The following is a 245072-nucleotide window of genomic DNA, read 5'->3' on the forward strand; positions in this document are numbered from 1 at the left end:
AATCTCACAATTAATCTAAGAAATAATTAGGAAATGTCCCTTCTAATCTATCGCCCAAAACATCCGAGAAAATCAAGGTACATTTGCCAACCATGGAAAAACTTTGGAGAGCTCTCATGTCGCCACCAAGGCGTATTCACTCGCGCCACGTAGCGCACAATCTAAGGGTTGAAGTTTTGGCCAACTCAATCCTATAGTACTCTCTTACAAAAGCTTCCACCAGCCTCCTATAAACTGGGACCACGTTGACCTCCCATAGCCGATCTAACACTGCTTGCCATTCAGGTAGAAGAGTGTTCAACAAAGCCGGCACCTTCTCAAAATCCGGCATAAGATAACTATTATTGATGATTTCGTATCATCCGATTGACCTTGACCATATGTGATACTAAATCACCATCAAGCCACCGAAAATCAGCTAACTCTTTCATCAGCCTTTTTAGTCTAGCTCTTCCTTCATCCGTTCGGGATTGCAGTATCCGTGCATTACGCATCATAGTTTTCGCAACAAATGCGTAACTAAAATGGATCACTTATAATCCATAATAAACAAAATGGAAAAATACATAAATTTCCATGATTCATGCAACAAATGCAGAATTAAAATGGATGACCTACAACCCACACAGACATAATTGAAAAAAAGAAACAAATTCTTTTTTTTTTTTTTTTTTGGGTGGTCAACGGTCAAAGTCAACGGTCAACGGTCAAGTCACGGTCGACAGTCGGTCAACGGTCAAGTCAACGGTCAACGGTCATCGCTGGTCAACGCTCGTCGGTCGTCGGACCGCCGACCGACGGACCGGTCGGACCGCTCGGGCGGACTGCCGCACGTGCGCGCGTCTTGCGGCGCGGCCGACGCCACGCAGACGCCACGGCGCACGTGCCACGCGCGTGCCATCGTCGGGTCGGGTCGGGTCGGTTCGCGGGTCGGGTCGCCGCCCGCCAACCGACGCCATCGGGCGATCATCCCGGCGTTACCGACCGTTGGGTGACGTCATGCCGACGCCGCACGCGTCGGTCCGTGGGACCGGGCTGCGGCGGCTCGCCCGCCCGGCGCGCGCACGCGCCGAGTCCCGCCGCCGGCCCGTGTGCCGCACGCGCCCGGCGACGAGCGCTTCCGGGCGTGTCGCGCCCACGCGCAGCGCCTTCCGGCCGCGCGTGTGGGCGCGTGCGGCGTCGCCCGGCCGTGCTCGAGACATCTCCAAACTCGTCTCGACGTCGCCTTTCTCCCAGTGCTTTCGGAATTTGTTTTTGACATTCGAAAACTCATGAAAATGGCCTAAGAAGTCTCGGGTGTCGGGATTGCTCGCCCCGATCCGTACGGCCGAAGTTCCTTTTGCGATAAATCAATCAAAAAACATCAAATTGATCGGGAAAACGTGAACTAGGCTCGATACCAATGTAGGGAATGACCGATCCCGAAATACCGGATACGACACTAAATCAAATCCCTAAATCAATGCGGAAGACGAAGCCCGGGAAAACACGTATCACCGATCGTAAAGCACACCACGGAGTCGAGCGTACCTTGTTAGCCACACGATTAAACACCGTCGTCAATGGAGGAAGAGAATCCTGGTCGATGAAGCCTTGAAGGGAAGAAAGTGGAAGCCGTATGCTTATTGTTCTTCGGGAGAGAAAACGCGCGGAGAGAAGCGTACGTTGATTGTGCCAAAGGGTGCGCTCTCTCTCTCTCTCCTCCCTTTTATACCTTCCCCCATCCACGGGCCCTATTCCCGTGGGCCGGGCTTTGGGCCCAACTTGGGCGGACGGGCCAACTCAGCCCATCTCATAAATCCATCACCGAGAAATTTCCTTGAAGTGAGAACTAAGGCTGCTGCAAAATAGGCTCGATTGTTTCATGGGGCTTGTCGGCACCTTAAACGAAAAGTGCGAAAAAGAGCAAGCCCAATTGCTCGAGCTATGAGCTGGTCGTCGGCACATGCATATGAGCAAAGGGGGATTAACTGTAACCGGAACATGGCATTAGGTGGTGAATGTTGCATGTTAGAACTTGAAGTCATTCCCTCATCTGCATATATATATATATATATATAGAGAGAGAGAGAGAGAGAGAGAGAGAGGGAGGGAGGGAGGGAAAGAAATACCATGTCGAAAAGGAAGAAGAAGAAGGTATTCGAAGAACAGATGATAGGCGAAGAAGCAATTATCTTCTTTTTTTCATTGAATGATTCTGTACATGTAACATTGTATTTAATTACAATGAAGGAAAGTAATAAAGGAAATTCTATATTTGCCTATCTTCTTCTATCCTAAAGTATATTTGATTTCCTATTACAAGAAATTACGTAAAACATATCTTCATATCTTCCAACACTCCCCCTCAAGTCGGCGGTCCGTATATGTCTAAGACTCCTAGCTTGTGTAGAAGATATGCATGTTGTCTTTGACAAAGAGGTTTAGTAAATACATCAAGGCTGTTCGAAGTCCTTATTCCTCTTGTCTCGACAATTCCTTCTTGAATCTTTTCCCGAGTAAAATGACAATCAACTTCTATATGTTTTGTCCTCTCATGTAGTACAGGATTTGCTGCAAGCTTGAGTGCTGAATCATTATCACAAAAGAGTAAAGTTGGTCCTTTAACAGGAGCTCCGAGATCCAGAAGTAGACCCCTTAACCAGACTATTTCACATACAGTCTTGGCCATAGATCGATATTCAGCTTCAGCCGATGATAAAGATACAGTAGACTGTTTCTTTGTCTTCCATGAGAGTAACGATTCTCCAAACTTGATGCAGAAACCAGTAATAGACCTTCTACTCATTGGGCATGTGGCATAATCTGCATCGCAATAAGCTGTCATTTCCATGTTACACTTTCGGGAAAGAAGTATTCCCAAACCTGGACAAGTCTTCAAGTATCTCACAATCTTCAGGGCTGCATTCATGTGAGATTGTTTCGGACTGTGCATAAACTGACTAAGAGTCTGTACTGCATAACAAATATCCGGCCTAGTCATTGTGAGATATATCAATTTCCCTACTAGTCTCTGATATCCTGAGGGATCTTGCAACAGAGGATCATCAGAAGAAGAGGATATGCCGGTGTCATAGTCGACAGAGGTCAGTTTAGCATTTTGCTCAATAGGAATGATCGATGGTCTACAACCCGATAAACCTTTCGATATAATCTCCATCACAAATTTCCGCTGACTTAATGAGATGCCTTGATCTGAGCGAGCTATTTCAATCCCAAGAAAATACTTAGGCGACCCTAAGTCCTTGATATGAAAGGTCGAATGCAGATACTCTTTAAGTTTTCTAACAGCAGAATAATCATTCCCCATAATCAGGATATCATCAACATAGATCATCAAGTAAATGGATGAGTTACCTTTTGTCCAGGTGAATAAGGCATAGTCATACTTGGATTGCTTGAACCCAGCAGCCAAGAGTGCACTTGTGAATTTAGCATACCACTGTCGGGAGGCTTGTTTCAAACCATAAAGAGATTTACGGAGACGACATACCTTCGACTCCCCCTGTCTCCGTAATCCGGGTGGAAGCTCCATATATATTTCTTCATCCAGATCACCATGTAAGAAAGCATTATGGACATCCATTTGGTGTAATGGCCAATCACGAAGAGCAGCAATAGACAAAAAAGTACGAACCGTCACATCCTTTGCTACAGGCGAAAAGGTTTCATGATAATCAAAACCTTCTCGTTGGGTGAAGCCTTTGCCACTAATCGTGCTTTGTATCTTTCCACAGAACCATCTGCTCTATATTTTATTTTATATACCCATTTGCATCCAATAGGTTTGCGATGAGCGAGGAATAGAGACAACATCCCAAGTGTGATTGTCAATCAATGCATGTAATTCAGATTCCATGGCCTTTTGCCAACGAGGATCATCTTTGGCTTCATTATAACTAGAAGGTTCTTGACTTTCGGAAATGCGACTTATGCAACATAGATGGTCTGCCGACAATCTATCAAAGGAGACATAAGAAGAGATGGGGTATCGAGTACCTGATAAATGTGAAGAACCGCAGATATAATCCTTTGTCCAAGTTGGTGGACGAGTGATTCGATGAGAACGCCTCTGTGGCTCCTCTGGTGTGGTGGATACTGCCTCAGTAGTGGTTGTTTCTGAAGTATCCTCTAACTGTGCTGGTTCTTCATGTAATGATTCTTCTATATATGGCTGCTCAATGAAATTGTCAGCAGGATTTACAAGAGGTGTTGTAGGCAAGACATCAACTTCTCTTGGAGCAGGAGGGATAATAAATGTTCCGCCAGTGGAGGAATCTTCCTCTGATAGGAATTGGCGATTTGTGTTGTCTTCTTCCGATAAAGATGTTAATGAAAAGGGAAAAACATCTTCATGAAAAACAACATCCCTGCTGATAAAGAAATTTCCTGTTGATGGTGCATAAAGCCTATATCCCTTTTGCAAAGTAGGATAACCCATGAAAATGCATTGAGTAGCTCGTGGCGCCATTTTATCTCTATGGCCCACCGTAGTGACATAGCACAGACATCCAAAAACTCTGAGATGAGATAAATCCGGCTTTCTCCCATATAATAATTCAAAAGGTGTCTTTCCCTTTAAGATGCGTGATGGCATACGATTGATCAGGTATGCTGCAGTAATTACACAATCTCCCCAAAATTTTTCAGGAATAGATCCTTGAAATTTAATTGCACGTGCCACTTCTAAAAGATGGCGATGTTTTCTCTCAACAACTCCATTCTGTTGAGGTGTGTAAACACAAGAGCTCTCATGCAATATCCCATGCATAGTGAATAAGGAATTACATTCAGCATTAAAAAATTCTTTTCCATTATCAGTACGTATTCTACGGATTGGTTTTTGGAATTGAGTTTTGGATAAGGAAAGGAATGTCTTTAAATGAGAAAAGACTTGGTTTTTTGATTGCATAAGGAAAATCCATGTAGCACGAGAATAGTCATCCACAATGGTGAGAAAAAACCTAGAGCCATCATGATTTGAAGTATGATAAGGCCCCCAAACATCAGCGTGAATAAGAGAGAAAATATCCGCTGCTCGAGAATTGCTATTCTGAAAAGATGCACGTGTTTGCTTTGCCATGGGACAGATAGGACATTTGGGATATGGAAATAATGCACTATGACCCAAACGTTTATGATTAAGGAAATTAATGCCATTGGCAGTAGCATTACATAGATATTTATTGAATTGAACAGAGATGACTCAAAAAAGTGTGGAAAATCCAACCAAAAATATAAGCCATGGCTGACTCTACCCAAGCCCATCGGTGTGCCGTCGAACGGGCCCGAAAGAAACATTTATCAGAATGGAAAAGAATATTGCATGAATTTTCTTCACAGGCTCGAGCAACTGAGATCAGATTGAAATGGAAATCGGGTACGTAAAGCACGTTTTTAATAGTAACAAAAGAGCTAAGCTTTACAGTCCCAGTCATTGTGACTTTGGTGGTATGACCATTTGGAAGTTGTACTGATATAGGAAAAGATAATTTTGTAATATCTGAAAGTAAATTCTATCACAGACTATGTGATCACTAGCACTGAATCGATAATCCATGCATTCTTTGGAATCGAATTCATTAAACAATAAGATGTACCGTGAAGCTGCCTCCACTATCCGAGGGATCCAATTTCTTCAAAGTTTCCATCAGCTCGTGATATTGTTCATGGGTAATTGATTTTCCCATGTGCTGGCCTGTTACCTGAAAAACTGAGGAAAATTTCCCCTTTTCTTTTTCTCCTGGCTTTCCATGTAATTTCCAGCAATTCTCAATTGTATGGTGCGGGCGCTTACAATAATCAAGGTACATCTTACCTCTTCCTTTCGGCCCATTATTTTTTGAATTTGGGTTGGGCCTAAAAGTTTGGGCCGAAATAGGCCCATATGGACCGTCGGATCCTCCAAGAAGTGGGCCGCGCATGCCATCCAGCCCATTCATGCCAGTAGATCGGTAGCCGTCCGATCCGATTAGGTAAGTGCTACGGGAGCCGTCCGATGGAGCAGGACGTGAGCCGTCGGATGAAGCGGAGATGATCCCACGCGGACCGTCCGATCCCCGTCGCCCCCGGAATGAGCGCAAACCGTCGGATTGGTAGTGGAATTGATCTCCACCGTCCGCGCCTCTCTTTATAAGGCCCCTAGGGTTTTCGCCCTCAAGAACGAACCCTAGTTCCGCCTCTCTCCTCCCCGAACCTCTCTGTGTCGCACGAAAATGGGTCTTCGCGGCCAGTGCAATTCCATCTCCTCCTTTGCCATGGTCCGCCGATCTCTGTTGGCTCTCCTCCTGTATGGCGAGTTGATAAATCCGGCCGAGACTTGGTAGAGGCTCCATGGTGAGTATATGAGATCGGAAAGACATGTAAGTTTCGTTGAGGATGAGGAGAAATCTTGTTGCTTTCTCCCTTTCTCGCATCTGCTTGTATTGTTGTTGAATGTTATCGGGCCAATCGAATTTTTCCTCGGCCGCCTCTAACTCATTCCAGAGGCTCGATAACTTGTTGTATACTGTTGCGATGCTCATGTTCCCCTGTTTCAGATCTGAAATTTGCTGTGTTAGGTAAAAAATTTTCACTTGATCGAGTTTTCCATACATCTCCCTAATGTTTTCCCACATTTTTTTCGGATCCTCCGTCGGGGGAAGCCCGGACGCGATCTCGGGTGCGATGCAGTTCCCAATCCAGGTTCTTACCAGCTTGACCGCATCGCTCCATTCGTGCCATTCTCTCGTCGGACGGAATCGGGAACGATCCGTCGATGAAAACCTCCTTGTCTTTTGTTATGAGTGCCCGCCGGAACTCGCGCGACCAACTTGAATAATTATCTGCACCTGTCAATTGTTGACTTATAATCTTCAATTCTGGGCCGTCGCCGTTTGTTGTGTATAATGGATCGCCTGGTTCCGGCCGGCCACTATTATTGAGAAATTGAAACGGAAAGAAACCCGGCGCGGGAGTCGGGTAGGGATTCGTTCGACCTGAACCCCGAGGCCAAATCCGTATCCCGCATTCGAAATCCCTGTCCTGGCATAGGTGATCCGCCCGTCTGCTCCGGGTTGATGCTAGGGTTTGCCCCGTCGCCGGTTGGTAGACCTGCTTCAGCCCGCGCGCTGCCGTGGTAGCCAGGCAATGATGCGTTGGGGATAGGCCCAGGATACCATGGATAAGGCATCCATTGGTAAGGGTGACCTGCGAATGGTTGCCCTGTAATTGCCTGAGCCTGTTGTTGCCACGGCACGTGCGAAGGTTGGCCCTGAATTTGTTGTTGCCTTTCTGTTGCAGGGACTATAGCAGCTGGATCTTGGTCTCCCAAGGCTCGCGTCGAAACATCTGATGAAGATTCATCAACGGGAGTAGAAGTTTGTTCGGTGGTATAGACATGTTGAAAAAATAATTTTGATTCCTCTGTTATCTCTTCTTTGCAGATGCAGTTCCTTCAGGCAATCAAGGACTTTGATTCCTTTGGCAACGCTTTTTCTGAAAATTCAAGGTTGGTGTATGAGGCAATCGGAAGCGGAAGCAAATCAGTTCAGAACCAGAGAAGCTCTGATACCATGTCGAAAAGGAAGAAGAAGAAGGTATTCGAAGAACAGATGATAGGCGAAGAAGCAATTATCTTCTTTTTTTCATTGAATGATTCTGTACATGTAACATTGTATTTAATTACAATGAAGGAAAGTAATAAAGGAAATTCTATATTTGCCTATCTTCTTCTATCCTAAAGTATATTTGATTTCCTATTACAAGAAATTACAGAAACATATCTTCATATCTTCCAACATACCAGCCCACACATTTCATTTTCTTTATGCTTTTACATGTTCTTGTCGGTTCGTTTTAGTCGTGAGCTTCATCACAAGCGTTCGACAGACAAATAAAGCGAGAACAATGTCGATGCGCTACTCTTTTTGAATGCCAATACATACGGATGGAGAGGTTTCTACATAACTACAACATTTTCAGCTCTGTCATTCCTATTTCAGCTTGAAGAACAAGATGGTGAAGGATATTGCAATTCCGAGTGCAAGACTCTGCAAAAAGCTTGTGAAATGGTGAGACTTTGGTGCTCTTACCGACTCCTTACTCAAGTCATCGTTTCATGTAAATTTTAAGCGTCCGTGGCATCTTGTCAATCAAACTCAATCAACCTATTTTCCCTATGCGATCTTGAACGTAAGTTTTTTCTCTGCCCGTTGCCTTTATATCAACGGAAGAATGGCTGGATGAACTTTCTCTGTTCTTTTCATTAATTGGATTACTCTCAGTGGAAATCCATGCTATCGAAGCATTCTTTGTGTTTTCACTTCTGATTTGCAGTAGACGCTAGATCCACATTAAGACTGTTCCTTCAACTGGAAAGTGCAGGTCCTGAACGAGTCAGATGATATATATCTCGAGTATCTAATCAAATCCAACCCCCGAATTGATGGAATGGTCGATTTTCTCTGTGGAAACGTCACCGACGCATGCATTTTTGACCCCCCTCCAATTCCTAAGGTACATATCCATCGTGCAGGTGGAACTCAGTTTCATGGTATTAGCGATATTCGAATAAACTTTCCCGGAAAATGCACAAACTTTCGGTGGTTAGGCTTATGAAGATAGATGCAACTCAAAACAATATGGAGGGATCGGTTCTTGTTGGCTGATACATTCTATTCCCCGTTTCTCATCTTTACTCTTGCTGTTTACACGAACCATTACTGCTTTTCAAATGTCATCTTGACATCGTTGCGTGCCATAAGATCACGAGGACATTTCACATACGTATGGCACTAGAGTGCACATCTGCAAACCAATCCTCGAATAGGATCTTGTGCATTTATCCCCAATGCCATGCGACAGGATAGGACTCCCGGAGAAGCTTTCATGCCGAAACCATCAGAGGAGGCTGATGTGGAGAGGAACGCGAAATCATCGACTGAGGTAATCATTCCCCACCGCCCTGAGGTCATTTGCGATGCCCGATGCTTTTGCTGTATCCAGACTTCACACACCGGTTACGTTTCCTTGCAGAGCACGCCCGGAGCGCCCTGCACGAACATGTACTCAACAGATGAATCACCGAACGCTAAAAACTCCGGCGAGGAAGACAAAGACGAGGGTACACACTGGCACTCGAAATTGGTACGCGAATCCTCGAAAGAGCAGCCCCCCCTTCCTTCTTCCTTTTCCCTCGCAAGAAATACAATGTACAGTCATTATGCTGAACATCTTTTTTTCCAGGGTGTTCGGAGGCATATCAAAAGCTTCTTTAGAGGAATAACAAAATATTTTACAGGAGACTCAGAGGAAATTTCAGAGACCCGCGATTCGGAACTGTAATGCCCAAGTATCAGACAGCAATGCTTGAGCCTTTGAGGTTATAGTCTTTTATGTCCCGCCACTGTATCGTTATAATGCATAAGGCCCATAGGAGCAGGAGACTTCAGAGTCGTTCCAAGATGAAGAGTCTTCCGCCATAGCTTCTACTGTAAGACAGCTCTATATCCATAGCTATTGTATCCTATCTGAAAATTATGAACTTCCTAAAATAAGTCGCGAATTTGTCTAAAGAGTTCTAAATCTATTGCATTTTTGATAATTCAGTCATAAACATTTTAGTTGTGCTAATTGAGTTATAAGTTTCACCAATTGAGAGGTGTTATCAGCGTTGACGTTGATAATTTTTAATAATATTTTAATATATAAATTTTCAAATTTTTTATTATATTTTTCTTTTTTTTTCTTCCTTCCTTCCTCTAGCCAGTCACTGGGCTTGGCCTCTAGCAAAACTCACCCCATTGGCCACTGGCGAGGGTGAGCTTAATTATTACTAAAATACATACAAAGAGTGAAAAGGGATTTTTTTTTTTTTTAAAACAAGTGAACCTAATTATTTTTGCCACTTAATTAATAAGTTGGAAGTTCCAAATTTATGGTGCATTTGGTTTAGTTTTCCCAAGGGAATGTTAGCTTGCAAGGCTCCTTGGGGAAATGTTGAGGATTTTGGTAACCATTTTGAAGTAGTTTTTGGCCAAATGTTGGCTTTGGGAATGTTGAAAATCTGATGTTACTCACACCCAGCCTTTTGAAGTAGCATTTTTGGAATACTAAAACTAGGATTAACCTTCCAAAATTACCTCACGATTTTTTTAGTTTCGATTTTGCCCCTCTTTGTTACAATTCATCTTCTTTGTATGAAAGCGGCCGGCAAGGCCATATTTAACGGGCAAGGGGCTGGCAAGGGTTGATGACCCAAGTGACCGCCACCAAAGGTCTCATAACCTTGGGCGCCCGTGTCTTGTGACCTTAGGATTTCCATGCCACAAAAAGTTATCGAACACCCAGCCAGAATTTGATTTGGGTTCCAATCCATCACCAACCACAACACAGAGTTCATCCCAACATCGCTTATATGCCTCTATAAACTATAAAAACCTGTAACTCAAACATTAAATGTTCACCGCCGAATAGGAATAATATTCTTGCTACAATTGATGTCGAAAATCATTTTCCCAACAAGGCTCGATTAAAAGCTTCAAGATCTCTTACACCTAGTTCACCCTTGTCAAATGATTTCTCGATGGAGTTGTAGCCCAGCAAGAAAAACTCATGGTTACAGTTCTCGAAGCCTTCTATTTCGAGGACAGTCAACCAAGTAGGAACAACAATCTGAAACCAGCAAACAGGAATAACAGCCGTCACATGTCAATGCTCGACCATCATTCTTCGATTCCCATCATAGAGGGAAGTAAGCTACAGTAACAAAAACGAGAAGTTAAATCACTTCATCATAGCCCAACAAATTAAATTTTAGCTGTCGAAGTTAAATTAGACGACAAGTTGAGTGATCAGAAATGCTTCACCACTTCTTAAAATGATTTTAATTCATAGCTCCAGCTAAATTAACTTCATCATTCCGATCTTCGGAAAAATAATAAAAGTTCGAACCCCAATTCCGGACGAGCTTATGTCCAGGTCCAATGCAGAAGCTAACCAAACTTACCGGAAGGTATGGCTGGATTGCACGGGGTCCCATCCTCCCTCTTGAGGCAAACCCTCACTCTCCCTCTCTGCATGAAATCTCGTGGATGCGTCTTATCATTCTGCAACAATCCATCCTGACGTCTCAAAATCACACCAAAAATGTTTCCGAGGGAACAAGAAACCAATCAAATAAGCCGCTGTTAGGAAAATCTCTTATGATATTTTGAAGATGATAAAATAAATCAAATGCTACTAGTGTATTTAATAGTTGAATAACTAGATGAAAGATGTACAAGCTGCTATGCACATGATAAAATGTGTAAAGGACATTGTCAAGGATTATACTTAAAAGAATCAGAAGACATGGACTTTCAATGAAAATATTCAAGACTTATGTCCAGATTGTAAAATTTACTTTAGATGGAATAGATCCAGAACATGACGGATAAAGAACGTGATAGATTTAGAATGACACAAGTACATAATGTGACAAGTTTAGAATGAAGTAAGTTCTGAACGTAGCAGGTTCAGAATGAAGCAAATTTAGAACAAAACAACTTACAGAACGTGACACAAACCCAAAACATATAACGGCCAATGATCTGGTTTGGATTCTACATTAAGATAGATTTGATTGTCTCAATCTAATTGATTGACAATTGAATCATGAAAACAAGAACTTTCTAAATGGAGAAACTCTATTTATGAAAACTAAAATTCTATTTGTATGGGCAATTAGAATCAATTGGGATTCTACTTTTGTTATTCAATGGCTACTAAATTTTCTTGATACTATTTTGTCCAACGGGTATATTGGAATAAAATTCTCTAGATACTGCCTAATGGCTAGTTTAGAAGTTGAGGAGTATCTAAGGTGACAATGACCGAGAAGCAAAGAAGAGACGAAGCGGAGAATCTAGAATTTCAAAGTTTGAGTGGACTTTGATCATATACACTTGTCTTTCGTGAGTATAAATTGTGTAATCTTTTGAGAGGTATTGACAATGTTATAATTGTGTGCATTGGTGTAAGATAATGAGTCGTATCCACTAGGGTCTAAGCAGCACCCAGCTTTAGGAAGAAGTGCATGGGTATAAGCGGCACCACTTGACTATAACCTTTTATTGATTATCTAGTGGAATTCAACTAGTAGACTGTCAGTGTGGGAGATTAAACATTAGGCTTAATTTAAGCCAAATCACTATAAATTTTGTGTGCAATCTTCTTTTCCCTTAACTCATTTTACTTAAGTTTGTTACACCTTTATAGGTTATCTCAGAAGTCTAGTGACTTGCATAATAGACTTTGATCTTTATTTAGATTTTGCTAACAACTTATTTATTCCCCATTTATTTGTCAATATTTTATTTAAACACATATTCACCCCATCTAAGCTTTCATACTAGCTTTATCCACAACGACTGCCACAATCAAGCCAACCTCGACGGTAAAATTGAGCTTGAGATAGTTGCAGTTGTCCCTAATCTCGACACAAAAGGGCTTCTCGCATGCTTTTGCCTCGCAATCCGCCTACCCTGAATCATCTTCTTCGAGTTGATGTAAATCGTGTAGAGGATGATCCACTTGTTCACGTTTGAGATTTGCCCTTCCATTCGCGATGATCAAAAACCCCAGGCAAAGAAGCAAAAGAAAATGGAAGTTACGAAATCGCCTGAACAAGGTGGGAAGAGAGGCTTCAATCGATTGGACCATCGTGCGATCGGGCCGCATTTCCAACGCAACTAATCGGAGAAATTAGGGTTCTAAAGGTTTGCAAGCAGGAGAAGAGCAAAATTGATTAGTGTCACACCCCAAAAACTACAAGGGTGATACAAATGTCCTTCCACCTGATCAAGTGTTATGATGACACACTATCCCTTACGTTAAATCCAATGGCAAAAACATATAAGAAAGTCAATTGGGAGCTCGAGGAGGAAACAAAACGTGAATATCCTCACCTATTTGATGATAAGGTAAGTCTAAATTTTGAGGATGAAATTCTTTTAAGAAAGGTAGAATGTAATATTAGGCCATATCTCTTTGATTAGGTCAAAGAAGTGATACTTTTATCAAAAATGGAAGGAAAAGGAAACAAAAAAAAGTTGAAAAGTCAACAAATGAAGGAAAGCGGACTTTAGCTATTTAAAGAAAAAGGAGCACTCAGAAAGAAAGAAAAGAAAAATAGAGAGAGGCGGAAAGAAGAAAGAAAGAAGAAGGAAGATAATGAGGGTTTTTGCCATGTAGATCTCAACAAGCTAGATCAACTACGTATCGCACGTTCGATAAGTACTCACGTCCTCCGTTTGTCCAATCGAGGTAGTTTTTGGAAATAGAGCTGAAATATAAAGTTATGTGGGAATTGAGCTGTGAAGTCCAATTTTTATGTTGTGAAGCTTCGGATTTTTGTAGGAACGGTAGATTATGGCGTTGTAGAGCCGTGGGTTTTAACATGTGTCATTTTAGAGTAACGGTTTTGTTGAAGCGAGATTTTAGGGTTTCACAAGTGAGTTGCGTGTTGTACTTAGGTTTAAGTAATCATTTTGAGTGAGCAATTTGTTAATTCGTGTTTTGTTGGAGTGAGATTTTAGGGTTTCGCAAGCGAGTTTCATGTCGCATTTAGGTTTGAGTAATCACTTCACGTGAGCGATCTGTTAATGCATGTAAGTTATTTCATGAGTGTTTAAGCTTAGTTTAGTTAAGCCATAGTCAAGATAGCATTTTACTTGGAGAAAATTTCAAATAAGGGCCTGAAGTATTCTCGTTTTTCTAAATAAGAGTTTAAAGTAGACATTGTTTCAAATAAGAGTCCAAAGTGCCTTTATTTTCTCAAATAAGGACCTAAAGTGAATCTTGTTTCAAATAAAGGTTTAAAGTGGCCATATTAATCTCAAAGAAAGACTTCAATTCACTATTGATAAGGGCAATTTTGTCTTTTAATTTTTGTCTTTTATTTATTTATTGTTTTTTCTATAAAAATTAAACTATATATATTTTTTAAAAGAACATAATAGAGACAAGAGGGAGGGCTCTTTCTTGTCTCGTGGCCGTTGCCCCATCGTCGGTGGAGCGGTGACGATGGTTGGCGAGGTCGCGACACCTAAGCGAGAGCCGGTGACCCTTACCAACCGATGTTGAGGCCCTCGCTAGAGGTAAGAGAGGGCGGTGACCCTCTCTTGGATCTCGGGTGAGGATCGTTCGCCCTCGCCTCGTGCAAGGACATCGGCCTTTGCACAAGCACCGATGGCCTTCGCTTAGCATCCTCGGACCTCACCCCAAGTCTAGAGGTGCTGGGCAAAGGCCATTGACGCCTATGCAAGGTTCGACGACCCTCACCTAAATCGGGAGAGGGTCGCCCTCCTCTCCCGCCTCCTCGGCAAGGGCATGTCGATCCTTGCCTCAAGTCGGCTAGGGTTGCTAGCCTTCACCTAGGTGCCGACAACCTCACCAGCTAAGCGTTGTCGCCCCACCAACGATGGGGCGGTGACCATAGTCAAGAGGAGCCCGTCGCTCGTGTTTTTTTTTAATAAGTTTAAGTTTTTTTAAAAAAAAAAAAAAAAAAATCTAATTGTCAAACCAAAGAAATCTAATATAATCTAAATTTAAATTGGGTTTTAATGAAAATACCTCTAGTTAGTTGAAATTTTTGCCTGCCGCTAAATTGATGAGATTAAACCCTTATTTGAAATAAATATAATCATTTTAGGTCTTTTTTTAAGACCGATATAGCTACTTTAGGTCTTTATTTGAAATAAAGTCTACTTTTAGCCCTTATTTGAGAAAATGAGTGCACTTTTGGCCCTTATTTGGAATTTTCCTTTCACTTGATTTTGATGCTATTTCTTGCTTATATGATAGGAATGCAACTTTGTTATATCGAGTGAGCCTTATTATTTGGTTTGAGGTATATCTAGGTGAATGTTTCTATTTATAAACTCATGTCTTTAAAGAGATAAATATTTAAATATTGTATAAGTAATCAAAGCATGTTTGTTGTATAAAAGTTTGGTTTGGGCAATTAATACATTTTAATATTTGAGAATGATTTTATGAAAGCTATTGTGAAATGATATATATGTATCACTTTGTGAACTGATTTATGGTATGAGTTCTAAGATGACCAAAGAAACATTTTATGAAAAACATTATAAAAGGTTATACATATCGAATTATGAATTTGGTTTATGAAATGATATGATAAATGCTTCATGAAAAAATATTTCTATCCGATGAACTGAATTACGAAAATTATATTATTGGTTTTGACCATGCTTGACAAGCACAACGATTAGAGAAATGTCGTGGGAAGTGTATTTTATTTGATGGACTCAATTACGAACAAGATGTCACACTCCAAATCCTACAGGGATGAGGGAGTGACATGGCCATCCTTTCACTCGAAGGGTGCAACCTCTAATCACTCAAAAGTCCAGCTTCCAAAAGTCTCCACAATGGCCTTCTCATTCTATTGGCTGCTAACCAAGGATCCTGCAAAAGGTTTGGAAAAAGAGGAGTGAACAACCATAACTCAACGAGTAATGTATCTCTTGTAAGCGGATCGAACATGCACTATGTGTGAGTGTGTGTATATATATACATATGAAATCATTATTGAGTTATTTCTTACTAACAAAAAAACTCCTCTAAACCATCCTCATAATTCAAACATCAATGATCAAGTTCATTGATTAATTTCATTCATAACAACATATGTTATAATATAATACATGAAAATGATAGGATCTTGCAAATAAGTCAATGTGAATAATACCAAAGAAATAAATGAGGAATAATATGACGTTAAAGATTTATGTGGTTTGATCTGAATATTGATACTTATATCCACGAAGAGAGTTAGCAACAAATAATCCACTATAATTGAAAAATCAAAATTTATAATCATTCACACACTTAAGTGTTTCTCATATCTAGATTTAAGTCCAAACCCAAAATATAAAAAAAAAAAGAAAAGATAAACTCATGGCACAAAATCATCAATATTCAAGTCCTTTAAGTATGCCTCTTCTTCATGCGGCTCTTCCTGCGCTCTTTAGGTTTTCAAGAAGATCCATGTTTGGCTTTTATGTGTGCAACCTCTAAAGAGAAAAGAAACATTTTCCTCCTTTTTTTTTGTGTGTGTATAAAGTCGTATTTGCCCCCAAAAGTTAAATAATAAAAGAAAGTGTGCCCAACTGCCTATCTTTTGTCATTTAGTGCAAAACTTTGCAAGTCAATCTTGGAGTCCAATACGCCACTACACTCTTGGACTATTTCGAAGAGCTAACGCCTAAAAATAACAAATCCGAACAAATCTCATTCGGATGAGACTAACAGATTTTGAACAAATCAAAATCTTTGAATGAATCTAATCGTTATGGGTTCAAGTTCAAGATATTAATTTAACAAAGTAGATGTGGATGCAAATGTGGAGGATGCAGTGACAGCGTGATTCGCCGGATGGCGGGCTCCATCGTACGTCAGAGAAAGAGCAGCGTGAAGCTCCGGAGGGGAGAGCGAACGAGAGAGACAAAGTAGCCCCAATTTCTAGTTTTGGAAAGAGCGATCCTCCTGGAACTCCTCAAAATCTTTTGAGAGGAACAAAGTACACTTCGGATGTAAGTAAAGGACTTTCTCATGGGGACATTCGGATGCATATAGTTAATGGACTGTTGTTCAGAACTTCAGATGTGTAGAGCAGAAGCAAGTATCATCACATGCTGGCTAATGGCTAGTATTATCACACGCTGCCGTTGGACTCCTTCCGGATAGGAACAAAGTAGCCCCAATTTCTATGTCTAGAAAGTGTGATCCTCCTGGACCTCCTCAAAATCTTTTGACAGGAACAAAGTACACCTCGGATGTGGCTGAAGGACTTTCTCATAGGGACATTCGGATGCATAAGCTAATGGACTGTTGCTCAGAACTTCAGACGTGTAGAACAAGAGCAAGCCCAGTGGTTTTGAATTGATAATGCAACATGACTCGTTTCTCCCGCGAAACTTCGTTTTAAGAAGTACCATGACCCGACATCTCGAGGTTAGATTAGGAGGGAGCAACTCCTCTCGAGGTTTTCTAATCTTGACGTCGATGGCTGGTCTACTGATCGGAGACTTCAGCTACGTTTCCCTCATACATAAATTTAGCGTCGCCCATGAAATGATTCGTTTTCATCCCACTGGAACCAACCATATAATTTTTATGAACAATATGAAATGGGTTCAGCAAGTCACTGTTTTCTAGAGAACTGTCGAACATGGACAACGAAACGCTTGTTCGACCCGGAAGAACTGTAGCATGCAGATGTGAAAGGGTCAGGAGTCAATGGAGTCGGTGAAGAACTTGTAGAATTGGGTAGCTCCGAGATAAGATTTTTCCCATTCTCTTTTGATTATTTCTGCGACGTAGATTCAATAATGCACCGGCAGGAAGCTAATTGCAAGTCATTATCTAATGTAGGCAATAAAAAATGCAGAAGTCCGTCCAGGTCAATAGCGTCGTGAAACGCATGCAATGGGGTAAATATAAATTGGCGGGACATTTGGATTCAATAATGGATCGACAGGTAGCTAATTACAAGTCATTATCTACAGTAGGAGTGATCATGAAGGCAATAAAAATGCAGAAGTCCTAGGACAATAGCGTCGTGACACACATGCAATGTGGTAAATATAAAATGGCGGGAGATTTGGAGCAATCGTATTATTTTACCGTAGAAATAAACACGTCAAGGCACCGTCCAGCTCTTCTTTTATACTGACTGGAGCTTCATTCGATCAGGAAAGTTTCACAGCTGCTGCTTCTTAGTTCTCCACAGAGAGAGAGAGAGATGGCGAAGAACAACGCTGCATCTGCCGTGGTGCTATGCCTGATCCTCGTATCGACTTCGATGCCCACCTCGGAGTGCTCCAGCATACCGGCTCCGGTTGCCCGGGAGGAAGACGTCCAGTACATAAAGTGCCAAGTCTGCGAGAAGCTTGCGTCCAAGCTGTATCGCCAGGTTCAGAACAAGCGAGATCAGATTTCATTCCAAAGGTTCGGACTTAGTTTCTTCTGGTGCTGGGTTGCTGCTTCGCGGAAAGCGGAGGAGGACTTGATTTTTGTTCGGATTGGCTTTTGATTGATTTTTTGACCCCCCCTTTTTATTTTGGTGATTGGTAGATCCCGGAAGAGCAGATAAATGAGATTGCCCGGAACCTTTGTAATTTGGAGGAGGAGGAAGCTGTCTGGATTCGCAAGATTGATCTTGTTGAGAAAGGGGATAAGTTAATGGTATAGCCGTTAATGCAAATGCTTGGTGTTCATCACTCTGCTATATATATGCACGTTTCAGTTTTCAGATATCATCATATACATTAGGATTAGCACTAGAGCTAACCTGAGGAGATTGACAAGATTATTCATCATCGTCATTGCTAAGAAATCACCTTGAAGTGAGAACCAAGGCTGCTGCGAAATAGGCTCGATTGTTTCGTGGGACTTGTCGGCACCTTGAACACAAAAGCGCGTGCACAATTGCCCGAGCTATGTGCTGGTCGTCGGCACATGCATGCCGAACATGGTATTAGGTGGTGCATGTTGCATGTTAGAACTTGAAGTCATCCCTCATTTGCATAGGGAGAGAGTGATATACCAGCCCACACATTTCATTTTCTTTATGCTTTTGCATGTTCTTGTCGGTTCGTTTTAGTCGTGAGCTTCATTACAAGCATTCGACAGACAAATAAAGCGCGACAATGTCGATGCGCTACTCTTTTTGCATGCCAATACATATAGATGGAGAGGTTTGTACATAACCACACCATTTTCAAGTCTGTTACTTCTATTTCAGCTTGAAGAAAAGAATGCTGAAGGATATTGCAATTCTGAGTGCAAGACTCTGCAAAAAGCTTGTGAAGAGGTGAGACTTTGGTGCTCTTACCTACTCATTACTCAAGTCATTGTTTTATGTGGATTCTAAACTTCGGTGGCATCTTGTCAATTGAACTCGATCAACCTATTTGTCCCCTGCGAGCTTGAACATAAGTTTTTCTCTGCCCTCGCCTTAATGTCAATGGAAGAATGGCCGGATGAACTTTCTCTGTTCTTTTCAGTAATTGGATTACTCTAAGGGAACCTCATGCCATTGAAGCATTCTTTGTGCTTTCACTTCTGATTTGCAATAGACGCCACGTCCACATTAAAACTGTTCCTTCAACTGGAAAGTGCAGGTCGCGAAGGACGCTGAGGGTATTTGTGCCGAGTATTTAAACTCAAAAAGCCCCCATAGTGATGGAATGGTCGATTTTCTCTGCAAAAACGCCACCGACGCATGCGATTCCGAACCCCCTCCGCTTCCTAAGGTACATTTCCATCGTGCTGGTGGAACTCAGTTTCATGGTATTAGCGATATTCAAATAACTTTCCCTGAAAATGCAGAAACTTTCGGTAATTAGGCTTATGAAGATAGATGCAACCCAAACAATATGAAGGGATCGGTTCTTGTTGGCTGATGCATACTATGCCCCTATTTCTCATCTTTACTGTCTTGCTCTTTGCACGAACCATTCTGCTTCTCAAATGCCTTGTCGACCTCGTTGCACGTCATAAGATCATGAGAACATTTCAGATACGTATGGCACTAGAGCGCGCATCTGCAAACCGATCTTTGAATAGGATCTTACGCATTTATCTCCGATGCCGTGCAACAGGATAGGACTCCCGGAGAAGCTTTCATGCCCAAACCATCAAAGGAGGCCAACGTGGAGAGGAACGCGAAATCATCGACAGAGGTAATCGTTTACCCACAGCCCTGAAGTCGTACGCGACACCCGATGCTTTTGCTGTACCCAGACTTCACGCTGGTCACGTTTCCTTACAGAGCACGCTGGGAGCCCCCGGCATGAACACGTGCTTGACGGACGAATCGACGAACAAGAAAAACTCCGGCGAGGAAGACGGAGACAAGGGCACACACTCGGAGTGCTCCAGCATACTGGCTCCGGTGATGTCGTCGATGGAGGTAATCGTTTCCCTGCCACCCTGAAGTCATACGCGACGCGCGATGCTTTATTGTATCCAGACTTCACACTGGTTGCGTTTCCTTACAGAGCACGCTGGGAGCACCCTGCACGAACATGTACTCGATGGACGAATCGGCGAACACGAAAAATTCTGGTGAGGAAGACGAAGACAAGGGTACACATTCAGAGTGCTCCAGCATACCGGCCCCAGTGACGTGGTCGACGGAGGTAATCGTTTCCCCACAGCCCTGAAGTTGTAGGCGACGCACGATGCTTTTACTGTATTCAGACTTCACACTAGTTACGTTTCCTTACAGAGCACGCTGGGAGCGCCCTGCACGAACACGTACTTGACGGACGAATTGACGAACGCGAAAAACTCTGGCGAGGGAGACGAAGACAAGGGTACACACTCGGAGTGCTCCAGCATGCCGGCTTTGGTCGCCCGGGAGGAAGACGTCCAGTACATAAAGTGCCAAGTCTGCGAGAAGCTCGCGTCCCAACTATGTAACCAGGTGCAGAAGAAGCGAGCTCAGATCTCACCCGAAGAGGTACGGACTTTGTTTCTCCTGATGCTGGGGTTGCCGCTTCGCGGAATGCGGAGGTGGACTTGATTTTTTTCTTCGGATTGGCTTTTGATTGATTTTTTGGCGGTTTTTTTTTTTTTTTTTTTTGGTGATTGGTAGATCACGGAGAAGAATATGACTGACATTGGCGAGAAGCTTTGTAATTTGGAGGAGGAGGAAGCTGTCTGGATTCGCAAGATTGATATTGTTGAGAAAGGGGATAAGTTAATGGTATAGCCGTCAATGCAGATGCTTGGTGTTCTTCACTCTGCGATATATATAGATATATGCACGTTTCGCTTTTCAGATATCAGCATATACATGTGGATTAGCACTAGGACTAACCTGAGGAGATCGACAAGAATATTCATCATCATTGCTGAGAAATCACCTTGAAGTGAGAACTAAGGCTGCTGCGAAATAGGCTCGATTGTTTCGTGGAGCTTGTCAGCACCTTGAACGAAAAGCGCGTACACAATTGCCTGAGCTATGAGCTGGTCCTCGGCACATGCATATGAAGCGAAGCAGGATTAACTGTAACATGGACATGGTATTAGGTGGTGGATGTTGCATGTTAGAACTTGAGTCATTCCCTCATTTGCATAGAGAGAGAGTGATACACCAGCTCACGCATTTCATTTTCTTTATGCTTTTGCATGTTCTTGTTGGTTCGTTTTAGTCGTGAGCTTCGTTACAAGTGTTCGACAGACAAATAAAGCGCGAACAATGTCAGATGCTTTACTCTTTTTGCATGCCAATACATATAGATGGAGAGGTTTGTACATAACCACACCATTTTCAAGTCTGTTACTTCTATTTCAGCTTGAAGAACAAAATGTTGAAGGATATTGCAATTGAGTGCAAGACTCTGCAAAAAGCTTGTGAAGAGGTGAGACTTTGGTGCTCTTACCCTACTCATTACTCAAGTCATTGTTTTATGTAGATTCTAAACTTTGGTGGCATCTTGTCCATCGAACTTGATCGACCTATTTGTCCCCTGCGATGTTTGCCCCTCGCCTTAGTATCGACGGAAAAAAGTCTGGATGAACTTTCTCAGTTCTTTTCAGTAATTGGATTACTCTCAGTGGAACTTCATGCCATTGAAGCATTCTTTGTGCTTTCACTTCTGATTTGCAATAGACGCTACATCTACATTAAAACCGTTCCTTCAACTGGAAAGTGCAGGTTATGAAGGACGCTGGTGATATTTATGTCCACTATCTAAAAGAACCCAACCCGCAAACTGGTGGAATGGTCGATTTTCTCTGCAAAAACGCCACTGACGCATGCGATTCCGAACCCCCTCCGCTTCCTGAGGTACATTTCCATCGTGCTGGTGGAACTCAGTTTCATGGTATTAGCGATATTCGAATAACTTCCCCTGAAAATGCAGAAACTTTCGGTAATTAGGCTTGTGAAGATAGATGCAACTCAAACAATATGAAGGGATCGTTTCTTGTTGGCTGATGCATACTATGCCCCTATTTCTCATCTTTACTGTCTTGCTCTTTGCACGAACCACTCTGCTTTTCAAATGCCTTGTCGACGTCGTTGCGCATCATAAGATCACAAGGACATTTCAGATACGTATGGCACTAGAGCACGCATCTGCAAACTGATCTTTGAATAGGATCTTACGCATTTATCCCCAATGCCGTGCAACAGGATAGGACTCCCGGAGAAGCTTTCATGCCCAAACCATCTGAGGAGGCCGACGTGGAGAGGAAAGCGAAATCATCGACCGAGGTAATCATTTCCCCACTGCCCTGAAGTCGTTCGCCATGCGCGATGCTTTTGCTGTATCCAGACTTCACACCGGTTACGTTTCCTTACAGAGCACGCCGGGAGCGCCCCGCACGAACACATACTTGATGGACGAATCGACAAACGCGAAAAACTCCGGCGAGGAAGACAAAGACAAGGGTACCCACTCGCACTCGAAATTGGTACGCGGATCCTCGAAGGAGGCCCCCCTTCCTTCAGAGACCCGCAAGACGGAACTGTAATGCCCGAGTGTCAGACAGCAATGCTTGAGCCTTTAAGTTTATAGTCTTTTATGTCCAGCCATTGTATCGTTATGTCATGCGTAAGGCCCTTAAAGAGCAGAAGATTTCAGAGTCGTTCCGAGAAGAGCTCTTTGGCCATAGTTTCTACTGTAAGACAGCTTTATATCCACAGCAATTGTACCCTCCACCGGGGGTGGTGTCCAAATTCCATAGAGGTGGAATTCTATCTGAAATTTACGAACTTATTAACACGAGTTGCAAATTAAAAATTTTGTCTAAAAAATTCTAAGCCTATTGTGCTTTTGCTAATTTGGTTTTAAACTTTTTAATTGCGCCAATTAAGTTATAAACATTTTTATCTACCAATTGAGTTGATCCTGTCAATTTTGACTGGTGACATGTATATTATCCATCTTACGTGAACAATTTTTAATAATACTTCAACATATATTTTTTTTTCTTTTTTTCTTTCTCTATCTCTCTTTTCTTCTTCCATTCCTCCTCTAGCAGGTTGCTAGACTTGTCCACCATCATTGCCCTTTGGTGAAGCTCGTCTGACCAACCACTGGCAAGGGCAAAACTAATTATTGCTAACGTATAGACAGAAAAGAAGTTTTTCTGTCTAAAGAAGTGAACCTAATTATTTTTTGCAACTTGATTAACAAGTTGTAAGTTCCAAATTTATATTGCTGATAGGGTAGGGTTATCAAATGGGTGGGTCGGGTCGGGTTGGGTCAAAATGGTCCGACCCATATTGACCCATTTTCATGTAATGTAAATTCAACGACCCATACCCAACCTAATCCATACTCGACTCATACCCGACCCAAACCATATTATCAAGACACATTAATATTTAACTCAATCTAGGAAAACCCACTCTTATCTATTTAATCCACTTTAAGCTCTTCACACACACACACACACACACACACACACATGCACACACGTGTATGTTATTTGAATAAAAACTTCACATCAAATTTAAAAAGTAAATGAAACAATAAAAATTAGTAAATAAAATAAAAAAGTAAAAAAAAAAAAACTTAAATTAAGATACTTTTGAAAAATTCTTGATAGGAAAATGTTTGATTAGTTAATGATTGACATGAAAATAATATTTTCTTATAACAAATCTTCTAGGATGCGAGAATGCGTAATTTCTTAATTGTGATTTATCAAATTGAAAATTACATTATAATGTTTAGAATTTCTATTTTGATATTGATTGAACTTCAATCAAGACAACATCAAGTTTCCTCTAAAAGTACTTCTCCGGTATGTATATGGATATCTATCTATCAAAATATTAAAAAAAAAAAATCAAAATTTAATTATTATTAAAAAAATTGGATTTTTATTATTATTTATTTTTTCTTTATATTTCTTTTCTTTTTCTTTATTCCTTCTTCTTCCCCCTTGTTCCTCTACCTGCAACAACCGGCCCGAGCTCCGTCATGGCTAGCAAGCTTGCGGCTCGCTCGATCAAGTGAGCCCGAGCTCGGCCAAGGCCGGCAATCTCGTGACTCACCAGATCGAGGTGAGCTCTCGCCTTATCGACGACTGGTGAGGTTCGCGCCTCACTTGGCTAGATTTCCAATTAAATTAATCAGGCCTTTCATCGACGCATCTATAGAGCTGTTCTCAAAGCTGATCACTCTTGAGATAACTAGACTATTCAGAGAAGTTATTAAGGAATTTTAATGCGATAGACCTGAGAATTCGATCAGGAATCGGTTACTCGACCGTGCTCATCTTTAGAGGCCATTACGGCACAGTTAAAAATCGATCATGGATCAGAGATAGGCCGGTTCGACTGAGATATGTGACTAAACGTGGGTGACTCCACTAATTTGGAAAATTCTCATCGGTCGGCACTAAACTGATTTTTCTATTGTTTTGGTACCCTATGTCCGTAACCGAATCTTCAAGATTTTCATGACAATCAAGAGTCGCCAATGTATTGAGTGGGTTCATTGTGGCTTAAAGAAAATAGACCACGGGTCATTTGCACAAAAAAAATTCTAAAACCTACTCGGTAGCTTAGGTCACGCTAAAAACGCACCAGATTGAAATTAATCGCGAATTTAAGTCCGATTTCAGAAATTGAAAGTTCTGTCATGTCACAATTAATTCTAGAAACGTCGACTCACTCTTAGAAGATTTTTCTACAAACTGAGACTTTTGGGAAAAATCGAGGTAGGGCCGTTTTTGTCCAGAAAAAGTCAGGGATCGTTTTTTATCGCAAAATTGGGAAGCGAGTGGGACCAATTGGTGAGGAAAAATACCAATTTGATCATTGAGGTGTTGGTTGATTTTTGAGATGCCAAATTGGATTGATTTAAGCATAGTTAAGTGTCCAAATTGAAGGAAATCACATGAAATTCGTATGAATTACAGCCATGGAGCTAGCTGGTGGAGGGAGACCGGTCAAGGGGACAAGAGAGAGATAAGAAGAAGCCAAGTGGACCCCTTGTCCCCATCTCTTCCCTCTCTCCCTCAAGCTACTGTTGACCAGCTCCTTCCTCCCTCTTCTCTGTGCCATCTTCGAAACTAGCAGCTCGGAGAAGTCGACCAACACACCAGAGCAGCCTCGCCATCGCCGGACCACACGCCGTCGCCGTTCGTCGTCTTGCACACCGCCGTTGCCTCGCGCTCCCCCACGCATGCTCACTGCTGCAGCCGCATCTCCACCCCTATCCGTGCATCCAGGAGGCCATTTGGCCAGCATAGGCCGCCATTCAGCAACCTCCGGCCGCCCACAAAACAGAAGCTTCAGAAGTGGGTTTCCAACAGCCTTCGTGGCCCGTTTTGAGGTCGATCCTGATCTCGAAAGTTAGACCCGCTTTGGAGAAAAGTGAGTCCCGTCGCGTCCCCGACGATTTGAGCCGCTCGGATCGCCAAACTAGTGAGTTTAACTCACTAATCCTCCCTTAGTAGGTTAATCACACTAAATGGTTGATTAGTTTAGGCTAAGATGGATTAGGTGGTTAGATTAGATTAGTGAATTTAATTAATTGCCAATGCATGTTAGGTGGATAGTTAGTGCAATTAGTGAGTAAATAGACTCTAGTATTTATTTAACGAGTCTAAAAAATTTTCCGGGTCCGTTTCAGCGTCCAATTAGGCATTACGAGCTTAAGTTGGATTTATTGGCATTTATTTAATATTTTCCACAATTAATTAATTAATTAATTAATTATTTTCCGAAAAGTTAGACCAGGATAATCAGTGACCGAAAATTTATCTGGTTATTGTGGTGCAATTCGTTTATTTATTTAAGCTTTAAATTGTGTTAATTTTGCCTGATTGTGATTTTAGGATATAATCCTAAATTGATTTAATTTCAGTAATTAATTGGAAATTAACCAAGCGTCAGTTTATAACGCCAAAAATATTTTGGTGGACCATATAAAATGGTGGGATTTATGGAAGTGAAATTATTATATTTTGACTAAGGCCAACCGTGTACCCACGTATGGCTATTTTATCGGATATGATAAAAAGTGAGAAAGAATGCTATATTACGTCGGCTCGATGACTAAGGATGTTATCTTGGAGAAAGACGTTACATTACGTCGGCTCGATGACTAAGTATGTCATCTCGGAGAAGGATATTATATTTTATTAGCTTGGTAATTAGGTATGTCATCTTGGAAAATGCGCGTGGGCTCGGTGATTAGGTATGTCATCTTGGAGAAGGCACGTAGGCTCGGTGATTAGGTATGTCATCTTGGAGAATGCACGTAGGCTCGGTGACTAGGTATGTCATCTTGGAGAATGCACGTGGGTTCGGTGACTAGATATATCATTTTGGAGAATGCATAGTATTGATTAAAATGACCAGAGAATGGTTTGATTGACATATAATCGACTAGGTTGATTGATCGATAAGTCGATCTGAGTGAATGATTTGATGTGTTGATGTGACTTGATGAGTTTATGAATTGTGTTGAATTGCATGGAGGAACTGAGGCTAAGGTAAGTCCTCTGACCTGTGGTGTGCTTAGGTAGCCTTATGGCGTATTTTCTTCCTAATCTGATCTTAGGGGGTAGAACTTGCTAGAACATTGTCTCACTGGTTATTGTATAACCATTTTGAAATCCTTAGATGGTGTTGGTGAAGGACCGGAAGCCCCGGAGTTTAAGAGGTGAAGCCCAAAGAATCGGCGATCTTGTCCGGCTAGCTAGTCGTAGGACAATTCTCTTTTGTGGGAGCCGATCTCTTTTGTAATTCTTTGTGTATAGACCTGTGAGTTTATAAAAAGGTATTTTGTGAAAAATTGGTCCTACTTTCCTATCTCATTGTTTAATTATCTGGAGATTATTTATATGCTTCCGCATGTGTATATTGAATGAATGGGTTGGCAATACGTCTTGTGACGTCGCTATTTAATTGATCAATGAGGGATGGATGCGCGCTTGAGGATCGGGGCATGACAGCCGTCGCCGTGTCGGCCACCAGCTAAGGAAGGAGGGAACCCATTTAACTAGTCTCTTTAAAATATAAATGGCTCATATATGACTGGTTTCGAAAATATAAATGGGTTATATATAGGTCTAAGATCTGTTTTGACACATCTATGATGGGGAAACTTGGACTCCACCTTTCACAGTCCAAATTCGTTTAGCGGGCTTTTACATAAAATGGCATGAATATAGTGAATTTTTATAGTCATGGTTGATAGGCCTCTTGAGAAGGCCCAATGTCATACAGAATGACAATGCCAACTTTCAGAGTCCAAATGCTAAATTATGTCCCAAAAAAATCGAACAGGTCAAAGTCAAAACTCGCATGGTCGATCTCTATGCTAGTCACTTTCTCCCAATTTTTAATGGTAGAAGAATCGGCATAATTTACCTCCTCGCCGGCGGAGATTACCCTAGTCCAATATGCTTCTTCATAGGTATAGAGGGCCGCAAGGTTAGGTCTAATTTCCGCTTCAAACATGTTAAAACCCATCTTCTCTACTAACGAGCGAGGCACCGTGATTTGAACTAGTCAAGAAAGAGCTTGGCGAATAAGAAAACCAAGATGTGATTTTGCGGATTAGGTCATTCATAATGAAATTTCCAATAAACTCCAATGGATAATGTCATTGGAAGAGTTCATTTTCATATATTTCTTTTCAAATTTAGCGGTGATTATTCTTTTAGGGTTCTCTCTCCATGGACCGGCGGAAGAGGGGAACCTTACGCAATTGACCACTCCGGCAACATGCGCATCGAGTGGTTGGACAAGCACGTCATCATTTTGGATCGAGAGTTGACCCATAAGGAGATCAGAGCTTGGTCTTCGGACACTTCTTGGGCATATCCACTATGAGCAAAAAGGGGCTCTTTTCGTGAGTTTCTAGGATGCCTTCATGTCTTATGTTAGTGTCGATTTAATTAATGATTTCTTGCTTGTTTGATGAGTTTGATGAATGCTCATTTATCTAATTTTAGTGTATATTGTTTATCCTTAGATGGCCTTTTCAAGGGTGTGCTGCCTCTTAATAGGCTCACAGCTAGCATGCCCAAGAAGATTATGTGATGGAATTCTGAATATGATGGAATCATTATGCGTTCGCATAGTGTGTACTTTTCATAACAGCTCACTTAATCCACCTACTACGACGCATCCGCTCACAAAATCTCGTGATCTCTTCGATGACTTGGGGAGGGAGGATAAGCGACGAGGGGCACTTTCATCGAATTTGGAAGTGGCCCTTTGAATCGTTTGGTTCCTTGAAGGTGATGTTTTTGGAGGGTGATTCACAAGGACAAGTTGAATTTTCAATTCGACGAGAGGGGTTTCTATGTAGGGATAGTTTTTTAACAAACGAGTTACCGGGTGCTTGTGAAGCTAGGGTGAAATATTGATTCAAAATTGTACCTAAAAGAATGCTTGTCAGATGCTTAGGACCTCCTAACATGTCAAATAGTGTCTGATTTTATTCTTTTATTTCTCGGAATAAAAAAATAGAAATCCATTTGTAATTTTTTTATTCTAGAAAATAGATTTGGAACAGAATTAATAAATAAATAAAGAATGCTACTTTATTCCCAGGAACAATCTAGAATCAAACATTTTTTTCCTTCTTCTTCTTCTTTTAACTTATCATCGGCCTTAGCAATGGCCAACGACCTCGCCGAAAGGTCACCGGCCCCTTGCAAGGCTAGTTATCAGCTATGGTTGAGGCTGGCGATTGACTAAAAGAAGTAGAAGAAGAAGAAAAGAAAATGTAATAAAATTATTAAAAAATTAAAAAATTCTAAGTTACAAAAAGAATTTAAGGATCGTATTAAATGCATTTCTATTCCGAAAATAAAAATTTTAGATAGTTTCCAAATGTCTTCAAATGCTCAAAAACTCATCTAGGAAACAGAATCACATAAAACCATTTCTGAATGAAAATTGCTTTCGAGAACATAATAGTTATCAAACACACCCTTAATTGTCTCATAATCCATGATTTGTTAGCCTGAACATACTTGAAATGCATTTTTCTCAATTTCCAAGACGGCATTAGCTTGTCATGATAATTGTATCTACTATCTTTAAGTACTTCAAGAAATCTTCAGAAACTAGTTAGGGCACAAATAATAACTATTCTAACTAAAAATTGATTTTTTAAAAAATTGATTTTTCTATTTTTATTCCTAAATGATTTTATGAGTAAAAATTCGTGTATGATAACGACGCAAAACTTATATCTATGTCGAATTGGTAGATAATCTGAATCAAATGAATTTCGTTTTAATGGGAGTCAATTTATTAATTAATTAGGGTCTTCTGGACTAGAATTTCATTTGATAACAACACAAAATTTTTCCTTCTCGAGGAGTGGCAGATAGCAGTGGTGGTGAACAGCCATGGTAGATAGTGGGTGGGTGGCCGACTAGTAGAGAGGACGAGTGATGAGAAGAGTTATTATTTCTCATTTCTATTTCAAAAATAAAAAAAATAAAAAAAATCACTTCTCATTTCTATTTTGAAAAAACGAAATTGCGTTATCAAATGGATTTTTCTTCTAGAAATAAGTTTGGAATAGAAAATTTGTTTTTGAAACAAAAATTTTGCATTGTGATGTGTGCTCTTAGCTATCAAGGTAAGACTATTCCTCGGATATGGCTTAGGTCGATTAAGGATGATATCATGGGACAAGTTGAATTTGAAATTCTTATGTAAGAAGATGGGGCCGGCTATTCCACGATGCTAGATGGTAACTAATTCACTCTTTCCCGTAACATTAGTTACCTCGTCACGCCTTGACTCTAAGCTCCCTTCTGAAAAGTATATGGTTTTTCTTCCAATTGTCAAAATTTCTCCCTCCTGAGGGGCGGCAGATGGCGGCAGTGGTGAATAGCCATGGCAGACAATGAGTGGGTGGCCAACTAGTAGAGAAGACGCAGTGATGAGAAGAATTATTATTTCTTATTATGTTCCAGAAAAAAAAAATTACTTCTCATTTCTGTTTTGAAAAAAAAACGAAATTGCGTCATCAAGCATATTTTTTTCTAGAAATAAGTTTGGAATAGAAAAAAAATTTCTGAATTTTTTTTTTTGCATTGTCATGGGCGCCCTTAGCTATCAAGGTAAGACTATTCCTCAGATATGACTTAGGTCGATTAAGGATGATATCATGTGACAAGTTGAATTTGAAATTCTAATGAAAGAAGATGGGGCCGGTGATTCCGCGATGCTAAATGGTAACTAATTCACTCTTTCCCATGACATTAGTTAAGTCGTCATGCCTTGACTTTGAGCTGCCTTCTAAAAAGTATAAGGTTTTTCTTCCAATTGCCAAAATTTCTCCCTTTCAAAGGGCCATGGATGGCGACGACGATGGATAGCCATGGCAGATAGTGGGTGGGTGGCCGACTAGTTGAGAGGATGAGAGATGAGAAGAGTTATTATTTCTCATTTCTGTTCCAGAAATAAATAAATAAAAATTACTTCTCATTTTTGTTTTGAAAAAACAAAATTGCGTCATCAAACGGATTTCTCTTTCAGAAATAAGTCTGAAATGGAAAAATTGTTTCTGAAGTAAAAATTTTACATTGTCATGCATGCCCTTAGCTATCAAGGTAAGACTATTCCTCGGATATGACTTAGGTCGATTAAGGATGATATCATGTGACAAGTTGAATTTGCAATTCTGATGTAAGAAGATGGGGCCGGCCATTTTGCGATGCTAAATGGCAACTAATTCACTCTTTCTTGTGACATTAGTTACCTTGTCACGCCTCAACTTTAAGCTCCCTTTTGAAAAGTATATGGTTTTTCTTCCAATTGTCAAAATTTCTCCCTCTCAAAGGGCTGCAGATGGTGGTGGCGGCGGCGGCGGCGGATAGCCATGGCGGACGGCGAGTGGGTGGCCAACTAGTAGAGAGGACAAGTAATGATAGGAGTTATTATTTCTCATTTTTATTCTAGAAATAAAAAAAAAAAATTACTTCTCATTTCTGTTTTGAAAAAATGAAATTGCATCATTAAACAGATTTATCTTCTAGAAATAAGTCTGGAATAGAAAAATTGTTTCTGAAACAAAAATTTTGCATTGTCATGCGTGACCTTTAGCTATCAAGGTAAGACTATTCCTTGGATATGACTTAGGTCGATTAAGGATGATATCATGTGACAAGTTGAATTTGCAATTCTAATGTAAGAAGATGGGGGCCGGCCATTGCGCAATGCTAAATGGTAACTAATTCACTCTTTCCCGTGATATTAGTTACCTTGTCACGCCTCAACTTTAAGCTCCAGTATATTGTTTTTCTTCTAATTGTCAAAGCATGCGTTAGAAAAATCGTGAGATCTCCCACTCTGACTTCACGAACAACAACATTAAACATTTTCCGCTCTTTCATGAGTCCCAATGTCAGCTGGCCGGTGCGGACTGAGAGCGCGTGGAAAGTTTTGCATGGTTGGGAAAAGCTGGACTTTTGCACTTTTTAAATTAGGAAAGGGGAGAACAAGATCAAACATATCCAACTACGAAAAATAAACACACAAACAAACAAGTACCAATTAAGTCGCAAACGCAAAAGAAATTAAGAATTAGGTCTGACAAAGTAATCTTATCCCCAAGGCCTATGTGGATGTCCTTGGATCACAATTTTAAGTAACATGCAGCTCCATTGTAGATCATTATCGAAATAGAAAAATGGGATATACGAAATGGGCTAGCGCCGCCCTCAGAACTCGACGCGTATAGCGCGTGTATACTTGTATTATATATATGATAAACTTATCTCACCATGTAGACACGTACTAGAACATTTGCATAATCATATACATGTATAATACATGAGCAATGAGCATATTTTTAGGTCTATGCAAAAGACAGGAGTGACGACATGATTGATGTGTGCAAGATTCTTCTCGAGAAAAGGCAATTCTTGGCGCATATTTAAGATTTGCATTTTGGGTCCTTTAATCATGAGGGAGAGGGAAACAAAAGCAGAAAACAAAAAGAACAAGTTGAAGAGAGAGAGAGAGAGAGAGAGAGAGAGAGAGAGAATTTAAAGAAAAGGGAATTTATTAGAAACGATCATTTCCAAGAAGGTAATTGTAAAATGATTGTGATAATTATTGTGAATGGGCTTGAAATGCGATTGGTGGTCAAGTCTGAAATTTATAAACCATGATACAAATATGAAAGAAAGTTGAAACAAAGGACGCTCATTTGTGCTTTTTAAATATTAATTTAAGAATCTTCACATCGACCGCTAAGAAATTTCCTAGACAAAGAAGATATTATTAGATCTATTACCTGTTCAAATGGCTAGGGCAAGGGTTGCACCGCCTTGCCCTAGCAAGAACTGTTCCAACCGTGTCGGTACCAAGGACATACACGTCGTGACATTACATTAGAAATTCTTCATATCGCATGCTTCAATTTACATAAATCTTAAAATCCTAGTATATTACCCTCTTGAATGGACCTTAATTCTTTCTTTTGTTTTTTTAATAAAGCAGGGCGTCAAACATTTTGGCTCAACCAAGTCTCATGAATGAGTGCAAAACATTATGTTCACATATATCGAGTGAGACTCCATCCATAAGATGATGACTTGACCCCTAAAATGAGTCTAAGTGGATGGAAGGCATTGTGACTTGAACATGAAATGTGTTGTGCTCGGACCCTCATCCTAGTATGTTTTAATTTCAACTAGATAATATAATCTGGCTTTGATTGCCTCACGAATCATTTTGAAAATTCTGTATCGATAGATGACAATATGAATCAGAATTGTGAGTACCATTATGTCAAAATCTCTTCAAAACAAGTGGTTCTATGATTAAGCAATTCAATGCTTTCCCCTCGTCGAGATTTATTTAAACTTGGAGGATAGAAAATGGAAGATCTGATGCGTAATTAAAGTTTTTGAATGCAGTTTGATGTCCAGAATTTTTATTCGCATCTTAGCCAAGGGTTTGTTCAAATCTTTCGTCCGCGTCCCGTTGCCTGTTGGCAAAAATTATTAGGTGATGACATCACATTGATACGAGACTCATATGACAATAGTATCATGTCTTAATAGTATGAGAAGGAAAATCTAAACTCTAAGTTGGCATAGTTAGTTGAGCCATCATAGAATTTCTAAATCGGCAACTAGAAGCAACAAATTCTTAGCAACCGAGTGTGAATCACATATTTGTATTTTATGCACCGCTAGGGAGTTGATCAGGACTCTTCGCTCTTGTCCATAGATTATCAAATAAATGAAAAATACACAAAGAAAAATGCAAAAAGAAAAAGAGAATACAAAAGAACAATAGATAGAGTGATTATTCACTTTACTGAATTTACTTTTTCACTAGCTTATATCGGGAGTGGTAAGATTAAAAGATGGATTAGGAAGGTCAAAACATTAACATCTTTTATTCACTCTCTTGAAAGGATTCCTATCAACTGGGTGCAAATTGCTCTGAGTCATAATCATCTACATAGGCTAAATGTCCAAATTATTTAGTTCATGAGACTAGTAAGTTGTCCCGTGAGCCTCTAGGTAGTTAACCTTATGATTTTGTATGCGCGTGCTCATACGCCTGAATTACGAGAAAAATAAAGGATGGACATAATAAAAATTGCATCTTCTAGATTTAATCTTCCCACCGCCTCCCCCACCATTGTCATTTGTCATCTCTGCCAACCTCTTTAGCCTGTCTTGGCTGCATTACACCACTAGCCTACGTCGGCAATCTCCCTGTCTACTCGCGCGCGAGCACACGCATACAACTAAATTGAATGAATCGGCTATACCTTTTGATAAAATTGACATCTTCCTTGAGATAGCAGATTCTAACAATATGGGAGTTAATAATCCCATTGAGATTGCAAACCTATTTTTATTGTTTGAGGTGTGAGGCTATATCACAGAGGGAGGGAGGGAGAGAAGCTTATGATGGGCGGCAACGAAGGGGCTGGGACGACAAGTTTGAGGTAACGAGAAGAGAGCAAAATAACTGCGAGGCGCGACGATCAGGGAGAGATTTTGGGGTTTTCGTGGCAAGTCTACAAAATAATAATAATAATATATCATTTTAGGTCAGTGCCGTCGATAGTAATGAAAAAAGATTCCAATCCTAGAAAGGAATAAATTCAAAGAGAAATTGAGAAAAATATTACAATTTAAAATATAGGAACATAATAATGGAATACTTCATTATTTACGTGAAAAATGAATCATTGGTGTTCTTCAATGTAAAGAATAGAGTCCTGCCATGTATCTTCTGAGGTAAGATGAGATACCATAACGTGAAGTCAGAGTTAGATTATGTTGATTCATATCTGACCTACTCCAAGTGCAGAATCCATACACCATTCTTAAAGTTATCTTTAATATTTTCTAGCCCTCTAGGGCGTGATCGGATGATTATTCTAAAGATTGCAACGTGGCAATTTTTCAATTGGTCATAAATCTTCCTAGAAAATTCCTGACCAGTGAGGGGCCACACTAATTAGCCTATTTTGACGCCTTCATCTCAGTAATATCACAAAATTGTGGAATGCTTGATTACATGGCCTACACGCAATGGCTCTTTCTACGCATGTTCATGCCCTCTTTTTTTTTTTTTTTTTTTTTTTTTGTTAATATGATCGTACGAATTAATGTTATTAATTGAAGAACAGTCTCTATTTGCGTGATGCAAAAAGCCACCAGATGAGCACCAAAAAAAAAAAAAAACGAAAATCAGTCTTTGACCGCTTCATTCGAATCACCCGTAAATTAGGCAAAGAATGCAAGCTAAGACGGCCGAGTGAGACGACACAGGAACAAATCGGAAGCAGATTCTGTAGTGCGAATGCTGAGCAGGCGAGTGACAAGGATGGCCCTTCCGCTAGAGCAGACGTTGACACAGTGAGCTGTCTGAAAACCCTTACGAAATTTTTCCGACCATCGTAGTACAAACCGATTTCTTAAACTAGGTCTAATGTCTAACTCGAAAGGGATACTGAAAAGGCCAGCTCCAGTTGTACTCTTGTTTTATTGCAGGCTGGGAAAGATAAATTAATGGGGATTTTGAGCTCCTCACCAGTTTCTAGGGTACTTCCTTCGCATGCTACATTTTAAGCAGTTGGCACCATTCCACGTAGAAGAAAATTAAGACTTTAGCCAATTCCTTTTTCTCCAAGTGATTAAGGTACTGATTGCTGTGGGCACCTAATCACATAACCCAATTTGTGCAAGCACACGCTTGTCTAATGCACGAGGTTATAAGTCGATAATCCTCCGGTTTGGCAGATAATCTACCCGGTTCCCACAATTCCGACATACCCGAATAAACAAAATGGGGTAGTTTCGAGGCTGGTCCGAGCAATTAATAACGGCTTGATCTTGTTTTTCTTGTTTTGATCAGATGATTTAGTAGAAAATTTTGCTTTTGCTTTTGCTTTTGCTTTTGCTTTCTTAAAGTGATCACCCCTTTGACCATGATGGAGACCCTTCCTAGTCTTCTTGCTGGTAATAGAAAATTTGTGATTATTAAGGTTAACCCTGGTGCTCGAGGACATGAGTTTAATATTTTATTAATATTCTTGATAGCCAATTCAATGACCAGCCAGAGAGATGTGTGGTCCATTGTTGTCAATCGGAGAACAACCCCATTAGAAAATTGTACTTTTTAACCGCACCAACATAGTTTATCTACGAACAGAACATAATCTTTTCAAAAAAAAGGAGGTAAATTCAGCCTTTGTTGGTTGCAGACCGTTACCTCGTCAGTCGGTTCTCTTCCGAGGAACAACTTTTGTTTAAGTGATGTTATGTAATTGAAGTTAATATAGAGAAACATGCGCTTATTACGTATCCAATGACGGAGGCTGCTGCTCCCGTACAATTACGTATCCAATGATGCAAGCTGCCGCTCCGGTGATGCTCGGTGCAATTTTTAGTAGATACAAACTGTAATTTATAAGGTTTCACGTAAATTTTTTTATATCTCGTCCTTCCTAGTCAGATTATTACAAAACTTTCTTAATAATAGGCCCTATAATATCCCGATTTGTCTCTCAAGTACCAACATTCTTCAGAAACTTTCGTGTCATTTCAGACAATCTGACACATGTTCGATATTCTCGGACATTCTCCAACATTTAGTCAACACGTGTTGAAAAATCCGACACCTGGTCAACTTTCTCGACACTCTTCAATATCGAGTTGGAATTCTAAAATGCAAGTTTCCAACACGTAATTCTAGCTCACGATGTCAATTTTAAAATTTTTCAATAAATAAGAGGTCAAATGTGTGTGTGTGTGTGTGTGTGTATAATAAATAGAGAAAAAAAACTAATATTCTCTTTTATTCTAACTCTCACTTTTGATGGTACATAATTCACCTATTAAGTTTTTTTTTTTTTCTTTTCTTTCAACACATCCGACACGTGAGTTCTAATGTGAATTGCTTGTTTTTTTCCTCTAAGTTTTATAGATTATTGAAATGAAGTTGAATTTGTTAAATTGAAACAATAAATGATATTAATAAATGGTAAATTAATGTTTTTAATGTAAATTCATTGTGAGCTTTTTTTATTATTTATTTATTTGTGAATTTGAATCAAATTAATTTGATTGAAATAATCATAAAAATGATAATTTATTATGTATATAAAAATATACATTTAATATACAACATGTCTCAACGTGTCGAAATTCTCTAATTTTTTTAAAAATGACGTGTTGCATGTTATGCATCGGTGTTGGTGCTACTTAGTCTCTCTCTTTTTGTTCTTTTTTATTTTTATTTCTGGTTTAGTCCTCACTACTGTGCACCATGTAGACTCGACCCAAGGCCATGTGATCGTTTTCTTCCTTCTCATTAAATAATGCAATCTATTCATCACAAATCTTTCTGTTGAAATTCTGGCACAGGGAACTTTTCTTGATCTTGAGCAGCACGTCCATGATTTGAACAAGCATCTAATTTCTTATCTCCTTTTGTCCTTCAATTTTCTAATTCAAGCTTCACCCTTTTTTGCTCTGAAATCATGTCGTTTATTGCCGTCGGTCAGCAAATCGAATCCACGCTAACTACTCAATCTGAGACAAATATTCTGACAGTAAGCCTTTTTGTTCATAATGCAACAAAACCATTTTCATCATCTTCTGCACATTAACCTATTTATGGACATGTGTAATGTAAATGAGGTCTGTAGGATATTGAGGATTTTTTTTTTTTTTTTTTTTTGGGTCTAGTAGGGTATTCAAGATCAAAGATATATCTTTTCTATCTTGACATTGCATCATTAAAACAATGCATACCCAGGAAAACCCAAATATTTTCTAATGTTCTTGATAATATCAACCACACATAAAACCCTAAAATGCCACAAATCTTGTTAAAGAACCAAGAGGTAATTAATGTTAGATGCACGCGTAAGTGAATTGTATTAGAAAAATCCCACATCAGAGAATTGATGTGGTTTAAAGTAATTAATATATCCTAGTTGGTTCATAACTCATTGGCTTAAGCTTTTGAGTAAAGGTGGATCCAATTGGATATATTGACGGGCTTAGATTAAGGCTCCCTTTTGGCAATCTCCTGACGTGAAGATATTGGACTTCTGTTGCTCGATCCCAACAATTAATGTGCATGGAAGTGGGGTAGTGATATCTTTCTAGAGCTTTTAGTTTGTCTCCACATTGTTAGAATGAGAATCTTGATGATTTGTGCAATTACCGGCATCTTTCTCAATCTATCAGAACACAACCACTCTTTAAAAATATTGATACACTTGTATTAGGCATTTAGAATGTTACACCTTCATGCACGGTTTGGGCTTTTGAGGAATTTTAACTTTTTTTTTCTTTTATTTTTTCAAGCAATGGTTTCACAAATTAAAGATTGGGAAGAGGGAACTGCCCAAAGAGTAATCAACAGCCTTTTAAGGCAAAAAAAATTTCAGTACTTTCTCAAGAGGGATGAGCTATAAAATTTTAATATGAATATTATAGAACTATAATATGTATAAAATTACACCCAGCACCAATCATACAAGAAGGCGGCTCCCTCTCCCCAGCTCGGTCCGCCACTAGTGGACGAGGCAAAGGGGAAGGGAGGAGAGAGAGACTGAGTCTGTGTCTTTTTAGAAAAATTCATTATGTAATTTCCCTCTAATTATAAAATATTTGTGTTTTAAACACCACACCCTTATCAACCACCTAACTGGTTTCCAAAAAAAAAAAAAAAAACTGGTTCTCGAAATTGGATCTCTGGGTGATTTTGAGAGAGAAATAATAATTAAAAAGAAAATTCTTGAAAAAAGATGACAGGAGCCAAACAGTTGTCACTTGAGATTGAAACCATATGAGCTTTGATCATGCTTGCCCAGAGAATCAATCATTAATATTTCTTTTCCCTGTTCTCTTTCCTTCGTCCAATTTCTGTGAGGCAAAATGATAGAATATCCTCTTTTTCCTTTGGTCAAACCCCTTCCCTCCCTATATAAAGGGAGGTACTTAATAGTTCCTCTTCATTCCAAAAACAGTGCTCTTTTCTTCCTCTCCAATCTCTCTCACACACAGTTGCATCCTATTCTCAAGACACACCAAAGAGGATCACATCAACTAGTAAACTCGCATCATTATCTGAATAGCTTATCACGAATGGCAAAAGAGATTGAGGCTGCTCCCTCCGTCCAGCTGTCAAGCATCGCAGTTTCGAGACACACGGCGAGAACTCGCCGTACTTCGCCGGGTGGAAAGCGTACGATGAAACCCTTACAACGAGGCGAGCAATCCTTCTGGGGTCATCCAAATGGGATTAGCTGAGAACCAAGTGAGTATGCATCAGCATCGAAGAGACCATCCATGGTTTTTGAACTTTGAATTGTCTGATATGGTAGTATAATTCACATGTAATTCATACGGCTAATGATTCTTTCATACAGGTCTCATTTGACTTGCTTGAAGAGTACTTGGAGACGCATCCAGAGGCATCTTTTTGGGGCAGAGGAGCTACTGGGTTCAGAGAGAATGCCTTGTTTCAGGATTACCATGGCCTTCCCACTTTCCGAAAGGTACATACTGAAAATCTCTCGAGTCCTAGGAACAGCGAAAAGCAAGGTGGCTGAGCTGTGAGAATAGGAATTAAACAGCTAAATAATTCTGCAGGCGATGGCAAGTTTCATGGAGGAAATCCGAGGCGGGAGGGCAAAATTCGACCCTGGACGAGTAGTCTTAACCGCCGGAGCGACTGCTGCTAATGAGCTATTGACCTTCGTTTTGGCCGACCGCGGCAGTGCTTGGCTGGTCCCCACTCCTTATTATCCTGGGTAAAAATTGGCTTCTCCCGACTCACTAATATTCTAATGCCAAAGTGGCTTAAGTCAATGGCTTACATCAATATGCACTCCAACCTTAAGCTAACCAGGCCCCTTAATTTGGGAATTCTTTTTCCAGATTTGACAGAGACTTAAGGTGGAGAACCGGTGTGAATATCGTGCCCATAAACTGTGATAGTTCGAACAATTTCCAGATCACAACTCCAGCTCTCGAAGCAGCCTACGAGCTTGCAGAATCAATGAACATCAGAGTGAGTGGAGTCTTGATCACCAACCCTTCAAACCCGTTGGGCGTGACCATCAGCCGGTCAGTCCTGGAGGACATCCTCGACTTCATAACGAGGAAGAACATCCACCTTGTCTCCGATGAAATCTACTCGGGATCTGTCTTCTCGTCCTCTGAGTTCGTGAGCGTCGCTGAGGTCCTCGAGGCACGTGAGTACAAGGGCTCCGAGCGGGTCCACATTGTTTACAGTCTTTCCAAGGACCTTGGCCTCCCGGGTTTTCGAGTTGGCACAATTTACTCATACAATGACGAGGTTGTGACCACAGCGAGACGGATGTCCAGCTTCACACTGATCTCTTCTCAAACGCAACACCTTCTTGCCTGCATGCTGTCTGACAAGAAGTTCACAAAGAACTACATTGAGGTCAACCGCACCAGGCTGAGGAAGCGGTATGAGAGGATCATCGAGGGCCTGAGGAGTGCCGGGATCGAGTGCCTAAAGGGCAACGCCGGGCTGTTTTGCTGGATCAACTTGAGCCCTCTTCTCGAGAAACCCACAAAAGAAGGTGAATTGGATCTCTGGAGGACCATGGTTCATGAACTGAAGCTTAACATATCTCCAGGTTCATCATGCCACTGCTCAGAGCCAGGTTGGTTTAGGGTGTGCTTTGCCAACATGAGTGAGCACACACTAGAAGTTGCACTTGAGAGGATACACAAGTACATGGAACAAAGAAGAACTTGACACACATATACGTAGAAAATATTTCTTTTTGTCCTCGTCAAAATTAGTGATCATTCTTTAATACAAGTGAAGAAAAATAAAGGGTAAGACGTATAAATACCGCACCGTGTCCAATTTTTTGTCGGGGAGCCAAACCCGTGTCATTTGTAACTCCAATTGTTGTTGTTCTTCACACACCATGTATGCATCAATTGCCCGATTCTAGGATTGGGCGGCAATTTTTTTTTTTTTTTTTTTCTGTTTTCTTGCTTCAAAAGCAAGTTCTTATACAATAACACCTGTAACCCAATCTGAAATCGAATTAGTGCTGTTTGGAAGTCCTCTTCAGTGTTGTCACCTAATCTTGCAGTTCTCAGATTTGTTACGCATTTGACTGGATTAATTTTCACGTCCTCTGTCTGATCCGAACTTTCCACTTTGTGATTTCGCATCTCATGAGTTAGAAGGCCATAACCAGCTCCCAAAAAATAAAAAGAGCTGAAGATGCTAATTTGCATTTTGCAAATATTTTAGAACAATTAAGTAAATGTTGAGACAATGTTGTGCGTCTTTCCAAAGTATAAAGAGGACATTGATTGCATTGACTTTCCGGAGCATTGTTATCTTTCTAAATGAACTTTTTTTTTTTGTTTTGTTCCCTTTTATGCCGAATAACTCAAAGAATCTTTTTAGAATGGAGTGACTTAATACACAGATGCGAGGTTCTCGTTTTACTTGTGGTTTACTGGAGAAAGGGTGCCGGCCAGCCAGAATCTTTCTAAATTTCTATTCGTTTCACTAAAATATTAGGAGAATAACCATCAATATAAAGAAAAGTATTGGTCGCAAAAATGTTGTCTGAACTGCAGAAAAAGTAGGAATGAAATTTAACACAACCATAAATGCAGCTGAGCTTCTTTTGTCTTCCTTTTCAGAACCTGTTTACTTCTTCCTTTATCCATTTATATACCAATTCCCAAAATTTGACATATATACGAGACCGTTCTTTTTACTTTTCTTACGATGTTGTTGTGTCACTACGCCTTCCTGAGCACCAACTCATTTCATCCGGTCACACGCAACCCTGATGTTGGTGTTAAGTTCTTGAAAGTGAGGGCATCAACATCAATGGATGGACTCTACTGACAACACTAAGACACGATAAAACAATACCAAAGGCTGACAATGTAGGGCTGATTGTTACAGGAGGAATTATATCAGAAACAGCTAAGGACGAAGACCAAAACGTGTGCTTCCATCCTAGTTAGGTTTGCTAAACGAAAAATCTCCAAAACCCTTTTTGACATTTGAGCTATATGTCTGCATCTTGTCTTTTCATGTTTAAGAACGCGCACAGGCCTTGATAGGGCAAGTTTTTATCAAACAGATATATATTTTTGCTTTCTTTGGGTCTGGCATCACCATGACACATCGCTTTGGCTCTCAAAGAGTGGTAGCCGACTTCGGATAATATATCTCATTGGGACGTGCTAGAATCAGATTAAACACTTCTCCAAAATTAAACTATTATAAATCCCATTTGACTTGGCAATCGTTTGTCTTACGAACAGGTAATGATATGAGTGCGAACAATAGCTAAAGAATAAGCTTTAATCCTACTCATACAAGAAAAAACATTCAGATATACATATATTTCTACATATACGTATATGTATATGTATAAACATAATATACTAGGATCATTTTTTTCTTTAATATATCTCATACTAAATAAATTTTGTGGAGGTTAAACAACTTGTCATACGTGCAAGGTTGAACCTAGGAGTGAGTGGTTCCAAATTTCAGGTGAAATTTATACGGAAGCTATCTTGTGACGGGCTTCAAAATCTACCTAAACTTATCCTGTCACAAGTTTTGTATAGATTCCAAGTGAAACCTGAAATCTACCCGTTGGAATAGATTCATTATTTTTTGGAACTTAAAACCTACACTGCATACTTTAGAACCTAGAACATATCCCATCACAAGTTCCAAGGTCTACCTAGGTTCCACTTATATTATTAATAAACGATTATAGTGAATTAAAATATTTAATAATCACCACTTGATATTACAATTCACTGAATATAATTTAAATTTAGACATACGAAAAATATAAATATTAATAAAGTAAAAGTCTTAGTCATAATATGAAAGTTCAAACTATTACTTTCAGATTATACACTAATCATCTAACGGCATGAAATATCACAATATCGCATGAAGACATGAATTAAGAAAAAAAACATTAAAACTTATTGTAGATTCTAAGTTACAGGTTACAAGTTTCAGGCTCAAGATCCCTCCAACTAAAAACCTTGAACCTATGAGTCGAAACAAGTTTCTTATTTTTTTGAAACTTGGAATTTATCATGCATACCTTAAAACCTTGATACTACAAGTTCTCACCAGTCAAATTCTTAGGTTTTAGGTACTAAAGTGAAATCATGCTCACCCTAGTTAAAGCCCTTCAAAACTCCTTTGTTCCATGCTCATAATTAGGCGGTTCGGATGAAGTTGATATTTGTTTGTCTAAACATAGTTTATTATGTCAAAAAGTCGTTACCGACCACTTGGGGGAGAATTATACGGTCATTGATTTTCGTGCAGTTTAAATAGTGATAAGTATCGTTTGACTTTTGGCTAGAACAATTCTTTTCTTAAAAATGTCAACTAAATCCCAACTAAATCTTCAACGTTTCCCATCTTCCGAAAAATCATTTCAATAACAAAATTCCTCCCTCGTTTCGTTAGGCATGCGCCTGTGCCCTGCAAATGTGCGCCTGCATTTGCAGGGCACAGTAGTCAACCCTCTCGGCTTTTGACTTTATGTCTGGTTCTTCCTGTGTAACTCCGAAATCGCGAAGTTCTGTTGGGGTTGAATCTCTTGGAAGCTCAAACGCATCCTCTCTCTCTCCACAAACGCCCAGTCTCATATTTTTATGTCTGAAAATTTAAGAATATAATCCAGTGAGGCCACCCTACTTCTGTATGCGAACAAGCTTTACATCAGCTTGGTGAGACATTAAACAATATAATTATATAACCATATCAAAGTCCATTTCCATGAGAGTTGATTCCGAGCACATTTTATAGAGACGGGCTGACTCAAGTGCTAGAGATCATCCACCCATTCCAACTTCAACCCCACGACCGCAACCTAGTTACCTTGCAGCATCTTCTGGGTTGTGCACGAATTCTATGCTTTTGATTTGTCCAAGCAGGTGGATCAGTATTAACTGTGTGCAAGCTGATATAAGCAAACCCGGCTTATAACCAACGAAAGGAATGATTAATTTGCTGAGTGAGCACGTATCGTAGAAGAAACGACTTCTTTGATTGTTCACTCAGTTGATATCCCTTTAGTGTGGTCCCAACCGTGTACGATCTCAATCAACGTTTGTCATTTCTCATGTCATTCTTAATTTTCAAAAAGTCTATGGCACGCACCATCACCTTAAGCATGCATGAGCAATACCGATTGACACGCCCTCAAGGGACAGAAGATCTCAACCCAATTAGACGGAGGTTCTCGGAGCTCTCTTAATCAACATTTTTATAAGCAACTTTTTACTTGTGAAACGTAACACAATCACATGTTAGTATATAATATTATTATTTTTCCAAGACGAATTTGAACTCTGATACTATAATATCCCGATACCACGTTGACCGATAGTTTGCGACTGTCCTAACGTTGTGAGCTTCTTGAATAAAAGGAAAACATAAAACCGTGATCATTTCGTGTTCTTGCTAGACTTGTCAAGCCAGATGTTGACTTAGCATGAAGAGAGGAAACGCCAGAGAGAAGGCACCCATATGGCTCCTCACTTGTGTGAACGAAGTTGCTGAGATCCTGATGTTCCCGTGTAAGAGCTTCCCATTGACGTTTTCCGACGCCCCCGAAATAGAATATTTAATGTTCTAAAATGCTGCACCAAACCTTTCGGCTATGTCCCAGTCAAAAAGTCAACCTCTCCACCCTGTCTCTCAATCAAAACAGTCGAGCCGCTCCACGTGGCCATTGACGACAGGTCCTGGCCGCCACATAAGCAATTGCATGATTCTTTAGTAAGGGCCATATCCGAGAAGGCCAACCACTTGATTTGGAATCTAGTCATCGAGCACTAATGGGCAGGTGTGCATGCGCATCATCGAGAATTGAAGCTTTGATGATTGACTATCTCTCTCTCTCTCTCTCTCTCTCTCTCTCTCTCTGATGATTGACTATCTCTCTCTCTCTCTCTCTCTCTCTCTCTCTCTCTCTCTCTCTCTCTCTCTCTCTCTAGCGTGTTCTTGCGATCTTGATCAACGTATAGATCAAGCACGGACATTGTGATTTAATCCGGTGGTGACTTTTTCAGGATGGGTTTTTGCGTGTTATCTTTGTTTGAACCTCTTCTAAATAGAAATGTGCTAGACAAGATACAACAGGAATAGAACTCATATTGAATTCAGCTTCTACCATATCATTTGAGATCCAAAAATATCACTTTTTTCTTTGCTCTATGATCTCATCCCTTAGCGAAGCATCGCAGATTTCTGAAAAAGTAAGGTTCGTTTCACATTTTAACTAATTCGATTTTGTTTTCATGTTGAAATTATCGTATCAATTAAGGTCGCAATTTTGACTGGATTGATTTGTCATTTTGCATTACAACTAAACCGGTTACGTGGTCATATTAAGAATATTAAATCCCATAGTTCTACTCTTTATCCGAAGTGTTTGGCAAATTTTTTATCCTACTGAGAAGTAGGACTAAGTGTAAGCAGGAAAAGGGTTAGTATGCTACAACAGATTTGTTTGCATGTACTGGACCTTGGGAAGAGGGATTAGAACGAAGTTGAGGTTGGCATGCTTGCTGAACTTTTAGTGGCAACAAATTAGGATCGAAAGGGATGGCAATATATAATGTGTTTGACCCAATCCACTACTAGCTAGCTATTCCCACTTGCATCATAATCATAACACAATTATAATATCAACATGACAAGCAATCCGTGATTGGTAACATTATCTCCAACTTGCACCAAAATCAAAGCGCAGTAAGAATATCAGTGTGATAGACAATCCTTGATTGATTCTAATGTTATCTCCACCGGTAGTTACCAATTTTGTTGTCAATATTTATATCTAGAGATTCTTTTAAGTGTATATATATAGGAGTCATCATTGATTGTAAAATGCAATTCAGAAATCAAAATATACAATTCCTACGTCTTCTTTATTTTCTATTTTCTTTCTACATCTCTAATTCTATCTTGGTATTAGAGCAAAAAAAAGGTGAAAGCCCATCCATCCAAATATGAGTGACTCAAATTCCTCCACTCTTGAACAAACTATTGTTCAACAACCCCGCCCTTCCATTACAAGTACCACTACATGCACAACTTCAGTTGCTGCTATCTATGGTCTCCTCTTTTCTCAATCCTTCAGAGAACACCTAGACGGAACAAATAATTTGATTTGGCACATATGGATTTTACCATATTTTTAAGCCCTTGAGCTGATTATGTGGTAGATAGCAGAGAACCAGCACCACCTATCCACTTTCTTAACTAAACCCACAAAATATTGGCCAAATTATACTCACTTCCAACCCCGTCTGTAAAGCCTAGCACATTCAAGATCAAAGAGCCATTAGCTAGATCCTAAATTTAGTGACAAGTCTCATAGTAGCAAAATTCATTAGCCATAAAACTTATGCATTAGTTTGGTCCTATCTAGTTGACATATACTCTTCTCAATCTAGTGCTCACTCCTCTTTTCTTAAGATGCAATTCCAATCCATGAGAAAAGACAATAAGGGTGTAACTGAATATATACAAGAGATTACTAATGTGAATCGTTGCGGAAAGATCGTTCTACGAAGGCCCAGATGGTGCGAATTACGAACCTCGACCTCTAATCGAACCTGTGATTAGCAACCTCAGTATAAATGTGACCTGTTGACAACCCCGTTTCAACCAACCAACGTTATAGACACTACAAGCAAAAGAATTCGCTATCTTGCTCGATAAGTCGAATCGACCACCACAAGAGAACATTGATAATGTTAAGTCCTCAAAAGAACAATAGAAGACAACCTCTCAATTTTTATTCCCTCAAAATAAAATATATCCCCTCCAAAGAAATTTGGCTAGCCTTTAATGTAGGTCTTCTACCCGCCACACAAACCCTAAAACTAGCCCTAGAGTTTGGCCAAACCAGCCCCCAAAACTCTAATTTAGTTTGGTCACAATTTAGGAGATCTAATACTTCATATTCTAGAATATGCCTAAACAATGAGATAATTTTATTGACTTGGTCAAATATTTGGTGACTAGATAATCAAATCACACCAACATTTCCAAGATTCTTCAAGATTTGATCCAAGGTCATCTCCACACCAAAGATCACGCCAAGATTTCCAAGATTCTTTAAGATTTGATCCAAGGTCATCTTCATGCCAAAGATCATGAACCATGACACAAATAGCTTGCCTGAATTGCTTGGCCCATGCTCGAGTGATTGAACCGATCGAAATAGACAATGGGTCATAAGCACCTCCTCCTCAATATGACTTGATGTCCACATCATTCCTTCCCTCGTGCAAATGATTTGCCCTCAAATCATCACTTGTATCAAAAAGAATCAAGTCAGAAACATTAAATGTAGCACTAACGTCATACTCACCTGGAAGATGAAACTTGTAGGCATTATTGTTAACTCTTTCCAACAACATGAATGGTCTATCTCCTTGCGGTAATAACCTAGAATGTTGCTGCTCAGGAAATCGCTCCTTGCACATACGAACCCAAACCCAATCGCCGGGTTCAAACACCACTTCCTTGCGCACTTTGTTGGCTTGCCTTGCATATTGTTCAATCTTGCGCTCAATAGTCGCGCGCGTCTTCTCATGCAACGCCTTGACAAATTCAGCTTTCTTTACTTAATATAAATCCACACGCTCATCAATAGGTAAAACGGTTAAATCTAATGGAGTTAACGGATTAAAACCATAGACAACCTCAAATGGTGTAAATTTTGGTAGCATAATGCATGCTCCTATTATATGCAAACTCAACATGTGGTAGACAATTTTCTCAAGATTTTATGTTCTTTTTAATGATAGTACGCAACAATGCCCCTAAAGTTCTATTAATTACTTCGGTTTGACCATTGGTCTGTGGATGACAAATAGTAGAAAATAACAATTGTGTTCCTAGTTTTTTCTACAATGTTTTTCAAAAGTAGCTAAGAAATTTAGAATCTCGATTTGAAATAATCGATCTAGGCATGCCATGCAAACGTACAACCTCCCTAAAGAACAAATCAGCAACATGAGATGCATCATCGATTTTATGACAAGGTAAAAATGAGCCATCTTTGAAAACCGATCAACAACCGCATAAATAGAATCTCTACCATGCTTAGACTTAAGAAATCCTAACACAAAATCCATAGAAATATTAGCCCAATGATGCGTTGGAATAGATAATGGTGTATACAAGCCATGCGGTTTAGTTGTAGATTTAGACTACTTACAAGCAATGCATCTCTTATAGACACGTGTGACATCTCTCTTCATATGTGGCCAATAAAAATATTCATGCGGCACTTCATTAGTCTTATTAATGTCAAAATGCCCCATTAAAACCACCGCCATGCGCTTCTCGTACCAACAATTCACGCAAATAACACTTAGGCAAACATAGGTTGTTTTCATAGAAAAGATAACCTTCACGTCTATAGAATTGATCAAATGCAGTGTATTCACATACTTCAAACACTCTCCCAAAGTCATCATCATCAGTATATAAGCCCTTGATATGCTCAAAACCTAGACGCTTTGTTTCTAAAGTAGTTAGAATCACGTACCTTCCAAAAAGTGCATCAGCTACCACATTCTTCTTATCTTTCTTGTGCTTGATCACATATGGAAAAGTCTCAATGAACTCCATCCATTTTGTATGTCTTTTATTTAACTCCCGTTGCCCTTTCAAGTACTTCAAGATCTCGTGGTTGGTGTGGATCACAAACTCCTTCGACAATAAATAATGTTGTCAAGTCTCCAAAACTCGCACTAAAGCATACATCTCCTTATTGTAGGTAGGTTAATTCAATGTTGCTCCACTCAATTTATCGCTGAAATAAGCTATGAGACGCCCTCCTTGCATCAACGCGATTTCAATTTCTGTACCAAAAGTATCGCACTTTATCTCAAAAGTAGCACTAAAATTCGACAAAGATAGCAAATGAGCATTGATCAACTTATCTTTTAGCAAATTAAATGATTTCTCTTGCTCTTCTCTCCACGCGAAACCCACGCGCTTCTTGATAACCTCGGTCAAAGGTGCGGCAATGGTGCCAAAATTCCTCACAAATCGCCAATAAAAACTCGCCAATCCATGAAAGCTGTGCACCTCTCCTATGGTCTTAGGCGTTGGCCATTCATGGATTGCTTTGACATTTTCTTCATCAACCTGTATATCATCAGCACTAACAACAAATCCTAGAAATACTAATTTGTTAGTAACAAAAGAGCATTTCTTTATATTAGGGTACAATTGTTTGGCCCTTAAAACCTACAAGATAGCTCGCACATGCTCAATATGGTCATCAAAGCTTCGACTATATATCAAGATGTCATCGAAATAGACAACCACAAATGGACCAATAAAAGCAGACAAAACATTATTCATAAGTCGCGTAAACGTGCTCAGTGCATTAGTTAATCCAAATGGCATGATTAACCACTCATATAATCCATACTTGGTCTTAAATGCAGTCTTCCATTCATCAATTTCTTTCATCCTAATTTGATGATAGCCACTTTTCAAATCGATTGTAGTGAAAATGTAAAAACCATGCAACTCATCCAACATGTCATCTAACCTAAGAATAGGATGTCAATACTTTACCGTAATGTTATGGATTGCTGGGCAATTGATATACATTCGCCAAGTTCCATCCTTCTTTGGCACCAACAACATAGGGTCGGTGCACAAGCTAAGACTCTCTCTCACATATCCTCGCTCCAATAGTTTGCTAACTTGCCACTGAAGTTCCATTGTCTTCTTGGGATTGCTTCGATATGTGGCTCGGTTAGGTAATGGTGCACTAGGAATTAAGTCGATTTGATGTTCTATGCCTTGAATCAATGGTATCCCTCAAAGTAGTTCATCAAGAATTAGGCAAATTTGAGTTAAGATCGTTAGTAGAAAACAAAACCTCATTGTACAAAAGTACAAGTATTAGTCGGTTTAGAACTAAAGCTCTCCTCACCTCATTTGATTTTGCATAAAAAAAAAATTTTCTTTGGTTTTTACCATAATCCTCCTCTCGGCCTCTCCTTTTCCTTGCACCTCAGACACAACATGCAAGCCCTCGAATTTCTCACGTCTCTCTCTCTCTCTCTCTCTCTCTCTCTCTCTCTCTCAGCTTCTTATTATAACTTTAACTGATCTTGATACACCTCACTAGGTATCATTGGTACTGAGGTGTAAGTCTTTTGAGTCATCACCAATGAATAACGATTAGTATACCTATCATGATGTACCTTTTGATTATATTGCCATAGTCTTCCATGTAAAATATGACCCGCTTGTAAAGGTACAATATCACACTCTATCTCATCCTTGTCCCTATCTCAAATGAGATTCGAACTTGTTTTGACACTTTCACCTTACTACTATCATTTAACCATTGAAGTCTATAAGGCTTAAGGTGCTTTGTCGTTTTCAAACCCAACTTATCTATCATAGTACAAGTTGCCACATTCGCACAACTACCTTTATCAATTATCAAACTACAAATATTATCGTTCATCACACATCTTGTATGAAACAAGTTATCTCTTTATTGGTGATGCTCCTCCTCTTTTACTTGCACACTAAGAGAATGCTTAACCACTAATAAGTCTCATTTTATAGCCACTTCTCCATCACTACAATCCTCCAATGGTTGCATCTCATCATCTTCTTATTCCCTCTCACTTTCGGACTCAACATCACCATATCTAGTCATGATCATCACCCTTCTATTAGGGCATTGATTCGCCGTATGACTCATGCCCAAACACTTCAAATATTTAATCTCATGAGTTCTAGTATTAAGGTTTTCGGTTTTACATGAAGCCAGCATCGTTCCAACTTTACCGCCCCTCTCTTTCTCATTTGAGGTTTCGGTTTTGGTGTTGTATCATTTCTAATTCGGCTTCTCATCTCTCTTCCAATTGGATCTCCAATTCTAATTTGAACCTCTTCCACTCTTGTGATTTCGGTCCAACTTCAATTGCCGCTCAACTTTGATTGCTTTGTCCACAAAATCTTGTAACTCAACATAGTGTTGCAGTTCCACCACTCTTACTTTGTCTTGCCTCAAACCACTCAAGAATCGTGACATCGTGGCCTCACGATCCTCCACCACATTAGCATGGATCATGGCAATCTTCATCTCCTTGTGATACTCTTTCACGCTCTTATTGCCTTATGTGAGATTTTGTAACTTTTGAAACAAATCTCAATGATAATGAATTGATACAAAACGCCTCCTCATCATTGCCTTCATCTCATCCCACGTCTCAATCGGTCTTTCACCATTGCCCCCTACTAGTCACAAGTTGATCTCACCAAATTATAGCATAATCAGTAAATTCAATAGCTGCAATTTTTACCTTTTTGAGCTCGAAGTATTGTTGGCAATCAAACACCATCTCCATGCGTTTCTTTCACTCTAGATATGCATCGGGATCATTTTTCCCTTGAAAGGAAGAAATCTTCATCTTGATGTTGTCAAGTTCATCATTTTCTTGATGTTTAAACCCTTGGCCTCCATTCTATCGTCCAAATCGAGCATCTTGATCATCCTCCATGTCGGCCTCATCATCATCATAATGTCGCTGCCATCTAAGTCGTGTTCTAGAGGTGTCTTGTTGATGTTGCGGCCTTCCCCAGGGTAGCTCTCGGTCACCATCAACCCTCATACCATTCCCCATCATTCGGCTACTAAACTCCTCCACTACAACCCCTAATTACTGGATGCTTTCCACAAGCGCTTCATTCATTCATTTAGAGTCAACCTCCTTTTGATTCATGCTTTCTTTGTGCAACATATTTCAAATCTACAAGCAAACATTAGTCACAAAAATCCTCACCAATCGCTCTCTCACAAGTTTCTCTCAAGGTTTGTCGCTCCCCTCGTGTTTAACTCAAGTTTAGACTTTTTCCATCCTTAATTAAGCTCATGCACTCCTGCATTTTCCTCTCGTATTCCCTTTTCACAAGCTCTTTATCAAACTTAAAACCGATCTCTCAACCCCTTCACAACCTAAGTAGCACCGATATTGATACGTGACACGCGACACAACACGACACGATACGACACGACACGCTAACACGCCGTTTCTCAAAAAACAGAGAATTCCAACACATTGGGATACGTTGGATATTAAATATATATTTTTATATATACATAATAAATTATCATTTTTATGTTTATTTCAATCAAATTAATTTGATTCAAATTCATAAATAAAAAATAAGCCTAGAATGATTTACACTAAAAACATTAATCCACCATTTATTAATATCATTCATTGTTTCAAATTGACAAATTCAACTTTATTTCAATAATTTATAAAATTTGAAGAAAAACAAGTAATCTACATTCTTGACTCGCATGTTAGATATGTCAGAAGAGGAGAAAAAACTTAACGAATGTATTGTGTATCACAAGAAGTGAGAGTCAAAAGAGAAGAGAAGACTAAGTTTTTCTTCTTTCTTCATTTATTATTTTTATTATTGTGTTTTATTTTTATATATATATATATATATATATATATATATATATATATATATATATATACATTTTGACCTCTCAAATGGACCTTGATATTGGAATCATATGTTGGAAATTCATATGTCGGAATTCCAACTCGAGTATCGAAGAGTGTCGGGAAAGTTGACCAGGTGTTAGATTTTTCGACACGTGTTGACCGAATGTCGGAGAGTGTCGGGCACGTGTTGGTGTCGACACGACACGAAAACTCTTAGAAAATGTCGGTGCTTCATATTACGACAATCAATCAAATCAACCAAATAAGATTAGATCAATTCAGCAAGTAATAATCTCAAACCAACAAGTACAACTTTCGAAATTCCAATTGAAACCCAAATCACTACTAAATTCGTTTCAATTCCATCCACTAACAAATGAGTCGCCTTCTTGATTCTTTTTTTTTCTCTTGTGGTTCTACTATTTTCTGTTTTCTGCCAAATCTGTATTTTTTTACTTTCACACTTTTTTTTTGTTTTTTGCATACGTTTTCTCTCTCTCTCTCTCTCTCTCTTTGATGAACTTAGATACAATTTAAGATGCTAGGACTGACTAAAATTACAAAAAAAAAAAAAATTAAAACTAACAGCATACAAATACATATGGAAGCACAAAAGCAATCGAATCCCTAAATTGGCTAGAATCGAAACTCTAGCCTAATAAATCTCAAATTGTCTAATATAAACAAAAAATTAAAGATAAATAGATCTTGTAGAACCAAGCTTTGATACCTAATGATGTGAATCGTTGCGGAAAGATCGTTCCACGAAGGCCCAAATGATGTGAATTGCCAACCTCGTCCTCCAATTGAACCTGTGATTAGCAACCTTGATATAAACGTGACATGTTGATGAACCATGCCAACCAACCAATGTTATAAACACCACAAGCGAAAGAATTTGCTATTTCGCTCGATAAGTCAAATCGACCGCCACAAGGGAACCTTGATAAGGTCAAGTCTTCAAAAGAACAATAGAAGAGAATCTCTCAATTTTTATTTCCTCAAAATAAAATATATCCCCGGCCAGCCCTTAATAATAAGCCTTTTAGCCACCACACAAACCCTAAAACCAGCCTTAGAGTTTGGCCAAACCTGCAATATCCTTGATTCTGACCCCATAAAGATTAGCCATAATGTCCTAAGAGAATCGATCATGGGCCATTGGCCATGGATCAATCGGTTCGATCGGCAAGGAATCGTGGATTAGTCATGGTTTGACTAACTGAATGACTAACCAACCGATCAACTGGTCACCAATTGGTCGAGGTGTCGACTGTGAATTTCTACCGACCATACTGATGGAATAGGATTACTAGCTCATAAGATGACTTTTTGATTACGAGAATTGGTCACGGGATAATTTTGGATCAGTGGATGGTCATGGATCGATCCGACCGATCATAGTTTCTGGTCACGAGTGATTCCACCTGGTTATGCACCGATACACGGACAATCTGAACTGATCAAATGCGACCGTCTTCCGACCAAAAATGCATTATTCCCTATTTAATTCTTCATGATCAGATCGAATTGGTGATATCTAATCATGGATTGGTAATGCACCGACCATGAACCTTACCATTGGAACGAGCCCAAGGATAGACCCGACTATTCCGTCACTAATTCTAAGGTCTATGAGTGCCTTGACTTTACACTAGGCCATAGGTAGCCTTAGGATTGGTTTCAAACCAATCAAAGGACAACCAACCCTATTAGCCGACCGACCGTCTAAAGGAACAGTTCAAGCAAGCAAGGGGTGTGATGGCCAAACTTGGGGTGTGATGGTCGAACCTCGAGTGTACGTGATTCAATTTTTCAAGATGTACCTATTGATCCCTTCTCCGGCCCCGAAACCAACTTGGATAATAGAATTCTTTAGACTGCCTCATTAATGAAGAAAAAGACAAAACAAAGAGAATTCTAGAATCTCCTTATTTGATGAAATGATGAATTGTCCCCTTGAAAAGTTAAATGTCATGATGACGGCAAAATATCTTTGGAAGTTCTGGAAAAAATGATGTATATGTGGACCAATTTGAACGCACTACATGAGCCCTCATTATGATCGAATATTCGAGAATTGCCAAGTTGGCAACTTATAGTAGATTCATCATTAGACTTCATAAAATGCCCATTAAATGCAAGGTATTGGTGGACCAATAGAAGAGCGAAAAGAGAATCGTTATCAATGATCTTTGATGAGCCTAGGTTGCCAAGCAAGATATTCTAGCTAGCCAACTTATTCTTTAGGCCTCAATTATTGACTCTTAGGCTTGCCACCCAAGAAATTTAGGCAGGCCACTTTGACACTTCGGAATGGATCGCTTGGCTTAGTAATGATGACACTGAGGGCTATAAATAAGAGGAGCCTCTTCATTTCTCCTCACCTTGCTCTCATTTTCTCCTCCTTAGTTGCCCCTCTCTTTCCTCACACCCACTCTCTCCTTCGGCCTCAAGCAGGCCGCCCATCCTTGTGGGTTGCATGCTAGTTCGAGGTTCATCAAGGTAAGTGTAGTTTCTCCCTTCTTTTAGTGACATTCGAGACATCTTCGACCCTAGGAAATCCTCTTGCAAACAAGCCGAGGGTAGGTCGATTGATTCTTGGATGATTGATGTATTCTATGACTTGTTCATGTACTTGAATTTCTTGTATGATTAGAACGAAATCATGGTTCATAACTTTAGCTCGGTATAAGTCGAGGTTCGTCCATAGCCATAAGATTGTGATTCAATATTGAGGTGTACCGAGTTCACGTCTTGGATTGGTGTTGGGTTCCTTTATGCTTACTACTTGAGCGGAGCTTTGGGCTTAGGCTCGTTCGTGATGTTATTGATGAAGAAATTTATGATTTCATAGCACGTGCATCATAATTGAGCATAAAGTGCATAGTTCATGGCATGTGCATAAGACTCGAGTACACCCTTGAGAAGGGATTAGTACTCGAGCAAAGATAAGAAAAGATAAGAATGGGGTTTGAGTCCTCGAATTCCTAGTAAGAACTGAGTTCAAGTCCCAAAGGCTGGCATAAGACTTAGGTTCAAGTCCTGAGCATATTAACTAGGTTTGAGTCACAGAAGTCGGCAAAAAGTCAGAAGCCTGTTTAAAAAGCCCGAATTGAATTGGGTTCGAGTTACAAGACGGCTCCGGGAAACCTTGGGTTTGAGTCCCGAGCACAAGAGAAAAGCTAAATAAGCATGGCATGCATGAGCAAGAAAAAAAAGCTAGAGTGCATAAGCTGAGGACATGCATGCCATCATATACACGAATAATTGCAAGAATTGTCATTTATTTGCGCTTGAAGCTTGGTTGTATCTTGCAATTGATTTGCCTTCACCATGATTTGCACCAAACAAGCTAGGTCCTCACTCTCATTCTTGCATCTTTCTTGGTTACCCTCCAGATTTTCAAGGATATTGCTACTACTATCCTCAAATCCAGCGAACTTACAATACTATTGATGCTATTTTTGACGAGACTATTTTATTATGTCAAGAGGAAACATCTATGTCTCCACTGTAACCGCTTGATGTGTTGCCAATCCAATTACCACCGTCGCCACCGTCGCCACCATCAGTTGCTCTCATCGGGCCCTCACAATCACTAGACTCTACTTGGTTAGTAACACCATCCTAGACATTATCCTCACCATCTCTAGCTCAAAAACCCTAACTCACTGTCTCCGCCATCATCGGCAACATCGTCACATTTATCCACTCATCATATGGTTACTCATCTTCGTAATGACATTATGTCTTGCAGAGTCCTTAATCAAAATCATACTTTTGTTGTTATGACCATACTCATCCTCACACTAAGCCCACTTGCTTTTCTCAAACATCACAAGATTTGCAATGGCAAGCTACCATGACCACTGAGTACCCTACACTTATCCAGAATAACACTTGGAAGCTCATTTCGCTACATTCTCGTGCTCACCCTATTAGTTGTAAATGGGTGTTCAAGGTCAAACTTTGCTCTGAAGGTACACTAGAATGCTACAAAGCCCAGCGTATTGCTAAGGGATTTCATCAGTAGGTGGGCATTGACTATAATGAGACATTTAGCCTAGTGGCTAAACCAGTCACTATTTGTGCTCTTCTCACACTTGCTTACTCCCAAGAATGGTCTATTCAGTAACTTGGTGTCTCCAATACCTTTCTCCATAGATATTTATCTAAAGAGGTGTACATGGTCCAACTTTAGGGCTTTGTTGACCCCTAACAACATCATCATGTCTGTCGTCTCCATCGCTCTCTGTGGTTTAAAGTAAGCTCCTCGTGCTTGGTATTAGTGACTTAGCTCCCGTCTCATCAACATTGATTTTTTTTTTCTCAAATGTTGACTTGTCCTTATCCATTCATCATTCTACCTCTATCAACATATTCTCGTTAGTTTATGTGGACAACATAATTCTCAGTGGCTCTCCCAATGCTCCGCTACCAGCTCTTTTACATCCTCTATATGGCGAATTTGCTATCAAGATCTCCAACTTAATCACTATTTTCTAGGTATTAAGGTACAATCTACATTCGATGGACTTCATCTTATATCACGCCAAGTTCACTCATGAGATTCTGGATCATGCTAAGATGTCCGATACTCATGTTGTTTACACCCCATGCACTACAATGAACCGTTTTCTCGTGGAGATCAATTATCACTTCATTCGTGAGTGTCTAACTCGCAAACAACTTTGTATTCAATTTATATCCTCCGTTGATCAACCCGCAGACATTCTTACCAAGGCTTGTCATCTACTCGGTTTCGTCTCTCAGGATCCAAGCTGACAATTTGTTCCGCCTTGTCAGTTTGTGAGGAGATGTTGATCCAGTTCGGTACTAGCTATTCCAGCTCACATCATAATCACAGTATAATCAGAATATCCGCATGACAAGCAATCCGAGACTGATAACATTGTCTCCAACTCTCACCAAAATGAAAGTGCAATTTGAATATCAGCATGATATGCAATTCTTGATTGATTTAAATGTCTATCTCCATCAGTGGTTACCATTTTTGTTGACAATACTTATTTCAAAAGATTCCTTTCGTGTGTGTGTAGGAGTTATTGCTGATTGTAATATGCAATTTAAATCAAAACATACAATTCCAACATCTTCTATATTCTCTTTTTTTCTTTTTGCATCTCTAATTCTATCTTAATGAGTTGTTCAAAGGGGGGAAGAAAAAAAGCTCCAAAAAATATCCTACTAGAGGCCACTTGAAAAATCATGGAGTAATTTGAGAAGTTGTGGAGGTAGAAAAATAAATACTAAGGTATGAGATCATAAATCAATTGGCTTAAATGGGTAAATAAGAACATGAAATACTTTCATGCCTCTATCGTACAAAGAAAACGACAAAAAGATCTCAATGTTGAAAAGTGATGAACAAAATTGGTGCCGTGAGCCTAGCATGTTGAGACAACACATCGTCGATTTCCACAAGTCACTTTATAACATTGTGAGACCTAGAGATTTCGAACCAATTCTGGACTAACGCCCTTGTCCAGTGTGGGAAGGTACGAATGAGGCTTTGACGACCCCGATGACTTTAGAGGAATTGAAGAGGATATCTTCCAGATGAGAGCATTTAAAGCTCCAAGAGCGACTGGGCTTAATGGTCAAATTTATTGTCATAATTAGGAGGATATTAAGCTAAGTCCCAAATCCAAAAAGTCTACATGCCTACTTAAATTAGTGACTCAAGATTTCCCACTAAATATCACTAGAATGGATAAACGGGTGCTTGAATTCTTTGATTCAAGTACAGACTTTCCTTTAAGGGAGAAGTTTGCTGGAGTAACGTGGTTTATTTGGAAAGCATGAAACACCCTTATTTTTCCATCTCGCGAACCAGATTCGAGCTCAATTGTTGATACCACTCTCACAATGAACAAGAACTTCGTTAGGTAGAACCCAGGAATGGTGAAGCAAGTTAAAGGGCTACTGAACAGTGGACTTTGCCGGAAAGGGGTCTCCGAAGCTCGATATCGATGGATCTTGGCTAGAAGGATCTTAGGGTTGATTGCAGGAGTTTGCCGTGATTCAAATAGCATGCCTATTGCTAGATTTGCAACATTTATGCGAGCCTCCTCAGTCCTTTGTGTCAAGGCCCTAGTTGTGAAAGACACTTTACTGCATTTGCTCGAGGGACATGATCCGAGGACTCCAACTAATTTGTGCTTGGAGACAGCAACCTATCAATTGTTGAGTTTATTTCAGGAGATGTCCAAAGCTCATGGGCGCCGCGGAATGTCATAGAAGAGTGCCAAGGGATGCTTGGCCTAGTTGAAAGGTGTAAAAGTAGCCCATTGCCCCCTGAAGCCAATCAACTCACAAACTATATTATTAAAGTCCATTGCCAAAAGACCCTTCCTCCAAATTGGTTATCTAAACCTCCTCGGCACCTCTAGGATATTTTATGTTCAGAGATTCATTGACTATTTTCTAATAGCATCGGTTATTAAATAGAAAAGGACGTTTTCGACCCAAAGAAAAAAATAAAATTTGAAAGATTTGTCATTTGACTCAAAATTTTTTATGCGTACGTACGGCAGTTTCTTCGCATGAGGATAGAAATTAAAATCGAAGGAAGCTTTCAACTTTTAAGGTAAGCATGGGAACGCACGGGCAAGTACACGCATGATGGAGGAGAAGAAAACTGAAGTAGACGGGTCATGACGAGTGGTGAAGCACGCGACACAGTCAAAAGCAATGAGTTTAATGCATTATCATATCATTCACAGGACCTATTTCGTTAATATTTTGTTATGCGGTTGGTTGTGTGCTCTAATTTTGTCTTTAGGGCGCGTTTATTTCACGGAAAACTCGAGATTTGAAAAAAAAATTATGAAAAATGATTGGTTTTATTATTTAGAAGAATCGGTTAACGAAAAATATTTTTATTATCAACGACAATTAACTATTTTCGTGAATTGATAATATTTTGCATTCTTTTGTAAGCGATACAAGCAATCATTTTTCAAAAATACTTTCCAAATCTCAAATTGTTTCATTAAATATTAATAATTTAGAAAATACTTTCAAAAATAATTGTTCATATTGTTTACAAAAATAAATGAACGAAAAATATCTTCACCATTCATGAAAATATTTAGACATAAATTATTCTCGATAATAAGAATATTTTCAATTAACTAATTATCTCAACCAACAAAAGCGATCATTTTTGAAAAATGTTTTTCAAATTATTCATTTTTTGTGAAACGAACAAGGCCTTAGTGATATTTAATTTTCATGGGGCAAGAGTGGATTGAAAATACACTCAAACCTTGAGATGCCTAGAGAAACCTGACTTTCGAAGTCCTAATCCTTCGTCGGGTTACGACGGGTGAGGAGAAGCTCGGGGAGAGTCTTGGATGATAAGCACTCCGACGCTCAAGCCGGTACAGTATGGGAGGTGATCGGAGAAATTAGAGCCGACATTCCGTCCATGTCGAAGACCGGTCGAGACCCTTATCTGTAGCCGGGCGCAAGAGCAGTCCTCGGAGCAGCCCGTGCTTGCCTGATCCTGGAGCTTAACTTAGGTCAAGTCGATTAGTTAGTCGATCGGGAAATTCCTGGTGGCTCTCGTCAACTGCCTGGACGCTGCCGGCGAAGTGGGAGGTGGCGGCAGTTTAGCTTCCTCTGTGGAAACTTTTATTAAACTCACCACGTTGTCGTCATTGCCGACGCTCCGTCGCCCCATCGCTATCTTACAAGATGGAGCGAAACGGGATTTTTTTAAGATAGCATCAACGCATGCAGGTTCGTCAACGCAACCTGAGATGGCCGGCTCAAGAGGTCGTTCATGTGCGACGCACAAAGTGGATCTATCCGAACTTGCCGGAGAGCGGGAGATATAATATTAGGCACAACGTGAAGTTAGCAAAATCTGGGTCGAGGCTGATTGTGTTCGGATCTAATTGGTATCAACTCATGGGACATGATTAATAGGGGTGAGAAACGCAAACTGATTGAACGAGGAACAGCCCGGACTGGTCAGTTCCGGAGAATCAGTCTAGCTCCCCATTCCATATAATCAGAACCGGTGATTTTCGGTCCAGTCTCCGGTTTTATGGGGAGCAAGACCGACCAGACCAATAATATTCATTTTTTTTTTTCATGCAATTTCTTTCCCTTCCCCTCTCACGTGTCGTGCTTGGAGCTATTTCATTACCTATCTTTGTCTTCTGTTTTCGGTAAGTCACTCATAAAATTAACCATGAATAATCTAAAAACTCTCGAAGGGAGTACAACACCAACCAATAGTATCATAATTGATTCATGAAAGGGTCAACTTCATGAACCTATTTATCGTTGGAAAGGACTAGTTTGGGTTGTTTGGACTCAAATATGTGCTAGGGGTTGCATTTTGATTTTATTTTCAGGTCCCATTGGATTGCTTGAGAACCGAACCGGGGCAATCGACCCAAGTTCGGTCCCAGTCCTCTTTCTTATTCTTAAGCAAGCCCTCCATCTCTATTCTTCTACCAATAATAGCTATTGGTATTTATCCAGATTTCGTCCTTTCACTATCTTGAATTCTCGATGTAGATGCTACACAGTTGATTCTCATCCTTCAGAGACTTCCTCAGCTCTAGAGCCTGGGAACCAGCCCTTCTAGTCTAGTTTTCGGTTCCTAAATGGATCAAACTGAACTGGAAGCCAATCACCCATAATGATTAATAATCACCTCGTGTTCACGTCAAGCTCACCAACACAAAAAATCGACTCAAATAACCCTTTCAATTATTTGATTCATCTTAACACGGCCCGATTAGATGCAACCGGCAGAAAAGACCGTTCATTTCATGCGATTCACCACATAAATTTTAAATCGGCAATATTTCACTAACCACGAGCGCGTTGTATTAATTTTACTCGACGATGTTATGTTCGACCAATCACCGGAACACCTAAAAACCTTTTGTGTATATTTCCATGTCAGGTTCATGTTAACGGATCGGCTTCGCGCCGGCGGATTGATTTCATTCCGCTCTGTATGGGCTTTGCTTGTCTCGAACTCTTCACGGGACGACAAGGCCAAGGCCCACGGTCCAATCCCAATCCACATCTGCAATTCCCACTATTTTCCACGCCCTAAGACCAATTTGCTACCGCTCTTTTCCGGTTTCCTCGAGAAATCTGTGAATCCCCATTGGTGGGATTCTTTAATTTTTTAAAAATAGATTAAATAAAAAATAGAAAGATCTTAGGGAATTGAAAACAGCTTTATTGAAAGCATTATCAATATGAAATATTTTAAATTTCATGTAAAAAGACCAGTTCAAACATTTTTATTATAAGACAAACAAATTTAGGATTTCTATTGATATCATAACTATGTAAAATATTTTCACACTTGCAATCGTGAAAAAAAAAATATTCATCATTTAATAAAATGAATACAATTACCAAAATTAACACTTGAATTCTTATTTATACAACTTAAACATCAACAAATTCAACTTGAGCTAAAGCAATCCAAATTAACTCAAAACCAAAATCATGATCAATTTGTAACTATCCAAAATTGAAATTTATTTTAAAATTTATAGTATAATGAATTTGTTTGATTATATTTTTGCCTCGCTTCCCTTTTTTATATTTTGCATAGCCCAACTTTTTCACTATGCTAGCATATCTTAATTAGATAAGTATATATTGTGTCTAAGTTCAACAAATGCTACAACAAAAGTAGTGTACAAAATTTTCACTAGTTTGATAATGTTTTGTATCTCATTAAATTAGTGAAATACACATGTGGGTTACTAATATGACTTTCTTTATATCAATAATATGTGAAAATATTGTCACAAGTACACTATGGGCGCGTTTGGTAACGTTTATGTTCCTAATTTTTTAACATAAATAGTTTTTTTCTATTCCAAAGAACAATTTCTGAGTATAAAAACGCGCTTGTAATTGTAAAAAATTTCTACTCAAAGAATAGAAATGTGTTTAGTAAAATTGTATAATTTTTTGTTTCTTTTAATTTTTCAATATTTTTATTATATTTTTCTTCTTCTTTTTTTCTTTTTTTTTTTCTTCTTTCTTTCTTTTGGCTAGCGACCTTGCCGGCCCTCGACGAGGCCAAGCTCGAGCTTGCCTAGATTTGGCGAGGCCAGAGGCCGGCGAGCCACCGCCACATCGGCATCGCCTAGCGGTGGCCCGGCGAGACCGAGCCTCACTTAGTGGTTGGGTGAGCTCGCCTCGCCCGACCAAGGCGAAGTCGAGCCTTGCCGGCAAAGCATGAGGCTCGGCCTCGTCGAGCCGGGCGAGCCGACCTCATGCTATCCGGGTGAGGCCGAGCCTTGCGGTGACCCGCCACCAAGCCCTTTGGCGAGGCTCGGCCTCGCCGAGCCACCACTGGGCGACATCGACCTAGCGGTGGCCAAGGCCCGAGCCTCACCGGTGGCTGGGGCGAGCTCAAACTCCCGGCCAAGGCAGGCTGAGCCTCCCGGGGTCGGTGACACTTCGATGAGGTTACCGGCCATGGCCGAGGCGCGACCTAGCCAAAAGGAAGAAAAAAGAAGAAGAAAAATGAAAAGCAAACAAAAAAATGTTTCTTGCAAGTATTATCGGGAATAAGAAACAAGTTTTTTCTACTTCTTGTTTCGTTCTTGGGAACAAAAAAATAGATTTTTTGTTCTTGGGAACAAAAGTGTAAACAAACGCATTTGTTCTTTTTTAAACGAAAGAAACAAAAGGCCCTATGAAAGAATTAAGTTTACATTTAAATAGTTATTCAAAGCTATTTGAAAATTTCACAAGCATCAAGTATATTTCCTTTTTATTATTAATTTCATTGTCTTTTGAAAAAGGTATATTGTCAAAAATCCAGGAAATTTTGTCAAAATTCTTTTTAAAATTTGCTACATGTCCATTTTATACTTGGGGGTCGCCAATATCCCTTCAATGGTCATTTGTGGTTGAAAAGGCACGTTATTTATGGAGAACAATGGTGCCGTCGGCCCTAGCAATGTTTAGTCACTCAGAAAATTAACCACTATGAATAATCTATAAAGTTTTATAGGGAGTACAACACCGACTAATTAGTATCATAACGGGGTCAAATTCATGAACTTATTTATTGCTAGAAAGCGGTAGTTTGGGTTGTTTGACATGAATATGTGCAGGGGTTGCATTTTTTATTTCGTTATCATATCCCATTGGATTGCTTAGAAATCGGATGAGATTGGTCATTCTTGTGATATCCCAAATTTTCAATTCTATTTTCGATTAAATAAATTGGGCATTTCATCGACGTGCCTATAGGGCTGTTCTTAGAGCAGATCACTCTCGAGATAACTAAACTATTTGGGAAAGCCATTAAGGAATTTTTTTTTTTGGGTAAAGGTAATAAATATATAAATAAAGCTAAGGCAATATACAAAAGATTGGCATCAAAAACCTACACTCATTCCTCGAAGGAGACAAAGTGTGGGGAGCCAATGTAAGAGGCCACATAGGCAAACAAGAAAGCCACAAGGGCACATCAACAAAACAAACAAGCGGGAAAGAGAAACAACAAGGCTGACCAACCCTCAGCCCCCCAAGGAAGCGGCTAAGAACGGCGAGCCAAGAAAGATAGGAGCAATTCGCGCAAAGCAGCAACTAAGGAGCACTAGTCAGACGAGAGAACACCGCAAGGTCGAACCCCCAACCACGCTGAAGCCTCTTATTCCTCGGGGTAGGAGGAACATCTTTGAATGTTATAGCTTTATCCCTCACAACCTTAATAAGGTGGTTTTTAGAGCCGAGACCACTAAGGATTCGCCCGAAATATAATCTCATTCCTCTTTTTCCAAATAAGGTGACACATAGCTCCAAACGAGAACCGCGCAATGCAATGGAAGAAGTCCTTACCAGATAAGAACTTTAAGGCCCAGCGAGGATATCTTTCCAATATCTATTCCGCCACGGGAGGTTACACCGGCGGCCCAAAAGTAGGCCGAGAAGCCGAGGTGCAACACCCGAAGAATAAATGTTCGACCAGAATCTGGAACATCATTGCGGAAGGCACAAACATTATAGTCGATCATTCCATGAGAAAGAAGCAGCATATGGGTCGGCGGGCGATTTTTGGTTATAAGCCATAAATTAAAGCTGGAACCGCGGGGCTACAGCATTGTCCCAAACAAAAAGACGCCCAATCAACACGATCCTTCTTGACTCAATGGAATTCCATGCTGAGATTACATAGAATGATCCGAAGCGTCACAACACAGGTAAACCTATCACGAGCCGAAGAGAGGACCGGGAGAGAGATCCCCATCTTTCCAAAAGGATTTAAATAAACAACCCCATAGAGGTAAACAGATGCAACAACAGCATTGTCGTAGGAAGACATAAGCCTTCACGGAATGAGCAAGGGATAAAGGCATCAAGCGGGCCACAAGAAAGCCGGTGATCATGCCAAAGAGACACCGATAGGCCATTTCCAATCTTCCACACAAAGGATAAGCGAAAGTAATTCCTCGTTGAAGGATTTTTTCCATACCCAAGAACAACAACGAGGTCAGGGAAGAAATCCAAAAGTTTCTTTTCTTTAAGAAGTTAGAGTGTACCCACCGACACCATAATGATTCTTTATCGGTGAAAAGAATCCAAATAAATTTAAGCATGAAGGCTTTGTTGCAATCTTTAAGTTTCCGAATGCCTAGACCACCCTCAACCTTTGGGAGACAGACATCGTCCCAGGAAACTTTGGCCCCACCCCGGCCAAGGGTCGTGCCCTTCCATAAAAATTGTCTGAAAATGCGCTCAATATTATCTATCACCGAGGACGGAAGGTTGAAGACACTAGTCCAATATGTTTGAATTGAAAGGAGTCGACCTTATAAGTTGCAGCCTCCCACAAAGGACGAAAGCGTTGCGCCCAAAATTGAACCACAGCGTGTACGATCGGTCAATGCAACCTGAGTCTGCTTTGCCCAATCTAGTAGTAATAATCGAAACACCCAAATAGCGAACCAGCAATTTCCCTTCCTGAAAACCGAAGGCCCTTAGCATCATATTACGAAGAGATGAATCCCCTCCTGAGATGAAGATCTCACTTTTGTTTTTATTTGGGTAGAGGCCGCTCCAAGAGGAGAAAATGTCCAAACCCTTTTTTAACAATGTCACTTTGACGCCCAATGAAAGACGGAAAAGGAATACGTCATCGGCGAAAAGAGGTGAGTCGGTTGCACGATTTGCATCTCCGGAAATATTTGAAGTCATTGCTAGCGTACGGGAGAGCAAGATTCCGAGAAAATTTCCATCACTAAGGTAAATAGGTAAGGTGACATAGGATCACCTTGCCTAAGCCCTCTTCCAGCAGGGAAAAAACCATGCAAATCACCATTGATAGAGATGGAATATTTTGGCGTACGTACGCAAACCATAATTAACGAAATAATCCACTCGGGAAAACCAAAGGCACGGAGAGCAAGCTCAAGAAATCCCAATCAACCGTGTCATAGGCCTTATGAAATCAACTTTAACAACACATTTGGGCGGATAAAGCTCTAAGTGAAATCCAGCAAACAACTCTTGAACGATGAGGATATTATCTCTAATCCTCCTACCCTTTACAAAAGCATTTTGTGAAAGGCTTATCAAATCATTTAAGACAACAGCAATGCGATTAGCAAGGATTTTCGTAATGACTTTATAAATGGTATTGCAACATGCGATGGCCTAAAATCGGTATTTCGCACTTGCGTTAGGGACTTTAGGAACTAGGGCGAGGATAGTGGTATTTACCTCCTTTAGGAGCAGTCCCGAAGAGAAGAAATCCTAGATTGCTTCCACCACCAATGGCCCCACTAAATCCCAATTAGTCTTGTAGAACTCTACCGAGAATCCATCGGACCGGGGCCTTGCCTTTGGCAAGGAGAATAAAGTATTCTTAATCTCGAGATGGAGAAACCGGCTCACATAGGGACCGCACCTGAGCATCAGAAAGTGGGTGACGAACAAACGTCTTCAACTCCTGAAGCGAAGGTTTAGATAAAGCCTCATGATGAGAGAGCAGATTCGAGAAAAAACGGACAAAAACTTGCGGCACAAGAACAGGATCAGTGATAATAGCCCCCGACTAATCCTTAACGGAAAGGATCTTATTAGTAAGCTGCCTCCTCTTCACCGAATGGTGGAAAAACTTAGTATTCCTGTCACCTTCTTTTAGCCATCTCACTCTCGACTTTTGTCGAAGAAGGATTCTTCTTGATTCCTCGAGATCAATAAAAACACGACGAGATTTTTCCAACTCAGCAAGAGAAAGGTTGTAAGGGTCCAATTGAAGACTAACCCGAGTGCTTGAAGGGCCTCTCTTTTTCGACCGCCTCACGGAGATATCCAGAAGGCGTCTTGGTTAAGTAACTTAAGTCGAGCTTTCACAATTTTCAGCTTGGAAACAAGAATGTACATTGGAACGCCTATGATGGAGGAGTCCCAAGCCTGACGAACAATTGAGTTAAAGTCCGGGTGGTCAGCCCAAAATTCAAAATACTTAAACGGCTTCCTCCTCTGGACCGGCTGAAGAACTCTAACGATCATAGGAGTATGGTCCGAGATATCAGGGTTCAAAAACGAAGCCTCAGAGAACGAGAAATGAAGGTTCTAATTGTTGTTAACCAGAACACGGTCGATCTTCCTCATCTTCTTGGCGTCTCTGCCCGAGGTGGACCAAGTATAACGGAGGCCAACATATCGAGATCCATCGGATCCCGTTTGTGCTAAGCATTGGGCAAACTCATCAAAATAAGGGATCCGATCGTTGGAACCTCCAACTCGATCGGATGGTTCTTTAATGGCGTTGAAATCACCAGCAACAAGCCAAGCCGAATCCTGCATCAAGTCATTAAAGTGGAGGAGGTCCTCCCACAAAGGTCTACGACGCAGAAAAGTATGTTCACCATAAATAGCGAGAGATGCGGCTCACACGAGACATATTATGCTTCGGACTACCATGCACGGCGGTCATTGATGAGATAGGCACAAAGAAACAAAATGCGGGTTCCAACCCACCCAGATTCTACCACGAGAAGAATACTCATAATTTGCAACCCAATTCCAACCACTAATTAAGGAAGCTGAGATAGAATCAAAATGTTCCTCGGGAACTTTAGTCTCAAAAGGCCAATTAGGCGAGTTTATTAACAAGCAACGAATCTCCGATCTCGCCGCCTAAGAGGGTTGACCATGCCTCTAATGTTCCAAAAGCCAAAAAACATATCAAAAAGGATAGATGGTAGAATTACCTCTTCTTAGCCTGCGACCTGTGGCAGGCACTTTTGAAGCCACCGAGGGTGGTGGATCAAGAAGAAGCAGGAGGAGCGATCTTGCATACTTCTAACACCATCCAGGAGGGCCCTTTGGCGAAGGGAACCCATAGACAAAACACTTCATCATTTACTTCCATTTGAGTACTAGAGTTGCATATTTCATCAGAGCTTCCACCCCGAAGTGAAGAGGAGGGAGCTTCCTTCTCGGCATGCTTTTTTTTCCTACCTTTCCTCTTCCTGCTTCCACTCTGGATCGGCGGGAGGCGGGGACATAGCTACCAATTCACCACCATCCTCAGATGTAGAAACCTTAGCAGTAGAGATCTTCGAAGGCTTAGGAGGAACAAGTGTGGTTGCCTCCAGTTGCAGCTGAGAATCAATCTCAGGATCGATCATATCCATGCCTGGGGTAGTAAGTAGAACTTGTAAGTCCACCATAACCTGTTTTTGACAATTCTGAGAGAGAGCAGAACCATCTGGACAAGTGGGGGAGTTAGGATGCACAGACTTGTCTTGAGCAGGATAGATTCCAACACTAGAATTGAAGACCTAATTAGCTTCTGCAGAAGGAACAGTAGAGTTTGTAGGAGCAGCTATTTTACAGCTGTGACCAAAGATACCGCACACAAGGCAAGCAAGCGGTTTCCATTCATACTCAACTTCCACTTCCACTGATTTACCATCAAGGAGCAGCTCAATAGATTTACAAGTTAATTCTTTGGGTTGTTATTTCAACAAAACCAGGCGAACGTTAGCATTGTCATCTTTCTCGTCCATTTGATCCACATATAGTGGTTTACCCCTTGCACCGGCCACCTTTCAAATGGATTGAGTGACCAAAATGAAAAAGTAAGTTCCAAAGTCTCACCCAAACCGGAGCGAACGATGGATGTCTTTGCGAGTTCCAAACCTGGTTTCCATTGTTGCGAGAACCGTAGTAATCCTTACAATTGTTATATGGCCTCCTTCAAGGATTTTCCTTCGGAACTCCCTATCTGGTATGCGCAAAAAAACAGTCCCCGCCCATTAGACATGACTTCAAATAGATTCGGACCCTAGACTTTTTTAAGAGCCTCTTCAATGACTTTAAACGGCAATCGCCTTCCAATGAAATACCCCATAAGACACTCAAAGAGCTTGGGATCAGCAGCTTCAAAATCAGATTATGTCATCTGTATAACTGGTTTATTGTTCACAAAGGTCGGAGGAGTATATTCAAGATCATAACCTTTATGCACTCCCTAGCAACAAGGCCCAAGACCAGGGATTACGGGTTTTCCGGCTCAACCTTGCGTTGAGGGCGCTTGGATGTCGATCTACCTCTACTCTTTCCACGCGCCTTAACAGAGGGCAAAGGAGGTCGCGAGTCATTGTTCTCAATCGCAGCAGATGGGGATGAAGGATTCGGCCTCTGTTTGCTCAAAGAATGAGCAGCCAACGAGGGTTGTCCATGAACAGGATGAACAAGAGGGGAAGGGCTTCGATTACTCGGCCCTTCATCATCAAAACGGGCCGGAAGGGTCGGACTCCATCAACTCGACTCGGGACTGAAATAGCGGAACCGCGAACCAAAAAACCCTAACCCATCACAACCAAATTAAACCCCTTTGGAGAGCACGTACCAGCGGCACTTAAGAGGATTTGAAGAGCGTCGATGGCACCCAAGATTCCCAAATGGGCGACGACGTGATGGTGGGTCACGGTTTTGGCAAGGAAGCTGCCGGCGAGGCGGACCGGCGGAGGAACGGGCAGCACCCAGATAGTAGGGACAATCGGCGGAACAGGGGTGTCGCGGTTGGAGCTGCCGGAAACTCAGCCGAAAACACCCATTGGATCTCCCCAAACGAACAGAAGAACAGTTGGAAACCAGAGGAGAGAAACTAGGCAGGAATTCGTAACCTAGGCCGAGTCGATTTCTCTGCATGGAGGGCATCTTTTGCGAAACCGTTCGGTGGAACGTAGGGGCTGAGCTGAACTTCCCTCCGAAAATCAGCCGAAAACACCATTGCGGCTCCCCAAACGAACAAAAGAACAATCGGAAACCAGAGGAGAAAACTGGGTAAATTCGTAACCTAGGGTAGACAATTTCTGCTTGTAGGCCATCTTTTGTGAAACCGTTCGGTGGAACGCGTGGGGGCGAGCTGATGCTTCCCTCCGAAAATCGGCGCATTCGATGCCCACCCACAGGAATCAGCAACACACCATATGGATGAACAGTGACTCGGGAATTCGAATTGAGAGCATCCGATGAATAGTACCGAGCATTTGGGGCGCTCCGTTTGCTTCCGGAAATTTATTAAGGAATTTTAATGCTGATAAACCGGGAGAATTTGACCAGGAATCGACTACTCAACCATGCTCATCTTTAAGTCATTCTGGCTGATTAAAAATCGATCGATGGCCAAATATAGGTCGATTTGACTAAGATGTGTGGCTAAATGTGGGTGACTCCATTTAAATTGGAAAATTCCCGTTGGCCAGACATTGGCGATTTTTCATCGTTTTTGTACCATGTGTCCGTATTTGAATCCTCGGGATTTTTACGACAATCGAGAGTCGCCAATATGTCGATGGGGTTCGTTGTGGCTCGAAAGAAATCGATCACGGGTCATTTGCACTAAAAATTTCTATAACTACCTGTGCTTTGAATCACTCTAAAAACACGCCAAAGTGAAATTAACTGTGAATTTGATCCTATTTCAAAAATTAAAAGTTCTTTCATGTCACAAATCATTTTAGGAATATTATTTCGAGTCTCGGGAAGATTTTTAACGCAGGCGAGACTTTTTGGAAAAAAAATCGTCATTCGATTTTTGTTCGGAAAAGTTCGAGAACCGTTTTATCGCGCGATTGGATGCAAGTGGGTTGTATTGATGAGGAAAAATACCAATTTGATCGATGGTAGGTTGATTGAATTTTCAAAGACCGAATTGGATTGATTCGGAAAGGATTGAGTGTCCAATTGAGGAGAAACCAAACCAAATTCGTGTGCCCCCACCACTCGTGACTTTTGGACCACCTCGAGCTTTTAGAAGAGAGCCTTGGTGGCATTTTTGGGCCATGTATGCAACTAGTGGTGGTAAAGGTTAAAGGGGGCAAAAAGATGAAGATGGGAGAGGTGGACCCCTTGTCCCCTCCTTCTCTCCTTCATCCTCTCCCTCATAGACCGTGACCAAGCTCCTTTCTCCCCTCCATCTTGCCATTTTTTTAAACCCTTAGCTAGCGAGAGAGAAGTTGCCAAAGCCAAGATCGCCACCAGACCGCCCGCGTGCAGCCACGCCCATTGCCGTTTGCCATCCTGCCTTGCGCTCTCGCCACTGCATCTCACCGCGTGATCCCGACGCCTAAGCAGCTTGTCCCGCCGCCCAGCAAGCCTCTTAGACCACCGTGAACTGCTACCGGCCATCGTTCGAGTCCTACTTAGGCCTGGTTTGGCCCATTCAACCTTCCTCGATCTATCCTCGCCTCAACCAAGCCACCACCTCGTCTTCTCAACCATCAACCAGCCCAAACAGAAGCAAACAGAGTGGGTTTCTAGCAGCGGTGTTGCCTAGTTTTGGAGGTGTTCCCTAGGCCCCTCAAAGCCAAGCACCTTTGGAGTTTTAGTCTCTGTCGCGTCCTCGTCGAATTGAATTGAGCGATTTGATTAACAAGTAAGTTTAACTCACTAATCCTCGCTTAGTAGGTTAATGACGCTTAAGGGTTGATTAGTTTAGGTTAAGCATGGATTATGTGGTTACTTAGATTAGATTAGTGAATTTAATTAATTACTTATGCATGTTAGGTGGATAGTTAGTGCAATTAGGGCGTAGACAAGCTCTAGTATTTATCTAGAGTGATTCAAAAAATTTCCGGGTCTGTCTCGGCTTTCAATTAGGCTTTACGGGCCTAAGTTTTAATTATTGGCATTTAATAATCATTTTCCATAATTATTTAATTAATTAATTATTTTCCGGAAATAAGACCGGGATAGCTAGTGACCGAAATTTTATGCTCATTGCAATGGTGTGATCTGTTTATTTAATTGAGCTCAAATTTGTCGATTTGGTGTAAATTGTGATTTTAGGATAATTTCCTAAATTTAGTTATTTTCATTATTTAATTGGAAAATAACCGAGCGTCGATTTACACGCAAAAATATTTTAGTGGACCGTTTGAAATGGTGGGATTTATGGAAATGAAATTATTATATTTTGGCTAAGGCCAACTATATACCCACACATGACTATTTTATCGAGTATGATAAAAAGTGAGAAATTGTTAGAGAACGAACGTCGGCTCGATGACTCAGTATGTCATCTTGGAGAAAAACGTATATTATGTCGGTTCGATGACTTGGTATGTCATCTCCGAGAAAGACATTATATTATATTTGACTCGATGACTCGATATATCATATGGGAGAAAGAACGTTAACTCGATGACTCGATATGTCATCTTGGAGAAAGAACGTTGGCTCGAAGACTTGTTATGTCATCTCGGAGAAGGAACGTTATATTATACCAGCTCGGTGACTTGATATGTCATCTTAAAGAAGTAACATTTTACTATTTATTAGCCTTGAGGCTAGCTACTATCTATTTTTCAGCTTAGAGTAAGTTTGTTGCAAGGTGGTCGATTTGTATAGATAGTATTGACTGAAATGACTGGGGAATGGTCCGATTGACATGTAATCAGATTAGGTCGATTGATCGATAGTTCGATCTGATTGGGTGAATTGATGTGATTTGTGTATATTTGAGATATACTGACTTGTAGGAAGGAACAGAGGCAGAGGTAAATCCTTCGACTTATGATTGTGCCTAGGCAGCCCTTAGGGCGTTGTTTTTTCCTAATCGAGTCTAGGGGGTAAAATTCACTGAGACGTTATCTCACCCTGTTGTAAGATAAAATTTCAAGTTCATAAATGACCGCCCCTCTTGCTCCTCACGAGCATTTTGGCATACCAAAGAAGTTCACAAAACATAATTATCACATTCCGAAATATGGGCACCCTGAAGGATTAGAATATGTGTTAGTGAAGTCCATCATTTGGGTTGATGCAGGTTTACCCAAAAAGGTGCCCCATCAATATAGGGCATGGTATCGCCATTATCATGATGGACGAAGTGAGGGCCCTGTGCCGGAATCTGATATACCTCTATATGTGATGGAAGTCGCTTTTGGTAAGGATACTGCAGACCCTAAGGATGGATCAGTGGTGGATGCGAAGGATCCCAAGCTGGATGATCCTAATTCTCCGGAGTACTCAACCATGGGCTCTAGTTGGAGCGTAGAAGAAGGAGAGATCGTCGAAGAGGATGACCATGAGTAGATTAGAAGCTCCCACCCCTGTCTGCAGACTTTGTTTTCTAAGCTTGTTTAAGTTGAATCTAACTAGGTAGTTCGCCTTGTATATGTGCACTGGTTTGCAATATATATAAGTGTGGTTATTTTTCAGGTTCGAGTTTTATGGTCCTACTTTCCTATCTCATTGTTTTATTATTTGGGGATTATTTATATGCTTCCGCATGCGTATTAAAATGAATGGGTCGGCGATACATCCTGGGACATCGCTATTTAATCGACTAGTGAGAGATGGGCGCGCGCTCGAGGATCGGAGCGTGACAATTCTGGTCCGATCCCAGGACTAGGCAGTTCTATCCTTGACTCTAGAAACTAGTAACCAGTCTTTCTTGTTTGGTTTTCGATTCCTAAGTAGGATTAGACGAGATCAGGAGTCGATCATCCCTAATGATTGATAATTAGCTTGTGTTCGTGTCATGCTCACCAAACACAAAAAATCAACTCAAAAATAACCATTCAAATTAATGGTTGGTCTTGACATAGCCCGTTTAGATGCAGCCAATGGAAAAGACCATTCTTTTCATGCAATTCACCCCACAAATTTTAAATCCGCGATATTCCACTAACCACAAATGAGTTGTATTAATTTTTTTTAATTATGTTACGTTCGACCGATAAACGGAACACATAAAAAACCTTTTGTGTATATTTCCATGTTGGGTTCATGTTAATGGGTCGGCTTCGTGCCGGCGGATTGATTTCGTGCCGTCGCTGGGATGACTCAGTGGGCTCTGTATGGGCTTCGCTGGTCTCGAACTTCACGAGACGAGAAGGGCCAAGGCCCACGGTCCAATCCCAAATCCACATCCGCAATTCCCACTATTTTCCACACCCAAAGACCAATTTCCCACCGTTCTTTTCTCCACCAACAGTCACAATTCTGAAAACAGCTTGAAAATCTATCCTATCAGAGTCCAACCGACTAGTTCGAATCTGATTTCAGAATCGAATACCCATCTTCAATATCTGCATATATTTTCTTGAAGACAAAGTAGAAGAGAATAAAAAGACTAAAATCGGTTCAAATCTGTTCTACCCAAAAATCAACACTATAAAATAAATTTAGTCAAGGCCATTTTCCAAATTTTTGTATCCAGAATTCGGTTCTGAATAGAGCCGCCCGGTCTTGATCCCTCACTCGAGAAGAGAAAAAATGACATGATTATATGATCTTGAAGAATAATAAAAATGTATTTTTTTTTCAATGACATGGCTAGATAAAGTTCAGACGAAATCATAGTCCGGATTTAATGAAAGTGTGCAAAAATTTTTGACTCGGAAGAATTAACCGAGAAAATAAAATAAAATAAAATAAAAATAACTCAGAAAGCAAAGAAAAGGGGAAAAAATAATTTTTTTTAAAAAAAGGAAAATAGGAGACCGATCCTTCCTAATACCCTCGTCGCTTCCCTCGCTTCGTTTTCTTTCTTACAGCTTTTCTTTGCTCGTAGCCTGCACAGCTTTCACGAACCAGGGTAGCGGCGAGGGAGTCGAAGCCTCTTCCGCCCGAATCTCCGGAACCTCGGATTCGCGAAGGTGATCGATCCTGCTCTCGTCCATCGATTTTCACAATTCACCCGGTTCTGCGCAGCACCCAGTTCGCCCATCTCGCGTCCGTTTTCGTATCCGCGCCTTTGTCTCTCGTGTTCTCGCTAGATCTGGCGTCCTCCGACCGATCTATCTCGTCGATGCGGCCGTGGCCCGGTTGCATTTCTCGTCTGTGGTCGGTTCTGGGGTTTTGGAGTGCTGGAATGAGAGCCCTTTTTGCTGTTTAGGGTTTTAGTCCCTTTGAATTGTTTGACTGAGGTCTTATTGCCTAGTCGGCGTCGGGGTTGAGAGAGATGTGAGAGCGAGTCGTTAATAATCATGGGTTGATTGCTGGAGGGTAGTCTCCGTTTGTGCATTTCTGGGTTCTTCAGGAGTGAATCGCGGGAGAATTTGGGTATAGAGATGGGTTCTGTCTTGATGGGCATTGGACCCATTATGTCGATATAGCTTCTCCGAATTCGATCTATTTGCCGGCGTCTTGTTTCTCTGCTTAGGACCGGTCCACAATCTGAGTAGGTGCTCTGTAAATTCTTGGAACCCGTTGCTGATGATGGAAAAATGTCTCGGTTGCGTGTGTACATGCTGCGAAAGTCAATCAAGAAAAGCTGCATTCGGCAACAGCCACAAACTAAGCCAAACCCCTGATCCCATCGCATCACTGGAGTATCTGAAGGCCTTTGTTTCATGTGTGCAGACCAACTCAAACGAGATTCTCTCATCTTATCTTTGATTGGGCCTACACTACTTTTCATCATATATTTCTTCCTGACTTTTCTAAAATGCCCATACATTGGACGAATCATTTTAGTCTCTGCGGTTTGAATCATTGTCGTCTCTGTTATACTCATTATGCGCATGTGTTGGTGTTTGATTGCCCAAATTCCATGTCATACTGAAAAAATGGCGCACCTTTTTCCTTATCCTATAGAATTTTCCCGAGTTTTGGTGGTCTTGGGCTTATTTCATTAGCGTTGAGAATAGATGGCTTTTTTTTTTGCTGCTAATTTTGCAAAGTATTTCCCTCAGAACAATGTCATTGTCTGTTTTTGTCAAATTTACTAGTCAGTTTGGCTTCGTTGAGGTTCATAAGGTTAATGATGTTTTCCACTGCTGTGCACTGTTATATGAGCTTATTAGATAGACCCACAAGAGATTGGATTAACAAATAATTATCTTCATGCTTTTTCACCCTGGATTTGCTCATTGGATGATAGGCCTAGTTTGGGGAGCTTATGGCGTCGAAGTTGAATCAGTTGACATCAAAGGCCTGTCAAGCATCACAGTTTGTTGCAAAGCACGGAAATGTCTACTACAAGCAGTTGTTGGAGCAGAACAAACAATATATTCAGGAGCCACCTACTGTTGAGAAATGCAATTTACTGTCAAAGCAATTATTCTACACTCGCCTAGCGAGGTGAGGTTTAATGCTCTCCCTATGGGCACACTTAGCACAGCAGTTCATTTTATTCTGTTTGCTCTCATCTTTTCTTTCACTGTCAGCTTTTGAAGTAATTCTGTGTGGATATGAAAATGTAATCGTTCTTAACAGTTTACTGAAAGCTTGATAGATTATTCGGTCACAAAAGAAGAGAAAGGAGGAAAAGTTTGTTTTCAATGAGTACAGTGGGCAAATGGATGGTTTCGTGTGCAAAAAGGGAAGGTTCTTTTTGAAGGGTGTTTTAGGACCATTCTTTCCAGAAGATACGAACATCCAAATTCCTTCTTCAGATTTGTATCCAGTTTTTCATTAAACCTTCATCTGAACCATCAAATGACCAGTTAAAATTGCTTCAGTGTGAATTATAAGCGTAACCATGGAAAAGGAAGGCTAGTTACTTGTTTGTTTATTGATTATAATTTGACTAGTGAAAATTCATATGACTTGTAGGATAAAGTGATTTTATCTCTCTTTCTTTTTGTGTTTTCAATGCTTTTGAGTTCCAGCAAGTATGGTGGAACTGTGGAAGGTTGTCTTGTTAGCGTTTGCTTCTACTTGGTGTTTGATGCACAAAAAGTGTAACTTGGAATTTTTGGTTGTAATGTGAACTCAAATATAAGGATAGTAAAATAATAAAAAATAACAACCACCACCAACCTCTTCCCTGTCAAGTGGCTCAACTATCTAATATGCACTGTCGTACTCTATCCTCAACACCTCCTCTATAACATCCAAATGCTCGAGATCTTTCTTCAGAGTCTCCACTCATGTCTTTTTGGCCTTCCTTACCTAGCATCTCTGTCATAACACCACGTCTTCTCGATGAAACATTGAAAGATGTCGTTTCATGCGTTCAAACCTTCTTAAGTTTGTTTCTCTTATCATCTGTCGAAAGTCGACTTTTATTTAATATTAATTGTTTTGGATTAGTTTAGCACATATGACTAGTACGTTTTGCTGTTTACTTTTTTGAGATCTTGCAGCAATCACTATAAGTAGATAAACATTTAGGTTCCATTTGTTTGAAGAAAACTGTTTTGGAGAATTATTTTTCTGACTTTTCAGTGTTTTGATGATGGAAAACTAATCATCTCCGAAAATATTTTCTGTGGGTTGAAACAACAAACTTAGATTGGGGAAAACGACTTCCCATTTTAATAAAAGGAAACCACTTTTCTTAAACTGCTAAACAAATGAAAACTATTTTCCTTGAAAATGATTTTCAATGGAAAATAATTTCCTTTATCATGAAGTTTTCAGTGAAATAAACTCGTCCTTACACTAGAAATACACAACTTAAATCTTTCAGTTGTTCCTAGGGAGCAAAAGGTTGTGGTTGGTTGCTTATTGATCGAAAACTATGGTATGGTTCCAATCAAAGAGTGCTCAAGTTTTGCGCTTTAATTCTATAGATTATGAATTCGTAATTGCAGAGTATTATTTTAGGCTTCTATCAGGTGGAATTTCGGCTACTCATTTGCATTGCCTGGTACTTTGTTGGGTGCACTGGTCGAATATTTATCTGTTGTCGGACATAAAGTTATCTTGATACCATACATTTTAGTCGATTTAATCTCCGGAGTGTTATCTTTTGCTTCTTGCCTTGGTTTCTAACTTCTGTGCTGGTCGCAGTATTCCTGGCCGCTCCGAGGCTTTCTGGAAGGAACTCGACTATGTCAAACATTTGTGGAAGAACAGGCAGGAGCTAAAGGTCGAGGATGCTGGAATTGCTGCTTTGTTTGGTCTAGAGTGCTTCGCATGGTTCTGTGCCGGTGAAATTGTGGGAAGGGGATTCACTTTCACTGGCTATTATGTCTGAGAAGCAGCAATTGATGTGTGTTTCGAAGGGTGGAGTTTATATAAGCTTTGTCCTGATTGGCTTGGCTCGGATGTTTGGCACTCTCCCTGCAATTTTTGCTCTTTTTCTGCAAGATTTTTGTAGCTGAGATATCAGTGTTACCTGTGATAACCACAATAATTCATGTATTTGAAGAGGCCTACATGATGTGCTGTGCCATTCTTTTTTTTAAGAACACGCGGATACTCCCTTGACAGATGGTGCAATAACTTTCTGCATTTCTGCTTTATTGCTCTCTTCTGATGTTGTTTGGTTATTTCCATCTGCAAGGCAGATTTGACTGGCAGAAGGTTGAAAATTCTACTCACAGTATGCAGTTTTCAGGGTAGCCGACGAAGGTTGAAAATTCTGCAACGCTGTGGCAAATTTGACTGGCAGAAAAATGGGATTTTGGTACTTTGGCCTGGAATCCTTTTTGGCACCTGGACCATACAATTGCAGGTGTATGTTGTTGATGAAGTTCAGACCACTCTATTAGAGTGTGATCCTGTGGTTGTTTGCAGGTGTAGTTGCCTCTTAGGTTTGCTTGGCTTGTCCATGGTCCTTTTCAGGAGACTGCCCATGCTGTCTTGATTGATGATGTCTTTTAGACCTTACATTCCGGTCCCCTCAACGTGTTCTTGTTAGCTCAAAGGAGAGAATAGAAATACCATCATATTTGTGAGGAATGGATATTTGCATGGACAAGTTTTGAAAAGTTACATTTTTCTTAATAAGAAAGACGAGAAATCTTGAAATTTTGGGCATTTTCTTCTTTCTTTCGACCCCCTCCGGCTCCTCCAAAATAGATTAAGGGTGCGTTGTTTGTTTTTGTATAAGATAAATATTTTTAAAATTATTTCACCAAAAATATATATTATAAAATTATACTTATAGAAATGAATAAATGATAAACATATTTATTGTTCGTGAAAATGTTTTGTTATATATTTTCATTGATGAGGAATACACTTTTTATTGATTGCTAATTCCAAATAATACAAACGATCGTTTTAAAATTATATTTTTAAATTATTTACCTTTCATGAAATAGATAGGATCATATTTTAATGAAACGCACTTGTGTCAATTATTTCCGTCTCTTCTAGATTGCTCTACACATCAGTCAATGCTTCTTCCTTCCTCCTTTTTAATCTTTTCTATACTCTTTCATGAGTACTTCTACATTCCCATTGGCAAAAAAAAAAGCATTACCCTCCTGTTTTTAACCATAATTTTATTGAGCTTATCATAACTTACTTGAAGTCACAATGTTCAACTTTATAAATCGTTATTTATTTGTAATGCTCGTAGCTCTTCAACACTTGTCTATAGTAATATATCTTTGGGAAAATGTGCATGACATAAAAACGGTTACACTTAGTAATTAATTAATAGCACAGTAAAAATATTTCAAATTGTTATTACTGATTGTACCTATAATTAATAATTCTCCTTTCGTAACTTTTCATGAATAACCCGAATTTATCTTAAATCATTTTTTTTTGTTTTTTATTTATTGTAACGTAACTCCATGACCATAAGAGTCCCTTTCTTTTTTTTCTTTTTGAGGGTAAATATGACCATAAGAGTCCTTCATAGTTCATAAACTCAAAATCCATATCACCCGAGTGTAGTAGAAATATTGGCGATTCTATAACCAGTAGTTTTCCTTAAATGTTCGGGAGTTACTGTCTTTTCAAAATAATCGGACGGTTGATTTTTTTTTTTTTTAATTCCAACGATCTAAATTACATAAAAAACCAATCTATGCCGGTGGTATTTTTTCCCAAAAAAGGAAAAGAAATACAAGTCATCTGCCAGCTGGCCAGCTGCCACGTCCTTCGTTGAGCTGAGGCCAATCAGGGAGCGGGGACTCCTGAGCTCTCCTCTGATTGGCCAGCACCAGAAGATCAGGCCCCACAGCGAGGAAATTCTTGTAAATTCCGTCGCTTCTCTTCTCTTCCCGTCTTCCCTCGGAAAACGGGACGAAGCAGAGGAAGAAGAAGAAGAAGAAGAGAGAGAGAATGCTGCGTCCAGTGGCAGCATTCGTCGTCGTCATCGCCGCCTCCATCGCCGCCCTCGCCGATTGCTCCGGCGACGGCTCACAGGTCAGGAGCAGAACCGCACTCCGTTTAGATTAAGCCGCACGCCGTATAAACCGCGCCTCCCTCCTCTTACGCCGTTTCCTAATGCGTTGCAGGTCAGGTGCAGCCGAACCTGCGCCGCCGAGAACTGCGATAGTAAGCCCTAACGCCCCGCGCAGCTCCGTCTGGGTCCATCGTGATCTTCCCCTATTCCGGAGAATCGTTTTTTTTTATTGTTTTCCTGTGCTTTGTCCCTCGTTCATCTATGACCTGACCGATTCTAGTCGATTCGATTCGAATTGATTTTGATTCGATTCTGTCCGGAAAACTGCAGCTATCGGGATCAGATACGGCAAGTACTGCGGCGTGGGATGGACGGGTTGTCCGGGGGAGAAGCCTTGCGACGACCTCGACGCCTGTTGCAAGATTCACGACGAATGCGTCGAAAAGAAAGGTTTGTGTTTGCATTTCGCGTATTTATATGTTGTGTAAGTAGATTTAGATTGACTCATGAATTGGGTTTGTCGCTGTTTATGCCTTTTTTTTTTTTTGAAATTTTGTTAACTGGATGAAGCTTCTAGCTTGGCTTGAGTTAAGAGAAATCTAGGAGATGAGGATACTGATATGATCTAGTTCTGCAGGGAGTATCTAGCCACGGTTTTCTTGAGAATATGAGATGAGATTCTAATTTGATGACAGATTGAATAAAGGGTGCGAAGTGTTTAGCGTTTTTCGGGGCTAAAAAAGCGAAATTGTCCTTCTCATAGATATGCACTGGTAGATAATTATCTGGCTGTATAGCATTGTGAATAACCAATCTCAGCTTTGCATCTGTGTACTAAAAGTTCACATCTTTCTGGCGGTTAGACCAAAAATGCACATTACTTTAGCAGTTTATGATAAGTAGGAGACATCGAAAGCCTTTTCGTATGACATCATCTGCAGCGAGGTTTTGATCTTTTGATACCTTTATCATCTGCAGTAAGGCAAGAGAAATTTTCTAGCAAAGTAGCTTGCAAATGTGATTTTCGTATGGATGTGTAAGGTTGAAGTAGGTCGCTAGCAACATCTTGCAGCGAGAGAATGTGGAAAATGGCTCTACGTGCAACAAGTTAATTTTGTTATTTTATTTACTGCACTTGTCCAGCTAGTGTGAGCTTGTATACGCACATGCAAGTGAGGTAGGCGTAGAGGTAGACCATTGCATTGCATCGAAACCTCATTTGATTGGTCTTTCTTGTTTAAGGTCTATTACTGACTGTCATTGCTCTCCCTTGGTTGCAAATGCAAAGTAGAGCCACCAGCTATGCTAAATTGAAATGTCCATTACCGATTGTTTCAAAATTGATTCTTTCCTGGGAAGAACACCTGAAAGCAGCAAAATATGAGAAATGACTTGAGGCAGAAGAATTTGAGGATATGTTATGCTTAGAGACTGTACTTGAGGCTTTGGCATCTTAATAAAATCATTTGGCTTTTGTTGTGATAATATCTTCATAAAATTCAGGAAAAGAGTTAGTTTAGTGGAATAACAGGTGAAGTAAGAAATGGCTTGAAATTTGTTTGATGATATAACAGGGATGTAAGTATAGAAACCATGCTACTCTAGGTACTTATTTTGGTTTGGTAGTAGAGATGAGTGAACTTGCATGGACCGCCGTGTGTTCTATTGCTGATCAATTTCCCCACATGGTAAATTGCAGGGTGGATGTGGTTTTTCCTTTTTGTGTTTCTTTCTATGTTGTATTGTCAATGAGATGATTGGATTGTGAAATGTCTGACCTTCCAGGTATGACTAACGTAAAATGCCACGAGAAGTTCAAGACCTGCATAAAGAAAGTGCAGAAGTCTGGAAAGACCAGTTTTTCTCGGGAATGTCCTTATGAGACTGCTGTACCAACTATGGTTCAGGGCATGGATATGGCCATCTTGTTCAGCCAGATAGGTAATTCAAAGCTTGAGCTCTGATTTGCTCAAGTTAATAGATTGGTAGAGTAGCAAAAGAATCCCATTCTTTTTCGATTTTTTAACCATCGTGTAAACATACTTCACTATCATTTGCTTTGACAGATATACATATCGAATCGACCCTCGCATGACTGATTTTTTTCTGGATTGGTCTTACTTTTTACGAATGTATCACTTGACGGATCCTTTTTGATCAGGTCGCATTTTTGTACTTTCACCTCGTGATGGAGAGGCTGTTTAATGCATTACTTAATGATAATACCTTGTTGGCGAGGTGAGTCAGATGCAGCGCATTAATTGACTTCACTTAGAGAGTTGAAGCAGTAATCTTCCAGGAACAGCAGATCAGCTGTCGCCTTATTCTTAATTTTGTGTAGATTCTGAGAATGATTGGGGTTCAACTATAGTAATAATTCTTCGCGTAGAAAAATCCACCTTAAAGTCTCGCAAGGCTGAATATCCGACGGTCGGAAAATTTTTCGTGAAACACCGTAATCAACCTGATTTTGTCGCGAACCTTTTTTAATTCCATATCCTTGGTAACTTACTTCCATGAACGCTACATTGCTTCGTAGTTTGCAAACTTAAAGACCCAGCTGGTGAGTAAATAGCCTGTCGTCATATGTCCTAAATTTGTTCATAAGCTACTATCATTTCAAAATCATCCGGTGGCTGACATTCTTTTGTCCTGTTGATCCAGCCGTCCGGATTACATAGGGGATTAGTCCCATAAATTGCTAGACCGGACCGGAGAACTTTCCTCGGTCGTCGATGTTGTCCCTTTTATTAGCTTTTAGGGATATATATTTTTCTCTCGAATGGAAAATTGGAGTTCGCTAATCATTATGAACGTATAAGCCGACTTATGGTAATTTTATGGGAGAGCCTACTGAGACATTTAACGGCAAATTGCGCGGGATGCGCTCGCTTCAATTGCATGTTTTTCACTTTTCATGGTGACTGAGGATTTACCTCTTCGTCTGAAGTACTGAGTTATGCTTGAAAGGAAAAGTTGGTCATGTCGTGCCCCCAACCAGAAAACTTACTTTTGACCCTCTCCACCTTTTCATTTGGGTTTTACGTTCGAGCAATGCTTTGATGTCATTGGGTAGTGCCATTTCCTGTAAATTGTCTCAGTACACGTACAAATAATTTTCACGACTTCTATGACATAATCCATCTTATCTATATATTAGAAATTTAGAATGAACTTATTCAGCTCTCATGTGGAACTTTCCCTTGAAAGAGACCTCAATTGTCTGTTGGTTTTGAGGAAAAGAAACAATGAATACTACGAAAAACCCCAAATAAACAGTCTCAATTAATTCTGGAAATATTGTCCCGACTAATATACAATGAATAAACGGATTATATGGTACATGATAATTAAGGATAGGTAACCGGACAAGTTCAATCCTAGAACTAGCTTGCTTGAAGTGAAACCCAAGACCACGCAATTACCAAGACTTTACTAGTCACAGGCTAAGAAGCAAAATATGTTATATCAATTACGTAATTTTCATCCTGAGTGTGTCGCGAAATCGATGTCCAACAATAGCATGAACATGATGGCCGAAGGCAAGGCCACGAGAGTGAGATCCAAAGTTCCCTTACTACGAAAGTGATGGCCGAAGGTGAGGTCGCAAGCGACAGTAAGGGAGGACAGGAGGTGCCTGGCAAGGCCACGACTTCGAGGGAGAGCCAGAGGAAGAGCAGAGGTCGAGGCTACCAAGCCGGCCATGACTGCGATGCCATAATGGAGGGATGGCCGAAGGCGAGATTGTGACTAGTGAGGCCTTCAGCGATTGCAATAAGGCAGCTGAGAGAGAGAGCAGAGACCTAGAGGAAGAGAATTGCGAGTGCAAGAGACGAAGAGGAGATTAGGGTTTCTGGGTTACTCTTTTACTTTAAAAAAAAGAACAGAAAATTAGAATAAAAATTAAGATATATCAATCCGGTCTGGGTAGGTAAGTCCACTTTTGAAACTGGAAGCCGGATCAATATTCATCGGTTCCAAACTTGGAAATTGAGAGTCACTCAGAATCGGCCGATTTAGTCCAATTTGAACGATTTCCAGTTTTCTCACCCCTAACTACAACAAGTAACCTCACGACCAAGAAAGTAGAAAAAAAATGACAGAAAAGATCTCTACGTCTTTCTTGCAATGTAATTGGCAGTTCCCACTTGATTCAAACGTCAGATCTCCAATCCTACGCTTGATTTAAGAGTCAACTCCCGTCTTTATAACTTACTCGGAAAGATTAGACTATTTTACTGGAATCCGAAGCCAACAGCCCAAAAGATTTGACTTTTTACTGAAAATGAAGGCTTGTTTATACTATGCTGTATAAAAAGAGGAAGAACCAACGAAGTGGATAACTGCTAACTAATACTAATATTACATCTAGTTGCAATTTCTTAATCCAATTTGTACAAGCATAGCTAGTGAAATTGCTATCGTGGGAATAACCTCATTCATTGGTTTGACATCCACGTCCATGAATTGAAAGGTCCGAATGATCAATACTTTTTTTTTCGGGGCCAACAACAAATGCAAGTGCCTGGAAAGCTATATATGCTGGAAAAGCCCGGTTTTAAGTGGTTATTGTTGCTTGCAAGCTTTTAAAAATCATTTTAGAATGATTCAAAAACTATGTATTATGGAAAATTCAAGTATTTGTTGTTAGATAATCTTGAAACAGAAATTATTGTATATTTCCATTAAGGTTAGGTGGGTATTTATACACTCAAGAATACATTCTAGAAGATTTACTTGCAAGAAAAAATTACATCAATTAGAAAATTTTCAAACTTCTAAATATAAGATTCCAAAACTTTCAAATCTAATAGTCCCATATTTGGTTCGTATATATTTTTTCCATACACCCCTCAAGTGAAAGAGTCAAGATGGCGAATCTTCAACTAGTCTCGTAAAAATGCAAAATGTGCTTTAAGAAGAGCTTTGGTGAGAGCATCAGCTAGTTGGTCTGCTGTAGAGATAAATTGCACACCAAGTTGTCATTGGGCAACACAATCACGGGCAAAGTGAAAGACAATTTCAATAAGTTTGGTACAACCATGAAAAAACGGATTTGCAGACAGATAAGTGGCACCGATACTATCACACCAAAGGATGGGAGGACCTTTCAGAGGGAACCCAAGCTCTTGAAGAAGTGACTCGAGCCAAATGAGTTTAGCTATAGCATCGGCGAGGGCTTTATACTCGGACTCTATGGAAGAGCGCGCTCCAATTCATTGTTTTCTGGAGCTCCAAGAGATCAAATTAGGATGAAAAAAAAATAGCATCCCCTCCAATTGACTTCCTGTCGTTAGTGCTACCAGCCCGATCCTCGTTTAGAAAGGCTTGCAATTGAATATCGTTGGATTGAGAAAGAAGCAAGCCAAATGACCATATATGTTTGAGATAGCGCAAGATGCGTTTCATTATTTGCGAATGGTCTTCTGTCGGTGCGTGCATGAATCGACAAGTTTTGTATTTTTTTACTAAAGATGAAGAGTTGTTTATACTAAATGTTGTATAAAAATAGGAAGAACCAACTAAATGGATAACTACTAACTAATATTACATCTGGTTGCTTCAACGATAACTCATTCTGCATGATAGTCCCATGATAGCTGTACAGGCAACAGTACATATAAAAAGTTGTTGGCTGACGAACTCTCTTGCAATTTATTTAGGGCAAAAGCCATCAAAACCCCTAAACTATATAATGTTTAATTAAAACCATATAGTTTATCTAATTTTAAATTGAAAGCTAATCCTTGTCTATAATATGCCAATTTCAGCTATCAAAAAGATGAATAAGACATCCACCAAACCATATAGTCAATATAATTTTAATGTGAAAAGAATAATCCTTGTCTATAAAAAAAACAATGCAGCCAGCATTTATAGACTCTAAGGATACACGTGATGATCATTTCATTTTATTCTAGAACTATTTTTCCGTTCTAGACTTGTTTTTGTAACAAAAATCCATTTAGTAATGTAATTTCATTTTTCTATTTCTAGAATAAATTTTTAGTCTAGAAATAAATTTGGAACAAAATGAAGGGTAAAAATTTTCTACTTAACTATTTCTTGAACAAAAATGAGAAATAAAAAATCATCTCATCGCTCATCCTCACTACTAGACAATCGCCTACCCGCCACTACCGTCATCCACCATCACCACGATCCGTTGTGGTACACCGCCGCTAGCCCTCATTAGTCGCTGGCCACGATCCGTCGTCACTAGGGAGGGAGACATTTTATGTTATTATTAAACAAATTTTTATTTCATGGCAGAAATTTTGTGTCGTTATTAAATGTGTATTTTTTTTCAAGAACTCATCCAGGAATAGAAATTTGAAAAATCTATGCTCTAGAAATCAATCTTTGACCAGAATAGTTATCATTTGTACCCCGAGAAAATGGGGGAAGTATACTATTAGTGCCATAAGTTGTGTACAGCGCTCACTTTAGTGCCAAAAGTTTCCGTCGGATTACTCAAGTGTCAAATCGGAGAAAAAACAATCACTTTGGTGCCACTGGCGAGAGATTCCAGCCAAATTAATTACATGGTTTTTATATTTAAAAAAAAAGGTTCCGGTTGCTTTAAAACAACGTTGTTTTCGATCCTCCTTAAGAAAATGATGTCATTTTGCCGTCCTACGTGGATGGCCTCACAAAACGACGTTGTTTAACTCATTTGGGGAATTTTTTTTTTTTTTTTTTTTGGGATTGAAATTAGGGTTTTTCCGACCTAGCTCGCTCGGCCGTTGTCGCTGCGCCACCGTCGCTCGCTCGGCCGCCGTTGCTCGGCACTATTTGGTCGCCTTCAACAGCACATGAGGGAGCACCAGCCCCGGTCACTAGAGCCTAGGTATTGGAAGACACAGGCTAGGCACTCGTTGGGGAGATCAGAGATGGAGAGGGAGACATCAATGGTGGCGCACTCGTTGGTGGCCTCCCCAAGCATCGGCCAAATCACGGCCTTTACTTGGCCGCCGAGTAGCCGTCGTCACGATTGGGGTTGGGGTTGGAGCGCGGCCGCCAAGTGGCCATCGTTGGGGTCGGGGTCGGGGTCGGGGTTGGAGCCACAGTCGTCGAGTGGCCATTGTCGGGATCGGGGGTCGGGGTCGGAGCCGTGGCGGTTGAGTGGCCATCGTCGAGGTCGAGGTCGGGGTCGGAGCTGCGGCCGTGGAGTGCGGGGGCCGTTGAGGACGGCAACTGGCCGAAGATTTAAGGTTTTGAATTGGGGAAGACACCAAACGGCGTCATTTTGGTGTTATGATACTGACTGTACTCTCTGGCGAGCCACATTAGCTTCAAAAATTAATAAAAAAGCGCTATGTCGGATTTCCGGTCAACCAGATCAGAGTTGGCACTACAATGATCATTTTTAAAAAAATTTGGCAGTTAAGTGATCCGACAGAAACTTTTGGCACCAAAGTGAGCGCCGTACACAACTTATGGCACTGACAGTATACTTATCCCCTGAGAAAATTTGATAGTTTGATCAACTCCAAGAGGGCTCTTGGAGTGCAATATAGCATGCCAAAGTTAGTTACCAAAATAATGAACCAAACACTCCACGAAACCTTATAAAAATTTTGAAGTGAAAGGAATGATCCTTGTCTATAAAAGACCAATTTAGTCAGCGTCCGTATAGTCTAAGAGAACCTGACAGTTCCATCAACTCCAGGAGGGCATTTCGCCCTAGGTACGCAGAGTAAGTTCTCAAAGCTTCAGAAAGGCAAGTTCTAACCTCTAATTTACAGCTTTTGCATGAGGCGATTTAATCAGTAGAGGAGACTTCTTGCAGTGAATCACGGTCTTATTTAACGATGAATATATCTTAAGTCTATGCGCAGAGCCTGTAGTCTTGTGGTTATGTGCTATAAGAATCACAAACATGTTTGTCAACTGCAAACATGTGGTCATTTGGAGTGATATGCTTGACGGGATAGGCCGTTTGATACGGTACGAAATTTTCATTTTCATAGGGAAAGTGAAAATGGAAGAGAAAATGAAGGCAGCGTCAAATTATGACAAGTCAGTGTTGCAGAGTAAGGCGCTGTATCAGGTACTCCATTTATTGTCATTCACATCATCCCTTTCCCTCTTTTCAGTTAAATGGTGAGTTAGCTTGGTTTCATCCTTACACACGCCAGAAAAAGTCCAACCCTTCGATCCTGTCAAAAGCAGGCCTTTCAGGGGTTTGTCCAGCGCTTCCTCTAGGCCGATCCTCATAGGTTAAACTGTGAATATGAACTAAATCCAATATGGCTAATCTGTGGGAATCTTTACCTTCTCTTAGACTGCCATTGTTTCTGTTAAAAATTTGAATGTGTGGGAAAGCAATTTTTTTGGTATTGATAATAGTTTTAAAATAGCGATGTGTGCAAGTGTATTTGTGTATGGTATAGTTTGTAGTGGATGGACGAGAGACAAAGTAGAATAGTTTCATTAGTTGAACAAGCTAGTTTTACAAATATATTTGTTGGAGTAGTATTGGTGGCGTCAGTGGAGGAGTACAAATGTTAAGGAGTTTATTCTCCAACTCCCCACTCACCCTTTTACATGAATGAGCTATGGCCTTTCTATAGGCATTTCCACCAACTAAGTACAATGGCCTTAGAGGATTCTGGACCTCTTTTGAATACTATCCACGTAGGCTTCATCCTGCAACCACCACCATATCCCTGATTTGTCCAGAGATTGTTTGCTTCTTACATGCTGGACATTTTCCGGCCACAATCTTTAACTATCCAAAACTTCATCTAGGGAATTCTAGATTGCAGTTTAGTAAATCTAGGAAATTCTAGAAATTGGATCACCATTTCCAATAGTTTCTTAATGTTTTGCTTCCATGCATATATTTAATTTTGCAGTACCTTTTGGACACAAGTGTGTTCCCAAATGAACCGGAGCCTCTTAAGGAGATAAGAGAAGTTTCTGCAAGCCATCCAGGGTCTCTCTCTCTCTCTCTCTCTCTCTCTCTCTCTCTCTCTCTCTCTCTAGTTCAGTGTCCATAACATTACGATACAGTCACCGACTCTGACTTATAATGCTTTCATTCAATTTAAGGAGTCCTATAATTGAAGCATATTGTAATTAACACTGTTTCCAGATGGATATTCCCCCTAACAGTAAACAAGGGATTTTAATTTTTCTTCTTTTATTTGTTGATATTCAGGTCTAGGATGGCCTCTGCACCAGATGCAGGTCAGTTGATGGCAATGCTACTGAAGCTTATCAATGCTAAAAGGACCATTGAAATCGGTGTCTTCACAGGATACTCTCTTTTGCTCACTGCCCTAACAATTCCTGAGGATGGCAAGGTCTCCAAGCACTGCTCATGCTTTACAATAAAAGAATTTGATTGGATTGCTCATGCCATCAGAATTGCTGTAGATAATAGCCATAGATGTCGATCGCGAGGCATATGAAATGGGACTTCCCATTATCAAGAAGGCCGGCGTAGAGCACAAAGTCGACTTCATTAATTCCGAGGCTCTCCGAGCACTAGATGATTTGATGGAAAATGTGGGTCATTTACCAGCCTTGCCCAGTTTATGCAGTTTACTCCTACGGCATCATATTTCCTATAGGAAATGCTATATGCATATACAGTATACCTGCGATACACAACATAAAAATTTTGCTTAGTACATTTTGGTGGACTCTATCTACTCGTTGTGTGGCATTCTGGGTTACGTTTATTCCTTATGCTTTCCTTTGTTGTATCGAGTCTGAATGGGATTTGTCATAATAAAACTAATTGCAGCTTGACAACGAGGGGAGCTTTGACTTTGCCTATGTCGACGCGGACAAAGTCAACTACTTGAAGTATCACGAGAGGATGATGAAACTGGTCAAAGTGGGAGGGGTAGTCATCTTCGACAACACCCTCTGGAAGGGAACCGTCGCGATGCCTGAAGATGCAGTTGCAGAGAATTATAAGGAGAATCGAAAATGGCTGATTGAGTTCAACAATTCACTCGCCGATGATGCTCGCGTCCAAATTTGTCATGCTTCAATTGGTGATGGGATGACAATCTGTAGGCGTCTTCGCTAAGTTTTTATCCGTTGACCCCTGCATATTTCTGTCTTTTAGAAAGGACATTGCACTCGCAGTAACTTCTTATATCCTTGGCATGTTGTCTTGTATGTTATAATAACCACATCATTTATGAATTGGCAAAAATCGATGGGGTCATCAGGAAGTGCTACGAATGATGATTGATAGACATTTTGCTCCAGATACATTCATAAATAACAAATGTACCAGTTCATTTTATTGTTGGATATTTCAATAGTTTTGAAATATTTATTATAAATTATTATCGTCATGAAAGTCATCATTTTTGTAACGGCTTTTTCAACGGTTATAACGGCTTTCTAATGGTTATATAACGGTCATTTAACCGAGAGCATCAACTAGTTTCATACGAATGCTTTTTGAAGTTTCTACTTTTAGTCTATCACATGCCGTATTGAGGTCATCTATGGATTCGATTTCTTCAAAAACCGAGAGCACCCATCCTAAATGATTTGGTGGCGCTCTACAAGGTCCTATCATGCATCAGGATGCTTTTTGAAGTTTCTACTTTTAGTCTACCACATGCCGTATTGAGGTCATCTATGGATTCAATTTCTTCAAAAACCGAGAGCACCCATCCTAAATGAATTTGATGGCGCTCTACAAGGCCTATTAAGCATCAGGATGATGGAGAAACTATCACAAAGCTGTTGAGAAAACTCCAACTAAGTTTTGAAGTTAACAAAACTTTATGGTTCAAATGCTAATTTTAAGAACATATTGTTCTTAAAGTTGTTTCTGAGGAACTATCGAAGACTTTTACAAAAGTCTATTCTTCCCCCATAAGCACTTCCCACTCTAATGAAGGCCAGAACGAGGTCATGTCCAGAATGAGGAAGAGAGTAGACTTGCACTCATCTATTTTGCGTTACAGATCCAAATTGAACGTATTTGGAAGTTATTCTTCAATGTCTAGCTCTTTGGCGAAGGATTTCACTTACATTTTGTAAATACATTGATGGAATCAATCACAAATTAATGAAATCAATCTTGTAGACAAGTTCATTTTTGGGAAGCATCTATTTATAAAAACCAATATTGTGATTGTATGGGCGACCAGAATCATATAGAAATTCTATTTCTAACGTCAACGACTAAAAGATCCCTTTGATTGATTTTTTTAACAACTTGGTTGGTAGAAAATTCCTCTAGAAATTGCCAACGGCTAGTATGGTATGGATAAGTATTTAAGGAGGTCATTCAGTCTAGAAGTAGGAACGTGAATTTGAGATTCCAAAGTCTAAAACTACTCTCATCTTGCTTGTCTTTGTCTTGAGCATTAAAAGGTATGATCAAGAGAGAAAACACACAAGAGTGTCTTAGTGAGTTAGAAAGTTCTACCATTGAGTATGTGCTTACAAGTTGTAATCTCTTGATTGATCATATAGTAGAATCCAACCAAGAGGCTATCAGCATGGGAGGGTGGATGTAGGCTTGATCTAAGCCGAACCACTATAAATCTCGTTTGCAACTTCCTGTTCTCTTAACTCTCCTTATTTAAATCTATTGTACTCTTACAGGTTTCTTTAGAAGTCTGTTCTATCACATAATAGTTTTTGAACTTCTTTCAGAAGTCTAGTGACTCATTTAACAGACTTTGATCCTTATTCAGACTTTGCTCTAAACTTATTTTATTCTACACCTATTTGTCAAGATTTATTTAAATACCTATTCACCCCCTTCTAGATATTTTTACTAGCTTTATCAAAAGCAACGTTGCCTTGGGCGGAACTTCAGAAACTACGTGGTGCTTGAGGCAATACCAATATCACCAATGGTCGAGAGTTGATTCACGTCACATGATTTGCTCATGGAAAAGACAGAGGCTTGGAAATAGCGTGCTCTCGAAAAGTTTGCTCTGTATTCCGACCAAGTTGTGGAATCATGAACAGCTCTGTAAATAATCTCAGAGAGAGAGAGAGAGAGATGGATAAGTTTGTTTTGCTACGTGCTACTGTAGCAATTTTTGCCTTTCTTCATGAGCATCCAGAACTTTTTACTTGAATTTTGAGTTCTCGTTCAGATCATTTAGTAATGAAATAGAAGCCCATTTTAATGTTAGTTTGTAACTTTTCGCCGATATGGAATGACTCGTGGATGTCTATATGCTTATGCATGCAATAATTTCTTTGCAGAGTTCGTATCATGATGTTAAGATCCAGTAATTAATCAATAGCATAACAAAATCGCTTAAATAATCCACAAGTGACGGTAGTTATGCTTAGTAATTATCCTCAATATGGGTAATCTTTCTATAAGTCCCCGTAAATGACGCGGCAGTAACCATTCTTCATGTATAGAAATCCACCTTAAAGTCTCGCAAGGTAGAATACCTAAGCATCTGAAAGTTTCAAGCAGTAGACTGTAATCAATTTGAATTTGTCATGAACCTTTCTCTATTCCATATCATTGGTAACTTACCTCCGTAACCGCACATTCTTTTGTGTTGAGAAAACTCCTACTAAATTTTGAAGTTGACAAAACTTTCCACTTCTATCGTTTTTGCTTGAGAAATTTTCGAAACCCTTCACAATACTTTTCCAAAAGTATATTCTACTTTAACGAGCCCGAGAATGAGATAGTGTCCAGAATGAGGAAGAGTCCAGAACCAAACTCAATAACGTTGTAATTCAAATTCATAATAAACTTTGTTTGGAAACAATTCTTTTTTTTTTTTTGGTCGGTCCTACTCTAATCATATGCTAACACTCACTCTCAGACTTTTGCCCTTGTCTCCTTGCAAGGCGTGGGAGTCGAAACCCACTCCTGAAATTAAATCGTCCCCACCCCAATCCCCACTGAGAAGGTGGGGATTTGAACCCCCAATCTCTCTCTTTCAAGTTGGAAGGGTGGCCACTGGGGCGAACCCCCAGTGGTTTTGGAAACAATTCTTTAATGACTATCTTTTGGCTGAGTACTTACCTTATTCAAAAACGTTGATTGAGTCAATTATATGTTGACAAAATCAATCTCGAAGACAAGTTCCTTATGAGGAAGCATCACTTATGGAAACCAAGATTCTAATTGTATGGGCAACCAGAATCAAGTGGAATTTCCATTCCCGTCTTCAACAGTTACAAGATCTCCTTAAAATATTTTGTCCAACGGTTTTGAGTAGGAAAATTTCCTCTGGAGGATGTCAACGGCTAGTGTTGCATGGAGGAGTATTTGAAAGAGGTCATTCGGTCAAGTCGGATAGGAACATGAAATTAGAATTCCAAAGTCTGAAACTTCTCTCAATCATCAGTTTTCATCCGTGAGCATTACAAATTGTGATCTAGAAAGAAATACACAAGAAGAGTGTCTTAATGGGCTAGAAAGAACTACCACTGAATATTTGCACTCATAAGTTGTAATTTTCTATTGATTATATAGTGAAATCCAGCCAATAGGCTATTAGTGTGAGGAGAATGGACGTAGACTTGATCTAAATCAAACATCATAAAATTTGTGTATAATTTTCTCTTCCCTAACTTTGTTTTTGTTTTTTTTTTTTTTTTTTTAAGTTTATTGCACACTTTCTGGTTAAGAAGTATGATGTCTCTTGAAACCGACTATGTTCTTCATTTAGATTTTGTTTGCAACTTATTTTATTTCAAGTTTATTTATCAATATTTCTTTTAAACACCTATTCATCCCCTCTAGGTGTTAGATCTAAGTTCATCAATTAGTATAAGAGCCTTGTGCTCATCTTTTTTGGCGTGTTTTTACTTCTGACCAAAGAAATTTTATAGCTAGTTTCTTGGTACCAAGACTCGTGAAAGGGTAGAGTAACACCAAGCCTCTTTATTTTGATAGAAATGAATATAATGTGAGAAAAACAAAATGAATGCATTTCTGAGATCTAGATATCCTTTAGAGTGGGATGTTGTTGAAAAAAACATCAATCCAAAAGCTGCTTCAGCATCAAACAAAGGAAAAGAAGTCATAGACAAGGATATTGAGGAAATCAATCAAACATAAATTACCAATAGACAAGCTCTTGATACAAAAGCTATCTATCCATTATATTGTGGTTTGTCTTTTGCTGAGTATAATAGAATTTCTTCATATGAAATAGCAAGAGAAGTCGAGATAGACTTCATGTTACTTATGAATGAATAGATCGTGTGAAAGAGACGAAGGTGAACATTCGGCTTGGTCAATATGAGTCTTTCAAGATGAAGCATGGAGAATCAATTGAAGATATGTTCAGCTGATTTATAGAATTGTGAATGGTCTAGCAATCAAGGACAACCAATTTTGCTTCGATGAAAGTCAACAAACTTCTGCGAAGACTTTCAAAGGATTGAAATCATGCCAAGACATCAATCTAAGAAACATAGAAGATTATGCCACTCTCTATTGATGAATTCATTGGCACTCTTCAACCCTATGAAATGGAACAGATCAATGATGAAGACAACTCAAAAGGTAAGAAGTTCATTGTACTTAAATCTAATGTTGACTCTAATAATACAAACTCAAAAGATGACATGGATGATGAAGAACTCGCTCTCTTAATCATAGGAAGGGAAGAAGGTTCAACTGGAGAAAGCAATACAAACAAAACTCCCAGAAAAGATCAGTGGAAGAGGATGAACCTAATAAGGATGTAAGATATTTTGAATGCAAGAAAAAAGTGACACATCAAGCTAAACTATCCTTTGCTAAAATAGAAGAAGGGAAAGTACAAGAAGTATAAGAAAGCACTTAAAGCGGAAACTTGAAGTGACATAGAATGTGAAGAAAGTGACGAAGAACATGCATATATTTGTCTAATGACTCATTCAAACTCGGACTCAAAATCAAAACCTAATTTGGACAAGGAAATTGAGGTAAGTCATTATGAGATTCCTACTAAAGTGTTCGAATACATCAATGAGTTTTGCTTAAACCTTAAATCCTCTCTTAAAAGGATCTTCAAATTGAAGAAGGAGAATTCTAAACTCAGACAACAAAATCTTTCTTGGAAAGAGAAGTTTGAGAATTTGAAAATAATTTTGACGAGTTAAAGGAAAGTCAATGATTCACTTTCCAAAGAAAATGAGATTTTGAAAAGGGAATTTTCAGATATTACTACAAAATTTTTAAAAGGTTCGAAAACTTTAGAACACATTCTTTCAATTCAAATTCCCGTTACAACAAATATGGTTTAGGTTTTAGTAAAGAAAATGATGCTTCAATTGACTTTCCAAAAGTCGAGGAGAGACTCAAATAGAGACTCCCTAGACCAGTTTATAAAAATCATTTTCAAAAAGTTTTTACAAAATCTATTGGTCAAAATGCTCTTAAATGTTATAAATGTGAGGATCCATAACAATTTGAGAATGAATGTCGTAGAGTCTCGGAGACCTATTAAGAAGGATTAGGTAAAAGCAACTTTTTACATTCACTCTTTAAGACCCAAGAAAATTTGGGTACAAAAGAAAGTTTGAGATCTATTTTTGATTGCAGGTCACCATTAAGAAGAAAAGCAAATGGTATTTCTCCACATATGACAGAAGTATGACATCCGGAATGTTTTTCGACACGTATATCTTATATTATTATTCTATTTTAGTATGCAGAAGCATAATGAAAATTTACTATTGTTCTTTTAACTATTAAAACCTCACAATTATAACAAATATACTTCTACTTCTTTTTAGTTCTACCACATATAAATTCACAACTTCATTACATTTCGAGCAAAAGACACAAACTAAGTCACGGCCTTTGATAACTTCTCCGTCTCGCTACATCTCCAACATCCACATCGAAGTTACTCAACGGACGGACTAACTCTCCATCAAGATTTCAATACCAAGTAATGAATCGGAAAGGAACCCCCTCCGTGAAACCCCCTACATCAACCCATATCGTAGAACTATACTTGGTATATATTATTCCAAACTCTGGTTCAAGTACACTTTCATAAAAAGCTTCATTATACACATGAACTCCATAGTGCAAAGGTTGAGAGATGTTCATCCTACACATCTGAAATCTATAGATTTAAGTTAGAAAAATTATCTTACCATTTCAACTGATATACACAAAATGAATGTATAATCATCCAACAAGTATAATACAAACATAAATAGACTTTACCTTTCATTTTTATCTATAACAGAAAATATAAACCAACAAAACGTCCAACCTGTTAGGGAAATCCCTTATGATGTTTTGAAGATGACAAAATAAATCAAAGGCTACTAACATGTTTGATGGTTGAGTAATAGACCATACAGATGTTAGAACATGTAGATGATATTATCAAAGTCGAAGACGGGCCGTAAGACTGAACGTAACATATGTCCAGTATATTTTGAAGATTTCCAGACTTCGTGTCAAAGTCCGAAGACCGCCGGACTCAAGACTCAAAGTCGAAGATTGCCTGACTCAAGACTCAAAGTCTCGAAGACTGCCGAGACTTTAGTGTCAAAGTATGTTCTACATCGAAGTCTATCAACTCTTACTAATTCCAGCATCGAACGTGAATGATGAACCGGAAGACGGAGACTCTATCTTGAAGCTGAACTGGGTACGACCTTAAAGCTAAATCTGTTCGAAGCGAGATATGTTGGACCCAGATTGTAAAGTCTACGACTCAGCATTGTAAAGTCTATTGCTATCGGACTTTATATCCGACTCAACGTAACGTAACTCAAGCCCAATCATATAACGGCTAGTGATCTGGTTTTGGATTCCACATCAATATTGATTTGATTGATTCAATCTAATTGATTGACAATTGGATCTTGAAGACAAGAACTTTCTATACGAAGAAGCTTTACTTATGGAAACCAAGATTTCGTTTGTATGGGCGATCGGAATCAATTTGGGATTCTACCTTTATCACTCAACGGCTACCAAATCTTCTAGATACGTAGCTGTCCAATGGGTATATTGGAAGACGATTCTCCAGGGATACTGTCCAACGGGTAGTTTGGAAGTGGAGGAGTATTTAAGGAGATGAAGGACCGATGAGCAAGTAAGAGACGGAGCGTAGAATTTATAATTCCAAAGTCTGAGCAACTTTCGATCATATACTTGTCTCTTGAGAGCTTAACGTTTGTAATCGTGAGAGAAATACCAAAAGAGTGACTTAGTGAGATAGTGTGATCTACTACTAAGTGTTTGCACTCGAAGTTGTAATCTCTTGTTGATTGCATAGTGGAATCCAGCCAAGAAGGCTGTTAGCGTGGGAGAGTGGACGTAGGCTTGATTAAGCCGAACCACTATAAATCTTGTGTTCTTATTCTCTTCCCTAACTCCTTTATTTTGTTCATACTAGCACTCACAATTGGTATCAGAGCCAAGTGCTCGGTTTATAAAAGTGTTTTTACTTTTGAGCTAAAGATTCTTTATGGCTAGTATATTGGCACCAGGACTTATGGAAGGGCAAAGCAACACAAGGCCACCATATTTCGATGGAAGAAAATACAAGCAGAATGGCCAGAAAAGAACAATAAAAGAAGATGATGAGCAAGGAAATTTATGCTTGATGGCACATTCAGAATCTGAGTCTGACTCAAACATAGACTCGAATCAAAGTCGACTCGGACACGGACTCAGAATCCGATGAGGAAATCGAGGAAATAAAAGAAAAGAAGAAGTTGGTAAGGAATGTTTTTGGGCACATAATTCTCATTATGCTTGAAATTCGATATATCATTGATTGATTCAGATTTTGTAATGATCATATTTTGTTTTATTGAAGAAAGAATCGCATAATTTGTTTTTGTGATTCGAAATTTAATTTGATACGTGTGATCATTTTTGATATCATGCTTAAAGACAAAAGAATTTATTTGGTTTAATTTTATACTCTCAGATTTATTCATATTTTGCAAAGTGAAAATCTGTTTTACGTGATATTAATTTATGATGCAAGATATTATTGTGCATAATATTCTTTCTTTGAATACTTTGTTATGATGAATTAAGAAAGAATATTTGATTATGGAGATTTCATAGTTTACTCTAACGTCAAGGAAGGATCCAAATTGATGGATACCAAAAAGGGAAATGAGTTGATTGCAGGAAATTCTTTAAGGGAAGGATGATTGCGAATCTACGCAAATTTTGGTGCAATCAGAAAATATCTCCTGCGACAATTGGTCACAAAAGAATCTTCCATATGGATTTTGGAAAACTCAATCAGAAAATCATGGAGATTCTATACTATTTTATGGAGAAAAGGGAAATACTAGAAAAATATTCTTTTCAACGTGCACAAGCAACAATTCTATTCGCAAATATTGTCATGATCACAGGGGGAGAAATTGAATCCAAAAGAAAAGGAAAAGAATCGTGATCATCTCAAAAAGGCAACAATTGAGGGAGAGCTTTGATCAATTATGGAAAAATCTTTTTGGATTGATCGTAATCTTATTATGGATGGAAGGAAAGGTAAATGTGTCAGAATTTGTTCTAAAAATATGGTTAGTGCATCTTTTATTACCTTTTGTCATTAACAAATCTCTTATTAATATTATCATTTTATTATGACAAAAAAGGTACGTGAATTTTATGATGCATCCGTGATTTTTATTGGATATTTGCTGATATAATCAAAGTGAGCTATATTGCATATCTTTAATATTCGATAAAAGCTGATTTTTGGAAACTGTGATTCATGCAAGATATTTGTTATCATTCTCTACGTGAATCCATTGTTATCGCTTTTTGATTATGACAAAATGGGGGAGAGAATATGAATATGCATATGTGTTGATTGGTTGATATTATTTATTGCATAATATTGAGCTGCGATTATTTTTCTATATATTGTTATGCTCAATCTATTTGCTATCTTATGATATCCTTTGATTTAAATTAATATTTTTAAAAGTGTGTTTACAAATCTGCATATTCAGAGATTGTTTTGTCATCATCAAAAATGGGGAGATTGTTAGGGAAATCCCTTATGATGTTTTGAAGATGACAAAATAAATCAAAGGCTACTAACATGTTTGATGGTTGAGTAATAGACCATGCAGATGTTAGAACATGTAGAGGATATTATCAAAGTCGAAGACGGCGGAAGACTGAACGTAACATATGTCCAGTATATTTTGAAGATTTCCAGACTTATGTGTCAAAGTTTGAAGGCGCAGGACTCAAGACTCAAAGTCTGAAGATTGTCGACTCAAGACTCAAAGTCTGAAGACCGCCGGACTTTAGTGTCAAAGTCTGTTCTACATCGAAGTCTATCAACTCTTACTAATTCCGGGCGAACGTGAATGATGAACCGGAAGACGGACTCTATGCTGAAGCTGAACCGGGTACAGACCTTAAAGCTAAATCTGTTCGAAGCCGGATATGTTCAGACCCAGATTGTAAAGTCTGACTCAGTTGTAAAGTCTATTGCTATCAGACTTTATATCCGGACTCAACGTAACGTAACTCAAGCCCAATCATATAACGGCTAGTGATCTGGTTTGGATTCCACATCAATATTGATTTGATTGATTCAATCTAATTGATTGACAATTAGATCTTGAAGACAAGAACTTTCTATACGAATAAGCTTTACTTATGGAAACCAAGATTTCGTTTGTATGGGCGATCGGAATCAATTTGGGATTCTACCTTTGTCACTCAACGGCTACCAAATTTTCTAGATACAGTGTTGTCCAATGGGTATATTGGAAGACGATTCTCCGGGATACTGTCCAATGGGTAGTTTGGAAGTGGAGGAGTATTTAAGGAGATGAATGACCGATGAGCAAGTAAGAGACGGAGCGTAGAATTTATAATTCCAAAGTCTGAGCGACTTTCGATCATATACTTGTCTCTTGAGAGCTTAAACGTTTGTAATCGTGAGAGAAATACCAAAAGAGTGACTTAGTGAGATAGTGTGATTTACTACTAAGTGTTTGCACTCGAAGTTGTAATCTCTTGTTGATTGCATAGTGGAATCCAGCCAAGAAGGCTGTTAGCGTGGGAGAGTGGACGTAGGCTTGGATTAAGCCGAACCATTATAAATCTTGTGTTCTTATTCTCTTCCCTAACTCCTTTTGCTTTTGTTTTTGTTTTTTTTTTTTTTTTTTTTTTTTTTTTTTTTTTTTTTAGTGACTAATTCCTAATCTTGTACATAATAAAATTGTAAAAATTAGGTGTCAACACTTACCATGCTAGATGTAAAATTGTGTGTTAATCTTCAGCTTGATATGGCAATAATGCAAAATAGAGCCCTTGCACTTGGCAAAAGAAAATGCATAAAGAAAATGAGTCATCTTGCAATAATCCATACTTAGTTTAAGTGTAAAAGAATTTAATCACAAAATATTATGTTCTAAGAATACATGGCCATGCAAACCTTTGTTCAATGACATGTGGCACTTCTAATTTTAATTAATAGATTTTGAAATAGAAAATGTAGCAAAGCAGAATGTACTCTCCTTCTTCTGACACCATTAATACAAATTATTCAACAATATTATTATCAATTAACTAAAACTTACGTGATTAATAACAACCATTAATTAGTAAAACTATAGTAATTTAATTAATGTCGTTCTATTATTAACACACACATAATTCGATTCACACATCGAACCCTAGACGATTAAGTTCACAAAAATTACCAGCCACATCCCACAAAATTTACGAATTTGATTAAAGTCTCCGCTCACTTTTCCGAATACTAAGGCAATTAATACTTAGCTCAAAATCTAAGTATCATTATCATAACACAAATTTTTGAATATTACATCATTATAAATATGGAAATTCCAGATATTACAAGGAGACTCAAACAACTTTATTAAATTAGAAAAACAAAAAGCAGGAAGTGTTTCTTTTGGATGAAATAGCAATGGAAAAATTATTGAACGGGTAACAGTGAGGATTGACAACTTAATCACCAACAATGTTTCCCAGGTGAAAGGTCTTAATTACAATTTTCTAAGTATCGCTTAGCTGTGATACAAGATTTAGAATCAACATTCAAGAGAATATTTGTTCGGGATTAGTCGAAACTTCTCACAAACCTTCACCAAACATAGGCATGACAACATATATCTTCTAGATATAAATCTAAGGAGTTCTCATTTTTTTATTTCAATTCAAGATTAAGCAAATCTATGGCCCACAAGCTAGGACACATCAGCATGAAACAAATCGTAAAGCTATCCTCCAAGAAGCCGGCATGTGGTCTTTCTAAAATGGTTTGCCAGAAGTTTGAATTGTGTATTCCATGCACTTTGGGAAAACAAGTCAGAAGCTCATTTAAATCCATAAAACGCGTTTTACTAACCATGTTTTGCAGCTCATTCACATAGTTTTTTTTTTAACCTACTAGAACGCAAAACATTTGAGGTAAGAAATATTTTTTAGTGATTGTAGATGATTACTCAAGATTTACATGAGTTTTCTTCTTAGCAAATAAAGTAGAAGCCTTCTTTTGTTTTTTCAAGTTTGCTAAAAAGATTCAAAATGATAAAGATTATGTTATTTCTAGTATCAAAATAGATTATGGGGGAGAATTTGAAAATGAAGATTTTACAAGTTTTTGTAATGAAAATGACTTTCAACATGTTTTCTCTTCTCCCTACACTCATGAATAGAATTGACTTGTAAAGAGGAAAAATCAAACTTTATAGGAAATGGCCAGAACTATATTAATTGAAAGCAAAATCTATTTTCACTTATGGGCAAAAGCAATCTCTACTACTTGCTACATAATTAACAAAGTGTTTCTAAGATCCATCCTAGAGGAAACCTCCTATGAGATTTACAAAGGGAGAAAGCCAAATATTTCATACTTTCATGTTTTTGGTTACAAGTGTTTTATCTTAAAAAATGCATATGATTGTCCGGATAAATTTGAAGAAAAGTCGATGAATGAATATTTCTTTGATATTCTCTAATAAGCAAGGCATATAGAGTCTTCAACAAAAGCACCTAGACTATTAAAGAATCAATGAACATCAGATCTCAAGAAATGTACTAGACTCAATAAGATCATATTCAACTTAAATAATCTAAATTAGTCATAGACTTAACAAAATCTGAGTCGCCAAAACAAGATCAGCCTTTCGTTGAACAAGTTCAAATTAAAGATAAAAAAGAAGAATCAATAGAGACAAACAATCATGAGACCCTTGAAGAAAATAACAAATTTAACAAGAATTGGAAACACAAGTCGAGTCGTTCTAAAACCTCACCATTAGAAACTTAGAAGAAGGCATCAGCACCGGATCCAAAAGGAAGGAGGATCCAAATACTTTAGCACTTGTTTATTAAGTGAAACCAAAGGGGGTAAAAGAAGTTTTATAAGATGAAAGCTAGATAGAAGCAATATAGGAAGAACTTCGACAATTCAAGATCAATGATGTTAGGGAGTTGGTTCCTAAACCAAAAGGAAAATTTGTGATTGGAACTAAATAGGTATTCAGAAACAAGATGGATGAAAAGGAAAAAGTGACAAAAAACAAGGCAAAACTTGTGGCAAAAGGATACACATAAGAAGAAATGATAGACTATAATGAAATATATGCACTTGTAGCCAACTTCGAAGCTATAATGTTACTACTAGTTTATGCATGTTTTCGTAACTTTAAGCTACTTCAAATGGACGTCTAAGATTTGAAGATCCTAGAAAACCAAACTTTGTCTGTAAACTAAAGAAAGTTTTATATGGTCTGAAGCAAGCATCTTGCGCTTGGTACGAAAGATTGAGCAAGTTTCTAGTGAGTAATGGTTTCAAGAAATGTATGATTGACACTACTTTATTTATCAAGAAGGAAGGTAAAGACTTATTACTTGTTCAAATATATGTAGACGACATTATCTTTGGTTCTTCCAATGAGTTTTTGTACAATAAGTTTTCTAAGTCTATGCAGGAAGAATTCGAGATGAGCATCATAGAAGAATTGACATTCTTTCTGAGTCTACAAGTCAGACAATCCAAAGAAGGAACCTTCATCAATCAAAAACATGTCAAAGATGTAATCAAGAAATTTGGTATGGAAAATTGCAAGAAGTCTGAAACTCCTATCTCAAGTTCTTCTAAACTTGATAAGGATGAAGATGGGAAAAAAGTTGACCAATGAACCTACAGAAGCATGATCGATTCTCTTCTCTATCTTACCGCTTCTCGTCTTGATATTTTATTCAGTATGTACATGTGTGTTAGGTTTTAAGCTGATCCTAGAGAATTGCATCTTAGTGCTATTAAACATATTATCAAATATTTTATCACTAATCCAAAGTTAAGTCTATGGTATCCAGAAGGATGAGACTTTACTTTTTGCTTGGATACTCAGATGTTGACCTAATTGGTTGTAGAGTCGACAGGAAAAATATTTCTAGGACATGTCAACTTCTGGGATAGATGTTGGTGTCCTAGCTCTCCAAGAAATAAAATACTATGGCTCTTTCAATTGCAAAGAATATTTTGCTCATGGCAATTGTTGCTTTCCAATTTTATGGATTCAACAACAACTGAGAGATTTTGAAGAAGAAAAATCATGTACTAAGATCAAATGCGACCACACAAGCGCAATTAATCTCACCAAGAATCTCATTCTCCATTCAAGAGCGAAGCACATTGAAATTCAACATCATTTCATAAGAGATCACATGCAAAATGGTGAAATAAATATTCAGTTTGTTGATTCAAAGAATCAACTAGAATATATTTTCACCGAGCCCTTGGAGAAAGGTATGTTTGAATTTATTCATGAAAAATTGCATATTACTTACAATTTTGGTTAAAGTCTATACAAGGCAGACTCAAAGTGCAATCTTCTGGAAGACGCATCATTCAAACTCAAGTACTTGTATTTCAAATTTTGGCACATAAGTTGCATTCCTTATCAAAGAGGTATGGATATTTTATATTTATTCAAATTTTTATTTACCATTTATAATTCTTGGGAATTGTTATCTATTCTTTTCATCTCTTATTTTTTTCGGAATTTAAATCAAAATTTTCTAAAACTCTTTTTGTTATTTTTCAAAAATTCCAAAATTACAGTTATTTTCCTTTTTGCGCATGTTCATTTGCTATTGTTTATTTTCTTTAAAAAAAAGCGTCTTTCTTCTCTTTTATTTCTCACAAAATCACTCTTAGCAAATTTTAAATCTTTGAAGCATTTTTCTCTCTAATTTGATCATCTTCCTCTCTTCAAAGCCTACTTTGCAAACCGTAATCTTGATCGCCTTCTTTCACCATCTCATTTGTCGTCATGTCTTCAAAGTCTTCCTAGTCCGTCTCAATCTCTTCGCAGTGAAAATCATCCCACATAACCAATAGAGGGCCTCAATTTGTGAAAGACACTCAAACACATTTGGATATCACTGGAGAAGCATCCCCACATAGCACAAATCAACTCTCAATGGAGCAAGAAGTCAGTCCAAATGCAACCCCTATCTCGATAAGGAAACTTGATATTCTCCTTAAGCATTACAATTTCTCAAAGAAATGAGGGAGCCATATGGATTTCATTACAAATTTCTTAAGATAAAATGGGTACGAAAACGAGACATTATTTTTGAAAGCCATGGAGAAGTTAGGGTTGGTGAAACCTGAACAAGTGAGGGAGGGGTTTACTATATTTCCTACTGGCTCTAGATTTCGAACGGAGAGTTACACAGAAAAGAACAAGGAAGACGATTATGAGAGGACGTTTAAGAATTTTTAGCCTAAAATGAGAGGATAGTTATAGGGTCTAGAGGGAAGTTGTTTAGATCTAAAGAGCATAAAGAAGTTTATGCGAAGATGCTAAACAAGGGTGTGATTAATCCCCACACCGTAGACTTTGATTTTCTAGAAAGAATCAAAGTGCCTTTGAGAGAAAAGTTTGTCAAACTTCAAATGGAGAAGTTTTGTTTGGAAACGTCTTATGTTGATGCTAGATTAATTGCTTATTTTTATTTGAACCTATCCATTTTGGATCCACACATATTCAATTCACTGTATGTGAAAAAAATTAATGTAGATGTTGATTTGCTAGCTGGCATTTTGGGAGTTGAAAAGAAATGGTTTTACGCCTATTATTGTCTCATATAACGAAGTGATCAAGTTTCTAGTAAAGGACAAGATTCTAAGGGAAGTATAACCTACTCTAGGCTATCCGCTTCCAACATTCTACTTCATAACATTACCATAAACTATATCAAACCAAAGGCTGCTTCAAAGACTGATGTTTCCAAATTTGAGGCCAAAATGATATGGGTTATTTGCAACGGAGTTGCCTTCTCTCTGCCATATATCATTCCACTACATATGTTTAGAATAGTGATGAAGGAGAAAGGCCAACATTCTTATGCTGTCTTGGTGACCAGGCTCTTCAAGTATTTTCAAATTCAACCTCCTTCTAACTTTTACTACGAACCTTTCCTCCTATGCAAATTGGTCTTAAAATGATCTCCAAGATGAGATTAAAGGATATTGATGATGTTTGGGAAGTAATGAAGAAAGGATCTACTAGTTCAACCAAGATAGGGTTTACGATTGAGAATAAGAGGAAAGGAAAAAGTATAGTCTCTAAAACCCCCAAAAGAAAAAGACTTGTCTTGTTGTTACAAGATGAGGACGAGGAAGAAACTAATGAGGAGACTCTCTCTGACATTGTAGCAATATAGCAAACATTGCTATGAGATATCCTGTCACAAATGTAGCAAATCTGAAGAAGAAGCAGGAGAGAGTGAGAAAGAAGAAGAAGAAGAAGAAGAAGAAGAAGAAGAAGAAGAAAAAGAAGAAGAAGAAAGACATAGAAGAAGAAGAGGACAAAGGAAATCATGATGAGGAAGAGATTGACAAAGAAGTAGAAGCTAGAGGAGATGAGGAAGGTGCTACAGAAATGAGAACGTTGGAGATGCTCAACAAACAGGTGTTGAGGGTATTGAAAAAGAATGAGATCCAAAGGATGGAAATAACCTTGCTCAAACCGAAGCCAAAGAGAAGGGGGAGTTGTTGAGAAAACTCATCTCGGGAGCAAAATGTAGAACCAACCTTCGGTGATGGTATCAGTTGTTCTCTACTAGACGTCAAAGGCATTTACGCTTCTCACTTTCTTGAGGACTCAATTGGCAACAAGGAGAAGTGTTGACGCCTAAAATTTCATTTTAATAAATTAGGTTTTACTTTTGTTTTTATTTATTTTATTTTTTATCTTTTTTCGGATGATAAATAAACAAAGAAAAAAAGGAAAAGAAACGAAAAAGAAAACAGAAAAAGCAACCCCCTCCTCGGGCCTCCGGCCCAACCCGCAACTCGACCCGCACCTTCATCTCCTCCTCCCCGACCGGGTGGGCAGCACGCACCGAAGGCGCGACGCCGGAGCAAAAGGGAGGAGCAGTAGCGCATGTGGAGCAGGAGGCTAGCTGGCGTCAGATGGGACGCCGGTGAAGGCCGGCGAAGGCCGCGGCGACCAACGGTCGAGCTCCGTCGACTGGCCGCCCCTCGGCCTATAAATAGGCCGTCAATCCCAGCAACCAAACACACACAGAGAAGACGAACAGAGAGAGATCATGGAGAGAGAGAGAGGCCAGCCGAAGCTCGGGGTCCCCTAAAAGACTTCAGGGAGCTCGAGTGCAGGGTTGGCCGTGGCGTGGTGAGCTCGGAGGGGTCCCCGAGACACTTCGGGGAGCTCAAAGGGCGAGCCCGAGGGAGAGAGAGAGCCCCGGCCAGATCTGACCAAACCCAGGCCTCGCCATCACCGTCGTTGCTCGTCGTGGCCTCCACCGTCGCAAATCGCCCCCTGCCTTCGCCATCGTAGCCCCCGTTCAAGAAAAGGTAAAAAGCCCGTAGATGTCGTCCCTGCCGTTCATCGTAGCCCCCTTCCGTCGCCGCCGTCGTCGTTGCTGTCACCGCCGTCACCGTCGCCGCATTTGGGAAACCCTAGGGTTCCCGATTTTCCGAGTCGCGACCCTAGGTAGGCGGGTCGGACCCAAATCGGGAACTAGGTAGGCATTCCGCAGATTACGGGGGCGGCGGAAATTCAGGCCCGAGTCGGAGCCGGGTCGGGTAGGGTTTCGCCGGGGAGCAGGTTGTCGGAGCGGGCCGTCAGCCGGGCCAAGCGTCCCAAAACGCTCGGCCACGACGCCATTTCGCTTTTTTTTTTTTTTTTTTTTTTAAAGAAAAAAATCCAGTCGGGCCCGCAACGCGTGCGGATCGCCAACCCAAGTCGGACCCAACCCGCGGATCCGACCCGGGTTAGTTTTTATAATATTTTAAAATAAATAATAATTTATTTATTTTTTATTTCACAAAAAATAAAAAATAAAAATAATTTATTTTCGAAAAATATTTAAAAATGTTTTAATTTCAGAAAATCGAAAAATATTTAAAAAAATGTTGAAAGAAGTTTTATTTTCTGAAAACATCAAGAAAATCAAAAATATTTTATTTTCCAAAAATATTTAAAAATATTTTATTTTCCGAAAAAAAAAAAATATATATATATATATATATATTCCATATTTTCCAAAAATGCCAAAAAATCCAAAAAAAGCAAAAATTCATGAAAAAGCCAAAAGACTTGTATTTTTCCAAAAATACCAAAAAATCCAAAAAAATCCCTTTTATGTCCAAAAAATTAGAAAAAGACTCAAAAATATTTTTCCTCCAAAAATGCATGGAAAATCCCTTGAACATCCAAAAACCTCAAGGTTTAAACAAGATTAGGTACCGAAAGGGTATTAGTGATTAACTAGTGTAATCAAGTCATCGATCCTAGTTTCTCTTGTTGCGCAGGAGTGAGTATTTCTCTCGATACTTCGCTTGGGTTTCTAATCAACCCACCCCAAATCGATTAGTGGCGACTCCATTTTAAAAATTGATTTACAGGTTAAAAACTTGAACCATTAAGTTGCGAATTGGTGGACTTGAGAGAGTCCGGGTTTAATAAATTCAGTTGAGCCATTAGCCTCCTTAGGTGCCCGTACTCGATTGCGGGCGCCGAAAAAAGAGGTCGCGACAGCTTGGCAACTCCACTGGGGACTTTGAAGACTTAGGCCGTTTTTGTCTTGTTTAAATTCTTTACTGACTTAGGTTTTTTCTTTATGCAGGTCAAAAGCTTAGAAATTTATTTTAATTTTACTTAAAATAGATTATCTTGTGATTATAAACTGTTGTGCATGCTTTACTGTTTTAAACACTACACATGGCACACACAACCCGGCCACCGGACCTGGGCCGCCATAGGATTTATAGGATGGTGTTAAGAAAGAAACGATCTCGAACACGAGACTGCAATGTAGAGGTTACATTTATTTTCCCGAATTTCTTAGCCAAGGTTAGAAGGGTATGCGCTAACGCGAGATTGCGACGGGCGGATATCTTTTTAATCTCACCAAACCTTCTCAGTTAGAAATCGAGCCGCACATCCCATGCGCATATCTTTGTGCTTGCCATTTTTCTTTAAAAAGCAAAAGTAATTTCTTTACTTTTACTCAGTTTTTTTATTTAGCCCATGGCAATTTAGGATAAGCTTTTCAAGTCCCAGTCTATATGCGATGGGGAAAGACGATATCCAATTCATTCCTACTCCCAAGGCGGAGCTCTTTAGATAGTGGGGTCAATTAGATCAGTTTGCCCAAGAGCGTGTGAAGGCCAAAGTCGGTCATCTCCTATCGTTGATCCAAATCACTGTTCACCCTAAAGTCATACAAGCCATGGCATATTTCTTGTGCCCGAAGACAGTTACTTTTATGTTTGGTAGGTTTGAGCTAACCCCAACCCTGGAAGAATATAGCATCGTCATTGGAATGCCTCTTGAGAAAAAGCTCGTCAAACCATCAACAGGCATCATCCCGCTACGTGGGTTAGCGCGGCTTTTAAGAATTGAAGTCCATACTATGATATAAATTCTTGAAGATAACCATAATACCTGCCCACTAGAATTTATGAATGCATGTTTCCAAAATCAGCCTATGACCCAAAAAAGTGAGATTTTCCTCCTGGCATTTTTCGGGCTCGTCATCTTCCCCCATCAAAGAAATGCCATAAGTCCTAAGATGGCATGGATAGTTGATCAAATCTTGAGAGGGGGGAATTATGTCAACATGATTTTAACTGAAACATTCTTGTATTTTAATCGTTTTAAAGACAACACGGAGAAAATCATACGAGCCTCTCTTGAAATTTTACGAGTCTGGTTCTTTTCTCACCTAAGCGAATTTCGAGACTTCATGCGATCGTCGAAACAAATGCTTTCGAAAACCCATTACAAAAATTTATGGTTTTAGGACCATGCATTCCCAATCAAAGCTATTTAAATTGGGTAAACTTCCTAAGAGACCCAGCTCCTGAGGCATTCCAATGGTGTGTTGGTTGGTTCCATGAAAAGAGAGCTCGCTTCGCTTACAAGCGTTGTCTCCCAATTCCGTTACTCGGCCTCACCGGCACCATTCTCTATCACCCTTATCGGGTGGCACGACAATATGGAGCCATTCAGGAGATCCCACCGCATTTCAATAGGAATATCTCTTCAGTTCTTTTCAACACAAGCCGTGACTACGCATTCGAAGTTTCTACCGCTCAGGAAACCTAGGACAAGTGCCATCGCAAAAGGATCGTGGTACCTGAAGGGCTTGAGGGAGAAGAAAAAGCCCACCACGCCTCCATGTCCTACATCCACAACCATCGTATCCCGACAAAATGGAAGCCATCAGTCCCTCACTCAATCAGCGAGAGTAACCAGCACGAGCAAGCAGAGCTCATGGAGAGGGATTTAGGAATGGACTAGATGCACACCTCAGAGACGGTCCAAGAAAACAAGCATCTGCGCAAGCACAAGACTCCCTGTCGCATATAAATTGACAATCATGTGCCCCTTAGTGTTAATAGTGTGAAAGTTTTGTCCCATTGTTTAGGGACTTTTGTTTAATATCTAGTATTTCATTCGTCATTTCAATTTCAAGTTTTAGATGTTAGGAGTTGGCAGTCTACAAATCCTCTTTTGATAAATAAAAAAGCAGTTAGACCATTGCCATGGGTCAATCTTTGTTTACTTTTGTGCTCATTCATTGTTTTCGCAATGACCAATTAATCATGAATCGCCAACTATCAGCCACCCGCGAATGGCCTCACATAATAAGGCCTGATCAGAATGATGTACAAAATTGCCTCATTAACATTGAAGACGGCGTAGGACAGATGTCCATTGTCCTTCAACAACTCTCAAGACAAATGGAATCCACTCAAGCTGAGCCCAACTCTGCAGTTGCCTTAAACACTATCATGACACCCACAAATTTGCCAAAAAATAGCCAGTACTATAGACAGTTTGAAAAGATCATGAAAAAGTTAAGCCAGCTACAGGAGCAGAATCCCATGGACTTGTCCAATTACACCGGCATTAAGATCCCTGAAAAACTCAAAGCACCCGAATGCGAAAGGTATGCTGATACCTCCCGCCCGAGACCTACTTGCGGGCGTGCACGGGTTCGAAGAATGATTCAATCGTACCAATCGAGCTTGACTGGCCTTGCTTTGCGATGGTACATTGTCAGGAAGATTAGTCCCCTTAAAACCTGGAGGGAAATCATTCATGTTTTTCACCAAGAGTATAATATTGACATTACCCCTGACATCACATTGCCCTACAAAGAGCCGATGATCACGGAGCACGAGGAACTGTTAGTCGCTGAGATAGGAGAGGAACATGTCAATGAAGCCTTGCATAATAAATGGGCAACTGAACAACACCTTGTTACTGGAAAATTTCCCACTAGGAAAGGCAATGAGCCTTTGTACAAGATCAAAGACACAGAGCTTGTTCAAGAGTGGGGCACGACAGGACAACTCCCCAAGCTTACTCCAAGAGCTAGGGTCCAAAGAATACTGACCCTTATCAACCTGGAAAGTGAATCAGACAGTGAAACTCTAATGTCTCTCACTTCCCTTGACAGAATCGAGCTGGCAAAATGAAGGGCCTTACTCAAAAGGTTTGGACCAAAAGCTAAGAAAAGAAAGCCTAAGCAGATCAATGCAGCATCTGCCAACGAGCCACCGCACCAAAGCTTCGAGCATTCCCAAGAATACAGCTTTGAAGGCTACCATCCCCTAGAGTACAACCCTGAAGACTTCCCGGCTCCAGAATACAATCCCAAGGACTTCCAGCGTTATTTCGACAATGAAACTGACGATTCATCGTATAACTGTTTCCTACTCTCATCCGGGGATGAAGGCCTGTCAGAAAAGGAAGCATACGTCTTTATCCGCTACGATCCTAACAAAGTACTAAACTTGTCCTCTGACCATGAGGATAGCTTCAATACTTTATCCACATTCGGAAATTTTGACCAAGAATAAAGCAATGGGGTAATCTCGGTAGAATCCAACTTCCTTGAAACAGAAAAATTCACCACTACAACAGATATGCAGTGGGAAAACCAGTGGCCTAACCAAGATACATCAAGCCCGTCTTGCGCTCATAGGATCATGACCCCTAGAGAGATGTGGATACCTAATCTCCCTAAGTATAATGGCACAACTTGTCCCGTGGCTCACTTGCAGTACCTCCATGCTGAAATGAGTTGGTACTATGGCCCGATGTCATTCACAACTCAGGCCTTCCAAGAAAGTCTTACGGGGTCTGCATTACAATGGTTCATTATAGAGATATCTACCTCATGAGAGATTGGAATGAGCTGTCTTCGCATTCCCGTTGATATCAAAACCAGATTTGGACTGAAGTGCCTTGTCAAAACTTGGTTCACTTCAGAAGAAGACCAATGGAGGATTTCCGAGCGTATGCAAGGAGATGGAAGGCTTTTATGATGCAAACTTACCCTCAACTGGCCGATGAAGAAATGATAAAGTTGTTCATAGGGGCTTTACCTCGCAAGCATCGTTGTTGGTTGCATGGGTTGCACTTCCATAGCTTTAATGAAGTGGTCCTCTCGGGTGAATACTTCGAGTCTGGGCTGGAGGCGAGGAACTCAAAGGCGCTTGATTTCGAACCAATACTATCAAAGCACTCCTTACACAGGAGTTTTCATGGGCTTTACTTGTTTTTATAATTTCATGTTTCTTATCTTGTCTAGTGTGCTACAGTTGTATTTTCCATTCCAAGTACTCTATTATATAGTTCTAATATTTCATTTTAAGAGTATGAGGCAGTACTCCAAACCAGCCAGTGATGCTATCCAACCATGAAAAAATTATCATCCAAGAAGAATGAGGGCCGGGCCTCCTCATGCTTTTTCTCCCCAAAGACATATTTTGAAAATAAAAATATTTCATCACCCAAAAGCTTTTGTCAAAATGAGATGATAAATTTAAGCATGTTTGTCTTTCTAACCCTCTCGCTTTATGTTTCAGAACATCATTCCCTTTGATTTAGTGTGACAAAAGGCATTTGAAACTAGCACATCGTGTGAACAAACCAAACTCGAGAACACATTTTCAAGAAAGCGGGGGCAAACAGAAATGAGCATCCCGTTTCAAAAAAGGGTAAGTCTTATTCCCTCAACATAATATTGAAAATGACAACCCCTCTCTTCCATTTACAGGATACAAAAGGTTAGACGTAATAGGTACAGGCATACAATTGAAATCAAAGCATCCATGACATGCCTCACCCCGCCTGACTCCATCCTAAGCCAAAGGACTATCTTGTTGCACGACGCACCCAAACAGCTAGATGTTACAGTCTCAACTTCGACGAGCCCAGAAACATAAGGAAAAAGTTCCTTCTCTTCCTTTTAAAGTGATTACTGTCAACAGGGAGAAAATCTAGACAGTCAAGGCAATCTATAGCCCCACACCCTGGATAATGACTTTGGAATCTAGAAACTTCACTCCAAACGCATATTCTTCCAAGGAGTAATTGCCATCAGAAAGCTTGAGATTTTTTATCTCAAATTCCATAGAAGCTTGAGGTACATGACTTTTGCCCAATGATACTATAGTTAAAGACAGAAGGAGAAATTCCACAGAAGGAAGGCGTTGAAGATGAATCAACGACCAGCAATCATGGTCACAAATGAGGAAGGCCAATTGAAGGAAATGTCAAACTGTGCCGAGACGAAAAGGCTGTCATTAATATTCAAATATCCCTAGGAGTCAAGTAAATACAAACTTTGGAGAAGAGTAATTTGGTATCGTTTCCGATACTCCCCACTCTTTGAATTCGCTTTTGACGTATTTTCCCTATTGACAGGAAATATTGGGAATCAAAAACCAAACTTGATGGTCAATATTGGCCAAGTGAGGTTCATGAGAATGACCCGTATCGAATTCACCTGACTTCGTGTAAAGAATGACGTGTCATCCAGGAGCCAATTCGAGAGAATAATTGACTTAACAAAGCAAGGGACATAGGACTTCGTGTCTCCATCTCACTTCAGTTCACCCAATCGTTTGCAAACCGGTGAAGGGTAAAGTTGTATCGATTCCAGTTATTCGACTCTTGAAAGAGTTCATGACTAACACATTCCCTCCGTTTGTTGCGGGATCACCGATTGTCAAAAGCAAGGATAACAAATCAATGAGAAGCATGTCTTGTTGTAGGATCACTTGACTGTCAAAAACAAGGATAACAAATCAATGAGAGGCATGAGTAATCGCCAAAGCAAATGACAGAAAATCTTCAGGCCTCAACTCACATTTGATTTTGGCCAGACTAATTGATCTACTTGTACATCTTCTCTTCTGCAGGGGCAAAAGCAGAGATGCCCGATCAGATTCTCAACCCCGACTGATCATTCATGTGTCATATTCCTAATCAATAGGGACAATCATCAACGTCCCTTTGTGAATAGCCCTTTTGATATCCAAAATTTAACATATTTGAAAACACCATTCTGCTAATCCTTAAAGCTGTCAACAAGGTCTTTTTGAGTCAAAACCATTCATTTGTTTTGAAGAGTTCAAACTCCATCATATTCAAAATGTTGCATGTCATTTCCAGGTGAATTCTGCATGATGATTTTGTCTATCTAAATCGTTGATTCCACTGAGAATTATAGAATAGACAACTAAGTGAAGAATACAAGATTGATTGAGCACGCTGGATGAGGCACGTCAGAATGATGATAGGCAAGCTATATCCTACACACAGTTACCCCCATCTATACACTTGTGAGATGAGTGCAGAAGATTCCATGGCTGCAGGGTAAAGAGTTCTCTCACGAATGGTACGATAACCAAAATAGTGAGAGGCATTCCATCGCTCACCCCATTGAGCCCCATACATTGGTGAAGCTTCTCTCATACCCCCGTCAAGAACAACCCCTACACTAGGGCAAATTAGAAGCGAAGCAGCATCACAAGGTGAGAAGAGACATAGAAATTTTCTTGCTCGCACTTGCATCAATCTTTAGGTGTCTTTATTACATATGAACACTCGTGTTAATTTAAATGCCCCAGAATGACGAAGAGCAATTCTTTTTGCACTTGTATTCATTGTACAACCCAATTAAGTCTGTAAATTCACCCTCACATGGAGGCAAAGCAGAAGCTACTGCCAATTGAGTAGCATAATCAAAAGTGTCGGCAAAAGATGAAGACTCAATAGAGTAACAAAGGCGTTTACTTGAACTTGTTTAGATCAGCTCTCAAGCAACAAGAATGAAAAAATAGGGGCATGAAAAAAGCAGTGTGCCTGGTAAAAGCAGGCCAATGCTCCCTAGTCAAAAATACAGCCAATAAGAAGTTGTTGTTATGGTCCATAGAACCTCCATTTGACAAGAAATACTAGTGACAAATGCTGAGACAGTCACCAACTCTCACCCTCTTACATGTGAGCCAAGTCTACATCACATTCCCATTGTAAAAGTCTCTTCAGACTAGGGGCACTTCAATTAACGTAGGATTTCATATGTGCATAAGCATCGCTCGAAGAAGTACGAGCAAGATTACTCTATCTCTCTTCACAGGATTCTTGACTTGCAAACCTGGAGATGATCGTGCAACACTTCGTTCACGAGCCTTGACCTCAACGGTCCCATTTGATGAGCCGTTGACTAAGCCTTCATCACAATTTCAACAAAGACCTCTCACAATGGTAAAGTTGTACCACTTGCGAGAATACTCGGACCCATGTTGACATGATGACAGTGAGATAGTGTGGTCTTTATAAATCCTACATTAATGGTCAGGATAGCCTTTTCCAAGAGAGTGAGTGAAAAGTCCTTTCAGACTGAAAGTCCCTCATCTGGCGTGCTCAAGACATCTACATTCTAAATGAATGTTGTCTTTCAAAACCTTCCCCGGTGGAAATCAGATGATGCAAAATTGACAAAATTATCATGCATGAATCTCATTTGAACTTATGAATTTACAGTATATACAATCATGTGTGCATATTGTGCAAATAGCAGATATACTCTCAGAGATCAGAGATATTGCTAGGTATGCATATCTCTATCCCCATTTGTCTTAAAGTACCTATCACTGTCCAGGTACTCTCTGATTGACACTCAACCCATTTGAGTCGTCCTTTGAGTTTGGGTGCTTATTGCTGTCTAGGTATCCCTATTGTCTTTGAGTACCTGCCACCGTTCAGATACTCCATTTTCCTAACACTCGACATGTTCGAGTTGTCCCTAGAGTATTGATACTTGTGACTGACCAAGTATCTCTTGGAATACCTACTGCTGTCTAGGTATCCCCATATCGTCAAGTACCCGCCATCCAGGTATGCTTTCTAGCACTTGGACCAGCCTGAGTGATCCCAAATCATATCATTAAGTACTCGTGTTCATCCAAGTATTCTAGTACTTCGTACACCTGTGGCTATCCAGGTGTTCCACCCCTTTTAAGTGCCTGCGGCAATCCAAGTAAGCCTCATACCACATTCAAGTTTATAATACCAGGAGGTGAGAGACCTTCACGAGTATGCGAGATACGTCCTTGATATTCCCCAATTACCAGGAGGTGGGAGACCTTCATGAATATCTCAGGTACGTCCTCGATATTCCCAATTACCAGGAGGTGGGAGACCTTCATGAATATCTCAAGTACGTCCTCGATATTCCCTTCTACCAGGAGGTGAGAGACCTTCACGAATATCCCAGGTACATCCTCGATATTCCTAATTACCAAGAGGTGAGAGACCTTCATGAATATGCGAGGCACGTCCTCGATATTCCCAACTACCAGGAGGTGAGAGACCTTCACGAATATCTAAGGTATGTCCTCGATATTCCCAATTACCAGGAGGTGAGAGACCTTCATGAATATCACAGGTACGTCCTCGATATTCCCAATTACCAGGAGGTGAGAGACCTTCATGAATATGCGAGGCACGTTCTCGATATTCCCAACTACCAGGAGGTGAGAGACCTTCACGAATATCTCAGGTACGTCCTCGATATTCCCAACTACCAGGAGGTGAGAGACCTTCACGAATATCTCAGGTACGTCCTCGATATTCCCAATTATCAGGAGGTGAGAGACCTTCATGAATATCCCAGGTACGTCCTCGATATTCCCAACTACCAGGAGGTGAAAGACTTTCACAAATATCCCAAGTACGCCCTCGATATTTCCCAATTGCCAGGAGGTGGGACACTTTCACAAATATCCAAGGTATCTTCTAGAATCAATGCCCTGAGAAAGATCGGCACATCCTCCCGAGAAAAGTCGGGTACCAGCTGTTGTCTTTGACAAAGGTCAGACACCCCCACAAAACAGATGCCCTGAGAAAGGTTGGTGCATCTCCCAAGAAAGGTCGGTACCAACTGGTGTCCTCGATACAAATCAGGCACCCACAAATGAGATACCCTGAGAAAGGTCGGTGCATCTTCCGTCAAGGCGACCGAAGAAAGGTTCGGGTCCTATACAAATCATTGATTGTTTTAACAGGCGACCGAAGAATGGTTCGGGTCCTGGAGAAGCAACTTCCTGTCACAGCAACCGAAGAATGGTTAAGGTCCGAGACAAACCACTGATTGCTCTAACAGGCGACCGAAGAATGGTTCGGGTCCTGGAGGAGCAATCTCTCGTCAAGGCAACCAAAGAAAGGTTCGGGTCCTAGACAAATCATTGATTGTTTTAATAGGCGATCGAAGAATGGTTCGGGTCCTGGAGGAGCAATTTCCCGTCAAGGCGACCAAAGAAAGGTTCGGGTCCTAGACAAACCACTAATTGTTTTAACAGGCGACCGAAGAATGGTTCGGGTCCGAGACAAACCACTAATTGCTCCAACAAGCGACTGAAGAATTGTTCGAGTCCTGGAGGAGCAATTTCCCGTCAAGGCGATCGAAGAAAGGTTCGGGTCCTAGACAAACCACTAATTGTTTTAATAGGCAACCGAAGAATGGTTCGGGTCTGGAGAAGCAATTTCTCGTCACGGCGACCGAAGAATGGTTCGGGTCCGAGACAAACCACCGCAAACCGAAGAATGGTTCGAGTCCTAGAGGAGCAATTTCCGTCAAGGCGACCGAAGAAAGGTTCAGGTCCTAGACAAATCATTGATTTTTTTAATAGGCGACCGAAGAATGGTTCGAGCCTTGGAAAAGCAACCTCCTCATATTACTAGGTAAGATGACGCCTTAATACTTGCCAAACTCGGGGCTCACACCCTATCTCACTCACTTCCGGTAAGTAACTACAGGTATCTTTTATCTATCTTAGTATATGTAATGTTATATTGCTCTTTTTACATAGGATAATAAGTCCCAAATAAAATATAATCTGCTATGCATATATGTACAAAATTTAGGCATCAGTTTGTCTTTGAATGCAACCTCTGCGAGCTCACCTTCAAAGAGGGGCAGCTGTTAACGCCTAAAATTTCATTTTAATTAATTAGGTTTTACTTTTGTTTTTATTTATTTTATTTTTATTTTATTTTTTATCTTTTTTTGGATGATAAATAAACAAAGAAAAGAAAAGGGAAAAGAAACGAAAAGAAAACAGAAAAAGCAACCCCTCCTCTAGGCCTCCACGGGCCCAACCCGCAACCCAACCCGCACCTTCATCTCCTTCCTCGCCCGACTGGGTGGGCAGCACGCGCCGGAGGCGCGACGCTGGAGCATAAGGGAAGAGCAGTAACGCACGTGGAGCAAGAGGGTAGCTGGCGTCGGATGGGACACCGGTTCGGCCGGCAAAGGCCGCGGCAACCGACGGTCGAGCTCCGTCGACCGGCCGCCCCTCGGCCTATAAATAAGCCATCGATCCCAGCAGCCAAACACACACAGAGAAGACGAACAGAGAGAGATCATGGAGAGAGAAAGAGGCCAGCCAAAGCTCGGGGCCCCTGAGAGACTTTGGGGCGCTCGAGTGCAGGGTTGGCCGTGGCGTGGTGAGCTCGGAGAGGTCCCCGAGAGACTTCAAGGAGCTCGAAGGGCGAGCCCGAGGGAGAGAGAGAGAGCCTTGGCCAGATCTGACCAAACCCAGGCCTCGCCGTCACTGTCGTTGCTTGCCGTGGCCTCCACCATCGCAAATCACCCCCCTGCCGTCGCCGTCATAGCCCCCATTCAAGAAAAGGTAAAAAGCCCATAGCTGTCGTCCCTGCCGTTCATCGTAGCCACCTTCCGTCGCCGTCGCCATCGCCGCATTTAGGAAACCCTAGGGTTCCCAATTTTCCGAGTCGCGACCCTAGGTAGGCAGGTCGGACCCGGATCGGGAACCAAGTAGGGATTGCGCAGATTACGAGGGCGGCGAAAATTCGGGCCCGAGTCGGAGCCAAGTCGGGTAGGGTTTCACCGGGAGCATGTTGTCGGAGCGGGTCGTCGGGCCGGGCGGGCGTCCCAAAACGCACGACCACGACACCGTTTCATTTTTTTTTTTTTTTTTTTAAAGAAAAAAATCCGAGTTGGGCCCGCAACGCGAATCCGGCCGGGTCAGTTTTTATAATATTTTTAAATAAATAATTTATTTCATAAAAATCAAAAATAATTTATTTTCGAAAAAATATTAAAAAATGTTTTAATTTCCAGAAAATCGAAAAATATTTAAAAAATGTTTGAAAAATGTTTTATTTTCTGAAAAAATCAAGAAAAATAAAAATAATTTATTTTCCAAAAAATATTTAAAAATATTAAAAAATATTTTATTTTCCGAAAAAAAATATTCCATATTTTCCAAAAAATGCCAAAAATCCAAAAAAACAAAAATTCATGAAAAAAGCCAAAAGACTTGTATTTTTCCAAAATACCAAAATATCCAAAAAATCCCTTTTATGTCCAAAAAAATTAGAAAAGACTCAAAAATGTTTTTCCTCCAAAAATGCATGGAAAATCCCTCGAACATCAAAAAAACCTCAAGGTTTAAACAAGATTAGGTACCGAAAGGGCATTAGTGATTAACTAGTGTAATCAAGTCCCCGATCCTAATTTCTCTGGTTGCGCAGGAGTGAGTATTTCTCCCGATACTTCGCTTGGATTTCTAATCAACCTACCCCAAATCGATTAGTGGCAACTCCATTTTAAAAATTGATTTATAGGTTAAAAACTTGAACCATTAAGTTGCGAATTGGTGGACTTGGGAGAGTCCGAGCTTAATAAATTCAGCCGAGCCATTAGCCTCCTTAGGTGCCCGTACTCGACTGCGGGCGCCGAAAAAAAAGAGGTCGTGACAAGAAGCAAGCTAAAGTTCAAGGGAAGGAACATACTTCTAAGGTACAGATTGATCTTCCTTCAAGTGTGGATATCCCTCCAATGTTATTTGTTGAGGCTGGTGCCTAGACAAAATAGGATACATATTATCCAAGGATAGTTGAACTCCTTTTGGATATTAAGGCACAATAGTACAGGATGGAGGTTGAGATCCAATAGATGCGCAATTCTATTCATGCCAAGATCGATGAGGCCTTTAGACAATGCATAGCTAGAATTGAGGAGATTGTGCAGAAACATTTGGACGACTTTCAGCTTGTTCGAGTTCCCAAAAATTGCTAAATTTTTAGAATCTCTCATCTCTTTGTGTATTTAAACTTTTTGGCATGTTTTTTTGGCTTGCTAGTTTGATCTACAAATTTGTGACCCCTCTTGATATTGACAAAAGGGGGAGACATATGCAAAATATAAAGTTTTCTAGGCCTTGTTTGTTTAATTTTGTTTTTGTTCCACCTAACAAAAATTTATGTTCTTTTGTTCCGGAGAAAAAAAAAACATAACGCATTTGGTAAAACTTTTGTTCCCGGAAACAAAAATCTATTTTTTGTTTTTGTTTCCAGGAATAGATTTGGTAAAACTTATTCTTCTTCTTCTTCTTCTTCTTCTTCTTCTTGCCCAGCCCAGACAATGTCGAGCCTCGCCAGTGGCCTCAGTGGCTCGCCCAGCCCAGGCAAGGTCGAGGCCTCGCTAGTGGCCAAACGAGGGCTGGCAACCTTGCCGGAGCATCGCCGAGCAGCGCTAGCCTCGGAGACGCCGAGCCTCGCCCAGCCCAGGCAAGGTCGAGCCTTGCCGGTGGCCTCGGTGGCCGGGCGAGCCTTGCAAGGCCACCGGCGAGGCTCGACCTCGCCCAAGCGACGGTGAGGCCAAGCCTCATGGTGGCCTAGTGAGGCTCTGGCAAGCTCGCCAAAGCTTGCCCAGCCGATTGCTAGCCACCGCCGTGGTTGACAACCGGCAACAAAGAGAAAGAAGGAAGAAAAAAGAAAAAGAAAAATATAATAAAATATATTGAAAAACTAAAAGAAATAACAAAATTGTACAAGTTTACCAAATGTATTTCTATTCCTAGAATAGAAATTTTTGCAATTACCAGCGTTATTATACTCATAAATTGTTCCCGAGAACATAAATAAATAAATAAATAGCCATTTCTGTTCAAAAATTGTTCCCCAAAATAAAAACGTTTTCAAATGCACCCTTAGGGCTTGTTTGTTTATTTTTGTTTCTGTTCCCCGGAACAAAAATTTATGTTCTTTTGTTATGGGGAACAAAAAAAGAACATAAATACGTTTGGTAAAACTTTTGTTTCCGAGAACAAATTATTTATTTTTTTGTTCTTTTTGTTCCTAGAAACAGATTTTGAATAGAAACAAGAAGTAAAAAAAGTTGTTTCTTGTTCCTAACAATTCCGAGAAACAATTTTCTCTTTCCTCTTTTTTTCTTCTCTTTCTTTTCTTCTTCTTTTCTCCTTCTTCTTCTTCTTTCTTTTGCCGATCACTGGCCTTAGCCATGGACGGCGCCAACGACCAGCCAGACAAGAGCCAGCTACCTCTCTAGAGTGTCTCTGGCCCCCGAAGACGCAGAGCCATGGCGAGGCTTGTCAGGCTGAGCCTCGCCGGTGGCTGGGTGAGCTCAGCCTCACCAGATCTAGGCCAACTCGAGCTCACCTAGCCCAAGCAAGGTCGAGCCTCGCGGTGGCCTAGCGAGGCTCCAGTGAGCTCGCCAGAGCTCGCCCAACTGGTCACCGACCGCCGCCGTAGCCGGCGACCAACCACAAAGAGAAAGAAGAAGAAAAAATATAACACAAAATATTGAAAAACTAAAAGAAACAACAAAATTATACAAATTTATCAAATGCACTTCTATTCCTAGAGTAGAAGTTTTTTACAGTTACCAAGCGCAATTTTATACTCAGAAATTGCTCTCAGGAACAAAACAAAAAAAAACTATTTCTATTCAAAAATTGTCCCCCGAAACAGAAATGTTACCAAACATGCCCTGAATGATCCATTTTGCTTCGATTTTGGCACTAATCATTTCGATCAACTATGTAAATGGTGTGTTATCAGTAAGCATTCCAAACCTAGCTTTTTGAAGGAAGCAATTAACTAGTAAATAAATCGCTTGAATTGATTCATTATGATGTATGTGGCTCAATCACTTCTCACTCATATGGTAATCATCAATATTTTGTTACTTTTATTGATAATTTTTCTAGGAAAACTTGGGTGTACTTTTCGAAAGAAAATAGAAATGTTTGATACTTTCAAACAATTCAAAAACTTGGCTAAAAAGGAGAGCAGCTATTTTATCAAAGCTTTGAGGACCAATCGTGGCAAAGAATTCACCTTGGCCAATTTAACAAATTCCGTGTGGATCATGGTATTTGACGTTTCTTGACGGCTTCATATTCTTCTCAACAAAATGGCGTAGCTGAATGGAAAAATAGAACCATTCTCAACATGGTTTAGAGCATGTTGAAGAGCAAAAATTTGCCCAAGGAGCTTTCAGCTAAAGCTATTTCATGCACAATTTTTCTTCAAAATAGATGTCCCACATATAAACTTGAAGGTGTAACTCCAAAAGAAACATAGACTAGGAGAACACCAAGTGTTTCACACTTGAGGATTTTCGGGAGCATCGCCTATACTCATGTCCCAAACCAAAAAAGATCAAAGCTAGAAGACAAGAGCAAAAAGTTCATTTTTAACGAGTATGACTCATCATCCAAAGCCTATCAATTATTTAATCCTAACACTTTGAAAGTGTATATAAGCAAAGATGTCAAGTTCGATGAAGATGGCACGTGGGAAGACAATCAAAAAGAATAAGCGAATGCTCATGGTGATTCCGATCGAATGGAGTTGAAGGTTCATTCAACACCTTCTTCTCCAATATCATCTTCAAGTTCATCATCACCAACCTTTTCAAATGGTGTCGATGAACCGCTAGTGCCAAGGTCAAAGAGATTGTTCGATATTTATGAAGCTACCGATGAGCTTCATCTTGTATTTTTTTTTTCTTGCAGATTGTGAACCACTTATCTATGAGGATGCTGCCAAAGAAGAAAAATGGAGGAAAGCCATTAAGGAAGAAATTAAAGCCATTGCAAAGAATTAAATATGAGAGTTTGCTAACCTCCCACGGGACAAGAAAGCGATTGGTGTCAAATAGGTGTACAAGCCCAATAAGAATGAGAAAGGTGAAGTGACAAGGTACATGGCTAGATTAGTTGTGAAGGGGTACAAGCAAAAGCTGGAATCGACTACAATGAAAGTTTCCCTTGTCATCCACATGGAAACAATTAGATTGATCATTTCCAATGCTGCTCAAAATGATTAGCGAATTTATCAAGATGTCAAATCAGCATTTTTGAATGGCATCCTTGAGGAAGAGATTTATGTTGAACAACCCGACGGGTTTGTCATGAAAGGTCTTGAAGACAAAGTGTTGAAGTTGAAGAAAGCTCTATGTGGGCTTAAACAAGTACCAAGAGCATGGAATTCCAGAATCAATGCTTATTTCAAGGTAAATGGATTCTTTCAATATCCATATAAGCATGCACTCTATTTGAAGCAAGAAAAAGGTGATGTTCTATTTGTTTGTTTATTTGTCGATGACCTTGTTTTTACAATAAATAATCCGGCGATGATTGATGTTTTTAAGGTATTGATGGTAAAAGAATTCAAGATGACCAATAATGGTCTCATGAATTATTTCCTCGAGATCAAAGTGATAGAAAGTGCCGAGGGGATTTTTTTCCCAAGGATATACATAAAATATCCTTGAAAAAATCAATAAGAAGAACTGCACTCCGGTCAATGCACCAATGGAGTGTGGAATCAAGCCTTTGAAGTTTGATGATAGTGTTGATGTTGATTCGACATATTATAGAAGCTTGATTAGGAGTTTGAGATACTTGGCATGGACAAGACTGGATATTATGTATAGTGTTGGAATTGGGAGTCGATTTATGAAGAAGCTAAAGTCATCTCTTCTTAAAGCTGCAAAGAGGAAACTTCGGTACATCAAAGGTACTACTTTTCATGGCCTACACTATTATTGCTCTGAATTATTCCAACTTAGAGCTTATTTGGATAGTGATTATGGTCGAGATATCGATGATCGAAAGAGCACTACAAGCCTTGTATTCTTTTCTTTTTTTACACTACTTTCACGTGATCATCAAAGAAGTAACGGAGTCCTACTTCGTCAACATGTGAAGGGAAGACTAATCAAAGATATTCTTATGTAGCATAAGAAAGCAACTGAGGTTTTTGTTGATAATGTCTATGCTATTGCATTGGCTAAAAATCCAGTTTTTCATGAACAATGCAAATGTAACGATGTTCAATATCACTTCATTCGAGATCAGGTTAAAGAGAATGAGGTTGAAGTGTTGCATGTGAAGATAGAAGATCAAGTAGTAGCGGATATTTTTACTAAACCTCTCAAGATCGATGCTCTCCGGAAGTTCAAGAGCTTACTTGGAATGATCGATGAAAGAGAATTTGGTTTGAGGGAGTCTTAGAAATTAAACCAAATTCATCGGTGCCAATACTTCGATAACGAGAATTGAGTTGCCGATACTTTGACAGTGAGATCCCAAAATTGATACCAAAGACTATTTGTACCTACATTAAAAAGAATCATAATTGTTGCATTACTTTTAATGAGTCTGTTTGTATTTTTAGGTGTAGTGGTTGTTTCTAGAGATATGATGAGATATGGTAAGATATGATGAGACATAGTGATTGTTTTGTAAGTTTGTAGAGATTCATCTTCTCCGGAACAATAGTTATATTTATGATAAGAGCAAAGATCATGTAACAAACTTATAATAGGAGAGTCTTGTAACTATTTTCGTTAAGGTCAAATAAATCGACAAGTCTAGCAATCTGCTTCTCCTCCTTGCGTGAGTTGTAAGTGTTTCACCTTCAAAAATTTTATTTTAACAAATCAATATCAGAGTTGCACCTCTGACTTTTCAATATTCAGGACCAAACTGCTGGAATACAGGCGCATGTGGTGTCCGGATAATTTCCGGAATGTTTGAGTTTTTGCAGATACTTGATGTTGAAGTTGCAATAGTTGACCGTAGATGATCCTTGCATCATAAATTAGGCGGACTAAGTCCGGGTTAAGGCGCGTATTGACTATGCTTGCTGATGTTTCGCTTTCACATGTCCGACATTACATTGCTGCTTCGACAATATAGTACTCTCTTCGGTACTCTCCCTTGATGTCTGATGAGTATACATCATGGTTGAGATGCCTGTCATGGAGGAGTTCATCAAGTGTTTACTCTTCCTCTCTCACGTTCAACATATGATCAGGGAAGAGAAGACATTGCAGACATATGATCTGATCTTGTAGTGCTGCCAAGTTATTCAAATGCACCGCCAGTCATCGAAGCGCAAAATTATCAAAGCGCATATCAATCACGCAAAAGTAAGCGATCTATTTTACTTAAATAATCATCTGCTCATAACATGTGTCACGCGTCAATGAATTCATTTGACAAAACTGACATCTCAATACATCTTTCAAGTTATGCCTTGTTGACTATGCTAAGTTGTCTTCCAGCTTGAGACGGCAAAGAATTCCAATCGCATATAGGACTGGGGTTTGCCACCCGGACAAGCAAGAACAGATTGCTTTTCATATTGAAGTTAGATTCCTAGTTTTAATTAGAATCCTTATTTGACTTGGCAAGTCACAATAGAATATATAAACGCATAATTTTTTCCTCGGTCGTAAAATACTGAGCACGCAAGAGGTTGTTAGGGTTTTCTCTTCGTGAGTATTACAAGTAAGTTCTCTGTGAAAAATCGTGATGCTATGAGTGTAATTTAAGGCAAGAAAAAACTTTGAGCAATTATAAATTCCGTATTCTTTGGATTCACAGTAATTACTTGGCAGGTGGCTCTCCCGTGGAATAGAGACTGCGAGGGACTGAATTACGTAGATCTCCAATCTTCATTCCTCATTAATTTCTCTGGTTATTCGCTCTTTTCACATTAGACTTAAATTGTAAAATCGATCGACTTCCACGTCATTTCGCAACAAATGTTCTCTTATTTCCAATACATAGATTGACTTTACTACAAGTAACGAAATAATGACTGTGCCCGGCGTTTGCTCAGGAAGCTGTTTGACTGGATCTGGATCTATTTGTTTCTTGATTGTGGACAACTTTTGACAGTAAATATTCTGTATCTCGTGCATTGCAAGTAAATGGGAGTTCACACGTGATTGAAAAGTCGACTCTTCCTTCTCACACCTGATTTAAAAGTCAGTTCTCCCATACTCGGGATGATTTAGACTTTTTCTACTGAAATCCGAAGCCAACAGTGAAAGATGGAGGAGTTCGTGCTGCTAAATGTTGTACAAAAAGAGGATGAACCAGAGAAATGGATAACTGATAACTACTTGTTGCAACACAATGTCTCCAGTAACTTTAAGAACCAGAAAATCATAGCTAGTTGCGAATTCTGATGACTGAAATTTCAGTAAATTTTCCTTTTGTTTTTCTACTTCATCTACACCGTGGACATTACTTTCAGAAAAGGTATTTTAATTTGCCTGGGCCAACAACAAACGCAAATGCTTGGAAATCCAGGATTCAGTATATTCAAGCTGGAAGAACCTGGTTTTACATGGTTATTATTGCTTGAAAGCTTGATAAGATCATTTTCGAATAATCCAAAACTATATCATATGGAAAATTCTAGGATTCGTTAGGTGACTGTGTTTGCTGGTTTATCTTATGGTCGATACATTGAGTTACTTTATTTGGATCTGCAGTACAGTTGTCCAAATTCAATTCTCGTCTCTAAAGTTCTGAACTTAGATTTCAGATCAATCGTATCATCAAAGATATTATAGTTTATACGATGCTGAGGCCTGAATTATTTTTTCATTGGTACTAATTCACCTACCCAACTTTCTGCATCCGGTTCATCTCAATATTCTGATGAGCAACTGTATCTTGTTATCTGCCCAAATACAAAATTTTAACTTAGGATTCAGAAAAAGCTAATTCTTCGTGATAGTTCAAAAGCCAATAGTACACTCGAACACAACCATTAATTTTTTGATGATCTGTGCAAGTATAAAAGGTTGTCAGCTCATGAACTCTCTCACAATCTATTTATGCATTTCAAGTTGCTTTTGAAAAACCAATAAGATGAATCGAATTGAATCAAATCAAAACATCTTCAGAATGCAGTTCAATAATTGCCTTCAGCTGATAAAGACAAGCTCGATTGTGTCGTGCTCTAATGCGGCATTTTAATTGCTTCTCAAAGCACATGGCGTCTACATTGAAATATGAAGGACTGCAATAGTCCTTGCATTCTTTTCAACTGATTCAACAAAATGGTGCAGTTACAATACAATACGAACAAGATTACATAGTGTAATATCCCAAAGTCAACTGCCGGACAAATGAATCAGGCACTACACGAAACCACGTTGTCTATATTATTTTAGAGATAAGGAACAATTCTTGTCTTGCGCCAAATTAGTCAGCCTCCAACTACTATAAAGAACCTGACATGTGACCACTAACACGCAGAGCTAGTTCTCCGAGCTTCAATAAGGCAAGTTCCAACCTCTAATATACAGCCTTTCATAGATAAGGCATTTTAATCAGTAGAGGAGAACTCTTGCGGTGAATCACGGTCACATTTCGTGATAAATATCGCCAAAATCTATGCATGGCACAGTCTGTGGTCATGTTAATTTTGCACTATCGTAATCACATTGCAAACCGTGAACATTGAGTCATTTGGGTTCATTTCCTTGATGTGAAGGCAGTTTTCTAAGGAAAGAGCAAGAATGGAAGAGAAAATGAAAGCAGCATCAAATTATGACAAGGCGTTGTTGCAGTCTAAGGAGCTGTATCAGGTACTCCATTTATCGTCATTCACATCCTCTATTCCTTTCCCTCTCTTCGGTCAAATGGTAAGTTTGCCTGGCTTTCATTTTTCGACATGCCAGAAAAATCTAACCCTTCGATACTGTCAAAAGTAGGCCATTTGGGGGTTTGTTGAGCTTTCTTTAGTTCGATCCTAATAGGTTAAGCTTAATATGAATCGAATCCAAAATGGCTAATGTGAGGATTCTTTACCTTCTCTTATACTGTATTTGCTTGTTAAATATTGCTTCCATGTATATGTTCAATCTCGCAGTACATCTTGGACACAAGTGTGTACCCAAATGAACCAGAGCCTCTTAAGGAGCTGAGAGAAGTTTCTGCAAGCCATCCAAGGTCAATCTCTCTCTCTCTCTCTCTCTCTCTCTCTCTCTCTCTCACTAAGTGTTCATAACATCATGGTACAATCTCTGACTGAATTATAATGCTTTCATGCAATTTAAGGAGTCATATAATTGAAACATCTTGGAGTTGACACTTTCCAGGAGGATGATTCAACTTTTTCTTCTTGTATTTTTTTGATATTCAGTTATTGGATGGGCACTGCACCAGATGCAGGTCAATTGATGGGAATACTACTGAAGCTTATCAATGCCAAAAGGACAATTGAAATCGGGGTCTTCACCGGATACTCTCTTTTACTCACTGCCCTAGCAATTCCTGATGATGGAAAGGTCTCCAAGCACTCATCATGCATTATAATAATAGAATTTGATTGGATTGCTCATGGAATCACAATTTCTGCAGATAATAGCCATAGATGTTGATCGCGAGGCATATGAAATGGGATTTCCCATTATAAAGAAGGCTGGCATAGAGCACAAAGTTGACTTCATCAACGCCGAGGCTCTCGGAGCACTAGATGATTTAATGGCAAACGTGGGTCATTGACCATCCTTTCCTAGTTTATGCAGTTGCCTCCTGCTGCGTCATATGTTCTATAAGAAACGTTACATGGATCTCACTTTGATAGACCAAGCTAATTTAGCTTCAAAACAGTGTACATCGTGACAAACTACTTACTACTTGTGCCGTGTTCTGTGTTACGTTTATTTCTAATGCTTTCTTTGTTCGATCAAGTCTGATGGGGATTTGCCATAATAAAACTAAATGCAGCTTGACAACGAGGGGAGCTTCGACTTTGCCTTTGTCGACGCGGACAAAGTCAACTACTTGAATTATCATGAGAGGCTGATGAAACTGGTCAAAGTGGGCGGGCTAGTCGTCTACGACAACACCCTCTGGAGGGGAAGTGTAGCGATGCCTGAAGACACGGTTGGAAAGAAATATAAGGAGGGTCGAAAGCTGCTGCTTGAGTTCAACAAATTACTCGCCAACGATGCTCGCGTCCAAATTTGTCATGCTTCGATAGGTGATGGGATGACGATCTGCAGGCGACTTCACTAAGTTTTTATCCGTTGAAACCCCCCAAAAAAATAAAAAAATAAATAAATAAATAATTCTTACATTGCACTTGCCATAGCTTATCTCTGGGATGTTGTCTTATATATTGTAATAACCACAGCATTTATGAATGGGCAAAAATTGATGGGGGGGGTCATCAGAAAGTGCTAGCGTGATGATTAATAAATAATGTTAGCACGGAAACATATTCATACATAATAAATGTGCAAGTTCATTTTGTCATGGCGCCGGCCAATTTCATTTGTATGCTTTTTCATGTTTCCAATTTGAGATTGTCACATGCTGTATTGAAGTCATCTCCAGATTCATTTCTTTCGAACCAAAAGCATCCTACCAATATAAATGTGATTATCCTCTACAAGTTAGCATTATATCCGGTCCCGTTCTTGTTTACAGGGCAAGCAAAACCATAACTTACTCACATCAAGTGCATCAGACGAGAACAAATAATAACTAGGCAGAACACCACAGCAGAGTCCTGTCTCACTTGCACACGATGCAGGGTAAAAGAACAGATTAAGAAGAACGCAATCCGACTAGCCAACTGAATCTATAAAAAATCATTGCCATATTCTTGTTTTTCTTATAATAGCTACTTTGTGGCTATTTGCAAGCAAGTTATGTCTAACAAAGACAAACTTCAATTTGTTTGACCGAAGGTCCAAATATGAACAAATGTCGGCAGATGAACAGTCTCCCAACCTATTAATATGTTTCAAGTTGTTGTTTAACAAAACGAGTTTCATACAACTTCAAGGACAGAGTTCCTAGAGCAGATTACGGTTTAAGAATTGTTTGCACCTGATAACGCTAGGCTTACTTCCACCAGTTTCTTGTGTAGCACTATCATGACGTCCTATAACCGTAGCCAAGTTAAATTTCCTCGAAGCTCAGAAAATAAAAGAAAGATGATGATCGAAAACATCGTTTCGATCCTCTCAGAAAAATGCTCACCGTCAAAGGGAATAAAAAGGGTTTTTGAAATCATCCTGAGTTTGTGTGCCATCCAGAATGACACTGACGGATAATTGCTTCTCAAAGCACACGGTACCTATGTTGAAATTTGTGGCTTATGTCCTTGCATTTTGTTTTTCTATCGACCAAGTCTAGTTACAATAACAAGGAAATTCGTAGTTGGACATTTGCTACTGGTCAACTTCCACAATCTCAGTCAGACACTCCACCAAACCTGGTACAGAACTACTCTTCTATTAGTCAGCATCAAGAGTATCTCAAGAGTAACCTCACGGTTGTCTCAATTTCTGGGTGTAATTTGCCGTTAACATCCAGCTGGTTCTCCAAGCTTCATAAGTTGGGCAAGTTTCTGACATCTAAGTTACAGCTTTTTATAGATGGGGCATTTAGATTAGTCAAGTAGACTCCTTATTGTGCGGTGAAGGCCACTTACCATGATAAATATCTGTACATCTTGTAGAAACAGCAAACATCGAATTTTGTCGACCATGAACCTGTGGTCACTTGGGTTCATTTCTGGATATTGCAGGAAGTCTGACTCAGTAAGAGTTTGAATTTTGCTAAGGAGAGAACACACAAAATGGAAAGAGAACGAATAGCTATAATGCTTTGACATTCAGTCGACTGGGTCTAGTTAAAATAACAAGGATATTTCATAGCTGTCCAGTTGCTACCGGTCAACTTCAGGAATCTCATTTAGACAATCCGCCAAATCATAAAGTGCAGGACCAACCCTTTTGTCTTCGCACTTGCATTATTGTCCTCGAACCCTGACAATAATTGCAAGCGTCTTTATGATGCTCGAACCCTGATAATAATAGAAAGCACCTTCGACGCCAAAAGCTATACTTAAATTGGATGATGTAGAAAATTAAATGAGTTTTACAATATATAACCAGGGAGATTCGATGGTTGTGATATCATGGCAATCACCCAACCAGCTCCACCAAAGTGCAATATCTTAAGAATTTTGGTTAGGTGCAACACGTGCCCTATGGTTTAGTGGACCGAACTGCATTCTAGGTCATATTTCATCAAGAATATCTGCGGTATCCCATAAGGTCATTTCCCTGACATCAAGGCGGCTTGATTCAACACTTCTGCATTTCGGTAAGGAGAGCAAAAATGGAAGAGAAAACGAAAGTATTTTCCAGTTCCAACAAAGGGTTATTGCAAAGCAAGGAGTTGTATCAGGTAAACTACTGAGTGTCTTCACATCCTCTTTCTTTCTTCTTTCGTAAGTGCGCTCAGCTTCAACATGCCCGACTAAGTGCAGCTCTCCAATCCTGTCAAAAGCAGCCTTCTGCATGATACCTAGCATTGTTTACCTTCTCTTCTATTGCCAATGCTTCCTCAAATTTTTGCTTTAATGCATATGATCAAATTTGGCAGTACATTTTGGACACAAGTGTGTACCCGCGTGAACCAGAACTGCTCAGGGAACTAAGAGAAGTCACCGCTACCCATCCGAGGTCCCTCCCTCTCTCTCTCTCTCTCTCTCTCTCTCTCTCTCTCTCCGGCAAGAATAAACTTACTTCTAAACAGAGCAAAAGGCATGAGCTTTTCATGTGACTAGTGCCGGTGTTCATTATATGAGATCAAACCAAGAAGAGATTAATTTGCTGATGTTCAGGGCCGGGATGGGCACTGCACCAGATTCAGGTCAGTTGATGGCAATTCTACTGAAACTTCTGAATGCTAAACGGACCATTGAAATCGGAGTCTTCACCGGGTACTCTCTTCTACTCACTGCCCTGAATATTCCCGAGGATGGCAAGGTCAGTCATGTATTCACTATTCACTTCGTTGAATTTTTCCTGCTGATATGAGAGAATCTGATTGGATTTCTCACGTAATTAATCATACGGCTGCAGATAATAGCCATAGATGAGGATTCCGCGGCGTATGAAATGGGTTTACCCATTATCAAGAAAGCCGGCGTAGAGCACAAGATCGACTTCATTGAATCCAAGGCTCTCCAGGCTCTAGATAAAATAGTGCAAAAAGTTAGAAAACTTCGCAACTCTTCCTCGTTTATGACGTTTCCTACCTAACGCAGAGTATTATGTTTTTTTCCAAGTCAACGAAGCCAGCTCATTGTACATCAAATTACAGAACATAACATTAATCTATCTTGCGTCTGACGGTGATTTATGAAACTAATTGCAGCCTGATAGCGAAGGGAGTTTTGACTTCGCCTTCGTCGATGCCGACAAGGTCAACTATTGGAATTATCACGAAAGGTTGTTGAAACTGGTGAAAGTCGGTGGACTGGCCGTCTACGACAACACGCTGTGGGGAGGATCGGTCGCAATGCCTGAAGATGCAGTCGGACATATGCTAAAGGAGGGTCGGAAGTTGACAATCGAGTTCAACAACTTGCTGGCCAAGGATGCTCGCGTCCAAATTTGTCATGCTTCCATAGGCGATGGAATGACTATCTGCAAGCGAATTTCCTAAAGCTACAGCATGGTCGAACCTGCATAATTCTTGGTTTATCTGTGGGGATTCCCCTTTCACCATATCCCATTTTGCAAAATGTAATCTCTTGCATATTCCATCCAAAATAAATGAATAAATGCAATGAGACACCTTGGCCATTCATCGAGATAAGATTTGTTGTCATAAAAATATACATATCCATGTCATGTAATTACGAATTGTGTGTGTGTGTGTGTGTGTGTGTGTGTGTGGAGAGAGAAAGAGAGAGAGAGAAAGAGTCAATGATCAAACCAAGAGTTAGCATCACCATGCTTCCCAAGTTTCTTATTTCAAGGACAAGTGAAACGATCGTTTCTTACCACAAATGCGACAAACGAGAATAGTGAAAACAGCTATTCAGTGCGATCCAGAGTGTCCTGTCCCACTCACAGTAAGCGCAAGGTAAAACAACAGAAAACACGAGCGCAATCTGATTACAGCTCTACAGAATCTATCACAATATCCTCACCACATGGTGGCCCTTTTCCAACAAATCAAGTTAGCTTGCTGCAGGGATTTCCTGTAACACCCGTCGGCAGACTACCCTAAAGAAATGCTAAATCTTTGAGAGCTACTCCTCCAAGAATGATTTAAGCATATAATATTGCAACTGATTAACAAGTGTAATCAATTGCCGGTACTTGACGGCCATGTCAAGAATTAGCAATGAAAGATAAATGGGCGGAAGTCTTCACTCTCCCAAAATTTGTATCAGATCTTCAGTCTTGTTGAAATAATTCTTTCCTTGCAGCAAATGTTTCGGCAACCAGTATAGGGAAAGCGATGGTAGCATCACAGTGTACCTGGTTTAATCCAAATAAAGTACCAATTTAAAACTCTTTCTTCGTATTATAGGGATTCTGGGAAATTCAGTCTCAGATTCGGCATACGAAGCAATTACCTTAACAGTTTTGGCAGACCCACGTATTTTCCCCCAAGAAACAGCCTCATCTGGACAAGCTCCAGAATCACTTCCATCAAATTCCTGGGCTGTATTGATGAAGATAGCAAAGTCCGCCCCATTACGCATCATATTAGCATTGCTTATGTGATGTTTAGGCATCCCTCCTCCCAGGATTATCATTCCAGTTTTTCTATGGCCAGCATGGACTGCTTCACCATTCATGGCCCTAATATCTGTACAGAAGTTGGAGTAGAAAATATTCATCAAGCTTCTTCATGCTTCAAGTGCAATGAGTACTTGAACCGAGTGCCTGACCTTGGACTACGTCAACAATCAGACCAGGACTACGGAAGGAGTGGAAGTATAACATGTCTCCCAGTGAGCCATCCGTTAACCCAGGACAGAAGACCGGAATATTATTCTGCAAAATGTCCACCTAAGTTAATGGACTATCTGCAGACATAAGCGAGATACTGACAACTTCCTTGCACATGTAAGGCAAATCTATGGGTTTATACTGAAAAAAGCTACTCATGTGCTAAAATTGCAGTTGTTAGGTCTAAACACTGAATTTGTAGAAAAGCCCAGTGACAAATAGACTTGAGCCTTCCCTAAAATACTCCTAACAGGGAAACTGTGTGAAGAAAGAAGAAATTTTCCTTTTCCTACTTCACATACCCATCCCAGAAACAAGCTTCTCCCGGTGCCCCAAGCCAATAAAGAAGCAATTACATCAGAGATGTGCAGCAGCTAATTGTAACCTCGTGCAATAGGATTACCTTGATCAACTCACCTTGTATGCCCAATAAAGGTATGACCTTTCATCATTAATCTCTTTCCCCAAGCGAGCAATCAACCTAGAAGGTGTCCATAATACATTCTGCATAAGCCAAAAGGAAGAAATTAGAAGTTGCACCTCTGGCCCTTCACACAAGGGTGTGGTTCACTGAGAGCAGAGCAGAACTTAGAGATGTACATTAGTTTTCACCACGGGATGCTGTTGTTAAAATAACCCAATGAAACGCCAATATGTTTATTTAGGTGTCATATGGAATAAGCACTTCCCAGCAGAAATTTCTTCATTTTCAAACAATGATCCCAAACCAATAATCTAGTATATTTTCTACTATGGGGACTCAAGAGGTCTGATTTGAAGGGAAAAGAGTTAAAGAAAATAATCCATGCATCATAAGGTATCCCACAAAAGCCCAATGGGCAATGCCCAATACATCAAAGAAGAGAAAGTACCTCTTCTTTCTGCTCCCTCAGCATCTGATCAAATATAGGAATTATCCAGTCCTCAAATTTACAGTAGTTGTCATTAGGAACCAACAGGTTACCAATGCGGTTCAATCCTTTTGAGCGCAAGAGAGCTCCAGGAAGGGAAAAATCACCTTTGTATGTAGGCGCCAGGCATTTTATAAGATCTTCCTCTATGCCACCAGCTGTTGTCACTACTACATCGACCTGCACAAACATAAGAAGCAAACCTCCACATAAATCAGTGAATCATGTGGTAAGCGCACATAAAAAGAATAAATGGAACCCTCTTTTGGAGTTAATCAGGGGATGCAAGATATTTAACGTCAGAACTCTTCCTATGCATTTTTATAGCACATTAATACATGTACTTTAGTTCTTGCAACTTCAACCAAGTATGTTGAAAACTCAAGCATAAGCAAAAGGATAGTCATGGTTAAAGAACTTCCTTCTATCATTCGAGTAAACTTTGTGGACGCCAAGCCAAAAAGAAAAAAGAAATGGAGTAAACTCTGGATAAAAGAACAAGACAGCCCACAGAATGATTCAGTCGCTTGTCATATATAATAAGAGACACTTCTTCTCAGCTCAGCAAATGTCACTCTCATTCCACACAGCATATATGCAAGAATACTAAAAATACTCATCGGTATACTTACCATGTGATGCTGAACAAGATAACGAATTGTATCTCTGACTCCAGATGAGACAAGGTTGGAAGTGAAACCGAGGAACACCTTGCATCTTACAGACTCTCTATATGCTTGGTCTCTTTCCTCCTCGCCACAATCTTCAGTTATAGCCTCATCAGAGAGCCTCCAGTCTAGCTTCAAACAGTTCAAAAACACATCACTGGAATCATGATTCTACAGAAAATACAAATAAAGCCTTGACCTTGCAACTTAGAAACGATCAAACCGCAGCAATAACAGTAAACGGCAGGTGAATTCCCCCAATTTAGAAAAGCTCGCTCAAAAAATATTACCATTTGATTAACCACTTCGATCGCGTCCCCGAGGTTAGAGGCTTGAAACCCAGTGGACACCATGGACTTCAAAAGCCGATGATAATCGACTCCTCCATTGAAGTCATACCCCTCAATCTTCATACACATCCCTTCAAGTGTTTCTGACTCTTTGAACACGGTGGAGTGGACAGATGCCATAAGGCTCTCTTTCATTCCCTCGCCCATTACTACAAATTCCTACGGATTTCGCGAAGACAAGAGCTAACGTCAATGACCCAGAAACGACTCCCAGTTGTTCGTTACTACCTTAATAGATTAAACGAGCGTTTTCTCTTGGACAGCACAATGGAGCACGAATTTTACAACGATGGCCAAAAAGGATCCAACTTGCAGAAAATTAAGCAGAACCCACGATGGGATTGGAGCGTAAAGGAAGAGAAAAAGAGTTGAAAATCATGGGGAGAAAGAAAGAACGAACCTGGGAACGTCGATGCTGAAAAGCGAAGCCGGTGCTAAAGAGGAACCAGATGCTGCTGCTGCTGCTGCCGCCGCCCAAAGCATTGGGGTTTTAGAAGCGATGATGATGTTCATTTTTGCTTCTTTGTCCATCGAATTTCATGTCTTCTTTTTTTCTTTTTCTTTTTTCCTTCCTTATTTGCTTCGTCTGGTGGCATGGGCTTTCGTTCGTTATGGGCTCGCAAGGGCAAGGAAAGTATTCTGCCCCGGATCAAATTCCACTTTCCAAATTCAGAAAGAAAATGGGACAGCCATGCCGCCTGGCTGGTAAAGGGATTGAGGGGTCGGGCCAGAGCAGCTTAGGGCCGGGATTCGATCCCTGTGAATCTTGAATACACGTGTATATAGAAGAGATGAGTGAGACCAAAAAAAAAAAAAAAAAAAATCAGATAGAAAATTGGCCCAGTTTGGGCATGGAAAAGTGAAACATAGAGAGGAGGTCGCGGCAAGAGGGTATCTAATGACGCTTGTTTTTAATGTACAAAAGGAGGATGAACCAGAGAAATGGATAACTGATGTCTGCTTGCTGCAACACAGTGTCACTGGGCGTGTGTCTTCTGTAACTTCATGAACTAGAAAATTATGATCAGTTGCGAATTCCGACGACTGAAATTTCGCTAATTTTCCCTTTTCTTGTTCTTAGCTCCTCAAGATCATTGCTGTATTTACGCAAAACAAAGTTTATTTTTCAGGGCCAACAACAGATGCAAGTGCTTGGCGAGCTAGGATTTAGTATATTCATGCTGGAAAAGCCTGGTTTTGCATGGTTTATTAGTGCTTGAAAGGTTGATGAAATCATTTTAGAATGATCCAAAACTGCATCCTATGGAAAAAGTCAAGGATTTGTTAGTTAAATGGGTTCCTGTAAAGAGTGTATCCAAAGGATCCTCTCTGCTCGTTATCTTCTGGTAATTACATTGAGTTACCTTTCTTTGGGTCCTCAGTACAATGGTCCTAATTTGTTTATCATCTCTAAAGTTCTGAACTTAAGACTCCCGAGCAATTGTTTCATTAAAGATATTATTTATCGTCTATACGACGGCCCTGAAGTTTTCTTCATTGGTATTGATTCGCCTGCCAAACTCTCGGCATCAAGTTCATCTCAATAATCTGATGAGCAACTGTATCTTGGTATCTCCTCTAGACAAAGTTTTCACTTACGATTCAACAAAAACTTATTCAGCAAGATAGTTGAAACACCAACAGTGCACACAAAGTACAGCCATAAATTTGTTTGATGATCTGTCTAAACATAAAGAGTTGTCAGCTGATGAACTCTCTCGCAATCTATTTATGCATTTCGAGTTGCTTGTGCAAGACCAAAAAGCAAATCGAATTGAATCGAATTGAATCAAGTAAAATATTTTCAGATTGCAGTTCAAGAATTGTCTTCACCTGATAAAGATAAGGTTGATTTGCTCTAATGCGGCATTATAATTGCATCCTATAACTATAGTTCAGGGATAATTTTGCATGAACATCAGAACATGGAGGAAAGCAGGTCATTGAAAAAATTACAATGATGCTTTCAGAAAAATAAATGTTGTTAAAAAGTGGGGAAAGAAGTTCTTGAAATCAATTGGAGAGTGTGAACTCTACAGAAATGTTAACAGATAATTACTTCTCAAAGCAAATGGCACCTACATTCTCGCATTTTTTTCCATTGATTGGACGAACTGGTGCAATTACAATACGCTAGAAGGCAATCACATAGTACGGTATCCCAAAGTCAACTAACAGGAACATTAATCAGCCACTCCACGAAGCCATGTAGTCCATATTATTTTAAAGTGAAGGAATAATCCTAATCTATAAAACACCAAATTAGTCAGCGTCAATAGAATCTAAGAGATGTTGACATTTCCATCAACTCCAGGAGGGCATTTCGCCATTAATACACAGTGCTAGTTCTCAAGCTTCCATAAGTAAGGCAAGTTCCAACCTCTAATTTACAGTCTTTTATTGATGAGGCATTTTAATCACTCGAGGAGACTCCTTGCAATGAATCACAGTAATATTTCATGACAGATATCTGTGAAATCTATGCATGGCATGGTCTGCAGTCTTGTTGATTATGCGCTACAGCAATCACAAGCATGTTTGTCAACCTGAACATTGGTCATTTGGGGTCATTTCCTTGATGTAAAGGCAGTTTGATATGGCAAGAATTTTCACTTTCCCCAGGGAAGGAGCCAAAGTGGAAGAGAAAATGAAAGCAGCATCAAATTTTGACAAGGTCTAATCGTAGGGTAAGAAGCTGTATCAGGTAACCCATTTGTCATCAGTCACATCCTGCATTTTTTTCCCTGCTTGTGGATAAATGGTAAGTTAACTTGGCTTTCATCCTACCACACGCCAGAAAAGTCCAACCTTCATCCTGTCAAAAGCAGGCCATTTGGGGTTTGAGGCGAATCCAATATGGCAAAACTGTAGGATTCTTTACCTTCTCTTATACTGCCATTGCTTCTTAAAATTTGTGTCCATGCATGTGTTCAGTTTCACAGTACATTTTGGACACGAGTGTGTGACCAAATGAACCAGAGCCTTTTAAGGAGCTTAGAGAAGTTTCTGCAAGCCATCCAAAGTCTCTCTCTCTCTCATCCTAGCTTAGTGTCCACAACATAATGATACAGTCGCTGACCATGACTTATAATGCTTCCATTCAATTTAAGGAGTCAGATAATTGAAACATCTTGTAATTAACACCGTTTCCTTGAGCATATTTCCCCCTTACAGTAAACAAGGGATTTTAAATTTTTCTTCCTTTATTTGTCGATATTCAGGCCTTGGATGAGCACTACACCAGATGCAGGTCAATTGATGGCGATGCTACTGAAGCTTATCAATGCTAAAAGGGCCATTGAATCAGAGTCTTAACCAGATACTCTTTTATACTCACAGCCCTGACCAATCCTGAGGATGGAAAGGCCTGAATCATTCATCGTGCTTTATATAAAAGAATCATATTCGATTGCACACATAATCACGATTGCTGCAGATAATTGCCATAGACATTGACCACGAGGCATATTAAATGGGATTTCCCATTATCAAGAGGGGCGGCGGATAGTACAAAGTCAACTTCATCAAGTCCAAGGCTCCCCACGCTCTTGATGATTTAATAAAAAATGCAGGTCATGTCCCACCTTTCCTAGTTTATGCAGTTTCCTCCCACTGCATCATATGTTCTAAAAGAAACATTATATGCTTATACTTTGATGGATCGAGCTAATCTCACATGCAGTATACCTACATAAGGTAAGAATTTTATTTTGCACATTGTGATGGACTCTATTTACTACTTGCATCTCATTCTCTCAGATGGGGATTTGGCACAATGAAACATACTGCAGCTTGATCATGAGGGGAGCTTTGACTTTGCCTTTGTCAATGTGGACAAAATCAACTGCTTGAATTATCATGAGAGGTTAATGAAACTGGTTGAAGTGAGTTTGTCGCATGTTGCAGTGATCTACGGATCCATTTTCTTCAAACTGAGAGCATCCATCCCAAATAAATTTGGTGAGTCTCTGCAAGCTCATGTCAAGCAACAGAATGAAGAAGAAACTACCACAAAGCAATATGCCTCAGGTTGGAACTTTAGAAACTAAATGGTGCTTTAGGCATACCAATATTGCCAATGGGTGAGAGTTGATTCACACCACATGATTTGGTCATGGCCAAGACAGAGGCTTCGAGGCTTGGATATAGGGCGCTCTCAAGCAATGATCAGCACTACTGTTTTCCAACCGAGTCGCTAAATCATGACCATACCTCAGGACAGCTCTGCAAGTAATCCCGAAGAGAGAGAGAGAGAGAGAGATGATCACCCAGCAAGTTTGCATCATATCCTACCCCGTTCTTGTTTCCAGGTCTAATGAAACCATGACTTTCTCACGTTAAGCACATCAAAAAATAGAATAAGGTGAACGCAATCTGATTACAGCTCAACTGAATGCAACCAAAAAAATTGGCCATATTCTTGCGGTTCAAGAATTGACCTGCAATGGTCCAAATATCTGGTTCAGGGCATTTCCATCTGATGCATCTGGTGCAGTGCCTATCCATTTATCATTGCCATATTCTTGCTAAAGACAACCTTCAATTTGTTCAATGATCGAAATATAAACAGATGTCGGCAGATGAATTGTCTCCCAAACTATTAATGCATATGAAGTTCTCTTTAAACAAAACAAGTTTTGAAAACTTCAAGAACAGAGTTGCTAAAGCAGATGGCAGTTCAAGAATTTTTTTCACCTGATAACACTAATCTTACTACCACCAGTTTCTTATGCAGCACAATCATGACGTCCTATAACTGTGTTCATGGATAATTTCCTCGAAGCTCAGGAAATAAAAGAAAGATGATAATCGAAAACATCCTGAGTCTAGTTACAACAACCGACAATACTATATCCCTGCCTTTTCAAAAGACGTAAGCATGGGCTAACATGAAAGGAACACTTCATCGTCTGACAAAAAGTTACATTTCAATCAACGTCCAACAGATTTTACATATGCAATAGTTATTTTTATTATCTATATGATAAGGATACTCAATTACCATATAAAACGTCACCTAGTACTCACCCTTTTGTTTGTTTGTCATCAACAAAAACAGACAATCTAAACTAATTTTTTACAAGTTTCGTGAATGCACAAGTGATTGGTCTCTTAAGCAACGAAGCGCCGTCCCCAGGGTTACCATATCACCATCAAAAACAGCTTCTCTTCCATTGTATGTAGCTTTTCTGACTCCATGCAGAAGCTAACTACTGTTAATAATTCGCTTAATATTTAAAGCCAATCTTTCAAAGCCAGTGATCAAGACGACCTTCTTTATACTCTCAGCTACTGGTCAACTACCAGGACTCCACCAAACCATATTATTTTAAAGTGCGGGACTAACCCTTGTCTTTAAAACACCAGATTGGTCAGCACTGACAGCATCTCAGAGCCACGCAGCTAGATCTCGAAGCTTCAAAAAGTTAGGCAAATTTCTGACCTCTAAGTCACAGCTTTTGATAGATGGGACATTTTAATTAGTCGCATAGACTCCTTATAGCGTAGTGAAGGTCACATTCATGATAAATATCTGTACATCTCATAGAAATCACCGGCATCGAAGTTTGTCAACCATGAACTTGTGGTCACTCAGGGTCATTTCTGGATGCTGCAGGAAGTTTGCCTCGGTAAGAGTGTTTATTTTCCTAAGGAGAGAGTAACAGAAATGAATGAGAATGACAGCAGCATCGAACTATAACGAGGCGCTATTGCAGACTGGGTTAAGTCTTGTTGCAACACGCTGGAAGATGCCATGGTTCACATGATTATTATTGCTTGAAAGGTTTCAAACATCTATTTGAAATTTTTCTTGGCATTCAACGTTGCATTTACAGGTCCAACCATGGGCAATAAACTATCCCATAATCTATAAACATGGTTTCAACAACTTTAGGGACCAACTTCACCCGACATATTGATGTTCAATAATTGGCTTCGCCTGATCAAATGAGTCTTTTCAGGCATTATGTAATGTGGCAGATGATTACGTCTCACAACATTAACTCTTGCAATATTTCGTCCAACCAGGATTATGATAGAACTTTTGGGAGATTTGTTTTTGAGGGGCTAAGCAGCTCTTCTGAAGTCGACTCAAAGACCCGTGGCCTTGAAAACAATACGACATTGGATGATATAGAAAATCAAATGAGTAAGCTATTTAATAAATGTAACCAGGCAGATTAGATTGCAGTGATATTCCAACAATTAACCAACCACTCCACCAACTGTAATATTCTAAGGATTTCGGTGGACTGCAAGACTGGCCCCATCGCATTAAAAAGACCAAAATGACTGTTCCATCAAAACCTGGAGAGAGATTCTTTCGTTCATGCACAGATCTAATTCATAAAGAGAGGCAAGTTCTGATCTTGACTCTGCGGCCTTCATAAGTAGAACTTTGGTGAGTGGACTCCATCGTCCTTACACTGCATTCAATGTCATCTTTTGTCATTAATACCTGTACATGCCAGAAGGTCATTTCTTTCACGTGAAGCCGATTTGATACAACAGATTTGCATTTCGGTAAGGAGAGCGAAAATGGAAGAGAAAGCGAAAGTATATGCAATTTCCGAAAAGGGGTTATTGCAAACTAAGGAGTTGTATCAGGTACACTACTAATTTTCTTCGCATCCTCTTTCTATTGCCAATGCGTCCTTAAATTTTCGGTTTCATGCATGAGCTTAAACTTGGCAGTACATTTTGGACACGAGCGTGTTTTCACGTGAATTACAGCCCCTTAAGGAGCTAAGAGAAGTCTGCGCCATCCATCCAAGGTCTCTCTCTCTCTCTCTCTCTCTCTCACAGCAAGAAAAAGTAACTTCCAAACAGTGCAAAAAGATGAGTTTTTCATGTGATTAATGCAGCTTCCGGTAAGAGTTTTTTCCACTTCCGTTGAACAATGGATGTGATCTCCCAATGTGTTTATCAAACGCTAGCAGTAGCTTGGTGTTCATTATATGACATCAAATCCACAAGTGAATAATTTGCTGATGTTCAGGGCCTGGATGAGCACTGCACCAGATGCAGGTCAGTTCATGGCAATTCTTCTGCAACTTCTGAATGCTAAACGGACCATTGAAATTGGAGTCTTCACTGGGTACTCTCTCCTGCTCACTGCCCTGAATATTCCCGAGGATGGCAAGGTCTGTCAAGCATCCACCATGCAGTTCGTTGAATCTTTCCCGCTGATATGATAATCCGATTGGATTGCTCACGTAACAATTATATGGCTGCAGATAGTAGCCATAGATGTGGATCGTGCAGCATATGAAATGGGTTTACCCGTTATCAAGAAAGCCGGCGTAGAGCACAAGATCGACTTCATTGAATCCGAGGCTCTCCAAGCTCTCGATGAAATAGTGCAAAATGTAGGGACTCTGCAGATTTTCCTTGTTTTGAAGTTTCCTACCTACAGCAAAGTACCATGTTTTCTTTTTCCCTGTCAACGAAGCAATCTCACCGCACATCAAAATACAACATATAATATCTATCTAATTCGACTCTCGAGCCTGACGGCAATTTGGCATGATGAAACTGATTGCAGCCCGATGCCGAGGGGAGCTTTGACTTCGCCTTTGTCGACGCAGACAAGGTCAACTTTTGGAATTATCACGAGAGATTGATGAAACTGGTGAAGGTAGGCGGAGTGGCCATATACGACAACACGCTGTGGAGAGGGACGGTCGCCATGCCTGAAGACGCCGTCCGACAGAAACTGAAGGAGGGTCGAAAGTTAACGATCGAGTTCAACAACCTGCTGGCCAAGGATGCTCGCGTCCAAATCTGCCATGCTTCCATCGGCGATGGAATGACAATCTGCAGGCGAATTTCCTGAAAGCAGGGATCCCCTCTGCTTCACCGTATCCTAGTTTGTAAGATGTAATCTCTGGCGTGTTCCATCCGAAATAAGTGAATAAGAGCGATGACTCTCTCTCGCGCTCTCTCTTTCTCAAAGCGAATTGCCAGACCTTCACCATGCATTGATGTAAGATCTGTTCATGTGGTAATAACAATAATGACAGCAGAAGGCAGGAAAATCACCGATCAAAGACTTGCTACTCAAACAAGAGTCGTGACCCTGAATCTTCATGCACTTTCCTTCAAAGAGTTTCTGATTCTTTGAACATGGTGGAGTGAACAGAATCCAGAATGCTCGCTTTCAATGCCTCGCCCATTGTTACGAATTCCTACGGATTTTGCGAAAACGAGAGTTCACGTCAACGACCCAGAAACAAATCCCAATTGCTTGTTACCGCTTAACAGGTTAAACGAGCGTTTTCGTCTGGACAGCACATTCGAACACGAGTTCACATCGCTGGGCAAAAGGAAAATTAAAGCAAGAACCCGCAACGGAACTGGAGCGCAACGAAAGAGAAAAGAGTGAAAAATTAGGGGCAAAAAGAAAGGACAAATCTGGGAAAGGACAGTCACCAATCAAAAGGTTACTACTCGAACAACGTCTAATTTTGTCCAAATAATCCTAAACCTATTCCACCATTACTTATTCAAATCTAAACATTTTTATTTTATCAATTAATTTTTAAATCTTTTTTATATTTTATCAATCGAATCAATCTAAACAATTTTCACTAAAAATCTCTCACATGGACATTAATCACCCTACGTGATACGGCTGAAGCTTACATAATAATATTTTGACTTACATAATAATATTTTGATAACATTTTTTTTTTTTTTTTATTTTATTTTTTTTTTTATTTTCTCCTCTTTTCCTTTTTTTTTTTCTTTTCCTTTGTCTTCTTCCTATCTTTTTTTCTTTTTCTTTTTCCTTTTTCCTCATCAGCCACCAGTAAGCCTCATCGATGGTCGACATTGCTAACCTCAGGCGAGGACAGCCCATACTTAAGGATGGTGACCTTTGCCGGCCATCAACTTGAGTTAGCAAATGGAAAAAAAGGAAAAAAAGAAATAAATAACTAAAGTAAATACATAATAAATATTATATTAAAATATCGTAATAAAATTGTTCACATTAATATCGATTGTCAACAATTTTCATTCAAAATTGATTTGATAAAATTAACTGACAAAACATGAAAAGGTATAGAATTTAATTGACAAAATTAAAAAAATTAATGGCTAAATAAATAAAATGGTTAATACCTTAAAAACTTCAAACCAGACATTTATAGACAAATTTACTCCAAATTATTTTTTGATCATGAAAACCCCAAACCCAGTGCATGTGACAAATTTACCCCGACTAACTATAAAAAAACTCTAAACTGGTACATTTTATGATAATTTACCCCAAACTAATTTATTTGACCACAAAAAACCCCAAATTGGTAAATTTGTGACTAATATACCCTCCGAAAAATTATATTACTACCACAAAAAAATCAAAAAAATTATAAACTATGACAAACAGAGTGTAAAATTCCAAATTGATATACCGGTCAATTGTCACGTGTTATTTAACTTTATAATTTAACAAGAAAAGTTAACTAAAATTAACAAAGGATAAATTTGTCACGAAATTGTACCAGTTTAGGAGTAAATTTTGTATATCGGTTTGGAGTTTTTGATGGTGAAAAAATAGTTTTGGGTAAATTTGTCACAAAATTGTATCAGTTTGGGGTTTTTCAAGGTATTAACTCTAAATAAAAGTAGTTTAGGTTTTTTCTTGGATACTAATGATAGAGGAAAATCTAAAATAAATGTTAAAATAAGAAAATCTGTACTTTTTTTTTGGTAATCAATCAATCAATCACCCCTAGAAAAGTCCAACCATGTCCATTTTCGCAATGACGTGTCATTCCAAGTTTCCTTCCCCTCGTGCCCAAACCAAACCAACCAAACTAACTCCTCTGTCGTCTCCTACCTCCCCTGTCTCTCTCCCTCTCTCTGCGCCACGCGTGGCAATGGAGGATCTTCCCCACCACCTGATCCTCGACATCCTCGGCCGCCTCCCCGACTCCGCCGACGTCGCCCGCTGCCGGGCCGCCTCGCGGACCCTCAACGCCGCCGCCCGCGGCGTCACGTCCGTCGCCCTCCTCTGCTCCCTCGCCCGCTACCTCCGGTCCCGGTCGCCCGACACCAGGTCCCTCGTCGTCCCCTTCAAGTCACTGGTGGCGAGCGCCGTCCTCGGATGGGGGGCCGTCGAGTCCGTGGCGATCGGGGTCGATGCGTCGTTCGCCGACTCGTTCGAGGACATGGAGGACGACGAGTCCGGGGACGACATGTACCTGATGGAGGTGGGGTTCCTCGCGGGGTGGCTGCCGAGGGTCTGCGAGGGGCTGAGGGCGCTGTCGATATCGGACTTCTGGGTCCAGTCTTGCTGGAGGAAATCGGACGTTTTGGCCCTCGTTTCCTCCTGTTGTGAGTGCTCTGCTTTCTTTGGTTTTTTTTTTCTTTTTTTTTTTTTTTTTGGTTGCTTCTTTCCGAGGTGAGTCATGAAGAAATTTAGGAAGAGGTGTGAGGTTAGGCCTACAATTCTGGGTGGATTGCAAGAGCCAATCTTGTTTTTTTTTTCCTCCCTTTTCTTTTCTGGGTTGAGGTGGAACCCTGCATATGGAATTAGCCAACAGTTCTGCTGGAATCTGTAGCATCCATAGATTAGCAGCAACGATTCTGATCGCTTTTGTTCTGTTCTCGGGATTGAGTAGATTCGTATCCAAGTTGACTGGGACTAGGACAATCCGAAAAGCCGAGAGTTTTTGGTATGTCATCTTGTGCTTCAACAGAAAAGTCCTGTTTTCTGGACATGGTTGATGGAATCGAACCAACTTGGTGGCTAGCCTACGTTGTGATGCTGGCACCCTTCTAATCCAACCGTCAGCGTTGATGATGGACACAGAAACTTAGTTTACAGGGCGAGATAAAAAGTTCGGCAAAATCTTAGCTCGAGAGGGGCGGACCCAAATGAACATAAAGGAAATTTGACAACCGATTGTATAAAATTAGACTATGCGCCTAGCAGACAGGTGGGATGGCAACCAATCGGCCCACCTTATGGCTGTAAATGATTACCATAACTAAGCAATTTCCTCTCTTTTATGGATGTGCAGGTCGTAGTCTTTGTGAGCTGGAGCTGAAGAATGCTTGGCTGTCGGTGGATGGCTTGAATCCACTTCCCTCGCTCACCAGTTTGACACTCGAATTTATAAGACTCGATGATGAGAATCTGAGCAAGTTATGTACCTGTTTTTCTCTTCTGCAAGTTCTCAACTTACGCGGCGTTGGTGGACTTAAAGAACCGAAGATTCATCTTCCGGACCTCAGGTCCTGCCAATGGACTGTGTCAAATGTTCCGATTTCCCTGGCCATTTATGCTCCTAGGCTCGTCAAACTTAGGCTTAAGTGCATCAAACCCAGATCTCTCATCCTTGAAACTCCGGCATTATCTGATTTTGACCTCTCCATTGTGCAAGCAGATGATCTCCAAGTAAAGGACCTTATTAGTTTGAAAAGCTTTAAGCTTGACTCCCCATTTCTTTGCGATCTCATTACTGCCTTCCCATCTGGAAAAACAGTGGAGAAGCTTACTTTGAATACAGAATTCAATAGGGATGTCAAGGAAATGATTAGTCTTGAGTTGTTGTTTAAGACATTTCCTAATGCAAGCTCTCTCACACTTGGTCCTGGTGCTTGGTCAAGATTGTGGCCATCCCCAGGAGGCTGGGAAGATGGTGCCGAAATGAAGAGCCTGCAAGGAATTGTCGCGTGCATGGTGGTCTCTCATATTGATGTTGTACAAGCGTTTATTGCCTCTATGATGGATAAGTGCACCAACTTGTCAGATTTCACGATTCTCGTGCAGCAGCAGCATGCTGACTCCGACTTGCTGAGCAACTTGACAAAAAGGTGCACTGCTGATTGGCCAAGACTTAAATGGAAATTTGGAGTCTTTAAGAAAGCTACTGAAGCGTACGGATTTACCGGGGGCTGGGACATAGTGTGGCAAAGACAAACTTTTAAAGGGGCACGATAAGACAGCGTGCTTCTCTTGCTGGATAATTTCTTGCTTGGCTTTAACAGGAAAGGGTTTTCCTCAATATGAAGGAAATGATCCTATCAGTTGCAGGTGATGCTGCTGCTTGCCTGCTACTATCGGCAGCAGCAGTTCTCCAGCAATATTAATTCTTCCTCATTTGTGAGGAAAATATTCATCGAGAAGAGAAAGGAAAAAAAAGGATGGGAAAGTTTTACAGGAACCGGATGATTTGGAACGTCTGCAATTTGCAAATGCTTGTCTGTTATCACTGTGCCTGTACTGCTGGAATGATAACTAAGTGTAACACTTGCATACTTCGGAATGTCTTTTGAATGCATCATTGGGAATTCATTAGCACCGTTGTTTTTATTTTAACAAGTAAGAGCATCCATAAATATGTTTCATCGCTAAGCTCACTGCCTGATTGCATGCAGAGCTATGTAGGGCCTCGCATTGCATGGTCCGTGTGTTAGGAGTCGAAGAATTAGCGCTGGTTTGATCCCTTCTTGTGCAACCTGGGCTAAAAAGAGAAAAAAAGAGCTCATGGCAAATGTTGCTGGGGGGCGTTCCGAGAATCGAACTCGGGACCTCTCGCACCCAAAGCGAGAATCATACCACTAGACCAAACGCCCACTTCGACAGTTGGTCTAAATAATTTGAAACCTCTTTGCTAATAGTTTGATTAATTTATTGCAAGTATCTATTATGTAATTGGCCCTCACACATCTCACCTACTTTCCGCATCCAAAACCAGATTAGCTTCATCTATTCACTTTCACTTATGATACAAGTGCCGATGTTTTGGATACCAGTGCCTGTTGCTGTTTTCATCTCCTTCACAGGTAACAGAGAGAGGCACGATCCCAGTCAGCAGAAGAAGCTTTCAATCAAGGTTTAACAACATACTACCTCTATGCAGCTTTTAGTTAACTCCAGTTCATTTTGCCAGGGAATCACATATCAATAAGCAAAAACACCATGAGAGAATATATGTTGATGTCATTTATCTGCCCGCCTGTGTTTTCAATCAAGTACGCGCAACTCTACTAAATAATAAGATGCAAGACTGTACGCATTCCTGAGCCACAAGGCTTGTGTCCATCCAAGCTGTTGGAGATCCCAGCGTTTTACCCGCACTTCTTGACCTTGATTCCAGTTGCGATTGCAAACTAAAAGAGACCCTCTTCCTCGCTGCAGCAAACCCATCTTCAGAAAGAGGGGGAGAGAAGTAGATCATGGTCTTCCAATCAAAGATATATCCCTGATAATAGAATGAGTCAACTAAATTTTGTGCACACTATAACCCATCTCCTCTGAAGTCAGATTCTCCTTCCAACTCTCGAATTCTGATCCACCAAACACCACTTGCTTGATCCCAACATAACTGCGAAGAAAAAACTCAATGAGGGGGAATTATGCCATACGTCCTTTGCAGGAAAAAAAAAAGGAAAAAAGAAGCTCAGACAGGCTTCTGGGTCATCTAAAAGCACCAGAGAAAAGTCAAAACTGCCAAAAAAAAAAATCATGTTCCAGAAAAAGGGTGGACTCAATTAATCCATGTCCTCAAGCACAGCGACAGAAAATTAGCTACCCACGTCTTCCAAGTACTAATGGATATATCCCATTGCCTCTTAGTGTTTAAAAGAGTAACGTTGACTTTGAAGGACACCACAAGAAGGCATTTACAACCACCCCACTTCTGCAAGACTGGGCCCTTCTTTTTCCCAGATAGTAGCATGATCGTAGTTTATGCAAGTTCAGCAAACTTGAAAAGAAGCTATTGAAAATTGTTACGAGCTCACTGTTCCAGCCCTCAAGATAAGTCCTTTATTTATTTGAAAAGAAAAATACAGAGGCATGAAATGCGTACTCAAAGCTTATTTGTGTCAGTGCATTTATCAAGGCATCGAGAAGCAATGGTTCACTCGTGCCAATATCGACCCTGCATAATTTTGAGCAAGTTCAGACCATGAAAGGGAAGGGACAGGAGACAAGGGAATTTTAGAACGAATACCATATACGGGCCAAGTTATCTTGAATCTCAAGGTCCCCGATGTTATAAAATGTGGTTGGTGTCACATTGGCCCCTTGAATGGCATCATAGTTCGGTCTTTTATCCAGGGGAGATTGTGATAGCTGCAAAAGTATATATTCAAATGAATAGTACGAATGAAGCAATGTGTATAATTGAAGCCTCAAATGGAACACATGATTCATTACATAGATTTTGAGCACATTACAACACAAACCACTCAACTAGCTCAAAGGGTTACACTCCAATCCAGCATCTGTATCAGCAATGATGCTGGAGGAAGTAGCCGCTTAAAATGCTTGTGTGAACTTCATAAGAAAAAGCATTACTTACTTGCATATTCATGGAATTGCATCCACCAAGACGTCCGACAATGTGCCATGATCGAATTGTCTGCAACAGTATTAAGAACAAACAGATCATCAGCTATTATCATAGCAGAAAAAGAAGGGGTTTCTATTAAATTCCAAATGGAGTAACTTACATCACAGATTAAGGAGATATCTTTTGGCAATGGAGCATTGTAGAATTCAAACCAAATGTACGAATTTGAAAAATCAAATCTGCAATTTTCAGATAAAGGAAGTAATATTAACAAAGAAAGAAGAGTTCCCTGCATTCAAAGAAGGCTCTAAAACTACAATGCACTTTGCTCCAATTCTATGTAGATGCAAAATTCAATTGATGGACTTCAGACTCCAAACAACCTTTAAGCAACTTCTCTGAAAAGTTTACAAATGCAGGAAACCGCGGTTATTGATAATCTCTTGTTTCTATCACAACCCTTGACACACCCCACAGGCAAAAAAAAAAAAACTTAACTAAATACAATTGGGAGGACCACAGGTCCAGAAAAGCATTCAAGACATTCTACTGTAATCCCTCTGAGTATTTACTGTATAATTCTCAAAGGGATGGAGCCATCAAAATGGTAATCAATCAAACCCAGTACCTCTCCCAAGTCCCAGGTAATAAGAAGAGAAGAAAAATAGAATCCGTGATGAGAGTAAAAAGTTGCTTCTTTAGCGGCTCCCTCGGAACATAGAATCACAAATGCAAGACATAAGTGGTGATATTGCCAGAATGACCAATAAGCATGATCGGTAGAAGCAACCTTCATTTTCAGCAAAAATTTTAATGCCAAATTGCCAGTATTTTGAAAGGAAAAGTAGAAACTTCTTTTTGTGGGTTAAGTCATCACAAGGTAGCAGGAAATCAGCTTTGTCTCATTTTCCTAGAGGATACTTTCTAGAAACTGCACCATGTCCATTTACTCAAAAACGATGCAGTCTCGCAAGCATTTGATTCATGTCATACTTATACAAAGAGCCATGGTTCCCCAAAGAATTATCGGTACAGAAATTACTAGCACATCTAAACTCACTTGTTGAATTTCACTTTCATCGGTTCTGCTGAACCAGTCTTTGTATGCAATATCTTGTTCCTTTTCTTCCTCAGTCTCTCCTCCATCTACACAACCAAAAACAAACCTCATGAGGATCTGTATCACAATTTATGCATCAATAAAGAAGCCCCCACCCCAACTATCAAGCTGCCATCCCCAAACCATCAAAAGAACCACATAATCAACAAAAGAAGCCCCCATCTACACAACCAAAAACAAACCTCATGAGGATCTGTATCACAATTTATGCATCAATAAAGAAGCCCCCACCCCAACTATCAAGCTGCGATCCCCCAAACCATTCAAAAGAACCACATAATCAACACCCATTAGCAAGAGAAAACACTTAGCATAAACATGGAGTCCAGACATCGTAAAAACGCAAATTTTAATCACTCCGAGTAGCAACAGCTCCAAAATTACTGAAGAAACAGCGCGAAAACCCGTAGATTTAATGGGGAAATACTTCAGGGATAAAATTACGAGCTCACTTTAGACTGAGCCTTCTGGGGATCGTCAAGACAACTCCCAAGGATTTCGGCGAACTCAGGGTCTCGATCATACTTCTTATCTTCTTCTTCTCTCCCTCCAAACCCACCACCGCTCGGCGAGAACCCATTCGTCTCTTCGCCCTTCGCTTCATCGAAATCAATTATCATTCCTCCTTCTTCCTCTGTCTGCAAATTCCGGGCACCAGGCCTCGACCCTCTGCTCGCCTTAGCGACATGGGTCATCGACCTCGAGTTCCCCCGAGCGCAAAACGGGAAATTAACGGTCGGACATGGGGATACAGAGGCGGGAGCGTCGGCGAACGCGAAGCTGAGCCGCGGTTGAGCGGAGGCGCAGGGGCTCAGGCTAGTAAGAAGCATTGGGTACGTAATTCGACGGGCGAAGGAGAAGAAAGGAAACAGAAATGGGGCGTTGTAGCTATGGAGGATGCCAGAGAGCACTGGGCAATCAGCAAAAACTAAGCTTTCGACTCGCTTCGAGAAGAAGCTGATGATGATGATGATGGAGGAGGAGAAAAGCCAAAACCTTAAACCCTCTCTGTCCGTGACAAGCGTGGCCGATTTGCTCTCCCCCACCCCCCAGAAAAAAAGGAAAAAAAAAAAAAAAGGAAGGCGATCTTTTTAGTGGCGATGATAAAATTGGAGGCATTTCGCACTGTTATATTAAAGTTTGATTTCATCTTTTCATGCGAGCAATATCATCACACGAGCGGTATCATCACACGAATCACAATTTTATCATTATACTAACATTACTCCATTAATAGCTATCCAATAATGCATTTTTTGCATTTAGTAGCTCATGATCATTGGTCTATAGAGGTAAGACGCATCATACATATCATATTCTATAGCTAAATATAAACAAAATTTTGTTGGGATTAGCTATTTGGCTACTTACTTACTTTTATATAATCCATGAAATTGATGGGACAATTATGAGTTTGCTATTGAATGATAAGCTTTTTCATCTTACTTTTCTTCCGCATTAAAACTTTAAAAAAAAAAACACAATTGATTTATTGATTCAAGAATTGAAGGGCACTCAATGCACCCACATGCTCATGTAGCTATATTATGGGAATCAAGGACTCAGATTGGGAAAAAGAACGTGCTTATTAATTAGAGAAATTCTCCATTCGTTGTTAATAATTCTTACAAAAGCAAAAAAGCTTGAAAAATAAAGAGGAAAAAAATGAGAAAGAACGGATGGAAATTACAATCCCTAGTCAGGGAGTCCCACACATTTTGATGGGCTCAACTGAGCCCATGTAACCAAAGCCCAGCCCAATCTCTCTCCTGCGCAGCTAGGGTTTTGCTGCACCTTTATTTAGCTTCAAGCATCGCCCTCCACCTCCGTTTCCTCTCTCATCCCCCAGCAAAATCTAGCAGGTATGCGCCGTTTCTCTCTCTCTCTCCCTCTCTCCCTCTCTCTAGCCTTGGATCTGAATCTGCGGCGACTGAAGAACTTTGGGTTGTAGATAGTTTTTGCTCCCTGGTCTTGTTTCTACTGTTTATTTCCCGGGTTTGACGTAAAGTTTGCTGCTTTGAGCTTGCTCGATGGGTGCTGTCTTTTTTTGGGTAAATGAGGAGAATTTCGGTCTGGATGCAGGTAAGACTCGAGGTGAAAGAGCCGAGGTGCGAGGATGGTGGAGAACTCGAAAGGCAGGAAAGAGGAGGTGGTGACCAGGGAGTACACCATCAACCTCCACAAGCGTCTCCATGGATGGTGAGGCCCCTAGTTGTTGTGTCTCGTCCCTTGTTTGGCTGCAAAGTTTGTTTTTTTATATAAGTATTGAGGTTAGCAGTTCTCTATGCAGGTCGTGTAATGCGTTTGCCAATAGTCTAGACTGCTTAAGTGCTGCTATTCTTGTTGTGTTATCGAGATTCGTATACACTTTATCCACCGATACGATCGAGAGAGAATCTTTAGGATATAGAGATAGTCGACCCGTGTCTGCATTCTCCTTGAGATGTTTAAACTGCTAGAGCGTTTTTAGTTTGAGAACTATTGTTAAGTTATAATCTTTGATGGGTTATACTTGGGAGGCTTTGGCGAGTGCGCATTATCGATGTGATTAGCTCTTATTGTCAAAGGGGTTAATTAGTTGGAATTGGCAGTGCAGGTGGCTTTCTAGTGTCATTTCAATTTGGCTTCTCAATTTAGTCCTCGTGCTTCCTCTATATTACGCAATAGCTTTCACTATTCAAAAGGTCCAAACTTTCACGCACAAATTCTTTCAGTTAGCCATTCTATAGCCACTTGCTATCGTCAATCTTTATATGAGCTGCCTATTGTGTATTTTATAGTCAAGTTTAGGGAAAGCATAAATACAATTAAAATTTTCCGTTCTTTCCAAGTATGTGTGCCTGTGGTTTACCATGCTAGACACCCTCATCAGTAGTCTTTAGAATCCATGGACTCTTAATTATTATAGTAAGATTATGTCTGTCTTCCTTGATTTTCATTTTTGGTTGATTGAAAGGTATCAGCAACTAGCTGGGCTCAGTTTTTAACATAAGTGCCTAGGTTGTTTGTCCCATAATTTCGTATTTTCTGTTGTGTCTGGCTCGACCAATAGATCATGGTCACTGGTTATAGATTATTTTGTCAGTGATTTGTGAAGGGATGGCATTGAATCATTCTTCCTGCCATGAAGCTTTATCATGGAAGTAGTTCTCATCCTAGGTTTCTCTGCTGTTAAATTCTTATATTTGTGGAAGTGTTTGGAATTCAGCAATGACATTAGGGGTACATGGATCCTTTAGCACTTGAAATTAATTTCGGTTGCATTGTCTTTCTGAAATATAGCACATTCAAGAAGAAAGCTCCCAAGGCCATAAAAGAGATCCGGAAGTTTGCCCAGAAAGCCATGGGAACCAATGACGTGAGAGTTGATGTGAAGCTCAACAAGCACATATGGAGCCAGGGGGATTCGAAGTGTGCCGAGGAGGATCAGGGTCCGTGTTGCCCGCAAGAGGAACGAGGACGAGGATGCCAAGGAGGAGCTTTACTCTCTAGTCACCGTTGCTGAGATCCCACCAGAAGGGCTAAAGGGATTGGGCACCAAGATCATTGAAGACGATGAATGAGTTATCTTTGTTTCCTAGCTTAGTAAATCTTGCTTTTGTCTGGATTAAAAGACTTAATGAGAGTTTTGTTCAACATTTTTGGGCGTTGTTAGATTGGTCCGTAAACCATGATGACAGATGCAGAAAACCTCTTACCATATTGTTGTTGGTTTGTTACTTCTCGTCTCCTCATACTGTTCAGGACCAAGGATCCATTGTCACGTGTTTTCTAATTATGTGGTTGGACGAATTACAATATCATCTTACGTTACGAACATGATAATGGAATTGATGCTGGGTTCAATCCGGGAGCACTGTGTTAGCTACAGACTCGTAGCTTTATCGTACTTGCCCCATGCTAAGACCATCACAAGTAACATTAACATGTTGTCTACTTGTCAACAAGTTTTCCATACCATATCATCATCAGCCTTCTGTATTAATCACAAACTTCTGATATTTTGGACATATTTCTTAAAGTGAGAAAGTGAGCAAACAGATGGATGGAACATCAAATCACATCTACACAAATTTCCCTACATTTCTCATGAACTGTCAAAAAATGTTAAGTATGTCCATGACCGAACAAGTGCTACACGTCGCACAAAGATGTAGGCAGCTCTCTTTGCAATGGGACTCTGCAACGGGGTGACTAGACTAAACTTCTTCGGTGAATGATGCGCAAATTCAAGAAAGATTGAAACAGCCTCAAGTATTTATCCATCTGCTTAATGACTTGGCCCAACGATCTTCATTGATGAGTGGTAAAAACATGAGAAGAATATTAGTGATCTTCAACTCTTCAGCTAGCTTTATAAGTATACATGTAGCCTCTAAGTTTTCTCACTTCTTCTGATGATTCGTGCAGTACGTGATCCACATATAGACAGATGCCAGCTCCGCTGCCATTTTTGGGTTCAAGAATGTTAATTTCTCAGCAAACCATAATAGCAGCCAGTACAGATGTCAATTTTTGTAACTTACCCAAGAGGTCCAAACGGGAGCCATAAAACATCCCAGTGAAATCTTGGAATTCTGTTGCAAAACCATCAGATTCATCTTCGCAATCAGATAACTTACAGTAGTATGTTAATGATGAAGAAAGGCAATAATACATTAAGGCATCAAATATAATACCAGTCATAAGATTCGACAGGTGAAATCTCTTGGCACTAATTGTCATCTCAATACACTTTTATCTCGTATAAAGGATAGTGCTCTACTGGTATGAAAAAACCACAGGCAGAAAAAGGAAGAGATTCATTTTTCAAGTGATGAACTATATGAGTGAAGAAGCATCTCTGACTACGAAAGATGTCGGGCAATAAGCACGAAACAATGTATTGGAACAAAAGGTGGGGTGGGATGCCTAGAAGAAATGAACTAACAAAATTTAAACCATGCTGTTTTGTGAAAGAGGACCTCAAAATTTCAAGATATGAACCACAGAGAAAAAATATCGTACCTTGACAAGTAATACAGCCAAAAAATCGCTGGTATAATGCTGGTGAAGCACGAATACCAAAGCCACTGTCTATGTTGTCTTGTGTTTTGAATAAGCCCAACAATAGCCATAGAGCAAGCTAAAACAGCAATCCAGTCTGTGGGTAGTTTAAATTAGCATCATTCATTCCTCATGTTCTACATTGACATAGATACTCAAACTATGCAAAACGCGAAAGGAAAGAAACGGAACATTCCTAAATCAAAGCTGCGGATGCTCAAATTGAACTTGAACTGAAAAAACAATCCAAGACAGGTATTCTCGCTAAAGCTAAAGGAAAGGATTGTGCGATTAAGAAAAAGACTTATGTTGGCAAGGGCATGTATAAGTAATGTTAATTAGGAGCTCAGCCAAAGTGAAGTTGGTACTCAAGACTCTTCAATTAACATCTCATAGGAATTGCAAGGGCAAGAACTATTTCTACACAATGTACAGTTCCATATTAATGAGACACCTCTGCTAAGCTATTGATATAATTATAAACCCATTGAAGAATGAGAAGAATGGGGCAAGACATGATCAGATGATAACAACCATGGCTCAGGAAGTGATTGAGAGAAACACACCTGCAAATATAATCATCCAAGAAGGAGCCTCCTCCATGAAGTAAGCATGATATTGCTGATTATAGGGGGAAACCATGTTAAGATGATCCCATATTTTAGAAGAAACATGATATTTGAACTATAGACAAGTGGACAATTCAGAATTACTGTGTCACAATCTTCACCAGCCATGCGACAATTAAAAGCAATATCATACTCCAAGCGTTTACAATGCACGCCCAAAATTGTCTCAATTCTGGAGGAATACCGTGAATATATAGATCCATTCATACCAGAAAGACAATATGTGCAAACATAGGAAATCTTGACCACATAATCCCACTTAATTTAGTTGTATGATACTTCAGGGAGGACACTTTAAAGACTTACTATAGATATTTCAGCTACCACTAAAACCCAGTCATTTTAAGACAAGAGGAGAACAAAATCTGACTTTAATAGAGGATCATCACTAACATACCAATTCCCATGGATAGGTAGCCTGCTGGTATATGGAATAGACGAGGAAGGCAGCAAAGCAAAAGAGAAATGCCCCAAATACACTCTGCAATCATAACGAATGAGAAAAGATTGAGATGTTAATTTCATTTTAGAATGCATCGGCTTAAAAGAAGAGTACTGACAAATATACTAATATAGGTTACACGATCCAAACAGATTGAAGACATGTAGCTCGGTTTCGTCATCAATTTACCCTCCAACAGAGACTCTGCACCGCTTGATTCTTTTCGAATGATCGAACCAACTCCTCTTGCTCTGCACAAGGAGGAAAGAAGAACCATACGAGTGAAACACAATGCAGAGCAAAAATGGTCCTAAAGAACAAATCTCAGCTGGGAAAACAAAGCCATCCCAGAGCCGAACTCAACAAATGCTACCCACAATTACTGATCACGAATCAAATTCCCAGACCCAACAAACAAAAAAAGAACTAGCATAATCCTACCCACATACAAACCGAACTGGAGTAAAGTTAACTTTCCCGAGATGGGTTCCATTCTAATACGCTAAAAAAGCGAAATTTCAGTTGCCCCGAAGGGATTAAGCGACAAAACACGAATCTACGCTAAGGTTCTTGGATATTCCTCCTCTCCTGTGCTCATTTGTGGTCCCTAAACGAGGAAAACGCAACAAAAAAGTAAACTTGAGAAGGCAGAGAGACCTTGGATGTCCATGGGACGAGAATCGTCCAGAGAGGGATCGTCCCGAGTGGGGAGGGAGAAGCCGTCGTCGTCGTCGTTGCCGTCGCCGTCGCCGCCGCGAGGCTTTCTCCATTTCTTCGATAGCCGCTTCATCGCCATCAATTGCTTTGAGCTCCTCCTAACTTCAGAACGGCGACTTTCGTTTCCGTAGAACGAACTGGACTGCTGCTGCGGGTCCGGTTTCTAAAAACGCTGTCGTTGCAGATTTCGATTCGGAAAAAGGAAATTTCTAAATTATTATTCGAATCTTAAAATTAAGAGAAATTACATGTTTATGTATTGACATTTACATTTGATGAAAAATTTCATGCATTTAAAATGCTGAGAAAAAAAAGCTAAATTGCATGTGCTTGGCAAAGATATTTGCAAAAAGCAAAAAGTTGCAATAAATTCACTCTAAAGAAATTTTAAACTTTTGAAACAATGAAATCTTTGAAATGGCATCTGAAATTTTGATGTCATCTAATTTTTTTCTTTCATAATCTTTTAACGTAGTAAATGCTGCTTTTTTTAGTTTCTAGAGTCCTAAAATGAAATTTTCATTTGTTTCAAGTCGAAAATGACAAAAACAATTTTTATAGCTTTCCACTTTGATTTTCAGGCATATAAAAGAAAGAGAGAGAGAAAATGTGCCATTGAACCAGTTGAGTACTGAAATTTTCTAAATACTCAAAAACCTTTTCGTAAAACTAGGAGGCCAAACTAGGAGGCCATTTCCTTATATTAATGAAGACATTTTTTCCCCTTTGGTTCTTAAAAGTGGAAAAATAATTTTCCCCATGAAAACATCATTTTGAACAATTATAATAAAATCCGTTTGTTCAAAAATAAAAATCAATATAGTTCAAGATTTTGGAAGTAGAAAGCATTTGCTTTTCATGATTAGAATAGTGATATTGGGTATCTCCAATGATAGATTAACGGAAAGAAACTTTAGGGCCACAATATTATTTTATTTTAAAACCTACATTTTCTTCTTTGCCAGAAAATTAATATGAATTATATGCCCGTTTGATTTATTTTCATTAAGGATAAGATTGCAATTCAATGACAGCCACATCAACATATCATCATCATACGTAACGTTCCCTCTCATATCATGTTGCAAGAGTTATTAGCGCTTTTGATGTTCTTTATTCACCTTTTAATAGTTAGAATTTGATATGTTTAGTAAACAGAAAAGCTATTGTTTCCGATTAAGAAATAGATATGTTTTCAATGTTATCAAGGAATAAATTTGCTAGTGTTGTTAGTTAACTAGTCGATATTATTCTGACGGGAAAACCTACAAATAAAAGCAATCAAAAAATGAACTTATAGTATAAGTAACATTTAGACACAACAAACATTGATTATCAAAAATGATGTAAAATAAACAAATATTACATGGTGAGACGATATTATCCGTTTAGAGCCAAAGCCCGCACCGTTTTGTTGTTTTGGGTTTTGCCCAAAAATGCCTTATTACAACTTAGACAAATGTCATCACATATAAAAACATTTCACCTCTCACTACACACAGGTAATGTGAAATTCAGTTCATTCCAGGTAATGTGAAATTCGGTTCATTCCCGCCTCCACGCCGTCTTAGAGTCGAAGCCACACCTTGTACGAACCCTCTCTGCTCCCGTCCTCTCTTTACATGTGGTGTAACCAAACATTACTTTCTTTGAGAAGCATTTAAATGAAAAAAAAAAAAGTTAATTGACTTCATAATTTATGAATAAAAACAATAAAGAAAGTTATACTCTTACTTTAGATAAAGTTGTACTCACAAAGTGACATGACCCGATTAACATTCTTACTTTAAATAAAGTTATATTCCAAAGTCGATTAATTCTTGTGACGCATATAAAGATCCATCAAATAATATAGATATAATAATTTTTTCATAAATTTCGCGATTTCCATCACCAAACCACCTTAAATTCCTTCATTAGCCCAAACAAGAAGTGAAGTTACTAATTTTTTTCAGACATGTGAATGGGCTTAGCAAGCTTCTCTGATTAGCATGATTCCCACAGCCACGGCCTACAGAAGCCTCTTGCTCTCTACCTGACAAATCAGGTTTCTAAGCAGCCCGAACAACCAGCTTCATGAAATGAAAAGAGCGAAGATGCATCAGAACATTCGTGCCCAGGTGAAGTTTCCAATCCAAATTCTAAGGTTTGCAGCGTAGCACTCCGATTTTCCAATATTGTTTTTTTCAGTATCTGGTATCGACTCTTTTTCACGGAACTTTTCTGATCATCGGATCAAATTCGATCACAACGACCGAGCAAACCCATACCATAGAAAATGCTTCTTCCGTGTGAAATCAGTCTAGTGTCGAGGCACTAACCACTCCAAGAAAGCTGATCGCTCCAGGATCAGTTCCATTCGGCATGAATTATGACCAGATTCTAATAAGGCACGAAGCATGACAACATTAATGACTCAATCTTGGACAATATCTACAGTCACTTTATCCAGTACAGACACAACAACTCATACGCCCAAAACAAGCCTATCGCAGCAACAAGTATATAATACTGTGAAAACACCGACTTAACAAAATATGCCCAAGAGGAAATGTTTGCATAGCTAGGAACAACTCCACAGTAATTGCAGTGTGCAATTCCATCTACAAAGGAACTCAGCCACTATTAGAAAAGTTGAAAAACGCAAGCTAAGCTTGCGTTACTCTTTTCTCAGATAAGAGAAGCAAATAACAAGTTTTAGTAATCTGAATGTATTGGCTCACGGGTCTGCTACCCTGCGTGTGTTCTTATAGATCCGCCCTTCCTGGGTACCTTGGGAATGGGATGACGTCCCTAATGTTGTCAATACCAGTAGCGAATAGAATCATCCGTTCAAAGCCCAAACCAAATCCACAATGTTTGACAGTCCCGTATCGCCGCAGGTCAAGATACCATTCGTATGGATCCAAGGGCAGCCCCATCTCAAGTATCCTGATAATAATGCAATTTGAGCCATTAGTCGACCTGATTTAGTTACCACTGTGCATCTAGGGTTGCAGAAACTATTACATATATGGTAAAATGACAAGGAAATGTACCTATCACGTATAACATCATAACGCTCTTCCCTTTGGCTTCCGCCAATTAATTCTCCTACCTGAATGCAACAAGTGAAAATATTAGACTTGGAAGAAAAGTACACACAATGATAAAGCCCACCAACTACTTCCCTAACAGTTGCTTTTAATCCCTAGCAGATTTTGCTAATTGTTTCTTCCCTCTTGGTCTGCAAGAGTTTCAATTGTGACTCGTAACTGATTCTCCTACCTTTGGTACGAGAACATCCATGGCGGCGACTGTCTTTGAGTCATCATTGAGCCTCATGTAGAATGCTTTAATTCCTTTTGGGTAATTGTACACAATAACGGGCTTCTGGAATTTCACCTCTGTCAAGTATCTGTGAAATTGGCCAAAACAAAGTTTAACAACCATCAGCTATCAGATAGAACACATGGAGTTTGTTTGGTACAGTTATGGCTATGCTGTGCTTTTGAAGCACATGCATTTGAATGCATCTTTTAAAAGTGTTTCACCTTGGCTACGAATGACATTGCATTTAGCAAAAGCTACAGCAAGATTACTGTGGTTATCAAAATGGTGGAAAAGAATTATAACATTATGTAGAGTTGTAACCAACTATTATGTCCATATTATCAGAATTTTCGCAACATACCGTTGGCACTATATGATAACAATAATAATAATCATAATAACAATATTTTGCCAATGTTATGACCTTTATTTTTATTTTTTATTATTATTGCTATTGCAAAATTTATATAGTAATGCTATTGTATCAAATTTTGGAAAAGTGGCAAACTTTCCTTCCAGGGAAAAATATTAATGAAAATTTGAAATAAATAATGAAAAAATAGTTGAATTATTGATTATTATTAGTATCATCATTATGGTTATTATTAGTTTCGTATTTATAATTAATATTTTTGTTTTTATTATTATAGAATCAACATATTAATCTTTTTTCTTTGTCCAAATAAAATATTCTTAAAAAACCTAAAAGTCGTGGCATCCCAAGGCTACTAGAGGTGAACTTTCTATGAAAGCTATGAAAGTATTTTTCAGCTGCGAGGGTGTCGTCACTATGAGATTTTTACCAAAGACTTTGAAATGCCCAAGCACTACGTTTCTCAATTGTTGCAGCTGAGAAAAACCAACCAAACACACGTAGACATGCAACTACATACCTTTCATGCTCAGATGCTAAATCAATGCCCCATTCCACCTTATTCTCAAATTGTTTACCACCCTTCACAGAATCTACTAAAATCTCCACAGCTTCAGTGTAAGAGATACGCTCAAAGGGGGTTGAAGCAACCATTCTTAGACGATCAATGCAAGTTTTGTCAAAATTCTTGGCCATGAACTCCATATCATCAAGGCAGTTGTCCAGTAACCAGCTACACAAAAATCTCACATATGCCTCTGCACAGTTCATATCATCCTACACATGAACAGAATATAGAACCCTTTAATGTAATTAACAATTTTGAACAAAAATGGTAAAAGTAATGGGCACATCATCTTCAAAGGAAACGGACCACATTATTCCCTACTAGACATTATTTAAATTAAGATAGTAATGTGTGGATGGTAGACTATTCATCGAAATCATAACAAAGCATTTCCAGAAATTCTTAAGCTTTGCAGATAGCATATATTACCAAGGCCAATTAGCCACTGACGTTTACATACATAGAGGACGAAATCCTCATGCTATCTTAGAGACTTGGCGTACTATCCTCTTAAATGCACCCATTACAAGAAGAAATAAACCAATGATAAAGAAACAATAAGGAGAAACTAAACAAGAATAGATATATAAATCTCATGTAGATGCTGGAATTTGCTATATCTCAACACTTTTCAATCAGTCAGACTGAAGGACTGAGATGACTTTACCTTCAGATCTGCAAAAGCTATTTCAGGCTCCACCATCCAAAACTCTGCCAAATGCCTGGATGTATGAGACTGCTCAGCACGGAAAGTCGGACCAAATGTGTAAACGCTACTAACAGCACATGCATAAGTCTCCACTTGCAATTGCCCAGAAACGGTCAAGAATGCTTGACGGGCGAAAAAGTCATGGTCATAATCTATCTTTCCATCCTTTTGTGGGATACCAGGTTTTAGCTTGAATCTCTCTTCCAGCTTTGAAAGTTTCTCTTTGGCCTTTGTCAGCTCAGCCACAGATGCTGTGATATCCGCCTTACTAGCTTTAGCAGATTTCAGCTGTGCAACTGCCTCTCCCTTCTCTTTTACAAGAAGCTTAGCAGCTTCAATTTCCGCTTCAGATGGAGGAGGGTTCTTGATCAGCTCCTTCTCCGCCTTATCAGCCTCGCTTATCAGAGTTGTTACTTGAAACATTTCACCCGCACCTTCGCAGTCACTAGTGGTGATAATCGGAGTGTGTACATAGAGAAAGCCATGCTTTTGGAAGAACGTGTGAGTCGCATAAGCCAACGCATTACGGATCCGAGCCACGGCAGAAATCTGAAAGCATCTATCATTTAGAAAAAAAATTCGGCAATGACATGAGGGAAATATCACAGTCCAAATTCCTTCCCCATTTTTGTATAATTTCTCACGGATTGAAATGAGTTAATACAGGGCATGTTCATGAGCAGACAACAACCAAAAGGCTCAATTTGTTTACATCTTTTAAGTGGATGTCAAGATGCATTTGGCCTATTAAATCCTAACAATAGCTCGGATTCTGCAAAAGCGCTTTTTATCAAGGAAGCTACTCTGGTTATTTTGACAGATATCCGCCTAGATGGACATCAAAAACACATTCTCACCACCTTAGAACAAAGAGCAAATTGAACTTGTCCCAATCATGAACTCTTAACCAGAATTTTCACATCTTTTCACGAGCAGCAGCGGCGCGGAGCACATGAATTTAAAACGCAAATCGAAGAACGCACGCATGTTCACAAACGCACCGTGTTGGTCTTCGGCCTCAGGTGCACAACGTCCCTCAAGAACTCGAGCGTGAGCTTGGTCTTCGGCAGCGGGTACTTGGCCGGGTCGACGGGTCCGACGTGGACGACCTCCTCGACCCGGAGCTCGATCTTCTGCTTCGTCCCCTCGGGAGGGGCCTTGAGCACGCCCTCAGGGCCACGCACGTGCCGGTCGGCACCAGCAGGCCGAGATCGGCCACGGCCGAGTCGACGATGACCTGGAGGTTCATCGGGCACGAGCCGTCGTTCACCTCGAGGAAGGCGAAGGAGCCGCTCCCCTGCTTCCGGCCGGTCTTGACCCAGCCGCCCACGCGGGCCCGCTGGCCGGCGAGGCCGGAGCCGCCGTCGGGGCGGCCGAGGATGGAGCGGATCGGGACCCGGTCGGAGAACTCGTGCTTGGGGACGACGGCGAGGCGGCGTCGGCGGCGTCGGAGAGGGTGGCGGCGGCGAGCTGGGCCACCGGCGGCTGGTCCGACATTGCGTTGCCTCTTCGTGGGCGTGGCTCTCTCTGTAGGGGATTTAGGGGATTTTGACAAAAACCCTAACGATTGGTTTATGGTGCTGCACCAAACCAGGATTGGGTCTCCACTGAGCATTTTATAGCGCCATAAAATAAAAAAGAATAAAATAAAAGAAGTTTCCCCACTACCATCTTCTTTTTAACTTAATAAAAGGAGAAAAATCAACAAGAATTTTATTTGTGTTGGTGTACTTTATGAAGATTATATTTCCAATAAACATTGGAATTTGGAATACTTTGTGTAGATTTTCATGTCTTGGAAATTTATGTATGTTAGGCTTTTTTTTTGTGGTGCTTGGATAACGAGAAAGAACCGAAGAGTTGATTGAGAGATCATAGGGTTCCTTACTAAGTAATAATAAGCACGGATTTATGGGCAACGTCATGAAAGATTTATCATTGGGAATTATGAAGATTAATAAGTTTTAAACTTGGACAATATCGCTCATTTGAATTTCAAGTTAATATAATTAAACTTGTTAAGTCTTTACTTGCATGTTGAATACTTCGATCTCAAGCACTTTCATGACTTGATCGAATGAGCTATTGATCAGATAGCGTCGTGCATATCAACAATGGATGTCTTGGTATGGTTTTAGTTTGATTTATTATTTTGGGGAGTGACTATTATAATGAGATAATTAGCACTTTTGGTGTTATAGATATGTGGTCAAGTTTTGTAAGTTGGTAGCATTTTGCTTGTCCAACAAGTATTTTGAGTTTGGTGTGCAGACTAAAAAAAAAATGAAAGGGAGAAAGGAAAAGAAGCAATAGATTTCTCTACAAATTTTTGAAATCAATTGTCAAAGTGACAAGTTTCACAAAAAAATATTAAGAGTTAGTATTTAATGATAAAAGTCTACCCACCTGTGGGCAACTTGTTCGGCTCTTAGCACTTCATCGCAGAAGTCTTAAGGTCGAAACTCTGTAACTACTAACACGTCTTAAGTGGATGCCATGATGACGGGGTCATATGTTAGTCTCCTCCAAGGTATAGGGAGCTCGTGGTGGAATTCTCGATTATCGAAAAAAAATAATATTTAATTTTCTTTCACAATAAAAAATAACAATCAAGATTTAGCTATGGACTAATTAACTTTCTAACCCAAAAAAAGAAGTCACGAATATGTCTTCTTAATATAATGAGCTACGAAATTAGTTTTAACTTGTGTTAAATCATGACGTAAATACTGTGATCAATAAAAATCTCACAAGAATAACTTCAAATATCGGAATCTTCGGTAATTCGTCCCCTGCACGACATAATTTTTCTCATATCGTCAACAAGTATTTTATTGCAAAAATAATGGAAATTCATAAATTTCGACGAATTTATTTCATTGGTTGACGAGGGGTTTTGCTTTTGGCGCATCACCCGCCGGGGAACGCGCTTTTCAATGTCTCCCGAGAAGGGTGGAATAGCGTGGGGCGAGGCGTACGGTAAGCGCAAAGCGAAAAAGGTCGCGGGCGAATCGGAGGCGTGCTCCTCACGTGATTCGCTCGTGGGGAACATCCCCGTGTTCCCAAGCCGATCCGGTGGGCCCCGCCACGGTGCCTGCCGGAATCCGATTGCGGGGTATCTCGTGCGATCGGAATCTTCATATTTTTTAGACCCGAAAAAAAGGGAAAAGAATTTTCAAATTTTCCTTATATTCTCCTCTCTTTTTTTTTTTTCCCCAAGCGAGGAAAGGCGACTAGGAACCTTGTACCGATGTCCCCGACGCCACCATGAGAAATTCTTTCATTGAATTCATCCGATCTATTATGATTAATCACATAAAACTTATGTTGGTCTCATCATTAATTACTAATAATCAATGACTACAATAAACTTGATCAAATAACCATAAACTTACGCAAAGTTACTCTTTGCATTAGTGTGCGCCACCACTATAAATTCTTTCATCCGATCTATTATGATTAATCACGCAAATATCATGCCGATCTCATGATCAATTACTAATGACCAATGGCCACAATAAACTCGATCAAATAATCATAGATTTACGCAAGTTTACTCCTAGCATTAGTGTGTCCCTATGTTAGATTTGGTTGAAAAGCATTATTCGTAGTCCAGCTCATGGCAATCTATTATTGGCAACTTGCCTTGCACCATTTTCCACAAGTGTCTTGAGGTTCCAGCCGGTGTGCTAATCTTTTGACAGACTATGAGGGTATTTACATTACCAGTTAAGAGATATGTGTGGAGCCAAAAGGGTAAGGAAATGACTTTGTTGCGTCAGAAGATTGAGCCGCTTCAGAAACCTCGCTAACAAGTTGAAATCAGGCCTTTATTTGCTCCTAATATATACGAGTGGGTTATAGATATCCATGGACACTAGAATAGTACTTAAGAGGAAGCTCAAAATTGTCTAGATCAAAATTAAGAAGCCCCATTGAGATTGAAATACAAAATATGAAGGGCACGGTCCAACTTTGTAAGCTGGAAACACTTGAGAAGTTACTGCTGAGGTTCCTCTCCCAGTAAATGCAATTTCACCATATCTAGTAATGAAGAAGGGTCAGCTGATTGCCGCAGGCACTCGGAGAGGCATTGTCCTTTGCAAATGAGCCATTCCAATACCGCCTTCAAAACCCCAACACAACAACAGTAATCGACCCGAAAGATAAAGCAAAAGCCCTGATAAGAAGGAATCCCCAATCCTACATTAAACCTTTTCCTGGTACCGAGCTCCCTGGATGGATAAAATGATAAAAAGACACCCCACCTTTCGGTATTTGAAGAACATAAAAACCCAAGCTCCTGACTGCCATCTTGAACGCGAGTCCCCCACTTCTTCCAAAAGCTGGTGGAGAAATCGTGCACAATCCGTGGATCATGCTTCAAGTTTCCAAATGCACGTGATTATTGTAGAGACATTGGCTACATGGCAAGAGACATGCTCATTCAAATTCTCCTTCCTCATATTAAAAAGTGGAAAACTATTGTTTTCCCTTTATAGAAGATTTTTCGTTGATGGACAATATTTTCTCCGACCAATTCATTTTTCATGAAATGAATACTATAAAGTCTAAAAGATGTTTTTCAAAAATCATTTTCCATGAAACAAAAGAGTCTTAATAATTGAGATTTATACTCAATTTTTTTTTTTTAATTTCATTGAAAAGCAAAATTCGCACCCTTCACCTTTTGCTTGCAAGGGACCAAGGGTCTCATGTCCCACCCAACATCCCACAAAATTTATGAAAAGACACATATAAATTTATAGAAAAATATGTCACTTGTGTCGGCACATCGCGCTTATATTCATTTTGGACACATGCAAATAAACATGCTTTTACATGTTTATATCAGAGATCATGTCTTAGATGCGTTTCACATTTTGCGTGCTTAAGCTAATAATAAACCTATTTTGGGTTTTGAAGTTTATGGCAAGATTAATAATTATGTTGTGTCACATCAATACCTACAATTTATCCAAGATTATGGCATGTCATGAGGATGACTTGTGGTCATTTTTGTGCCACATCTATAGGTCGAGGATGCTGTTAATAACTTGATAGAGGGCTTGATTGTATCAATTGAGAGAAAAAGCCATTCAAAAAGAAGAAGAAGAGATGAGCAAGTCGCCCAAACAATAAGCCTTGACTTGAGAATACAAACACATGCTATTCTCTCGGTGGTTAGCCGGGCATCCTCCTTGCGCCGGGCCACCTTGAGCGCAACCATCGGAAAGTAAAGTGATCGATTGCAAATGCTGTTCTCGAATATGTGAGAGAGAGAGAGAGGCAATGACAACCACTACCCAACAGCTGCCGTCGCCGACAGCGGCAACTACTTTGCGGCAGCCACTCGAGGGCGGAACCACCGGGCGACGACGGTGATAACACCCTCAGATCAAGAGGAGAGAGAAAACTTTAAGCATGCGGCCCAAAACAACAATAATAATCACCAGAATTCAAGCAAAAGCCCAAATCAAATTCTCCCGGAGATGGGCCGAGCCCGGCTCATACTGACCAGAGGCGCCGCCCGTGCCCCAATCAATCATCTTTCACCTCCATAAAACCCAAACCCTAGTCCGATCCCCTTTCCATCCTCCTCCAGACTCGCCGAGCTCAGCCGCGCCCCGAGATCGACCGCAGCACCGCCGCAAGTTCTCCGACATCAATCCGCCATGGGTAAATCCACAAGCTCCTCCTTCTCGCTCGGCTGTTCATTTCGTTTCACGCGCCATTCGAGATCTGATAGCTGATTGCCGGATGGCGCATTTGTTTCGCAGGTAAGGTCCACGGATCTCTGGCTCGCGCCGGTAAGGTGAGGGGGCAGACGCCCAAGGTCGCGAAGCAGGACAAGAAGAAGAAGCCGCGCGGCCGCGCCCACAAGCGCATGCAGTACAACCGCCGCTTCGTCACCGCCGGTAATCCCCACCACCTCCCTGAGCTTTCAATTAGCTATACCTTTTTAGTTGAATTTTGACCTTTGCGACGAACTGGGTATTGATTGCTTTCTTGTTGTTTGGGGGGATTTTGCTGTAGTCGTCGGCTTCGGCAAGAAGAGAGGGCCCAACTCGTCGGAGAAGTGAGCTCGCCATTGAACGCCGAGGAAGATGGTTTGGTGAAGAAGGAACGATGATGGCTCGGTTTCGATGAGTTTTGCACCCTTTTATTTTTTATTGGAAAGCTTTAAAATTTATTGTGTATGCGACTCGATTTCGGTGCTCGACCGATTGAATTTTACTGATGATTAGTAGAGATCATGGGATTCGGTTCTTGCCATGTGTTGCTGTTCCTGTCTGATCCTTTCTTAGTTCATTGACAATTGGTTTGCACGTATCAGGACTTTCCAATCGGTGAAACATGCTGGTTCTCTGAATTGAAATTGATAGGAGTATTTAGGCTTGATGTTGATTGAGGAATGGAGCATGCATTCATGCTTGGTTTGTGAAATCTACATGAGAGAAACCATTGAATAGATTAGTACCAGTGCTGGAATTTTGTAAACTCACCTTAGGCATCGGGTGGCTGCATTTGTTATAGGGTTGGCATGCCTCTGTCATCCTTTTCTTGTTTGGCATGCTTTCTACATGAGAGAAACCATTGAATAGATTAGTACCTGTGCTGGAATTTTGTAGACTCACTTTGGGCATCAGGCGGCTGCATTTGATAAAGGGTTGGCATGCTTCTGTCATCCATTTCTCATTCGGCATGCTTTCTTCATCTGGCCATCATTTCGCAATTATACTGATATGGACTCGTGCTGATGGGAATGCCAATCCGTGTCGTTTTCTCTTGCCTATACTAGTCTTTCGTGACTGCATGTCGAATAACTCAGCTTTCAGTGTAATTTGATGCTCGGAATTGGTTCTGTACCTTCTGCTGTGCCATCTTTCTGGTCCAGACTTTTTCTCGAATATCGTCTCTTGTAGGTCATTTGAGTTATATTTGGTTACTGATGAGCGGGGATGTGCAAGAGTCGATAACATGCCAAACACGCCTCTGAGAGAGCATCAGAGCACTTGCCTCGTATGGCAATCAATCGACACACACTACTCTCCTCTGCTGTTCTCCCCGTTCTCATGCTGAAACTTTGTCTCTCGAAAGTTTGATCTGCAAGTATGATCTGTTCATGGGTTCGAAAGTGATTCGAGACCCTCATATCAGAAATGGGCCAATGGCCAAAACAGTTAAAAGCTAGTCTTTTGAAGTTGGAGGCTTTGATACCTTGAAGCTGCGGATTTTATTTATACAAGTTGGTATTGCCATTTTAGCTCAGCTAATGTCGCGTTGTATGTGCCATGGTCGGCATGCATTTCAGTGCAGTTTGGCATCGCCATCAACATTGATGCCGTATTTCCGTGTTTATGTACGCGAGCTTCTACGGTTCTAGCTGAAACTCGGACTGGAATTGCTTGTGGATTGATATTTGGGATCATTATTCACGAAGTATATGAGCATTTCTGTTGAACTAAGGGATTGTAGTTTACTTAGTATAGGCGTGTCTTTTGGTAATGCTTTCCTGCAATTCCGTTGAACTCACAATGACTCTGAAACGATGGGTGGCTTGGCCCCTCATCATCGCGCACGCGTCTTTGCAGGAAATTTTTGAATCGACTCGACGAAAGCAATGTTTGTTCTTGTCGGATCCATCCATCTTTTCCAGGTCGATGGATTGGTGTTTAGTTCTTTATCAGTATATTTCTTTCTCAATCAGGGCGCGTTTATTTTACTGGATAATTTCGTAATGAAGGAAAATATTCTTTTAAGGAAGTCATTTTCAAGGAAGCTAGTTAATTTTGTTTAATGGTAAAGAGAAAGTGATTTCCTTATGACAATATAAGTTTCTTGATTTTCTGTCATGCAAATATCAGAAAGTCAAAAAATAATATCTTGGAAACCATTACCCTTATACAAACGTATCCCTATCTTCTGAACTTAAAATAGAGTCAATACACGGTGGGGGACGACGGTTCCTTTTACGGCTTTATCAAGATGTTTGCGTATTCCCTTACTATCCTTTTCTGGAGACCGGCTGCGATTTGTCAGGTTTCAAATGTGGTCAGTAATTCCTGAGATTTCCCAAGTGGGGTGGCAAGCTATCTATGTTGTTGATAGCCTTAATCAGTGAGGAGTTGCTTTTGGATTGAATCCGTTGCCAATTCCTGATCAATGTTATATTTGTTCGCCGTAGATTAATTCCAAATCAAACTCGTGGATCACTTTTACAATTTTGGGGGAACGGAGACAAAATTTGGCATTTTTAGATTGGGTCGCATTCTTTCTTCATCTTCGATTGTAGTAGGAGAGTAGGAAATCTCCTTCAATAGAACTCCTCATTGCTGGATTGCAAACATGAGTATTCATCGTAGTTATCTTTCACGTGTATATATATTTGTAATTCATAAATCATATATTTGATTGGAGAAAATTGAAGAAAATAGGATCCATGGAGATATGCTATCCATGTCAAGGGGAGTGTGGCAAGACCATGATCCTCATACATACCTTGATCCCCATTAAGTTCTTACTCGGATGCCCATGTGTGGTTTGATTGTATGGTTGTGACTTGTAAGTAGATATTCATTCCAGTTATCGATTGAAATTAATATTGTCTTACAAGATAGAATCCGAAGTTATTTAACCAATGCGGTAATCCGTATAGTAGGCTCAATCGGGTTAAAATACTTATCTCAAGTTAATTTTGGTTGTTACGAGAGATGCCATGTGAGTGAGAGTTGCCCATATCCTAGAGGTTTTTGCAAGAGTGAGGATGCAAGTAAGACTGAAAAGTAATATTCCTGACTGAGATTGAAGGCAATTAGTTTGAGTGATATATCTTTTATATTAAGGATTGGAATTTCGAATTTGAGCAAATATTAAAGGAGCTTCTTATGACGATGATGGTTCATAACTTTTCTCCTTTGTGTCGAGAAGAGAATTAACATTAACATAACTCTGAAATTGTCTTATTTGAACCAAAATATCATTTTATCTAAGCTCCATTTATTTCATGAAAGGTAAATAATTTGAAGAATATTTCCTTAAAAATAATACTTTAAATTGCTCGAAATAATTAATTAATAGAAAATATTTTTGTTATCGGCCACAATAATATATACAGTAGAAAGATCATTGTAATTTCGCGGGGAGTGAAAATTAAATTATAAACGTCGAAAAAATTTAAAAGAAGAAGAGCGACCCAGATGGAACAAAACTACAGGGGGGGGCGTCAATCTCCGAGCTGCCCGAAACCGAAACCAAGCAGAAATTGAAGTGAGGTGGCGTCCACGTGGGCTTCTGCCGACGACTCTCCACGCGGGATCCACGAAACGACGTCGTATTAAGAGCGAAGTTAGAGATAGAGAGAGAACAAGGCGACGAAGCAAGGAAGCCTTGCTCTCTCTCTCTCTCTCTCTCTCTATCAACACGCCTAAGCAAACCTCCATTATCATCCCTCCCCCAAAATTCAACCCTCCCCACCACCACCACTGCCGCCGCCGATTCCTCTCCACCGGCCCACCGCGTCGCGATCGCCGGATCCCAGCCTCCCGTTTTTCCGATCCCTCGGCCGGCGTCCAGCTCCGCCGTCGATCTCTTCCGAGGTTCGTGCGCGCTTTGACTCCGTCCCGCTTGTTTCCGCGGATCGATTGGGCTCCAACGGATTGATTGGCCGATTGATGGATTGATCGATTGATGGATTGATTGGTTGATTCGTTTTCTTTCTGTTGTGTTGATGCTGCGCAGGACATCGCGAGGATTGTGTTAGGGACGCGATCGATCGACAACCATGTTTAACCGGCTCTTCGGGAAACCTAAGCAGGAGACCAACGCTCTCACGACGTTGGATAAGCTGAACGAGGTACCGATCGCCTTTGCTCCTCCTCGTCTTTTGATTCGAGGTCCGTCTCGGTCGGTTGATCGCGCCGCCGGCGTTCGGTCACGGGGACTCGATTCGTGCTTCGAGTGTTTTGTTTTTTTGGCTTCTTTCACTTCGATTTCCTCTTAATAATCAAGCCATCGGCGATCTATCTCTTCTCTGAGGGTTGAAGAAATGGTTCTTCGATTTTGTTTTGTGGGAAAACTGGCGAAGTATAGATATACGTACTTGAACTCCCCTATGGGGACTCTGCTTGGGGCTTGGGGCTCTTGGCCTTCTGACGATAGTTTCGCGTTTGATGATCGAGTCTGTATTCAGTATTAGCTACTTGCACTTCTATGTGATCATGTCTCGTATTGGTACACAACCTCATACTAATAATATCTCATAAGCTCTCAGACTTATTTTACTCCTGAAAGTGAAAGCTGTTTGTAAGCTCTTGCTTTTTTACGTGGGGAAGTTATCTGTGCGCATGTTGTGCTAGTTCAGCCAAGGCACACAATCACACATTTGTTCAGTGCATTGAAAATTTGAATCTGATTATGTAATGGGTAAAAGACTTATCTGTATCTGTAAAATTTCCCAAGGGGTCCATTCTTTTATGTGGAGAGAGTCTTTCATTTCGATTTCCTCTCAAGTTGTCAGTAATCAAGAAATACTTACTTCAAGTACGTATAATAGAAGAATATGTGCTTCTGCATTTGTTTATATTAAGATATGGATTTGTTTAATTAGATTGTAGGCTTTCAAAATGATAGAACTTTAGTCTATACGAGTGATTACGGTAGGTTATCGTTTGTATATTTAACTAGTTCATTTTCTCCTTTCTGCACAGACACTTGAAATGCTGGAGAAAAAGGAGAAGGTTCTCATAAAGAAGGCATCTCAAGAGGTTGAGAAAGCGAAGGAGTTCACTAGAGCAAAAAATAAAAGGGGTACGGTCATTCATCTCAACTTTTTCCTGGATAGATACCTTTTATGCCTTTGCTTTTGTTATGTTATTTCTTGGCGTAGCTTCATTTTCTCAACCTCTCCACTGGTTATCGGGAATGGAGTTGTGTACGCATAATACAGTGCAAATCCGCATAAACTTCTTGTTACGTTTGTTATATCATTGTTTTTGGCAGTCAAAGCACTTCAATCTTTCATTGCATTCTGGTTGCCACTTTCCTTTGTATCATTATGACCTCATTACTGGATAGCAATTTTTGCACAATCAATTCTTTTACCATTACATTCTGTTGTTTGTGGCAGCAACTTTAATTTTCTATCATTTTGGCTATATTGTTTGTTTTCCATTTCTTTTTCCTTGAAACTCTGACTGGCAACTATGAAAGATTCTTTTTATATTTTCTCCGTATGATTCTTGAAGCGATATGATGGCATTCATCAATTGTGGAAGTTGGCTAGTTGTTATCTTATTGACGTAAAGTTGTGCCGTTGAGAATGCAGCGGCAATTCAATGCTTGAAGAGGAAGAGGCTGTATGAACAGCAAATTGAGCAGCTTGGAAATTTCCAACTTCGGATTCATGATCAGGTGAGCCATCAAGATTCAATGATTCAGAAATTTCTTGATATTTGCTTCTAGGATTGGGTGTCTGATATGTGAATGGTCCAGATGATAATGTTGGAAGGAGCAAAAGCAACCACTGAGACTGTGGATGCTCTGAGAACTGGAGCAGCAGCAATGAAAGCAATGCAGAAGGCGACGTATGTCCTACTTTTGTTTTCCTTTCTGAATTCTGGAATATTGATTTTATTGATATTTGTTTCTTTCTATGCAATGCGGCAGCAGTTTTTCATTTCATTTTCTTGAGCTTGAATTAGCCGGGTGCTCCATTATTGTGCTTTCTTTTGCGCGTGATCTTTACTGTTGTCCATTTTTCACAGAAATATTGATGATGTGGACAAGACCATGGATGAGATTAATGAACAAACGGAGAACATGAAACAAATTCAAGAGGCATTGTCAACTCCCATTGGTGCAGCCGCTGACTTTGATGAGGTTACCATCCTCACACTTTGTTTGATTTTCGTTATGCTTTTGATCACTGATTCGGTGGATCTCAAACTACCTTCTGGAAAGTCCATGCTTATCTCTAGTCACTTGATAATTCCAGGATGAGCTTGAGGCAGAGCTCGAAGAACTGGAAGGCGCTGAGTTGGAAGAGCAACTCCTTCAGCCCGCCACAACAGCTCCTGCTGCTCCAGTGCATGTCCCAACTGGTCCGGGTCCGCGTCCAGCCCGCCCTGTTCCTCAGAGGACAGCCGAGGAGGATGAACTTGCTGCTTTGCAGGCTGAGATGGCACTTTGAGCAGGTCAGTCTTCTCTCATATTTTCAAAAGCTAGTATTAAGCATTTCATTGTTGTTGGTCTATTATTAAGTTAGGTTACTCTTAAATTGGCCGAAATTCCGTTTTTCCCATGACTGCCGATGATTTCTTTCTTTTGTATGATAGAAGGCATAGGAGAAGAAGACTTTTTCTTTGGCTATTTTGTTGTACTGTCATTCTTATCTGATATATCAGTTACATTCCACAGGTCTTGCTGCTCATAGTTAACTGAGGCTGTGTAAAGACCTGGCCAAAACCTGTAATATGGACATTCCTGCTGCTGTGCTGCTACGTCTATGCATCAATATTTTTCTGTGGATCCATACTGAAAAGACGTGTATATAAAGGTGGCATGATTCAAAAGATGTCCCCCTTTCAGACTTGTATTCTGCTTTCTGGTGCTTCTAGTGTGGTCTCTTTTTTCAATTTCAACTTCATGTCAAACCTTATTGTTTGGAAGACATCTCTAGATATCTCAGGTTAGTTTTTTTTTTCCCTTTGTATGTCACTTTTAAAATTAATGCGGCTGAATCTCTGAGGGGGCGTACTTTTCATGAGCGATATGCTTTATTATACGTCTAGTGGAAGACATGTTGGTTGTTGAGTTGCTCACTCCTGGTATCGGAATTGAGTAGTTATGCCAAGTTCAGAGAGGGAGGAGAATTTGATTGAGCATATCTCTTATCATGTAGCCAATGTCTACAATAATCATGTGCATTTTGATACTTGTAGCATGATCCACGGATTGTGCACGATTTCTCCACCAGCTTTTAGAAGAAGTGGGGGACTCATGTTCAAGATGGCAGTCAGGAGCTTGGGTTTTTATTTTCTTAAATGCTGAAAGGTGGGGTGTCTTTTTATTGTTTCACCCCATCCAGGGAGCTCGGTACCACAAAAAGGGTTGATATAGGGCTGGGGTTTCCTTTTTATCGAGGCTTTTGCTTTATCTTCCGGGTCTATTACTGTTGTTGCGTTGGGGTTTTGAAGGCGGTGTTGGAGTGGCTCATTTGCAAAGGACAATTCATCACGGTGTGCCTGCTGGAATCAGCTGACCTTTTATTATTAGAGATATGGTGGAATTGCATTTTCTTGGAGACGAACCCAACAGTAGCTTCTCAAGTTTTCACTAACTTACGAAGTTGGACCATGCTGTTCATAATTTGTACTCCGATCTTGATTGGGCTGCTTAATTTCGATCTTCCTCTGACGTACTATTCTAGTGTGTCTAGGATATCCATAACCTAGTCATCTACCCCGGAAGAGCAAATGAAGGCCTGATTTCAATTCGTTAGCAAGGTTTCAGAAGCTGTGCGGATCTTCTAATGCAGTATTGTCATTTTCCTACCTTTTTGTCTCCACGCATTTCTCTGAATGGGCAATGTACATATCCTCACAATCCGTCAAAAAATTAGTTGCCATAGCACCCTGGCTGGAACCACAAGACACTTGTGGAAAATGGTGCAAGATTAACACGAGAGAGAGAGAGAGAGCACTGTCTAAGTATGTTTCCACTGAGTTGTATGATCAAATCACACATCATTCCCAATCTCATCAAGGAAAAAAACCTATTCACCTTGCATATTCAGAGAGGCTCAGCTAAGCTTTACAAGTCTAGGAAGCTTGGATCAGGCATCAGACCATGGCAACTACCGCGTAATGTGTTGTCAGTTTCACAGATTTTCATTAGAATCAGGGTACAATTGGATGCAACTCCTGATGTATATGCCATTTGACCCTGCGGTATCTAATTTCCCCCTGTTGGCATCTCCAAGTAGTCCAAATCATCAGTAATTCCCACCTGCAGTAACGTTTCAGCATTAGAACTTCGGTGAAAGAAACTGGGGAGATCAGCTAAGCTAAAACAGCTACTTCAAAGGATCAGCTCACTCCTTGCTTAAGAGTAAACTTACTCATGCCTTTGTAAATATATTTTTACTGGACTGATTTATCAGGTGAGCAGAACATGTTGCTTGGAACAAAACCTTCACATTCGCTAATGGTTTAGATGCTGCTATTTATAGTTTTGTCCGCCAAATAGACCACAGATATCTGGATTTTGGGTGTTGATCGACTACTATGACGCTTTTGGACAAGGCTATATCTGTGCTTATGGGAATTACCTCCTGGTACATATGTTCTAGCTGTTCTTTGGCTTCTGGAAAATTGTTTGAGCACCACTGTCTCAGTGTGAAAATATTGTCTGCAAAATTAAAACCCCAGAAAGAATTTAAAAGGCAAAAATAGAGAAAATTCACAATGTTGCAAAATTGCTCAAGCGGTTACTTGAAGACTGAAATAAACACTTAACAAAGCAGAATCTGTCAGCAGCAATACCTGTCCATCTATTGGCTGCTGCATGGGCAACTGATATTGCATCCCCTGTCCACATTATTGAGGAAGAGTCAGCTAGTCAGATCGCCAAACAAAATACCATTAAGAAAGAAACGTGAAATCCAGGATGGCTTAAGGAAAAAACTAGAAACTTGAGCATCATAAGACCGGCTTTTTCTTAACTCATTGCTTCAAAGGCAGCTGGATCATTGTCTGCATATTCTGCCATCTCATCCTAAAATATCACACAATGGACAATCAATAATACTCCACTTTTAATTTTGGATAATCAATAAGAATGGGGGAATAGTTCAACCACAACCTTCAACTCATTGTATTTCTCCTCTACTTTTTTTAGGTTGCTTAAAGCCTCCTCTCGTTCATCCTGGTCAAACCACAGAGGAAGCACAAAAATATTTACTCTTCACTCTTAGGAGCATATTGCCTATTGTTGAAAAGAGATCCACTCACAGATTCCTCTCTTCCCTTCTTTAATGCATTGCACTGATCAGCTAGCTCCACCAGCCGCCTCTCGCTACTTTGGACATCAGATTCAAGTTTCCGGTACACATTTCGCAGCTGTGATTTGGTTACTCTGTTGTTATTGTTGAGAAAGTGCATAATGAATGCAAACAAAGAGACAGCTTTTATAGAATTCAGGTCAACAGTGGAGTACTGATCTTAACCTGGTTTCCGGCGCAGCTAGGAAGACTCCAGAAATATACCTGAAATTTTAAGTCGATTCCCACAATTAGGCATTTCAAAGATCTAGTCAGTCAAAAGTACTACATGAGTTTAGTATCAAAATGACATGGGGAGCAAAAGAGTTAGGAAGCATCAATATACGACCAATCATGCCGGTGTATTTCCTGTTGGTATAGATTTGAGGGGGGAAAACTCAATTCCGGAAGCTTTGACTTACAGAAGTTCCAATCTTGTCCTTCGAGACTAGGTCATCATCAACCAAGCTTTGAACAACATCTTTGACAGACTGGGTGATGACACCTTTTCTGGGTCCCAATTTCTCAAGCTCCTTTAGCTGAAAGGTAACGGTATAACGTACTTCCAATAAGTGCTATCGACTTGTATTTTCACGGATGAACTTAACTAACGTGAGTGAAGCCTTTGTAGTTTATGAATCTAGAACCCTGGGGACTTATCTCTCTCTCTCTCTCTCTCTCTCTCTCTCTCAAACAAGAAAAAGTACTTCCGATAAGTGCTATCGACTTGTATTCTCATGGATGAACTTAATTAACATGAGTGATGAATCTAAAACCCCAGGAAGTACACTCTCTCTCTCTCTCTCTCTCTCTCTCTCTCTCTCTCTAAGCTTTCATAAATGACCAATGTACATGTATATGATTCCACTTCTTTCTAAACTACAAAATCAGCAAAAACACGAAAACTTCAGTCAAACTGAAATCTGTCGAGAACTGTAAGGTACTCAATAAATACGGTCAGAAGCATTGGAATCTCACCAGGAAGAAGTCTTGTGACTCGTAGAATATCTGAAGCATCTTCTCTCGCTTCTCTTCCAAAGATAGTCCACGTTTCTTCGACTGCACACAACCCACAAAGTAAACAAACATGTAAATCCACGGCACCATCTCGCCAGCAATCCACAGTCACCAAGCAAGAGAACAGCAATCCTTCGAAAAACCTAACAACACTCACTACAAACAACATCCGGAAATCGAAGCGATGTAGCAAAAATCAAGCACTCAAGACTCCAGAGGATCCAGATAGCCCTAAATCCAAAGCTACCATCAAGCATCAGACAAAGCGACTAGTTTGACTCGAGAGGCACAGGCGATTATTCAGCGTCACCCTAAAACTCGAAACTCGAAACCCTAGCTGAAATCGCGAACGAAATGCTTGGTCCAAACGTAATCTAACCTCAGATCAGCCCCCGAAAAACACAGATGAAAGCACGAATTACATCGAGAGATTCGGGAACGAGAGAGAGAGATCTACCATTTCTGTTGCGCGATCGGTGAAGGGAGCGGCGAAAGAGAAGAGGAGTTCGAGCTGCGGGGGGTTCCGTGATTTCTCTCTCTCGTTCTTCTTTTGGCGGGAGTTTGGTTGGCGTTGAAGCTCCCCGGGAGCGAGGTTCGAGTTTGAGTTCACTCGTTGGATGAAGGTTTGGTATATTACAGATTGCTCCCCAACTTTTCACCTTATTGCGTTTTTGCTCCCCAAAATTGAGGGGGTTTAATTATTTTTACAATTTTCCAATATAATCCTCTTGACCAATTTTGAGGGTTGCGACCCCCAACAAAAAGTCATAAAATTGCTTTTATTGGCATAACGAGCAACTTCAAGATAGTTATCAGGTAGAGCGAGTTCAGTAATGTCTAACTAGGCATCATGAATGAGTGAAATCAAGTTGCGGTAAAGATGCCATCCACATGGCCTTCACAAGGGACCAAAGAGTTCCAGACCGAGGGTCGTACCATACTCTTGAAAATCAACATCCCCGGCACATTTCGATAAACCTAATACCACACGTAACATGCCTAAGCACAATAAAGATGGTACAGATTTTATTGCTCGCCACAAACACTAATTGTAGACGATCCCTTTTAGAGGTTGTTCCATTAAGACAAAAAGAATGTAAACAGGTGTCATTTTCATGCAACGAAAATATTGTTTACGAAACTTTGCCAAATTAATCTTGAAGAATGTAGTCAATCGGCAGGCCGAACTTCTAATGAGAATTCACCATAAGAACTCGGCGTCCTTCATTGGATACTGTGATGAGAGCAACAAAATGGTGCTGGTATATCGATACTTGGCCAAAGGCAATCTGAAAAATTATCTGTTGGGTTATTTTACCAGAACGAGAAAGACATTTCGGGTGACATAATGCGATATGCTTGTGCAGTTCATGGCGTCCGAAATGTTGATCGCACTAATGCAATACGTTGCGCTTGTAGATTGTGATTCGTGTACATTGAGTTGGGAGTCGTGGCTTCGCATCACAACAGATGCCGCACAAGGTTAGCTTTTCCATTATCATATTAACTATTAAGCACCCACTAATTTCATCATACCTTAATGGTTTGCTCACATTCTTTTGTGTATGGACTCCAACTGAAAACGTCAATGAATGAAATGCCATCATTTTTTTCCTCGCATTATTCATTTGTTCTCTAGTTTCATCCTATTTATTTTTCTGAACATTTGCTCATGGTTTTCTACAAGAGTAGTAAAGAAAGATGTGCATTGCACACGAGGAATGTCGCGACTTCAAAGGTGTGGACTGTGCTTTAGAAAGAAAAGGAACTCACGTGTATGAAACATATAATCCATAGGTGAAGTTGAGCCTGCTGAAACATATATTCAACTTTCAGAAGAGGAGAAAATGCAAAACACGCAACAAAAATGCTACTGACGACAAAAAAGTTAAAAAGGATGATGCTCAATATAAAATTCATCATCCGAAGTAAAAAAAAGAACGAATTTGAGTTACTTAAATTAAATTAAATACATTGTAGTGAGATTGTAAGATATTTTGAGTTGAGTAGCATAAGATTTTAAAAATTATGAAAGTATAAAATTTTTATTATAATTATAAAAATTCCCAACTTTCGTAACATTCCCAATTCTGCTTGGCCTCCCAAAATATCCACTAATTCGCAACGGTGTGAAATGACGTGGGAAGTGAAAGCGACTGATGGAGTAAAGTGACAAAGATAGGCTTAATTGTCTTAACTATCTTGACTACTTTAACCAAAAGATTATTTATCTTATTGTCAAGGTCAACGGTGCGATTTCACTTTAAAAAACAATGCGTAACCCTAGGCATGGTTTATAATATGTTGAGGCAAGACTAGCCTTCATCAATGAAATCGTGTATTTGTGTGCTCAAATTATGCAAAGCTAATTCTCCCTTCTTCTATTCATTTTTTTTTTTTTCGTATTAGAGAGGTCTTAGAATGATAAGATAGTATGCTTTGTACTCACCATATTATGCATCAGAAATTGAGGCCAGAATGCCTTATATTTATGATGAGAGTTTGGTTGGATATCAAAAATTAGTCTCGACAGGGTAAGACCTAAAAGAGGCGCAAGGGGACTAACTAATTGCAATTGCTAAAATTCTTGTTTTGAATATAGACCCATTCGTGGAAATTTGCAAGATATTTTGGGTTGAGTAAAATCATATTATAAAAAATATAAAAAATTCAAAATCATGAAGAGCAACCGATGGAGTAAAGTGATAAAGATAGAATTCAATTTAAATTTTATCCCAAAATTTTCTTTTTATTTATAAAAATATAATCGATTTTCAACATATTTCTAAATCGGCAAGCGTCCGAAAATGGTCACCGTCTGAAATGACGATGGAAGTGAAAGTGACGTCCATAATCCCTGTCACAAACTGATTGACTGTGCTTGAGCTGATTGATCTTTGATGGGTCGATTCGTTCTTTTTGGTGTTGATAGGGATATCGAGGGTTTCTGAATGTTGTGGAAAGCGAGCAATCAAACAATTATATAGATAGAAAAAGAAAATAAATTAGACAGACGGATTTACGTGGTTCGATTGTAAACGGATTTACGTGGTTCGTTGTAAAGATCTACATCCACATGAGGAGAGCAGCGATGAATTTTACTATAAATCAAGCGATACAACACTCGAGTTAGTCAAATATTCTCTCGGTGTTTCCCAAGCCCCAGTTACACCCAATAACGTACGCAGTGTTTAGCTTTGAAATTTCTCAAAAATAATCTCTCAATCTCATGGATGAATTATATGCAAATCTTATCTCAAGATTTAATTGGCTACAAACACTAATTCTTCTTGGACGTAATTGCACGAACAAAAAAATAACAAGCCCACTTTCAAGCACTCGATATTTGGAGCTTCAAGATTGCTTGCATCAACAACGGTAGAACACCTAGCATTCATGCGGTGCTTCAAGACCTTTTTTTTTTGTGATCCACTCCGTATCCCACGAGAACGTGCGTATATAGGACCAAGTGCCAAAACTTAGCATGAAGGGACTAAGTGCCAAAAGTTTGGAAAGTGACACTTAGGTGCCAAAATCTGAATAAAATGGATCACTTAAGTGCCAATCCGGCCAAAATATCGATGTGGCAATTTTCCACCAATGAAGTGCAAAACGATGCCATTTTGGTACTGATGTGGTAAAAAAATTAATATTATAATTAATTAATTTAATTTAAAATTGAATTTATTTAAAACATTTAAAAATAAAATAAAAATATTAAAAAATTAAAAATTAAAAAAGCCTAGATCTAGCGAGGGCTCGCCTGCCCCCCCCTTTTTTAGATTTTTAAAGTTTTAAATAAATTTAAATTTAAATTAACTTTAATTAATTTTATGTTAATTTTTTACCACATCAATATCAAAACGGTGTCGTTTTTGTATTGTCTAGCCACGTCAACATGCAAAACGACGACATTTTGCATTTATTTCGTTGGAAAATCGCCACGTCAACATTTTGGCCGGATTTTTGTTGAATTAGCACTTAAGTGATCATTTTTGCTCCGATTTTAGCATTTAAATATCCCTCTGTGCTAAAGTTTGGGACTCTAGGTGTCCGTACCTCTGTATATATATATGCACTTAGAATTCAAGCCAACTTTTCATCAAATAATATCATATCTTTTATTTCCTTTTATTCTTTTTTTTCTTATCTGTTGTTGTTTGATTGAGTTCCAGAAGCCCACACCTATACGATAGCCTTGATTTCATTTCCTTTTCTGACACAAAGTCAAACTTCTTGAACTTGGATTCCGATGTAGCTTTGTTTCCAAGCAAAAGATCTCTTCAAGTGCCATAATTTGGCACAATGGACACTTAAATGTTATAACTTACGGAATGTACACTTAAGTGCCATATTTTAAGAAAAGTAGGATACTTGAGTGTCACATTCGGCAAAACCGACCGGAAATCATATGTGGCAATTAAATATTAATATTTCTCGCTGAGGTGGCTCGTCGAAGAGCTGACTTAACTTTAATTCACCCAAAATGACGTCGTTTTGGCATAAATTGAATTTGATATAATATAAAAATTAATTAAATTTAATTTAAAACAAAATAATAATATAATTTATATTTATTTAAAATAATTTTTTAAAAAAAAAAGGGGAGAATGAGGAAGGCAGCTGGCGGCTAGGGCCGAGCCCTCACCACCATCGCCTCCCTGCCATCACCGAAAGGTGGGGAAAGGTCAGTCGGGGCCGCTGAGCCTTGGCCGAGGGCTGGTAGCCCCAGCCGATCGGCGGCGAGGGCACGACGAGGGCCTACGTGCTCTCATCTTAGATGCGGGTGAGGGTCATGGCCCTTGCCCGGATCCGGCAAGGTCGTCGTGGGGGAGAGGACTAATGACCCTCGCCCGGATCTAGGGCGAGGGCACGCAGGCCCTCACCGCTAGTTAGCTGGGGGTCGTCGGCCCTCGGCCAGAGCTTGTCGGCCCTAGCCCTACTGCCTCCCTCCTCGTCCTTCCCCCCCTTTTCCTCCTCCTTAGCCATCGACTTGCCTCCCCTTCTCCCCCTTCCCCCTTGCCGGATTTGGGCGAGGGCGTGAGCCCTCATCAATTTGGGTGAGGGTCGCGAGCCCTCACTGATCTGGGCGAGGGTCGACCCCTAGCAAACAGTGGCCCTTGGCCCGGCCGGCGAGGGTCGCGACCCTTGCCCTAGATCGGGGCAAAGGCTCGTGGGCCCTCATCGATGGTTGGTTGGGGTCGCCGGTCCTTGGCTAGGGCTGGTGACCCTAGTCGATCCTCCCCCTCCATTGCCGGCCCTTGCCGGCGGCGGGGGCAGCGGCGGTGAGAGCTCAACCACATCCATTTTTCTTTTTTAATATTTAAAATATTTAAAAATATTTAATATTTATATTTTTAATAAATGTTTTAGATAAATTTAATTTAATTAATTTTTATATTAATTTTTTACCACGTCAGCATCTAAATGACATCGTTTTGCACTTTCTTCATCGGAAAATTGACATGTCAATGTTTTGGCCGGATTTTGGCTAGATTAGTGCTCAAGTAATTTATTTTGCTATGATTTTGACATTTAAGTATATCTTTCGTAAGTTATGGCATTTAAGTGTCTTTTTCTACCAAGTTATGGCACTCTAGGATCCGCGTCTCTTTGTTTCCGTAATCTACAAATTTCCGTAATCTACAAATTAATGGGTTGGTCTTTACAAATCAGCAATTTGAAGTCCAAATATCCATTTTCCTTTAATTTATCTTGGGTTCGGTTTCGTTGACGGACTAGACAAATTATAAACATGGATTTTATTAAGAGGATCATCTGGAAACGTCAGCTGACCAAGGTTGAGGACCCGATAGACAAGTTGAAGGCGGTACCGATCGCGTACTTTTGTCTTTTTGCTCCTGCCTACCCGTCTTTGATTTGCAGTTCGTCATGGTCGGTTGATCGTCTGGGCCGCCTTTGGTAACGGGGATTCGATCGGTGCTTCCCTGCGCTTGATTTCAACTTTTCGGTTTTTTTTGTGATTGCTTTGAATGGAGATGATTACTACTAGTAATCAAGCAATCAGTGATCTCTCTTCTCCGATGGTTGAAGAAATGGTTCTTGATTTTTTTTTTTTGGGACAAATGGCGACTAGATATCCGTCCCTGAACTCCCAATCGAGACCGGGCTTGGGGCTCTTAGCCTTCTGACGATAGTTTCACTTTTTGAGTCTGTCTTCAGTATTAGCAACTGACACTTCGATGGGATTGTGTATGGTATTGATATACAACCGCATAATTCCATAATTGGCTGGATATTCAAAGTATTTCATAAGCTTTGCGGCTGATTTTACCCCTGAAAGCGAAAGCTGTTGGGAAGCTCTTATTTTGTTCATGTGGGGAAGTTATCTGCGGCTATGTGTGCTAGTTCAACCAAGGCACACAATCACACATTTATTCAGTGCATTGAGATTTTTTATCTGATTACTTGACGGCTAGAAGACTTATCTGTATTTTTAAAAGTTTCCCGAAGAGCCCTTTCTTTTATGTGGAGAGTCTTTTTCATTTCAATTTCCCCTAATGTTGTCAGTAGTTAAGAAATGCATACTTCAGGTACGTATGTTGGTAAAAGACTTGCATCAGCATATCTCTTTATTAAGATGTGGATTTATTTTATTAGATTGAAGGCTTTGCTTAGTCTACACAAATAATTACAGTAGGTTATCATTTGCATATTTGACTGGTTCAGTTGTACCCTCTGTCCTCCTTTCTGTACAGACACTCCGAATGCTGGAGAAAAGGGAGAAGGTTCTTATAAAGAAGGCTTCTCAAGAGGTTGAGGAAGCAAAGGAGCTCTCTAGAGCAAATATTAAAAGGGGTACGCTCATTCACCTTAACTTTTTCCTGTATTTATGACCTCGCTTTTGTTATGTTATTTCTCGGAGTTGCTTCATTTTCTCAACTTGTCCACTGGTTATTAGGATTGGAGTTGTGTACACATAATTCAGTACAAATCCACATGAACTTGTCCTTACCTTTATTTTTTACTTCGTTTGTGGTAGTCACAGCACTTCAACTAGTCACTGCATTCTGATTTGGACTTTCCTTTGTGTCATTGTAACCTTATTACTGGATAGCAATTTTAGCACAATCAATTCTTTTACCATTACATTTTGTTGTTTGTGGCTGCAACTTCAATTTCCTATCATTTCACCTATATTGCTTGTTTTCTTTTTCCTTGTAACTCTGACTTGCAACTATGCAAGATTTTTTTTTTTCCTTTCACATGATACTTGAAACTATATGATGGCATTTATCCATTATGAAAGTTGGCAAGTTGTTATCTTATTGACGTAAGGTTGTGCCGTTGGGAATGCAGCGGCAATTCAATGCTTGAAGAGGAAGAGGTTGTATGAACAGAGAATTGAGCAGCTTAGATATTTCCAACTTCCGATTCGCGATCAGGTGAGTCATCAAGATTCAGTGATTTAGAACTTCCTTGAAATCTGCTTCTAGGAAGAGATGTTTGATATGTGAATGGTCCAGATAATAATGTTAGAAGGAGCAAAAGCAACAACTGAGACTGTGGATGCTTTGAGAACTGGAGCAGCAGCAATGAAAGCAATGCAGAAGGCGACGTATGTCCTACTTTTGTTTTCCTTTCTGAATTCCGGAATATTGATTTTATTGATATTTGTTTCTTTCTATGCAATGTGGCAGCAGTTTTTCATTTCAGTTTCTTGGGCTTGAATTAGCCGGGTTCTCCATTATTGTGCTTTCTTTTGCGCATGATCTTTACTGTAGTCCATTTTTTGCAGAAATATTGATGATCTGGACAAGACAATGGATGAGATTAATGAACAAACGGAGAACATGAAACAAATTCAAGAGGCATTGTCAACTCCCATTGGTGCAGCCGCTGACTTTGATGAGGTTACTATCCTCACACTGTTTGATTTTCGTTATGCTTTTGAGCACTGATTGGGTGGATCTCAAACTACCTCCCAGAAAGTCCACGCTTATCTCTAGTCACTTTATAATTCCAGGATGAGCTTGAAGCAGAGCTCGAAGAACTGGAAGGCGCTGAGTTGGAAGAGCAGCTCCTTCAGCCCGCCACAACAGCTCCTGCTGCTCCAGTGCATGTCCCCAACTGGTCCTGGTCCGCGTCCAGCCCGCCCTGTTCCTCAGAGGACAGCTGAGGAGGATGAACTTGCTGCTTTGCAGGCTGAGATGGCACTTTGAGCAGGTCAATCTTCTCTCAATTTTCAGAAGCTAGTATTAAGCATTTCATTGTTGTTGGTCTGTTATTGAGTTAGGTTATTCTTAAATTGGCTGAAATTCCGTTTTTCCCCCGACTGCCAATGATTTCTTTCTTTTGTATGATAGAAGGCATAGGAGAAGAAGACTTTTTCTTTGGCTATTTTGTTGTGCTGTCATTCTGATCTGATATATCAGTTACATTTCACAGGTCTTGCTGCTCATAGTTAACTGAGGCTGTGTAAAGACCTGGCCAAAACCTGTAATATGGACATTCCTGCTGCTGTGCTGCTATGCCTATGCATCAATATTTTTCTGTGGATCCATACTGAAAAGACGTGTATATAAAGGTTGCACGATTCAAAAGATGTCCCCCTTTGAGACTTGTATTCTGCTTTCTGGTGCTTCTAGTGTGGTCTCTTTTTTTAATTTCAACTTCATGTCAAACCTTATTGTTTGGAAGACATCTCTAGATATCTCAGGGTAGGTTTTTATTTTCCCTTTGTATGTCACTGTTAAAATTAATGTGGCTGAATCTCTGAGGGGGGCGGTACTTATCATGAGCGATATGCTTTATTATACGTCTAGTGGAAGACATGTTGGTTGTTGAGGGTGCGCATGGATTTATTTCTGTGCTTTTTTGTTCCGGGAACAAAAAAAAAGTGTTTGTTCCGGGGAACAATTTTTGAACAAAAGAACGCGTTTGGTAACGTTTGGTCGGGAATAAAAATGAACGAAACACGTTTGGTTAAATTTTATTTTTTTGTTTCTTTTAATTTTTAAACATTTTTTATTATTTTTTATTTTTTCCTTTCTTTTTATTTTTTCTTTTTTTCGGAGTCACCGGCCTCCGGCGACCGGCCCGACGGGGCGGCGGCCTCGCCCGGCCACGGCGAGGCTCGCCGGCCACGGCGAGGCCGAGCTGGCCGGCCGTGGTTGGGCGAGGCTCGGCCTTGCCTTGGCTAGGCGAGCTCGAGCTCGCCCTTGACCATGGCGAGGCTCGGGCTCGCCGGATGCTGGCGAGCCGAGCTCGCCCGGCCAAGGCGAGGCTCGGCCTCGCCGGCGCGGCAACGCCGAGCCTCGCCTTGGCCGGGCGAACTCGGGCTCGCCCGGATCCGCGAGCCCGAGCCTCGCCATGGCCGGGCGAGCTCGAGCTCGCCCAAATCCGGCGAGCCCGAGCCTCGCCGGGGCCGGCGACGCTCGGCCTCGCCGGATCCGGGCGAGGCCGAGCCTCGACGGCCGGTCGCCGGCCATGGGCGAGGCCGGCGCGGCCAAAGAAAAATAAGAAAAAAAAAAAAAAAAGAAAGAAGAAGAAGAAGAAGAGAGAGAAGAGTTTCTGTTCATTTGTTTAGAAGTGTTTCTTTTACGGAGAAACAACTTTTTTTTGTTTCTTTTTTCTGTTCCTATTTCGTTCCAGAAACAAAAAAACAAAAAAGGAACAAAAACGCAACCAAACGCGTTTTGTTCTTTTTTTGTTTAAGCACACTTTCCGTACAAAAGTGTGCCGGAAACGTTTCTTAGAAACGTTTCCATGCACGCCTGAGTTACTCACTCCTGGTATCGAATTGAGTAGTTATGTCAAGTTCAGAGAGGGAGCAGAATTTGATTGAGCATATCTCTTATCATGTAGCCAATGTCTACAATAATCATGTGCATTTTGATACTTGTAGCCTATGTAAAGACCGACACGCGACACGATACGACACGACGACACGACACGTCATTTTAAAAAGTAGAGAATTCCGACACGTTAAATATTAAATAAATATTTTTATATATACATATGATTATTTCAAAAATAAAGAGTAGAGTCAATTTATTTAAATAAATTTATAATTTTCATGATGATCATAATTTATTATTGTTCAACATTATTCGTTTTTTCTTTTTAAAATCACTCTCCACCCTCTCCCTCCAAAAAAGAAAAGAAAAAGGGACATCCCGCCCAGGACGAGCATCCCATTTTAATTTGTTTTTGGCTCTTCTGGCACCATCATATTTTACTTTTATTTTTCCTGCTCTTCCTTGAAAACCCAAATGCACGGTACCTCAGTTTTAAATTTTTTTCTGCACTCCTTGGAAACCCAAACCTAGCTGCCTCATCCCCCTTTGACTCCTCCTTTACGGCACCCCCTCCTTGGAAAACTAAATCGTAGCCTCCTCCTCCTTCTGTGCTCACTGCTCATCCTCCTTGCACGGCACCCATTCTATCTTTTAGAAACCCTTCGAGAGCAGCTTGAAAACTCTCAGAAAACGGCCGCTCCCTCCTCCATTTGCACGATCCTCTTCCTCTCAATCCCTACTCTCTCTTGGTCACCTCGTTGCAGCTGCTCACTGCCTTGCTTCTGGTCCTCTCTCTTTTGCGGTCGTAGCCTTGTCTCCGGTCCTCTGTCGCGGCCATCTCGGTCGCCTGGTTCTCTCTTCCTCCAGCCTTCTCTCACCGTCGCGGCCTCACTGCTGCTGCCTCGCCTCCACAGCCTTGCTTCCTCTCCCTCGCCTCGTCTTCACCCTCCATCGCCAACGGTTCACTCTCCCTTCACGCTTGCAGATCCGCTCCAGAAACCCAGCCTCTTGCTCGGACACGCTCCGACTCGCGTGTCGAGAAAAGTTGACCACGTGTCGGATTTTTCCGACACGTGTTGACCGCGTGTCCGAGCGTGTCGGACACGCCGACACGTGTCCGACACGACACCGAAGGTTACCGAGCGTGTCCGTGCTTCATAGCTTGTAGCATGATCCACGGATTGTGCACGATTTCTCCACCAGCTTTTAGAAGAAGTGGGGGACTCCTGTTCAAGATGGCAGTCAGGAGCTTGGGTTTTTATTTTCGTAAATGCTGAAAGGTGGGGTGTCTTCTTATTGTTTCACCCCATCCAGGGAGCTCGGTACCTCAGAAAGGGTTAATATAGGACCGGGGTTTCCTTATTATCGAGGCTTTTGCTTCATCTTCTGGGTCTATTACTGTTGTTGCGTTGGGGTTTTGAAGGCGGTGTTGGAGTGGCTCATTTGCAAAGGACAATTCATCACGGTGTGCCTGCTGGAATCAGCTGACCTTTTATTACTAGATATGGCGGAATTGCATTTTCCTGGAAACGAACCCAACAGTAGCTTCTCAAGTTTTCACCAACTTACGAAGTTGGATCATGCTGCTCATAATTTGTACTTCGATCTTGATTGGGCTTCTTAATTTCGATCTTCCTCTGACGTACTATTCTAGTGTGCCTATGGATATCTATAACCTAGTCATCTACCCCGGAAGAGCAAATGAAGGCCTGATTTCAATTCTTTAGCAAGGTTTCAGAAGCTGCTCGGATCTTCTAATGCAGTGTTGTCATTTCCCTACCTTTTAGGCTCCACGCATTTCTCTGAATGGGCAATGTACATACCCTGACGGTCTGTCAAAAAATTAGTTGCCATAGCACAACGGCTGGAACCACAAGCACTTGTGGAAAATGGTGCAAGATTGAAACGAGAGAGAGAGAGAGAGAGAGAGAGACTACTGTCGATGTATGTTTCCACTGAGCCACTGAGTTGTATGATCAAATCACACATCATTTCCAATCTCATCAAGCTAAAAAACCTATTTAGCTTCCACATTCAGAGAGGCTCAGCTAAGCTTTACAAGTCTAGGAAGCTTGAATCAGGCATCAGACCATGGCAACTACCGCACAATGTGTTGTCAGTTTCACAGATTTTCATTAGAATCAAGGTACAATTGGATGCAACTCCTGATGTATATGCCATTTGACCCTGCGGTATCTAATTTCCCACTGTTGGCATCTCCAAGTAGTCCAAATCATCAGTAATTCCCACCTGCAGTAACGTTTCAGCATTAGAACTTCGGTGAAAGAAACTGGGGAGATCAGCTAAGCTAAAACAGCTACTTTAAAGGATCAGCTCACTCCTTGTTTAAGAGTAAACTTACTCAATGCCTTTGTAACTATATTTTTACTGGACTGATTTATCATAAGGTGAGCAGAACATGTTGCTTGGAACAAAACCTTCACATTCACTAATGGTTTAGATGCTGCTATTTATAGTTTTGTCCGCCAAATAGACCACAGATATCTGGATTTTGGGTGTTGATCGACTACTATGATGCTTTTGGACAAGGCTATATCTGTGCTTATGGGAATTACCTCCTGGTACATATGTTCTAGCTGTTCTTTGGCTTCTGGAAAATTGTTTGAGCACCACTGTCTCAGTGTGAAAATATTGTCTGCAAAATTAAAACCCCAGAAAGAATTTAAAGGTTCAAAATAGAGAAAATTCACAATGTTGCAAAATTGCTCAAGCGGTTACTTGAAGACTGAAATAAACACTTAACAAAGCAGAATCCGTCAGCAGCAATACCTGTCCATCTATTGGCTGCTGCATGGGCCACTGATATTGCATCCCCCGTCCACATTATTGAGGAAGAGTCAGCTAGTCAGATCGCCAAACAAAATACCATAAAGACAGAAACGTGAAATCCAGGACGGCTTAAGGAAAAAACTAGAAACTTGAGCATCATAAGACCGGCTTTCTTAACTCATTGCTTCAAAGGCAGCTGGATCATTGTCTGCATATTCTGCCATCTCATCCTAAAATATCACACAATGGACAATCAATAATACTCCACTTTTAATTTTGGATAATCAATAAGAATGGGGGAATAGTTCAACCACAACCTTCAACTCATTGTATTTTTCCTCTACTTTTTTTAGGTTGCTTAAAGCCTCCTCTCGTTCATCCTGGTCAAATCACAGAGGAAGCACAAAAATATTTACTCTTCACTCTTAGGAGCATATTGCCTATTGTTGAAAAGAGATCCACTCACAGATTCCTCCCTTCCCTTCTTTAATGCATTGCACTGATCAGCTAGCTCCACCAGCCGCCTCTCGCTACTTTGGACATCAGATTCAAGTTTCCGGTACACATTTCGCAGCTGTGATTTTGTTACTCTGTTGTTATTGTTGAGAAAGTGCATAATGAATGCAAACAAAGAGACAGCTTTTATAGAATTCAGGTCAACAGCGAAGTACTGATCTTAACCTGGTTTCCAGCGCAGCTAGGAAGACTCCAGAAATATACCTGAAATTTTAAGCCGATTCCCACAATTAGGTATTTCAAAGATCTAGTCAGTCAAAAGTACTACATGAGTTTAGTATCAAAATGACATGGGGAGCAAAAGAGTTAGGAAGCATCAATATACGACCAATCAAGCCGGTGTATTTCCTGTTGGTATAGATTTGAGGGGGGAAAACTAAATCTTGGAAGCTATGACTTACAGAAGTTCCAATCTTGTCCTTCGAGACTAGGTCATCATCAACCAAGCTTTGAACAACATCTTTGACAGACTGGGTGATAACACCTTTTCTGGGTCCCAATTTCTCAAGCTCCTTTAGCTGAAAGGTAATGATATAACGTACTCCCAATAAGTGCTATCGACTTGTATTTTCATGGATGAACTTAACTAACATGAGTGAAGCCTTTATAGTTTATGAATCTAGAACCCTGGGGACTAATCTCTCTCTCTCTCAAACAAGAAAAAGTACTTCCGATAAGTGCTATCAACTTGTATTCTCATGGATGAACTTAATTAACATGAGTGATGAATCTAAAGCCCGAGGGAGGACTCTCTCTCTCTCTCTCAAACAAGAAAAAGTACTTCCGATAAGTACTTTCAATAAGTGCTATCGACTTGTATTCTCAAGGATGAACTTAATTAACATAAGTGATGAATCTAAAACCCAACCCCCGGGAGTACTCTCTCTCTCTCTCTCTCTCTCTAAGCTTTCATAAATGACCAATGTACATGTAGCACAACAGTTGAATTACTCTCTTTCTTCCTAGGACAATGAATGCCAAAACATGATATGATTCCACTTCTTTCTAAACTACAAAATCAGCAAAAACACGAAAACTTCAGTCAAACCGAAACATGTTGAGAACTGTAAGGGAATCAATTAATACGGTCAGAAGCAGTGGAATCTCACAAGGAAGAAGTCTTGCGACTCGTAGAATATCTGAAGCATCTTCTCTCGCTTCTCTTCCAACGAGAGTCCACGCTTCGTCGACTGCACACAACCCAAAAAGTGAACAAACATGTAAATCCACGGCACCATCTGGCCGGCAATCCACAGTCACCAAGCAAGAGAACAGCAATCCGACGAAAACCTACCAAAACTCAGTACAAACAACATCCGCAAATCGAAACGATGTGGCAAAAATGGAGCACTCAAGATTCCAGACGATCCAGATAGCCCTAAATCCAAAACCACCATCGAGCATCAGGCAAAACGACTAGTTTGACTCGAGAGGCACAGGCAATTATTCAGCGTCACCCCAAAACTCGAAACTCGAAACACTAGCCGAAATCGCGAACGAAATGCTTGCTCCAAACGTGATCTAACCTCAGATCAGCCCCCAAAAAACACAGACGAAAGCACGATTAACATCGAGAGACTCGGGAACGAGAGAGAGAGAGAGAGAGAGAGAGAGAGAGAGAGAGAGATCTACCATTTTCGGTTGCGCGATCGATGAAGGGAGTGGCGAAAGAGAAGACGAGCTCCAGCTGCGGGGGTTTCGCAATTCTTCTCTCTCGTTCTTCTTTTGGCGGGAGCTTGGTTGGGGCTGAAGCGCTCGGGGAGCGAAGTTCGACTTTAAGCTCACTCGTTCGACGAAGGTTGGTAAATTACAGATTGCTCCCCAACTTTTTACCTTATTACGTTTTTGCTCCCCAAAATTTGGAGGATAATTACCACAAAAGTCATAAACTCATCATAGAGTTGCCAAATCGGTCTTAAACCTTTCAATTTGATAATTTAGTCCTGAATATTTTTACAATTTTCCAATGTAATCCTCTCGGTCAATTTTGAGGGTTGTGACGAAAAAAAATAAAAAATAAAAACTTTAAAAATTAAGTTAAATAATTATAAAAATTATCAAAGTTAGTATTGGTATCAATTGTGCCACATAGGATATCTGGTGTTTACGTTAGCGATTTCTAGCCAAAATAGGTTAGAATGATTATATAAGCATATTGTCAAGAAATTTATGATTAAATTAGTTAAATTGAAAAGTTTAGAAGTGCATTGGCATATGTAAAATAGGTTTATAACATTTTTGGCAATTACCTAAAATTTGACTATTATCAAATTGGAGAGGTAAGTAATGATGTATATATATCACGTGAACCAACATCATACAATTTATAGATGACATATTTTTTAGTATAATTTGCACATACCAAGTGTGCATTTCATTATCATCAAATAATACTATCTCAAATTACTCGTGATGTATTCTTTTGTTGTTTACACAATTTGACAATATGTGCGGGGAAGATAGTTAAATGATGAAAATATTGAAAATAAATCAATTCAAAACACTCAAATGTCCAAAAATTAACTACTAAGTGACATTTTGTGGAGTGTTTAATTAGCTTAAAGTGGTCTAAACACCAAAATGAAACAATAAATTAGGATAAAGAGTCTGTTGATCACTTAATCTGGATTATGTTTCTTCCAATTTTTTCTCCTTCAATACATGGAAACAGCTGAGTTTCTCTTATACAATGTGATTCTTACATTACCAATTACATGTGATTGAGAAATACTTATGTGATTGTCTTTAATTTATTATGAAAATAACAATTTATTTTAGCCACAACAAATAGCTATAAATTGTTATGAGCCCACTTCTTTAAGAAATTATAGTTTACAACATGCTGTTATTATAACAGTTGTCTCAAAACTATTATGCTAGCAAAGCCTTATATGATTTCTTCAAAAAGTAGTATCCTTGTTCATTTGATTCAACTTTTGTGCAATAATAATGTAGTAGCTAGTAGGTGTTAATTTGCAAAAAATAAAAGGGTTAATATCCTTAAAAACTCCAAATTGGTACACGTGTGACAAATTTATCTAAAACTAATTTTTTAATAGTGAAAAATCCCAAGCGGGTACATTGGTGACAAATGTACTCCAACCGATCATAAAAGATCTCAAACTAATATGCTTGTGACATATTCATCACAAACTAATTTATTCAACGGCCAAAAATCCTAAACTAGTACATTTGTGACAAATATTTCCTCTATTAAATTGGATTAATACAAAAAAAAAATTACAAAAATTATATAACTATGACAAATGAAGAGTAAGATCCTAAACCGGTACATTAGTCAACTGTCATGTGTCATTTAAACTAATAGATAATAAATTTGTTACAAGTATACCAATTTGGGGTAAATTTGTTAAAGATGTATCAATTTGGAGTAAAAAATTAGTTTGCGGTAAATTTTGTTACAAGTGTATTAGTTTGGAGGAGGAAGAGGGCGAGGAGCCTCGATATGTGTGAGTCAATACAAGTGAGCCACAAAGCCATATTATATTGGTCTCACCCGAAGCCTGACCCCGACTTACAATGTTTAAGCTCGGAAGTCAAATGCGGTTGGGGGATAACTATCTCCTTCTTCTACTTGCTCACATTTTCTGTTATGTAAGGACATTACTATATGGCATTGTGTTTCTAGATTCTAACTCCATCGGCTATAGTTGTAGCACCGAGCTTCATGATTCGTGCAGTTATTAGGGGCCGCATGGTAATGTTTCTCTTTTTTTGTTAGGGAACGAGAAATAAAAAAAAAAAGTGTTTATGTTATGGGGAACAATTTTTGACCAGAAAAATGTATTTGGTAAATTTGTTCCGGGAATAAAAAATGAATAGAAACACGTTTAGTAAATTTTATTCTTTTTTGTTTCTTTTAGATTTTTAATATTTTTATTTTATTTTTCATTTTTTCCTTTCTTTTTTTTTTTTCTTCTTTCGGCTGTCACCGGCAACCTCGCCTTGGCTGGGCGAGCTCGGCCTCGCCGGGGCCGGTGACGCTCGGCGAGGTCGCCGACCCTCGGCGGCGTCGCCGGCCCTCGACGGCCGTCGCCGGCCAAAAAAAAAAAAAAAAAGAAGAAAAGAAAAGAAAGAAGAAAAGAGAAGAGAGAGAAGAAGAGAAGTGTTTCTTTAAAATCGTTTCTAGAACAAGAAGTAAGTTTTTTTGTTTCTTTTTTTGTTTCAATTTTGTTCCGAAACAAAAAAAAAAACAAAAAAGAACAGAAACGCAACCAAGCGTTTCTGTTCTTTTTTGTTCGAGAACAGAAAAACAAAAAATCTGTTCCAGGAACACTTTTGAGAAACGAAAACATTTAGGCCCTTACAGGCTCCAAGTTGACCCTTTCTTTAATTTTGTCTGTACTTCTATTTTCGGTTTTGGTATAGCCAATGCTTGCCGACCGATCTGCTGTTTTCTGTTTGTTTAATGAGAAGAAATCATTTTGAATGCTTTTGTATGCACAAATCAAACGCATGAATAAGTGGGTCAATTCGAATCTCATCGATCGTCAATTGTATGCCCAGGACTGGAGTGTTTCTCGAAAAATAGATATGGTTCTCCAGGTCAGAGATCTAATAAAGGAAAGAAAAAGATTGAGTGAACGGCCTCTTTTTCCTTGTATATGAAGCGAATCAGGGTGTAATGAGACGAATGAATGCAACAAGCATTCCGGTATAACATTGCTGTGTTGCAGGTTCAGTTATGCTGAGCTGAAAGATGATGGTGGAGATGTCAATTAGTTCCATTCAACTGCTCTTTCGTTGCATTCTCACTGCAATTCCAGCAAAGGGGCAGCTTCAAACAGGTCAGCATGTGGCTTGCGTTTCTCCTGCTTTCTGTATGACTGAGGAATGGAACTTGTTCCTGCAAGGTGTTGCGCGATTTTACATGAACCCTAATTGTGCTTGATGATTGTAGGCTGAACATGTTAGAATGGGCTGGTCAAAAGAATGTAGTGCTATGTTCGTGGTTAAAGATCATTTGGAGTTCTTTCTTCTAAGTATCTGCGAAATATTCTACCCCAATTCGTTCGAACTAGGCTTCATAAGCATAGACTGCAATGTGCCCGCGAATTTCAAGTATGTTGACATGGACACCGGAATAAGATACAAGTCCGATGGAGCTTACACTGATGCCGGAACAAACAGGAACATCTCTTCTGACAATGCATACCCGAACAACCCCAATATGCCTCAGCCGCTTTCGGATCTCTGAAGCTTTCCTTAAGGAAACAAGAACTGTTACACCTTACGACCTACTGCAAGTAACACCAGCTCGTGTTAATAAGAGATAGTTTCTTATACACAAACTAAAACAGTTTCTTATTCACGAACTACAACAGTTTCTTACACACAAACTACAACAGACTCAACGATCCACCTCAGTTCAATCTATATCTTGATGCCGATCTCTAATTAATTGTGAAATCCAGCAACGCTTCTGCCATTGTGACCTCAGAGACTCTCAGTTTTGCATTGTCAGAGGCTATTTATGTTTGTCTTGTGAACGTTGGTGCAGGAATTCCTTTTAGATTGGCGTTGGAGCTTAGGCCGCTGAACATATGACTCCAAGTGTGGGAAATCTGCTTCACCACTTGCTCTTTCCAAGGTTGAACATTGGTTCAACCATGGGAAGTGGCGGACATGCAGATGATTTTACAACAGCGTTTGAGCTCCTTATGTTCCCCTTCTTGGGAGGCATCAATACGTCATTGGCAGTTAATACAAATGAAAACTGCTATAAAGCGCCTCCTGAAGTCATTCAGACATCCACTGACAGTAAAATGTGAGCAAACCCTTAGAATTGCGCTGGACCTCAAGTAATGCAAGCGATCACTTCTTTGTGTACTTGTACTTTGCCGAAGTTGAGCAGCTTCAGACTAACATATCAAGAAAAATCAAAATATCGTGGGATGGATCTTAAATCTCTGGGCCTTTTAATCCACGCTACCTCTATCCAGCCATGGTATCTAATTCAAAAGCCTTGGTGGAGGTGAACACGGAATTGTAATCTATGAAACAGCTGATTCGGCTCTTCTGCCCATACTGAATGCTGTTGAGATCCACAAGGCGAGGTTGCAGGATGAATTGGTAACAAACAGTGAAGATGGTATGTTCTCTTCCCTTAGCGTCTGAAATTTTCATTCTGCATAGCCTATGAGGTTATTGGAATTAGTATGGGGACTAGTCTCAAGGAATGGTGAAGTTTGCTCTAGCGAAAGCAAGTGAGGTTGAACTTGCTTGAGATGTGAAAAGAAATGAAGTGTGAAAAAACTGCAAACATCTGCAGCAATCTTGACTTCGGTTCTTATGTTAAGGCAATTTCGTGGTTGTTTATCGATTAACTTTAAGGAGGACATAGTTTTTTATATGCTTAAACTAGATATGGAAGTCTACACTACTTTCTATCTATTCCATTGCATCTGATACTATATACAGTCGGTGCTTTGACTAGTGGGCTGAAGAAGTCCCCATGGGAAGGGCTCAGTATGTAACTACGGCAGTTTGATTCCCCCTCAAAGTAATCTACCTGTGAGTTCCTGAGGCACATTTCGTCTGGCTCACATTAACCAGTGGTGCGCGAATTTTATCCTCGGCATATCTCCTATGGTGTATGCAGGAACTCGAATACGAGCCAATTGACTGGGGCAATTACTGCTGCTTTTGCAAAACTTTCATCATTGGAATCCTTGTAAGTGCACTAAGATTATGTGTGGCTCGGCCATAATATGCCACTGATTTAGTTTGCTAAGATTAGCTTTGAGATTCATTTTGTCAGCTTGTAGCATCTCAAAAAGTTTTATCTTGTTTAGGGACCTGTCGAACAATTAGCTTTACTGGACCAGTGCCTGAGCTTTTGGAAGAACTCGAAAACTTGAAGTACCTGTAAGTAGACAGAGTAATCTTCATCTGCGATACCACTAGATCCACCGACTGTATGAGGCAATTACTTGACTTTCAGGAACTTGAGAGGCAACAATCTGTTGGGGGCTGTGCCTAAAGCTCTTTTTCAAAGATCGAATGCTAGGTTGCTCATATTGACGTTGGTATGCTCCTTTTGGCTCAACGCCTAATGTGGATGAACCTGTTCGTTTCCCTCCACGTTTCCATCACGTGTCGCCATTACTCTCTCGAACCCAACTTCCTCTCTTTTCAGTGTCGATGGACACAGCCTTCTTGGCTCCGCTTCTTGCTAAAAGAAGAAGAAAATCACCATTCCTGTCGTTTCATCATTGTAATCACTGATGGACCTATGTGTTGCCAATGATAGTACTCTCAATGATAGTACTCTGGCAACTAAGAAGAAAATGGAAATCAGGTAGTGATCTCCTTTTCTTTTCCAACTGAATCTTCTATGGCAAGATTTAGAGAGGATGTGATGTGGTGATAGCAGGACTTAAATATCAAAAAATGCCAGAGAGAGACCGAGAAAGAGGAGAACTTTATGATTGTATCGGCAATAATCATTCTCTAAATCATTGGCACCATCAATATGGAGTAGCAATAACAGTTGTAAGTCATCGCTATGGACATAGAAAAAGGTATCCTAGGGTGTGCCAATTAGTTTGAAAATCTTCTGCCCATGTCAAATTATCACAGGCACGGTTTCTTCAAATGAGGGAGAGAGATATTTAACATCAGAGGAGAGGCATTTCACCTATGTTGAGGTTATTGGCGTAACTAGCTACTTACAGACAGTTATCGGGTAGGGCGGGTTCGGCGATGTCTACCTAGGCATCATGAGTGAGGGAAACCGAGTTGCAGTGAAGATGACATCCCCGCTGTCTTCACAAGGGACCGGAGAGCTCCAGACCGAGGTTCGTACCATACTCTTGAAAATCAATGTCCCCAGCACATTTCGGAAAACCTAATGCCACACACAACATGCCCAAGCACAATAAAGATGGTACCGGTTTCATTGCTCGCCACAAACACTGATTGTAGACGATCCCTTCAGAGGTTGTTCCATTAAGACAAAAGAATGTAAACAGGTGTCATTTTCATGCAACGAAAATATTGTTTACAGAACATTACCAAGTTAATCTTGAAAATGATCTGTCGGGTTATTTTACCAGAACAAGAAAGATATTTTAGGTGAAAGAATGCAATATGCTTGTGTAGCTCATAGTGTCTTAACAGTTGATCACAATAATGCAATACCTTGCGCCTGCAGATTGTGATTCGTGTACATTGAGTTGGGAGTCGAGGCTTCGCATCGCAACAGATGCTGCACAAGGTTAGCTTTTCCATTATCATATTAAGCATCCACTCAGCTCCTCATACCTTAATGGTTTGCTCACATTCTTTTGTTTATGGACTTGAACTTAAAACGTCAATGAATGAAATTTTTCCTCACATTATGCATTTGTTCCCTAGTTTCGTCCTATTTATATTTCTGAGCATTCCCCTTTACCAAATGCTCAGTCTATTCCAAGTTCCACCCAATGCTCATGGTTTTCTGTAAGACTAGTAAAGAAACATGTGCATTGCACACGAGGAATATGGCGACTTCAAAGGTGTGGAATGTGCTTTAGAAAGAAAATGAACTTACTTGTATGAAACGTATATTCTATAGGTGAAGCTGAGCCTGCTGAAGTTTAATGTGGCTGTGCGATGACTTCAACTTTCAGAAGGAAGAGAAAATGCAAAACACGCAACAAACATACTATTGACAGGAAAAAGATCATCTAAATTAAGGGAAAAGTACCAAAAAAGTTCTAAACCTTTTGCAGAGTGCCGATTGAGTCAAACTTTTGATTGAGCCAATTTAGTCTAAACCTTTTAATATTGGTGCAAATTGATGTCCATTGGTAAGCCAATTTTGGCCGGTATTGGCGTGGACATTGACCGGTGACCGGATGCTGGCGTGGCCATTTTTATGAATTTTTATTAATTTTTTTGAATTTTCTCCTTTTTTTTTTTTTCTTTTTCATTTTCTTTTTCGGCGTTGGCCGGCGAGCCTCCGGTGAGGCTCGCCGGCGAGGGTCGCGGCCCTCGCCCGGCCTCTCCCAGGCCGCCGGCGAGGGCTTCGCCCGGATCTGGGCGAGGCCGGCCTCGCCCAGGCCTTGCCGCGGGCGAAGGCGGCCTCGCCCGCGGCTGGCGAGGCCATGGCGGCCATCGCCAGGGCGGAGGCGAGGGCCGCGAAGCCCTCGCCAGCCGCCGGCGAGGGTCGCGGCCCTCAGCCCTCGCCTCCACCCTGGCGAAGCGAACCCGCAAAACCCATTCCTCCTCTCTCTCTCTCGAGCGCCTCTGCTGAACCCACCATCTCCCGCAGAAGCTTCGGGAAACGGCGGAAAGCCCCGATCGAATCGAGAGAACTTCCCCTTCTTCTCGCCGCGGATTGGAGGAGCGGGTGGTGGTTGCTTGATCGGGGGATTGATGGGGGACGCGAACGCCGTGGCCGGCAACCTGGCCCGCGCCATCGCCATCGCCTTGGACTGGAGCTCCGCTCCCGACGCTCGCCGGGCCGTCGTCTCTTTCCTCGAATCCGTACGCCCTCTCTCCCCCTCGCCAGACGCGGGCGAGGCCGCCTTCGCCAGCGGCCAGGCCTGGGCGAGGCCGGCCTCGCCCAGATCCGGGCGAAGCCGCCTCGCCGGCGGCCTGGGAGAGGCCGGGCGAGGGCCGCGACCCTCGCCGGCGACAGGCGAGGGCTTCGCGGCCCTCGCCCAGTGGCCGGCGAGCCTCACCGGACGCTCGCCGGCCACCGCCGAAAAGAAAATGAAAAGAAAAAAAGAAAAAAATTAATAGAAAATTCAAAAAAATTAATAAAAAATTCGAAAAAATAATAAAAAATTCATAAAAATGGCCACGTCAGCGTCCGGTCACCGGTCAACGTCCACGTCAGCGCCGGCCGGCCAAAATTGGCCGGATGGACTGAATTGGTACCAATATTAAAAGGTTTAGGACTAAATTGGTCTAATTGAAAAGTTTAGGACTGAATTAGTACCAATGCAAAAGGTTTAAGACTTTTTGGTACTTTTCCCTCTAAATTAACATTAAAAAGGTCATGCTCAATTCGAAATTCATCATCCGAAATCTAAGAAGAATACGAGTTGCTTAAAAATCCGATTACGACAAAAGAACATGAAAATGGCTTTAGTTCCTCAACATCCAATCAAATCAATCATTGTGTCCATTCTGTGTGGAAGCAAGATTTCATAAGTACATAGGTAAATTAATTAAACAATGGACAAATACTACTTCACTGAGACGAAATCAACACAGCACTGAAAAGATGGCATCAAGCTTTTTACGTAATGAAAAGAAGAGCAGAAATCATTCATATGACATTTGATGTGTGGTTGATCTATCTTCATCATAGGAAACGGAGTTTCGGATGTTAGTTTGTAGAGGACTCGAATATTCACACCATGGATGCAAACCGCGGATTGTACCCAAAGACGAGCAGACCGCCAACATTCTATTGAGCGAAAGCATGGAAGCTAAAGTAGCAGATCTCAGACTTTCCGAGGTCATCCCTACTGACGGCCCTGGTCACATGACGGCTTCCGTCGTGGGTACAATTGGATATGTGGACCCAAAGTACGTATTACTTCATGAATGTCATTAAAACACGAAGTTTGCTTAGTTGAAGAAACATGGATTCTGGAATAGGAAGCATGCATGATAACTAGGCCATCTCTGACGTTAATCTGAGTTTTCGTTTTGTCTACGTTGGTACTACCTTTCAAAGCATTGGGAGCTTTGAATCAGTGAAGCATGTGTCACGGTTTGTTTTTTTTTTCCGTACTTGTGAACTTTTGGGAGTGAAGCTTAGAGGATGCAAAGGGGATGAATACAATTGGTTTGTAAGAGTAGTGTCGGGACGGTTGGTGTTAGGAGTTTTAAGGTAAAACGAATATATCTTTTAGGAGCTCTAAAGGCGGGGTTAACCTCTTGTGCACAAACTAGTCATGAGTTAATGCCGCTTCTCTGATGAGGACATGGCAGGCCGAAATTAGTTTTCGAGTCTAAAGTGATATATTGTCCCACTCGATTGACTATATGCCCAAGCAAAACTAGACCTAGTATAACCTTGTATAAGAAAGTCATTCGCCATATTATTCTCTGGAACAACTATTGAACGAAGGCTGGCGTGATGAATTTCGCTCGCTAGGCCCCGCACGGGTTGTTCCGCAGTCAAGAAACTGCCAACCCGTGACACGTCTCAAACATCGTTGTTTCTTAGTCGGTCCTCTAGCTCAAAAGTGAAGGAAGGCTTTAGGCTCGACGTGATTAGCGTTATTGGGTTGGAAAAACGAGACTCGTTGTGCCCAATCGAGGAATGAGGGATGCATTCATGCATGTTGCGTCCACTGATATTGGGCATCAGGCGACATATCAAACCTGCATTTGTTATAGGGAATGAAGCGTCCAAGACGGGTACAATCTTAGCCGATTTGGCATGGTTTCTTCATCCAACCATCACTCAATGAGAGCATCGGAGCGCTTGCCTTGTATGACAATTGACGCACGTTTCTCTCCTTCCTTACTCTTCTAGTCCTCATGCTGAAACATCGTCTCTCGGAAGTTCAGTTTGCAAATATGATTCGAGACCCTATCGTCATGCACGCGTCTCCACTAGAAATTCTCAAGTCACCTCATGAATGCAAAATTTGTTCTTCTTATCAAGGCCATCCATCTTATGTGAATTGATGGAATGGTGACTAGTTCTTGATCGGGTAAAGCAAATTTTCAATCAAGTTCTTGATCGGTTTGTATGTTTCTTGATTAAGTTCTTCCGAACTTAAGACAGAGTCCTTACAAATGTAACGGTAACTTTTACAGCTATTTTAAAAGCCAATTTAGCTGGTTCAGGCACCGCGGTGTTGGATTGCATTCGTATCCTTTTGGACGACTGGTCGCGATTCATCAGGTTTTGAACATCATTAGCGATTCCTCAGATTTCCCAAAGGGGAAGGCTATTTGTGGCCTCAATTAGCGACCGGGGTTGCTTTCGAATTGACCAACTATTGTGATATATAAACGCGGAAGCTACCTAGGATTGTAGTTTATGTCAATGTAAAAAGGAATGTCAAAGATTTACGTGATTTTGTACTGAGTATCAATGTTAATCCATTAATAATTGAAAAGTCCAAATCTATAATCACTTACGTACTCGAGTATTTGAGCATTTATGTCAATGCGAGCGGGTTTTCTTTTTCTCAGTTCTCGACATGATTGCATAATGCATAGTAAAGAAGAGCTTGTTTTCTTGAGGGAGCTGCACATGGGCCGCGCGGTAGCTTCCTTAAAAGCAGTGTGGACAGGAAACAAAAAATATGAAGTTCATCGTTCTTGTTTTTGGCCGCACGAAGAGACCCATGTGGCGTTTAGGAAAAAGAATTAAAAAAAGATTATTTCGGAGTAAAATTATTATTGAGTATAGAACTGTTAGCAAAGGCAACACTCACTGCTGGGGCCTTTCGACTGATAAAGCAGCTCACGATACTATTAGACGAGGCGGGAGAACACACAAATGGGAGAGAATAGGCGAAGCGGGGTGAAAGCGACGTCAGTGCCCCTCCGCGGTCATGGAAAATGCTCCTTTCATCAATATAAAGCTCCCCAATTTGTCCGCGATCGCCAAACCCGCCCCGATCTCGATCTCGCTCTCTGTCCGATCCCTCGCCGGGCGTCGACCTCCACCGGCAGTTTTTCGAGGTTCGTATACGCTTTGCCCCGGTTTGTTTCTGCGGATTGATCGCCCTTGCAAGGATTGATCATTATTGATTGATTCGTTGGGTGTTGTAGGATATCGAGAGTTCTTCTTAGGGCCGTCATCAATCATGTTTAGTGGCTGGAAGTGCTGGACTTTCGGAAAAGGTAAGCTGAAGACCGACGCTCAGCTTCTCACGGCGATGGACAAGCTGGGGAAGGTACAGTTCGTCTGCTTTTTCTTTGCCCCAGCCGTTCTTAGTCTTTGATTTTCAATTCATCGTGGTCGGTTGATCGTCTGGGCATTTAGTAACGGGGATTCGATCCGTGGTTCCTGCGCTTGATCTTGAGTTTTCGGCCTTTTTGTTTTTTCTTCAAAGGTTGAAGAAATGGTTCTGAATTTTCATTTCTGGAAAAACTGACGAGCAGATACTTCCTTAAGCTCCCAATGGGGACTGTGCTTGGGGCTCTTAGCCTTCTGGCAGTAGTTTCACTTTCGATAATTGAGTCTCCATGTGATTGTGTATGGAATTGCCGCATACTTCAATAATTGGCTGCTTATTTATAGTGATCCATAAGCTTTGGGGCTGATTTTGCCCCTGAAAGTAAAAGCTGCTTGTTAGCTCCTGCTTTTTTCACATGGGGAAGTTAGACTGCGGCTATATGTGCTAGTTCAACCAAGGCACACCATCACACATTTATTCAGTGCGTCGAAATTTTTGATCTGATTACATAAATGGTAAAGGACTTATATGTATTTATTAATTTCCAGAGGAGTCCATTCTTTGCTGTGGAGTCTTTTCCAATGATGTTGTCAGTGATGGAGAAATACATACTTCAAGTACTAATAGTAGTAAAACACGCGCTTCTGCGTTTCTTTATATTGAGATGTTGATTTCTTTAATTAGAATGTGGGCTTTCATGAGGAAAGATTGAACTTTGGTCCGTACAAATAACTACGGTAGGTTTTCTTTTTCTATTTTTAACTGGTTCTGTTGGACCCTCTGCCCTCCTTTCCATACAGACATCTTTAATGCTGGAGGAAAAGGAGAAAGAATTCAAAGAGAAGGCTTCTCAAGAGGTTGAGAAATCGAAGGAGCTCACTAGAGCAAAAGATGAAGCAGGTATGGTCATTCACCTCGACCTTCTCAGAGTTGCTTCATTTTCTCAACCTGTCCACTGGTTATTAGGAATGGATTTGTGTACCCATAATGCAGTGAAAATCCACATAAACTTCTTGTTGCGTTTATTATTTCATTGTTTATGGCAGTCAAAGCACTTTGATCTGTCATTGCATTCTGATTTGGACTTTCCTTTGTACCATTGTGACCTTATTACTGGATAGCAAATTTAGGATAACCAATTTTTTTACCATTACATTTTGTTGTTTGTGGCCGCGACTATAATTTTCTATCCTTTCACCTGTATTGCTCATTTTCTTTTCCCTTGTAACGCTGACTTCCAACTATGCAAGAATTTTTCTTCTTCTTTCATATGATACTTGAAACTATGTGATGGCATTTACCCATTATGGAAGTTGGCAAGTTGTTATCTTATTGACGTAAAGTTGTGCTGTTGGGAATGCAGTGGCACGTCGATCCTTGAAGAAAAAGAGACTGTATGAACAGCAGCTCGAGCCGCTTGGAAATTCCCAACTTCAGATTGCTGGTCAGGTGAGCCATCAAGATTCAATGATTCAGAACTTCCTTGGATTCTGCTTCTAGGATGAGATGTCTGATATGTGAATGGTCCAGATGATAATGTTGGAAGGAGCAAAAGCAGCAACTGAGACTGCAGATGCTCTGAGAACTGGAGCAGCAGTAATGAAAACAATGCAGGAGAAGGCGTACGTCCTACTTTTGTTTTCCTTTCTGAATTCCAGAGAACTGATTTTATTGACTTTTATCTCTTTTTATGCAATTCGGCATCACTTTCTTATTTTAGTTTCTTGAGCTTGAATTTTCTAGGTGCTCCACTGCCATGGAAAGTTCACTGATGTCCATTTTATCACAGAAATATGTTTGTTGTCATGGATGAGGTGAATGAACAAAATGAGTCCACGAGACAAATGCTACAGGCAATCTCAGCTCCTCCCGGTGCAGACTCTGATGAGGTTACCATCCTCACAATTTGTTTGATTTTAGTTATGCTTTTGATCACTGGTTGGGTGAATCTCAAACTACCTTCCAGAAAGTCTATGCTTATCTGTAATCACTTTGCAATTCCAGCAGGAGCATGAAGCGGATGCTGAGTCCCCCCCTCTTTCCTCAGATTCAGACTAGGAAGATGAGCTGGCTGAGTTGCAGGCTGAGACGGCATCTTAAGCAGGTCAGTCTTCTCTTATATTTTAAAGAGCTACTGTTAAGCTAAGTAGTACCGACAGCGACGCTACACACGACACGACACGACATAACGACACTTCATTTTTCAAAAAATAGAGAATTTCAACACGTTGGGACACGTATATTAAATGTATATTTTTATATTTATATGATAACTTATCATTTTTATTCAAATCAATTTAATTCAAATTCACAAATAAATAAATAATGAAAAAGAACCTTGAATGAATTTACACTAAAAATATTAATTCACCATTTGTTAATATCATTCATTATTTTGAATTGAGAAATTCAACTACATTCTACCAATAATCCATAAAACTTGGAGAAAAAAAATACAAGCTATCTACATCCTACTATTAAATTTAACATTTAACAATAAGTCAAAAAAAAAAAAAAACTTAATAATCCACATTTCGCTATCAAATGTAACAATGAGTCATTCATCTACATTATCCGCTCCCTTTTCTTCTCTCTTTTTTTTTTTTTTTTTTTTTTTGTAGATTTACATTTTAACCCCTAATTTATTGAAAATGTTATAAATTGGCCCTTGCGTGTCGGGATGGCATGTCGGGATGCCGTATTCATGTGTTGCTGACGTGTCTGGAGCGTTGACCATGTGTCAGATGTCCGACACCTGTTGACCGTGCATATGACGCGCGTCCAACATCGACACAGAGGCCCCTGGAGAGTATTCGTGCTTTCTAGCTGTTAAGCTTTTTATTGTTGTTGGTCTATTATTAAGCTAGGTGACAAAGCTCTTAAGTTGACTGAAGTTCCGTCTTTTCCTTGACTGCCTATGATCTATGTCTTTTATATGATATGTGGCACAGAAGAAGAAGTCATTTTTTTGGCTATTTTATTATACTGTCATTGTGATCTGATATATCAGTTACATTCTACAGATCTGCGGTTCATGGTCAACTGAGGTTGTGTAGGACTTGTCCAGCCTGTAATCAGGAATGCTCTTGCTGCTGCCTGTATTCATCGATGTTTTTCTTTGGTATAATACTGAAAAGACATGTATTTTTCTTTCGGGTACTTCCAGCGTGCTCTCTTTTCTTATTTCAACTAAATGTCCAACATCAAGCTTCTGCTTGTTGTTTGGAGGACATCTCTAAATATCTCAGGTAAGATTTTTATCTTCTCTGTGTGCCCCTGTTAAGATTAATGCAGTCCAATCTTTGAGTTGGGCTTCCTCATCATGAGCAATATGCTTTATCATACCTCCATTGGAAGATACGTTGGTTGTTTAGTTTTTCACTTGGTATCGGCATTGATTAGTTATGTCAAGTCCTTAGAGGGAGGAGAATCTGGCCGAGCACGTGTCTTTATCATAGAGCCAATCACTCTACGATGATCATGTCTTCTTTGATGCTTATAGCATGATCCACTGATAGTGCAAGGTTTATGTTCTTCAATACTGAAAGGTGATGCTTCTTTTTATCATTTTATCATGTTGGGGAGCTCGGGTTTCAAGGTGGTGTTGTTAATTGGAATGGCTCTTTTGCAAAGGACAATTCATCGCCGTGTACCTGCTGAAATCCACTGACTTTTTACTGGATAGTGGAATTTCATTTACTCCGAGGTAAGCCTCAATGGTAGCTGCTTAATTTTTTTAGTTCACCAACTCAAAAGTTAAAACTGTGTTCATAATTTGCCCTTCGATCTCGATTGGGCTCGTTTATTCGATCTACACGGTGTCGAGCTTCATCTATATCTACCATTCCGGTAGTTTTTATAGATATCCATCTACCTAGCCACATCCCAGAATAGCAAATAGACTCCCGATTTCACTTTGTTAGCAGGTTTCGTGAGCTGCTCAGACCTTCTGATGAGCAAATTCATTTTCCTACCCTTTTTTCGTTTCACACAAACCCCTAAATATTCAAATGTAGATATACTCACAGTCTGTCGAAAAGTAACTGCTTCGGCACACCGCTGGAACCCGAGACATTTGTGGTAAATGGTGTAAGACGAGGCTCTGTTTTTTTGTGGAAAATTTGGCATTTCTAGGAAATATTTCCTAGGAAAATGACTACTTTTAGGTGTTCAACTAAAACTTGAAAATGAAGTGGAAAATGTTTTTGCTGTTTAGTAAGGAAAATCTTTTTCTTCATGCCCTCACTTCTATAATTTTTTCATTATTTTATTTTTCCAAAATCGATTTTTAATTTTATTATTTCTTTTTCTTTTCTTTCTTTTATTCTTCTTCTTCCTTGGTTTGGTCGTTGGTGACAATGATGGCCAGCGATTGGCCACAAATGAGCTAGAGCCTCGCCGGATACCGGCGAGCTCCAATCTTGCGAGATTCATTGAGATGGGCGGGCTCGAGCCATGCCCGAGGTTGCTAGAGCCTCGTCGACCTCTTGTAAGGCTCGACCTCACTTGACGGCTTTGAGTGAGCTTGGTTGAGGTGAGGTTTGAGCTTGCTTGTAGCTGGCGTGGTTGCTGAAGAAGAAAGAAGAAAAGAGAAAGAAATGAAAAAAAAAAAAAAAAAAAAAAAAGAATTTTTAAATAAAATAATTTAAAATTCAATTTTTAATAGATAAAGGAAAATGCATGGTTTAGAAGTAAAGAAAGAGGATGGGAAATGTTTTCCCTCTTTTTGGAAAACATTTTCTCCTATTTCAGAAGATTTTTTAAAATATTTTCCTTGACAAGTTCATTTTCTAGAAATGAATGCTTGAAAATCCATAAAACGTTTTTCTAAATATTGTTTTATACGAAATGAACGGAGCTTAAAACAAGAGATTCATTGTGCTTGATCGAGGAATGAGGAGGATGCATTCATGCGTTGTGCGTGAAATGTGGGGGAGAGAAAGCATTGAATAGATCAGTACTTGTGCTAGAATTTCGTTGACTGATACTGGGCATCTGGTAGCATTTCGAACCTGTATTTGTCAAAGGGAATGAAGCGCCTGAGATGGATCCGATCTTTGCTCGTTCGGCATGGTCTCTTCATCCAACCGTCACTCACTGAGTATCTGAGCGCCTGTCTTGTATGACGATACACCCTGCTTTCCTCCCTTGCTCTTCTACTCCTCATGCTAAATTCCATAGGCAAACATTTTCCTCAGCACGGGTCATGTCGGTGTTTGGCTGAACTCTGAATCAAATAAGATTTGAAGTTATGGGGGCAATATCTGGAATTGCTTGTGGTTCGATACTCGTGATCATTCTTCGCATTATATGAGCTTTTTTCTTTTGAACAAAGGGATTCTAGTGTAGGCATGTCCATCAGTAATACTCTACTGCATTCGATTTTTTTTTTTTGGGTCTGAACTGCATTCGATTAGCTCGCAAGAAGATGTGCGTATATTTCAATTTGAGGTGAGTGAAATGATGGGTTGCTTGGGCCCATGGTCCCGCACGCATCTTCACTAGGTATTTTCAAGTCAAGTCGATGAATGGGAAGTATGTTCTTGTCAAGGCCGTATCACCCACTGCAGCGGCGTAATTGGCTTGAGCTTTGTGCTTCCCATGAAAGGTGCCAAGTTCGATTCTCAGCAGCGTTATTTGGTGACTTAGCTTTGGCGTGAGTGTGGCGTGAGTGTGGTGGCTAGGCTGCGTGTGCCATATTCTTCCCGTCGTCTGTCGGCTTTCGGGATTTTCTGGGTCATCAAAAAAAAGAAAAGTTATTTGCCTTCTTGTCAAGATCAAGAGTTCCATTTCACTTTAAAAAACAATGCGTATCACTTCACAAGTTAAATTAAATACATTGTAAGAAAATTATAAGATATTTTGTCTTTGAGCGAAATCAAATTATAAAAGATACCAAATCTTGAGAAATTTGAATTAATGAAGAGCTATTGATGGAGTAAAAAGATAAAGATAGGCTTAATTTCCTTAATTTCAAACTTTAAAATCAATTTCAATTTTGCCCCACACCATTTTCATCAATAAAAAAATCATCAATTTTCAATATATTTCTAATTTTGTCCCGTGTCCAAAAGTCATCACTAATTTCATTATATAGTATCTTCTTAGGCACGCATCGATCTTTGAAATTAAATGCCCCGGTTTTAAAAAACAATAGCATTCCGACGTTGATAATTTTGATAAAATCAGGAGGGGCGATTTTCTTTAACGCGGAACAAATTTAGGGTTACGGTGGAAGTTTGTGATTTTCTTTTGTAAAATATATTTATTTCGGCGCAAGCGAAAGCGACGTCGCGTGGATTTGCCGACGACGGTAGCAGGATAGGATGGAGAAGGCGACTTAGGAGGAGAGAGCGTCGGCGTTCATATCACCAATCCCTCCGCCGTGTGGCGATCGCCATATCCGCAACCGGCGGCATCGGGCTACACCGTCAGCTTTCCCGAGGTTTGTATGCTCTGCGGATTGATTGGGCCTGAACTGATTGATTCGCTGTTGATAGGATTTCGAGGGTTTTCTAGGGCTGTGAATGATGATGTCGAAGCAGAAGAGCAAGGTTCTCATCCCTTTGGACCGGTTGAAATCGAGCGCAGGAAGCACGGATCGAATCGAAGACGAGTACGGCAGGAGCAAATAGATCGGTACCTCGTTCAACTTGTCCATCGGATGAGGACCCTGGTCAGCTTGGATTTCCAGATAATCCCCATTAATCACGGCCCTAAGAAGAACTCTCGATATCATGTCAACACCAACCAAAGATCAATCGGTCAGCTTAGACCTCGGAAAACTGACGGTGGAGCTCGATGCTAGTCGAGAGATCTTACAGAGAGCGAGATCGAGGAGGAATTGGCGCTAGTAATCAAGCAATCAGTGATCTCTCTTCTCCAATGGTTGAAGAAATGGTTCTTGATTTTCCTTTTTTTGGAAAACTGACGAGTAGATATACGTCCTCAGTCTCCCTATGGTGACCGTGCTTTGAGTCTGTCTTCAGTATTAGCAAGTGATTGTGTGATTGTGTATGGTATTGATACGCAAACGCATAATTCGATAATAGGCTGGATATTCATAGTAATTCATAAGCGTTGCGGCTGATTTTACTCCTGAGAGTGAGGGCTCTTGTTTTGTTTTCATGGGGAAGTTATCTGCGGCTATGTGTGCTAGTTTTCCCAGCACTCGCCATCACGGTTATTCAGTGCATTGAATTTTCGATCTGATTATTAATGGGTTGAAAATATTTATTAATTTCCCAAGGAGTCCATTCTTTTTCTGTGGAGAGTCTTTGATTTCCCCTAACGTTTTCTCTAATCAAGAAATGCATACTTCGAGTACTTATAATGGTAAAACGTGTGCTTTTGCGTTTGTTTATATGGAGATGTGGATTTCTACATATTTAGATTATAGGCTTTCAAGAGGAAAGATTGAACTTTACTCCATCTGATTAACCACGGCAGGTTATCTTTTTCTCTATTTAAATGGTTCAGTCGGACCTGTCCTCCTTTCAGTGCAGACACTTGGAAGCCTGTCAAAGAAGGAGAATTATCTTCTAATTAAGTCTGCTCGAGAGCTCAAGAAAGTGGGCTACTTCTGTGGTGTTAAAGATAAGAGGGCCATGGTCATTCACCTCTACTATTTCCTGAATAGATGCCTTTACTTTGCTTTTGTTTTGTTATTTCTCGGAGTTGCTTCATTTTCTCAACCTGTCCACTGGTTATTAGGAAGGCATGTGTGTACACATATTGCGGTGCAAATCCACACAAACTCATTGTGACGTTTACTATTTCATCATTTATAGCTGTCAAAGCCCTTTAGTCTGTCATTGAGTTCTGATTTGCACTTTGTATCATTGTGACCTTATTACTGCATAGTAAATTTAAAATGACCAATTATTTTACCATTACCTTTTGTTGTTTATTGCTTGTAACTCTTGGCTTGCCACTATGCGAGAATCTCTCTCTCTTCGTATGATACTCGAAGCTATATGATGCCATTCAATCCATTGTGGAAGTCGGCAAGTTGTTATCTTATTGACATAAAGTTGTGCCATCGAGAATGCAGCTGCAATTCAATGCTTGAAGAGGAGGAGGCTGTGTGAACAGCAAATTGAGCAGCTTAGAAAATTGCAACTTCAGATTTTTAATCAGGTGAGCCATCAAGATTCAATGATTCAGAACTTCCTTGGAATCTGCTTCTAGGAAGGGATGTCTGATGTGTGAATGGTCCAGATGATAATGTTGGAGGGAGAAAACGCAACAACTGAGACTGTGGATGTTCTGAGAACTTGAGCTGCAGAAATGAAAGCAGTGTAGAAGGCAACATCTGTCCTATGTTTGTTCTCCTTTCTGATTCGCAGAGTACCAATTTTATTAAATTTTATATCTTTCTATGCAATGTGGCATCACTTTCTTATTGCAGTTTCTTGAGCTTGAATTAGCTGGGTGATCCAGTATCATGCTTTCTTTTGCTCGTAAATCATAGAAAGTTCACTGATGCCCATTTATATCACTGGAATATCGATCATGAGGACAATTTCATTGATGAGATTAATTAACAAAATGGGACCATGAAATGAATGCAAGAGGCAGTGTCAGCTCCTTCTGGTGCAGCCGCTGACTTTGATGAGGTTACCATCCTCACGCTTTGTTTGATTTTAGTAATGCTTTTGATCGCTGGTTGGGTGGATCTCAAACTACCTTCCAGGAAGTCCATGCTTATCTCTGGTCACTCTGCAATGCCAGGATGAGCTTGAGGCAGAGGTTGAAGAACTGGAAGGTGCTGAGTTGGAAGAACAACTCCTTCTGCCTGCTGCAACAGTTTCTGATGCTCCAGTGCAAGATATAGCTGGCCTGCTTCCAGCACCCCCGCCCGCTGTTCCTCGAGGGTCTGACAAGGAGGATGAATTTGCTGATTTGCAGGCTGAGATGGCAATTTGAGCAGGTCAATCTTTTCTTATATTTCAAGAGCTACTGTTAAGCATTTCATTGTGTTGGTCTATTATTAAGTTAGTTAACTGAGCTCTTAAATTGACCGCAATTCCATCTTTTCCTTGACTGCCTATGATTTATTTCTTTTGAATGACTGGTGTGAAGAAGGCGGCTTTTTTTGGCTATTTTATTATACTGTCATTTTGATCTGATATATCATTTACATTCCACAGGTCTTGCTGCTCATAGTTAACTGAGGTTGTGTAAAGACTTGTCCAACCTGTAATGTGGAACATTCCCAGTGGAACATTCCCACTGCTGCCCGTATGCATTGATATTTTCTTTGGTTCCATACCGAAAAGACAAGTTTGTGAAGGGTGGCACGAATCAAGGGATGTTCCCCTTTGAGACCTGTATCCTGCTTTCTGGTGCTTCTACTGTGGTCTCTTATTTTTTTTTCAACTTCATGTTGAAAATTAAACTTCTCCTTATTGTTTGGAGGACATCTTTAAATATGTCAGGTTAAATTTTTATTATCTCTGCATGCCACTGTCGAGATTAATGCAGTCTAATCTTTAAGGAGGGCTTCCTCATCATAAGCGATATGCTTTATCATACCTCCATTGGAAGATACGTTGGTTGTTTAGTTATTCACTCGTGATATCAGCATTGGGTAGTTATGTCAAGTCCCAGAGGTAGGAGAACCTGGTCGAGCATGTCTTTTATCGTAGAGCCAATCACTCTACAATGATCATGTGTTCTTTAATACTTATAGCATGATCCACGGATTGTGCCGGATTTCTCCAACAGCTTTTAAATGATCATGGGGAATTCACGTTCAGATGGTAGTCAGGAGCTTAGGTTTTTATGTTCTTCAATACTAAAAGGTGGTGTCTTTTTATGATTTTAACTTGTTGGGGAGCTCGGTACCATGAAAAGGGCTATCAAGGACCAGGGGTTCCTTAGGTTCAGGCTTTACGTTACCTTTCGCTGGTCCCGTGCATTTGGCGGGGGCAATTACTGTTGTTGTGGGGGTGGTTTGAAGGCGGTGTTGATTAGAATGGCTCATTTGCAAAGGACAACTTATCACTGTGTACTTGCTAAAATCGACTGACCTTTTATTACTATATGGTGAAATTTCAATTACTTTGAGACGAGCCTCAACGGTAGCTTCTTAACTGTTCGCCAACTCAAAAGTTAAAAACTGTGCTATTCATAATTTGTCCTTTGATCTTGATTTTGGCTTGTTAATTTCAATTTGGACAGTATCGAGATTCCTCAGTAAGTACCGTTCCAGTATCTCTATAGATATCCATCTACCCAGTCACATGCCTCAATGGCAAATAAGGGCTCGATTTCACTTTGTTAGTGGGTTTTAGAAGTTGCTCGGATCTTTTGATAGCAAATTCATTTTCCTACCTTTTTAAGCGTCACACGTTTCTCTAAATCGTCAAATATAGATGCGCTCAGTCTGTCAAGAAGTAGCAGCTCCCACCTGGCTTAAGAGTAACCTTACTCATGCCTCCGTAACTATATTTTTACTCTAATTATTTATCAGGTGAGCATAAAATGTTGCTCGGAACAAAACCGTGAAGTCTGCTATCGGTTTAGATGCTCCTATCTACAGTGTTCTCCGCCAAATAAAATGCAGATTTCAGGATTTGGGTGTTGGTCAACCTACTATAATGTTTTGGACGAGGCTAAATCTGCACTTATGGGAATTGCCTCCTGGTACATGTGTTCTAGCCGTTCTTTGACTTCTGGAAAATTGTTTGAGCACCGCTGTATAAGTGTGAAAATATGGTCTGCAAAACTAAAACCCAGAAAGAATTTAAGGGTCCGAATAGAAAAAAATTCACATTGTTGCGAAATTGCTTTAATCTTAGTTGAAGACTAAAATAAACACTTAACAAAGCAGAATCTGTCAGAGACAATACCTGTCCATCTATTGGCTGCTGCATGGGCAACCAATATTGCATTCTCTGTCCACATTATTGAAAGAGAGTCAGCTAGTCAGATCGCCAAACGAAACACCATAAAGAAAGAAACGAGAAAATCAGGATAGCAAAGGGAAAAACTGGAAACCCGAGAAGCATAAGACCGGCTTTCCTAACTCACTGCTTCAAAGGCAGCCGGATCATTGTCTGCATCTTCCGCCATCTCATCCTAAAAATATGAGACGATGGACTATCATTAATACTCCACTTTTAGTTTTGGATAATCAATAGAGATGAGGAAATAGTTCGACCACAACCTTCAGCTCATTCTATTTCTCCTCTACTTTCTATTAGGTTGCGGGAAGTCTCCTCTCGTTCATCCTGGTCAAGCCAGAGAGGAAGCACGGAAATTTTGCTCCACTCTTAGGAGCATATTGCCTGTTTGCTGAAGAGCTACTCACAGATTCCTCCCTTCCCATCTTTGATGCATTGCACTGATCAGCTAGCTCCATGAGCCGCCTCTTACTACTTTGGACATCGGATTCAAGTTTCCGGTACACATTTCACAGCTGTGATTCGGTTACTTTGTTGTGATTGTTGAGAAAGTGCATAATGAATGCAAACAAAGAGATAGTTTCATAGAATTCAGGTCAACAGCGAAGCATTGATCTTAACGGGTTTCGGTCGCAGCTGTGTATTCTCATGGTTGAAGCTTGATTAACATTAGTGATGAATCTAGAACCCCAGGGCCTAATCTCTCTCTCTCTCTCTCTCTCTCAGAGCTTTCATAAATGCGACCAACCTCCATATAGCTTCCCAAGGGTCGAACGGAAGCATGTTGGGAACTGCAAGGTATTAAGTAAATACAGTCAGAAGCATCGGAATTTCACAAGGAAGAAGTCTTGCCACTTGTAGAATATCTGAAGCATCTTCTCTCGCTTCTCTTCCAACGAAAGTCCACGTTTCTTTGACTGCACGCAACTCAAAAAGTTAAAAAATGTAATCTATGACATAATTAGGGACGACGTTACACATTGATCAAGTTTAGGGACCATTTCGGTCATTATCTCATTAATTTTTCCTGAGATAATAATGAGATGGTTAGTAGGTGATAATCCACTAAGTCAGCACTACGGCGACAAATAAAATGGGATGAGGAGGAGTCTCAAAATGTGTGAGCCCAAGACAAGCGAGCCACAAAATCATATCGGTCACTCGCAACGGTTGGAAGTCAAATGCGGTCAGAGGATAACTATCTCCTTCTTCCACTTGCTCACATTTTCTTTATGCAAGGACATTAGTATATGGCCTTGTGTTACTGGACTTTTAACGCCATCAGCTATAGTTGTGGCACCCAGCTTCTTGATTCATGCAGCATTTATATACTTCAAGTTGACCCTTTCTTTAATTTTGTCTGTACTTCTATTTTAGCTTTTGGTAAACCCACTATTTGCCGACCGATCCAATGTTTTCTGTTTGTTTAATGAGAAGAAATCAATTTCAATGCTTTTTGCTTGCACAAATCAAACGTATGAATGGTGTCAGTTCGAATCTCATCAATCGTCAATTGTGTGACGAGGGCCAGCGGGTATCTTTAAAAATAGATTTGGTTCTCCAGGTCAGATCTAATACGGAAAAGAAAAAGATCCATTGATCGGCCTGTTTTTCTTTGTTGGCTGAGCTGGGAAAAGCAAGCAATTATTTTCGTTGTTTTTTGTGCATATGTAGTGAATCAGTCTAATGAGACGAATGAAAGGAACATCACTGTGTTTCGTTAGTTTCAGTCATGCTGAGCTGAAAGATGATGGTGGAGATGTCAATTGGTTCCCTTCCAACTGTTCTTCCTTTGCATTCTCACTGCAGTTCCAGCAAATGGGCAGCTTCAAACAGGTTAGCATCTGGATTGCGTTTCTTCTGCTTTCTATTTGAGTGGGGAATGGAACCTGTTCCTGCAAGATGTCGTGCGATTTCACGTGAACCCTTCTTGTGCTTGACGATTGTAGGTAGAACATGTTAGAATAGGCTGTTGAAAAGAATGTAGTGTTATGTTCGTGGTTAGAGATCATCTGGGGTTCTTTCTTCTAAGTATCTGCGAAATGTTCTTCCCCAGTTTGTTTGAAATAGACTTCATAAGTATAGACTGTGGTGCACCCGTGAATTTCAAGCATGTCGTCATGGATGCTGGAATAAGTTTCGAGTGCGATGGAGGTTACGCTGATGCTGGAACAAACAGGAACATCTCTTCTGACTATGCATACCGGGACAACCCCAATCTGCCTCCGCCGCTTTTGGATCTCCAGGGCTTTCCTCAAGGAAACAGAACTGATGCACTTAAGACCCGCTGCAGGTAACGCCATCTCGTATTTAATAAGAGCTAGTTTCCTTCGCGCAAACTACGATGGACTCAATAATCTGCCTCGGTTCAATCTCTATCGCAATGTCAATCTCCAGTTAACGGTGAAATTCAGCAACGCTTCTGACATCTTGACCTCAGAGACTGTCAGTTTTGCATCTTCAGCGGCTATTTATGTTTGTCTCGTGAACATTGGTGGGGGAGTTCCTCTCATCTTGGCATTGGAGCTTAGGCCGCTGGACAGTTCAACATATGACTCCGAGCATGGGAAATTTACTTCTTTACTTCTCTTTCCAAGGTCGAACGTTGGTTCAATGAAGGGAAGTGGCAGATACACAGGTGATACAAACGGCCTCGTTTCGGCTCCTTATGTTTCCTCTTCATGGTAGGTGATCAATACTTCGTTGGCAGTTAATAAAAAATAAAAACGGCTATAAAGCGCCTCCTGAAGTCATTCAGACAGCCGCTAGGTCGCGGAATGCGAGCAAACCCTTGGAATTGCGCTGGACCTCAAGTAATGCAAGCGATCAGTACTATGTTCTTGTATGTTGCCAAAGTCGAGCAGCTTCCGAGAAAGATTTCAAGAAAATTCAAAATATCATGGGATGGATCTCAAATCTCTGGGCCTTTTAGTCTGCGCTACCTCTATGCAGCCGTGATATCTAATTCAAAAGACTCGGCGGGAGGTGAACATATAATCGCGATCTATATAACAGCTGATTTGTCTCTTCTGCCCATACTAAATGCTGTTGAGAACTACAAGGCCAGGTTGCTAGATGAATTGCTAACAAACAGTGAAGATGATATGTTCTCTTCTCTTAGTGTCTGAAATTTTGATTCTGCTTACCCTATGAGGTTATTGGGATTAGTAATGGAGACTAGTCTCAAGAAAACGTGAAGTTTACTCTGGCGAAAGAATTTGAGGTTGAACTTGCCTGAGATGTGAAAGGAAATGAAGAGTGGAAAAACTGCAGATTACTGCAGGAATCTTGTAATCAGTTTCGTATGTTAAGGCAATTTCGTGGCTGTTTATGGATTAACTTTAAGGAGGACATGGTTTTTTATATGCTTAAACTAGATATGAAAGTCTACACTACTTTCTATCTACTCCCATGCATCTATACTATTTACAGTCAATGCTTTGCTTAGTGGGCCGAACGTACCCGTGGGAAGGGCTCAGCATGCAACTACAGCAGTTTGGTTCCTCCTCAACTACAGCACATTAACCATTGGTGAGCGAATATTGTCCACAGCATCTCCCCTGTGGTGTATGCGGTGAATAGGGCAATTGCTGCTGCTTTTGCAAAACTTTCATCATTGCGATCCTCGTAAGCGTACAAAAGATGCTGTGTGGCTTGGCCTCAATATGCCACTGATTTGGTTTGCTAGAATTAACTGGGTGCATTTATTTTGCGAAAAATATTTTTTGGAAAAACATTTTCCTTATATTCTGATATTTGGTTCGTTTAGGAAAATGAGTTAATGAAAAATATTTTCTTAGTTAATGAAAAATGTTTTTCGTACCAAATATTAAATTCAAGAAAATATTTTCCCTTTGAAGGAACTTGGAAAACATTTTTCAAAATGTTTTTAGTATTATGGTATTTGGTTAATGAAAATTTTATTCTTATAAAATAATTTTCTAAAAACATCAAAATTTTAATTATTTTTAAAAATAAAGTTTTATTATTATTTATTTTATTTTTCTTTCTTTTCCTTTCTCCTTCTTCCCCCTTCTACCTCCACTAGCTACATGCCTTAGCGACTACTGATAGCCTGCCAAGTGGCCAAAACACGAGCCATCAAGCTTGGGGCTCGATCGATCTAGGTGAGGCCGAGCCCATCAAGGCTAGTGAGTTGGCAACTTGCTAGATCCATGCGAGCCCAAGCTTGGCCAAGGCCAGCGAGCTCATGGCTCGGCGGATCCGAGCCCAAGCTTCGATCAAGGCTGGCAAGCTGTTGCTCGCCCAATCCCGGTGAGCTAGGGGCTCGCCAAATCTAATCGAGCTCGGGCTCCGCCGAGGCTGGTGAGCTCACGGCTTGCACGATCTTGATAAGGTGAAGCTTGCCTATGACCTTCGCCAGTTGATAGTGGCAAAGAAAGTGAGAAAAAGAAAAGGAAAGAAAAGAAAAAAAAAAAAAGAGAAAAAAAAATTTGATATTCAATTTTTTTATAAATAAAATAAAAATAAAATACTTAGACATTCGATTTTCTAAAAAATTGAAAAAAATCAAATAAGAGTATGAAATGCCCTCATTTTTTTTTCAAATATAGGGTTAAATTGAAACTTATTTTAAATAAGGGTTGAAAGTGTTATTATTTTCTTAAATAATAAGGGCTCGAAGTGATTATAACTATTTCAAATAATAACCTAACCATGCCTCTGGGTGTCGGCCATCGTTACTGCTCTACCGACAATGGGGTGACGGCCACAGGTAGGAGGGGCCCTCCTACCCTATGTGTCTTTTTTGTTTTTTAATTTTTTTTTACAGAAAGCGAAAAATATAAAAAAGAAAGACAAAAGGAAAAAAAAATTAAAATTTAAAAGACGAAATTACCCTTCACTAGCTAGTGAGTTCAAGTCTTTTATTTTTAGACTAATATGGTCATTTTTGCCTTTATTTGAAATAAGATCTACTTCATATCATTATTAGGATATTGAGGATGGTATGCTCCTTTCGGGTCAACAGCTATCATGGATGAACCTCCTCGTTTCCCTCCACATGGTTCCATCCAGGTCGCCATTACTCTCCGCGAACCCAACTTCCTCTGTTTCCAGCGTCGATGGACAACACCTTTTTGGCTCGCTTCTTGCTAAAGGAAGAAGAAAATCACCATTCCCGTCGTTTCATCATCGTTATCAGTGGTGGCCCTATGTGTTGCCATGGTAGTACTCTGGCAACCAAGAAGAAAATGGAAATCAGGTAGTGATCTCCTTTTCTTGTTCAAAAGAATGTTCTATGGCAAGCTTTAGAGAGGATATGTTGTAGCCTCAATCAGTGACAGGAGTTGTTTTCGAATTGAATCTGTTCCCATTTCTTGATCAATGTGTATATGTCCTCGTCCTAAAACAATTCCAAATTTACTTGCGACACATTTTGCAATTTTGCGGAATCTAATACAAAATTTGGCATTTTGAGGTTGGGCTACATTCTCCTTCATCTTCGATTGGAGGAGATTAGGAAATCTCTTTCAATAGGCTTTTAATCGATAGATTAGATGCATTGAGTATTTTATTCGTATTCATCTTTATTAAAGTCTGTAAGCGCCAAAGTACATATTTGTAGATTGACAAATTGTGATAACATATTAACGCAGAAACTATTTATGTCAATGCAAAATTATTAAAGAAAATAAATGAGGAATAATAAGGGCGCTAAAAATTTACGTGATTTAATATTGAATAATGATATTAATTCATTAAGTTTAAAATTGCTCACGCACTCAAATATTTTTATATCTAAATTAAATCCAAACCTCAAGTATTTATAAATGAACTCTCTTGGATGTAAAGCTCAAGCACAAATTACCGAATATCCGAGCTTTGCTCACGACCGCAAAGCTCTCTTCGCCTGGCCGAAAAACAAGAATCACAACTCCTTATTCCTCTTTCTTGCCTGCACTGCTTTTGAGGAATCTACCGAGCGGCCCATGTGCAGCTCCCTTGACAAACGAGAACAAGCTCTCCTTCTTTACTATGCAATCATGTCTTTTCGACCCAAAAAGAAAAATCATGTCAAGAGCTGAGAAAAAGAAAACCGACTTTTTTTTTTTCGTCGTAACTGGCGGCTGCACTTTTTTTTGGGGGGCTTCAAATAAAAGAAACTCTACATTTTCCTTCTTCTTTTCTTTATCATTTCTAATTACCCCAGGCCCACGTTACTTTCTTTTAATCCCCGGGTCTTTTTCTTTTCTTTTCTAATTACCCTAATTACCCCAGGCCCACGTTGCTTTCTTTTCATCGCCGGGTCGAAAGATCTCGTATTAATAGGTTTTAAATGATGCATGTTAATCTTGTTAGACTAAATCTAAATAAAAACTGACGATTCCGACTTATTATTCACAAATAAATATATACATAATTGGGATCAATTTTGCGGAATCATAAAAATCGACATACCTTTAGTCATTGATGAAAAACTGCGAGTGTGAAATGTCCAAAAACTTTAAACGAATGAACAAAGTGTGATATGAAATCACTAGATTTGAATGTCTTGCTTCATTAGTTAATATTATCAAACTCGATGGTGTGTTTTTGTAATGATAGGAGTTATCTTCCCCAATGTACATATTTCAAGTCAACATGATTTGGTTGGGTTAAGATACCTATTTTGTGAATAATACGGACACTCATGAGAGGATGATGGATACTCACATCTCAAAGATCATAATTTTGTGACCAACACACATAATATGAGCTTTTTCCCCCCCTTTTTTTTTTATTGCCTAAAGATCCTATGAGACTGTGACGAGAGTGTGATTGAAATTTGAGAGTAATATTCCTGACTAAAATGAGGTCGCGCTATGCATCCTCCTCAATTATTGATAACATCTTCTTCTTGTTTTTTTTTTTTCGGTCGGTTGATGATAATATCTCCACGCGCCATGCGTAATCCCACCCTTTAGCGAAAAGCCTGGAAGTAGAAAATTGCAGAGGGGAAAAAGGAGTACTACGAGGGGACATTGGGGTGCGCGTGAGAAAAACCGAAAATGGGCACCGGAGGAATGCATAGGATGCTAAGACATGGGATCGAGTATGGGTCAAATGGTCATAACACTGTGCTTGGGACTTACTATATAAACCGCGCTGCGGGATACATTCGTTTTTTAGGGGAAAGAAAACACCAGATTTTCTGTCGGAGAAGAAGGAAGCTGAGGCGATGGAGACCTTCTGTTCGGGCATGGAAAACATCGGTATAAAGCTCGCCAATTTCTCCGGCGGACCACCGTGCCGCGATCTCCAAACCCGCCTCGATCTCGCTCTCGCTCTCCGTCTGATCCCTCGCCGGGCGTCCAGGTCCCCCGTCGGTTTTCCGAGGTTCGTATGCACTTTGCCCCTGTTTGTTTCTGCGGATTGATCGACCCTGAAAGGATTGCTCTGGATTGGTTTGGTTCGTTTTTTGTGGTGTTGATAGGATATCGAGGGTTTCCTTAGGGCCGTGATCAATCATGTTTAGCTGGATGCGCTGGCTTTTAAAGAAACTTAATCTGGAGACCGACGCTCAGCGTCTGTCCACGACGATGGACAAGTTGAACATGGTACAGTTCCTGCGCTTGATTTTGAGTTTTCTGCTTCTTCTTTTTTTTCTTTTCAATTGTTGAAGAAATGGTTCTGGGTTTTATTTTTTGGGAAAACCGACGAGCAGATGTACTTCCTTGAGCTCCCAATGGAGACCTGTGCCTGGGGCTCTTGGGTCCATTTGGTTCAACTTTGAGAAAATGGCTTTGCATTCCTCGAATATCTTTGAATGGATGGGCATTTTGTGAAAACTTTGAGAAAATGGCTTTGCATTCCTCGAATATCTTTGAATGAATGGGCATTTTGTGAAGGCAAGGGCGTTTGGTGTATATTTTGCAAAGCAATTTAAGGTGAAAAGAAAAAGGAAAAAAAAAAAAGGGAGGAGGAGATGCAGCTGTGTGAGGAGGGGAAAATCGTGGGGGAGGCAGCTCGACAGTGGTGGTGGTGGTGGTGGGGAGGTGGCTGGAGGCGGTGGCGGTGGGGAGGCAGCTCATTTGAGGTTGGTAACCTCAGGTGACGCCCTGGGTTGCGCAACCCAGCCGCCTGTGTTGTGCCGACCTTAGGCGACGCCCTGGGTCACTCGACCTCAGGCGGCGGCACTTGGGTCGCGTGACCCAGGCGGCGATGTCCGAGGTCGCCCGACCTCAGGCGAGGCTTCCCGACCTCAGGCAAGGCTTCCCAGCGACCAGATCTGGCCGCTTGCGGCTGAGCGCCGCCTGCCAGTTGAGCTTCGCGGTGGAGCAGCAAGTCCAAATCCAAGGAAGAAGACGATGGATTGTATTTTTGAGGGCAAAAGGGGCAAATATGATTATCAGTGAGGGCAATATTAAAAAGAAAAAAAAAAAAAACTCATTAAACCTTAAATTAGCATTCCAAAAATGATCTGCTTTGGGCTTTCAGCATTTCAAATGCTAGCATTTAGCAAATGGAGTCTATAAAATTTTAGCCTTCTAGCGATAGTTTCGCTTTCGATAATTGAGTCTCCATTTGATTGTGTATGGAATTGATGCGACCGCATACTTCAATGGCTGCATATTCATAATGATCCATAACCTTTCCGGCTTATTTTGCCCCTGAAAGCGTAAGCTGTTTGTTTTGTTCTTTTTCACATGTGGATGTTATCTGCGGCTATACGTGCTAAGTTCAGCAAGGCACAGAATCACACATTTATTCAGTGCATCCAAAATTTTTGATCTGATTATGTAACAGGCAGAAGACATATCTGTATTCGTAAAAATTTCCTGAAGAGTCCATTCCTTTACGTGGAGTCTTTTTTATTTTGATTTCCCCTGATGTTGTGAGTAATTAAGAAATGCATGCTTCAAGTACGTATGATAGTAAAACCCATGCATCTGCATTTCTCTATAGTAAGATGTGGATTTATTTTATTAGATTATAGGCTTAAAAAAAGATTGACCTTTAGTCTATACAAATAATTACGGTAAATTATATCATTTGTATATTTAACTGGTTCATTTGGCTCCTCTGTCCTCCTTTCTGTACAGAGACTCAGAAAGCTGAAGAAAGAGGCGCAGGCTTTGAAAAGAATGCTTCTGGAGAAGTTGAGAAAGCGAAGGAGTTTATAAGAGCAGGAAATAGGGAGGGTACGGTCATTCACTTTGACTTTTTTCCTGGATAGATACCTTTTACGGCTTTGCTTTTGTTATGTTGTTTCTCGGAGTTGCTTCATTTGCTCAACCTGTCCACTGGTTATCAGGAATGGAGTTTTGTACATGATAATTCAGTGCAAATCCACATAAACTTGTCCTTACATTCATTAATTCATTGTTTGTGGCAGTCAAAGCACTTTAATCTGTCATTGCATTCTGATCTGTGCTTTCCTTTGTACAATTGTAACCTTACTACTGGATAGCAATCTTAGCATGATCAATTCTTTTACCATTACATTTTGTTGTTTATGGCCGCAACTTTATTTTCTTTCATTGCTTGTTTTCTTTTCCCTTGTAACTCTGACTTGCAACTATGCAAGAATTTTTTTACTTTCATATGATACTTGAAGCTATATGATGGCATTTATCAATTATGGAAGTCGGCTAGTTGTTATCTTATTGATGTAAAGTTGTGCCTTTGGGAATGCAGCTGCAAAATTATGCTTGAGGAAGAAGAGGCTGTATGAACAGCAGATTGAGCAATTTAGACATTACGAATTTCAGATTGGGGAACAGGTGAGCCATCAAGATTCAATAATTCAGAACTTCCTTGATATCTGCTTCTGGGATTGGATGACTGATATGTGAATGGTCCAGATAATAAAGTTGAAAGGAGCAAAAGCAAAAACTGAAACTGTGGATGCTCTAAAAATTGCAGCAGCAGCAATGCAAGAAATGGAGAAGGCGATGTATGTCCTACTTTTGTTTTCCTTTCTGAATTCCAGAATACTCATTTTGTTGATATTTGTTTCTTTCTATGCAATGTGGCAGCACTTTCTTATTGCAGTTTCTTGAGGTTGAATTAGCTGGGTGCTCCATTATGGTGCTTTCTTTTGCTTACTGATGTCTATTTTTTCACGGCAATATTAATGGTAGGGGTAAGATAATGAATGAGATTGATCTAATGGCAAGCTCGAGACAAACTCAAGATTCATTGCCAACTAGTTCTGGCGCAGCCACTGAAGTTGACGAGGTTACCATCCTCGCACTTTGTTTGATTTTAGTTATGCTCTTGATCACCGATTCGGTGGATCTCAAATTACCTCCCGGAAAGTCCATGCTTATATCTTATCACTTTGTAATTCCAGGATGAGCTTGAGGCGGAGCTCAATGAACTGGAAGGAGCTGACCCTGTTCCTCAGAGGACAGCTGAGGAGGATGAACTTGCGGCTTTGCAGGCTGAGATGCCACTTGGAGCAGGTCAATCTTCTCTCCTTTTTTCAAAAGCTAGTATTAAGCATTTCATTGTTGTTGGTCTATAAGTTAGGTAGCTCTTAAATTGGCCGAAATTCCATTTTTTTCCTTGGCTGCCAACGATTTCTTTCTTCTGTATGGTAAGTGGCATAGGAGCAGATGACTTTTTCTTTGGCTATTTTGTTATACTGTCATTCTGATATGATATTTCAGTTACATTGCACAGGTCTTGCTGCTCATAGTTAATTGAGGCTGTGTAAAGACCTGGCCAACCCTGTATCATGGACATTAAGGTTTTCATGTTCTCCAATACCAAAAGTTGGGGTGTGTTTTTATCATTTTAACCCATCAAGGGAGCTCTGTACCACGAAAGTATCCAGGATTCCTTTTTATCGAGTCTTTGCTTTATCTTCCGTTTGTCTTGTATGGTTGATTACTATTGTTGTGTGGGGGTCTTTAAGGCGGTATTGGAATGGCTCATTTTCCAAGGACTATTCCTCCCTTTGTGCCTGCTGCAATGAGCTGACCTTTTCTTACTAGATGATGTGGAATTTCATTCTCTCGGAGAGAACCTCAACAGTAGCTTCTCGATTGTGCACCAACTTGCAAAGTTGGGCTGTGCTGTTCATAATTTTTACTTCGATCTCGAGTGGGCTTCTTGGTTTTGATCTAGGACAGTCTCGAGCTTCCTCTGGAAGTACTATTTCTGTGTCTATGGATATCTATAACCTAGTCATATATCCCAGAAGAGCAAATAAAGGCCTGATTTCAATTTATTAGCAAGGTTTCAGAAGCTGCTCGGATCTTCTGATGCAGCAATGTCATATCCCTACCCTTTTTGCTGCACGCATCTCTCTAAATCGGCAATGTAGATGCCTTCAGGCTGTCAAAAAATTTAGCTGCCATAGCTCGTAGGCTGGAAACACAAGACCCTTTCGGAAAATGGCGCAAGATTAGAGAGGGAGAGAGAGAGAGAGGGGCTAGCTGCCATAGCTTGTGGTTCAGGGAGAGAGAGAGGGGGTTAGGGTGCGTTTGGTACATTTCTGTTTAAAAATTGTTTTAGGGAACATAAATAAAAAAAAAAATATATTTACTGTTTCGGAGAACAATTTTGAATAAAAAAATGCATTTGGTAAACTTGTTCCGAGAATAAAAAATGAACGAAACAGCGTTTGGTAAATTTGTATTCTATTTTGTTTCTTTTAATTTTTTAATATTTTTATTTTGTTTTATTTTTCTTTTTTGGCCGATAGCCTTGCCTAGCCACGGCAAGGCTCGCCGAATCTAGGCGAGCCGAGCTCGCCCAACCAAGGCGAGGTTGAGCCCCACCGAGGCGGTGATGCTCGGCCTCGCCGAGGCCGACGACGCTCTAGCGAGGTCGCCGGCCCTCGACGGCTGGTCGCCGGCCATGGTCGAGGCCGGCGACCGACCAAAGAAAAAAGAAAAAAAAAAAGAAAAAAAAAAGAGAAGAAAAAGAGAAGAGAGAGAAAATTTGTTCTTAAAAATTGTTCTAGAAGCAAAAAACACATTTTCTTGTTTTTTTTTTTGTTCAAATGTGTTCCTAGAAACAAAAAAATAGATTTGGAACAAAAAACACAAATAAACGCGTTTTTTTTTTTTTGCTCCTTGAAACAAAAAAACAAAATTTTTGTTCATAAACAAAAATAAAGAATGTTAACAAACAGTCTTAGCTGCCATAGCTTGTCGGCTGGAATGACAAGACCCTTTTGGAAAATGGCGTAAGATTAGAGAGAGGCATGCTCTTTCAAAGTATGCTTATCCTTTTGGAAAATGGCGCAAGAGGGAGGGAAGGAGGGAGGCATGCTCTGTCAAAGTATGCTTCCATTTGAGTTGTATGATCAAATTATATATAACCCCCAATCTCATCAAGCATAAAAGGCATGCAGGCGGAGATACTACTGTCAAAGTACGTTTCCATCGAGTTGTATGATCAAATTACATATCGCCCCCAATCTCATCAAGCATTAAAACCGATTCAGCTTGCACATTCAGAGAGGGTCAGCTAATATTTATTACAAGTCTAGGAAGCTTGGCTCACACATCAGACCAAGGCAACAACATACTCGCGCAATGTGCTCTTTCAGTTTAATAGATTTGCATCAGAATCCGAGAGAAATTGGATGCGACGCCTGGTGTATATGCCATTTGACTCTGTGGTATCTAAGTTCCCAGTGTTGACATCTCCAGGTAGTCCAAATCATCAGTAATTCCCACCTTTAGTTACATTTCAGCACTAGAACTTCAGTTCTAAGAAACTTCGAAGATCAGATAAGCTAAAACAGCTACTTCAAAGAAGCAGCTCACGCCTTGCTCAAGAGTAAACTTACTCATGCCTTTGTAACTATATTTTTCACCGGACTAATTTATCAGGTGAGCAGAAAATGTTGCTCGGAGCAAACCGTCACATTTGCTAATGGTTTAGATGCTGTTATTTATAGTGTTGTCAGCCAAATAAACTGCAGATATCCGGATTTTGGGTATTGGTTGACCTACTATGATGCTTTTGGACGAGGCTATACCTGTGCTTATGGGAATTAACTCCTGGTACATATGTTCTAGCTGTTCTTTGGCTTCTGGAAAATTGTTTGAGCACCACTGTCTCAGTGTGAAAATATTGTCTGCAAAATTAAAACCCCAGAAAGAATTTAAGGGGCCAAAATAGAGAAAATTTACAATGTTGCGAAATTGCTCAAGCGCTTACTTGAAGACTGAAATAAACACTTAAACAAAGCAGAATCTGTCAGCGGCAATACCTGTCCATCTATTGGCTGCTGCATGGGCAACCGATATTGCATCCTCTGTCCACATTATTGAGGAAGAGTCAGCTAGTCAGATCGCCAAACAAAATACCACAAAGAAAGAAACGTGAAATCCAGGATAGCTTAAGGAAAAAACCAGAAACTTGAGCATCATAAGACCGGCTTTCTTAACTCATTGCTTCAAAGGCGGCAGCTGGGTCATTATCTGCATATTCTGCCATACCATCCTAAAATATCAGACAATGGACTATCAATAATACTCCACTTTTAATTTTGGATATCGATAAGAATGGGGGAATAGTTCAACCACAACCTTCAACTCATTGTACTTCTCCTCTACTTTCTTTGGGTTGCTTAAAGCCTCCTCTCGTTCATCCTGGTCAAACCACAGAGGAAGCACAAAAATATTTACTCTTCACTCTTAGGAGCATATTGCCTATTGTTGAAGAGATCCACTCACAGATTCCTCCCTTCCCTTCTTTAATGCATTGCACTGATCAGCTAGCTCCACCAGCCGCCTCTCGCTACTTTGGACATCAGATTCAAGTTTCCGGTACACATTTTGCAGCTGTGATTTGGTTACTCTGTTGTTATTGTTGAGAAAGTGCATAATGAATGCAAACAAAGAGACAGCTTTTATAGAATTCAGGTCAACAGTGGAGTACTGATCTTAACCTGGTTTCCGGCGCAGCTAGGAAGACTCCAGAAATATACCTGAAATTTTAAGCCGATTCCCACCATTAGGCATTTCAAAGATCTAGTCAGTGAAAAGTACTACATGAGTTTAGTATCAAAATGACATGGGGAGCAAAAGAGTTAGGAAGCATCAATATACGACCAATCATGCCGGTGTATTTCCTGTTGGTATAGATTTGAGGGGGGAAAACTCAATTCCAGAAGCTATGACTTACAGAAGTTCCAATCTTGTCCTTCAAGACTAGGTCATCATCAACCAAGCTTTGAACGACATCTTTGACAGACTGGGTGATAACACCTTTTCTGGGTCCCAATTTCTCAAGCTCCTTTAGCTGAAAGGTAACGATATAATGTACTTCCAATAAGTGCTATCGACTTGTATTTTCATGGATGAACTTAACTAACATGAGTGAAGCCTTTGGAGTTTATGAATCTAGAACCCTGGGGACTAATCTCTCTCTCTCTCTCTCTCTCAAACAAGAAAAGGTACTTCTGATAAGTGCTATCGACTTGTATTCTCACGGATGAACTGAATTAACATGGGTGATCAATCCAAATCCCCAGGGAGTACTAAGCTTTCATAAATAACCAATGTACATGTAGCTTCCCAACAGTTAAAAGAATGCAAAAACATGATATGATTCCACTCTTTCTAAACTACAACGTCAGCAAAAACATGAAAACCTTAGTCAAAATGAAGCATGATGAGAACTGTAAGGTACTCAATAAATACGGTCAGAAGCATTGGAATCTCACAAGGAAGAAGTCTTGCGACTCGTAGAATATCTGAAGCATCTTCTCTCGCTTCTCTTCCAAAGATAGTCCACGTTTCTTCGACTGCACACAACCCAAAAAGTAAACAAATATGTAAATCCAAGGCACCATCTGGCCGGCAATCCACAGTCACCAAGCAAGAGAACAGCAATCCGACGAAAACCTAACAAAACTCAGTACAAACAACATCCGGAAATCGAAACGATGTAGCAAAAATCAAGCACTCAAGACTCCAGAGGATCTAGATAGCCCTAAATCCAAAACTACCATCAAGCATCAGGCAAAACGACTAGTTTGACTCGAGAGGCACAGGCGATTATTCAGCGTCACCCTAAAACTCGAAACTCGAAACTCGAAACCCTAGCTGAAATCGCGAACGAAATGCTTGCTCCAAACGTAATCTAACCTCAGATCAGCCCCCGGAAAACACAGATGAAAGCACGATTTACATCGAGAGATTCGGGAACGAGAGAGAGATCTACCATTTTGTTGCGCGATCGGTGAAGGGAGCGGCGAAAGAGAAGAGGAGTTCGAGCTACGGGGGTTCCGCGATTTTTCTCTCTCGTTCTTCTTTTTGGCGGGAGTTTGGTTGGGGTTGAAGCTCCCCGGGAGCGAGGTTCGAGTTTGAGTTCACTCGTTGGATGAAGGTTGGTCTATTACAGATTGCTCCCCAACTTTTCACCTTATTACGTTTTTGCTCCCCAAAATTGAGGGGTAATTACCACAAAAGTCATAAACTTATTGTTGAGTTATCAATTTAATTTTAAACCTTTCGATTTTACAATTTAATCTTAATTATTTTTACAATTTTCAAAAATAATCTTCTTGACCAGTTTTAAGGGTTGCGACCCCCACTAGTCACGAAGAAAGAAAAAATAAAATAAATAAATAATTATAAAAATTGTTCAAATTAGTTGTTGACACCTAAATTTTGGCAAATCTAATCATTGATTTTTGCATAAAAATTAGGGATTAATTTTAATCCATAAAAAAATCAAAACAAATAAAATGAAAAAAAATGGAAAAAAAATGGGGAAATCGATTTGATTAATTATGCATGGAAATTTGAAATTGATAAATATTCGAATTTTGTTAAATGCATAAACAATTTAAAAATCAAGTGAATAAATGATAAGAATTTTTACAAAATGAAATAAATTTGAGTAAAATCGGCGATTGAGAAATCACACTCCGATTTATAGCTTTGATTTTATGGAACGAGAAGATGGAAACTCGGAAAATACCATACAAAGCGGCCGTCTAGAATCATTATAAAGAGAGCTGTATTTTTCATGACCGGGGGAGGGGGCGGGGCCGGCCTTGGGAGCCACTGCTCGCCACCAATGAGGCTCGGCCTCGTCGGTGGCCAGGCGAGCCTCGCGAGCTCGCCGAACCGGTTGTCGAATCGGGCGGCGGCGGACGGCGGGCGGCGGTCAATGAAGAAAAAGAAAAGAGAAGAATAAGAGTTTTGATTCTCAATTTTGTTCCCAAAACAAGAATCAATTTTTTTTTCTTGATTCTCTTCCCAATCCGTTCAGGAACAAATTTGGTCAGAACAAAAATTTTACCAAACGCGATTCTCGTCTCAAAGTGATTAAGGAACAAAAAATCAGAATTAAGCACTATTTGAATGATTACCAAGCAGTGCCTTAGTTTTATCTTTATTTTACTTTATTTTATTTATTCTTTAGTTTAGTTATTTAAATCGGAACAATGGATGTCAATTTTCATTTCATGAATCTTGTAGGCATTTTCCACGGGGTTTTGCCCAAAACCATTGTAATTATTAATTTGATCCATAAGACGTCGAGATCATTTTTTTAATTATATTAATTTTTGGGGCATTTTGATAGTATTTTAATCGTTAAATCATTATAGTTATTAATTTGATTCGTAAAACTTCGGATCAGATTTTTAATTATTTTGAACTTTTTGTCGTGATGTTTAGGGTTAGAGTAATCGTTAATTTGACCTACGAGACAACGGGTTATTTTTTCGATTATTTTAATCATTTATTTGTTGAATATCTTGATTGTTTAGATGTAATGTTTATCTAATAATTGCATGTCTTGGAAAAAAAAAACATACAAATAAAAAATCTTGCATCATAATATGTTGGCTTCATAAATTAGGATTGCATTTTAGGAATTCATTTTTTATAATCTTTCGAAATAGATTAGGGTTGGACCTAAATAACCTTTATATATATATATATATATATATATATATATATATATATATATAATGTTTACACATTTTAATTATCTCATTTTTCTAAAATATAGTTTTCTAAGATAGGATAGGGTTTAAGTCAAATCAATCCCTAAAATAAATTAGAAAATTATTCCTTTTTAGATAGTTTAATTAGTTTGTTTATTAATTCCAAATTTCTAATAAAAAATATAAAAATTAGGTCATGAGGTACATATTAACTAGTTTGCATAATAGGATCATTTAATTAGAATTTTTTACTAGTAAAATTAGGTCATGAGGAGCATATTAATTAGTTTGCATAATAGGTTTATTTAATTAGAATTTTTTTAGTAAAATTAGGTCATGTAGTTAAAAATGCATTTTTTTAAATTCTAATTTTAAGAAAACCCAAAAATTGTTTGTTTTGTGTGATGCAATTTATTTTATTTATTGAATGTCTATAATGGTTGGGTACCCGTGTGATCACCTTTTGACATGATGGTAATTTAGGTTAAAATAAATCCAAACTACCGCAAAAATATATTTTTAAAAAATAAAAAGAAATGGTACCGAAAGGGCATTAGAGAATTCTAATGTAATAAAGTCCATATACCCATAGTCTCTGGTTCATAGGAGTAAAATAATTGTCCCATTATTTTACTTAAGGGCGCGTTTGGTAACGATTCTATTCCCGGGAGTAGATTCTGATCAAAAGCGATTCATTTTATTTTGTTTGAAAGAGGCGATTCTAAGCATTTTAAGTAGTTTGGTAATCTGTCCAAAATTTACGATTACGGAATAGAATTGCGTTTGGTATCGTGCTAATTAATTCTCATTTCCAAATCAATTTCTTTTAATTTTTAAACAATTTTTTACTTTTTTTCCTTTTTTCTTTTCTTTTTTCCTTTTCTCATCATCATCTTCTTCTTCTTCTTCTTCTTCTTCTTCTTCTTCTTCTTGTATTTGGTGACCTCAGGAGCGTCGCCAAACCCCTCGTCGGCCGAGCCTCACAAATCGCCAGGCGAGGCTTGCCCGGCCCGCCCGGGGCCGGGCCCGGCGTCGCTAGGGCCGGGCGAGGCTGCCGGTGCCACCGGCGGGCTGGCGAGCCTCGCCGTGGTGGCGGGCGAGGCTCGCAGCCACCGGTGGGGCGCGGGCGTTGCAAGGCTTGCCCGGCCCGGCGGCGGGCCTCGCTGGGACCTCGCCCCAGTGCAGCGAGCTCGCGGAAACGGCGGCGGCGGGCGGCGGACGGCGGACGGTGGCGGGCGGTGGTGGATGGTGGTCGCAAGATGGCAAGTTTGATTCTCAAAGTCGTTCTCGGAACAAGAATCAACTTTTTTTTTGTTCTTGATTCTATTCTCAATTTGTTCCAGGGAACAAAATTCTAGGCCCAAACTAATGCAGGAACAAAGAATCGGAATTTGGCCCTGTTTGGATGGTTACCAAACGGGGCCTAAGTGTCTGTCGGCCTACCATAATGGCCCGATTAGTGACGACTCCTAGATAAAATCCATTTGCATGTTAAAAACTTAAATCTAAGTCGTGAATTGGTATGGGCTTGGGAGAGCCCAGGCTAAGTTTAAGACTTAGTAGTCTATTAGCCTAAACTCTAGGTGGTGCACTCGAAATTTTAGGTCGCGACATTAGTGTTGGTATTGGTCGTGCCACGGAGGATAGTCGGTGTTTACATTAGTGATTTCCAATCAAAATAAGTTGCAATGACTATATTGGTGATTGTCAATAAAGTTAGAACTAAATCGATGAATTAAAAAAATAAAAGTGCATTAGCATCTATAAAATATGTTTAAGACTTTTTTGGTTATTACCCAAAATTTGACGAGTATCAAATCGGAGAGGTAAGTAATGACATGTGTGCGCGTGTACGCGTGTACACACACGTGCGCGCACACACACATGTATATATGTATAACACATGAACTAACATCATACAATTTGTAGATGACATATTTTTCAGTATAATTTGCACCCCAGCGCATTTCATTATCATCAAATAATACTAGCTCAAATTACTCGTGATGGATTCTTTCGTTGTTTACACAATTTGACAATATATGCGGGGAAGAGGGTTAAATGTTGAAAATATAAAAAATAAATCAATTCAAAACACTCAAATGTCTAAAAAATTAACTACTAAGAGACATTTTGTAGAGTGTCTAATTAGCTTAAGACGGTCTATACGCCAAAATGGAATGATAAATTAGGATTAAGAGTCTGTCGATCACTTAATTCGGATTATGTTTCTTCCAATTTTTTCTCATTCAATTCATCTAAATAGTCAAGTTTCTATTAGACAATGTGATTCTTACATTACCAACTATGTGTGATTGATAAATATTTATGTAACTGTCTGTAATTTATTGTAAAAATAACGGTATGTTTTAGCCATAAAAAAATACATAATAAATAATTACAAATTATTGTAGGGTTTACTTTTTCGAAAAATTTCGGTTCACAACATGCTATTATTTTAACAGTTATCCAATGACTGTTATGCTCACAAATCCCTATGTGATTTCTTCAAAAAGTAGTATCCTTGTTCATTATTCAACTTTTGTGCGACAATAATGCAATAGTTAGTAGGTGTTGATTTACAAAAAATAAAATGGGAGGAGGAGGAGCCTCAATTCGTGTGAGCCCAACACAAGCGAGCCATAAAGCCATATTGGTCTCACCCGAAGCCTGACTGCGACTCGCAACGGTTAAGCTCGGTGGTCAAATGCGGTCGGTGGATAGCTATCTCCTTCTTCCACTAGCTCACATTTTCTGTCATGTAAGGACATTAGCATATGGCGTCGTGTTTCTGGGCTTCTTAGCTCCATCAGCTATAGTTGTAGCATTGAGCTTCATGATTAGTGCAGTATTTACATGCTCCAAGTTTACCTTTTCTTTAATTTTATCCGTACTTCTATTTTTGCTTTTGGCCCTACTGCTTGCCGACCGATCTGCTGTTTTCTATCTGTTTTATGAGAAGAAATAATTTGGAATGCTTTTTGTATGCACAAATCAAATGCATGAATAAGTGGATCAGTTCGAATCTCATCAATTGTCAATCATATGCCCAAGACCGACGTGTTTTGTGAAAGGTAGAAATGGTTCTCCTAATCAAAGATCTAATAAAGGAAAAACAAAAATCAGTGAACCACCTCTTTTTCCTTATATAATATTATCTTGCTTAGAGACCTCTCGACGGTAGCTTTACCAAACTAGTGCCTGAAATTTTGAAAGAACACAAATATATAGAGTACTTATAAGTTAAGTAGTATCGACATGCAACGTGACACGACACAACGCGATATACGATATATAATTTATAAAAATATAAAGAATTATGAGATGTTTGGATACCTTATATATTAAATATTTATATTTTTATATATACATGATAAATTATCATTTTATGATTATTTTAATCAAATTCATTTAATTCAAATTCACGAAGAACCTATAATGAATTTTTAAAAGTATTAATCAACTATTTGTTAATAAATATTCAACTTAATTTCAATAATTCATAAAACTTGAAGGAAAAAAACAATCCACATTTTGGACTTGCTTGTTAAAACATGTTTGAAGAGAAGAGAAAGAAAAGAAAAAAATTGGGAGTGAACTGTGTGTTACAGAAAATAAGAGTTAGAAGAAAAAAGAATATTAATTTTTTTCTTCTTTTCCTATTTATTTTTATTTTTCACATATTTACATTTCAACTTTTCATTTATTGAAATTTTTTAAAATTAATCTGATGCGTATTGAAATCGCGTGATGGAATTCCCAATTTCCATACTCGGTGTCATTAATTCGGCATTTGTGGATCGAGTATTAAAGAGTGTCATATAATATAAAAACTTTCGAGAAGTGTCGGCATTTCTTAGGAGCTAAGCATCTCCTTAAACTGCTGTATCTTAATCGGCGAGAAAAGAGGGGAGAGGCCTGCTCGCTTTCTTTGACTCTCGCGACGCGTGGATTTCTTTTGCACGCCTAAACCCCTAAAGTCAACCCCCACCAACCCACCCAAGGGCGGGGCCCACCACGATGGAAGAAAATGCTTGGAAGTGCGATCGTTTGATGCGTGTACCGTCGTGCTCGGTGGGCTCCGCCTCATCAGCCATAGTCAAAATCCCTTATTATTGCGCGACTTATGGGGAGGGGGGCCACGGCGAGAGGGCGATGGAAACTGCAGTTCCAATTTGATTTTACCATTTTCAAATTTTAGCAAAGCTAACTCTTTTTTTTGTTTTGTTTAATTTCAATGAAGAAAGCTAACTATCTTCATCTAAGATACCGCAAGATGCACTAATTATATGAGACTGATTACTTGACTTTCAGGAGCTAGAAAAACAACAATATGTCGAGACATAATTTGACATTTTGAGGTCAAATTACATTCTCATTCATCTTTCGATCAAAGGAAATTATGAGATCTATTTCAACAGGGTTTCTAATCAATAAATTAAATGCATTTAGTACTTTATCCATATTCATATTTATTAAGTTTGTAAGTGTCCGAGTACATTTTCGTTAGATTGACTAACTCTAGTAATATATTAACATGGAAGCTACCTAGGGTCATGCAATTTATATCGACGTAAAATTATTAGAGAAAATAAACAATGAATAATAAGGGACGTTAAAAATTTACGTGATTCGATATCGAATATCAATATTAATCTATTAATAATCATAAAATTCAAATTTATGATTCTTTCATGTATTTCAAGTATTTTTAGCATATAAATTAAATTCAAATCTGAGTGTTTATAAATAAATAACTTTATTGAATATAATAAAGCTTAAGCACAAATTACCGGACGTTCGAGCTCTGAACACGATCCCATGGCTCTCTTCGTGCGGCCGTAAAACAAGAACCACGGACTTCTTGTTTTCTTTCTTGCCCGCACTGCTTTTAAGGAAGCTACTGTGCGGGGCGCGTGCAGCTCCCTCAAGAAAACAAACTCTCCTTCTTTACTACGCCACACTTCTTTTTGTTTTTTTTTTTTTTTTGTCGTAAATGGCGGCCTCATTTTTATTTATTTATTTTTGGTCGTAACTGGCGGCCACACTTTTTTTTTTTTTTGTCGTAACTGGTGGCCACATTTTTTTTTTTTTGTCGTAACTGGCGGCCACATTTTTTTATATTTTTGGTCATAACTGGCGGCCACATTTTTTTATATTTTTGATCGTAACTGGCGGCCACATTTTTTTAAATTTTTTTGGTCGTAACTGGCGGCCACATTTTTTATATTTTTTTGGTCGTAACTGGCGGCCACACTTCCCCTACATCTTTCTTTCCCTTTTCTTTTTATTTCTAATCCCTATATTTTATTTCCCACGCTGTTTTCTTTTCACCCCTCGGGTCAAATAGTCAAACTTGGTCGAGAGAAGCAACCGGTGCACATTTCGTGCCGAATATTGGACATTTAGCGCATATTTGTTTTTACTCAAAATAATGTCTCATTCTATTATTTTATTATTTTGAATAAAAGAAATAGAAATTCATTTAATAAAATTTTTATTTGTTGATCAACACTTATTGATCGAGTATTAAAGAGCATCATATGTGTTGAAATATCCGATATAATATAAAAACTTTCGAGTAGTGTTGGCGTTTCTTAATCCGTAAGAAAAGAGGGGAGAGAACTGCTCGACGTCACCGGGCTCTCCTCCCATTAGTTGCTTTCTTTGACTCTCGCAACGTGTCGATTTCTATTGCACGCCTAAACCCCTAAAGACAACCCCCACCAACCCACCAACCCACCCAAGGGCGGGGCCCACCATGATGGAAGAAAATGCTTGGAAGTGCGATGGTTCCGCCCCTCTTGAGAAGGGGGAGAGCCCAAAAAGATGAAGTGCCCGTGAGGAAAGAAAAAAGGGTAGAGAAAGAGAAAGAGACCGGGCTCTCCCCCCATTGGTTGCTTTCTTGACTCTCACGTGACAGTCGTGCCCGGTGGGGCCCCGCCTCGTTAGCCAAGGTCCAAATCCCTTACCATTGCGCGACTTATAGAGAGGAGACTGGAGAGGACATGGCGAGTGGACGATGAAACTGCTATTCCAATTTGGTTTTACCATTTTCAAATTTTAGCAAAGCTAAATCTTCTTACCTGTTTTTTTTTTTATAATAAATTTCAATGAATAAAGTTAACTCTACGTTATCTTGGTCTGCGATGCCGCTAGATACACTAATGATATATGACAATTACTTGACTTTCAAGAACCTGATAGGTAATAATTTGACGAGACTTGTGCCAAAAACTCTTTTAAAACGATCGAATGCTAAGTTGCTCATATTAAGGTCGGTATGCTCCTTTTGGTTCAAACGCTATTATGGATGAACCTTCTTGTTTTCCTTCGCATGTTTCCATCACGTATCGCCATTACTCTCTCTCTATCCACGAGCCTAATTTCCTCTCTTTTTAGTGTCGATGGACAAAACCTTTGTGGCTCTACTTCTTGCAAAAGAAAGATAAAAATCACCATTCCTATCGTTAAATCATCGTTATCAGTGATGGCCCCATGTGTTGCCATGGTAGTACTCTGGCAACCAAGAAGACAATGGAAATGAGGTAGTGATCTCCTTTTTCCTTTTCAATTGACTGTTCTATGACAAGCTTTACAGAGGATGTCTTGTACCCTCAATCGGCCACAGGAGTAACTTTTGAATTAAACCTGTTTCCATTTCTTGATCAATGTGCATATGTTCCCGTCGTACATTAATTCCAAATTTATTCACGACGCATTTTGCAATTCTAAGGAATTTGAGACAAAATTTGGCATTTTGAGGTCGGGCTACGTGCTCCTTAATACAATTTAACACAAATGTTTACATTTTTTTAAGTAATGAAAGCGGGATTATGCATTCCTTGACTCCTTACTTATTGGGAATGGCCACGTGACAAAAAGATCTCGTATAAATAGGGTTAAAAAACAATGCCTGTTAATTTCCCCAGGACATATGGTAAAGTTTTCTGTAACTATGTTTCGTACGTTCTCACATGATAGAATGCGGAATTAACTGCGCTCAATGTAGGTATTCTGGACTAACAATGTTTCATACGTCCTCCTCAATTATTGATAACCCCCTGGGCTTATCACAAAAAGCGTGGAAGACGAGGAGGGGAAGTGGGACCCGCAAAAGAAGAAACCGGATAAGGGCATCAGAAGAACGGATAGGATGCTTAAAACATGGGATCGACGACGATCGACGATGGGTAAAATGGTCATAACACTTTTTCTTTTTTTCGGGAAAATGACGGAATGGCCGTACTTACCCCGCCCATCCATTCCGTACTTATCTTCCGTGGATGTTGTCTATATAAATACCCACGCACCCAAACTCTCCATCCTTGGTGTTCCCCTTTGAGATTTTGTTTATGTAAGAGGGGTTAGTCAGACATGGAAAAACGTCATTGTAAACCTCCCCAATCTCTCCGGCGGACCACCGCGCCGCGATCGCCATACCGGCCTCGATCTCGCTCTCACTCTCTGTCCGATCTTCGTATGCGCTCTTCCCCTGTTTGATCTGTCCTGTTTGTTTCTGCGAATCGATAGCGCTTGAACGGCTCGATCTTGATTGGTTTGGTTCTTTCTTTTTGGTGTTGATAGGATATCAAGGGTTTTCCTTAGGCAGTGATCAATCATGTCTGTCTGGATGGGCTGGCTTTTCAAGAAACTTAAGCTGGGGACGGACGCTCAGCCTCTCACCACGACGATGGACAAGTTGAAGGAGGTACGGTTCCTGCGCTTGATTTTGAGTTCTCGGCTTCTTCTTTTTTATTCTCTTAAATGGTTGAAGAAATGGTTCTGGTTTTTCTTTGTCGGGAAAACTGGCGAGTAGATACTTCCTCGAGCTCCCTGTGCTTGGGGCTCTTAGCCTTCTGACGACAGTTTCACTTTCTATAATCGAGTCTGTCTTTGAGTATTAGCAACTTACCCGATCCGGGATCCCGACCCCGACCTCGATCCCAATCTTGATGGCGATCCCAACCCCGATCCCGATCTTGATTTCGATGCCGACCTTGATCCCGATCTTGATGGCGATCCCGATCCCGACCCCGACCTCGATCGCGAAGACCCCGATCCCGACCTTGATCGCGATCCGACCCCGACCCCGACCCCGACCCCGACCCCGACCCCGACCCTGACCCTGATCCTGATCCTATCCCGATCTTGACCTTGATCGCGATCGCCATCGGGGTCAGCCGATCCCGATCCCGATCCGACCCCGATCCGGACCCTGATCCGATCCCGATCCAGACCTTGATCGCGATCGCCATCGGGGTCAGTGTCGGGGTCGGGATCGGAATCGGGATGGTGACCTCGATCCCGATCTCCATCTCGATCGCGATGGGGATCCCGATCTGATCTCGATCACGACCCCGATCCCGATCTTGATGGACAAGTTGAGGGAGGTACAGTTCGCCTGCTTTTTCTTTGCTCCTGCTGAACTTATCTTTAATTTTCACTTCGTTGGGGTCGTCAATCGTCTTGGCGTTTAGTAAGGGGATTCGATCTGTGGTTCCTGTGCTTGATTTTTAGTTTTCGGCTTCTTTTCTTTTTCTTCAATGGTTGAAGAAATGGCTCTGGGTTTTCTTTTCTGGGAAAACTGACGAATGGATGTACTTCCTTGAGCTCTCCATGGGGACTGTGCTTGGGGCTCTTAGCCTTCTGGCGATAGTTTCACTTTTGATAATCGAGTCTCCATGTGATCGTGTATCGAATTGATGCAACCGCATACTTCAATAATTGGCTGCGTATTTATAGTGATTCATAAGCTTTGCGGCTAATTTTGCCCCTGAAAGCGAAAGCTGTTTGTTAACTCTTGTTCCTTTTTACATGGGGAAGCTAGCTGTGGCTATACTTGCTAAGTTTAACCAAGTCACACCATTGCACATTTATTCAGTGCATTGAAATTTTTTGTCTGATTATGTGACGGACAGAAGACCCATCTGTATTTGTAAAAATTTCCCGAAGAGTCCATTCTTTTTTGCGGAGTCTTTTTCATTTCGATTTCCCCTAGTGTTGTCTGTAATTAAGAAATGCATACTTAGAGTACGTATGACAGTAAAACACATGCATCCGCATTTCTCTATGCTATGATGTGGATTTGTTTAATTTGATTGTAGGCTTAAAAAAATTGAACCTTAGTCTATGCAAATAATTACGGTAGGTTATATCATTTGTATATTTAACTGGTTCAGTTGAGCCCTCTGTCCTCCTTTCTGTACAGACACTTCTAATGCTGGAGGAAAAGGAGAATGTTCTTAAACGGAAGGCTTCTCAAGAGCTTGAGGAAGCGAAGAGGGCCACTGGAGTGAATGATAAAAAGGGTACGGTCATTCACCCTGTCCTTTTCCTGGATAGATACCTTTTGCACCTTTGCTTTTGTTATGTTATTCCTCGGTGTTGCTTCATTTTCTCAACCTGGCTGCTGATTATTAGGAATGGAGTTGTGGACACTGATATCGAGTGCAAATCCACATGAACTCCTCCTTACGTTTATTCTTTCATCGTTTGTGGCGGTCAAAGCACTTTAATATGTCACTGCATTCTGATTTGGACTTTCTTTCCTTTGTATCGTTGTGACCTTGTCACTGGATAGCAATTTTAGCACAATCATTTCTTTTACCTGTGCCTTTTGTTGTTTGTCGCCGTGACTCTAATTTTTTATTGTTCCACCTATATTGCTTGTTTTCTTTTCCCTTGTAACTCTGACTTGCAACTATGCAAGAATGTTTTTTTTCTTTTGTATGATACTTGAAGCTATATGATGGCATTTATCCATTATGGAAGTCGCAAGTTGTTATCTTATTGACATAAAGTTGCGCTGTCGAGAATGCAGCTGCAATTCAATGCTTGAAGAAGAAGAAGCTGTGTGAAGAGCAAATTGAGCAGCTTAGAAATTTTCAACTTAAGATGTATGATCAGGTGAGCCATCAAGATTCAATGATTCAGAACCTCCTTGGAATCTGGTTATAGGAAGAGATGTCTGATATGTGAATGGTCCAGATGTTAGTGTTGGATGGAGGAGAAGCAGCAACTTTGACCATGGATGCTTTGAGAACTGGAGCAGCAGCAATGAAAGCAATGTATGTCCTACGTTTGTTCTCCTTTCTGATGTGCGGAGTACTGATTTTATTAAATTTTATATCATTCTAAGCAATGTGACATCACTATCTTATTGCAGTTTCTTGAGCTTGAATTGACTGGGTGCTCTGCTATCACGCTTTCTTTTGCTGGTAAATCATAGAAAGTTTACTGATTTCCGGTTTATCGCAGGAATATTGCTGATGTGGACAATATCATGGATGAGATTTCTGAACAACATGAGACCATGAAACAAATGCAAGAGGCGGTGTCATATCCTTCTGGTGCAGCGGCTTTCTTTGATGAGGTTACTGTCCTCATACTTTGTTTGATTTTAGTTATGCTTTTGATCACTGGTTGGGTGGATCTCAAACTACCTTCCTGAAAGTCTATGCTTACCTCCAATCACTTTGCAATTCCAGGATGAGCTTGAGGCAGAGCTTGGAGAACTGGAAGGCACTGACTTGGGAGAACAGCTCGTTCCGCCTGCCGAAACATCTTCTGCTGCTCTATTTCCTGTCCCAGTTGTCCTGCTTCCAGCCCCCCACATTCTTCATGGGACAGCCATAGTGGAAGAACCGGAGGGCGCAGAGTTGGAAGAACAGCTCCACCTGCTTGCCACAACAGCTTCTGCTGCTCTGGTGCAAGTCATAGCTGGCCTGCTTCCAGTCCCCCTGTTCCTCAGGCGACAGCCTAGGAGGATGAACTTGCCGATGAGATGGAATTTTGAGCAGGTCAATCTTCTCTTATATTTTCAAGAGCTACTGTTAAGCATCTCATTGTTGTTGATCTACTATTGAGTTAGGTAACCGAGCTCTTAAATCGACTGAATCACATCTTTTCCTTGACTGCCTATGATTTATTTCTTATCAATGATAAGTGGTACGGAAGAAGCTGTTTTAGGCTAATTTATTATATACTGTCATTGTGATCTGATATATCAGTTACATTCTGCAGGTCTTACTGCTCATGCTTAACTGAGGTTATGGACAACCTGTAATATGGAATTGCTGCTGCTTGTGCGCATCGATATTTTTATCTTGGTTCCATACTGAAAAGACATTTGTGAAGGAGGCATGAAACAAAAGATGTCCCCCTCTGAGACCTGTATTCTGGTTTCTGGTGCTTCTACCGTGGTCTTTTTTTTTTTTGCTTGTCAACTTTGTGTTGAACATTAAACTTATCGTTTGGGGGACATCTTTAAATATCTCAGGTAAAGTTTTTATCTTCTATGTGCCACTGTTAAGATTAATGCAGTCTAATCTTTGAGGAGAGCTTCCTCATCATAAGCGATATGCTTTATGATACCTCCACTGGAAAATACGTTGGTTGTGTAGTTATTCACTTGTGATATCGGCATAGGGTAGTTATGTCAAGTCCCTAGAGGGGGAGAACCTGGCCGAGCATGTCTCTTGTCGTAGAGCCAATCACTTTACAATGATCATGTGTATTTTGATACTTTAGCATGATCAACGGATAGTGCAAGATTTCTCCACTGGTTTTTACGTTCCTCAATACTGAAACGTGGTGCGTCTTTTATTAATAGATATAGGACCAGGGGTTCCTTTTGTTGAGGCTTTACGATATCTTTTGTTGGTCCTGTATATTCGGCAGGGTCAATTACTGTTGTTTTGGGGGTGGTTTGAAGGCGTTGTTAATTGGAATGGCTCATTTGCAGAGGACGAATCATCGCCGTGTACCTGTCGCAATCGACTGACCTTTTATTAGTAGATAGTGGAATTTCTTTTACTCTGAAACGAGCCTCATCAGTAGCTTCTGAATTGTTAGTTCACCAACTCGAAGGTTAAAATTGTGCTGTTCATAAGTTGTACTTCGATCTCGATTTGGTTTGTTAAATTCGAGCTAGACGGTATCAAGCGTCCTCGGTAAAGTACCATTCCAGTATGTCTATAGATATCCTTCTACCTAGTCACACATCCCAGAATAGCAAATAAAGGCCCGATCTCCCTTTGTTAGCGGGTCTAAGAAACTGCTCAGATCTTCTGATGAGCAAATCCATTTTCCTACCCTTTTTGACTTCGCACATTTCTCTCGATCGTCATATAGATAAACTGAAGACTGTCAAAAAGTGGCTGCCCCAGCACACCGCCGGCTGCAAACACAAGTGCAAGGGGGTCGTCGCTGGCGGAGATATAACCGTCAAAGTATGCTTCCATTGAGTTGCATGATCAAATTAGAGATCACCCCTAACCTCATCGTGTGTAAAAGCAGATTCTGCTTGCACGGTCAGAGAGGGTTCAGTTGACCTTCATTACAAGCCGTCCGAAGCTCGGATCAGGCATCGGACTAAAGGCAACAACATACTCGCGCACGTGTTCTGTCAGTCTCACATATTTCCACTGGAATGTGAGAGAACAATTGGATGCGACTGCTGAGTGCTGATGTATATGCCATTTTTCACTCTCTAGCGACTAATTCCCCAGTGTTGACATCTCCAAGTGGTCCAAATCATCAGTAATTCCACCTGCAGTTACGTTCCAGCATCAAAACTTCACTCAAAGAAACTAGGAGGATCAGCCAAAGCTAAAGCAGCTACTTGAAGGGAGCAGCTCCCACCTTAAGAGTAAACTTACTCATGCTTTCGGAACTATATCATTACTGGACTAATGAAGAGCTACCTTTGGTTCAAAATGATATAGATAGGCTTAATTTCCCTAACTCCCCGACTTTAGATCCCATTTCAATTCTACCCCGAACTCCTTTTTTATTTACCTATAAAAAATCATGTGGAGGAAAAAGGTTGCTTAAGGGCTAA

At 40.1% G+C, this 245072-nt stretch overlaps 24 protein-coding genes, 2 long non-coding RNA genes, 1 other non-coding gene and 1 pseudogene across 49 annotated transcripts in view; 19 read left to right on the top strand and 9 right to left on the bottom strand.

Moving 5' to 3' along the window:
• LOC120291634 overlaps positions 1-9536 on the top strand; it is a 15618-nt gene extending 6082 nt beyond the window's left edge. Inside the window, exons 3-7 of the mRNA XM_039309296.1 lie at positions 7983-8051; positions 8365-8496; positions 8845-8925; positions 9016-9126; positions 9226-9536. Coding sequence (XP_039165230.1) covers positions 7983-8051; positions 8365-8496; positions 8845-8925; positions 9016-9126; positions 9226-9324 — 492 coding nt within the window. The 3' untranslated portion in view covers positions 9325-9536. The remainder of the gene's footprint in view (positions 1-7982; positions 8052-8364; positions 8497-8844; positions 8926-9015; positions 9127-9225) is intronic.
• Positions 9537-17791: 8255 nt separating this feature from the next.
• On the top strand, positions 17792-22780 carry LOC120291635. Its single transcript, XM_039309297.1, has 6 exons — positions 17792-17962; positions 18124-18234; positions 18794-18862; positions 19173-19304; positions 22196-22276; positions 22366-22780. The coding sequence occupies exons 1-6, from the start codon at positions 17792-17794 to the stop codon at positions 22534-22536; spliced, it is 735 nt and encodes a 244-aa protein (XP_039165231.1). The 3' UTR covers positions 22537-22780.
• LOC120291092 lies at positions 20477-21385 on the top strand. The gene is made up of 3 exons (XR_005548933.1): positions 20477-20515; positions 20651-20761; positions 21353-21385. It is a non-coding gene; the product is annotated as an uncharacterized LOC120291092 (long non-coding RNA).
• Positions 22781-38785: 16005 nt separating the features above from the next.
• On the top strand, positions 38786-40396 carry LOC104439025 (1-aminocyclopropane-1-carboxylate synthase 7-like). The gene is made up of 4 exons (XM_010052157.3): positions 38786-38806; positions 38919-39047; positions 39142-39302; positions 39430-40396. Exons 1-4 carry the CDS (start codon positions 38786-38788, stop codon positions 40280-40282), a joined length of 1164 nt encoding a protein of 387 aa, XP_010050459.2. The 3' UTR covers positions 40283-40396.
• A 33713-nt stretch (positions 40397-74109) lies between these two features.
• Positions 74110-77742, top strand: LOC120292260. Its single transcript, XM_039310518.1, has 3 exons — positions 74110-74240; positions 75467-75666; positions 77323-77742. The coding sequence occupies exons 2-3, from the start codon at positions 75485-75487 to the stop codon at positions 77507-77509; spliced, it is 369 nt and encodes a 122-aa protein (XP_039166452.1). The 5' UTR covers positions 74110-74240; positions 75467-75484; the 3' UTR covers positions 77510-77742.
• Positions 77743-79490: 1748 nt separating this feature from the next.
• On the top strand, positions 79491-81688 carry LOC120291278 (probable phospholipase A2 homolog 1). The gene is made up of 4 exons (XM_039308436.1): positions 79491-79638; positions 79731-79770; positions 79949-80068; positions 81404-81688. The coding sequence occupies exons 1-4, from the start codon at positions 79555-79557 to the stop codon at positions 81580-81582; spliced, it is 423 nt and encodes a 140-aa protein (XP_039164370.1). The 5' UTR covers positions 79491-79554; the 3' UTR covers positions 81583-81688.
• Positions 81689-87602: 5914 nt separating this feature from the next.
• Positions 87603-89666, top strand: LOC104439026 (probable caffeoyl-CoA O-methyltransferase At4g26220). Its single transcript, XM_039309298.1, has 5 exons — positions 87603-87671; positions 88480-88559; positions 88785-88929; positions 89003-89134; positions 89376-89666. Exons 1-5 carry the CDS (start codon positions 87603-87605, stop codon positions 89664-89666), a joined length of 717 nt encoding a protein of 238 aa, XP_039165232.1.
• Positions 89667-126772: 37106 nt separating this feature from the next.
• LOC104436513 (probable caffeoyl-CoA O-methyltransferase At4g26220) lies at positions 126773-128763 on the top strand. Its single transcript, XM_039309058.1, has 5 exons — positions 126773-127088; positions 127373-127452; positions 127646-127790; positions 127864-127995; positions 128233-128763. Exons 1-5 carry the CDS (start codon positions 127020-127022, stop codon positions 128521-128523), a joined length of 717 nt encoding a protein of 238 aa, XP_039164992.1. The 5' UTR covers positions 126773-127019; the 3' UTR covers positions 128524-128763.
• Positions 128764-130509: 1746 nt separating this feature from the next.
• Positions 130510-132120, top strand: LOC104436514 (probable caffeoyl-CoA O-methyltransferase At4g26220). The gene is made up of 5 exons (XM_010049309.3): positions 130510-130710; positions 130909-130988; positions 131150-131294; positions 131391-131522; positions 131686-132120. Exons 1-5 carry the CDS (start codon positions 130642-130644, stop codon positions 131974-131976), a joined length of 717 nt encoding a protein of 238 aa, XP_010047611.2. The 5' UTR covers positions 130510-130641; the 3' UTR covers positions 131977-132120.
• A 203-nt stretch (positions 132121-132323) lies between these two features.
• LOC104436515 (deoxyhypusine synthase) lies at positions 132324-135765 on the bottom strand. 4 transcript variants are annotated; one of them, XM_010049310.3, is made up of 8 exons: positions 135607-135765; positions 135147-135365; positions 134821-134988; positions 134150-134368; positions 133695-133781; positions 133217-133322; positions 132899-133134; positions 132324-132800 (listed from the first exon to the last, which is right to left on the bottom strand). In XM_010049310.3, exons 2-8 carry the CDS (start codon positions 135351-135353, stop codon positions 132717-132719), a joined length of 1107 nt encoding a protein of 368 aa, XP_010047612.2. In that variant the 5' UTR covers positions 135354-135365; positions 135607-135765; the 3' UTR covers positions 132324-132716. The 4 variants fall into 4 exon arrangements, with proteins under 4 accessions (XP_010047612.2, XP_010047613.2, XP_039164991.1 ...); XM_010049311.3 differs by having other exon boundaries at positions 135147-135355; positions 135607-135736; XM_039309057.1 differs by lacking the exon at positions 135147-135365 and having other exon boundaries at positions 134821-134984; positions 135607-135754.
• A 5723-nt stretch (positions 135766-141488) lies between these two features.
• Positions 141489-143162, top strand: LOC104436516 (probable caffeoyl-CoA O-methyltransferase At4g26220). Of its 2 annotated transcripts, none has more exons than XM_010049313.3 (6): positions 141489-141609; positions 141720-141815; positions 141903-141982; positions 142207-142351; positions 142445-142576; positions 142753-143162. In XM_010049313.3, exons 2-6 carry the CDS (start codon positions 141747-141749, stop codon positions 143041-143043), a joined length of 717 nt encoding a protein of 238 aa, XP_010047615.2. In that variant the 5' UTR covers positions 141489-141609; positions 141720-141746; the 3' UTR covers positions 143044-143162. The 2 variants fall into 2 exon arrangements, with proteins under 2 accessions (XP_010047615.2, XP_010047616.2); XM_010049314.3 differs by having other exon boundaries at positions 141518-141609; positions 141703-141815.
• A 1888-nt stretch (positions 143163-145050) lies between these two features.
• LOC104436518 (F-box/LRR-repeat protein At4g29420) lies at positions 145051-147871 on the top strand. Its single transcript, XM_010049315.3, has 2 exons — positions 145051-145550; positions 146240-147871. Exons 1-2 carry the CDS (start codon positions 145094-145096, stop codon positions 147160-147162), a joined length of 1380 nt encoding a protein of 459 aa, XP_010047617.2. The 5' UTR covers positions 145051-145093; the 3' UTR covers positions 147163-147871.
• On the bottom strand, positions 147726-147797 carry TRNAP-UGG. The gene has a single exon. It is a non-coding gene; the product is annotated as a tRNA-Pro (tRNA).
• Positions 147872-148144: 273 nt separating the features above from the next.
• On the bottom strand, positions 148145-151677 carry LOC104436519. Its single transcript, XM_010049316.3, has 7 exons — positions 151094-151677; positions 150582-150667; positions 149682-149760; positions 149531-149590; positions 149180-149301; positions 149036-149107; positions 148145-148549 (listed from the first exon to the last, which is right to left on the bottom strand). Exons 1-7 carry the CDS (start codon positions 151469-151471, stop codon positions 148447-148449), a joined length of 900 nt encoding a protein of 299 aa, XP_010047618.2. The 5' UTR covers positions 151472-151677; the 3' UTR covers positions 148145-148446.
• Positions 151678-152432: 755 nt separating this feature from the next.
• On the top strand, positions 152433-154458 carry LOC104436520 (60S ribosomal protein L31). The gene is given in 4 exon segments (XM_010049319.3): positions 152433-152503; positions 152724-152840; positions 153924-154038; positions 154040-154458. Coding segments are annotated over 3 exon segments (363 nt in total). The 5' UTR covers positions 152433-152503; positions 152724-152757; the 3' UTR covers positions 154205-154458.
• Positions 154459-154589: 131 nt separating this feature from the next.
• On the bottom strand, positions 154590-157607 carry LOC104436521. 3 transcript variants are annotated; one of them, XM_010049321.3, is made up of 7 exons: positions 157416-157607; positions 156898-157009; positions 156714-156797; positions 156254-156308; positions 155649-155784; positions 155168-155218; positions 154590-155085 (listed from the first exon to the last, which is right to left on the bottom strand). In XM_010049321.3, exons 1-7 carry the CDS (start codon positions 157526-157528, stop codon positions 154986-154988), a joined length of 651 nt encoding a protein of 216 aa, XP_010047623.2. In that variant the 5' UTR covers positions 157529-157607; the 3' UTR covers positions 154590-154985. The 3 variants fall into 3 exon arrangements, with proteins under 3 accessions (XP_010047623.2, XP_010047622.2, XP_010047624.2); XM_010049320.3 differs by having other exon boundaries at positions 156877-157009; XM_010049322.3 differs by having other exon boundaries at positions 156948-157009; positions 157416-157603.
• A 2240-nt stretch (positions 157608-159847) lies between these two features.
• Positions 159848-164027, bottom strand: LOC104436522 (asparagine--tRNA ligase, cytoplasmic 1). Its single transcript, XM_010049323.3, is given in 8 exon segments — positions 159848-160406; positions 160514-160572; positions 160743-160872; positions 161681-161937; positions 162396-162986; positions 163439-163611; positions 163614-163866; positions 163869-164027. Coding segments are annotated over 8 exon segments (1713 nt in total). The 5' UTR covers positions 163935-164027; the 3' UTR covers positions 159848-160222.
• A 3953-nt stretch (positions 164028-167980) lies between these two features.
• Positions 167981-168713, top strand: LOC120291292 (40S ribosomal protein S30). Its single transcript, XM_039308465.1, has 3 exons — positions 167981-168116; positions 168218-168355; positions 168474-168713. Exons 1-3 carry the CDS (start codon positions 168113-168115, stop codon positions 168518-168520), a joined length of 189 nt encoding a protein of 62 aa, XP_039164399.1. The 5' UTR covers positions 167981-168112; the 3' UTR covers positions 168521-168713.
• Positions 168714-171813: 3100 nt separating this feature from the next.
• Positions 171814-175673, top strand: LOC104436524 (vacuolar protein sorting-associated protein 32 homolog 2). Of its 2 annotated transcripts, none has more exons than XM_039310364.1 (8): positions 171814-172036; positions 172179-172293; positions 173147-173246; positions 173764-173849; positions 173931-174022; positions 174203-174317; positions 174433-174630; positions 175377-175673. In XM_039310364.1, the coding sequence occupies exons 2-7, from the start codon at positions 172222-172224 to the stop codon at positions 174625-174627; spliced, it is 660 nt and encodes a 219-aa protein (XP_039166298.1). In that variant the 5' UTR covers positions 171814-172036; positions 172179-172221; the 3' UTR covers positions 174628-174630; positions 175377-175673. The 2 variants fall into 2 exon arrangements, with proteins under 2 accessions (XP_039166298.1, XP_010047627.1); XM_010049325.3 differs by lacking the exon at positions 175377-175673 and adding an exon at positions 174855-175318 and having other exon boundaries at positions 174433-174631.
• Positions 175674-176139: 466 nt separating this feature from the next.
• On the bottom strand, positions 176140-193250 carry LOC104436530 (meiotic nuclear division protein 1 homolog). Of its 5 annotated transcripts, none has more exons than XM_039310365.1 (10): positions 193194-193242; positions 178456-178536; positions 177900-178016; positions 177664-177702; positions 177449-177556; positions 177300-177362; positions 177161-177212; positions 176981-177025; positions 176767-176846; positions 176140-176444 (listed from the first exon to the last, which is right to left on the bottom strand). In XM_039310365.1, exons 1-10 carry the CDS (start codon positions 193194-193196, stop codon positions 176391-176393), a joined length of 642 nt encoding a protein of 213 aa, XP_039166299.1. In that variant the 5' UTR covers positions 193197-193242; the 3' UTR covers positions 176140-176390. The 5 variants fall into 5 exon arrangements, with proteins under 5 accessions (XP_039166299.1, XP_010047633.1, XP_039166301.1 ...); XM_010049331.3 differs by lacking the exon at positions 193194-193242 and adding an exon at positions 178952-179104; XM_039310367.1 differs by lacking the exon at positions 177900-178016 and having other exon boundaries at positions 193194-193239.
• On the top strand, positions 184206-213946 carry LOC104430615 (vacuolar protein sorting-associated protein 32 homolog 1). 7 transcript variants are annotated; one of them, XM_039310357.1, is made up of 7 exons: positions 184206-184324; positions 185214-185313; positions 185794-185900; positions 185982-186073; positions 186254-186368; positions 213179-213377; positions 213598-213946. In XM_039310357.1, the coding sequence occupies exons 1-6, from the start codon at positions 184250-184252 to the stop codon at positions 213371-213373; spliced, it is 684 nt and encodes a 227-aa protein (XP_039166291.1). In that variant the 5' UTR covers positions 184206-184249; the 3' UTR covers positions 213374-213377; positions 213598-213946. The 7 variants fall into 7 exon arrangements, with proteins under 7 accessions (XP_039166291.1, XP_039166292.1, XP_018722727.1 ...); XM_039310358.1 differs by having other exon boundaries at positions 185815-185900; XM_018867182.2 differs by lacking the exons at positions 213179-213377; positions 213598-213946 and adding exons at positions 186482-186681; positions 186904-187289 and having other exon boundaries at positions 184208-184324; positions 185815-185900.
• On the bottom strand, positions 190185-193301 carry LOC104430614 (meiotic nuclear division protein 1 homolog). The gene is made up of 11 exons (XM_039310369.1): positions 193194-193301; positions 192856-192939; positions 192671-192751; positions 191963-192079; positions 191727-191765; positions 191512-191619; positions 191363-191425; positions 191224-191275; positions 191046-191090; positions 190832-190911; positions 190185-190505 (listed from the first exon to the last, which is right to left on the bottom strand). Exons 3-11 carry the CDS (start codon positions 192707-192709, stop codon positions 190452-190454), a joined length of 597 nt encoding a protein of 198 aa, XP_039166303.1. The 5' UTR covers positions 192710-192751; positions 192856-192939; positions 193194-193301; the 3' UTR covers positions 190185-190451.
• On the top strand, positions 204035-207789 carry LOC104436529 (vacuolar protein sorting-associated protein 32 homolog 1). Of its 2 annotated transcripts, none has more exons than XM_018869818.2 (8): positions 204035-204227; positions 204318-204442; positions 205246-205345; positions 205809-205894; positions 205976-206067; positions 206235-206334; positions 206450-206549; positions 207469-207789. In XM_018869818.2, the coding sequence occupies exons 1-7, from the start codon at positions 204098-204100 to the stop codon at positions 206501-206503; spliced, it is 687 nt and encodes a 228-aa protein (XP_018725363.2). In that variant the 5' UTR covers positions 204035-204097; the 3' UTR covers positions 206504-206549; positions 207469-207789. The 2 variants fall into 2 exon arrangements, with proteins under 2 accessions (XP_018725363.2, XP_010047632.2); XM_010049330.3 differs by having other exon boundaries at positions 206453-206549.
• Positions 213947-215044: 1098 nt separating the features above from the next.
• On the bottom strand, positions 215045-216365 carry LOC120291636 (annotated as a pseudogene).
• A 6131-nt stretch (positions 216366-222496) lies between these two features.
• LOC120292203 lies at positions 222497-223143 on the top strand. The gene is made up of 3 exons (XR_005549964.1): positions 222497-222693; positions 222791-222914; positions 223022-223143. It is a non-coding gene; the product is annotated as an uncharacterized LOC120292203 (long non-coding RNA).
• A 375-nt stretch (positions 223144-223518) lies between these two features.
• Positions 223519-226534, top strand: LOC104436527 (vacuolar protein sorting-associated protein 32 homolog 1). Its single transcript, XM_039309299.1, has 7 exons — positions 223519-223708; positions 224400-224498; positions 224995-225080; positions 225162-225253; positions 225441-225537; positions 225653-225764; positions 225985-226534. Exons 1-7 carry the CDS (start codon positions 223519-223521, stop codon positions 226002-226004), a joined length of 696 nt encoding a protein of 231 aa, XP_039165233.1. The 3' UTR covers positions 226005-226534.
• Positions 226535-227645: 1111 nt separating this feature from the next.
• LOC120292202 (meiotic nuclear division protein 1 homolog) lies at positions 227646-230285 on the bottom strand. Of its 5 annotated transcripts, XM_039310354.1 has the most exons (9): positions 229991-230285; positions 229450-229566; positions 229214-229252; positions 228999-229106; positions 228852-228914; positions 228711-228765; positions 228533-228577; positions 228299-228397; positions 227646-227993 (listed from the first exon to the last, which is right to left on the bottom strand). In XM_039310354.1, the coding sequence occupies exons 1-9, from the start codon at positions 230117-230119 to the stop codon at positions 227980-227982; spliced, it is 669 nt and encodes a 222-aa protein (XP_039166288.1). In that variant the 5' UTR covers positions 230120-230285; the 3' UTR covers positions 227646-227979. The 5 variants fall into 5 exon arrangements, 1 of the variants encoding a protein (XP_039166288.1); XR_005549963.1 differs by lacking the exon at positions 227646-227993 and having other exon boundaries at positions 228319-228397; positions 228675-228752; XR_005549961.1 differs by lacking the exon at positions 227646-227993 and having other exon boundaries at positions 228319-228397; positions 228675-228765.
• A 9594-nt stretch (positions 230286-239879) lies between these two features.
• LOC120291638 (vacuolar protein sorting-associated protein 32 homolog 1-like) lies at positions 239880-243277 on the top strand (the record flags this gene model as incomplete). The annotated part of the gene is made up of 7 exons (XM_039309300.1): positions 239880-239939; positions 241440-241539; positions 242052-242137; positions 242219-242298; positions 242489-242603; positions 242719-243030; positions 243254-243277. Coding segments are annotated over 7 exons (777 nt in total), but the record flags the coding sequence as incomplete, so codon positions are not given.
• Between the last annotated feature and the right edge of the window lie 1795 nt (positions 243278-245072).

The sequence above is a fragment of the Eucalyptus grandis genome, chromosome 3 (assembly GCF_016545825.1).
Source record: "Eucalyptus grandis isolate ANBG69807.140 chromosome 3, ASM1654582v1, whole genome shotgun sequence".
In the NCBI taxonomy this organism is placed as follows: domain Eukaryota; kingdom Viridiplantae; phylum Streptophyta; class Magnoliopsida; order Myrtales; family Myrtaceae; genus Eucalyptus; species Eucalyptus grandis.

What these genes read in the sequence shown, in the direction of transcription:
- LOC120291635 (XM_039309297.1), top strand. Translation starts at nt 17,792, where the DNA reads ATGGCGAAGAACAACGCTGCATCTGCCGTGGTGCTATGCCTGATCCTC. An exon ending in AGAAAGGGGATAAGTTAATG is followed by an intron (nt 18,235 to 18,793) that starts GTATAGCCGTTA and finishes CTTCTATTTCAG; the next exon opens with CTTGAAGAAAAGAATGCTGA. An exon ending in TGCAAAAAGCTTGTGAAGAG is followed by an intron (nt 18,863 to 19,172) that starts GTGAGACTTTGG and finishes TGGAAAGTGCAG; the next exon opens with GTCGCGAAGGACGCTGAGGG.
- LOC104439025 (XM_010052157.3), top strand. Translation starts at nt 38,786, where the DNA reads ATGGGATTAGCTGAGAACCAA. An exon ending in TGGGATTAGCTGAGAACCAA is followed by an intron (nt 38,807 to 38,918) that starts GTGAGTATGCAT and finishes TCTTTCATACAG; the next exon opens with GTCTCATTTGACTTGCTTGA. An exon ending in CCCACTCCTTATTATCCTGG is followed by an intron (nt 39,303 to 39,429) that starts GTAAAAATTGGC and finishes TTCTTTTTCCAG; the next exon opens with ATTTGACAGAGACTTAAGGT.
- LOC120292260 (XM_039310518.1), top strand. Translation starts at nt 75,485, where the DNA reads ATGGCGTCGAAGTTGAATCAGTTGACATCAAAGGCCTGTCAAGCATCA. An exon ending in TTCTACACTCGCCTAGCGAG is followed by an intron (nt 75,667 to 77,322) that starts GTGAGGTTTAAT and finishes TGCTGGTCGCAG; the next exon opens with TATTCCTGGCCGCTCCGAGG.
- LOC120291278 (XM_039308436.1), top strand. Translation starts at nt 79,555, where the DNA reads ATGCTGCGTCCAGTGGCAGCATTCGTCGTCGTCATCGCCGCCTCCATC. An exon ending in CGCCGCCGAGAACTGCGATA is followed by an intron (nt 79,771 to 79,948) that starts GTAAGCCCTAAC and finishes GGAAAACTGCAG; the next exon opens with CTATCGGGATCAGATACGGC. An exon ending in CGAATGCGTCGAAAAGAAAG is followed by an intron (nt 80,069 to 81,403) that starts GTTTGTGTTTGC and finishes CTGACCTTCCAG; the next exon opens with GTATGACTAACGTAAAATGC.
- LOC104439026 (XM_039309298.1), top strand. Translation starts at nt 87,603, where the DNA reads ATGGAAGAGAAAATGAAGGCAGCGTCAAATTATGACAAGTCAGTGTTG. An exon ending in AGAGTAAGGCGCTGTATCAG is followed by an intron (nt 87,672 to 88,479) that starts GTACTCCATTTA and finishes TTAATTTTGCAG; the next exon opens with TACCTTTTGGACACAAGTGT. An exon ending in CAATTCCTGAGGATGGCAAG is followed by an intron (nt 88,930 to 89,002) that starts GTCTCCAAGCAC and finishes GAATTGCTGTAG; the next exon opens with ATAATAGCCATAGATGTCGA.
- LOC104436513 (XM_039309058.1), top strand. Translation starts at nt 127,020, where the DNA reads ATGGAAGAGAAAATGAAAGCAGCATCAAATTATGACAAGGCGTTGTTG. An exon ending in GTTTCTGCAAGCCATCCAAG is followed by an intron (nt 127,453 to 127,645) that starts GTCAATCTCTCT and finishes TTTGATATTCAG; the next exon opens with TTATTGGATGGGCACTGCAC. An exon ending in TAGATGATTTAATGGCAAAC is followed by an intron (nt 127,996 to 128,232) that starts GTGGGTCATTGA and finishes AACTAAATGCAG; the next exon opens with CTTGACAACGAGGGGAGCTT.
- LOC104436514 (XM_010049309.3), top strand. Translation starts at nt 130,642, where the DNA reads ATGGAAGAGAAAACGAAAGTATTTTCCAGTTCCAACAAAGGGTTATTG. An exon ending in AAAGCAAGGAGTTGTATCAG is followed by an intron (nt 130,711 to 130,908) that starts GTAAACTACTGA and finishes CAAATTTGGCAG; the next exon opens with TACATTTTGGACACAAGTGT. An exon ending in ATATTCCCGAGGATGGCAAG is followed by an intron (nt 131,295 to 131,390) that starts GTCAGTCATGTA and finishes ATACGGCTGCAG; the next exon opens with ATAATAGCCATAGATGAGGA.
- LOC104436515 (XM_010049310.3), bottom strand. Translation starts at nt 135,353, where the DNA reads ATGGGCGAGGGAATGAAAGAGAGCCTTATGGCATCTGTCCACTCCACC. An exon ending in TCGAAGTGGTTAATCAAATG is followed by an intron (nt 134,989 to 135,146) that starts GTAATATTTTTT and finishes AACTGTTTGAAG; the next exon opens with CTAGACTGGAGGCTCTCTGA. An exon ending in TGAGGGAGCAGAAAGAAGAG is followed by an intron (nt 133,782 to 134,149) that starts GTACTTTCTCTT and finishes TGGCTTATGCAG; the next exon opens with AATGTATTATGGACACCTTC.
- LOC104436516 (XM_010049313.3), top strand. Translation starts at nt 141,747, where the DNA reads ATGGAAGAGAAAGCGAAAGTATATGCAATTTCCGAAAAGGGGTTATTG. An exon ending in GTCTGCGCCATCCATCCAAG is followed by an intron (nt 141,983 to 142,206) that starts GTCTCTCTCTCT and finishes GCTGATGTTCAG; the next exon opens with GGCCTGGATGAGCACTGCAC. An exon ending in ATATTCCCGAGGATGGCAAG is followed by an intron (nt 142,352 to 142,444) that starts GTCTGTCAAGCA and finishes ATATGGCTGCAG; the next exon opens with ATAGTAGCCATAGATGTGGA.
- LOC104436518 (XM_010049315.3), top strand. Translation starts at nt 145,094, where the DNA reads ATGGAGGATCTTCCCCACCACCTGATCCTCGACATCCTCGGCCGCCTC. An exon ending in GGCCCTCGTTTCCTCCTGTT is followed by an intron (nt 145,551 to 146,239) that starts GTGAGTGCTCTG and finishes ATGGATGTGCAG; the next exon opens with GTCGTAGTCTTTGTGAGCTG.
- LOC104436519 (XM_010049316.3), bottom strand. Translation starts at nt 151,471, where the DNA reads ATGCTTCTTACTAGCCTGAGCCCCTGCGCCTCCGCTCAACCGCGGCTC. An exon ending in CCCAGAAGGCTCAGTCTAAA is followed by an intron (nt 150,668 to 151,093) that starts GTGAGCTCGTAA and finishes TTGGTTGTGTAG; the next exon opens with ATGGAGGAGAGACTGAGGAA. An exon ending in GCAATTCCATGAATATGCAA is followed by an intron (nt 149,302 to 149,530) that starts GTAAGTAATGCT and finishes ATACTTTTGCAG; the next exon opens with CTATCACAATCTCCCCTGGA.
- LOC104436521 (XM_010049320.3), bottom strand. Translation starts at nt 157,528, where the DNA reads ATGGAGAAAGCCTCGCGGCGGCGACGGCGACGGCAACGACGACGACGA. An exon ending in TGGCTGTATTACTTGTCAAG is followed by an intron (nt 155,219 to 155,648) that starts GTACGATATTTT and finishes GTTTTGCAACAG; the next exon opens with AATTCCAAGATTTCACTGGG. An exon ending in CTCCCGTTTGGACCTCTTGG is followed by an intron (nt 155,086 to 155,167) that starts GTAAGTTACAAA and finishes CAAAAATGGCAG; the next exon opens with CGGAGCTGGCATCTGTCTAT.
- LOC120291292 (XM_039308465.1), top strand. An exon ending in CCGCCGCTTCGTCACCGCCG is followed by an intron (nt 168,356 to 168,473) that starts GTAATCCCCACC and finishes ATTTTGCTGTAG; the next exon opens with TCGTCGGCTTCGGCAAGAAG.
- LOC104436524 (XM_039310364.1), top strand. Translation starts at nt 172,222, where the DNA reads ATGTTTAACCGGCTCTTCGGGAAACCTAAGCAGGAGACCAACGCTCTC. An exon ending in TAGAGCAAAAAATAAAAGGG is followed by an intron (nt 173,247 to 173,763) that starts GTACGGTCATTC and finishes TTGAGAATGCAG; the next exon opens with CGGCAATTCAATGCTTGAAG. An exon ending in AAAGCAATGCAGAAGGCGAC is followed by an intron (nt 174,023 to 174,202) that starts GTATGTCCTACT and finishes CATTTTTCACAG; the next exon opens with AAATATTGATGATGTGGACA.
- LOC104430615 (XM_039310357.1), top strand. Translation starts at nt 184,250, where the DNA reads ATGGATTTTATTAAGAGGATCATCTGGAAACGTCAGCTGACCAAGGTT. An exon ending in TAGAGCAAATATTAAAAGGG is followed by an intron (nt 185,314 to 185,793) that starts GTACGCTCATTC and finishes TATTGACGTAAG; the next exon opens with GTTGTGCCGTTGGGAATGCA. An exon ending in AAAGCAATGCAGAAGGCGAC is followed by an intron (nt 186,074 to 186,253) that starts GTATGTCCTACT and finishes CATTTTTTGCAG; the next exon opens with AAATATTGATGATCTGGACA.
- LOC104430614 (XM_039310369.1), bottom strand. Translation starts at nt 192,709, where the DNA reads ATGCTTCAGATATTCTACGAGTCGCAAGACTTCTTCCTT. An exon ending in CTAGCTGCGCTGGAAACCAG is followed by an intron (nt 191,620 to 191,726) that starts GTTAAGATCAGT and finishes ACAAAATCACAG; the next exon opens with CTGCGAAATGTGTACCGGAA. An exon ending in AAAAATACAATGAGTTGAAG is followed by an intron (nt 191,276 to 191,362) that starts GTTGTGGTTGAA and finishes GTGATATTTTAG; the next exon opens with GATGAGATGGCAGAATATGC.
- LOC104436530 (XM_039310365.1), bottom strand. An exon ending in AGAAGGGAAGAGAGGAATCT is followed by an intron (nt 177,363 to 177,448) that starts GTGAGTGGATCT and finishes TGGTTTGACCAG; the next exon opens with GATGAACGAGAGGAGGCTTT. An exon ending in AGCTGCCTTTGAAGCAATGA is followed by an intron (nt 177,026 to 177,160) that starts GTTAAGAAAAAG and finishes TAATGTGGACAG; the next exon opens with GGGATGCAATATCAGTTGCC.
- LOC104436529 (XM_018869818.2), top strand. Translation starts at nt 204,098, where the DNA reads ATGGAAAATGCTCCTTTCATCAATATAAAGCTCCCCAATTTGTCCGCG. An exon ending in CGATGGACAAGCTGGGGAAG is followed by an intron (nt 204,443 to 205,245) that starts GTACAGTTCGTC and finishes CTTTCCATACAG; the next exon opens with ACATCTTTAATGCTGGAGGA. An exon ending in CCGGTGCAGACTCTGATGAG is followed by an intron (nt 206,335 to 206,449) that starts GTTACCATCCTC and finishes TTGCAATTCCAG; the next exon opens with CAGGAGCATGAAGCGGATGC.
- LOC104436527 (XM_039309299.1), top strand. Translation starts at nt 223,519, where the DNA reads ATGTCCGAGGTCGCCCGACCTCAGGCGAGGCTTCCCGACCTCAGGCAA. An exon ending in AATTTCAGATTGGGGAACAG is followed by an intron (nt 225,081 to 225,161) that starts GTGAGCCATCAA and finishes TGAATGGTCCAG; the next exon opens with ATAATAAAGTTGAAAGGAGC. An exon ending in TGAGATGCCACTTGGAGCAG is followed by an intron (nt 225,765 to 225,984) that starts GTCAATCTTCTC and finishes TACATTGCACAG; the next exon opens with GTCTTGCTGCTCATAGTTAA.
- LOC120292202 (XM_039310354.1), bottom strand. Translation starts at nt 230,119, where the DNA reads ATGGTGCCTTGGATTTACATATTTGTTTACTTTTTGGGTTGTGTGCAG. An exon ending in AGTCGCAAGACTTCTTCCTT is followed by an intron (nt 229,567 to 229,990) that starts GTGAGATTCCAA and finishes GTTACCTTTCAG; the next exon opens with CTAAAGGAGCTTGAGAAATT. An exon ending in CTAGCTGCGCCGGAAACCAG is followed by an intron (nt 229,107 to 229,213) that starts GTTAAGATCAGT and finishes ACCAAATCACAG; the next exon opens with CTGCAAAATGTGTACCGGAA.